The following is a 219,515-nucleotide window of genomic DNA, read 5'->3' on the forward strand; positions in this document are numbered from 1 at the left end:
TAGATCCACATTGGGGCTAGAAACCAGGAGACCTTTATGCAGCCTCACAAAGAGGTTTGCATGGACCCATGCATGGGAGGGGAATGAAATGGTAGTTATATGTGTGGCATTTCCAAGCCCCAGGAAACACTGGAGGTGGTTTAAAATGAATGTGTACTATATATCCTAAATTTTGTAAGCATTTTTATTGTATCTGTATCCACAGTCTATTGCACTGTGCTGAAATGTATTGGAGATGTTTGTAATGTTTTATAGAACATTAAGCTGTTTTCTAAAAACTGGCCATGTACTTTAAGCCCCAGTGAATGTTTTATAGTGATGAAATTTCATTTTATTACATATAATAAAGCTCGCCGATAAAGCCTTGTATGCAAATTCAGCACTTTATTTTAAACATATTTAAATATGAAATGACAACATAAAAAAGCAGGAAGGCAGCCATCCAAACATACAATACAGTAATCAAACTCCATACAAAACCAGTGAATGACACCCTGGGGTGAGTGAAATAAACAATTATTTTTGGGGGGTCCCCAGACTGTCTGTTAGCCTGGGTCTTTAAAGTGTATTTTGCATGTGTAGGCCATGACTAGACTGGAGTGAAGGGATGCAGAGGGTATATGCATTCCATGAGCTGTTGTTCAATGTACATCACATGAGTCAGCCAACCCTTGAGTTGTCCAAAGTTTGCAAGACACAATAACATGGAGGGAACTTAAGAGCGTGCAACGTGAGCTGGTAGTTACTGATACACTACCTTTCATGAGTTCTCTTTTTTGAAAGTTCAAATATGGTAGCCCTAGGGGTGGAAGTATTGATGTTAAAGTCTGATCCTGTTTCCTAGCAGAGAAAACAAGACAATGCACACAAAAGGGGGAAGAAAAGAACAGCAAAGATAGAATATACAGCTTCTGTCTCTGGTGCTGATTCTCACTAGCAAACAGCTGGAAGCTTATAGCATCTTATCAGCAATTCTGGCACCTAGTAAACTCAGATCAGCCTTGGACTGTTTAGAGCATTGCTTTTATCTGCCTCTTTCTGGCTTACAGGCTCACAGCAGTTTTGCACAATATATGGTCTGACCATCTAAACTGGAGCCTTACTAGACAGAAAGCAAAAGAAGAGGGATAGGAAAAGAATGCATTGTGGGTATGACGGCTGGGGGAGGGAGAGAGGGGGAGAGCGACTCACGTCCCAGATGGTATTTGAGTTTTAGCTGGAACTGGTGGATGAAGTGATGTCCTCACTCTTGCCTGGCCTGACCAAGATATTTTTCATGATTAGGATGAAGTGACTATCCTTGCAGTGAGATGGCAGGGGTGGCAGCCATGATGGTGAAACTCAGTTCTTCTTGTGTTGTCATTCAGTCAGCCAATTTTGAGAGCCAGTATTTCTCCTCTGCCAACTACATCCTCCCACAGTCTCTTTTCTTTTAAGCACCCCAAAAAGGGAGAGGGTGGAAAAAACCATCTCTTTATTATTTTGTCCACTAATTAGATCTAATTTCCAACATATCAATTTTGGTTAATTGATTTTTTGGTCCCACATTGTTCCTGTTTACCAGGCATGCTCTACCAGGAGGTCTTAGACTTCTTGCCTCTTCCCATGAATGTTTGTCATTGTAGATTGTTGTGGCATTTTACAAACTTTTACTCACTTTTTACAGCTGAACTCACACTTAGGGTAAATTTGTACCACAAGTATCGGAGGGGTAGCCGTGTTAGTCTGGATCTGTAACAGCAACGAAGGGTCCTGTGGCACCTTATAGACTAACAGAAAAGTTTTGAGCATGAGCTTTCATGAGCACAGACTCACTTCAGAAGTCTGTGCTCACGAAAGCTCATGCTCAAAACTTTTCTGTTAGTCTATAAGGTGCCACAGGACCCTTCGTTGCTTTGTACCACAAGTTACCACAGCAGTCGGCAGTGTAGTGGCCAGGAGTGCAAGGGACTGCCCAGATAGCTCCTTCTGCTGTGCTGTCTTCCTCCCTCAACCTGTGATCATGCTCTAAGAACTGAGCTGCTGACCCATCCTCACACTGGACAGCCTCTCTCTTTCCACTCTTCTTTCACCCTTATCTTCTGGTACTAAGGCTATGTCTAGACTGCCAGCTTCTGTCAGGAGACCAGAAGTACTTGCTGACATCCCTGTCTTCCTTCTTCCACGAGGAAGAAGGGATGTCTTGGCAGAGGGGATTTTCCTGACATTTGGCCGCATGTGGATGCGCTAAGTGCTGGGAAAGCCTCATCTGAGAGAGCTGTCCGCAAGAGATAAACAAATGCTATGCACAATTTGCATACCTTTTGTCAACTGTTCTCAGCAATATAGGCACTGTTATTTTGCTGTCATGAGACTCTATTCCAGTGTTTCGCAACCTTTGTTTTATAAAGTACCCCTTTTTTCAAAAAAAATAAAAAAGTACCCCAGACTTCTCTCATGTACCCCTATTGAGAAACAGTACCACCAGTTGAGAAACATGGTCCTAAGGTAATCTGAGGTGTTGAATCAAGTGCCATTCAACCTTTCCAGATTACTGAACCCTTTTCAAGAGTCAGATTTGTTTTACATACCACCAAGTTACACCTCACTTTAAAACTTACAAACCCATGCAAAAATATCACAGCTGACTACTAGTGAAAACTTGCTGACTGTCTACCATCTTATTATCAAATAAATGAATTGGAATAGAACTGTTGTACTTATGTTTCAGCCTAAGGCATATGAAACGGTAGAAACAAGTCATTGTCTGCATGAACTCTTAGATTGCACTGACTTTACTAGTGTTTTGGTTTTTGTTTATGTAGCCTGTTGTAAAACTAGGCAAATAGATAAATTGATGTACCCTCTGGAAGACCTCAGTGTACCCGCAAGGATACACATATCTCTGGTTGAGAAACAAGACTCTATTCCATCAAATTTCTCAAACTCTTTCTTCTTGCTAGTTCTAGGAGGGTTCACTTCCCTAGGAGCCTTCCTGGTTCCTTGTGCATGCTCTGCAGAGATGGAAGAGGCTTGAAAGGAACATGAAAGAGCTCAATTGTCTGATGATGAAAAAATACTACATTTCATATTTTCAAGGGGCCACTTCAATTCCAGGTAAAAAGATGATACTTTTCCTCAGCAGGCTTTATATTAGTCACACAATGTACACTGACCCATTCAGATGTCCTTCAGAGACACAGTCAGTGCCATTACAGAGACATGAGACACACACAGAAGTCAATTAAAATTATTTTTAAAACTTCATTACTGTTCCTGGAGAGAGGGGAAGAGGTGCTCATAGGAGGGATCCTATTGTTTTATCATCCTTTCAGGCAGGGCAACCTCAGGAAGATGTTGTTATACTGTGGGGGGGGAGGGGAGTTAGACAGGGGCTGGTCCCTGAGTAGAAGTATGAACTTGCAGGCCAGCAGAATACACCCATCCCTGTACACCAGTGATGGGCAACCAGGCTCGTGAGTGGGCTGCATGAATGGCCCTCCTTCAGAGAAGACTGCTGGAACCAAGACCGTCTCCTGGGATAGAGTAATTTTACTAACTACTCTTGCATTTATTACAGCTTGCACCTTTGGCTGAACACGCATCATCTCTTGAATTGATTTTTTTCCATCCCTTTCGCATTTAGAGTGAATGGTTTTGGTGTTTGACTGGAATTTGTGTCATTGTTGCTCGCTGGATTGTCATGCACCACTGTGGGCTTAGTGGAATTCTTAGCACCTGCTCAAAATCATCATAAAACAACAGCAGGACCAAAAGCCACCATTGACCCAGGGGTGAGATGGGAGTGGGGGCCTGGCTCCTCGCCCCCCCCAAAAGGGCAGGGACATGGGTGGAAGGGGCAGGGCTTAGGGCAGTCAGCCCTGGGCACCTGTTTCCATGCTCCCTCAAAACTGAGTGTGGAGCTGTGGCCCAGTACTGTCATGGCATTTTAAAGGGGCCCAGAACTCTCACTGCTGCTACTGCTACTATGGAAGCAGCAGCTGCTGGAGCTCTGGGCACCTTTGAAAGGCCAGGCCTTGTCGCAGCAGATCCCTTGCCCCATCCTGTCAGTGGACCTGTAAAAGGCAGGAAGAAAGCGAGTTCCCAGAGGTGCCAATAGCATCCTTGACTTAGGAGTAATCAGTTTTGAGCCAATCAAGACAATCTCTGAGGACACCATCCACTCAGATACGGCATTTTTTGGATATGATCATTTCTTGCATTCTTGTGAGCAAGACATTCACCTTCATACCAGAGATTAACTGGAATCTGGATGTGTTCCTCTGAGCAACTAGCAGTGCACTTGATACAGGCCTTCTTGTTAGAGCTGCACATAGCTAACCCATGGAAGGTTGCAACTGTATTTCCAGTTGAGCAGTCTGCATGGCAACAGAGGGTTAAATGCCAAGCATCTGTTTTTGAACTAGGAGGTTCCTGGGGATGGAAAGGCTGCGAAACACAGTCCTAGGGGATTGTGGGATGGTGTTGGTGGATTCTCCAGACATGAATCTGGTGAGCTGGATTTGAGCTGCATGCACACTGCAAAATACTTGGATTCAGGAGCCCCCTTGTAGAACACTGCAAGCTGCTGAGTGACCAGTACTGCTGAAAATCTGGCCATTTCAGTGAGGTGCCAAGCTAGAAGCTAAGATATTTTGAGACTCTTGTGTTCAATATTGCCACATGGATTTAAAAATGCACAAAGAATTAGCAGACTCCATTGCTTTTTATCCAAAAGCTAAGTGCAAAATAACTACACTAAGAGAAATCAATGCTGGGTATTTCCCATTATGTAAAAAACCAAAAACAGACAAACAAACAAAAAAACTTGAACAATATTTTTTTTGCTGGACCACTGAGGCACAGAACAAATGATACTGGTTTCAGAGGAGGAGGACCACAAAATTCTAGTGTTTCTACTTTACAGTCCTACAAGCTAACTTACAGGAAAGACATTCAGGGTTGAGCTAGCTCTCATTGAATTTGAAGGTGATCTTCTCATTTACTATAATAAGAGAAAATCCAGGACTTTAATGCAGTTCAGCACATATTCACTGAGAAAAATATCACCTAGCAAAACTTACAATGACTTGTATGAAGTTATCGCAGAGCCTTGCTAACTCACTGACTGAAACCAGTGTGATTTACTGAATGTTGTGATTTTGTGAAAAAACACATTACTATTTTTATCATGGTATCTCAAATTGTAATTTAAACTGTGACAGTTTCTAGTATACAAATAAATGTGCTATATAATATTTTATAAAAGTGTAGTTTAAAAGTGAAATGAAACCTGTAGCGTTCTACTGTTGAATCTTTGCAGCTATATAGGACAAAATTGCAGGGCTACTGTATGAATTATAGTTTATGGATTAGTTAAGCGTGAATAGCAAAAATCTATTGTATGTTTTTAATATAAGGTAGTTTTTAATAATATTGAGCCCTTCTAATGCTTTCCTGTGTAGATCTGAGATCCATATTTATGTAAAGGTTGAACCGCTCTAACCCGGCACTCTCAGGACCTGACTGGTGCCAAATGAGAGAATTTGTCGGCCCACAGCTGGTCGATATTGTCTATCATCATTACCAACATTTTAAATGCTTACTGAACTCTTTGAAGAGATTTAGAGGTAAATTAGAGCTAAATAACAGCACAGAACACTGACAGCTAGGACTGGTGGCTGTAAACAAGCTTTGCCAGACCATGGGAAACTTGACCATATCTATGATAAGTAGTTGTCTAACTAAAATCATGATGGACCATGGATGTTGCCACAGATGAGAGGGTGCTGGACTAGAAAGTTTCAACCTATATATGCATATGATGCACAAATGTATGAATCCAAGTGTGAGTAAACTTCCAAAAGTTTTTATAGAGTAATATTCAGGCTGCTAAGTCAAGCACTCTAGTTGAGAAATGGCAATATTAAGGTTTGGTGTGCTATCTTAATTCCCACATATCCTACTTGTGCATATGTATTGAGAAAATCTCTTATTACTTGACCCCATACTAGTTTTTCCACAGGGCTCCTGCCTCACTGAGTGCATAGGATGGACTGTGCTAACTGAATGGGTAATTTGTTAGTATTTTTATTTTTTTTAACCTCCTGTGAGAACCAAAGATTAGTTGAAGGGGGAACTCTTCAGAGGACTGCTTGACAGATTCTAAATGTTTCTCTACCATGTTGCTTATTGAAGGAAACATGACTCAGTATCCTTTTCATAAATTTTATGAAAGTTAAATACATCAAAATAAAATGTAACAATAAATTAAATGTTTGGTGGTCCTGTGAGAAAAACAGTATATGGTCATGTAACTAAATTCGTACACACAAGGAGGCAGAATTACAGTTACATGGGTGACATTAATTCTGGTATTTCCTGACTTCTGAGTGCTTGATTGAGCAGTCTTAATATTCCTATAATGTAGCATTTTAAATGTAATATATATCAAGATATATGAAAGTGTTAATGTATCAAAAATCAAAGATTAAATTCAGTCACTGGCTTTTTTCAGACATGTAAATACGGAGTGGTGGGTGAATTGGCAACAGGCTGAACAGTGGACATCTTCCCCCAATTATAAGATTAATTAGCATGTTAAATTCCTTGCACCAGATGCTTACACTACATTTTTGGGACCTACTGTATGTGAACTGTAGTTTCTAGGTTTGCTATTTTATATTGAGTGAAACTACTTGTTGCTTATAGAAGTACAGGATCAATGTCATTGAACTGCAAAAAAATGTACCTACTGCAAGTTGCTTTTATTTAATGCTGCCCACAAGATGAATCTCTGCACATCTGTATTTGCATGACAGCCTTTGCTGAAGAATGTTTCTAACCCTCAGAAGGTAAAGGTGCCAAATGATTTATGACTTTATTTTTGAATTAGCCTTTTCATGGCATTAGTTATATATTAGAACCGCTAACATAAAATATTCTGTACTTTTTCAGTCAGTGGCATTTCAATACTTTGCATTAAATATGTATGTGGAAGAAAATCTATGGGTATTCAGATGCTTTCAATATAGGCCTGAAGGACACCTTTTATTTTCATGACAATCTAGATAAGGAAAATCAAAATGTTTTCCTTCATTCTCCTCCTCCGATTTTTAAATGCATACTTCAAAATTATTCATGTAGGTACACATCACAGCATCCGTATAGCAACACATCACAAACATCAAAATGTATATCTAGCTAAAATCATGTTTGGTAAATACAACAAGCATTTAACAGCAGACTATGACCCTGGATTATCACCAACAATTTTTTAAAAGAAAAAAGCTGTTTTGCTCATACCTTGTTTTTATTGTCTGTATCGCGTGCAGCACACGAATAAACCTTTTAAATATTTGTAAACATGTTTGTTCTTGTTGCATCTCATTTAACTGCTTAGAGAAAGGAAAATGTAGCAGTTTTGTTGAGAATCTGTTTTAAAAAACTGTGTATCAATTTACATATATAAATGGTGTGTGCACCCAGTGGTTCGAGCATTGGCCTGCTAAACCCACGCTTGTGAGTTGAATCCTTGAGGGTGCCATTTAGGGATCTGCTGCAAATAGATTTAAAAAAAAACAAAGGTATGGTGCTTGTTCCTGCCAAGAGGGCAGGGAACTGGACTTGACCTCCCGAGGTCCCTTCCAGTTGTATGAAATGTGTATCTCCATAGTTATCTCCTGTTGTGCTTTTTCAAGGAGTTTCTGTTTCTCCTGATTGACCCCCTTTTAGTTTGTTCTCAGTCAGGGCTGCTCTGATACCAGAGATGGGCAAATACCAGCCCATGAGCTAGACCTAGTTTGCTAGAGTTAGTTCCTGGAAATGTCCCACCTCTGTGTTTACCTGTGCATCTGCAGGTATGGGACAATAGCAGCTTGTTGGCCATGAATGGCCAATAGGAGTGGTGGGAAGTGGTGTCCCAGTCTACACTGCTTCCTGCCACTCTGATTGGCTGTGAACAGCGATCTACAGCCAACGAGAGCTGCACTTGCCCAATACCTGCCTGGGGTCAGGTAAATATAGAGGCAGCAGCCTGCCAGGCACTAAACCTGGTGGGCTGCTGCTTTTTTTATTGCCCAGCCCTGATCTACACCCTTACTTTCAATTATCTCTCTCAATTTTGGGGTTCGCAGTCTTCTGGGAGGAGCGTGGTGCAAGACTGTCTCTTCTTTGTCACTTTGTGTCGTCCCCCTGCCACCCACCAGCTGCTTCCTGTTCTATATTCTCCCCTATATAGCAGGCATTGTTTTCCATATGAGTTGCAGTTGGGGGGGGCCTGCCACCATGATTGGCAGCTCTGGTCCCTGTGTGTGGGTCTGACCCAGCTGCTTGTTTGTAAACAGGAGACGCTTCCCTCCCCAGTCCATGCTCAGTAAGGGGTTTGTAGAGCCAATTACCAGGTCCCATTCAAATCAATGGGAATATTGCTCTACCAGCTCTACCACATGAGCTAAAAGCCAGCTAGCTCTCAGCCAAGGCTGTAGGGCAGGGACTTCACTCTCCCTCGACAGTGGTCTCAATGCCTCTTGGACCTGACAGAGGCCTTAGGAATATGTGCAGTGAAAGTGGTGTGAGGTAAGGGTGCTGCCAGGGGTGGGCAGCCAGCTTGCTGGGCCAGTGGGGAAGGGCTGGGGTTAGTCTTCTTTGTCCTCAGCCTTGGAGCAGCCTGCCTGCATCCTAAACTCCTCATCACTGGCTTTGCCTCACCCCCACAGCCCATCCCAGAGCCTCCTCCTGTACACCAAACTCCTCATCTTTGGCCCCATCCCACAGCCCACGCCCCTCCCAAACCCTCATCCCCAGCCCCACCTCAGAGCCCGTCCCATCCCTAGACACACACAAAATATGTGGCTGCATAGAGCACCTGAAAATCTGGGGGAACCAAATTTCCTGGTGCCCCTACTCAGACGCACGTTCTTGTGCGAATAAGTATGGCCATAGTCACCTCTGCTGCTGTGCTGCAACCTGCCTCGTTCCTCTCCCTGCTACCCCTGCCACTCTCTTCTGCCTGCAGCAGTAGGGCTGGCTGCTCCCTGCCTTCCTCCACATGCTCCACTCAGCCAGCCACTATTATGGGCTCACTCTGCCAGGGTGGGGGCAAAGAGGAACTTTCAACCTCTATGGCTTTGCTCCAGCCCCAAGAAGCTCCCAGCCCAAGTGGAAGTGCTGCAGGGGCTGGTGAGGAATCCCCAGGTAGAAGCTGCATGAGGGTGTTTGGGGGGAAGCCCTGAGCCCCAGGCTGAAACTGTGGGGAGGGGGCAACTCGAGGCTCAGGCCACCAGTGGAAGCTACATGAGGTGGGATTGGGGGAGCAGGAAATTCTGAGCCCCAGGCAGAAGCTATGCAGGGAGTTTGGGGGAAGGGAAGTCACAGGCCCACAGCAAAAGTTACATGGGGGGGTGGCATCATTTGCACAGAGCCCCATAAAGTATAAGGATGGCCCTGCCCCACCACTCACACTTTTATATATGTTGGCTTACAAGGAGGCGGGGCATGACTTGAACCTGTTTCGGTCATCATCATAAATTACACAAACCTGCTGCTGCCCCTGCCCCATAGCTAGTAAGCATAAGAAGTTGTTCTCAACTTAGACCCATTTCTGCATTAATTTGACCCAGTAAAACTGACTTTCTGTTCCAATGCTGCTCCAGCTGGTCGGGCTCTAGCTACCATTATGTACAAAGTCATGTACATGGCAAATTTAACAAAGGGGTAAGTACTTGAATGTGATCCTGAATAGAGATATTTTGAGCTCACTGCTTTGTCTGGCATACAGAATAGTCCTCCTGGATGTTGTTACTGAGGAAAAACTGATCTCTTTCCCTCTACCAGAGCTACAAATCAGGTCTTACCCAATTCAGGGCGGGATATGAATCCATGATACAAGGGAGGTTTAAGCAATAAAAGTGATACTGTATTTTTTTTAGACAATACTTCTGTTAATTTAGCAATTCTCTTAAAGGAATGCTGTCAATCTAAAATAGTCAACAGAAAAAAAAATTGAAATTACTGCTCCCTTCATTGATTTCCCCCTACCAATTTTTGTGGTTTTAAATTAGTTTTTATTTTTACAAAGGGTTTTCATTGATAGTTGCTGTCTGAAAGTGTCCCATAAACAAAGGGTAAAGTGATTTATTCACTAGTCAAGAGAAAAAAATTGTTAAATACAAAAAGGCTGCTAAATGCTCACAAAATGAGGTTTTAATTTTAAGGTGACTGTGACCCTTTAATATACCTCACCAGAACTTTGAAAGCTGCCTTCTTTGGCATGCATTGAAATTTAAAGCTGAATTTTCGGAGTCCTTATATACACCATGCAACTATCAAGGTGGCAGATTCCTGATTATTTAGTTTCTTAAGACATTTATTATTTTGGGGGATTTATTCTTTGAAATTAGATGTACTTATGAGGGTGTACTTTACATTCCGCTGCAATTTTCATTTAATGCATTCCAGAGTGTTTCTTCACTGCCAAAAAAGTCAATATTCCTATAGATTATGCTAAAATTCTTCAAAATAAGGAGTTATTTTTTAAAAAAGTCTAGCCCACAAAGCACCATAAGTACTTACAAGGAAAATTATGAAAGTTTTACACCTTCAAGTTGCTAACATTTTAAAGGGACACGCTCTCTTGTGCAGGCTTCGGGCAGACAGACAGCAACAACATCACAACAGATACGAGTTTTTTCATACTTTTTAACAGAATCCTGCCCAGTAGATGCTGAGACCTGCGGATCTGCTTGGTGACCTGGATCAGAATTGAGGTATTGTGAAAGTCTTGCAGGGGCAGCACATTCAACTCCTTGGGAACAGTGACAGAGAGCTGTTTTTTATGGCTCTCTGGCCAGTGCATGCAGCAACATAGAAAGGCTTGAGGTGGATTTGGGTTCAGGCTGTTTGGTTGAAGAAAAGGCCATCCTAACATGGGATCTTCTGAGGGTGAAGGAAGAAGTCAAGAAGAGCAACAGAAGTATGTTGAAGGAAAAAAGAAAAATCAAACATTTTGTGGTCTTCTAATGCCATCTTGACTGACAACACCAGTTCAGGGCTAGATATCATGCCAGACATATCCATCTTCTATGCTTTGCTAGAGGATTTATCGGGATGTAGCAGGACATCCAAACATATCCTTATCACTGGAAATGAGGTTACTGAGTAGTAAGATGTCCGAACACAGGTACCTTCTGAACGGTGGCTAAAACACAAGACTAGACCAGTTAGGCATAGTTTTGATTTGAGGCAAATTGGGGATGGGGGAACTCATTAATGAAATTGCTTTCAGCTTATTGGTTTAGTAAAAGAGCTTGGAAAATGCTTCCAGCTTTTACTAGCACACTACTGAGTACTTTTGCAACAGTCTTTCCTATACAATTCTAGCAGCAGATATTTCATACACGACTTGAGTTGGAGATTAATGCTTTGTGACATTTGAAAGCTGGAATTCCATATCATTCAAATAGTATAAAACATTCATGTATGTCCCTGGTGGTTCATGAGCTATTCTGACCTTAAAACTGTGTCTGGCCTACACTGGTCCCTTCAGTCTATTGGGACTTGCCATTGTTTGTTTGTTTGTTGATAGTATTGGTCCAAACCTAAAAATAGCAGTGCAGCTTTCAATTCCCCAAACTTCAAACAGGTTTCTTATTTGCCAGCGTAGCGGACTTAAAGCAGCCAAAAAAAAAAAAAAAAGCCTGAACTGCCATTTCTAAGGTTTTATCTAGGTTAATGGGTGTATTAAAAATGTGGCACACAGTCAAACTGAATCCAATTAACACGTCTTAGGGGTTATAAATCTTTCCACAAAGAAAAAAGAAAGGCTTTCAATTTACTTATTTCCTTTAATTATACATGGGCTACATTCTCCCCAGTAGTGAGGTCACTTTGTGTGGACACTTTTCATACAAAATGTCTCTAAAGCGGGCGTAATGGGCTCTTAAAGGATCACCACAACGTAAGGGGATCTTCTAGTATTGTAGGGCAGGATAGCAGCTTTTTCTACAGCTCTTCTTCCTTGAGGTTGGCGCACAGGTGCTGCGTGAGTTGCTGTTTGCTCTGTGCACCAGAGCAGTAGTATTAGGCATGGCTGGAGAAAAGAGATGTGGCCAGACTTCTTTACACCCTGACAATTCACAGCTGCCCTACCAATGCCTTGGAGCCACTAGCAGCCAGAATAATATACGACAGCCTTTGGACTGCTAATAGCAACATCAAATGAGAAGTATGGTACAAAGATGGCCTAGGATTTGTAGAATGCAAAGGCTCCTTTTCCACTGCTTAGCGGTGCACATCTCGGCAAAGCTGGGGATTTGAGCTTTAAGGTTCTTAACTGACAGTACAATGCACACACAGTTTTTAAATTAGCGTGCACAGGGCTGCAGCATTAACCAGTAAAATAACATATGCGTTTAAATGAAGGGCAGACTATCTTAGCATTATTTACAGATTAGGAGTATTTGAATATTTCAGAAGTATCCTTATTTGCATTTCTCACCAATTTATCTGTTGTAAGAAGCAGGAGCACTCAAAGATGTTAATCTAATGTTCAGCGAAGTTTGCAGTGAATTTCTTTTAGCTTAGATTACATTTACAACTTTTATATACCATTCTGTTCTGTTTAAAGGGACTATCAACTTAAATTTGTACAGAAAATTAAATTTTGTATAAGCAAAGCTCTATAAAAGTTAGAAAATGATTTACATTTAAAAAAACTAGTGAAAACTTTTGTACATAAATAACAAATTTAAACATTACTTCATGAAGAATCTGAACACCTTAAATGAACCTGATTATAAGCAAAATTGTAACTGACAATGGATTTTCACTGTCTTAATTTAGAAAATTCAAAAAGTAGAGGGCATAAACAGTGAAAATCAAATTGGAGATTTAAAATTATTTCACATTTAGTAACCTGAGTTGATATTAATAATACAGGAAAGAAATTTGCTTATTTAAAACATTGTCCCAGGTTCTGCCAGTGAGATAGCAGTTGCATTGTTTCAACTGAGTAGGTACAGTATGGTGCCACTGCCACTTTCTCCTTGCTTTGATTATACTGAGGCCTCAAGGGCCTACTGGACAATACCAGTGAAGCTTACTTGCCATGGTAATACTGTCACCTGTGTACCAGCATCTCCTCAGGCTTACAGACAACATGAGCTCTACAGGCCCATTAATATCCTAACTTTGCGAGCAGAGGGAGGCATTTAGAATCTGGAGTTTTTTATTTTTGTTTGTGCTATTCATTCCACACTGTGATACTGCTTTTCATGCTGGGATGGAAGAAAACATGTTTTTCATTAATTTTTTGTAAGCATTGTAGTTTTTATTTGATCTAATGGTTTGGGGACTGAGAGCTTAAGAGTCTCATGTGCACTCCACGATTGCTGAATGGTGTTAAGATGTACGAGCAGAAGAAGATGAAGCATACCACAGATGATGTATTTTTCTTTTTCCTCTTCTGACCGGTATCCCAGTGCTATAAGGAGTTGCTCTCTTTCCAGGAGTACATAAAGTGGGAATACATCGAGGAGGAAGGAAGACAAAGAAAGAACAAGCACATTAAGTTCATGAGTAAAGACGATGAGCAAGACAGAAGAGTGAATGGAAGGGCTCTCCCTAGCCAGGGAAGGATGGGAAGGGAACCAAGGCAGTGATAGTCTAAGCAGAAAGCATTACAACATTGTCTTCAGGAGATTTTAGACATGTTCTCTGGAAAACTTGACTTTTGCCTTGTTGTACAACATGCCCTTTTGAACTATGCACATATTTCATTGTACATTTTGTATTTGTGGGATACTTAGTGAACTGACGAGGAGGTACAAGTATAATAGGAATTTACTGGATGGAATCAAAATGGCTCAACTGTGTGTCATAGGCACTACACTACTACCAAATAACAGAGAATCTCCACCAATAAAAGATGCTTTGGGGCCAGATAAATGAAGTTCTAGTCCTGCTACTACCGAAATTCTGAATTAACATTAGCATAGTAACAATGATTGTATTCTCAGATAAGTACTGATTAGTTATTTTATTTTTCTTCCAAGAATCTCCAAGCACTTTACAAAACACTACTTAATCATTTTAGCTTATGTGGCCTATAAAATATTATTTTGCACTGTTTCAAACATCTTTAAAAATCTCCCTCTTTTAAAAATTGAATACTTTGATCTTAATAATTAAAGTCTTGGAGACTACCTCAGCATGGAAAAAAGGAATGCCCATCCCACACTTCCCACATCTTCCCCAATATCACACCACATTTATAAACAAAATTAATGTGTGCCTACATGCAAAAGGTGAATGCATATAACTAGTGGCCCTTTTTAAGAGTACTATAATTGGAGGCAAACTTCTGTGATTTACGCACAAAACTTAGGCAAGTGTAGCCTCAAATCCAGCTGCCTAATTGTTCATGAAGTTTTGGCACACCCATTTTAAACCTGTCCCATAGTTCTAAATTTTCACCCATTCAACATTAATCAAGGGTTACTATAGTTGACCTTTCAAAAAAGAGGACAACCTCGAAAAGGACTGTACTGTATCTGTATATCTCCCCACTCATGCTGTATTAATATACTACATAGGCAACACCACATTAATACAACGTGAGTGAGGAGACACTGATACAGATTCACTCGGCAGGGGAGTCCTCTTTTTATATGGAACCCTAACATGCAAGAGGTGGAAATGTGGTGTGAGGAGGGGCTCGCTGTTGGTTATCTTGCTCCGATCTCCATCTGCGGCTCCTGCTGGTGAGCAGGGCTGGTGCACGCTCGTGTTGTGGCTGGGAGAGGGCCTGCTTGCATCATGGATATAGCTGCACGCCCGCCCCTGCCGCAGCAGCAGGAGGGGACTGCACGCAGCTCCTTGCACCCCTCCCGGCCCCCTTCCCTGCGGCTCCCTGCCTGGCGGGAAGAGACAGAGCCTCAGTCTGTCCCCTGGGCCGTCACGCGGCGAGAGGCGGGGTAGGGGCGGAGCCGCAGCGGGGGGCTGGACCCGGCGCTGCGTGCCGGTGGCTGCGGAGCTGCAGCCGCGGCAGGAGGAGGAGGAGGAAGATGGTGGAGCTGGAGGCGGGAGCCGCTGCAGGGAAGGTTCCTTGCCCGCCTGGCTGCCCTGTTCCCCGGGCTCAGCCGCGCGGCCCTGCTTGCTGAAGGAGCCTGCGCGGACTCCAGCCAAGGTAACGAGGCGGTTCCCCGCCAGCTCTGCAGCCCAGCGTGGGAAGGGGATGCTGGGGTTGGGCTCAAGTGGGGGGACATAAAGGAGGCGCGGATGAGGGGGATCCGGCTGGCCGCCAGTGCATTTGCATGTGGTGCTGAGGGCAGGGGCTGAGAGCGGGGGAGGCTCACCGAGAGGCCTGGCTGGCTGCACAGGGCTCCGTGGGGGTGCGGAGCGGGGAGGCGGGCTAACCTGGCTGAGCTAGACAGGGGCTATGGCATGTTTTCCCCTCCCCCGCGCCCCTCCCCGGATGCTGCGACTGAAAGGAATGAGGTGGTGGCAGCGCCAGCCTCCCAAGGGCAGCGTGTTGTGGCAGGCACTCGCCGTGTGGAGCATGCCCCGGTGGGATGGGAGACAGCAGGGCTTAGGGGAGCGTGTGCGAGATTTCCATGTCTCCCTGAGCTGCAGGGAAAGAGAGACATATGTTAAGGCCTTAGGGGCCGGGTCTTGCTGCAAACGGTGTCAACAGCAGTAGTGATGATGCGTGAGGCATTTTTAATTTTTTTGGTGACAGGTGTGGGGGAATTCATTGCTTTGAAGCCATTTATGTGGGTGTATGTTCTTCCTGGAGCTCATCCGTTACTTTCCTTTGATTGAAAGCGTGGGAAAAGCTTTGGTGGGTGGGGGTGGGGAGGAGACCAGCCACTGAGCGGAGGCAGCGCGTGGTCCTGGTAGAACAGGGAATGAAGATGACATTTCCTGTGGAAAGTGCTGCTGGGCTCCTGCTGACAGCTCCAGCTTTGCAATTTGATGCCAGGCATAGGAGATTGTTCCCATCCCTGGTGCATCGCAGGGTCTGTGACACTTGCCTGTCTGTCTCTGTGTCTGAGCAATCATGGGGATGAGAAGCTGGTGTTGTCAGATACCACTTTTAGGGAGCAAAGCTCTCATGATCTGTTCTTGCCCTAAAGAGCATCTTCTGAGATGCTGGTGCAGTCAAGGCTATTGCTTGGGTAAATCGCACACCTGATGAAGCAGGTCTTTGCCCACGAAAGCTTATGCTCCAAAATATCTGTTCATCTGTAAGGTGCCTCAAGACGACTTGTTGTTCTCGAAGCTACAGACTAACACGGCTACCTCTGTGATACTCAGTCATTGCAGATATATGTCTTTCACCTTTCTTTCTGGGAAGCTTGGCCTTGCTGGTAACGAATCAGTGCAGTTTGTATTGCTGTCATTACATAGAAATCTGCATTTCGGGAAGATACCGGGGACTTATGTCTGAGTGTTCAGAAAAATGAGCTAGGGTTCCACTTTTTGTGGGTTTTATTAGGATGGGGAATTTCAACTTATTGTATTATGCACTACAGATCTCTGAGGTTGTCATAATTGCCCATGAACTAAAACAATGGGAGAGAAAATGTGCTAGAAGGTATTGATATTTCTGGCTCTGCATGTATTAAGAAAGAAGCAGGTGTGGGACAAACAAGGCATGTGTCATTAAATTTTACCCTCATTGCACATTATAGCAAGTGATGGAAAACACATTCTACCATAAGTATTTTAATACTTCTTTGTTGAGGTGATTCACAGGGTCTCAATTAACATGCTTTGGAAAATATTCCAGTTACAATACTTTAAATTCCACTGCATTGCTGGCAAAATCTGAATGACATGCCCCTGTCTGTGGCTGTCATATCTCCAGAAACAAATACATACCATATTGTCATCAACAGTGTTTGAGAAATAAAGGGTAAACCTTTTAATTGGTTGCCTACAATGAGGGTCACTTATAGCTGTAATTTAAATTTGTGAATAATTTCAGAAACTCAGGCTATCAGAAATCTGCTTATTATTGTTCCATAAATTTGCAATGCTTCAGATGAGACTTTCTTTGCCTGATCAATCTGTCAATCCATAGCACAGATTTTATTTTCCTCTTCTAAACTTCTTTCATTCCAATATGGAATTTGTTTAAAATGTCACTAAATATAATTATCAAAGATTTAGGGATAAATTTTATATAGAAACAATTTTTCAAATGTTGGGTCAATGTTTGTATGCTAGTTCTATGGAACAATTGTCTAAAAACAGTCACCTAAAAAAAAATTAGTAATCTTTTTCCTATTCTGAAACTCTTGCCATGTAAGAGTATGCAATCAATTATTATTTTTGTTAAAAAGCATTGTTATCAACTGGTGGTACTGTATGTGTATGCTGAGAAGTAACATTTTTAGTAAACTGAAATGAAGGAATACGTGAGCATTTTCATCCATTTTGAGTTTTTTAAATGCGTTTTTAGTTTAGCAAGTATGAAGTATATTGAGAACTTGGTTGAAAGAAAAGAGCGGCACTGTGTTTTCTGGGGAAAAAAGTATGAAGTAATGAAGTTGAGAATCTGAATTTATTTGGTAAGTAACGGGTAAACAAGGCTAGGGGTACGGTATGAATCCCGCAATTCACTGGACTGAACTATTGTTCCTTTTTTAATTGTAGCTTGCAGCAATACATTTGTTTGGCAATAATGTGCTGTGTTCACTTAAAATAGCAGTAATGTCTTTGACTATTATTCCATCTTCTAGCAGATGCAAAGGCCAGCCTTTTAGAAGGCTGTTAAAGAAAAAGCTATCCATAGATTGACCCTTCGGTTATGCAGGCAAAGAAAGCCAGGAGAAATGGATTTTATTGGAAGGTATCCATTAGCTAAGAAAGAGAGCTGTTTTGAGAAGGGAAGCAGAAATCTTTTTTTAGGCTTCCTTTCAGTTTCATGATTACTTTTAACCCAATTCCACTGAATGCTGTACATAGTCACCCCCCTCAACTATCTGTCTATAATAAGTTTTGTAATTCACATTTCAAGCGAATGAGGGGTAAGTCTAATGTATTTGTTTTTAAAATTGTCTCAGGATATGTTTTCACCATAGATTAATCGCTCTGAAGGAGACATTATGTCCTATGACACTGGGTGCAGTAGTGTAATGTGGTCAGGTTGTCGTGTTTGAAATAGCTAGAATCCCAGGAACCAAAGAAGAAAATCCTCTCATGTTCAGTACTTTATTCTCCTGAGACAGATAAAATTGATTTAGATGTAATTCAAAGTGAATGATCTTTTGGATGAAACCTTAAAACATGTTGCTTTTGTGTGTTCCATGTGGATATTAAAGATGCCATATCACTCTCACAAGAGAATTGTATTCGTTGGTCTCCTTGCTAAAATAATGAAGGACCTTATTGAAAACCATGAGAAGCATAAAATCTGATTTATCTCTGTGCGATGTTAGTTAATTCAGGGCTCTTAGCCTGTACCTTGTCCCATTAAACTAATACTTTAATGTCAGCTCTTGTACACATCTGTAACATAAAATAATATTTACTATGAACCCCACAACAAACTTCAAAATGTTTAGATACACTTGAAAAATTACACTTTTTTGAATTTTTTAATTTATGTGAAAAGTAACACCTACTGTCATTAGAACTGAAAGGCATGAGATTAGGGAACTGTATATCTCAGATTATTTATATTGTGTATTTAACAGGGGTAAGTGTATAGTCAGTTTCACGGTTTTAGTTTTGCCTTGTGTCTGAGTGGGCCTTTAACCCAACAACATGGCAGATGTAATCAGGAAGATGGGGTGACTGTAAAATTACAAAAATTGTCAGGAGGCAATACTTTCACTGTGCAAGTTTCAGGGCAGCTTTAGCACCTCAAGCTTACTCTGAAATTATAAAAATGATTGTAGATTTCAAGTTCACAGTCTCTCTTCAAAATGAGGGACAGAGCTTCCAATTCATATCTTTATGCCTAGGTATCACAGACCAGTCTTGTCTTCTCTTACGCATGTTATATAGTGGACTAACCCCATTGATGTAATGGTGTTAATTCAGTGTAAATCAAGAATAAGTGAAATGGGAGCCAGGACCTATTATGTATAGCCAAACAATGGATGATGTGCTATGTACTATAGTATGTAAGGTCAATATTATAATAGTTAAGAGAAAAGTAGCTCTGAATCTTATCTACTTGGGATTTAAGTTACATTATTAATGCTATAGGAACATGGTATTGTGGTAGTGATGCAAATTTTTTAGTTAATATGAGGTTTAGTAGGCTACTCTCAGTTCATTCACTTCCAAAGTGGAACAAAATAGATTGTGTGTGATGTAGATGGTATTGGGTTAGGAGTGTTTGAAAACAAAGGATTGATTAATCTTGCTTTATAGTATAGATTGATTTGATAAACCAGCTGCTAAGAGCAGTGTTATAGTATTTTTCTCTTTTCACTGTGAGAACTCTTTCTCATACAAGGCTGCATGTTTTTTATTTTTACTGGAAGGACCCAGAGAAGTATCCTTGTGTGCTGCTTCTAAAATGGAAATTAAGAATTTTCTTTTGCATTGTTTCCATTACTAATGCACATGGAGACCTTTGTGATGATGTCAGTTCTCCTAATTCTAAAACAACCTTCCTATATTTTACTGAAGATGAAACAAGAACAAATTATAATTATAGAGTCTCAGAAGTGAGAGAAGGAAAAAGACATTATTGGTCACCTAGTGTGTGCCAACATAAGATTGTCCCCTACTATTTTTCTAGTGCGTTGTCTAGTCTGGTTTAGAATGTCTTGAGTCAAAGGGCTTTCCCCACTTCTCTTAGACTGTGGTAAACTCTTCCAGGAGATATAACTGTAAGCAAGCTTTTCCTGATAGCCTGTAGGATTGCTTAACTTGGGGTTTATCTACACTTTTTTTTTTTTAAAGGACCCTTACTTTCCAACCACACCACCCCTGCATGCCATGTAGACACTGCCTTAGAAAGGAGACGCATCAGAAAGAGTATGATAAAAATAATAAATGGCAAATTTCTGTCTCATTACAAAAGCATATGCAGACATTCGTGGAGATTAAAAGGGGGTAAATTTAAAACTGATAAATATGTAAAAAAGAAAATACAATGTGCCTTTGGATTGTGGGACTCCTTATTATCAGACAGACCCATCAGAGTCCTCCGATGGGGTGGCTGTGGACCCCAAAACAGCTCTCTGCTCTAAGGTTATGGTAGACTCCCTTCCAGTTCTGGCCTCCTTGGTGGTATCTAAGTCTCTTTCACTAACACCCAACTGGCAGCAGTGGTGGTCAGGCCTGCTCTCCCCAGTGGCTGAAGAGGAGGGTGAGCAGTAGCAGCAGAGGTTCCTCTTTCACAGCTGCCCAGATAGCAGAGGCTGCCTGAAGGTTGAGCCACCAGAAGATTAGTGGCAGTGGTCAGCTCTTGACCCACTACCCTCTGAAGAGACAGAGCGGCCCCATCTCTGACTACTTTTAGCTGAGGTGAACAGAGCTGCTCTGGGGAGGGTGGCCCGATCTGGCTATATGCTAGTCCAGGAATAGATGTGTCATACTTTCCACAGTCTGCTCTTCATGGACTCCATGCTGGTGTGATGGCACCAACTCTGCTTTCAGGTACTTGTAGTTGTCTGTCCTACCCTGGCATGTTGTCATTGGTTCCTCCTTATCTGATTTGGAATGTTTGCTCATAGGTACAGCTAGTCGGAAAAGATGGAAGAAATATATAATTGACACTTCAGAATATTTTTTTCACTTTTGCATGGATTTTAAAACTAATTAACAGCTATATCTGAAAGAGCTCAATCAACAATAGATGCCTGCCTGCAAGACACAGAAAACAAACTCAGCTATGTAGGGCTTGTCTAGACTAGAATTAAGGGAACATTTAAAAATGTTGGCTTATTTTTAACATGTAGTAGAACCTTTAGAGTAGGAAAGCCAAGTTGTATTTTAACATGCTTATCTGGTCAAGGTGAATCTTAGCAAAGAGAAACACAACTTGCACTGTCTACTCTAGGTTGAAACAAAAAGCAGTCAAGTAGCACTTTAAAGACTAGCAAAATGGTTTATTAGGTGAGCTTTCGTGGGACAGACCCACTTCTTCAGACCATAGCCAGACCAGAACAGACTCAATATTTAAGACACACAGAACCAAAAACAGTAAGCAAGGAGGACAAATCAGAAAAAGATAATCAAGGTGAGCAAATCAGAGGGTGGAGGGGAAGATCAAGAATTGGACTGAGCCAAGTATGCAGACGAGCCCCTATAGTGACTCAGAAAGTTCCCATCACGATTTAAACCGTGTGTTAATGTGCCGAATTTTAATATAAAAGCCAGCTCGGCTGCTTCCCTTTCCAGAATGCTGCGATAATTCTTCTTCAGTAACACATACCTTAGGTCATTGACAGAATGCCCCATTCAATTAAAATGTTGACTAATTGGTTTGTGGATCTGGAGTGTTTTGATGTCTGTTTTGTGCCCATTGACACAATGTTCTCTGTGCCTTAAATATTGAGTCTGTTCTGGTCTGGCTATGGTCTGAAGAAGTGGGTCTGTCCCACAAAAGCTCACCTAATAAACTATTTTGGTAGTCTTTATAGTGCTACTTGACTGCTTTTTGTTTTGACAGTGTATAGACTAGCACGACTTTCTCTCTGTTACTACTCTAGGTTGTTAACACTTTTTTTTTTAAATATGCATTTTGTCCTAGTCTGGGCAAACCCTTTGAAGAGAAAAGTGAAGATAGTGAAAGTAGAAGACATACCCTAAGTATATAGAAATACTGAGCATCATTGAGGGAATGGAAACTTCCAAACCAGTAATCTGCTTTGCCAGAATGGATTCCTGAATGACTGGATCAGCAAGTACATGTTTTAAAAATGTAACTTTTACAATACTAAATGTGGTTGTGAGAGCTGGCCACCAGCTCTGACTCTAATGATCAGACTGCAGAGCTTTAAAGACAAGCAATCTATTTTACGGACTGCAGGGGGAAAGAAACAAAGTGCTTTGTTACTCAAAAGGGAAGAAATGGCATTTCCCCAGGATTTTTATCACACAAGAACAGCCATACTGGGTCAGGGCAAAGGTCCATATAACCTTATATTCTTTTTCCCAGTAGTGGCCAAGGCTAGGTGCTCCGGAGGGAATGAACAGAACATTGCACGACCAATCCACTGTCACCCCTTTCCAGTTTCTGTCAAACCTCTTCATACAGCAATGGGGTGACTGCATTCAGAACACCAAATAAGGCACTCAGGATATTAGCTTTGTTGCTATATTAGCTATTATTACCTCAGTCTCACAACCTTGATGATGATGATTACAAGAAGCATCAAGCTTTATGTTTAAAAAACATCAAGAAGTTCTGAATTTGCAAGAACTTAAGAGCAGAAAACTCAGTTAAAAAGAGAGGCTTTTAACAGAAGAAATTGCCCAATTAATGCTGATATGGAATTAAATTGCAAAGCTATTTGTTAAGTAAAAGGTTTAAGGAGTTAGTTTTTCTTATTAGTAGTATGATATGTGTTTGGTTTTGGTGATTACTTTTATAGAGAACTTCTCTGGTCATGCTTGTATGAATGACTAACTTTTTATGGTCCATACCAAGAAGAGACTATGCTATCCATATAGGCTATGTACTGATTAAGGGGATCTATACAGCATACCAATTTTCTCCTTTTCATGTAGCTAGAACTCAGTGAACATTTTCAATACCCTGTACCAAGGGGTCAGCAACCTTTCCAAGGTAGAATGCTGAAATTTGACCTTTCAACCTCTATGTACAGGCCAATTGACAGTGATGCTTTTTTAAAGTCGCTAATAATCCTACTAACAGCTTCATTAATAAATAAATAAAGATATAGAGCTTTACCATTTAGGTGGTGGTTGGTAGGATTAGCTGGTCTTCACAGGTGGCATGGCTTTGAGTGAGCTCCCAGCTGCATGGGAGAGAAGGGGTGGGACTGAACTTGTGCCTCGTGTGCCAGTGAAAATCAGCTCCTACTGTGGGGTTGCTGACACCTGTCCTATACTTTCATTATAGCCCTGATCTTCCCTACTATTGATCTTTCTATCTAACTAAAACTGCTAAGTAAGGCTAAACTCCAGTTTCGACTCTCAATCAAGGACATGGCTTGCCTAATGTTTGTGGGGAAAAAAGTGAAAAAGAACTGTTTTAGCTTGCTTTGTTATATTACTATCAACAATCATCTGGCAATCACCAAGAGTATTACTATATACTTAATATTGGTTCAGTTATAGCTTTAATGCCTCAGCTTCTGTTCTGTTCTTATCAATGACCTTATAATCATAATAATTACTCCCAGAAGGGTTGTGTATATAGTTTTAATTTGTGAAAAATATGAATTTAGATTTTTCATTAAGGGTCCATCTGTGCTTGCATTCCGCTTTTGAAAGAGGTATGAAAATGAGGGAAATCAAAAATGCAAAGGAGGTGCAATTTGGCACCTCATTTGCATATTCTTATTTTGAAAGAGCATCTTTCGAAAGAGGAAAGCCGGTATAGATGCTGCTCTTTCAAAAGTAAACGCATTAAATAAAGGGAAGAAGGATTCTTTTGAAGATGGGGTTTACTTTCGAAAGAGCAGCATCTACACTGGTTTTTTTTCTTTTGAAAGAAGCTCTTTTGAAATAAGAATATGCAAATGAGGTGCCAAATATGCAAATATGCACATCATTTGGATTTTTTATATCCCTTATTTGCATACGTCTTTCAAACGAGGAGTGCAAATGTAGACGTACCCAAAATGTTTCAGGTGACAACTCACTAGTTACACTGTAGTTTAACTGTGTGAGGGGACTCTTAGGAATTTCTTGTCTTTACATTACCTCCTAAAGACTGAGTGGGATGTGTATTTGCTGAACACTATGCTACTTTGTAATACATAAAGTCATTGTCATTGGCTACTTCAGTTTATTGTAGGTGAGAAGGGACATAACCTCTTGCATCCTGGAACATTGGGTCTATGTAAGCCCCTCCAGTGTATCTTGATTTTTCTCTCAGAATTATTCACTAATTATTCTTATCCAATAAACCATGAATTCTTTCTTAAAGGCAATTTTAGTGCTTTGGTGAAGCCCAAATTAGATTACATATCCACATAGTTTGGATAATGGTAAGCAATATTATTAACTAAGTGACAATGGGGAAGTTGCCACACAATTGTAGTAGAAAGTGTGTATTAGAGAAATGAATGGTAACCAAAATAGCCCTTGCAGCAGATCAGGCAGGGAAAGACAGTTGAAATCTCAGCAGCAAAATTATGATCAGTGGTTCTCCCCAGTAAAATAAAGTTCAAGCTGAAGAAAGTCAGTTGCATGATGACAGTTTTGTTGCCTTGAAGGTACAATCAGCTGTCATGCACCCGTTTTTTTTTTTCTTTTAATTTTCCCTTCAAGCTGTGCACTTGTGCAGATGCACAGGAGAAATTGTAATGCTGCCTAGTTGATTAACAGAGTGCCCACAGCTATGTTTGTGGTTTCTACTGGTGGTGCATAGTCACACTTACCTTAGTGCACATAAAAATGTATTGCACTCATGGAAGGAAAAAACACTTACATGGGTGGAAAAGATTAATGGGAACATTGGTAGGGGAAGGGGCGAACTATGCTTTCAGAAATATCCTGGCCAGTGTATCAGTACAGGTTGAACCTCTCTAATCAAGAACACTTTCATCTGGCAACATCTGTAATTCAGCATGATTTTAGTTAGCCGGATGACCACTTATCATGGGTGTAGCCAAGTTTCCCATGGTCCCATAAAAATTGCTTACATCCACCAGACCTGGTTGTCAGTGTTCTGTGCTGTTATTTAGCTGTAATTTACCCCAAATGTCTTTTAAGAGCCCAGTAAGCAATGAAAGTGTTGGTAATGCTGCTAAACAATATTGCTCTTTGTGATCTGGCATATTCTCTTGTCCGGCACCGGTCAGGTCCCAAGGGTGCTGGATTAGAGTAGTAGTCGCCAAGGAATACGAGGTAAGCATAACTGACTTTTTATAGATGCTACAGTAGCTAGACCTGTGTTTCCTTTCTATAGTCTAGCAAGGGCACCCATTCTAGGCTTCAGCCATTGCCTCTCTTGTCTGGAGAGAAGAGTCTTTCTCCTTCTGATTGAGGTATTTCCAGGCTAAACAGTTCGCTGCCTTCATTCTGTTATTCCCCAGCAAAAGACAGACTCCCCTAAACAGGGCTTCTTAGTGTCTCCCCTCAAAAGACAGTGCCCAAAGTAAGTTACCACATAGCCTTTTCTAAGCAAACACATTTAGACTTTAGGTGAAAGTGTTATGTTGAAAACTTACTAAAACAATCAAAGAACCTATATGCACCTTATAGACTAATGGATATTTTGGGGCATAACCTTTCATGAGCAAAGACCTGCTTTGTCAGATGCATGTCATGTCATGCATCTGATGAAGCAGGTCTTTGCCCACGAAAGCTTATGCTCCAAAATAGCTGTTGGTCTATAAGGTGCTGCGGGACTTTTTTTTTGGTGATACAGACTAACATGGCTACCCCTCTGATATTAAGAACTTATATGCTTGCTAATTGGCTTACCAGAAATCACCTCAACTCTAGTAAGGGCCCTGCTTGGTGATTAGCCTTTCAAAAACCATCCAGGGTTTTATCGCGTGATCACAAATTCATCATGTGTTCAGCTTAGAACCAGCATGCTAGTCCTATGATGCCTCAATGAGCCAAAAGCTTCCAACTCATCCCTAGAGATTGGAACTCCTGTTTTTGCCCAGAGGTTCTGTCCGTTTTGTGGATCAGAATGAAGACATTGGCTCAGTTTTAATTCAGGCCAAAAAATCCATTCTTTATCTATTGTTCTTTGGAGAATCTGATTTAAAACAGTCTATGCAAGCCTTGCCAGAAATGGGGTTAGCTTTCCGGAGATATTACAACTGAGTGACTGTATCCAACCACTCGCCACTGTTCTTAGTTCTGGAGGGCTAGGGTCTGCCTTCCTAATGGAAGTACCTAAATATTGGCATTTTTGTACAATGAGCTCCTAAAATATTTAATAAGGGTTGTCTGGGATGTTTTTATATGTCAAATGCATTTTTAAAGTTGTTTTAAGAAAACGCATGAATGCCTACTGCTGTACAAATATGCAGTTTTATGGATAATCTAAAAATCTTGCAGACTAAAGTATGGTCTGAAGTAGAAAGATCAACAGATGAAATTTGATATGTGGTAAGAGACTCCCAGATGGCAAACCTCCAGGACCAAAATGGTTTTCTCAGCGAGTTCTGTAAATCTTTACACTGTAAACTAGTGATCACATATTTTAAATGCTCCATCATTCTCTTGAATGGAGAAGATTGTCCAATTTTTGTTTTGGAAATTATTGGAAAAACATAAAAATCCAGAAGACTGCAGCTATAACCCATCCAGAAGAGGTGCTCGTAGGCACCCATCATACAAGAGACTTTTTAAAATTTTCTGTACTGATAGTTCTCAGCAGTATTCAGATATCTGGAGTAGAAATGTGGCCTAGTTTACCTGAAGGAATAATGCTGAATTTGCATCCCCTTAGTACATCAGCACAAAATTTTTACAATTAAAGTGACATGCTGTAAAGTCATTCACGCTTAGTTTGAACAGCTTGAAAGAAACAAGTGAATTTTAATGTGTTTGTGGAAAGAGGGAATATGCTACTTATGGAGAAAAGATGAACAGCACAAAGAAGGTACTTCTGTAGACAGCTGCTTGTTGCCTAGAGGCTTTCCATTAGTGTCACACAGTGAAGAAGCAGCAAAGTGCCAATACAGTTGGGAGGAAAGATTAGGTTTGGGGCTTTATCAGTCCAGCTACAGTATTTTGCAGATTCTATGGAGTGGAGTCCTGTAGTAAAAGCAAGTTTTGTGGAGGTATCACTTTGTTTACTTTCTTTTCAAGAAAGTAGTCAGTCAGTCAGATGAATGTGGCTTTACTAAAGGATCACATCAGTGACCTTTCAAGGTTATACAGGTTGAACCTCTCTCCTCTGGCATCCTTAGAATCATAGAATGCTAGGACTGGAAGGCACCTTGAGAGGTCATTGAGTCCAGCCCCCTGCTGTCATGGCAGGACCAAGTACTATCTAGAACATCCCTGATAGATATATATCTAATCTGTTCTTAAATATCTCTGGAGATGGAGATTCCACAACCTCCCTAGGCAATTTATTCCAGTGTTGACCAACCTGACAGTTAGGAACTTTTTTCCTAATGTCCAACCTAAACCTCCCTTGCTGCAGTTTAAGCCCATTGCTTTTTGTTCTATCCTTAGAGGCCAAGAAGAACAAGTTTTCTCCCTCCTCCTTATGTGACACCCTTTTAGATACCTGAAAACAGCTATCATGTCCCCCCCTCAGTCTTTATTTTTCCAAACTGAACAAGCCCAATTCTTTCAGCCTTTCTTCATAGGTCATGTTATCTAGTCAGGCCCTGGTGACTTGCAGACATCTAACTTTTCTAAGTGATTTTTAACTTGTTCTTTTTTATTTTATCTTCTAAACCTATCCCTTTCCCACTGGCATTCACTATGTTAGGCATTCCTTCTTGGGACCCTGGGGACCTGACCAATGCAGACAAGAGAATTTGCCAGAGGTCAATGTTTTCTAGCACATTACCAACATTTCTACTGCTTACTGGGCTCTTAGGAGACATTTTTAGGGGCAAATTACAGCTAAATAACTCCACAGAACACTGACAACCAGAACTGATGGCTGTAAATAATATGGAACCACGGGAAACTTGGCCACACCCATGATAAGCGGTCATTCAGATGACTAAAATCATGCCAGATTATGGAGTTTGCTGGATGAGAGTGTTCTGGATTAGAGAGGTTCAACCTGTATATGTATTATTACAGTACTTACTGATAGCTTTGCAATTATTAGAACATTTATATTCATATGGAATAAAACTCTGACACAGATCCCTCACTTTATGGTCGGTGTTGCTGAAGATCATTTATGTACAGGGTATTATTGAAGAAAATAGCTGAGTGAGACTGAAAAAAAGGAGTAAACTATTTAAAATTAAACCTTACTTTAAGACCCATTGTACACAATTTCTGTGTTCATCATGGTGGTAAAAGATCAAGTGTTATCACAGTCCACTAGTTCTCAAATATTAGGTCAAAGGTCATTAACATCTTTCTGACACTAACATCTTTTCCCCGTTTTTTAGTGCCAATAACCAGATTAGTGTCTGTGCACTGATATTTGTGAATAGTTTTGAGCATTGGGATTGCCATGATGGGACCTGCCTCTGTTAATCCAAACCTGCTCTCAAAGGTAAAATACAAAAATTATGTGGAACTGGAGCTCGGAGAAATGTCATGTTGCCTTGTGTAATTATGCCGCTCAGTCTGTTCCTTTTGGTTGCCGTACTTTTGCTCTGGTAAACTGCTGCCTCCCACATTTGCTGCTACTTGTCTTTAGTCTTGGAAGAATTAGATGTGTTTTAAATAATGATAACAGAAATGTACAGATAGGCTAAGTAAGAGAAATGCTGCCTGAGAACCTAGCAGTTAGATTTAAAGTTATTTGCTTTGTATACTTTGACATGAAGTTTACTATTTGTTTCTTATAAACCTTTAACATTTTAAATTTCTTTGTCTGCTCTCTTTAAATAATTGTCTGACCACTATAATTTCCTGCAAATGTGAAAATTTAATTGATAATTTATTTTAAGCATTTTTATCTTTCAAATATAAAAAAATAAATAAATAAAATCCCCCCAGCTTTTTTTATTGTACACCACCAGACACACCGCCAACTCTGGAACATGCAGGAAGATACAGTCCCTGCTGCATGGAATGTACAGCCTGGGTTTGAAATTTACAACTCTGAAGTTTTGTTCATCTGTTTCCTGTTGCACTCACCCACTGAATCTCCTGGGAATATCCCAAGCATCATGGTTACAACTTCTTAAAAAAGAAATGTAGTGATATCTATGATCACCTGGTGCAGATATAGCATCATCAAATGGGTGGGTGATCTGTGCGATGCAGGGGCAGCATACCAAGCTGAAACCCAGTCTCCATTGCTGGGTTTTGGGTTGTTTTCTGATGAGAATCTTGATCTTTCATGGTGAATCCTGGCAAACAGGTGTCAGATGAATTTGCGTTCTTCCTGTTACCTCCATCTGCTGAATAGGATCTGTCTCTTACCATAACACATTGCCTCCAGACTGTTTCTGCAATAGGATAATGGGAGGCAGATTATGCTGAAGACTTCTAGTTTTTTGGGTTCTCCTACACATCGATGGCTCCAGTGCCTGCTCTTGCTGACGTTCACATCTTTACCAACTGTACAGACAGTGAATTCTCGTGATTCTTTGCTGTTTCCCTAGTGCCCACTTGGTTTTGAATAGTGGCATGAATGTGACCAGAAACTTCCGATTCCAAGCCTCTGATTCAGGAGAAAATAGAAGCAATGGTAAAAGGTGTTTAGGGTCCTATTTTCCAGCTCCAGAAAACCACCCTGAATTAGTTCATATTCGCAAGATTAAAATAATATAATAACGTCTCTTCTTCTTCTTCCCTCCTGCTGCACTGTGATGCCTGAAAGAGAAATTTCCTGCTTGTCATTGTTTAGCTGATTTTTTTTTCACGTTCTCCAACATAATTTTATCCCTACTTAAAAGCCACATCATTATAATGTAAAAACGTACCTTATATACCAGATATTTAAGACTATACCCTCATTGTGATGCACAGCCTCAGTAAGCTTGGAGTTTACTGAAAAAGGTCCACAAAGGAACATTCTCTACGGTGACAAAGAGATACCCTATTGCTGCTATTATAGCCTTGGGACAGCATTATCCTCAGCTTTCACTGGCCTCCTGCCAGAGGGAGGACAAGGTAGTGCATTAAAGTTTTCATGAATCCATCAGCACTGATGTCAAGCCACCCTCTCAGTTTCACTCTCCTTAGGGGCACTTCTTGAGGGCTCAGTAAGGTCAGCAGTCTTGGTCCCTTAATTTTTAGATTCTCTATAGAAAGCAAAAGTAGAGCTATAATTTCCATTTCTCTGGTTTTATTCCACCTTGCCCAGTGATATGACATTAAGTATCTGACTTTCATTCCTCATGGTATTCTCCTTTAGACTGGCTGTCAAGTTTGCTTTTCAGAAATGGATTGAAAATATTTCAAATGGTACATCTAGCCACTGCTGTACATGATCACAACATCTAAATGCATGGAATGCCTGTGACATACCAGGGCTAGAAAGTCAGTACAAATTCAGGTTTTATTGTATATCATTTATATTTGGAACCATAATGTCATGTGATAATAGGATAGCAAAGGGAATAGGAAGTATAGAATTAAATGGAGTGAGGGAAGTTAGAAATAGTACTGTATTTGAAATTAATTTGTCAAGTATAGTGCTAGGCATAATGCTTGTGTATGAATGAGGGCAGGAGCAAAACAAATTGTGAAAAAGCAGCTGTTCCATACGCTAGGATTTGGGATGTTTGTTAAATATTTCATTTTTAATTAATATTTTTGTATGATAATAAGGACTATATCTGTCTGGAGAGCACACGTACACATGTGAGTGTTACATGAATCAGACGGTGTGAGCTTTTTTTCTGTATGAGCCAGGAAGTTTTTTTCAGTGACTTCTTTTTAGAAATAGAGAATCCCACCATGACACACATGAACTTCATTTCTGTAGTTGTCATCTTTGTGCTGACTATGTGATGTGTTGCACTATCTAGTCAGTGAAGGAAGTTCTTTCATTGTTACTATGGTTGCGTATGTGCTTGATGCAGCAGTGGGTAAGGTTTTATTGATTGCTACCAGTGTTCTGGTAATTTATCAATGTCTACTAAACCTCCTTTTTCCTCTTGAACATTTTGTACTGGTTTAAGAGGAGGATAATAGTTGTCATGAGCAGAATTCAGAATATTATTCCTACTTGCATAAGAGAAATTAAAAAAATGAATGTTGCTAAATGATATAGTTTAAAACAAAAACTAAATATTGGAAAATCAAGACATTTGTCATTAAGATTCTAATACAAATCACTTCCTAGATCTCTGGCAACATTCTGCCTCTAGCCATCTGATCCATTTCCACTTCTGTCTTTGTACATTTCCATTTCAGTCCAAAGACTCCTGCTGTCGTGATTATGGCCCTACCAAATCCACAGCCATGAAAAACACATCACGGACCATGAAATCTTTCTTTGGTGTGCTTTTACCCTACAGATCTCATGGGGTGGGAGACCAACATTTCTCAAAGTGGAGTCCTGACCCAAAAAGGAGCTACTGAGGGGGTCACAGTACTGCCACCTTATTTTTGTGCTGCCTTCAGAGCTGGGTAGCTGGAGGGCAGTGGTTGTTGGCCAGGCACCCAGCTCCAAAGGCAGCACGCTGCCAGCAGCAGCAAAGAAGCAGTCTCTCTTGGTGGTCACTCGGTAACAAGCATGACATCTTTATGTGACCCTCCTCCTTGTGAGTCTGTTAATAGCTGAAGTAATACCATGCTATGACACCCTTACTTCTGCACTGCTGTCGTCAGAGAATGGTGGCTGCTTATTAAGGGCCCAGCTGTGAAGGCAGCAGTGCAGAAGTCAGAGCGGCAGCACCATACTATGCCATCCTTTCTTTGCTGCTTTTGTATCAGCACTGCCTTTGGAGCTGTGCTCTTGGTCAGCAGCCGCCATTCTTTAGCTGCCCAGCTCTGAAGGCAATGCCACTGCCAGCAGCAGCTCAGAAGTGAGGATGGCAGTCCTGCGGACCCCCTGCAATAACCTTGTGATCCCCCCTCCCCCACAACTCCGTTTTTGGCCAGGGTCCCTACAGTTATAATACTCTGAAATTTCAGATTTAAATAGCTGAAAGCATGAAGTTTGTGTGAGGCTGACGGACCCAGGTTGTCTGCAGGAGGGGATGAACCTGTGATTGTAGGGGCTAAAGCCATGTGCTCTAGTGCATGAACTAAAAGACACCCCGGTCCTCAGCTGCGGCTGTAGAGCAGAAACTTCACTCTTCATTGTCAGTGGCCGCAGTGCTTCTGGGGTTACATATGATTTTAAAAATACTATGACCGTGAAATTGATAAAAATGGACTGACTGTATGTTTGTGGGACCTTAATCATGATTTAAATCACACATACTGGCAGCTGAACTGCCATTCACTGATTCTTTGCATGACTGGATGCCAGACCTTCCTCGGGTTCTGCTGAGGGGATTAGCATGAAGAGCCCCACCCTCTTGAGCCATGGTTTGGCTGTAGAGAGTCTTGTCTTTACATATTGTAAAACTTGTTGCTTAAGCTTGGTGTGTCCCAAATAATCCGTGTAAATAACTGCAAAGGAAAAGGTGGAAGAGAGAGGACGTGGAGGAGGGGGATTAGCCTACCAACTGTTCCTGGGTTAGGAATGACTTTATAAAGATTTAACATTAGCAAAGTAAAGTGGTACTTTGGCAGTAAATGTCACATACATGCTTAACAGAAAAACACTGTACTCTGCATGGTCCCAGTATGGGCTGGAAACGCCAGCTCTGTCCTCTTGTTCCTTCGAGAGAGGGTCAGTACCCATGTTTCCAGATAGCTTCAGCTCCACTTTCTCTCAAAACCTCTACGTAAATAAGATACCTCTCTCACGAGGTCCCACCCCTCCCCCAGTAAAGTTGGAGCACCTCTTGCCCTTGGAAAGATGGTGATAGGTTACAGAATTAACAAAGGAGCAATTTTCTTCAACTCTTCTAATTCAGTTTTGCAGTGGATCAGATGTGCGGTAAGTTTGAGTGCTTTTTAGATATCAGCTGTTGGGACCGTTTGGCTTGTAGGAGAAAAGTGACAAATGGTGCAGGGGACTAAGTTAAAATTAGTGCCGAACAGCAAGTTTCCTAGTTTTCTAGCATAAACTGTTAGCATTTTGTTAACACCTAATTTTTTTAAAAAGAGCTTTATCCATTATTATTGTATCCCTAACCTTTTGTATCGTTATAACTTTTTTTAGTCTGAAAATATTCTTCTAAAGTATGTATAGGGTGGTTCTAAATCACATAGGAGAAAACTGAATGTTTAGATTGATTAGACCAGGGCTGAGCAAAACACAGCCTGGAGGATCTAGCCCACCAAACTGCTGGATCAAGCCCATGGAAAGCTCTGCCATCTCCTTGCCTGTCCGACCCCTACGTGGCCCTCAGAAAAGCCAACTGCATGGCTATGTGTTGCAAGCCTGGGGCAGGGGGATGTTTCTCACACTTGTCCCAACCCCCAGCAAAATTGTGCAGCTCCTATTAGCTGGTTTCTGGCCAATAGGAGCTGCCTGTCTGCAGAACAGGCAACACAGGAAGTGCCTCTCCTCTGGCTTGCAGCATTCGGTTCAGTACGTGTGGTCACTGAAGCAGGTCGGAGCATGTGTGTGGGTATGGAAGGCAGGAACCCTGGCTATGGAACCTCCTGGACTTCTGACCAACCACTTCTCAGATAAGTGCCTCTCAGCCAGAGCCTACCTTTGTTGTCCTCCTCCCCTCCAGCCCACATAACCCAAACCTTCTGCAACCTTTGAAGACTTAACTCTGAACACATGTAGGAGAGAAGTAAATAGGAATAGTGGGATGACATTCAGAAAAGAAAAATATTTTAAGTAGGGAAGAAACTTCCTGACTGAGATGTAATAGACTGTGGAACTCTTTCTCTAGAGAAGTGGTAGATGCAGTATTGATAGAGAGTTTAATGGTAGACTATACCGAACACTGCAGAAGGTACTATAAAGAACAGTGTTCAACTGATTGACTTAATAGGTCCTTTCCATCTTTGCTGTCTGTCTTCATGGATGATTCATTCTGTTTTATAAGACATTTGTCACTAGATACCAATACAGAGTTACAGTTGAGTTTCCATGAAAACACGTGCTTTTCATTATCTCATAAATTATCTTCCACTGTAGCTTTGCTCTTGAATCAAAGTTTATCATCATCATCATCATCATCAATAACAACAAAGTTGATTGTTTTTATAATCCAAGTGCTGATGGGATTGTTTTGTGTGTGTTGTCCTGATTTATGTATATATTTTAAAATGATAACATGTTGTTTAAAATACTGTAACTTTCCATTCTATCTAAGGGAAATTGCAGTAGTACAGATAAATCAGAAAAACGTCTAATTGGGGGTTTTTGGATAACAAATTCTCTATGCTTTTGTAGTACAGTGATGATGTGAAAAATCTGTGGCGTGCTTGGTTTTGTGTGTGTCTCTAACATTTTTGTAAACACCTGTTGCCATCCTTTATATGAGCCTGTGAGCACGTCTTGTGTGTCTCTCCTCATTTTTTAAGTATGGAAAATTAGAATTTATGGAAAGGCAATTTAAATTATAAGGAGAGAACGTACAATGAATGACTAAGGGAGCTTAATTTACATAGACTGGATGAGAGGAGATTAAAGGGAGACATGATAATACTGTACAAATGCCTTCAAGGAAATAATATCCAGGGTGGAAGGGGATTAGTCACATTTTCTGAATGTGGTAAGACAAGGAATGATGGCCTAAAGCTGAAAATGGGGAGAGTTTCAGACTAGACCCCTGGAGAAATTGTTATAATGAGACTAGATTAGGTGAAACAGTACTAAGGATTCTGTTGAGAAATGATTTGCAGGATTCTAGGGGTCAGATTAGATGAGCTGGGAGCTTTGTTTAGCCTCTCTGATCCTGTGGTGGTTTTCCAGGTGGTGGGGAGAAAATGTTTTACTCAGTGTCACTGTTGTCCTTGCATGTAACTTGTGTATTAACTTTTTAACATATTGAGTATTTCTAATAATTTCACAGTACTGAGAACTAATCCAAATTATCTTATTTCCCTGAAGACAGTTTTTAGGGCACATCTGCACTAAGCAGGTAAGTTGTTTGTAGATACAAAATCTAGCTACAGCAATTGCATAGCTAGAATTGGCTTATCTGCAGTCGACTTATTTGTCTGTCTTCACAGTGGGAAGTCAATGGGAGAAACTTTCTGGCTGACCTCCTTTACTTATCCCGATATTGAGGCGTACAGGGGTCAACTGCTGGGCCCAGATACTTTGATTTCAAGCATCTCTACCAGGTGGATGAAGTCAAATCCTGGAACTTTGACCCTGAGGCTGTGGCCACACTTGCAGCTCATTTTGAAATAATTTTCAAAATGAGGGGCAATTTCGAAATGAGCAGGAGAGCGGCTACACAGCAATTGCTCATTTCGAAATTAATTTTGAAATTAAATGGCGTTCATTTTGAAATTGTTATTCCACTCTTGTGTTGGGAATAACACCTCATTTCGATGTTAATTTCAAAATCAAATGTGTGTAGCCGCTCCCTGGCTGCCATTTCGAAATGAAAAGTCCTCCACAGAGCCAGCCCCTCCCACCAGCAGCCAGAGCTCTGTGGCTGTCAGCTATGGGTGCCTTAAGGCTTCAGGGACACAGAAACCCTGTGCAGGAAGCTGAGAGTGTGCTGGCAGCAATAGGAGCATGAGGTGCCGGACAACACTCCCTAGTACCCCCAGAAAGCGACACCCCTCCGTGGCCGGACCAATGGCCAGCAGCCAAAACCACCAGGATCCTTGTGGAGCCAAGGGCTCTGGGCAGCCCCCCAAAGAGGAGGGGGGCCCTCTGGCTGGAAGCTGAAGTCCGGGACCTGCTGGCTGTCGGGGGGGAGGAGGACATCCTGCTCAAGATGGAGGGGCGGAAGAGAAATGTGGACGCCTTCGCCCGCCTCGCCAGCAACCTCGCCGCAGGGGTCCACCCCGTCCGGACTCCTGACCAGATCTGCTCCAAAGTGAAGGAGCTGTAGCAGGGCTATGTCCGAGCAAGAGACTCAGCCAGACAGTCGGGGCAGCGCCAGACACCTGCCCCTACTTCAGGAAGCTCCACCAGCTGCTGGGACCCAGGGAGGCTGCAGCACTCGAAGAGACACTGGACATGGCGGAGCCGGAGGGGCAGGGAAAGGAGCCCCAGCCAGGACCCTCAATGTGCCCCCCCCCACTGCAGACCCCGAAGTACCTGCTGGCACTGGGGACAGCGACAGCGGGAGCGAGGGACTACTGTGCATGGGCGAGCCCTCCGAGGGTCCTAGCCGGTCTACCTCCACCTGGGCCTCCCCTGAACCACCCGAGGAACCCTCAGGTAGAACCGGGCATGGCATGCACTGGTAAGGGGGGGAGGGAGCGGTCCCTGACGCAGCCAGTATAGGCCTGGGCACAGGGCCATGGGCCGGGGACCCAGGGATGGCCGTCATCACTGTCGGGTGGGGCCCCCACAGGGCCATGGGCTCCCATGAGGGTCAGAAGCCTGGGAGGGCTGGGGTAACCACTCTTAACATCCCCACGTTGATGGACCCCACAGAAGACAGGCCACCCCAGAGCCGCTCACCACAAGCAGGGTGGGATGGTGGTGGGGGCAAGGTCCGCTGGCTCACGGTACCCGGGCTCATGACTGATGGGGCACCACCCTCTCACCTTAAGTCTTCACAGCCTCGGCGTCTGCCAGTCACCCCAGCCCCCTGGATGTGCCTGGGAGCCCCACAGCAGCAGAGGAGGGTGAAGGGGCAACACCTCCCCGGACCGGGCACCGTGGTGGGAGGAGCTACCACCACAGCTGGGCAGATGATCTGGCAGCAGCCCACACGGCTGCATGGCGGGAGCAGAACCACTTGCTGCGGGAATGGCTCTCCATGGAGCGGGCGGCAGGTGTCTCGACACCCTGACCCAGGCCATCGCCAACTGCCTGGCCCAGCCGCCCGCTCCATGGATGGCCTTTTCCCTCAGCACCCCCCTCTGACCCAGCCCCCACTTCCTCCCCGGTACCACCCTCCTCCCAGCCACCTCCCTCTGCCCCAGCCTCCCCCTTTTCCCCACTACCCCTGTCTTCCTCAGCTCCTCCCTGTTCCCCAGCCCCGCCTCCGTGCGCCTTCCACCCCCTCGGCCCTTGCAGGCCTGCTCCCAGCCAACATGACCCTGGCTGAGCGGCGGGAGCTGGCACACTGGCTGTGGCCAGGTGAGCCCTGCCCATCTGTGGCTCCCCGCCCCCCCATGAGTCTGAGCCCCTAGATACCCGAGTCCAGCCCTACCTCCCTGTTCCACCTGCCCCATCCCGGCCCCGCCGTGGTCCCCGGACTCGGCGCGGTCGCGGCTCCAGGGGCCGTTGTGGCTCCCGACCAGCCACTCCAATGGAGGATTGAGGCCCCCCACCTCTCCATGTATACAGTTCACCCCTGTCCCCCATGTAAATAGTTCCCCCACCCCATAAATAGTCACATGTTCTTTCTGTTCCAAACATAGCACTTGAATTTATTTAATGGTGTATGTGTCCTGCGTTGGGTGGGGATGGCAAGAGCAGTGCTGGTGAGGCAGGTGTGAGAACTGGGGTGGGGGGGTGATTGCATATAGTGAGTGGGGCCAGGTCATGGGGGTCCCCGGGCAAAGGTCTCCCGGAAGGCTCCTGCACACGCACCCCGTCCTGGTTCACCTGGTGACACAGGACCGCACCTGGCTGCTCATAGTGCGGCACGGCCTTGGCTGCCCAGTGTGCCACAAAGAGCTCCTGCTTGCTCTCCACGAGGTTGTGCAGTGCACAGCAGGCACCCATGACTGCGGGCATGCTGGGCAGGCCTACCTCCAGGCGCATCAGGAGGCACCTGAAACGTGCCTTCAGATGGCTAAATGCCTGCTCCACGGTGTTCCTGGCGTGGTTGAGGCCGGCATCGAAGAGGTCCTGGCTTTCACTGGTGTGTCCCATGTAGGGGCGCATTAGCCAGGGCTGGAGTGGGTAGGCAGCATCCACAGCGATGCACAGGGGCTTGGTCATGTCCCCCACCAGCAGCTCCCATGAGGGGATGTAGGAGCCCTCTGCCATCCTGCGGCCAAGCCACGAGTTCCGCAGGACACGGGCATCATGGGCCCTGCCCAGCCAGCCCACACAGATGTTGGTGAAACGTCCTCAGGCATCCACGAGGGCCTGGAGGATGACGGAATGATAGCCCTTGCGGTTGATGGTACCAGCTCCAGCTGTATCGTGGGGCCTGGATGGCGACGTGGGTGCTGCCCAATGCACCCATGCAGTTGGAGAATCCCAACTGTTGGAAGCCAGCCATGGCAGCGCTCACGTCCCCAAGGTGGATGAGGCAGCGCAGGAGGATCCTGTTGATGGCGGCGACAACCTGTAGGGTAGAGGGCACAGGCGCCCGTGAGTGTGTGGTAGCATATGGGGGGCCCTGCTTCCCGGGAACCCCCTCCGTGGGACCACCCTCCGAGAGGCCCCACTCCCCAGGGCCCCACACCTTGGGGCCCCACTGTGGGTGTGTGTCCCCGGGTGCCTTACCTCAAGGAGGACAACCCTGACAGTGGCCTTCCCCACCCCGAATTGGTGGCCAACTGAGCAGTTGCTGTCCAGGGTGGCCAGCTTCCATGGAGCGATGGTCACTCGTTTCTCCAGGGGGAGCGCGGGCCGCATGCGGGTGTCCTGGTGGCGAAGTGCTGGTGCCAGCCAATAGCACAGCTCCATGAAGGTGGCCTGAGTCATCCGGAATTTGCAGACCCACTGGTCGTTGTCCCACTCTCCTAGGACGATGTCATCCCACCATTCCCCACTAGTGGGGTACTGCGAGAGGCAATGGCAGGCCTAGAACCGGGGGTGCTCCGGATGCAGCGGGGGGTGAGTCTGCAGGAAGTTGGCCATGTGTCGGGCAGCACGTAGCCTCATATGGCAGGCTGTCAGGATGGCCATCAGGCTGGCCACTGACGGGGACGCCTTGGACGTCGTGAAGTGCTGCAGGTCCATGGCAGGCAGGTGTGGTGGCTAACCAAAGCTCTGCTGAGTGCTGTGCTGGAGGTCGTGTGCTGCAAGCAGCCAGGGTCTTCAGCATGTGCACAGGGCATGTGTTTCGGAGGAGCCCTTTAAGGGGTTGGCTCGCCCGTGCTCCAGGAAGGGCTTGGTGGCCATTTGACCCTGCCCTCGCCATTTCCTGCCCTGTTATTTCGAAATGAAGCTGTGGCAGTGTAGCCGCTCCATTTCGTTTCTCCAGGGGGAGCACGGGCCGCATGTGGGTGTCCTGGTGGCGAAGTGCTGTTGCCAGCCAATGGCACAGCTCCATGAAAGTGGCCTGAGTCATCTGGAAGTTGCGGACCCACTAGTTGTCATCCCACTCTCCTAGGATGATGATGTCCCACCATCTGCATTTCGTGTGTAGTCGCTTCCATGCCACTTATTTCGAAATAACGGAGAGGGATAAGCCATTTCGAAATCACTCTAGTGTGGCCACAGCCTGACTGTGCAGATCTTCTGCATCGTCTAGATGTACTCAGTCATTCTGCTGACACTTTTTTAAAATGTACCTCTTTAAAAAAAAAAAAGAGTACCTACAATTTTCAGACACCATTTTTTTTCTACCATTGCAACATATTTGTTTAAACAACTTAATTGTAACTGGTTGGTTGGAAGAAATTGCCTATTGGCTGTAAACTTGCGATCGTACTTAAGATTGTGCAAAAAGGATAAATACAAAAAAATTAGACGAACATAAAATAAGTCAGATTTTTTTTTATTAATCAGAAAGGTAGAGAAACGCTGAGTTGATGTACCCTCTGGAAGAGCACTAAGTACCTCCAATGGGTATATGTACCCTTGGTTAAGAGCCACTGTGTTGGAGTGCTGAGTTTCGCCATTACTGCTTTCTGCCCCACCTCACTACTTATTTCCACCCCTTTAAACTGTGGTAATATGACAGCAAAGTCTTCTAAGTAACCCAGAATTGATGAGCTTTCTTTGGGGTTTATTACAGCCTCTTGCTAATCATCTTGATGGATTTTCTGTTAAGCACAATGTGGGAGTATCCCACAGCTCATCTGTCCATGTTGGTATCTAGGTTCTTTTGCAGCTACCTATCACTGCAGCGTCTAAGCTCCTGGAACACAGTATGTTATATTTGGAGCAATTACAGCCCTGGTTAGTTCAGATTTCAAAGACGGTTACTAAACATCAACCTTGGGTCTGTTGCATGGAAAAATAATGAAGTACAGCTAGGCTGCTGACTTGGCACCATCTCTAGTAAAAAATGAGGAAATAGTTCTAAAGCATTTTACTAAATTGGCTAATTCCATGAACATTTTAAAACATTGAAGAACTTGATTTTTCTTCCCTCTTCTTCAAGCAGTTAGCAATCTAACAAATTTTGATAAGATTTTTGCTTCTTATGTACTGCATAACGGTGCTGCATGTTCCAAGCCAGCAGAATGAAATGTTGTGCGCCTCAGAACAGAGCAGAATTATTCTGAAATAAGCAAATACTCCAGAAACAGTTCCTTACAATCTCCCCTTTGCCTTTTAAAATGCAGTGTGAAATTATTTAGGATGTTAAATCAAGTAATTGGAGACAAGCAGTAGGGTAAAATTTTCTCCATTATTTTTAATGTCAGGGGGATAATGGCTAGTTTGGAGAGGACAGCGGAGTCTTTCTGGCCCATGGTGTCATTGGCCTCTCCACTGATATTGTCAGTAAGGTTGCTGGATGTGGTTGGTGGTGGCAGTGGTGGCTTTTGGGATGTGGTTTCCTTTCACTGAGAGTGTGGTAACTCGTTTCATGCGATGTTTATTGAGAATACAAAGTCTTTCAATCATATTTCGTGTATGTCAGACCTTTCTTAAATTGCAGCCATAATTAAGGGATTTATGTCTGTAAAGTCAAGGTGCAGCCTATGGTTTTGTCCAGTGTATTACTTTTGGAAATCTTAAAGGGGCTATGAATATTAACTCTTCATGTATCATGCGGTGAAGGGATTAGCCTTCTTTTTCTGAGTGTTTTGTTTTGCAATTGAGAAATACCTTTGTGTTCCTTGTCATTCCCAAAAATGTATGTCTGAAAATTCATGAATAATTTTTTGTTTGTTTTGCCTAACAATCAAGATTAGTATCATTCAAAGGTATAAGAAAGGGAAAGTGTCTTTTTTTCAGTTTTATTTAGTCTGTTTGACAGCACTTTGTATATAGTCAGTTTCATCTGTTTGTGTGGTCTGTCATATAGTAAGGGTGGAGAGAAAAACGTGTTTAAAAAAAGGAAAATATTATTGTAAAGCCACAAAAACTGGCAGAAACACCCAGTATTTGAAATTTACTTGTAAGAAGTTATTACATTTCAGATTCATGGTGTCTTAATCTAAAATGAGCTTTAATTTATTCAACCTTACAAAGGGAAAGGTTGAGAAATAAATAGTATCACCTTGAGAACACTGTGTAGCCATGGCATTAAGGTTATGAAAATAATTTTCAAAGAATTTCTGACTAATGTTTCTTTCTTTGTGCATCAAAATTCCCAACCAACCAGTTCAGGACATGTTGTGATTTGGCATCTGGAGAAAGCAGTTAGTTGATTTGCTTTAAAATATGATTAAAGGTAATGCCCATCATGCAAACATTTAATTTATTTGGATTGTAATTATTATGCAGCATGTTTCTGTTTACATTTTTGCTAATTGCTTACTTTAGAAGCTCTGATAAAAATGCCCTTCAGAGTTCAGTGTATTAGCATTTTCAAAGTAATGAATAGGCCAGCAATGCACAACATCACAGAGGGTTCTGAATAGCAACAGAAGATATGCTTTTAAGAAATGACATGCACAAGTATTGAGGTAGAAACCAGTGAAAGTGAAGGGGATTAGCTACAATTAGTTGTTCTGAATTTAGCTTACTCTTCCCTAAGTAACATTTCTTTCCTGATGAAACCAAGATTATAATCTTTGGCAACTATACATTAGTGGGTGATGGGAGAGTTGATTTAAGAGATTGTTAAATGACCTATGAAGTTGTCCAATTGTAATCGAAGTATTTCTCTTTTCCAACCAATTTCTAAACTTATCTTCTCATCCCTGCATCCTGCCTTCAGGAATAGTAGCTAAGTCCCAAGGAATGATTCAGTAGGACTAAACCTAATGGCAAGGTCTTTCCATAATTAATTATTTTTATTTGCGGACAGAATGCTATGATGTCCACATTGCTAGTGGAATCCAACAGTTACAGTTTTGATAAACTGCCTGTGGTCAAGGTGTATTGTCCTGTACCTTTTATTTCCAATTGAAATATTCTATTTGTTTGTGAATATTTCACCTCATAAGTAGGATTTTCAAATCAAGAACCTTATCTTAAAGTGTTGAAATGGCTTCATCCTGTGATTACAAACAAGCATACTTTTGTTTACTTATTGCCATAAAATTCCTAGAAAAATATCTAACATTTTTTGTTTTTAGCATGCATATCTGGCATGGATCTGTGGAGCTCCACCGAAATCATGTCACTGAAAGCTGTGTTGAATTCATTGCAGCTATGACATTTGAGAATCAAAGGCATTAGAATTATCTATCCCGTAATCTTTCATCCGTGTGCTCTGTTTTGTGCTTATGTGACACATTGGCTGTGTCTACGTTTGCCCCCAACTTCGAAGGGGGCATGGTAATCAGGGCAATGGGAGATTACTAATGAAGTGCTGTGGTGAATACGCAGCACTTCATTAGGTTAATTTTCCCCTGTGGCAGCTTTGAAGCATCAAACTTTGAAATGCCGACATGTGTGTTGCCGCGGGCACTTTGAAGTGCCCGCACTACTTCAAAGTCTCTTTGCTCCTGAAAATTTTGATACTTTAAAGTTGCCGTGGGGGAATATTGGCCTAAGGAAGTGCTGCATATTCACTGCAGCTCTTCATTAGTAATCTCGCATGGCTCTGATTACCATGCCCCCTTTGAAGTTAGGAGTAAGTGTAGACACAACCTTTGTGTGGGTTAAAATAAAATTTCACTGGTACATTGTAGATAGCTCTGAAAAATACTCTAGAAACAATAGTCTAACTGGAAACAATTCTCACTTTCTAGTCTTCTCTTCCTGTATTTCATTAACTATGTTGATTTTAAACAGAATCAGCATCTTAGTTTGTTTCTACTTGAAGCCATAGGATCCTATTTGGCTCTTAATGTAAATCTAGAAGGACTTCAGTGAGCCTCTTCTGTGGAGCTATAGTGAAGTAATTGGAAACAGAATGTGACCCACACTTATGGCATCACAGTTAGTTGTGGTTTGCAGTTTCAAAAGTAGAGGATTCTGACTGGAGGTACAGAGATGAGAGGTGGAAGGAGAAAAATTTCATCAGTGAATATGCTATTTAGTACCAATGCCTTTAGTAAATGGTAATGAGGGAGGACAAATTTATGCTGGATGCATAGAGTTGTTTATAAACTTTCTCTCTTCTTTTTCAGAGTCTGTCCTCAGATGAGAAAATGACCCTCTCTTAGGCTGTGTTTACACTACTCCAAAGTACAACTTCGAAGTTATTTTTGTAAACAACTTCAAAGTACAGTGTCTACACACACCCTACTTCAAAGTTAAACTTCAACGTAGGGCATTGCTCCATTCCTGGGAATGGAGTAAGGACGTCGAAGTTAACATCAAAGTAAGGGAGGATATGTGTAGACTCTCTGCTGGCTACTTCAGTGTAGTGCCTAACTTGGAAGTTAGTTCCTAGTGTAGACACACCCTTACTGATCTATCTCTCTCATTTACTGTTATGTCTGTAATTGTGCATCATATAGTTAGGATCTGATTCTGTCTCACTGAAGTCAGTAGGAGTTTTTGCTCTTGATTTTGTGACAAGAGTGGGACTGGGTTATATAATGAGAAAACAGAAAAAGTGGTTATTGTGGGAGATGACCATAAATGTTAAAAAAACCCACAATGAAACATTTCCATTAGAAAAAAAAAATTAAAGCTGTTCTAGCTTCATGTTACAATCTGCATAGGTCAAATCATCTTCTGGGGAATGCAGAAAACCTTTTTTAGATTTATAGTCACATATTATACCTAATGATACAGTAAGAAAAATATTTTATTGGTGATCCTATGCATCCTGCGAAAGAACCTTTGTACATCCTGTCAGAACTTGGAGATAATGATACAACCTTGTAAGATTCTCAGTTTTGGTGTTTTATAATCTGTTCTGCTAGCAATTTTGTGTCTGAGATGGCAACTGCATTTTAAAACACTTTTAAATATATAAATAAAAAAACCAAACACACACATGCACCAAAGTGAGAATTTGGAAGAGTCTGGCAGAATTCCATTCCACAAGACTAATTATTAAAGATGAAAGAAACATAATTTTCCCCCCCTAGTTAAAGGTTAACTACAAAGCTGACATGAAAATTGTGCTGAAGATTTATGTGCTGAATATTCTCACTCAACCAGCTCTTGAATGTATAGGGTGGGCAATAATTCAGCATAGCAATAAGTCTTTATCTTTAAAAATCCTTTCCTGTGAAATTCATTGACACTTTGGCTGAGGAGAGCCCAAAGTTCGTCCTTCTTTGACATCATAGATTCTAGGAGTTTCACAAGGAAATACCCCCAAAACGCAGTTTTCTAGGGTGAAACTTTAAAGAGCAAGTGACAGAGCCTTATCAAGAGGGTGTCTTTGGCTTTTAAACTTCCCAGTGCCACTACAACAGGCTGAGCTGGACTGTTGAGAGCATAGCACAAGACTCTTTCACACGCTCTTCTTTCTGTGAAAGTGGTTGCTAGAAAGTCTAGTGAACTCTTCTATACTATAGTGCTCAGCTATCAAAATGGAAATAAATTCATTCCTGGGAGTTACAGGCCAGTCAGTTTAACTTCTGTACCAGGGAAAATAATGGAGCAAATAATTAAGGAACCAGTTTTCAAGATAGAAGATAATAAGGTGGATAAGAATAGTAGTAGTAGGCATCCTTCAGTCTGCATAGACTATGGATCGTGCCCTTTAAAGTTTCGATTGAGGACTTCATTTACAGCGTCTATTGTGACTATGCTAAGAATAAGAATAATTCATAAGAATTATAAGAATAATAAGATAAGATAAGAATAATTCATGTCAAATCAACCTGACATCTTTCTTTGATAGGATATCAAGACTTGTAGTTGGGGGGAAGCGGTAGATGTGGCATACCTTGAGTTTAGTAAGGCTTTTCATACCATCTGGCTTGACCTGTCATTAATAAACTAGGGACATGCAAAAGAATGGAGCTACTATAAGGTGGGTGCATGGCTGGCCAGATAACCTTTCCCAAAGAGTAGTTATCAAGGGTTCACAGTCATAGTGGAAGGGCATAAAAAGTGGGATTCCACAAGGATCAGTTCTGTGCCCAGGCAATATCTATCATCATCATCCACACCTCCACTAATGATTTAGATCAGTGGTTCTCAGACTCTTTTGCTCATGGCACACCCCACCAACTCAAACCTTTCTGAAGGCCACCAGACAACCACTATGAGGACAAAATGCATTCGCTTATCTCTAAATATCTTAAATACTAAATTATTCATACTAGGGTACTGGAACATAAAAGTGTAAGTATGCAGCTACAACATAAGGGGGTATATGTTTAGATCTTATTGAATATAACGTGTTAGTTTACCAAATTTTGTTTTGAATAAAGTAACATATTAATTTATGTCCAAAACAAGAGGTTATAACATTGTCTTAGTTTGTGCCAGGGGTGGGGAAACTTTTTTGGTTAGGGAGCCACACGAAAATGAGAAGCAAAAAAAACCCAAACCACTCTGAGACACCTCACTCATCTTACAGTGGGAGGGAGGATTGATATTCAGGGCAAGTTTAATTCTTCTGGGATTCTGTGGCTAGTTTATTTTGTGGGGTCCCCTAGGCTCTCGTGTTGGGCCAAAAGTTATGGGTTCAGTGTGTGGGCTGCCAAGGAGTGGGATGGGTTTGGGGAGGAGAAGGGGCAGGGCTGAGCTTGCAGCTCATGTGAATTAAAATTGGCTTGCGTGCCACTCTTGGCATGTGTGTTGGGGGGATGCTGACCCTTGGTTTATACTCTGATACAGCATAAGGCTTTGTTTAACTAGGGAAAAGAGCTAAAGTAGAAGTGTAACTATTACACTCTCATTAAACTTAAACATTGATCATGTGTTAAAATTTCATATTGGAAAAATATTGAGGTTCCTTTTTTTTAAGTTCAGTATTTTCTTTGCTTAGCACCCAGTGAAACTATGTAGCATTTTCTGAATGTGAAAACACAAATGCCATATTGTTGACCTTCCAGCAACCTAAGCTAACACATTAGACTTTAACTCTAGTAGTTGCTTACATTGGTTGCTACATTTATGATGAAAGTGAGAAATAAAGATATTACTCAAAATCAGGGTGCATAAAAACAGATTATTAAAAAAATTAAAAAGCCAAAGTTTTTGATTTTTCGTTTAAATGAATGGTGGTTCTTTTTAAAAAATAAACCAATTTAAAATGAAATCTGAATTCAATATGAAATGCGTTAATGCCTACATTTATAATTTAGCTGTAAATGTGGAACATGTTTTGATGAGAATAGTTTACATATCCATAATATTTAAGGTTGATTTGTTTACTTTGATACTGCAAGGTAAATTTTCACTCACTAGTTTCCAAATTCTGTGTTCAAATTTAAATTCACATGCAGAAGGCAAGTAGAGATGCTTTTGAAGCTGTCTAGGAAAGATGTAGGGTACAAGATGTTACCCTGTCAAATATAATGCTATAAAAACCTGTGATTCTATAAGGCTGTTAGGTAGTGAAGTCCTGTATGTGTATTGCAGGAAGTGCATCTTTAGCCATGTTCTTCAGTTTCTATTCTAACTGATTGTTATTGCAAGTAAGTGGGGAAGGAACTGCTACTGAATAACTGTCCCCTTTTAAATGTAATCATATTGCATTCATTTACAAACTGCTCTCATGAAATTGCCCCAGATTTAGTCTGCAGTTTAACACAGCTTTCCCTTGTTGGGTGCCATTGCTGTTTCTATATAAGCTTCATCTGACGAATAATGGATTTACTAGAAGCCATCCTCAATTTAAAGCCACACAGTGAAGCAGTTTATCTAAAATATGGCTTCTGAATTTAAGGTGTATGGTGTAATCTGCTAAGAATCTGAAATCTTAAACAGTCCAAGATTTGTATCAGAGAGGTAGCTGTGTTAGTCTGTATCTTCAAAAACAAGAAGTCCTGTGGACTAACTTTCTGTTAGTCTATGAGGTGCCACAGGACCCTTCATTGCTGTTGTAGACTAACAGATATTTTGGAGCATAAGCTTTCGTGGGCAAAGACCCGCTTCGTCAGGTGCAACCAAATGCAAGATTTGGATATTTTACAAAATCTTTTTATAAACCTTTAATCAGTAAGGTTTAAAGTATACAAATTAATCTGCTTATGTTGAGTTTCTTCTGTTCTCGGCACCTGTATTGTCTACTCTCTGCTGTCCCAGGTCCATCATCATCGGAACAAAGCAGTGAGCAAATTTCGTTTACATGGGTTTAAAATTGGATTAGCTCCACTGGCTTCAAGCATCTTAAAATATTCAAATTATTTTTGTTTTTCTTGTATTTCTCTAATGAAATGAGAAAATGTAGAAAATGAGCATGCAGGGGTATAAAGCAGCAATTTTTTTGATAACTTCCTTTAAATACTATACCAGGCGAGAATCATAAATGATCGGAATCTTGATGATGGAATTCAGATTCAAAAAATATGGTTCAGAGAGTGGTTAATTGCACCTTTTCTTCAAGGATGTGAGCCATGACTGTCCTCTCCTCTGATTCTTACTGGAGGGAGACCATTTTGTCTGCTTCCATTACCCAGTATGAACAACGCAGTAAAATTACTAAGTTTATACACTCTCTCACCATGTCTTCATGGCATGTGCCACTGTCTTTCAGAGATGCATCAGTTTACAGCAGTCATCTCAACATAATTGAGACTTGGTTACTGTTCCTTTTTGACCTGCACCATGGAAGATGCCAGCTTTAATGACTTTGGCACTTAGTTCATGAGCTTTTTTGGCAGTGACCATATCCTCTCATTGTCCACACTGAGCACACAGATGGAACATGATAACTAAATGGGCTGTGTGCTGTGGGGTTAGATTGCTCTCGCCTGATCCATGTGTGCAGGAGTTCTTAACAGGCAAATTTTGTCTCTTTTGCATCACAAGGAAGGTTGATTACCTCCATGGCACATTCTGTCAATAGAACCTAGCAGAGCCCTCTACACGCGGCTGGTATTCCAGTTGAGGGAAGCTGTGTGGAATTGAAGGGAGGTGCATTTGGGCTGAGCACAGTTCCAGATGGGATGCCTGGAGTCCATCGTCCAGCTCCATAAAACTTACCCTTATCTTCTCTTTTGCCCGTAGAGGTACCCAGGTGGCAGTGCAGGAGTCACTGCAAGCTTTGTTCCAGAGCACCTGTTTGCTTGAGTAAACCACTGCGGTCCAGAGCTTCCATATGCGTGTCCATGATATGAAGGAGTGGCTTCTAGTCTCTCAAGGGAGAGGGTACAAAACTTGTTCCTCATCAACCTTCTCTAGGGACAAGCTTGGGGCATTTTTCTAATGTCCTCCCCTTGGGAAATTTTCTCCCCAAAGTGGGATGTGGGGTTATACAGACCACCATTTATTGTCCCTGTATGTTCTCAAACTCTCTTATGTCAACAGAATATTCTGTGTAAGTGTTATACTTGGGGCTGGTAGTCTTGTATACTCCGTGGTAAGGTTGTTAAACATTTCACATTATAAGACGATGTTTTCAGTTGTGTTACAACTTTGCCAAATTCTAAATATTTGGCTGGATTTTTCCCACAGGGGGAGACTGTCTCAGGATTTTTTTTTGGGAGGGTGCTCAGTATTTTCAGCCAAAGTGATTCAATAATTTATTAGAATGGATAGTCACAGAGAGGTATCCGTGTTAGTCTGTATCTTCACAAAACAAAAATGCTGTCCTATAGCAATTTAAAGACTAACAAAATAATGTATTAGGTGATGAGCTTTTGTGAGACAGACCCACTTCTTCAAACCTGTGAAGTTACAGCTGTGCTTGACCCATAGGAATTGGGATACCGGTGGGCCCATTTCTTCGGACTTGTGCAGAAAAGGATACAATTGGGACGTGCTGCAGGGTATATTGAAGATAAGGGAGCTGAGGCAGGCATGACATAAAGTGAGGGAGGCAAACCATCACTCCTGTGAGGCACCTAAGACCTGCCATTTCTGTAAGGAGCTGGACACTATCTTCGATGGACTCTACCTCGAACACCAAGAGCCTGTGGTGGCAGAAAGAGGACTTAGCTGCAAGGATGAAATTATTGGTAAAGAAGTGGAGTTAGATGAGAATGTTGAGCTTCTGGTGGGGTCATGAGGTAGAACAGGGAGCCAGAAACGTCTTCCACTCTTGAGGCGCCTGGTAGTCTCAGCATGTGCTTTCTGGAGAGCAGGAAGCAGGAGATGAGACATAGCAGGATAAGTGGCTGTGGCTTGTATAGCGTGGAGCTGGATTTAAGATATAGAAATGTGGGAGGCAGGATGTGTTCTCGGAGCTGGACATTTCCCTGTATAACTGTTCAGTACAGTAGAGCAGGGTATTGATACACATTGAAAGCTCATGGGAATCCTCCATCTGCATACTTTCCTGGAGGTACTTGTTCATCCTCAGTTGCAGGGTCCATGGCAGTGCAGCTTTATTTCTTCCCTCATTGTTGGATACATTCCTGTGCTGTGCTGCGCTGCAATTACTTGTGCAGAGACCATATGTGAGCAGCATAGAGGGTAAGGCAGAAGCTACTGGCATGCAAAAGTAGAGCTACTCCTCCTTGCTTATCCTCAGCAGTGAGATGTCTGCTGGAATGATCCCTGCCAGTGGAAAAGAGTGGCATAATTTTAGAATGTTTGACCTAGATTGCTGCAGCTTAACCTTTGCTGTTGATGATGCGTTCTTTTCTCTTTGTGGTGGCCCCTCCCCCAACACTTACTGTGCTTTGGGTGTGCCTGGTTGGTGAGAGAGTGATTGGAAAAGGTGTATTTAACTGAAACGGTTCAGTGCTGTGCTTGAAGTTAGCAAGTGTGTTTATGTGCGTTGTCCCCTGTGCTTCACTTTGTGTGGCCTTTTGGGAACATACCACTCACCTCCATGAGATGAAGTGCCCAAGACAAACCAAAGAAGATGTGTTCCGGGAGATACTGCAGTGTCACTCTGCAGATAAAAGGGCATGTAAAGAGCACTGGGAAACCAAAACACAGGACAGAAAAGAAAATGGTGTTTTCTTAGGGACACAAGTCAGCAGATGATTAAAGTAATGGTAGGACAAACAGATGCCCAAGTCCTTAAGAATGGTGCAGACCAAGCAGATCAGGGCTTGACCCTCATTTCAGCACATTCACCCGTCTTTACCATACTCCAGAAACCAGACTGTGGACACTACCAATACATACACAGGCATTTTAAATGTTTTCTTACTGAGCTATATGGCTCTACATCTCACCATTTCCTCCTAGGAAAACTGCTTGTAATGTAACATTGAAGCACCTCTGACACACACACACTCTCTCTCTCTCTCTCTCTCATTACTGGTTCTCTTTGTCAAGGTGCTGCCTCAAAGCCTCCCTGATCTTAATTGCTTCCCTTTTGGGCTACCCTGACAGCCGTTGTATCTGGCTGCTCAACTCAGCAGCCAATTGCTGTGCCTCAGCCTTCCAACTTGAGCAAACATTTCACCCTCAGCTTCCCAGAGATTATACAAAGTACAGCACATAGCCATTACCAAGGGAACCTTATCCTCATTAAGTTCTAACGAGCCATAAAGGCATTGCCATCATGGTTTTAATCTGCATGCAGCACATTCAGCTGTCATTCAGCACCTGCTCATCCTGTTGTTGAACTACTCCTTATTGGTGGCCTTATTGGGTATCAGCATCACTTTAGTTGACAAAAACTTGGTAGTGCAGACAAAGACTTGATTTCCATTTTCTTTATCACTGTCTTCATTGAAAATGATGGTTGTGTCCCATTGTTCTTACCCAAGTGTCAAATAGATAATCTCATGAACCCATAGGGTAGGGATAGCTCAGTGATTTTAGCATTGGTCTGCTAAACACAGGGTTGTACGTTCAGCCCTTGAAGGGGCCATATTTGTCAAATACCATAGTTACATCAAAACTCCCTTTGCTGTGATGGGATTTTTTTTTCCCAATTTCCTATATCCCTAGAATCTTTTTTGAGTTCTTAATAGGATAAGAAGAATACATTAATATAAAGGATCTTCTGGCAGCAGACAAAGGCTAGACCTCTGTGCTGCTTTGTATTAGACCTGCCAGCATTGTATTAGATACCCTTAATACCATTTACTTAAGATGTCCAACTAAATTGCCAGTTCTGATTTGGAAAGGATGAACTGGTGTCTGCTTTTTTGGAAAGATGGAGGTTAGTACAGCTCTTTCATCCTGAGGCTCACTCTTCATTGAGCATTCAGTCCCAAATTCTTTCTGTACAATGAGCTAAGTTGCCATAGAGGACTGTGATATATTTAGGGGTATTTGATCTTTAGCTTGGTGATGTTGCTCAGCTCTCTTCCCTTTTTCAACCACCCAGGCAGTAAGCTGGCTTAGGTTTGAACCAGATAAGATAAAAATGATGTTGGCAGGGAGAAGAAAACATTGACAGTGTTGATATCCCACGACTTGTCAAATAAATTTGCATTTTCAGGCTGCTTTTGGGCTTGCAGCTGTCGTTGGTATACTTGGCAGCAGCAGTACCTAGAGCTGTTCAAAAATGTTTAAAAATTATTTTGTCATTAAAAAAATTCAAAATCTGAAATGTTTTGACATGCTCTCTCTTGATGTTGTTTTCATCTGTAGTTAACAAAGAGATTGAGACTTTTCTTTGCTAAAGCATTTTTTACTGCACTTATCCAGAACGTTATCAGTTTTATATTGGACTATGTTAATTCATTAATTCTGGGGATACTTTTAACTGTTTAGGTGTTTAATCAAGCATACAAGGTTGCTGCACAGATAGCTTGCAAATAATACCACACCAATTGAGCAGGCTGGTATCAATGTTACGTGTGTGTTCTGTGTACTGTACCATCTTCCCATCTACTTCTAGGTGCAGTTCAGGGTGGTGTTGTTGGGGTGGGGTTGTCTTCTTTTTTTAAAAAAAATATGTTTAGACTTGTATGGTTTGGGACCTGGTTACTCTAGAGACATGTCTCTCTAAGCTATGGTCAGTAAATGGATGTTTGGTGACCATTCATAGGTGATCACTCTTGAGAACTAGAGCCAAAGAATGAAATCCTGACCCCAGTGATGCTAATAGGAATCTTGCCTCTAACTTAAATAGGTCCAGGCTTTCACCCACAGTGTACATAGTGGACAATCCCTATTTGTGTAATACATTTCCTCAAATAATCTTTCAGAGACTGAGTTAACCATTGGGACTCTGCAAGATGGATGTTTTTGCCTCACGTTGACAGATGTGGCTGCATCAAGGTGGTGTTTCACTTTCTCTTATTTCCTGATGCATGGCTGGTTAATGATGATATCGCTAGCAGTTATAAATTGGTGTTTGTTTTGTGTGTAGTGCTACTCTGTATTAAATTAAGAAGTCATCTCTATTAGGGTAATAAACAAAAATAGTATTTACATTTGTGGGGGTTTAAAGCATAGGATTTATTGTATTTGCTAGATCTAATTTGTGTGAAATTATTTATGCCCCACGTTGATAGGACACAATGTTTATAGAGGTGATAAAGCTAAAGAGATGTTAACTAGTAACAGAGAGGAAGCCGTGCTAGTCTATACACTATCAAAACAAAAAGCAGTCAAGTAGCACTTTAAAGACTAGCAAAATAGTTTATTAGGTGAGCTTTCGTGGGACAGACCCACTTCTTCAGACCATAGCCAGACCAGAAGATAATATTGATGGTACATCAAAGGGTTGACTGTGAAAATACAGGACAAAGGGGATGAGAAAATCATGTAATTCAAGAGAGTTTTTAAAGTTATGTGAAAACTTTGCCAAAATAATTTAGTGGGTAGTCTGTCTTTTTGTAGTTAAGCAATAAATTTGAGAAAAATACTACTACAAAGCATACCAAACAGAAATATAGTCAGGATTTTTTACCCTTTGAATAACAACTGCTACATAATCAGTATTGCAAACCTAATTATGGATTTATCGAGTCATGTCTTTATAGTCACCAGATTAAATTAATCCCTGTTGTAACTCCATTGATTTGAATGAAGTTAAAGTACAATTGAATTCAGCTCATTTTAAAAAACGTCTGGAATAATAATCCCAAATATTTTTTCCTGAATTAGAACTTGATTGTGAAAACAAAAGAGCAGTCAAGTAGCCACTTTAAAGGCAAACAAAATAATTTATTAGGTGAGCTCTCGTGGGACAGACCCACTTCTTCAGACCATAGCCAGACCAGAGCAGACTCAATATTTAAGGCCCAGAGAACCAAAAACAGTAATCAAGGGTGGCAAATCAGAAAAAAATGATCAAGGTGAGCAAATCAGAGAGTAAAGGGGTAGAAGGGGGGGTTATCTGATTTGCTTACCTTCATCATTTTTTTTCTGATTTGTCCACCTTGATTACTATTTTTGGTTCTCTGAGCCTTAAATATTGAGTCTGCTCTGGTCTGGCTATGGTCTGAAGAAGTGGGTCTGTCCCACGAGAGCTCACCTAATAAATTATTTTGTTTGCCTTTAAAGTGGCTACTTGACTGCTTTTTTCTTTTGATAGTATATAAACTAGCACAGCTCCCTCTCTGTTACTATTCAACAGATTGTGATATGTTGATATGTGATATGTATGTGGCTAGCACAAAAGACTGAAATAAAACGGATTTGAGAGAATATCAGTTTCTTCAGCCCAAGGCTTGTGCCTGGCTCCTGATGATATGCAGTAGACAACTGAGGGTGAGCCCAGCACTTCTCAACTTTTTTTTTTTGTATTATAAAATACCCTATATATATATATAAAAAAAGTACCCCCCAAATACCTACAATTTTCAGACACACAATTTTTTCTACCATTGCAACACGTTTGTTTAAACAACTTAATCATACCTGGTTGGTTGGAAGAAATTGCCTATAGGCAATAAACTTACTATCATACTTATGATTGTGCAAAAAGAATAAATAAAAATGATGAGCAAAGAATAAGTCCCATTTTTTTATTCATAAAAAAGGTTGACAAACACTGAGTTAATGCACCCTTTGGAAGAGCTCTGCATACCCCAGAGGTACATGTACCCCTGGTTCAGAGTCATTGGGCTAGCCTATGCTAGAAGCTCTACAGCAGTGCAACTGTAACACATCTGGTGAAGACTTGTTGACTAATGGGAGAGAACTCTGCTAGCTAAATTGGTGGAAAAAGCTTATTCACACTGCTGAGTAACAGAAAAGTACTTACAAAGCCCTGGATGCTACAGAAAGCCCCCAACTTAAAACAGGTTGTGTTCCAAAACTTCATTTGTAAGTCGATTGGAACTCGGAATGCATTTTCCCATAGAAACAATGTTATAAATGGCAGTTGGGTTCAGTTTCCCTCTAATTTATTCCACACATGGATGGAAAAAATTTTGGTAGTTGCGGGACTCCTGTGTGGATGTGCACCACCAGTGGAAACATGCTACCAGTTGAGGATGCTCTGCGAATCAGCTGGGTGGCATTTGAATCTCTCCTGGGTACCCCCACTCCAAAGTACTCAGCTTACAGGAACACTGGTTAGGTTCTGAAGTTAGTCCACAAAAGACAGTTTAACCCATAATGTAGCTAAAAATATTGTATAGCTGCAAGGAAGATTAGTAGAAATAGGTTTTTATTTGACCTTGATTGCTGGTATTTGAGGGGAGGCAGGATTAGTTAGAGGAGGCTGATGAGATAACTGGAGATTCTGAAGGAGGCTTCTGGGTATTTCCCTGGCTGCCCCTTCCCCTCCTCCAGGTTCTGTGAACAGCCCCAGCCCTTAGCCGCCTTCTGCAGGGCTGCCTCCAGCCCCTGCTCACCAGAAGGCAGCAAGAGCAGAGGCAAGAGGACTCCAGAGGAGCAGGGAGCGTCCATGCAGCTGGCGGATGGAGAGAAGGATTGGTTTTTCCTCCAAAAATCTTCTCTCCAGCCACTGGCTGTGTGACTGCTCCTTGCTCTTCTAGAGTTCTCCAGCCAGCACAGGTCCTGCTCACCATCGTGCCTCTTGCCGCTCCCCCACCCTCCCGCCCCAACCTGACACTGCAGGCAAGCTTTTGTTTGTACAGGTGTTCATATTTCAGATGGTTGTATCTCTGAAAGTGCCTGTATGTTCATATGTGCTTTAGAAATACCCCAAATGCATGTTAGGATATATGCATACATGTAAAATATACAGTAGGATTCTGGGGAAAAAAAACCTTATGTTTAATAGTGGAAATTTTAACTCTTGCATGGATAAATTTTAGGCACTGATATACAAATAACTGCTGTCTGTGGCTTAATTCATGAATGTTAAATATCTTATATCTTGGCTGGAAAACAGTTCATAAAAACACCCTCCTCCTATTCCTGGTCTCTAGGGAGATGTGATTGTTATACGTTTTTCATCTAAATATGAAATTCCAGGATATTATGAAACCATGTGAACTTCCTGGTGTGAGCATAAGTCATTTTCACATCTCCACATATGTAGTTTTTTCACCTGACACAGAAACAATATGGCTATTAAATTAGTAGTCTGGTGCGTAGGTGTGAAATGGTGGCGCATGACTGGGAGCGGAGGACACGCTTGCTTCTAGTGGGTTGTGATTTTTGGCTTATTTTACATCCATTTGTGAATCCTTCAGGTTGTGTGAGTTAGTTTAAGACTAGAGCAGAGATTCTTAAAATTAAAATGTCAAACCCCCAAGATGAAGCCGTAAAATAAAATGCTTTGCGTAAAATAAAATATTTTAACTGTCACTCACAGACTCCAGTGCCATCGCTAAGCTCTGCTCTGCTCTCACCTTCTGCTCCCTGATGATTGTATTTTACGGAAAACGTCCAAGGTGATTCATGTTGGAAATGAAGAATTTTATGAAAGGTTGGGTTCAGTGCAAAATACTGTCAGATTTCTGAGTAGTAACATATCACGGTATATTTCAATGCATGTCACAAATAAATCTTTAATTTTTTTCTTCGTTTTGTTTAGCTGTTTCATAATAGCTTCCTGGAGAGAACCCAAATGGAAACTGTGAGTGCAGGAAGTCAGGGTGAATTGCGTTGTTTTGAGCACTGGTTTCTAAACACAGATCAGATGTTCTATTCTACTCAGGTTCTTAAACAGAGCCTGTCTCTGTAGTGTCAGAGTGTCTTAGTGAGAATTTATAACCAGCGTGCTTAGTATCCCTCAGCAATTCTACATGCTGAACTTCAGTGTTTCCCAAGTTGACTATGGGGACGTGTTGCCTCCAAATGGGTGTCATGGTTGTTCTAACCTAAGTGGAGATCATCTAGGTAAAAATTATTGAAGGGTTTCAAATTTGGAACATTTCAATTTTCATAAAGAACAGAAATCTAACACATAGTTATGCAGCTAAAGTGACTGACCATTGGACATTTAGCATCTGTTGGGCTGAAGAGGTCACCTAGTCCTGCCCTGGGGGACTGAGGCAGAACCAAACAAACTTAGACCATCGCTGGCAGGTGTTTGTCCAGTCTGTTCTTAAACACCTCCAAAGCCAGCAGTTCCACCACCTCCCTGGGAAGCTTTTTCTCATGCTTAACTACCTTTTACAGTGAGGGCCCTACCAAAGTCATGGCCCATTTTGATCAGTTTCACAGTCATAGGATTTAAAAAATTGTAAAAGTGGTGATTATCAGCTATTTAAATATGACATTTCAGTGTTGTATGTGTAGGGGTCTGGACCGAAAAGGAAAGTGTGTGTGTGTGTGTGTGTGCGTGTGTGTGTGTGTGTGTGAGAGAGAGAGAGAGAGAGAGAGAGAGAGAGAGAGAGCAGAGGGTGGGTAGTGGAGGCAGTTTAGGGGCTCAAAGTATTTCCATGCTCATTTCTGCACTGTTGCTTGCGGTGACACTGCCTTCAGAGCTGGACATCTGGAAGTGGTGGCTGCTGGCTGGAAGTCCTGCTCAGAAGGCAGCAGTGCCTCCAGCTGCAGCGAGGAAGGTAAGGATGGCATGACATGGTATTGCCACCCTTATTACTGCCTTCAGAGCCAGTTGCCTAGCCAGAAGCTGCTGCTTTCCAATCATCCAGCTCTGTAGGCAGTGTAGCAGTAACTATGGCAGTACCATACCCCCATGTGGCCTCCATTTGGGTTGGGATCCCCAGTTTGAAAAATGCTAGGCTCCCCTGTGAAATTGCATAGTCAGGTAAAAGTGCACAAAAGATCAGATTTTGGGTAGCAGGGAGACCAGATTTCACAGTCTGTGACACATTTTTCACAGCTTTAAATGTGGTAGCTCCTTATTTATAGTTAGAAACTGTTTTTTTCCTGGTTACTTCTTGGCTTACCTCCAGTAGACATGGAGAACAGTTGATTACCATCCTCTTTGGCTGTGTCTACACTAGCAAGTTCTTTCAGAAAATCAGGCCCTTTTCAAAAGACTGTGCGGAGTGTCCATACACAAAATGCCCTCTTTCGATCCGAAATCGAAAGAATGCAGCCGTTCTTCTACACGCACTCTGTCGCTCCTGGATCAGGAAGAGCAGCTCCCTTTCAAAAGCATCTTTAGGAAAAAAAAGCATGTGTAGATGCTCTGCGGGCCCTTTTTTCAAAAGAGCAGTCCTCATGGCACCAGATTTTTTTGATCCCTAGCCTGTTTTGAAAGAATGGGAGCGGTGTGGGCTCTCTCTATCCAAAGAGCAGATTGATTTTTCGTGCACTCCTTCGAGCTGCACTCCTTCGAAAGATCTTACAGAAGATCACCTTTCAAAAGACCACTGTAGTATAGACGTGGCCTTTGTAACAGCCTTATGGTACAGTAAACCCTCGAAATGCATGAGTTCGAGTTGCGCAAGTTAAGCAGAACTCAAAATACTGTTTCCCCCCAGCCATGGTATAACTCGAGGGACTACTGTATTTGAAAACTTACCAGGTGTCCCTCAGTCTTCTTTTCTTAAGACTAAAGGAGTCCAGTTTTTAAAATCTTTTTTCATAGGTCGGGTTGTCTAAACCTGTTCTCACTTTAGTTGCTCTCATCTGGGTACTCTTCAGTTTGTCCATATCTTTCTTAAAGCATGGCACCCAGAACTGGGGAGCTTTTAGGAACATAAGATAATGCAGAAACCAGAAGTGAGCCCCAAGACTGCTGAGACCTGCCTCCTATCACACTAGCAACTCTTTTGCACCAGTGCACTCGTGGTTTTCCAGCTCTGTCTTAAAACTCAGTTCTCTCTCCATACAATGCTTATAGGGAGGATGTTCTAGGATCTCACTCTTCTGGTTACATGCCTTCTAACTGAATTTGTTCCTGCTCAGTTTAAAGCCATTTGTTCTTGTGCTTACATTGTCACTTATCTTAAATAGCTCTTTGCTTCCCTTTCCCCACCCACCACCCTCTGCACATGCTGGAAACTTGTGGTCATCCACAAACTTTATAAGCACACTGTCCACTCCGTTATCCAGGTTATTAAGGAAAATATTGAATAGTGTGGGACCCTAGTTTGACAGTAGACCACTGACAATCACTCCTTGAGTGTGTATCTGATGAAGCGGGTTTTTGTCCACGAAAGCTTATGCTCCAAAATATCTGTTAGACTGTAAGGTTCCACAAGACTTCTTGTTGTTCTCAAAGCCAGAGACTAACATGGCTACCTCTCTGATACTTGATCGTTGAGTGTGATCTTTCAATTAGCCTTTACCTAGCTTTACAGTAATTCACTTTAGACCCTATTTCCTTACAACCCAGGATTGTATGTGAAATTCTCTCACAAACACCCGGGGGTGGTTGGCTACTGGAAAGTGATGACTTGTGTTTATGGCTATCTTGGTTATGTTCCAGGAGATTAGCTTGTGCTTTAACCATACATAAATGTATGGGGGGAATACTCTTGTCATACTGACAGTTGGAAATATGGCCAAGAGCTCTCAGCATGAGCACTTCAGTTTCTGATGATCACCCTGAAACTTAGGAGACTTCTTTAACTGTAGCCGTGATTCCTGTTGTTTCGCTCTGACTCACACCATTGTTTTTCATCGCTCTTCATGTTTTTCACAGATGGATTCGTTTTGCAAAGACCACATATACCCACAGTACTTGATGTGTTTTGACAAATCAGAAATAACGTAAGACAGACATGCCAAATAGCCACATGTGATAAAGAGGAATTATAAACTTCCATCCTCAAAAATGTTGGCTTTCCTGTCCAGAAATGATTCTCCACTCTAGCACACGAAGCTCAGCCGGGCTAAGACGTCTTTCTTGAATTTGACCTGTTGTTTGTGAGGCCTGGTCTACACTAGGAGATAAAGTCAAATTTAAGACTCTATGGTCAATTTTTAAAATTCTCACGCTATACCCCAGCACTCAGTAAAGTTGATTCTAATCGGCTGTAAAGCTGACTTCTGTACTGCTGATTTTCCAATGAAGTTACATGAAAAATCAAATTTGCAATGTTGAGCTAAAACAGTGTAGATTAACCATGGTTAAAATTGATTTTATTAGCCCTGGGAACTGTCCCACAATGCCCCTTGAAGTGTCCTTTCAGGTCATTGCTCCAGGGGAGCAGGATGTGGGGAGCAGGAAGCCCGGCATTTTGAGTTCGTTTCTTTATGATCAGTGTGGCGATCGCATCTAGCCACTTCACAGAGCACCAGCCTGGAGCCATCAGGAGACCCAGGGTCTCCATTCGTCTTGCGGGCCAGTCCCCACTCTAACACAGCACATGGCGACTTGGCTGAGAGGACCAGACAGCAGCGCATGAAACAGCGAGGCATCATGTTCCTGAGTGGGGTGAAGGCTTCCTCCCTGCACAGGATATAGCAGGAGAGTCTGAGAGATTTTTTTCAGTGCTTCACATTTGTAGGTGGAGGCCTCCCTCCCCCACAGGCACCTTGCAGTCATAGATCTAATCCCAGCCTCATCATGTGGCTGTCCCTCCTCCCAGCACCATGTGGTGAGCCAGCCCCCACCCCACCCCACCACATGGGGGCTAGGCTGTGCGAGTCATGCTTGTATGAGAGGCCAGGAAACTTGTGCGGGTCACATTTACATGGGGGCAGCCCTCCTCTCCCACAGGCGCCATGCAGTCAGGGGATTTACAACAAGAGTATTCCCCCTGCCCAACCACACCACGTGGCTAGCCCACGGTCCAGTAAAACATGTGCCTGTGGTACAGTGTAGACTGTGCTGCCAGACAGCAGCATGTCCTGGCTTGTGTGTGGTGAAGGCTCCAAAGGAGCAAAGATTTGCTTCCCCTGCGGCAAAGATTTTCTGCGTCTAGCTGTTGCCGGGGTGTGGGGGGAAATCCTGGTGCCTGTACCATGCTAACAGGAGCCTCTCTGGGCTGGCCCTGGAAATAGCTGTATTGTGGGCTGCCCCACTGACATCCCCCAACCACCCACCACTTCCCAAAGTACACAGTCTCTGCAGTGTCCTGTTTGCTGCATTTCACAGGGGAGCAACAGGCGCCGTAATACATGAGATTGACAGCTCTGTGACTTGTCTGCATGCACCGTGAAAGGTGTTCATTCCCCGGGGACCACTGAGCTTCCTGTTAGCACAGCACAGCACAGCACAGCACAGTCAGAACAAGGAAAGGCATCCTTGCTATTTGGAGGCAGAATAATTCTTGAGTGGGGACCACAGGTGTCCAGCCCCACTGAAAGCAAGAAAATGTACACGTTTCCTGAAATGCTCATAGGTTATTGTAGCCTGAGCACCTTTACAAATCTGTTTTGGCTCCTGTGCAGATTTCTCATGAGACTTAAAATCACACTTTTTGAGGGATTATTCTGAAGTGCACTTTTAGTGACCTGGATGTATGTCATGTGCTGCCCATAGTAATATGTAATGTCATAACATAACCTACATAAAGAGGAATTATTCGACCTCCCCTGCCCCACTCAACCCCAGTTCAAACACCACCACCCCCTGCAGCCCCGGTTCAGACTCCATCCCCCCAAGCACAGGTTCCTGTTAGCATGGCACAGACACGGTAATATGTGGCATTGACAGCTCCCTGACTTGCTGCCCAGGCCTGTGAAAGGTGTTCTTTCACCAGAAGGGAGCACTGACTTTCAATGTGGGAGGAGAGACGAAGCACTTGAAAGCAAGGCACTGTCTTTCCTCTCTTCTTCTTCTTCTTCTTCTTCTGAGTGATGCTAACCACTGGACACCAATGCCCTTTGGGATTCCCCACTTTTCCCACTTTCCTTCTGAAAATTGGCTGTTTGCTTTCAAAGGGAGGGGAGTGAGGGCAGTGCAGTCTGGGAAGATGACAGTGGGCGCTATCAGGAAACATTTAGTTAAAAGTTCCATGATGCAGACGACTCAAACAGTATCTCATTGGGGAAAGAAACTTCTAAAAAATGGCCATTTGTTTTGAGGGCAGTTCAGTGTGGGATGATGAGATCGCTCTCCCACAAGCACTTGCAGAGAATATTTTCCCATAATGCAACAGTAAAAACACCCAGAATGCATCTGGGCTCAGGGAACTGTGGGATAGGGTCCCACAATGCACTGCTGCAACAGTCAAACTTTGGTGATTAGTGGGTATGCACTAAGTCAACTTTGTGATCAGGTGCGGACACTCAACTTTGACTTTATAAAATTGAGTATTATAAATTCAACTTTGATAAATTCAGCTTTATTTCCTAGCGTAGACATAACCTGCTAGCCACTGCTCCAAGTTTCAGGCTCTGTGAGAATCATGAGTATTTGTACTGTCAAAACGTGGGTGTTCGTAGTTACAAGTTTGAAAAGCCCTGCTGTACTTGAGTGGTGTGTAGAGCAGGGTTGATGTGCGTCTCAGTGAATTAAATAACCTGCCATTTGAAAAGCACTGTGTTTTCATTTTTGGCATACCTGTTAATTTGTGACACGTGACAGTTGAAAAGCCAGCGTGACATGAGAGTTTTACTAGCTGAGGCATACCAGGTGTTGCAAAATGTTGCAGTATATGCCGTTGAATCTATACAATAAGCAATAAACTAGTACAGTAGAAGATGTATTATCTGGCACTTTATCAGCTGGAAAGCATTTCTGATGATCTCCCAATACACAACTTCAGTCTGGTAACTGGGACTAGTATAGTGCCCAGGAGGTTATGCAATTATACATTTTGCGCTCTACTTTTATGCCAAAAGAACATAAGACAAGTAAGTGAGCTGGTATCAGAGTTTTATTCAAAAAGCAGCTTTCAGGGTGTGTCATAGGGTCATTACAGGTTCAGCCCAATCTCTTACATTTTCCACAGCTACAGGGAAGTCCCTAGGGAGGAGCAAGGCTTGGGACACCCAATCTCTGCTCCTTGCCTCTTCCTACTCATGCTCCATTTCCACCAATTTCCCCAAATCTCTGCCTGTGTCTCTCCCCCCGCACCCCGTCATCTCTTCACGCCTCCACTTCATGCCTTCTCTGAGTGACACTGGGAGCTGGTGGAGCATTCTGGGGCCAGGTTGCTCTGCTTCATGCTCATATCAGTGAGTGCAGGGGTGGGCCCAATTTTTGCTGCCAGAGCCAAAGCCAGGCCCTTGCCTCACACCCCTCATTTCCTTATCAAAACAAAAAGCAGTCAAGTAGCACTTTAAAGACTAGCAAAACAGTTTATTAGGTGAGCTTTCGTGGGACAGACCCACTTTTTCAGACCATAGCCAGACCACAACAGACTCAATATTTAAGACACAGAGAACCAAAAACAGTAAGCAAGGAGGACAAATCAGAAAAAGATAATCAAGGTGAGCAAATCAGAGAGTGGAGGGGAAGATCAAGAATTGGATTGAGCCAAGTATGCAGACGAGCCCCTATAGTGACTCAGAAAGTTCCCATCACAATTTAACCCATGTGTTAATGTGCCGAATTTGAATATAAAAGTCAGCTTGTCCCCTTCTCTTTCTAAAACGGAGCGATAATTTGTCTTCAGTAACACACATACCTTCAGGTCATTGACAGAATGCCCCATTCCATTAAAATGTTGACTAATTGGTTTGTGGATCTGGAGTGTTTTGATGTCTGTTTTGTGCCCGTTGACCCTTTGTCTAAGGGAGTTAGAAGTCTGTCCAATATACAAAGCATCTGGGCATTGTTGGCACATGATGGCCGTGTCTACAGGTGCCCCAAACTTCGAAATGGCCATGCAAATGGCCATTTCGAAGTTTACTAATGAAGCGCTGAAATGCATATTCAGCGCTTCATTAGCATGCGGGCGGCAGCAGCGCTTCGAAATTGACGCGCCTTGCCGCCGCACGTCGCGTCCAGATGGGGCTCCTTTTCGAAAGGACGCCACCTTCTTCGAAGTCCCCTTATTCCCATGAGCTCATGGGAATAAGGGGACTTCGAAGTAGGTGGGGCCCTTTCGAAAAGGAGCCCCGTATGGACGCGCCGCACGGCGGCAAGGCGCGTCAATTTCAAAGCGCCGCTGCCGCCCGCATGCTAATGAAGCGCTGAATATGCATTTGAGCGCTTCATTAGTAAACTTCGAAATGGCCATTTGTATGGCCATTTCGAAGTTTGGGGCACGTGTAGACACAGCCGATGGCATATATGATGTTAGTAGAGGAGCAAGAGAAAGTGCCTGTGATTCTGTGAGTAACCTGGTTAGGTCCAGTGATGGTATTTACAGAGAACCTCCCAACCTCATGAGGATCCTTACTAACAGCCACAGTCTATACCCCAAAAATACCGGTCCTGGAGCCTTTCCCCGTAACAAAGCCTGCTGCCAGCTTTGTCCACATATCTTCTCTGGAAATACCATCACTGGACCTAACCAGGTTACTCACAGAATCACGGGCACTTTCTCTTGCTCCTCTACTAACATCATATATGCCATCATGTGCCAACAATGCCCAGATGCTTTGTATATTGGACAGACTTCTAACTCCCTTAGACAAAGGGTCAACGGGCACAAAACAGACATCAAAACACTCCAGATCCACAAACCAGTTAGTCAACATTTTAATGGAATGGGGCATTCTGTCAATGACCTGAAGGTATGTGTGTTACTGAAGACAAATTATCGCACCGTTTTAGAAAGAGAAGGGGACAAGCTGACTTTTATATTCAGATTCGGCACATTAACAGATGGTTTAAATTGTGATGGGAACTTTCTGAGTCACTATAGGGGCTCGTCTGCATACTTGGCTCAGTCCAATTCTTGATCTTCCCCTCCACCCCTCCACTCTCTGATTTGCTCATCACCTTGATTATCTTTTTCTGATTTGTCCTCCTTGCTTACTGTTTTTGGTTCTCTGTGTCTTAAATATTGAGTCTGTTCTGGTCTGGCTATGGTCTGAAGAAGTGGGTCTGTCCCACGAAAGCTCACCTAATAAACTGTTTTGCTAGTCTTTAAAGTGCTACTTGACTGCTTTTTGTTTTGATAGTGTATAGACTAGTATGGCTTCCTCTCTGTTTCATTTCCTTAGGCTGCCCTTGGCCCTGTGCTTCTGTGTCCTCCTGAATCGTGGGACCTGGGGCAGTTGCCCAAACTATCCTATGAATGGAATGGTACCATACATCTACAGTGATGACTGATGTTGATAATGATGACCCTAAGACACTGCTCTTGAACTGCCTTGTGAGTCGTCAAAGAAAAACTAAATTATGTTCAGTACAGTAGTCCCTAGAGTTATGTGAGGGTTGTGTTCCCACACACCCTCACATAACTCGAATTTTGCGTAAGTGGGGGGGGCGTGGCTTTTTTCCCCGGCAGAATGCATGTTCTGCAGGCAGGAAGCCGCAGGAGCACCTGAAGCTCCTTTTGAAAGGTAAGTCCCGAGGTTGGGGGGGACAATTGGGAAGGGTTAAGTCTGGCGGTGGGTTGGGAGTGTGGGAGGAGGGCAGGGGGTTAAACCTGGGGTGGGTTAGGGCTGCAGGGGGGTGGAGGAGTGGAGTTGAGTCAGGACAGTACTGGGGTGGTGTCTGAACCTGTGCTGTGGGCGTGCAGTGGTGTTTGAACTGGGGCTTCGCGGGGTAGGGGAGGTTGAACCAGGGCTGTGCAGGGCTGGGAGTGTTGAGCTAGGGATGGGGGAAGCAGGATTTTGAGTTGTGCTTAACTCACGTTAACACGAGTTAAGTGCAACTTGAAATCCTGCATTTGGAGGGATTACTGTATAGTTTTAGTCTGAAGTGTACTTTTAGTGACCTGAATGTATGTCATGCGCTGCCCATAGTGATATGTAATGTCATAACACAACCTACATGATAGAAAACATTCCCAGTATGTAAATGGTGCTTCAAGAAACTAACTGCTCGACAGCACAGAACTACTAGTGGACTGATGAAGATCTGTATACCAATTTATACTTATTCATTTTATTGCATTTTAATTCTTTGAAAATTGGTATTGGTGGGTATAACTCTTAATTAATTGGTATATTTATTTAACTGGCACTCCCTATTTCCTGAGCTTGCCAGATAGCCAAGTTTTCACTGTGTGTGTGTTTTGTACATAAAATCTGTGCTAGATGGTATTTAAGACAATGAAGAATATGACAAAGTGTGAAAAATGAGGCAAATCATATGTAATTGTATCGCTTGCTCATATGTTGGATTTTCTTTGGCTGTGATGTTGGTTACTGTGAGAGTTTGACTGACTGGGAAGCACATTTTGGGCTGCAGAAACAAATTAAGACATATGTTGTCACAGATTAAAGAAGGGAGTAAGCATGCCTGTATGTAGTCATAGTTGCTAGTTATACAGTGACCCATGTTTTGTAAGAATTAGAGATATAAAGCCCTTCCTGCAGCCTGATACATGCAGCTTTGCTGCCAAACCAAACAGAGGAGAGTAAGCTGTCCTGCCCTTTTAGCACACAGAGATGTTTCTGTGGAATTCAGAAATGAGCTGTCATTCTCAAGCCATCAAATATCAGATGCTGCGCTTGCTTGCAAGTCTAATAGAAGTGTTTCTGAAATACATACAAAAAATAAAAAACAAATGATGGAGAATCAATCTTTTATTTCTGTTTTTAATAATTTAAGGAGGATTTTTATCTTGACAGTATCCCTTTTCTGTAGTTAGGGTAATTAATTTCCTTTCTAATCCTTGTCCATGCGATCCCTACTGCTTCTGCTATTCAGTTGAGCTCTGGATCTTCACTTACCTTTTGTTGCAGCAGCTATAAACACCAGACCACTGCTTAAAAATAAAACAACCTAATTGGAAAAAACAGTCTGTGTTGTGATAACAGAAAAACGTTGTATTCAAATGTGATTTGAAGGAGAAAAGAATAAAACATTTTGAAATAAACAGGTATTTTGGTATTTTTCATTTAAAAATGTCTTTATATTTTTTTCCAGGCTGAAAAGTTGTATTCCTAAATCTTATCGGTCTTTGAATGATACACTGCTGAAATGGATATGCCTAAAATCAGACCCGTTAGTTTAGAACCTGATGCTGCCAGCCTTACTTATGTGGTTTAGTGTCTTGCTCTGTATGTCCAGTGATACCATTAAGGCTATTTGCAAAGTAAGATACACTCCATATGAGGCTGGCAGACTTGGACTCTTAGGCTACGTCTACACATGAAGCCTACATCGAAGTAGCCTATTTCGATGAATAACATCTACACGTCCTCCAGGGCTGGCAACGTCGATGTTCAACATCGACGTTGCGCAGCACCACATCGAAATAGGCGCAGCGAGGGAACGTCTACACGCCACAGTAGCACACATCGAAATAAGGGTGCCAGGCACAGCTGCAGACAGGGTCACACGGCGGACTCAGCAGCCAGCTGCTCCCTTAAAGGGCCCCTCCCAGACACACTTGCACTAAACACCACAAGATCCACAGAGCCGACAACGAGTTGCAGACCCTGTGCATGCAGCATGAATCCCCCGCTGCAGCAGCAGCAGCCAGAAGCCCTGGGCTAAGGGCTGCTGCACACGGTGACCATAGAGCCCCGCACGGGCTGGAGAGACAGCGTCTCTCAACCCCCCAGCTGATGGCTGCCATGGAGGACCCCACAATTTCGACGTTGCGGGATGCGGATCGTCTACACGTTCCCTACTTTGACGTTGAACGTCGAAGTAGGGCGCTATTCCGATCCCCTCTTGAGATTAGCGACTTCGACGTCTCACCGCCTAACGTCGAAGTTAACTTCGAAATAGTGCCCGACGCGTGTAGCCACGACGGGCGCTATTTCGAAGTTAGTGCCGCTACTTCGAAGTAGCATGCACGTGTAGACACAGCTTTAAAGATTTAGGCCCTGATGTTCATTCCACTTCATGTGGATGGATGCTTATGCCTATACAGAGTCCCACTGAAATCCGTAGAGCTCTAAGCAGGCACACTGGTTCACCTGGAGTATTACGGGATTGGGGGCCACAGCTTGTCGGATTATGGGTCAGACCATGACTCTGGTGTTTGTTTTATTGTGAATATAACATTTATGAAAAATGCAAGATGGATAAACCTGGACTCTAAGTGCCCCCCTCCTTTAATACAAACAAAACAACAACAAAACAAACACAAAAAATCCCAGGAGAATAGGTATAGCACAGACAGCCATGCTGTAAGATTCCGAGATTTCCTGTAGTATCCTGTCAGTATGCCTCTCGCTAGTAATCATCTCTAGAGATGCAAATGTCACCTTTATTCCCATATCCATTCCACTTTTGGCTGAGAATGCCAACAAGAATTCTAGTTGTCCTGTATACACTGATGTGTGGTCACCTGTCTAATGGGAAATGGACTGAGATCACCACTTACTGGAGACTATCAAATGCTCAGTGTTTTGGGTCATGACTCATTCTGGTCAGATACAAGACAAAGCTAATTGTTTTGTTTAAAAATGGTTGTGAAATTCATGGAATAAATTATTCAGTTTAATATATGTTAGAAGTATTCAGCTGTCTGTAAACTGGGTGAATAAGGTGGAGAGCGGGAGAGATTTAAACATGGTATTCAGAAAAAAAATCACATAATTTGTTAAATAACTTATTTCCATATTATTTGGTCAACTGTAATCACTACCCACCAGGACTGGATTTTAACTGGCAGCGTAGAAGTGAAACCACTGAATCCTGTTGCCCTAAATTCCTAAACCATCTATTTCTTCTGCTGCTCACTTCCTGAAATGTAGAACTCGATCCTTCTAACCTTTACTGCTTTTGACTGTTGCTTGCTCCTTGAGTTGTCACATTGCCCTCAGCAGGTACCTACACATGGTATTAATCACTTTTCTCAGTATGAAATATAACCTCAGCAAGAGAAATTCAGTATGTTTGTACATTGCCTGAATGGGGAAAAACGTATATTACTATGCAAAAACTTGTGTCCTGGGATTATGTCCAGTAGAGGGAAACAAATTTATCAGAGCCCTTATTTGGAAAGAGAGTGATAGATTATTCAGGATCCAAAGAAAAAAGTAGATTCTTTTTAAAGTAGCTGATACTGCTACTGGTAACCTGCAAATTATATAATGAGCCTCTAGTGTTTGGTAACAAACATGTTTTAGTGAAATTTTTGGGTTTGGAAAGTTCCATGTCTTGGAAACAGTTCCTTTTTTCCCTAGTCAAGTTGCTAAACCAAATCTTGTGATTGGAATTTCGATCTCATTGGCTATGTCTGCACTAGAAGCATCGATCTACAGAAGTTACTGTCGGAAGAGATGTTCCGACAACACTTCTCTTGACAGATCGCGTCTACACATGAAAGCGGATCATCTTTTGACCTGCTCTGTTGACAAAAGGGCACCCCGGAGCATCTACATGGCTTTTTTGTCAACAGTTTCTGCTGAGGAAACACATTTTGTGTGTAGATGCGCCATGAGTTTTGTCAACAAAACCTACACTCTCTAGTGTAGATGCAACCATCACTTTTATTTGTCACCCTATTCAAATTAGACTGTTAGACTTAATAGAGCACCCTTAATTTACCGAGCTTAATAAAAAGGAGTCTCGTGGATTGTGTTTGCATTTTCCAAAGTAATTTACCAAAGGAAAAGATGCTTTGTGTGTGGCATTGTAACATGTCAAGTTACTCAAGTTACTCTGCATAGCATCACATTTGAGACCCAAACCTGTGTCTACTACACATGCCGGCAGCTTTTTCCCATGCCTAGTAGGTGCAGGACAAAATTCCAAGCTGTGGTGGGTTTGGGATCAGGCCGTATGTTGGCCTGTGTGCTTTCAGAGCAGAGCAGCCTTCTACTGCTATTTTCATGGCAATGTTATCTTGTATTCACTGGTGGTTCAGAAGTAATAGCTGCTCAGCAGTAGTCCCCAAACTTATGTCAGGCCTCCCACTAACCTGTAGTGGCATATGTCCATGTCCCCACAGGAGCTGATGGTGTGGCAGGGACCAGGAGCAAAGTTGCAACTGGGCAAAGAGCAGAGCCATTTGGCCCTCCACCCTTCTCTCTGTGGCTATGTCTAGACAACAGTTGCTATTTCAGGATACAGTGGTGTCCCAAAATAGCTGCTCATGTCTATGCAACGTGTCCATTGTCCTGAGACAGTTTTCGAGATAATGGGCACGCTATTCTGACATCTCTGTACATTGCATTGCATGGGGAGTGCAGGGATGCCTTGAAATAGGGCTGTTTCGGCATGTGGCATGTTTAGATAACACCACATACCAAAATAGGCAATTTTGAAATAAACTCCTCAATTTGCACAGCTTATTTGCCGCTTATGGTGCTGTGTAGACATAGGCTGTGAGGGCTGGCCCATATTCTCAGCACACATCCCTGAATGTTCCTCCATGCCTCCTATAGTGGTGTGCCCCACAATTTAGGGACGTTAAAATTACATTGCTTATGAAAAAGAAGCCCTGAACTTTTACTGGAGATGTCAGCGTTGAGTACATTGGTTCTATGTAGTATATATTTTGAGAAGGAAGTCCGTCTACATTATTTTTAGTACAACGAAGGAGAGCTGCTTTTTTCTCCCAACTAGTAGTTTGTCTTTTGATCCAAGAATAACCTTATTTTTATATCAGTAACATTTCGCAAGCAAAATCTATTTGTATAACCAAGTGATCACTTCTCTTAGCTTCTAAAAAAGTATAGTTTATAAATAGATAAAATGTAGGTTGGACTTTGCCAATAAATAAACAATTGATATTCATAATGAAACTCAGGTGCCCTGATCCTGTACAAACAGGTTTTTATACTCACGCAGAGCTTGTGTGTACTTCAGTAGGGTTTTGAATAAGTGAGGGGACTGCCAGAGAAGATCTCAGTGTGTCATTGGAGCCCAACAGATTCCTGGATCAGCCATTCTAAGATGTCATTGGAAATGTCAAGTGACACTGCTAAGGCATGTCCCAAAACAAAAATTTGTATGTAATGCTCTCATAGACACAAATATGATTTCGTTGCCACTTCCCAGTGATTTTCCATGGGAGTTAAGTGCCTATTTGCCTTTACGAAGTGTTGGCAACTATCTACTCACACAAAACTGAACATCCTTGCCTGACCCCTTCTCTGAGATCTGCTCCCCCTGTTCACTCCATCCCCCCACCTCCGTCACTTGCTGTTACCTCCCTCCTTCACCCACTTTCACCGGGCTGAGGGTTCTGGCTGGGGTGCGGGCTCTGGGATGGGGCTGAGGACAAGGGGTTTGGTTTGCAGGAAGGTGCTTGTGGCTGGGATTGAGGGGTTTGCAGGGTGAGAGGGGGGACCAGGGTGGGGGTAGGAGTGGGCAATAATTTTTGATGGGGGTGATTCCAAGAATTTGGAAAATGGTCAAGGGCTGTACTCTTCCATGATTGTAATGTAGGAGGTGTGGGGTCTGGAATGGAGGGTGGGTGCAGAAAAGAACTTGGGGTAGGGGATTAGGGTGCAGGAGGGGATGTAGGATCTGGTTAGGTGTTGGGGTTGAAGGAAGGGGTTGTGACTTGGGGCATGGGACTGGAGTACAGGGTCTGGCAGGGGGTATGGGTGCAGGAAAGGATTCTGACCTGGAGGAGAGTAGGAGGGTGCAGGGTCTAGAAGTGGGTTGTGACCTGGGGTCATAGTGTAGAGGGAGGCAGGGATTTGGAGTGTGATGGGGGTGGAGGGTTGGTGTGCGGGGTCTGGGAGAGTGTATGGGTACAGAAGGGGAGGGGTGCAGAGGGTTGGAGTGGGGGTGGCTGGAGTGCTGGATGCAGGCTCGGGCTGGGAGGTGCTTACCTGGGTGGCTCCCAGCCAGCAGCCCAGCAGGTTCCTCAGCCAGGCTCCCTGCCCCTGGCCCTGCCTCTGCATCTGCATCTGCATCTGCATGCCACTCGGAGTAGCCAACTGCTTTTGGGCATGTGCTGTTCTATAGGCTGTGAGCCCAGAAGCAATGGCTGGAGGGGTACTTCACATGCTGCCTGTCCTTCAGACTGGCAGCTCCCTTTGGCCAGAAACCAATTGGCTGGCTGCTGTCAGTGTTGGGTGGGGAGGACAGACGGGAAGTCTGCCCAAGGCTGCTCCTGTGCATGTGGGTCAGATCTGGTGGCTTGGCTGTCCGGATCTGGCCTGGGCGCCATATTTTACCTGTCCCTGTGTTAGGCCACAGGAGAGGTGCGGGGATGGAGACTCCAGGAGGTGCTTAGCTCAAGCAACTCTGGAAGTAACAGCATCTTCCCCCTCCAACTCGTATGCGGGGACATGGCCAGGCAGCTCTATGTGCTGTCCTATCCTCAGGCACTGCCCCTTCAGCTCCCGTTGGCTGTGATTCCCAGCCAGTGGGAGCTGCAGGGCTGGCACTTGAGGGAACAATGTGTGGAGCCCACTGACTATCTTTGTGTCTGGGACCCAGAGAGTGGGGGTACATATCACTGCTCCTGGGAGCAACTGGAGCCATGGCAGAAAGGGAGCCTGCCTTACCCCTGCTGTGCTGATTGTAGCTGCTAGGGTCCCTTTTTGACTGGGCATTCCAATCAAAGAACAGACACCTGGCAACCCTACTTTACACCTGTTGAAAATCATTCTCATAATATATAAAAAAATTAGTTGATGATGATTTGTCCATCCTGAGACTTGTATTTTCCTTTCTGCAGAGGTACATCAGGGTTGCATTTGGACCAGTGAAACAGCCATGAGCCCTATAAACATAGAAGCCGTGCAGTTTACCTGCTGAATGTGATCACGTACGTTCTAAGAAAGGAACAATAAGCCCCAAGATCTCAATATAACATTTCGGAAATACTGAACTGTGCGTCAAAACATATAACTTTATCCTGATTATTCTTTTCCCTGTAACACCTCTCATGATTTTATAAATACATGCAATTTCAAGGAGATATCCAAGTTTTTTTTAAAACAAAAATAAAGAAGTATGGTGCCACAGGACCCTTCGTTGCTGCTAAAAAATAACTAGACACCAGAATTTGACAGAATGTTTCACAGTTAAATTCATGGTCTCTATATATAGACATCAGAGTCTCTCCATCAGCTGTGATGTGTCTAAGCAGCAATGAAGAAATTTACATCACACATAATTAAGGCACTTGAATGGTGTTTAATTATTGCTGTTGCTGTAGTCAAGCTTTCCTTATATGCCAAGAATAAATTTCCAATGAATTTCTGACTACCTTCAGAGGAGGATGAGGTCAGGGAGAAAGCATCTCTTTATTATTCTGAAGCTGAAAATTCAAGCAGACTGGATTCTTTTAAGTCATTTTGTCCAGTCTACAAAAATGATATAGTCTTCAGAAATATGATGTGACTTTTCTTTCTGGTTATATTGGCTTTATTTCAGATTAACTGCATTTCTTACTTTTCCCACTTGTATTTCATGGTGTAAATACTATGTCATTAAGACTGTCTGGTTCAAAATTTGTGTTTAATCATCTAAATTAATTACAAAAATCCTTAATACTTGCAGACCTGGTAGCCAAATAAATCCTATGTCTGCTTAGTGCTTTGAACGTCGGGCTTAGGGTGTGTCCACACGGTCCCATTGTTTGAACTAAGGAGGTGTAAATTGTATTGTGGGTCAAAGTGCTGTACTCTAACTCTTCTGGATGGGCATTGCTAAAAGGCGCCTTGTTGTATTAACATAGTCCTGTTTGAAGAGGATAGTAGTGACACAAAATTAGGTACCTTTCAGTGCATGCCAGCAGTGTTCACATGGAGCTGCAGGTACAGGGCTGCACTTGGTGCACAGTTGTAATTTCCATAGGGCAGCACAGAAATAGCTTTAAAATCCTAAATAACTTAAGTGCTTTTGAAAATGTTTACATAGTTACTATATTTGAGCTTTCAAAAGAAGGACACCGCGAGAGTGTGTGTGCGTATCAATAAATGCCAACTCATGTTGTGTTAATGTACTTTATATACTGTAAGACATTAACACACCGTGAGCTGGTAGATACTGATACAGATGCACTCCCTCTCATGGGTTCACCTCTTTTTTGAAAGTTCACACATGGTAACCCTCATGTTACACATCTCATGTTATGTTGTCTTTGTGTTACCATTCTGTACTCTTCAGTCAATTTAGGTGCTGGCCTGAGTTTCTTTATTCCTCTGAGAATTTATGCTGTGGTTACCTGAGCTCTGGCCGTGAAATGAGCTCTGCCCAGACAGGCTGCTGAACCCATATGGAACCCCACTAAAGTTATTGGGGTCTGCCCTGGTGCAGGTAACCTCCATGCGGAGTACATTGCTGGAATGGAACGTGGGATGCAGCTGTTGTACGGCATGATTCTGAATAAGTTCTGTCCCAGAACTTCTGTTTTGGCAGCTGTATCTTTCAGAAGCAATGGTTAGAGCCCTGCAAATCTGTGGCTATCCACTATCTGTGTCTGTGGATATCTGCAGACCACAGTTCCTGACTGCAGTTTTTTAATTTGCACAGGAGCCTAACAGTGATGTCACTGAAAGAATGCATTGCCCCCGAATAATGGTCTCATCATTTAAAGGAAGGCCAAAACATAAGAGGTATGAAAACAGATGTGCAGGAGAAGCTGAGTTGTTAACTTTCAGTGTGGGCATTATCTACTTTTCAAGATTTTTATTAGTGATCTTAGTTCCATGCTCCAGATGACTCCTGTCTAGATAAAGCTTTAACATGTTTCCTGGTGCAGCAGAGTGACAGCTGTTCACTGTAGCATTAATGAAAAGTGATTTTTCTAACTGACTTAGTGAATTGATAATGTAGCAAATAATTCACAAAAATGTTGGTCTTATTAAATATGTTGGGCTGGACTCTGGTATATAAACTGCTTAATGATTGACTAAAATTGTGTTATTCTTATCTGGTTTTATCACTAAAATGAAAGACCAAAGGTTGTATGGATAAATTTTATTAAAGATACGTTAAGTAGCTTGATCGTATTATGTGTCTAACAAAACTTTTACATCCAAATGGTACTTATAGAAAATTCTTGTTGTTTCTGTTGCATTCTATTACCTTTAAAATAGGTTATTTAACATTCTATACAATTTAGTAGATACTTGCTATTGAATTTGGCAAGACAGTTCCAAGAAGTGTTGATAGTGTAATAGTCTCTGTCCAGAAGTTTTTTAGAGCAATTTCAGCAGATCCCTGCTGGTTTCTCTAAGTGCTATAAGGCTTTTCCATGAGGCTGATTAAAAAGTGCTAATGACTCTAACTTAGTGGTTCTCAAACTTTGTTTTTTGTGGACTACTTGAAAATTGAATGTTAATATTTGATAAAGACCAAGATTGACCATTTACTCTCTGACCTTAATTTTATACTAGTGGAAGCACTTTAATTGCCAAATAGCATTCCCGGAGGTAGAGTGCTGGTCATATTTGGAGCAAATTTTGTCTGCACTGATAGGCTGTGCAATGTATAAAGATCACAAAGGGATGGATCCTTCAGCTGTATCAGTGTGCGCAGAGCCATGATGTGGAACCCTACAGAAGTCAAACTCCCCTTGATTTCAGGGCAGCTCCTCTTCAGTGCAGGGTTCTGTTAGCAGGATCTAGCCTGACATTGCAAAGGATGTAAAAGCAAAGGCAAAATGACCTTCCTTGGGTATTATTGACAAGGCGACTCTGAGCTGACAAAAGCATGAGGCAGAAGATCTTGTCTAGACAGAGTTCGTATTTCACCTCACAGACATCAGACAAAATGTATTTCATTGTACTATGTCTCAGTCTAATGGTAGTCCATGTGGAGGTGTTAAGGATTTTATGGGAATCCAAGCATGTCCTACCTAATAAGCTGGGTGGAGCAGGCGTAAGACTGACATTTTTAGTGGTGTTCCTTGCCCCGTGATGGAAGAATTGGGGGTATATAATGACACGCATGAATTTAAATCACACTTCATCTGAAACCGTTTTAGTTACTACTGCTGTTACAGGCGGCACTTACAGTTATAGCAACTGAAAGATATGAGGGGAAAAAAAGTCTTATTTTTTTTGTTTGTTTATACGGAAGTCAGCAGTTTATGCAGTCAATTCTTGTTTCTCTTATTAGTTTAGTTGTCTACAGGATACTTACAGGGAGTCTTCAGAGAGCAGGCTGCTAACAGGAGGTTGGCTATCCACCATTGTTGTGTTGTATTAAAGGCAGCTAAAAAATTTTTTTTTTCCGTGAAAGATATTGCTGTAGCTGCTTCAGGAATGTAACTTGATTGCGGATGTATTGTAGATGGGCCTTGTGGTTGTGAATGGGAGTATGGGGTTGGGCCATGAGTCAAAGTCTGTCTTTCTGTTACGATATAGGCTGCCCCCTAAAGCATTTGGGTGCAGGGTAATGTAGAAAATGTGGCTTATAAACCCTGCCAAAATTGCAGGATGACTCTGGGGCAGATGTAGTAACAGGTTGAACCTTTCTAATCCTGAACTCTTTGTCCGACAACATGCATAATCTGGCATGATTTTAGTTAGCTGGATGACCACTTATCATGGGTGTGGCCAAGTTTCCCAAGGTCCCGTAAAGTTTGTTTACAATCACCAGTCCTGGCTCTCAGTGTTCTGTGCTGTTGTTTAGCTGTAATTTACCCCTAAGTGTCTTCTAAGATCCCAGTAAGCAACTAGTGGTGGTAATACTGCTAAACAGTAGTGACCTCCTGTGGTCCAGCAAATTCTCTTGTTTGACACCAGCCAGATCCCAAGGGAGCCAGTCTAGAAAGGTTTTGTTGTCATGTAGGCAGGTTATATTTCAAGTTGATGATATCTCTCTAAATCTGAACACAAACTTGTCATTTATTGTCCTGACGCATACACAAAACACTGCCCATTAAGTGTAAAATTTACACCCCTTATACCTGGCCAAAAGTCAGGGTTATAATTGGCTGTCAAGAGAAGTGAGATAAAAATGTTTTTAATTTTAAATGAGAATGGGTGTCCCGGCCAGGTCAGCTGCTGGGGGGCCATCATTCCACAGATGCAGAGCCAGCTGCCCACTTTCCACCTGGTAGAGCTGAGCCAGCTGCTGACCCCAGCTTTACTAACTGGCACATTTTATTACTCAGCATCCCCAAATCTCCAGGGATGCTAGATAATAAAGATTTCTTGTAGTAAAATTTCAAAACTCTATTAAGTCGGTGTTTCTTTGTAGACATTTGGAAGAGCAATCATAGCATTTTCTTTAATTACTAACATTTCAGAATTACGAACAACCTGCATTCCCAAATAGCTCATAGAGTTGAGGTTCCGTTGTATATGGATTTTATGAGGTAGGGATTAAACCATGGGCTGGCAATAATGGCCCAGAGGTCAGACGCGAGTGGCCAGGGTTACCCTCTGTTGAGCCGCTAGCGCCAGTGGGAGCTACTGGAAGCAGTGTCCCAGTCTCCGTTTCCCACAGTTCCTACTGTCTGGGAATGGTGATCTGCGGCCAACGGGAGCTGCTAGCAGCTGCACCTGCAGGCACACAGGTAAATAAAGTGTCCGCGGCTGTTCCTGGTGAACCGCCTTCAAGTTATTGCCCTCCCCTGAGTTAAATCATGCCGGCGATTGCTTCAGCTGAAAGGCACCATCAGATCTTGCAGTTTATTTTGGGGGCTGAACTAAAATTCTTTTTTCCCACTTTCATATTTTCTTTGGTTGAAATATTTGCAGTATATCTGGGTTATTACTTTTGATTTTAGTTTTGATAGATACATTGGTGCATGTCTAATAGAGATTATGGGTTGGGTGTTTTTGTTTACTGTGGACCATAATATCTTACTTTGCATAGCTTTCTGTATGAACCTCTTTAAAATGTGTTTGTACAATATGACAGACCCTCCTCCTTGCTTCTTGTATCCATCACTTCAGTTTTACAAACTTCTTATTTATGTCATACTCGTTTATATAAGACTCAGCTTCTCACTGTATGTAATCACCTGCATTGTAGGCCTCGTATTCCTCCTATGTGCCAATAATTTTGCCCTGACATCTAATTCCCAGCAAACAACAAAGAGTTAAATGTTCTAGAACAAAGAAGCAGCCTGTGTCTTGTAAGCCTGCTTCCTCATAGCTGTACATTCGTTAAACAAAGGAATTTCTCTAATAACTTACAAATGCATGAAGCAGCTTTTCATGCAATGCAGATATGCCTTCCTTTGGTTTTGCTCTGAGTTAACCCTGTGTTTATCTGCATTAAGTTGCCTTTCATTTGTTAAGTTGGGTATAGTGAAATTCTATCTTTCTGCAGTCTTTTTTTTTTTTTTTTTAATCTTTTTGCTTTGCTGCTTCTGCTGTGCCTCCCATACAGAGGTGGAAGTAAGGCTGCACTTTCTGGTGGGCTGCTCCAGTAAGAAAGGGCCAGTCAGCGTCCTGGGGGTGCTGTGGTGCAGCAAGGGACACGCTCCCAGCTGGGCTCCTGCCAGCTCACAGAACTATGCTGATTGTTGGTTCAGAGAGGCAGGTTAAAGGAGCTACCTGGGGGGTGTACTGTAGGCGGCATGAGCCCTCAAAGCCAGACCCCAGGTGTAGTGTCTGTGTCCCAGCCTGTCCTGCCTCTCTCTCGGTGTGCTGGCTAGATGCCAGGCTGTGCAGGAGGAGAAGCACTACGGGGCTGGGACTCATCCACCAGCCAGGTAACCCAGACCAACACATTGACTCAGAGGGGGCAAGCTAGTCAGGAAACACACCTTCATCAGAAATAAATGGATCGTCTAGAGGTATTCTTTCTTCATACAGACTCAGAGGAGTCAAGCTAGTCTGTAGCTTCACAAAAAGCAAGCAGTCCTGTAATACCTTAAATGAGCTTTTGTGGGTCAGACCCACTTCTAACCTGTGAAATCTCATCACCTAATAAATAGATTTCTTTGTCTTTAAGGTGCTACAGGACTGGTTTTTTTTTGTTTGTTTGTTTGTTTTTTTCGCACTGATTTGTTATTCATCAGCCTGAGAACCATCAGTAGTTTGTTTCTGATTACAGCAACCAAGACATGATATCGTCTGCAGTTAATACTAAATTGAATTTAAAGCAGAACATCGGAGTTCTGAAGTCCTTATCATGTTCCATCCTTGAAAAGTGTTAAGATCCTGTCTACACTGGGCTTTGAGGTACCTCTAACTGTTATGCTTAACACATAGGTTGCTATGCACTTTCTCATATAATTTGACTAGGTAGTGTGAATGGGGTCATACTTTGTTATGATAGCTTTTGAAAAAAAATTAATCACAGATAGGACTCAGATTCTAAGATCTTGCTTGCTTTTTTTTTTTCCAGTTACTACTCAGGCACCAGACTGAGTAAAAAACTACTTAAGAACTTCAAGATTTGTCTCTTAAGACAGGAAAGGTCTTGTTCATCCTGGCTGGCCAAACAATTTTCTAACTCTTCTTCGCAACGACTGAGCTTTTACTTTGCTTAAGAAAGATGTTTGCACTGGCTGGTAAATATGAATCAGTCGTCTTCTGTGCTTCCACCCCCAAAATCACACAGTTCCATAAAATAAGTGGTTCTGCATTGAGAACAGCAAATAGTCTTGTGGCACCTTATAGACTAACATATATCTGTTAGTCTATAAGGTTATCTGTTAGTCTGTAAGGTGCAACAAGACTTCTTATTGTTCTTGAAGCTACAGACTAACATGGCTACCTCTCTAGTTCTGTGTTCAACACCTTACTGCTGTATTCTAGCAAATTGTGTGTTTTACTGACCCATGAACTTGGCCTGTTTGATTTAGAGATGATTCATTTCTGCCTACGTTCTTTGTTATTTTTGATACAGTATGCACATTATTTTACAAAGTTGTTTGAGATAGATATTGAGATATTTGCTTTAAGCACTCATCTTCTCTTGTATGATGATCTGCATCTGCATGTAATTCCTCTTGGTGACATCTCACTTAGATTCTTGAGTTGTGACCTCAGGTGAATTCCTATGAGACTCAGATTCTGTTTTCATGCAGATGTTGCCTTAGTAACAAAGGGAAAAGACAGACAATATGGCTGATGAACAGCAATATTTCCATATGGAGTATTTTTCAAAATCTCCCAGGTGCTATCAGTAACTATTAATCTAAAATTTGGTAAATGAACACGAGGAAAAATATTTAAAGAAAGAGCTGAAATTGTATGAGTGAAATAGTTTTGTCTGCTGATGACATAATGGAAATAATCTGATTATGGCATATTGCTGCAGAAAGTGGCAAGAACCTTACTCCCCACTGAATGCTGTGTGTGGGTCTGAAGTGCTGAAGAAGCTTTTCCAGTTAGTGCAAAGGTGAGAGTGATTGTGTTAGATATTACAGCATTTCTTCAAATGCCTGCCTTTCTCTTTCTATCCTCTGGCATTTTGTGCCATGAAAAGGAAAGAAAATGACATAATTGGAATAAATGGGATTTCTTCCAATTTTCTGTTGATTCCTGCCTCAAGCTCTGAAAACTGTAGAGAAGTAGGAGGTTGAGTTTTCCTGAGCAAAGAATGAACATACTCCCCCTCCTCTATGATTGCCAAGGGAAGGTTTCTCAATTAACTTCTTTCACATCTTGGTTGTCTAGGATTTTATGTGAGGTGAGAAATAGGTTACTGCGCACCTCTAAGGAAATTTCCCTTCCTTGCTTTCCCTAAATTGCACTGGAAATACCAACTAAGGATTGAAAGAATTAAAAACGTAAGTCAAAGAAAAGATTCTATAGCATTTGGGTTTAAAAGAAAAAAGCCTTATACATGTTGAACTTCTCTAGTCCAGCACCCTTGGGACCTGATCGGTGCCAAGCGAGAGAATTTGCCGGACCATGGGAAGTCCATATTGCGTAGCAGCATTGCCAACACTTCCATTGCTTGTTGGGCTCTTAGAAGACATTTAGGGGTAAATTAGAGCTAAATAATCACACAGAACACTGAGAGCCAGGGCGATGGGAAACGTGGCTACTCGCATGTTAAGTGGTCTTCTGGCTAACTAAGATCATGCTGGATTATGGATGTTGCTGTACAAGAAAGTGCCAGACTAGAGAGGTTCAACCTGTACCATGTAATACTGTTCTGATGGGACTGTAGGAGTTAATGTTGGACGTGATGTGTGACACACAGTATCTGTATTGGTCTATATCAAAAAAACTCATTCTTCACAGGTATGGGGCAAGGGGTTACAAGAGTGTTGGGGGGGGGGGGTCAGGGAAGGGGCACAACTTCCCCAACTACAGCAAGTCTGGGGCCACTCCACACTGGGGCTGGTTGCCAGCCACCTCTCCCCCAGCCACAGCGGCTTCACCCTGGGGCTGGTGGGCAGAGGCCCCTCTTGCCACCACAGCCCTGAGCCCCTGAATGGAGCTTAGAAGGTAGCTGCCAAGCCACACAGCTCTGTAGCTTAGAGGGAACTCAGGCCCTAAGCAATTGCTTAGTATGCTGATGCCTTATGTCAGCTCTGACAACCAGAACCTTTCATTGTTTCCTGCAACAAATAAAAAACCAGTGGAGCCTATGGGATCCTGGCTTGATGAGTTGCTGTAGGTAGTTTCCTTGCTTAAGAAATAGCATAGCACCTGCACAATGCCTACATAAAGGTTGAGGTGTTACTGTGATTTGCAGTACTGAGATTTGGGATATTGTGAACATCTGTCTTCACTAATGTTGTCTGAAATATAAAAGCAGCTTGCTTACCAAGCCCTAGGTTCAGCACAGGCTGAAGAGCCACTGTCATATTGGATGCATTTTTCATGCAGCGTCTAGTAAAGAAATGTATAGATTTGCAGCACTGTTGTGCTCCTTACAGTGTGAAAATAGTGACGTTGGTTTGGCTGTCTGGGTGTTGTCATGGTAAGGAAGGAGGAGACATCAGAGAGGAATCTAGGAAAAATAACTTAAGACTCCACATTAAAATTAAAGGGAGACTCTTAGATGTTTTATGGCTAGATATATTTGATTTGTCTTTCTAGTGCTTGTCCATTGAAAACATCTGATTTTTTTTTTAAAAGTCTGCTGTTTCTGACAATGAAGAATTTAAAATGAAGCCATTGTGTACATAAGGAAGGCTTACCGTGTTTTTGTGGTCTACTGCAGAGAGCAGCCAGCAGAGGGAGTGCCAGTTAACTAACAAACTGCATTTACAGAGCTGTGCTGGTATTTTTTAGCATCTTTTTGGATACTTGTATGTAAAAAGAGAGAGAGAAAACAAATCATCCTCTCTTTTAGCCCCTTTGCAAATGCAGAATTGATATTGTTTGCCAAATAGAAAAGGACAGTCTACATCCATTCTCATACTCCTGCATATGTTTACCTGCCGTGTTATTCACAGGAACTGAAATGGAGAGAACGGAGAGTCTGAGGGCAAAGACAGGTTGTATGGAACCTTTGAAAATTTGAAAAAAAGTGAAAACTATATTTATTAGCTATAACTCAGTGTTTAAAATCACTGAAGAAATTAAAGTCAACTACTTAAGCCCACTGTGAGGCACTACATCTGTATCCTTCTTGGTACCTTCGAATAATTTTGTATGACTCTATTATAGATTGCAGGGCATTCTTTAGTGGTTTCTTGTGTGTCCATTTCTTCCAGTCCTCCATTATATGCTCATGATCAGGCAGAAGGCAACTTCTTTCAGAACATAACATTCTATTCAACGAGGAAAAAGAATGCACAACTGTAGCTGTTGTGACTGGGAGTAGCAAGAGATTAGTTCCTACTTCTTCCATCCAAAGAAATGTAGAGCAAAAATTTGCTTGACCCAACAGTGATGACGAAGCCATTGCTGAAATTAAATCTTCCATTTTTTCACGGTATGATATTCCATTTTGTGTGCATAATTCTCTTCTCTGATCACATAGCAGCCCTGTTGCTGGCAGTGTCTCACTCTATTCAACTATAAAAACAGAGAGGAAGCTGTGCTAGTCTATACACTATCAAAACAAAAAGCAGTCAAGTAGCACTTTAAAGACTAGCAAAATAGTTTTAGGTGAGCTTTCATGGGACAGACCCACTTCTTCAGACCATAGCCAGACCAGAACAGACTCAATATTTAAGGCACAGAGAACCAAAAACAGTAAGCAAGGAGTTGCTCTGATTTATCCAAGCAGCTTCTGTTGCTGGACGCAGTTCTGATACTGCTGAAGCAGATTCCTGGATGATGGTGTTTGATGATCCAAGTGGTTTCAACAGTAGATTGAAAAGAGTTAGAATGACAAAAGTCTTCTCTGAATTTTGTAGAAAGAGTAGTCTGCTAGGTGCACTAGTTAGATCTGTCCTATCTTGGTAGATGTTAAAAGTGGAGAAGGTACAGGGAGGGGGCAACATAAGTGATTACTGATATAGAACAGAATCCGTATGAGGAGAGATTAAGAAGACGGACTAGAGTCTGTATGATAGAGGCCTATAAAAACTTGACGGGGTCGAGAAAACGAATAAGGAGATATTGTTTCACTTAACACAAGAGCCAGGCGTCATCCAATGAAATTAATAGGCATCAGGTTTAAAACAAACAAAAGGAAGTGTTTCTCCATACAATGCACAGTCAACCTGGAGAACTTGTTGCCGGGGGTATTGTGAAGGCCAAAAATTATAACAGGATTCAAAAAAGAACTAGGTAAGTTAATAGGGGTGAGGGCCATCAGTGACTTTAGCCAAGAGGGGCAGAGAAGCAACACATCCTCTGTGTGTCCCTAGCCTATCTTCACCAGGAGCTGGGAGTAGATAACAAGAGTGACAAGTATCAGAGGGGTAGCTGTGTTAGTCTGTTCGCAAAAAACAGCGAGAAATCCTGTGGCACCTTATAGACTAACAGATTTTTGGAGCATTGTCTTTCGTGGGCAAAGACTCACTTTGTCAGATGCATGTCGCATGAATTATTATGTCACATGCATCTGACAAAGCGGGGTCTTTGCCCATGGGTGCTTATGCTCCAAAAATTAGTTAGTCTTCAAGGTGCCACAGGACTTCTTGTTGTTAATACTAAGAGTATGGATCATCCAGTGATTTGCCTGCTCGGTTCATTTCCTCTGAAACGGATACGATTTGTCATTGTCAGAAGACAGGATGCTGGGTTAGATGGGTCATTGGCCTGAGAGAATATGGCCGTTCTTGGATAAAAAATTAATAATGCACTCAGCCCCTGTTAAACGAGTACTTCACTTACGAGGGATACATTTACTTAGCTTAGTTCACTCTACAAGTGAACTCCCCCCGCTAACACAAGGCTAATCCCCTCCCTGCAGCTCCATCCTGCCCTAGTATGACCCCCTGTCAGCCCTGCAGCCCCTACCCATGGCAGCCTGACCCCCCCTCCCCAGTGGCCCCGCAGCAGCCTGACTCTTCCCTACCCCCTGCTGGCCCTGTGGCAGCCTGACCCACCGCCAGCCCCGCAGTGCCTACCTGTGGCAGCCTGACCCCCTCCCTCTGCTAGCTCTGTGGCAGCCTGACCCCCCACTGGCCCCGCAGCACCTACCCGCAGTAGCCTGACCCCTTCCCCAGCCGCCGGCCCCACGGCAGTCTGATCCCCGCCTTTTGCCAGCCCTGGGGCAGCCTGACCTGTGCACCTCCGCTGGCCCCATGGCAGCCTGACTCCCTTCCCAGCCACCGGCCCCACAGACTCTCCCCACGGCAGCCTGACCCCTGTGCCAGCCCCACGGCCCCAACCTGTGGCAGCCTTAACCCTACCTGCGCGGGTTCTGCAGACTGACCCTGCAGTAGCCTGACCCCCACCTCCCCTCCCCACCAGCCCGGTAGATCTAACTGACACCCCCCCCACCCCTCGCTGGACCACACACTCAACTCAGCAGCCTGAACCCCCCACCCACCCCACAAACCCAACCAGCCACCAGGTTTTAATCCTCTCTCCCACTCATGGCCCTAAACTGTCCCCAGCCTTTAAACTCCCTCTCCCCACCAAACCCAAGGTTCACTTACCTTCCAAAAGCAGCGCCACCTGCTGCCACTCCTTCCTCGAGCTCTAGGAACCAATCAGAGACTTTTACACGTATTCTAATGAGAATTTAGTGTCCCTCTTATGAGTTTTCGCCTACGAGCACAAAGTTGGGAACCAGGTGTGCCCATAGAGCGAGGAATGAGTGTATAGAATTGAAACAGTTTAGTACGCAAACTCCCTCTTGAGAATGCAATGATGTTAGGCAACGATCTTGGCAAATAATGTTTCAGAAACATTGGCGTACTAGCAAACATATCTATATACGTTTTGCATTCACAATTCTTGCATTCTGGAGTGCGGTCACTAAAATGCAATCCAACAAACAAATGAGCCTTTAAACTGTCACTTTCTTCTCCCTCCATTGCATCCCACTCGTAGTTTTCCTTGATCAGTGCAGACCTAGAGTACAGAGTCGCTTTCACATGACTGCATGTCCCACAGCTGGTCTCTTTAGCTGCTGCTGTTCGTTGTGCCACTGTTCACTCTCCTGCTTTGTCCCCAACAATCCTACAATGTCGGCTTCTGCTGTCAACTGCCCCTGTGACCTCTGTGAGTTGGTCTCTCGTGGTTCTACCAAGCTTTCAGTGATTTCAGCTGTCAGTGGGGCAAACTCACTGATGGTGCAGGCTGGGCAGTCTCTCCCATAGAAATGGTGACTGCCAGCAGGTCTAAGCACTTACACATCATTTTCAGTGATTTCATTGTAGTGGTCACGTAACAAACCAAAACACTTTCCATGGAGCCTAATCAGTCTTGTCTTTTGACAGGGCAGAAGCCCAGGTCAAACTGTATCTGGAACTCCTAGGCAGAGCCTACATCACCAAGTAAAACTTCTGTGATCCACTAGCATCTGCCATCTAAATCTCCAGCTTACGGGGAGCAGTTCGGTTGAGGGTGACCAGTGCATAATTTATCGTGTACGAGGTGCTGTGCCTTAAGCAAGTTTGTTACTTTCATCACTGATGTAGCAAGTCCAGAGGTCCCGGGGCTATGGGTTATCAAGCTTAGAGAGGCTGGGGCTCAGCTGTGGCAAGCCCTAGCACAAATTGAGCACTGAGGGAGACCTGTCAGTCAGGAGGGCTAATCATAGTTCAGCTGTCTTTTATTCATACAATAAAGATAACATTTCATGACCTCTGCATGTTCAATACTAAAGTGGTTTGTAACTCAGCACCAGCCAAAATATATCACGTGGACAACATAACTCCGTTTTCTGGATACCCGGGCAGAGCAGTTGTATTCATGTAAATACAGTCTGGCCCTGAAGCCTTTTCAGCCCCCTTGTTCGTCACTAGTTGTCATGGGAGAGCTCACTCAGACCTTGCTTACAAATCAGAATTTGAAATAGTTAATATGGCCAAAACAGATGCGCCAGCAGCTAAACGAGGAGGCTAATATAGTAAAACCTCAAGTTATGCATGCGTTGTGTTTCTGCAACCCCTGCATAACTCAAATTTTCATGCAAGTTGAGGGGAGATGGGAACCAGGCGGCCGCCTGGTTCCCAGCTCCCCTCTCTTGCAGGAACTGGGAAACTGACCAGCTGAGCAGGACTGGTCAGTTTCCTGGCTCCCAGAGTGGCAGAGAGCTGGGAACTAGGGGGCAGCCTGGTTCTCCTCTCCTGGCCTCTTGTGGGACTTGGGAAGCTTACCAGCTGGTCAGATTCCTGGGTCCTGCAAGTGGCAGGGAGCTGGGAATCAGGCAGCAGCCTGGCTCCCGGCTCCCCTCCACTTGCAGAGAGGGGAAACTGAACAGTGGAGGGGAGCCAGAAACTGGGGGCAGCCTGGCTCCCGGCTCTCCTCTACTCCTTGAAGCCAGGAATCTAACCAGGCCTGGTGCCTGCTGCTGCCTGATTCCCGGCTCCCTGCCACTCCAGAGACCAGGAAACTGCTTCTTTCAGGAGTGGCAGTCTGACTCATGGCTGCTGCCCCGACAGGAGCACTTTCCCCGCTGACGGCAGCCTGACTTGCAGCTGCCGCCCATCACAGGAGCAGTTTCCCCACTCCTGATGGGGCAGCAGTTGCATTAACCTGAGACACACGCAACTTGTTTGCGCGTATCTTAAGGGCTTTCTGTATTTGTTCATCCTTTTCAAACCCATTATGTTTTCTCAGGCGCAAGTATTTTATCATACACTGTATATGCTTTTAAGTAATATTGTATTAATGTTCTGGTTTCAATTCAGATATCCAACCAACAACCAAACTGGCAACCCTGCATGTAATGGTTGACCACTGGAGGGACTTTGGGGAAATTCAGGGGAGGTGTAGAGAAATCTCTGCCTGCGAGTGGTTATTGTCCATTAATGGCCACTGTGAGGAAGCACTATGTGGCGGTAGTGGTGTGTTAATTATTTGTATTGCCACAGCAACTGGGAGCCCTAATTGTAGACCACAGATCCTTTGTTGGGGCTGTACAAATGAAGCACAGAGACAGTAACTGTCTTGAGGGACTTACAATCGATACCTACTGCTAAGGCCTGTGCTGTATGGGCTTAGCCCTTCGCTTTACCACAAAGGTAAGGTATCATATCTGATCAAGCAGTTGATAAATTCTCCATCACGCTGGACTCTTTTACTTAACACTGGATGTTTCCTTTAAAAAAAAAATGCTCTCATTCAACAGGGGTTCAATGCAGGAATGTTACTGGGTAAAAGTCTTTGTCCTGCGTTAAGTAGCAGGTCAGAAAAGATGACCATAATGGTCCCTTCTGGCCTTAAATCTCTGTGTGCATAACGTGCACGCCAGTGTTTACCTCTCAGCTAAGAAGCATCGGTAGATCTTTCAGCATTAAAGGTAATTTTTTTTTTTTCCAGAGAGTGACTAATGAAAGTGCCCCTTCAACCATAGCTGAAGTATTGTGCCAGGCACCACTCTAATAAAAAAGAACCTGCTAGTGCTGCGGTCCCTTTTGAATATGGTTGACGGGATGTTACAGTCTTTTGGTTGGAAGATACTGACAACAATGAAAGGCGTCAGTTAACATTTCAACAGGCACAAAAACACACTTCTCCCTCAAATAGTGTTAAATTTTCCACCTATGTTACTATTTCTGTAAATGTCTGTTATGTACATCTTCTTTCATTGGTTCTGGATTGCAGAAGGCTATAGTTGCTAATATTGGGTGTACAGGTTGAACTTCTCTAATTCAGCACCCTTGGGACCTGACCGGTGCCGGATGAGAGAGTTTTTGCCAGATCATAGGAGGTCAACATTGTCTAGCAGCATTACCAACACTTCCACTGCTTACTGGGCTCCTAGAAGATATTTAGGGTTAAATTACAGCTAACTAACAGCACAGAACATTGAGAGCCAGGACTGGTGGCTGTAAGCAAACTTTATGAGACTGCAGGAAACTTGGTCACACCCATGATAAGTGGCTGTCTGGCTAACTAAAATCATGCCGGATTACAGAAGTTGCCGGACGAGAGAGTTCTGGATTAGAGAGGTTCAACCTGTACATGATCCAATCGTTCTTGTAAGTCTAACGTTTTCATACTGCTGGATTGTTCACAAATTAGCAAGACTGAGAAGTCTCTGCTCAGTGTATGTTGCTGAAGTGGCAGGAGTGTCTTCAGCTCATGACTGTTGTGCATATCCAGAGCCATGTAGGGTAATGGGGAAGTTTTGAAAACATCTGTCTGCCACATTATGCTATATTTATCAAAATGTAACCTTTATTTGTATGCCAGCAATCTTGCATATAATTGCACATGTAGCTCTTGTATGTGTATAAATAGGTTGTGTTTACATAGCAGAGCTCTTTGGAGATATCTTGATATCCCGAAATAGCTACTTTTTCGAAATAACAGGTGTTTTATTTCGGCATTCCAATGTCCCTGTTGCAGTCGGAGTAAGGGATGCTTTGAAATAGCACATTATTTCAATATTTGCCAAATGCCGAAATAGCCTATTTTAAGATAAACTTGAAATAAAATACACAATTTGTATATCTTATTTCGAGTTTAGGATGCTGTATAGATATATCCATGGTGTCCTGGTTGCCCTTTAAAAACGTGATTCACTGTCTTTTTCTAACAGTTGCCCTTTTGCTCTCATTAGCATGACACATAAAAGGCTTGCAGAATTTAATAGGGAATGGTAACCTTTCTACAGAAATTTTAAATCTAACCTTCTATACCAGAGATAGAATCTCTAATCAGTTCTCTAGGTTGGTTAAAGAGCCTGTAGCAAATACATAATTCCTCACTGCATTCATAGCATTTTGGAGCAGCTTCTTTAGAAAATTATTTAATGTTTGTAGAAACCTCTTAATGGCAACCTTCTATAAATTTAAGAGCCTTTTTTCTGTAAAGGATATGTCATATTCCAATTAATTTTGCCTTCAAATTTAAAAAAAAAAAAAAGAAGGTGATTTAATACACTAGATGAAGGGTGAGAGCTAGACTCAGATAAGACTTTTTATATAGTGACACCTGGACAAAGGTTAAATGTTTAAAAGAGAGGCTAAACGGGAGATTTGCATGATATAATTCAGAGGCTGGGCATGGCTTTTCATCTGAGTATAAATGTCTCTAGAGAACAAAAATTGAAAGTTTCAACATTGTGTTTAGGCTTAGAGACTGAATGAAAGGCGGCATGGCAGAAAGGATGATCCTTTCTTGGCAAAAGAACAAAAAGATAAGTGAAATGTCTTAAATTTACCATTCTCTAGTTCGGTAATATCCATTTCACCCAGATTTAATGGAAGCTTGTTAAGAGGCTTCCTTTTTTCTCTTTATGAAACGTAAGCAAAGTAATTAAGATTTTCAATTCCTGGAGGGGGAAATAAGGATATGGCTTTCTTTTAAGATATGTTTGCTCATTAATAATTGCAGAGTATTTGTGAAAAGAGCTATGGATTCTGTAACATTTTTCAACCAAAAAGCAGGAAGAAAGTAAACAGATTATCTTCTTTAAATTATTTAATATGTAGATATTAATGTTGAGAAGAAAAGCATTTCAGCATTGTATTATTCTACATTTAAGTACATATTTGAAATTTATATATTTTCCTTATAACAGTCAACATTAGATGTTACATTTATAACACAGCTATAACGGCACTCACATGTCTTTCATTAAAACCTCAAGGTTTAGTAAAGATTAAAAAAATCACTATGAAGATATTTTTAAAATGGACATTGTCCTACTAACAAAAATTAAAAGTTGCTACATAGAAGAGAAGCATTATTTATGCAAATTTGTGTATGATTTGCTGTCCACTGCCAGTTCTCTGTTTCTTTCAGAATTTCATGTTCTGGAGCCCTAACCGCTGCCGTGTGTACCTTGATCATGTTTAGATTTAGCAGAATGTTATTTAGTGGTGTTTCTTAATAATTTTGATGGGTGATATTGTTTGTTCTTAAACTTTTTTAAAAAAGTTTGTACCAATTTAAATTTTCAGAGCTATGCAGTTAGGGCAGGAGTCAGGTGAGAATTATTTAATGACAACAAACATTGAGATTCAAAAAGTGCAAGCTTTATAAAGATTAAAATACAAGTTGTCAGCACCATATGTGACAATATTCTTAAACTCTTACAACTTCTCAAGCGTATTTGTGAATTTCAGTTATCATCAATGAGAATATTTATCAGTTTGCATGTCCCCATTTACCAACATTGACCAACTGAAAAGTCTAATCATATTCACTAATCTCCTGTTTGCTTGAGCTAACGTTTCATGGTACTTCTGTGTATGCATCTTGACATGCTGGACCAGATCCTCAGATGATGTATCCATTAGGAAGGCAGGGGAGGGTGAGAATAGAGAACACAAGTCAGAAGAGCCAGTGGCTTCTCTAACATGCACTGCCTGGCTGTTCCGCCTTCCCAGGATCTCTGGAACACGGTGTGCTCCAGTCCATCTTCCTGTCAGAGCCCAGGCACACACCAAAGCATCCACTGTCCCAGTGTGGGCTAGGAGTGGGGCTTGTTCTGCCAATTTTTCTGGCTTTCCACCATCCCAGGATTCCTTGATGTAAGGGGAATCCCCAGTGGACTGTCAGGGCTGACTTTATTTCCTCTGTGCTGCTGCATCCTTTAATAATGGCATTAGACAGACGTTGTCAACTTTGCACATCGCTCTGCTTATGAGAAGGGGGAAAATATCTGCTGAGCTCTAAGGCTAAAATTCACCATGTACAGAGAGCCAGGACAGGGTCTAGGCACCCTGGAAATCTCATGCTAATTCTCTCCACAAGGGTGAATTTCACAGTAAGGGATATGGTGGGAAACTTGAACCTGTGAAGACTAGCCTGGGCATAACGTAGGAATGTGTCTTGCAGGAAAGAATCTTGAATTTTCAGGAAGATGGTTTAATACATCTTTTGACGTGGGATTAAAAAAAACAAACAACCCCTACAGTAACAAGTCTCAGCCTGGGTCAGCTGACTCAGGCTCCCACTGTGGGGCTAAAATAGCTGTGTAGACATTCCTGCTTGATCAGTGAGACCCAAATTCCTCACTCAGTTTCAGAGCCGGGGCTCCAGCCCAAGTAGGCATCTTCATTGCTGTTTTGAATGCTGTAGTGCAAACTCCACATGCCCAAGACACAGGCTGTGAGACTTGTTGGCTTGGGCCTATTTCAAGTGTAGATTTACCCTCTAATTTCTGTTAAATGTTTTTCTTTAAGGACACTTCTTGTATCTTGGAAGAAAGGAAGCGGGAAGGAAACAACTTCATCTGGCAAGTCATAAAACTTATGTATATGGGTACTTGGCTCCTTCTCTTCTGTTTCCTTTATGGCCACAGCTTTAATTTGACTATGCTTTTGTTGTAATTCATTTTAAAGTAATGTCTGTGAAGCTCTGCTTTGTGTACATGCCTTGTTCCTTATGCATTAAGGTTTTGTCTCTGCATGATGGGTAAGAAGGCAAAGTACGTGCTGGAGAGAATCTCTTCCCCTTGCCTTGTCTGTCCTGTGTAATTGTGTTCCTGTAAATACCTCTTCTTGGGGGTAAGGGGTAACAAGAGTATGGCATATTCTGGCAGACTGCATCTGTTGTGAATGTTACTGGTCTGGCTCAACGGTCTGCAACCTGTGGCTCCAGAACCACATGCAGCTCTTTAAGGATTTCTTTGTGGCTCCCAAAGCTATAATTGCAAAGTAAAAAAAAGAACAAAAACAAAACAAAAAAAACCCAAACCACTCCTGATTATTTTGACAAATGATGAATTCTAAAAGCCCAACAATGAACGACTCATATCTAAATAGCAAACATGCTACCTTGAAACGTTGGATAACTCCCCCTTTAATACATGCAGTGCATTGTGGGATATGGCACTGCATCTGTCAACTGAGGCATGGGCCTATAGAATCTGCGTAATGTAAGGTCTTTCATCTTTACGCAGAACAATAACAATAGTTTCTTTCACAGGTTATGGTAGTCAGTGGGGCCAACAGGCAGGGCAGGAGGGCCCTGAACCATGCCTCTGGAATGGACGGGGCCTCAGGTTGAAGCGTGGTTGCTCCCACCCTCAGCACTTCCCAGACTCACTGCATGGCACTACAGCAGAAATTTTAAGGCCCCAGGCTTCCTCCTCCCCACCCCCTATTAGCAGGCCGGATGTAGTTCCTCCCCTACCAGACAGCATTGAAGGAACCGCTGAAGGCATGCACGAGTACTTCCTTAAATACTTTGTAAAAGTCATGCTTTTCATACTTAGTGTTGCCTCTGGGAGTTCTTCTGTCAGGTTCTTTATCAGCTCTGCTTATCTTTGGTCAGTCTGCTCCTTCCAGATATTTTTGAATAACTTCAGAGCTGCAAGCATCTGAGGTAGAGACTTCTTTGTAACAAGCCGCTGAAATATCACATATTTTATTAGGGCATGTATTTGTTGATTGTTTTTAATGGGTGGAATAGCACATAGCTCTTAATCTCTTTAAGCTTTCAAGCCAATACCTTATTGCTTTCAATTCCTTTTCCCTAAAACTGCTTTGTTACTCCTGAGGGCTTTTTCAATGCCATCTGTTATCAACATAATCATCTTCCCTCTAATATTAGTAAATTCTTGAGATTTTTATGAATCCGTATTATCTCCCCTTCGCTCAAGTTCTGTATATTGTTGAGCTCTTTCTTTGTTCAGTTGAGAGGCTCTGTTCCTCAACTGACTCCACCCCCGCAAATACTGCATTTCCCGCCTTCTAAAGAAGGCCTCTTTTTGTATTGTCCATATCGCTGAGTTTTAAGTATTGAGCAATGTCCTGCAACCCGTACGGTTTTTGTCTTGGAGAAGCAAGCAGTTCATTTGCAAGTAAAGTCATTTTTCTGACCCACCCCAGTTATCGAATACAGTAGACCCTTGCTTGGCGCAGACTTGACTTGTGCGTTTTCATATTAACACGAGTCGAGTCTGGAGGAGAACCTTACTTTTCTCTATCCCACCTCTCCACTTACCCCTGCACTGCTAGCCAGCTCAGGGGCTGCTTAGGAGGCAGCTCCTGCCTTGCAGCTGCCTGGCACTGCAACGCCGGGGTGGAGATGGGCAGTCATGGCTACAGCTGCTCAAGGCCAACTTGTGGCATGGCTGGAGCAGCCCAGGGCTCCAGAGCCGCTGCTGGAGCTGCTGTCACCCAAGCAACCCCAGGGCCCAGTTGCGGCTGGGGCATGGTGGATCGCTCTGGCTTCTCTGCATGGCTGGCAGCTGGAGCAGGGGATGCCCCACCCCACCCCACCCCACCCTGGCCCCTGCCTACCTGTAGGGGGAGCTGGAGCCGCTGGCCGGAGCCACCTGCTTCTGCCAGCCAGGGGAATTGTGGGGATCTCCCAACGCCCCCCAGTTTGCGCTAAATTTGATTTACGCAGAGGTTGCCCAGGATGCAGCCTCCACGTAAATCAAGGGTTGACTTTATTCCTTCTACCAGTGCATATTTTGACCATTTAATAGTGCCAATTTCTGTAGATCCTGGCTGTTTTATTAAGGATTTAAAGTTCGTCTTTAAATCTATTCTAGCATATATCTGATGAAGGTCTGAATAACATGTATACTCTGTTTCCTCAGGTGCAGTTCTCTCCAGTAGTCTGACAGGTTGGCACAGAGAAGTCAGTGGTGCACATGCTTCCCTATGCTCCATGTCTTTTTTTTTTTTTTAATCTGTCCCAGTAGGGATTTGGTGTGCAACTGAACTCGCTTCTAAGTATAACTTCCCCTTCCCCAAAGTGTTGCAATACTGTAAAGATGTCCTTAAAAAGGTGTGTTGTCTTTGGTTAGGAGCATGCACTGAGCCTATGGTTACTCATAGCCCAACAAATGTGTCCTTCCGCAATATAAACTGCCCCTTCTTAGCCTTAAATGCATGTTTATTCTCAAAATGTACATGTTTAGCAAGTATGATTCCCACTCCTTTTTCTTCTATGTAGCTGAAGCAAAATATGTCCATTGAACCCTGTTACCTTTTGTGCCCCTAATTTTCGCCTCCTGAAAATGAGTTTCTTGAAGTAGAGTTTTCTGAGAGTGGTTGTTTTAAGTTCTGCCAGGTTTTTTTTTTCTTTCTTTCTTTCTTTTAATGGCAGTTAGACCTTTGACATTGAAAAATGTTACTTTAAAAGGAAAAGATGTTAAGGGAAGCTTTAGCTTATTGAAAAAGTCTGAAATGATTGGGATTCTTTAGCTGTTCACTGGTATGAACCCATGAGTTGCCGGTGCCTGGCTCTCTTGTTTCTAATTTATTTGCTATTGTGTGCCTGAAAATGGCTTGGTTTCTGTTTGTAAACTTTTATATGTAATTCTTGTATTAATATTCCCCTGCCTCCGCATTCAGAATCATGGAACTAGAAGGGACCTTGAGAAGTCAGATGGTCCAATCCTCTGCACTCATGTCAGAACTCAGTATTATCTAGACCAGGGGTGAGCAAACTTTCTTACCTTGGGCCCCACTTTTTGTTCCTGTAAATAGCAGGGCCCTCTCAACCTGTCTAATGTAATACAAACTGATGGAAATTTCAGTTATATTCATATGAAAAAAAAAAAAACAAAAACCGTTTTTGGCACATGTAAGAAGATAAACCTGTAGAATATAAAAACTGGATGAGCCTGAGATCTAGCAGCTGATCATGCTGTGTCCCCCACCTTATGAAATATCACATGCCCCACCCAAGGGGCCCATCCCCTACTTTGCTCACCCTTGATTTATATGACTCCAGAAGGATGTTTGTCTACTTGCTCTGAACAATCTCCAATGATGGATATTCCACAACTTCCTTAAGCAAATTATTCCAGTGCTTTACTACCCTGAGAGTTAGGAAGCTTTCCCAAATGTCCAGTCTAAACCTACCTTCTTGCAATTTAAGCCACTTGCATCTTGTCATGTCTTCAGAGGTTAAGGAGAATATTTTTTTTCTCCTTCTTCCTTGTAACAACTTTTTAGGTACTTGAAAGCTGTTATTATGCCCCTTCTCAGTCTTTTGTATTCTAAACCCCAGTTTTTTTTCATTCTTCCCTCACAGATCCTGTTTTCTAACCTTTAATCATTTTTGTTGCTCTTTTCTGGACTTTTTTTTTTAATACAATTTGTCCACCTCTTTCCTGAACTATGGAACACTGAACTGGACGCAGTATTCCAGGTGAGGCCTAATTGGCACAGAAAATTTACCACTTGTGAAGCAGAAGAATTACTTTGTGTGTTACTTGCAACACTCCTGCTTATACATCCCAGAATGATAATTTTTTTTGCAGTGTTATGCTGTTAACTCATATTTAGCATGTGGTCCACTCTGATCCTTAGATCACTTTCCACAGTACTCTTTGCAAAGCAGTCATTACCTGTTTATATGTGTGCAACTGACTTGCATTTTGCATTTGTCTTTATTGAATTTCATCCTATTTATTCCCGTTTGTCCAGATCATTTTAAATATTAATTCTATGGCTTAACGCACCCACAGTCACCACCACCCCACCTCAAAGCTTGGTATCATCTACAGACTTTGTAAGTGTACTCTTTATGCCATTCTCTAAATCATTGATGAAGATGCTGAACAGAACTGACCTAGAATGGATCCCTGCGGGACCCCAGTCCATGCCTGCCTGCCTCCCTTCCTTCCTTCCCCTTATTCTAAATTCACGAGTGAACTAACACTAGAACACAAAACAATCCCCAAAGGACTGTGCTCTGCTGAATCAGAACTCCTGTACTCTCTCCATGACCTCTTGGAGTGCTTCTCTTGTAACCCAAATGAGGTACATTTTATGATAATGAGCTCTTGACCAGGGATGAAAGTAATTGCCAGGATTTACTAATATGCTGGAGTCTTTGGCAAGGTGTGGGGCACAGTGCCTCTAGGCCCCCAGAAGGCGAGAGATTGGGACCAGACTCCCCCAGCCAGCCCTTTATGGCCACTGCTGCAGCCATGAGGCCCAGGGCTGTTGGGGTGCAGCTGGAAGCCCTGGGGATCCAGCAGAGATTTGAATGGTCCAGGGTGTCGCTGCTGGAGTCAGACCGTACAGGCAGGAGCAAAAGAGACAGTGAGATTAATGGCAACGCCTTAATGTTGGCTGTGTACAGCCTGGTACCTGTGGACAGTTCCTGCTAGTACATGGTACTGGACAACTTTCACCTCTGATTTTGACCCTCTCCTAGGCAGGATTGCCATCTGCTCATTTGAGTTCTGGGGAGGTGAAGGTTTACACAAAACTCTTAGCCTATTCCTCTTCCCCTCCCTACTTTCCTTAATCTCCTCCAATCTTGAAATCCCCTCTTACTGTCCTTTATTTCCTTTCAGCCTATAGATGTCAACTTCATACCACTTTCTTTATAAGATTAACATAGCTACTGGTCAGGTAAGGCTTTCATGTTAACACCGTCCCTTGTTCCCTTTCCGTTTGGCAGGAGAGAGTTTTTAGAAGAACAAAAAAATCTCTTCAAGGTGTATCAGATGGCATTAAAGTTGGTAACTACTGTCCATTTGGGGGTGGGGCGAAGGTTACTGGAATGTTCTGGAGCTGTTGTTGAAGTTCAGTTCCATTTCCCAAGAAGACAAGACAAAACAGACGGACACAAGAAGGGAGGAAAAAATAAAAGAACAGTGAAGATAGAAAATAGTAGCTCCTGTCTCTGATGTTAGCTCTCACCTACAAAGGACTTTACTAATGAAAAAGCAAAGTCCTGACGTAGTTTTATCAGCTGTTCAGACCTGGTAAACTTGTACCAGCATTGTCTCCTTGGGGCATTGCATTTAACTGCCTGTTTCTGCTCACAGGCATGCAGCAGTTTTGCAAAATAATTTCAGAATTGCCAGTCAGTTTCCTTTCATCTGCTCTAAATTCATATTAAAATGGGCTTAACGGGTTGTGTGCCACCCATGTGGCCACAACCTGTCCCCTGGCTGAAACCCCACACTCCCCCAAACTGTTCCCCCTCACCCTACCTCACACCCTACCTCTGGTGCATTCGTGCCACTGCCATGACCACCTCCTCCGCCTCCCCCCCCGCCCACACCTGCAGCGTGGGCAGTCTGTGTCTTGCTGCACTAAATTATTGGAACTCAATTTAATTGATTTAACAGCAGGGTGGGGAGGGAGCAGAGGAGTCAGCCGGAGGCAACAGTGTCCAGATGTACAAATGGTTCATAAAGAGCCCCATGTGGCTTGGGCAGAGCTGCCCAGCTGCCTTTTAAAAATGGCCTTGCTGCCATCTTAACTGTGCTCTGAAAAAAGGAGACAGGATGACATTTCGGGGCATTCTGGTAGAAAAAAAACTCTGCTTCCAGTTGATGCAAACATGATGAAACTCAGGAACTGCATTACCAACCACAGATGTAATCTGGTATTTCTGAACTACAGAGCAGGAATGTATGACTCATGCTGTTTTCATGCATTCGCATTATAACAAACAAAACAACGCTTTAGGAGAGGGTCTAACCAGTCATTTTAAAATTTGAAGCCTGGAATTCAATGTAAATTCCCTTTCATTAAGGGTTAGGGAGTGACATCTTCTCTAGGAACTCTTGCTAAGTCTGTCAGGGGGTAGCTGAGTTAGTTTGTATCTTCAGAAACAATTCTTGTTGTTGCTAAGTCTAATCACTCTCTCCCATGACAGAGTTTTATACCCTGGCTACAGCTGAAATTGAGTGAGTGGGGAAAATGGAATTTTAAGTGCAGTTTGTGTTAGAACATTTACATGTATGTTACAGATATTCCACTTTGCTCCCAATTCAGTGCAGACAATATAATTCACTTCCTTGTTATTGTGTGTTAATCTAAATAGCTATTAATACAGTGTTTACCAAATTATCTATGTGGGAATGACCAATCATTAAGTAGGCTCAGGTGGCAGTTAGTCTTCCTGTGGGAACTGATGGATTTTGCTGTCTTCTTCTGTCTTGCATATAGTAATTTCTCTCAGCGTGGATCTGTTCAGGTGTTTCACTAGTTGAAGAATTATTTATATATATCTCTTTTGCTATAGTATATCTCTATTTACCTCTGTTTCTCTCCGTCCCTTCATTCACACTTGTCTGTGGATTTAAGGCATGATACAAAAACTTGGTCCCATTGAAGTCAATGAGAGCTTTGCCATTAACTTCAGGAAGGCCACAATTTCACCTACAAAATGTTGTTCATGTAATAGTCATCGCAATCCTATTTTAGCAATAATACTGCCAGAACTGTGGAACGTTATACAGCTGTCTGTAAGTGATAGAACTCTCATCTGTTTCAGTGGAAAGTGTGTAGTGATTGAGTCCAGTCAAGGTTAACATTATGACTGCAGAGACCAGTAGGAGGAGGGAAAAGCCTTTGCTGAGACATACCTACCCTCTTATAATTCATACATGTGTCAGACATACCTACCATCTTATAATTCATACACGTTTATGGCTTTAAAGGGCCTTTAAAAATTTAAAAATATTTTGCTCTAGGATTCATGAAGGAATAAGGTAGCGATAGCAAGTGCAGTATTCATGCACAGGTAATCATGCGAATAGCCTTTTTATTTATGGTTGCGTAATGGTTCCTGCTTATTTTCACTGGCTTATAACTTACTGAAAATTTCACGGCTAAGACTGAAATTTTCAGTGGTTGGAATTTGTCCAAAGGTGATTTTTCTGAGAAAGTTTTCAGCAAAATGTTTCATCTGTTTTTGAGTTGGCTGAGTGTGCGGGGGGGGAGGGGGGGGGGGGGGGAAGGAACTTTTGCCAGGATCTTATACATCTCTTTGCAGCCCCCCCCCCCCAAATCACTGAGGATAAAAACCTCACATTTGGTAGTAAAACAGCATTCAGTGAGAAGTACCACTTTTAAGTGCTGTGACGAAAATTGGCTTTGATTTCTCGGTTTATGACAAGTGAAAATTGCTTTCCATATCTGCATAATACACTTTGAATGGGGTCTTCCGATGTTTTTAAAATTCACAGCTAGGGAAGTCTGTGGTGCACATGATTGGAGGCAAGGAGTCACTAAGCATTTGTTTGTAATCCTGAGCCTATAGATGTCAGTGGAAAAAACTTCAGATGGGACAGAATTTCATCCTCTCAGCCCTTAGAAGAGAAGAGAGGGTTCCTGGATAGAACTTGAATAATTTGAATAACATTACCCTATGGTCTAAATCTCATAGGATTCAAAGTACATACGCCAGCAAGCCCTAAGGAATTTTAAGGCACAAAGCAGTTCTGTATTACCTTTGTTTTAGTGCAGTGAAGTGTGACAGTGAGGCTACGTCTACGCTACCATTCATCTTTCAAAAGAGGCATGCAAATGAGGCACATATTTACATATCCAGCACCTTGTTTGAATATTCTCCTTTTTGAGCTTCTTTAGGAAGTAGAGAAACAATGTAGATGTGGCTCTTTCGAAAATAAACCCTGTTTTCGAAAGAACCCATATTACTAAAAAATTAGAAATAAGGGTTCCTTCGAAAATGTGGTTTATTTTCAGAAGAGCTGCATCTACACTGCTTTTCTACTTTTGAAAGAAGCTCTTTTGAAAGGAGAACATGCAAATGAGGTGCCTGATATGTAAATATACACTTCATTTGCATTTTCTATTTCCCTCATTTGCATGCCTTTTTCGTAAGAGGAATGCTAGTGTAGACACAGCCTGTATGCTTTATTTAATATATATTTAAATTCTAGCTTACTGCATATCTCTTGCTTTTCCTCACACTTTTTCTTGCCTTTCCTGACTTCACTCCACTTTTGCCTTCTTTCATTTCCTATAATTGATATTGATATATCTCACCCTGCCTCATTTCAGTTGTGTGTTTTCTCGTTCTCTGCCCATGTTTTTCCCGTTGTTTCCCATTTATTTTTCATTATGCCAAAGACTACATAAACTTTTTTTTTCTTTCAGTTAAAACTTACATTCTGCAGCAGTTGGTGGCAGTGGCCCACTGAAGTTTTTCTGCTTATCAGTGGGGTGGGAATGGCTTAAGCTCTGCTTCTACCCTAGTGCAGAAGAGAAGCTGATGAAAAAACTAGAAGAGGAGATTAAGCCCCAGGAATTGAAGGAAGCTAGGGGAATTAGGATAGGTGCCATTGAGGCTGAAGTCCAGTTAGCACAGGAATCTTTGTGTCTTGCCTTAGGTTTCTACAATGTAGACAAATGTATCTTCTGGCTTTAATATTTTTTGAGGGCCCCGGGCTCCCACCAGCTCTTGTGGAAAACATGGCATGCACAGCACTTTGTTTGCATATGCAGCCTTTATTTTACTTTATCGTTTCCTGACCTTCGGATGCATAACTGTGCAACCTCTGTGTTCTCAAGCTAAATTTTAAAAATGGAATGATTGAGGTGTTTCCACAAGCTTGCTTCAGATATCTTCAGGAAGTAATGTCTTTTATCATCTCATTTACTTTTCACACAGCAAGAGAAAGCAATCAGGTTTTCCAAAACAGGTAGGTTGTTGAAAAGAGAGAGGTTTCCCAACAGTAGAGGGAAAACTTCATTAAAAATACCGTAGAAGGAGTTACTGAAGATACTATAAAATTCTTAGCTAGTGAGTTACCTTTATTTTTGTGATGGAGACAAGAGAGCTCCCTTTTGAAAAGAATGGAAAGATACGTATTTTTTTTCTCAGTAGGGGGAGGGATAACTCGGTGGTTTGAGCATTGGCCTGCTAAACCCAGGGTTGTGAGTTCAGTCCTTGAATAGGCCATTTAGGGGTCTGGGACAAACAGATTAACAAAAAAAAAAATCTGTCAGGGATAGTGCTTGGTCCTGCCAAGAGGGAAAGGAACTGTCCTCAATGATCTTCCAAGGTCCCTTCCACATCTCTCTGATGTGTATCTCCATAAGAAAAAAACCCATTGAAGGAATAGGCCTGCTAGAGAAATATTTTGTATTCTTCAGAGGTGGTAAATACACTGATATATTTTTAAGTAGCTACATTCCTGGTTATAAAAGTTCTTTAAAAGGAAATTGCATAAGTAAATCATCATTGTTCCAAAAAGGTTCAAACGTAAAACTGACTTGTTGAAGGCACTGATCCTTTTTTTAAAATAATACATGCATGTGAATATGTGTGATGGAAACAAACTTATTAATATGCAAAACCTCAGTGCAATGAACACACTGTTTTTCATAATTCACATTCGGGGAGTTTATAGGGATTTTTCATTTTATTCATTTTTCATTCCATTTTATCAATAACTATCTTGGAAGGGAGGGTGTATGGACTGAGTCAGTGTAGCTTGAAATGAGTGGGAAAAAGCTGTTTTGACTGTGAACTGAGAGCTCTCACAAAAGTAATGCTCAGTTTAAAAAAATCCACATTTGGCGTAAAGTAAAATACTTCTGTGCCACTTGTTTGTGTGTGTGACGGCAGAAATTATTAAAAATTCAGGCACTGAAAAGTTTATTTTTACCGAGACACATGGGGATTTGGTCTTCCTTCAGTGCTTGTGTTATTTTCATTAGCATGTCAATTGACATTATCTTGCATTGAGATGACAGCACACATGTATCAATGGCCTTTAAAAAAAAACAAAAAACAAAAAAGTCTTAGCTATAAAAGAGTAGAGTTCCAAACTGTCATGATTTCTCTCTATGAAGCATCCAGATGCTTTGAAAATGTGTAGAGATTTTTTTTACAGTTGAGAATGTAGCTTAATTATCAGTGAGAAACCACTTGCGCCACCAGTCAAACTCTGCTTTTTCTGTTATGGAGGCAAATTTATCCATCAGGACTTGTGTGCAGAGCCATGAGCGCTTAGAAAGCATTTTCCCATATGTGCCTGATCATTAGAGCACAGCTGCTCCTCAGGGTAACTAATGTGAGAGTGCTGCTTTTTTCAGAAGCATAGTGTAGAACTGTGGAATTCTGGTGCATCTCTTCTCTCCCATCCTGTAGTACTGTGGCATTTCAGTGAAGGTATGTCGATGCCAGTGGTGTCCAATAGCAACTGAAGGATTGCCACACTTGTGTTTTGTCATCCTACTGTATTTGCCACAGCTCCTGATTCCCTTTTGCTTGAACAATGCCCTCCCGCTCCCCCAGAGCCAGGCACCACCCCCACTCTAAATAAATGCCCTCCCTCAGAGCCACGCATCCCCCAGCCTTTCTCCTTTGCAAACTGAATGCGGCGACTCACCAGAGCCGCCGCCTGAGGACCCACAGGAACCATGCTGGGACCCAAGCTGCAGCTGCGCCGTCAGGAGCCGTGTGAGGGCCCAAGCTACATCGTTAGCAGCTGCGCCTTCAGGAGCCGTGCTGGGGCCTGAGTGAGCCATGCAGTCAGGAGCCGTGCCAGGTCCAAGCCATGGTCGGAGCCGCCACTGCCATGTGCTTGTCCCACCAAGTGGTGGGAGGCATGTGCATGGAGTGGGCAGACAGCACCCATGTGTGCAGCTTGGAGGACCCATGTTTTAATGCTCCAAGAGCTGCTTGCGGCTCCAGGGCCAGTCACCACATTGCGGTGTTCAGCTCGCCACATGTGGCAAGTGAGGAAGATGTTTGACACAGTGGGTCTATACTTGCTGGGAGATCAACCTGGTCAGGTTCAATCTTCTTGGGTTTGACTTTGCATGCCTCACCTGAAGCAGGAAGCGGGATCTGAAAGTTTAGTACGGGGGTAGGGAACCTACAATCAATTGACTGGCTTGCCTTGATCATTCTGCGAGGCATGGGGTCCCCTACCTGCAGCGGAGTGAGTTATTGCTGGTGCTCCAGCCATGCAGAGCAAGCATTGCTAAACCAGGTCCCCACTGCTTAGGGAGGGAGCCCTGAGCATGGCGCACCAGATCCAGGGAAGCCGTGGGTTGCACCTGGTCTACGGGCTTTGTCTGCCAGGGGGTAGAAAGCACAGGACTGTATGGAGCCACCTGTGCCCTCCTTAGGAGCCGTGCCAGGTAGGTGGTCCATTCTCCTGCCTGCTCCTACCCAAACACCGCCCCCCGAGCCTGCTCCAGCATTCTACCACCTGCCCTAGTGCCTGCACCTCACCCCACTCCTACCCCCTATCTCCTCCAGAAGAGTGAATCCGGATCATGGGGCTGGAGCATGAGGGGAACCCTGGCATCCAGAGTTGCATGAGAGAGGTGAACATCTCTCTGCTTATAGGTGGGGGGGCCACATCCGTGAGGGTGTGTTGTTTTTTTTTTTCTTGTGAGTTCCCAACCCCCAATCTGGGCGATTGAATAAGTTATTTATTATTGATTTGCAGTGTTTGTCTAGTAATTATGTGATTGTTTTTTGGCACAAAAACAATCAGTGAAATGAAAATGTGATGTGTGGTTTCCTATGGCAAGTGTCATGGTTACAGACTTAATTAAGATCCTACTTCTTATTTTACACTGAGATGAGAATACTGCAGTAAATCCTTGCGTTGTTTACCCTTTCACATTCCCCAGGTGCTTTGACTCTCAGAGCTCTGCTTGTTACAGGACTCAAGGAAGAGAGAGAGAATCATGGTCGAAGGTGATATGCTCCCATTTACGCTTTTGCCATTTCTGGAACTTGCATGGAGGCCCTTTTGCACCTTCGTGCCAGTTAACTGCTCAGTTTTCCCTATAGCCGCAAGAGCTTCCCAAAGTGTGGGAGAGAAGGTGGCTGGGCTGACATATGGCCAGGAATCCCTCAGTGATAACCCAGCTTTGTGGCTGGTTTGTGCTGCTGGACTGGTCATGGCAGGGGCTAGCATCTGGTGCAATATGGCCAGCTACAAAATGTTTAAAAATTGTGATTCCAACTGAAAAACATTGCTTTGTATTTTGGCCTGCGTTTGGATTTTGAGCCCTGTAACTCTCAGCAAGGACAGGGACTCCACTTAACCCTTTCATAATGTCATAGCATTTAAGGCTAGAGGAGATCAACAGATCTCAATATCTCAGGCCACGATCACCCAACCCAATAATCAAAACTAGACCAAAGTATTACAGCCTACAGGAGACAAGACTGGACTAGAGGAAGAGGATAGGAGGGAATGAGGTGCACTAGAGCCCAAGGTCCCTGTAATGATTAGGAATTGATTTAAGTTAAATTAACATTGACAAGTGACCCACTATGCTGCAGAGTTTAGTAGCTTTCCCTTCCCTGAGGTCACTATCTAGCTGACCTGGGAAGAATTGCTTCCCAGCCTCACATACGGTGAGCAGGTAAACCATGAGCCAGATAACAAGAACCAGCCAGTCAAGCGCCTGAGAGAAAAAATGCTCAGTGCTGCCTCAGAGCTCTGGCCCAACCTCCAGCCAAGGCCATCTTGGGTGCTTCAGAAGGAGGAGTTTTTGAAAAACAAACCAACAAAACAGAATACAGCGTCTTTGGGAGAGGGCAGGAAATCTACTCTTGATCCCAGCAGGCAGTTGGCCAAAGCTCTGGAACATGAGCTTTTAGGAACATAAAATGTGAACGGACCCCCAGGGCTGCTGAGCCTTGGCTCACGCTATCGCAAGCAACTCCTATGAATTCTGGGTGGGGGGAATGGCCATTATTTTTCTTCTCTCGCCTTATTATCCTCACGCCTCCCTCTCCTGATGCGCACTCTCACCCTACTGCCCCTTCCATGTCTCTGCTCTACTTCAGACTCCTCCTCTTTACATCCACCTATCCCTCAGACTTCCTCCCTTTCATTTTATTCTTCTGCCTGCTCTTTGCTCCCCTAATATTGTGTTTCTAGTTAGGCGCCCTCCCTCTGTGCCTCCTCATGTTCTTTTGCCTTCTCCCGCCTTCTCCCCACATTTCCCAGTTCATCCTCTCTCTTGCCAGCCTTTTACATTGTTTTGTCCTTACTGCTAGCCCATCACTGTCCAGAAAACCTCATCCTTCACGCTGACTCCCCTTTCCCCTTGCGTTCATTGAGAGCAGAAACCAGCTATCTTCACTGAAGACAGTCTTGTTTCTCTCCTGTTGAATGCAGTGGGAGAGGGCAGACATTTTGAGTATGAGCAATAGTTGACAGGAAAGCTGCAAAACACCCGCAGACTGTGGTTAGCCTAAAAAAAAACATAGAACTGAGATACAATGTTGGTAAAACTGGCAACTTTGCTGACTGTGTGTGCGCTAAGGTGTGAGCATGCACACTCTTTTTGAAAATTGATAGCATGTGTTTGTGTAAAAGAACACAAAACACAGATCTGTGCTTAGGTGCCATATGTGATAAAACCAGAAAATGGCCCTCTTTGCATTTGAAGGGCAAGATTTTGCTTTTACATACTGCAGATGTACACAAAGGTAACTGCATTGCAATACAAAATATTACTAATTCCTGTTACTTGTGTAACGTGAGATTAAATTCTTTCTCGTAAAATATATCTATAAAAATGTAAACTCTACAGTTCCCCTGGGGTCATGAACCACACTTCAGCTGTCTGATGGTGATACAGACCATCTGCACGGTTATGATTCACTGACTTTGGAGCTAAGAAGACTGTGTATGTGTGTACTAGGGACAGTAGTGCAAGTGAAATTCATTTCTTTCCAATACGCTGCATCAGCTAAAGAGGGGGGTCACATGATACCACGTGGTGACTCTTCCCCCACTCACAGTCCAGGGCTCCATGCTCTTCCCCAGCCTTACCGTATGACCCATTCTTTGTTACTTGGGGGGGATGCTCTGTCTTCCTCCCACTACACCTGAGACTTCTGAACTGCAGGGCTCTCCGGAACTGTAGCAGCAAAAGGAGCAGAATGTTCTGCTCTTCCTTTGTCTTTCTGGCACAGAGTATTGTTTATAAACATCTTAATGGCACAGCAGACCTGACCAGACTTCCCTGCTTGCACCACTGACTGGGGAAGAAGAGGCCTTTTGTTACCACATCATTATTTATCAAATCTCATGACTTCGTAATCACCAAGTTATTTAATAATCAGCTTTCTTTTTTTCATTCTTTTTCAGCCTCAGGAGACAAAATGTCAATAGAATAAGTAGCCTACATTCCAGACCTGGCCATGAACCATTTGGAGGGACCACCTGAGGCGGAGGTTAACGATGAGCCAGCAAACAGAGAAGTGAATGAGTCAGTGGAGGCTGACCTGGAGCACTCTGAGGTGGAGGAGGAACAGCAGCAGTATGCCACTCATTACCCGAGACATGCCAGTGGCAGCCAAGGCCAGCCTGGGCAGGAAGAGGAGGGAATGCTAGCTCGGTCAGCCAGTACTGAGAGTGGCTTCCACAATCACACTGATACAGCTGAAGGGGACGTCATAGCCACAGCAGAGGATGGCTACGACACAGACCGAGTTCAGGAAAATGAGGATGAGAGTGCTTATGCAGTGCAGTATAGACCTGAGTCTGAAGAGTATACGGAAAATGCTGAGGCGGAGCACGCTGAGGCTATACACGCCCGAACTCTACCTAACCACTTACACTTTCACTCCATTGAACATGAGGAAGCCATGAACGCCGCCTACTCGGGGTATGTCTACACTCACGGGCTCTTCCACCGAGGGGAGGATGAACAGTACGCTGAGCCCTATGCCGATTATGGACTGCAGGAGCATGTGTATGAGGAGATAGGAGACGCCCCTGATCTGGATGTCAGGGAGGGACTGCGACTCTATGAGCAGGAGAGGGAGGAAGCTGACAACTATCGCAAGGAAGCTCTGGGTGCCCGCCTTCACCACTATGACGAACGGTCAGATGGAGAGTCTGACAGCCCTGAGAAGGAGGCGGAATTTGCTCCCTATCCGAGGATGGACAGTTATGAACAAGAGGAAGATATCGATCAGATTGTGGCTGAGGTCAAACAGAGCATGAGTTCTCAGAGCCTGGACAAGGCCGCTGAAGAAATGCCAGAAGCAGAGCAGGACTTGGAATGTGCCCATACTCCTAGTAGTGGAACTCTTGAGAGCAATGGTCAGCTCCCAGCTGGCTCCAGGACCACAGTCAACTCAGGAGAGTCAGTGCAGAGGTACAGCAAGGAAAAAAGGGATGCGATATCTCTGGCCATTAAAGATATTAAAGAGGCTATTGAGGAGGTGAAGACAAGGACCATTCGCTCTCCTTACACCCCAGACGAACCAAAAGAGCCCATCTGGGTGATGAGACAGGACATCAGCCCAACCAGGGATTGTGATGACCAGAGGCCACTAGATGGAGATGTAAGTATGTGAAGCTTTTGGTTTACTTGCAAATACGTAGCAGCATACTTATGTCTGTCTCTCTTCTGTGTACGTGTGTGTACACACACACACACACACACACACACACACACACACACACACACACACACACACACACACACACACACACACACACACACACGCTCTCATGCTCCTAGTAAAGTACATTGTGCTTGTATGTCTCCTTCTGTTCCTGTTAAATAGTTAAAGCTTTACCTTTTTCAATTTTTGTCTTCTAAAGGATTCATAAGTAGCGGACCTATGTATTATCAATGGACCATGTTAACCCTTTGTGACATGCCACTGACCTCAGTAAAATTACACCAGAGATGAATTTGCCACAAAAGATTTGATTGGTTTCTTGCAGAAGCAAGGGAATAGAATGTTTTCCCAACATTTACTGACTATTTGAATGATTAGAATGGCTACCAGTGGGTTTAACTTTGGGTGATCAGGTTTTTAAGGTGCCCATCAGTTATGGACTTGCAGCTACAAGAAAGTGCAAAGTTGTAACACTGTTAGTTTAATGAAAAATTGAATCACCCTCATATGTGAACTAGAGATGTTAAAAGTTATTTCTTCAAGAGTACAGTCTGTTGCAGCTTTTGAACTATTTACATTTGGGCAGCATGCTCAACTTGAATCAGAATCAGTTCAGAACTGACTCTTGGGCCATGTCTACACGTGCCCCAAACTTCGAAATGGCCACGCAAATGGCCATTTCAAAGTTTACTAATGAAACGCTGAAATGCATATTCAGCGCTTCATTAGCATGCGGGCTGCCGCGGTGCTTCAAAATTGACGCGCCTTGCCGCTGCGCAGCGCGTCCAGACAGGGCTCCTTTTCGAAAGGACCCTGCCTACTTCGAAGTCCCCTTATTCCCATAAATAAGGGGAGTTCGAAGTAGGCGGGGTCCTTTTGAAAAGGAACCCCATCTGGACGCGGCAGCAAGGCGCGTCAATTTCGAAGCACCGCGGCAGTCCGCATGCTAATGAAGCGCTGAATATGCATTTCAGCACTTCATTAGTAAACTTTGAAATGGCCATTTGCGTGGCCATTTCGAAGTTTGGGGCACGTGTAGACGTAGCCTTTGCTGTGTTCTGATAGTTGTAAATGTTAAATTTATGGCTTTTCTGTGTTTCTTTAATAGTTTTTGAAGCAACTTTTAATCATTAAAATATATTTCTAAAGTACAGGGGGCAGTAGATAAAATCAGTGGACCAAAATAGTCATCCTTCAAGTAATTGGACTAATGTCAATTAAGTTATCCCAGGAATGAGTGTTATCCAAAACTGTGTTTAACAATTCTAATTCTTATAGAATTCCTTCTGGTGTCTGCTACTTTCAGTAAAAAAATCATTTGTGGTTCAATCTTCTAACAGCACAAGTTCAAATAAAAGTTAAATATTAATGGTCTTAACATGCTGCCATCCTTTCAACCTGGAACACTTCATTCTTGCTGTAGTATCAGCATGGAATTTAAAACACGAAACAAGGATGTGATCTGGCCAAGATAAGGAACTTCCACATTGTTTTTCTTTTTTTTTCTTTTTTTGGAAAACCATCAGAAATCTGGAAACTTGTAACTTGTAAATGAATTGTGAGTTAGATAATTTCTCAACACACGATGACAAACTGGTGTAACAAAGATGATTAACTGCAGTAATTAATTTGCATTATCCCAAAAGAGAGCCAAATACTGGTAATCTTAACTCTGGCTTGTGGTCTCATTGTCTTGTGTTGAACTGTTTGTGTAAGGAAAGATAGAAGCAGGATTTGGCTCCCTTTGACTGCTTTTCTGATGAGGATCCTCAGCACCTTGCAGAAAAGGACAATTGTGTGTTGCACTTGTGGATCCTAATGTGTTGCACTTGCATAGTGATGAAAGCACCTCTTCCCTGGGTCCTTATTTGTAACAAATATTATAGTATGTTGGACTGTGAGCTTTTTTGGGCAGGGACCATCTTTTGCTTTCTGTTGTACAGCACCTAACACAGTAGGACTCTGATCCTAATTGGTGTCTTTTGGAGCTGATGTAATACAAATCCTAAATTATGCTGACAGTAGCCAATGGTCATATGAGAAGTAGGTGTTGGTAGGTATGCAGGCAACCTAAATTCTGAAAAGCAGAAAGCGTGACTCAAACTAGCAATGTAAAAGGTCTTTGACAAACAAAGTCACACCTCCACTTGAAGAGAAGAGAATGTAGGTTGGATGTGTTTTTCAGCAAAAGTAATTGCTGCTTTTTGCATTATTTGTAATGTTTCAGGTCATTTGGAACATGCGCACGCGCGTGCACGCAGAGATGTCTGAGTAAATCCATTGTCTTGAACAGAGGGGGCATTGAGCTGCTGAGCAGGTTGCTGAATAAAATGGAATTACCTTCACTAAGAGATCACAAGGGATCATTTTTTATAATAAAGATATCATAGAACCCCATTTATCAGGATATAGAATTTTTTTTTTGGAAAAATTTTATGGGCTGTTCAGTATAACTGATGTATTTCATAAAAGTAACTCAATTTCATCTGTAACAGTGGATTGCAGCTAAGAGGGGATGTGATTAATGAAGGGGCTGTTTCACCTGTGAGATTTTTTCAGAAGTCCTGAAAAATCTCACAACTCTTACCAAAGTCAGCACTTCAGCAAATCAGGCCCTCATTAAATTATATGTTCTTCAGGTATGTCTTGGGAATGATCTGTTTTCCTTCAGAGCTCCTTTAGAAATTGGATTTCATTCCCTAAATTACACTTTCTCGGAAAATGTTTGCAGTCACTTTGTGCTACTTACCAAATAGTGACCAAACTTTAGGATTAGAATAACAGCCTTGTGTCACTTAACAAGCAGTTCTCTGACATATGAGAGCACCATGGAGACAGCAAAAGGATCTCTAGGGCTATGTCTACACTAGCCCCAAACTTCGAAATGGCCATTTGCATGGCCATTTCGAACTTTACTAATGAAGCACTGAAATACATATACAGTGCCTCATTAGCATGCGGGCGGCCGCAGCACTTCGAAATTGACGCGGCTCACTGCCACGCGGCTCATCCAGACGGGGCTCCTTTTCGAAAGGACCCCGCCTACTTCGAAGTCCCCTTATTCCCATCTGCTCATAGCTCATATGCAGCGCCTCCTTAGCATAATGGCAGCTGCGCACTTCGAAAGTGCCAGTGTCGAAACGCACACCACCCCTGTAGCCCAGGGCCTTTTGAAATGACCCCCTGATTTCAAAAGTCCCTTGTTCCTATTTGGTTTTGGGGCTAGTGTGGCCACAGCCTGGGAGTATTAAATGTAGCAGGTTTTGGTTTTGCCTTTTTTGGGGAAGTGGCAAGAGAAAGTAAATCTTACCCTACATCAGCAGTTCCTAAACTTGTCAGAGTCATGCCCTCCGTTTTGATTTTTGGGAAACCCTCACGCCCCCCCACTTCTTCTTTACCATCATCCAACCCCCCTTTTTAACAAAAAAATTCTATTTGTAATTTAAAACAAAGGCAAAAACTGGATATAAAATTTTATTTAAAATTAAAAATAAGCACAAATAATTTTTCTTGGCCCCTTGCAGGTGCCTGGTGCAGCCCCAGCTGGCCAGCTACCCGAGCCCTGTGCCAGCCATCAGAGCTGACCGCAACAGCTGCCCACCTGCCTGAGCCCTGTGCTGATGGGGTCAGTCAACCACCCTCCCGCCAGCCGCCTGCCAGCTGCCTGAGCCCAGTGCTGCCAGGACCAGCTGCCCGGCCACCACAGCCACAGGCCAGCTGCCCGAGCTGCCTACCCAAGGACCACACTGACAGGGCCAACCGCCCGCCTGTCATCCTGAGCCGCCCGAGCCCCACGCTGCTGGGGCCAGCCACCTGCCTGCTGGCCTAAACTGCCTGAGCCCCACGCTGCTGGGGCCAGCCACCTGCCTGCTGGCCTAAACTGCCTGAGCCCCATGCTGCTGGGACCAGCCACCCACCTACCAGCCTGAGCAGCTCAAGTCCTGTGCTGCCGGGGCAAGCCACCAGCCCAAGCCAGCTGAACCCAGCTATGCTGGGGCCAACTGGCCAAGCACTGTGAGTCCCACAATCTGGCTGGCCACCTGAGCCCCGCGAGCCACCCGCCCCTCCTATCCCACAAAGCTAGGCATCACCAGCCCGCCCCGCTCTTACCCCATGCCCCTCACCTGAGCCAAGCACCCCCAGCCTCCCATCTAATCCCATTTTCCTCTTCCCTGCCCCGCAACCCACACTCACTCATCTTTGCAGGAGGCAGCTAGCTCCATGTGGGTCTTCGTCAGCTGCCCGCTTTTTGTAGTGGCTGCCCCAGGTCATCCACGTAAAATGGCTGGGGCCGAGAGCCAGAAGCAAAGGCAGGCTATTTCTTTAGGTGGGGGGAACAATGGGGGATCTGGGTCACCTCACGCCTTTACTGGAATTTCTTCATACCCCCCCCAAGGGGGCACGTCCCCCAGTTTGGGAAACCATGGCCCTACAGCATCGAGTGTTTGCATGCTTCTGTGTAGGCGATAAAGTGGAAGGGTTCAGCAGCAGGGATAAGAGACTAGCTCACATTGGAGTGCTTAGAGTGGGGATCAGCTATAGCCAGCTGTTGTACAGTGGGAGGGAGATTATGTAGGGTAATAGAAAGGCTGTGTGTCTGGGAGTGGATACGTGAGATACTTAGAGGAAGGACCACTTTATGGATGTCTGTGCTTGTCTTCAGGTTACCTGGGATTAAACCTGGTAGCAAATTTCTTTCGTTCATTCATATGTGTTTTTCCTAAAACAAATGCTTAACTGACATACCATGAACAGAGTAAGAATGCCAGCAGTCCAGCATTTATGAGCTACAATTACTAACTGTTATGATCATGTTGGAGGAAAAAGGAGGAGGAAGAAGACTTTGACAAATGTAAAATGCACCTATAAGCTAGTGAATAAGCAAAAATAAAATAACCAAGACTCCCCTTAAAAGCTAGTGAGCCAAACTCTGTGCTGCAGCCTGTGCAATCTCATTCGTGTCAGTGTGCATTCACAGAATTTGGCTCCATTAAATGTAAGTCCCTGAGCTAAGTTTTCCACAAACGCGCACACACAACGAATTGATATTTACTTAGGGAGGTCCGGCTTGCAATGCCGCCCGAGGAGTTGACTTTTCAAGTGCAAATCAGGTCAGTAGAACAACACATATTTTAGTTCCTACCCACCTTTGTTTTTGGACCTCAAAACACATTAGGATTTCCCTAGTGTCAGAGTGGTTGGCAACGACAGGATCTTCCTTGCTTCTGTTAGCAGAAATCCTTAAATTTTCTTCACAGTGTACAGCTGTATCTGATTGCTAAACAGAGCTCTGTAAGTGCTGCCTGTTTGGCTCTTTTTTCTTCTAGAACATGCATAGTCAATGCAGCTGTTGTACCAAGTAACTGAGCCACTTCAAGGCGGAAACTGGGAAGCAGCGGAGTTAGGCGTCTTTGCTCGGAATGCTTAGTCTTGTGAGAGCAGTTCATTCTCTGCTGCAGTAAAACCCGTAGCAGGGGGCTCTAAAGGAGGAAGTCTCCGCACATATTCCTGCATGAGGGCTTTCACATGTTTATTGCACAGGCATGAGGATGAGCTGCGAGCTCAGTCCTTGTCGATCCCAAGAGATGCACGTTGCTTGCAGGGATGCCAGGGTGATCTGCGTGGAGGCCTATGTGCTGGCAGTGAACATCTGCATACCTGTTCTATCCCAAAGGTCCCTGGCAATGTATCTTCAATGGAGCCAAGCTGTGGGGGACTCCAATAGCTGGCTGTGGTAAGAGGGCTTTGTCGGACAACTGACCCTTCTTCTCTGCACAAAAGGGAACAACTGAGGGTTCCCTCAGTGCACAGATCTTCTTAGAGGGCAAATCTGGACCATTTGAAGTGCAGTAAGCTGTGGTCTTGTGTGTGCGGCATTATAAAATTCAGCGCAACACTCCAGTGCACAATTTGTTGGAAGACCCCCATAGCACGTCTTAAAATCCAAAGTGGTAGAAGGGTCTTTGACTGGAGGGGGGCAGGTTTACTGGATTCTGCTGCAGAAGGCCAAAGGATGCACCTGTCTCTCTGCTGCGTACAGGTTGGCAGGTTGTTTCCTTCAGAAGAACACCTCCATGTCCCTCTGGCCAGAGAAGAGGAGCATGCTGTCCTTTCTGTTTCTTGTCATGGCAGGTAAGAAACAATGATTGGGACTGAGGCCCTCACATTTAGCTTGAGGAAGAGGGGATTGTTCTCTCCCAGCTGAATAACACATCCGTGGTGCGCCAGAGATCAGTAACACACGGGTTGTTGACTCTTAATCGTTTTCGGCTGTTTTGATTCCATACCTTTGGTTTCTCAGACCTCTCAGTCACTGGTGTCCAAAATCTTCATGCATGAGATCTTTTCCTTTGGTTGCCACATTCAGACAGTGAGGGCTTCTCTGAAATGAATATTGGCTTTGGTATAAAGGTCAATGGCACAGGTGGGTCAATTCTGCTTCACAAAACCAATCCAGCCTTTGAAGACAAATTTTTCAAGTATGGGGAGATGAGCTGCAGTGTTTCTTGTTCCTCCACTTCTAGGTCACCTACATTTTGTTTGAAACTTACATTTTTGTGTTCCTGGTTTTTGTTAGTTGTGGTAGTGCCGACATTGGAGCCACTGCATCGAGGTGAACACGTTTCAGTTTTTCCACAACAGGGCTAATCTACTATTAATGAGGAAATTGAGAAGTCTGTTTTAAATAATTCAATCAGGTTTCAGGTACTCGTTGAACTTTAAAAGAAAGAAAGAAGGGAAAGTGATTAGCTAGAGTGATGTGATAGTTAATAACAACAAGAAGTTCTGTGGCACCTTATAGACTAACAGATATTTTGGAGCATAAGCTTTCATGGGCAAAGACCTGCTTCATCAGATGCATGAGTCTGACGAAGTGAGTCTGACGAAGTAAGTCTTTGGCCACGAAAGCTAATGCTCCAAAATATCTGTTAGTCTATAAGGTGCCACAGGACTTCTTGTTGTTTTTGAACATACAGACTAACCCAGCTGCCTCTCTGATATGTGATAGTTAATGTTTTCTTTTCTAAACAAAGGCTTTAAAATTGCTTTTTGGAGCAGATTTGAGAAGTCAAGTCTTCAGTGGGTGGCATGTGGATAATATGAAATGTTCAAATTATACAGCAAGCCCAATAACAATGAACATTTTAATTGCAAGGGAAGAAGGCTTTATGCTGATTCATCAGCCATGTAGGAGAAAGGGCGATGTTTATCAATTACAGTGTTGGAAGACAGACACTCCCTTTAACAACTCAAGATATTTAAGTTATGGTGAATATTTGATTCAGGAGCCTGTGAATCATTTTTGTTTTTATTCTCTTTTAAAATATGGAAGGATAAAGGTGACAGGGATGATTTTTCTACATTGTGAACTAGAGCACTGTCTGTGATGCTTACAGTTATGAAGAAAGTCTTCTGAAAACATGAAGAACTAGAGTAATTGCTTTAGATTGACACACGATGTACTGCAGTTGAAATTCAAGTTGAGGGGCCCTGGTGCCAGATTTGTAGCCCTGCCCCACCCTTTCCACCTATGGTCCCATAGCTATTCACCCCTTCTGCCACAACCCCGTCTCTTCCCCAGCAGTCCTACCTCTGTTTTGCCCATGGTCTCGTCTCATTCCACTCACATCCCCACTGTGACCTTGCCCTTTTTCCTCCTATGCCCCCAAACAGAACCCCAGTACTGCAGAAGTCTTATCCCACTGCCATGGCTCAAAGGCCACAGAGGGGCATGAGAGCTCCTTCAGCCCTGAGGCCATGGCAGGGAGCAAGATCTCTAGTTCCAAGGCTGCAGTGAGGGTCCAGGCACTAGGGCTTCCCTCAACATCTAGTTCATCTGCCAAGGACTAGGGTAAATGTCTCTGGGGCTTCTCATGGCTGCCCAAGAGCTTCTGCTAGGGCGCCTGCTGCCCCACAGTGGATTTCTGCAATGTTTTCTAGACCCTTCCCCTTTGCCAAGGCTGCTGGGTCCATTGAATAATTGTTAACTTCAAAGTAAGGGAAAATGTGTGTAAACTCTGCTGGCTACTTTGAAATAGTGCCTAACTCCGAAGTTATCTTCAAAGTTAGTTCCTGGTGTAGATACACCCTTAGTGTAGTATTTAATGGGAGGGTTCTAGATCACAGTGGAAATTAACTGACCCCTCATTGGCTGTCTCTGAGAGGGGAAAAAAAAAAAACAACTCACATTTGACCAGGTTGCAGCACTAGACTGAACTGTTCTGACTATACTGAGGCAAGAAGGGCAACTGTTCCAGTGAGTGTCTGGTGTCCAACTACCACAGTTCCTACAGTAATCCCCCTATTCCACAGGACTGGAACTTTCCAAAGTGTTCTCATTTTTGGACGATTTTTTCAAAATGTGCATTCCCTCTGCCTGCCCAAGGGGGATTTTTGTTGTTTTGGGAAAGCTCAAGTAAATTCTGTTCAGCTGTTTGATTAGTGAGAAGAGGAGTGAAAAACTGTATTTCTATCCCTGTAAAATCAACATTATTGTATTTAAAATATGACACTACCCAGTGATTTGACAGAAAATATGTACTGTAAAAAGTCAAAGGTTGCGCAGCAAAGCTAAGTTAACATTGCTGCTTGGTACCGCCCTCTGTGTGTGTGTGTGTGTGTGTGTGTGTAGCACTTAATAGTATAAGGTGCTCATCTACAGAACAAATCCTGCCCCAAAGCTCTCGACAGTCTGATTCCCATATGTTATAACAGACAGATGAGGGAGAAGTTGAGGAAGAACAAGGGTTACAACAAAAGATCGTGTGGTTCCCCCTCTGAGGGAGGTACAGATCTTTAGGGTTCTGTGAGGCTGAGAGAGAGAGTTAATTTACTGATCAGAGGCAATGTGGCAGACATGAGTGAGGTTTTTAGAGAGTCAAAGGCCCAATCCAAAAGGCATAAGTGTGAAGAAATCCAAGTTGAGACCTAGCAGGTTTGATCTAATCCCTTTAAGACAGGGATGGCCAGCTGTGGCTGTGAAGCCACATGCGGCTCTTTGAGCCATTAAATGTGGCTCTTCCTCAGAGCTACGCACCAGGAGTGCTGCCTGCTGCTCTGTGCGTGCGCCCTACCACTTGCTGGGAGAAGTGCATGGTCGTGGTGGCAGCTTTGGTGAGTCATTGGCATGAAGTTAGAACGGGGCAGGACTGGTGTGCCTGGCTTTGGGAGAGGACATTGAGTTAGAGCTGGGGGTGCCTGGCTCTGGCAGATGGGAAGGGCATTGAGCAATATATTCTCTCTCTCTCTTTCTTTCTGTAGATAGATAAAAGTAAGTATATAATACATGGCTCTTTGCAATCGATCTGTGGTTCTTCGTCCCTAACTGCTTGGTCTCTCCTGCTGTAAGACTTCGATATAGAAAAGGTGCCTCTTGATTCATATAGCATAACTGAATTTTGCTTTCATCCAGTATTCGTGGATTTCCCCCTATGCCCCAAATCTAGGTGTATGACAGTGGTAATAAGCTGTTTCTGCAATCTCTAGGTACACTGCTGCTAAGAATGAATAAACAACACCACTTTTGTAAAACAAGAACAGCTTGCTGTGACAAAAGAAGCTCCACTCTTTCTGATGTACGTCATCATAGCATATTCAGTTACATAGCAGGTTAATCTGGATAGGTGTGACACAATGCCATGTGTTTGTATCTCCTGTTACCAGCTTCATTATTAAATCCAAGCACAAAATAGCAGTGAGCACTAGCTTATTCTAGTTCAAGGCTGTAAGTGTGGAGGATGCTTTAGTTATACCTGTAAAACACCAAAAGCAAGATGGAGAATTTCTGGATGTACCAAGCAGAATATCATAAAAGACAGGTAAGTGGAAAAGGAAGGGCGAGAAGTCAGGATGCTCTTCCTTTTTTTAACTATTACTCCTTTTTATACAGCCATTCACAAATCTAATCAACCTTAATATTGGTTCAGTGGACAGGGGCACTGGAACAGTTTTTAGAGTGGGGGTGTTGAGAGTTGTTGAGTCCAACTGGAAACCTACTATGTAATGGAAACCACTTCAAGACCGGGGATGCTGAATCATGTGACCACGCGTTCACACACACGTGTGTACACACATCCCTTGTTCCAGCACGTAGGTCAGTGAACAAACCTTTAGTTTCTCTTGCCGGAGTTTGGATTGGTCTTAACTAGCTTAAAGGTTATAAGACCAGTGCTAGCGGGCATTTTTTTAAAAGTGAAATTGTGTAAAAGATGCCAGTTTGAAGAAGCTAAGTAAACTACCCTTTCTTCTACTTCTTATTGACACTTTTTTTTGCCCTAGCATATGAGTTACCTGTATATTGTAAACTGTACTCCATATTGTGCACTGTACCTCTTGCTTTGTGATGCTGAATAAGCCAAATATGTATAAATGCTTCATAGACTGAATTTTCCTTCATGTCTGTACAGGAGCTGTTTTGAATTTGCTATATATTGCATGCACCTTTTGTTAATAAATTTATTCTATCTTGTCGGTCAGACTGCAGTCGTCATCACAGGAAAAAAAAATTTACCACAAGAGTGCAAACGTGAATAGAAAGCATTTATATGATCTGCAGTAGATTAATAATTCCAATACTTTTCATATGTGTGTAGCTTATGTGTTCACTTGTGCAGATTTCTAATGCTCATAACTGCTGGAGAAGCAGTACAAAATCTTTTAAAATATCTGAGCTCCTAAATGTATATGATACATGTAACAATAAGACTTATTAATTTTAATTGAGCGTGTGAACTTGACGGCATTTTAAATAATTATTTGGGGGGCAATGTTCAGTGCTACATATGCTCTGCTTTTTGTTTTTTGTTTTAAAATTCAATCCTACGTTATTTGCTCCAACAAAACTCCCACTGGTATCATTGTTAGCTTGACAGTATTGCATACCTGTTATGTTAGTTTAACACTTACAAAAAACAGAAGCAGTAATGTTTAACTAGAAAAACAGGAATGGAAAAACAAGATAGCTGAGTTAAAGCTGCTAGTGTGACTGTAACTTCTGCATTTCCTGACTTGGTTTGTGATTTTTAACTATATAACTCTCTCATCTTCTAACTTATCTGAGTGCTGGAGAGCTTTCTTGGAGAATGGGAGCTTCCATCCCTTCAAGATGTGGTAGCGAAGCTGCATAAAATTAGGGCACTTCAACCTGAAGGCTCATGTAGCTTCCACAGCTCTGGGTGTCCATTGTTAAAAGAGCATCTGAAAAAGAGAGAGAGAAAAAAATGAAGAATAAAATAGAGGTTTCTGGTCTACAGTCATCTGGCTGGAGTAAGATCACCTGGATGTGGAGCCAACGGCTGATAGCTTACCTAGCAAGTTTCCTGGAAGAAACTAATTTAGGACAGCGTTTTGGTAAATATGGCTTAAACCCAGTTAAAATCAGGAAACTGGGAAAAGAATAATTGCATCAGTGCCGAGCAGGTAACATTGAAAGACTCTTTTCAAACTTAGATTACCTCCATTCTGAATTGAGGAATAGGCTTGGTCTGTGCTCTTCATCAGGGTTGGTCTTCTGCTACAGAATGCTACACCACCAAATAGACATGGACTGGTAGTCTGCAGTTCTCCCTGCTTCTGGTTGCCTACTGCTTCAAGGCTACAACAATGAATTATTGTCATTTTTCTTACAATCAAATATTTCACTATATATATAATATTAAAAACCACAATTAATCATGATATGTAACTTCTTTGAGAAAATATACACAGACATGCCTAGGTTCAGTATTATATAAATATTATGCCTACTGCAGTTTTACTTCAATTTGGGCTTGTCAAAATGAAATCTATGAATCTACTCCCTTAGGCCTGCCTTACTGTGAGCCGATGCCCAGGTGCCAGCTAAAGGTCTGGTGAGGCAAAAAGGGTGGGGTGATGCTACACTGGCAGCTATGCTAAGCAGCCAGGGCAGGCTGGGTTCTTTGGTTTGTGTTTAGTTCGGGTACAGCAGCAAGAGGTAAATTACACTTAGAGAGGCTTTAACAGTTACTTTTTATTTATACAAAGATAGAAACAATTTAACTAAGACAAATGATTAAAGTACAAGTTAGTACTCATGGTTCTTAAAGGGGAAACAACACAATTTAACTTAAGAAAAGTTTTAGACAAACTAGCTAGCTTAAACTAATACAATTAATGTGTACACAAGAAAGGCAAGTTGCAGGTGTGATTTTCACCCCGCCTCTTAGACCTGGTGGAACCAGAGTCTTTCCCTCAATTCCTATAGGAAAGAAGTTTAATACAGGTGTAACTTTTACCCCTGCCTCCTAGATCCAGTGTGACCCAGATTCTCTCAATCCCTTGGGAAGAAGTAGATATGAACCAGGTGTCCCCAGTCTCGGGAGTTAATTCCAGACCTGACCAGCAGGTGTAGGTGATTGAAAACTCAAAGAGGGGGGTGGTCTGCCAAGCCCCTTTATACTGCTTTTGTCACGTACGCTTCTTCCTGGTCTTAAGTGGCCAATTGGGAGGAATGTTTTGAACCCCAGGTTTCCCAGGGAAGGTGCAAGGCTCAATTCGCACCTGCGAATTGTGGACAATTGGGCACCTTTGGAGGTGATGGGTGGGGGTTCCCAAATCTTCCTGGGGAAGTGATCAAGGCTGGGGAAGTGATCAAGGCGTGTCAATTACTGAGATCAGCCAGAAGGGCGGCCATTAGCTAGCCCATCCACTGTCTGGTTTTTGTGTATAGTAGAGAGGCTGGGCGAGACAGCACACCTGCGTTCCCAGGACATCAAAGGCTACCTGTCTCCCCTGCTTATTTCTCTCTCTGTCTCTCCCAGTGCGGGGGAGAGGAAGAAAAGGCCAAATGGGGGTTCATGTCTGGCTACACTTACCTCGAAATAACTTCTGCAATTTGCATTGCACAAATCACATAAGTTATTTCAGGGCAACTTATTTCAAAGCCAGTGCCATCTGCACTGCACCGAAATTCAAAATAAGTGCTTATTTCAAATTTCCTTCTATCCCTTACATGACAAGGGGTAGCAGAAATGAAATGCTATGCTAGAAATAGGCCTGCTCTTTCAACCGCAGTGTTTGGCCATGAGGTTTCTATTCCGGGATACAAATGTATCCCAGAATAGAAACCTGAGTGTAGCTTTAACCTTATGTAACCATAATTTGAGTATGTAACTAAAATTAAGTGTAATATGAGGTGCATCAAAGAAAGGTTTTTAAAGTAGAAAATATGTTTAAACTGGGACCAGCTAGTATTTCACAGTCTGGTGAAATCCATTATTTCACCTGGCAAATACTACCTTTGGTAAATACTATGTTACCTCTGCCTAGTGAAGATCTTAACAAAGACCACATTTAGTTAGTGATTGGAGTGTTTCATTACTCAGCTATGAGGGGAAAATCCCACAAGCTGTTTATTATACAACAGTGTTTGGTAGGACCTCTAATTCTGTTGTCTTATGTTTGGTGGGCCATCAAATTCTGTCTTCTAATCGTGTGTGTGTGTGTGTGTGTGAGAGAGAGAGAGAGAGAGAGAGAGAGAGATTGTCCTAATGCTATGAGGAATCAGTAGAAGTTGTGTGTGCATATCCATGATAAGAGATTACACTTTGGCTACGTCTACACGTGCCCCAAACTTCGAAATGGCCATGCAAATGGCCATTTCGAAGTTTACTAATGAAGCGCTGAAATGCATATTCAGCGCTTCATTAGCATGCGGGCGGCAGCGGCGCTTCGAAATTGACGAGCCTTGCCGCCGCGCGGCGCGTCCAGACGGGGCTCCTTTTCGAAAGGACGCCACCTTCTTCGAAGTCCCCTTATTCCCATGAGCTCACGGGAATAAGGGGACTTCGAAGTAGGTGGCGTGCTTTCGAAAAGGAGCCCCGTCTGGACGCGCCGCGCGGTGGCAAGGCTCGTCAATTTCGAAGCGCCGCTGCCGCCCGCATGCTAATGAAGCGCTGAATATGCATTTCAACGCTTCATTAGTAAACTTCGAAATGGCCATTTGCATGGCCATTTCGAAGTTTGGGGCACGTGTAGACACAGCCTTTGTAGCCCAGAATCTGCCGGAGTGTCCTGAGTTGTTCTTAAGGCAAATTTGGAAATAAGAAATGTACTAATAAACTACTGCTGGTATAGCAGTTTTTATGACATATTTCTGGAAACCAAGTTTCATTTCATTTGCAGGGTGAGGGAGTCAATCCAAGGTCCTCTGCAAAGTCCAACAGTGCTTCTGAAATAAGGACCTGCATGAAAAGAGACATGTTGGTCAGAGATGCACCTGTCCTAAAGCTGCCACAATGTAATGATGTTGGTTGGCCCAAAGGGAAAAAAGAGTAGCAGTGTGGTGGTGGTGGTAGGGTATGTTTTGTTTTTTAATTTAGGAAACTAGTGATCAAATGTGTTAAATATCTGGTGTTGCCACTCAGGATGGCAAACTTGAATGTGCTGATAAAGTTACATAAGGATCCAACCTTGTGTATTAGTAGGATTCCAATGTTTGCTGAGAACCTGACTTGCATCACTGTGAGGGGGAAACTTACCTATGCTATTGTACCACTGAAAACTTATTTTGTAAGTACATCTAAAGGTAGTTTTGAAGTTGGGACTCTGTGGATCAAATTCTGTGCTCATTTGCAGTTTATACAATTCCTTTGTAATCAACCTCATTGATTTCACCATTTGTAAAGCTGATCACCTCATGTTGGTTCTCTTTGCTAGTCCCTTGATCTGCATCACACTGAAAAGAGTTAAAACACAAGAACTGTTTACCTAATGTTACTTTGGTGGTTGGCACATGGTCATTACATAAGAGCAAGAGGTCTTTGTGATTAATGTTTGGGAGGAGAGATGGTCCAGGAGACAGTTTGTCCACTAAGGTAGGATACTGAATTTGAAAAAAAAAAAAACAGAAAATTTGTGGTGTAGAGAGTACTACAAATACTGACGTAATGTTTTGGGGCAGGATCTCTGTTCTAGTGTTTGTATAGTGCTAACCCTGTGGGATCTTAGTCTGTCTGTCTGACTCCCAGGTGCTACCGCAATGTAAATAATAAATAGATTGATTTATTTATTCAGTTGCTTGAGGTAATAATCAAGTGGCTAGAAACAATCATGGCAGCATGCCTGTGTTCAGTTTAGGCCAACCCTCCTGGCAACTTGCTCTGGAGAGATTGTGTGTACTGTATATTTTCTTAAAGGGGCAGATTACGGCACAATATGTGACTCTGCCACTTGTTCAGTTCATCAGGCCCTCAGTGTTTCTTCACTCATCTTTCTCATAACAATTCCCATCTTAACTTTATGCATTTTCTCTTGGTTTTTTTGCAGAATGTTAGTTTGACTTGTTTGCAACCTTAAGTACAAGAATAGGATAGTTTTTTTTCATACAGTTACTTGAACTGTAGTTGCAACTTAGTTGAACGGCTGGTAAGAAAAATCAAATAAAAGTCACAAATGTTCATGGCAAACATCCTAATTTCCTCTCCCATTCACCTCCTAATACCATGTTTTCACGTTGTGCTTTTTTGGTGAATGTTATTTACCTCTGGACTTAATTTTCCTTTAATTATCAACTTCTTTATCTTGTGAACAAGCAAAACATTGTAACATGTTTTGTAAACATGTAATTGTTGAGCTAAAAACTGGTGAATTACTGGAAGTTCTGCATGTTCATTACCTCAGAAACGTGGGTTGTAACAATGTAAACAATATTTGGCTTCTCTGTAATGTTTTTCACATGCAAACCCTTATTCCCAGTTCCAAATAAAATAATGAGATTTCTGTGGTGGTCTCTCAGATTTTTTTATTTAATTTTATTTTCTTACCATGTCTAGTCTCCATCTCCTGATTCCTCGTCACCCCGTGGTGCTGAATCGTCAAGTAGGCAACATCACCAAGATGTCTGTGGTACAGCAGAACCCTCCACTAATAAAGAGGTAGAGTGCAATCTTTTTGAGAGACAGTCCTGTTCCAGTTACTACTTACGTTTTTTATATCTTCCTCCTCCTGCTCATTTTACATAATTAAAAGAAAATGGCATAAGTTCCTTTTATGTGCTTGCTCATCTTTCCCTCTGAATGAAACTTTATTTTAACTACAGTATTTCTGATGGCTTTTTTTCCTGCAGTAATGTTTGTGTAGCAATCTTAGGAGATTTGGTTTATTTAAGAGCATCCAATATCACCTGTATATTGGTTGAAAAGGAGAGAGCATTTTCTTTTCCCTCTCTTTGCAGAGTGCCTTGCCACAAAGGAAGTTATCCTTCTTAAGCCATGCCTGTGCTAGCACTTACGGCAGCAAAACTTTCGTTGCTCAGCAGTGTGAAAAAACGCATCCACTTGTAGCATGTGCTTAGCCGGGATAAGTGCTGATGTGCACAGCACTGTTGACAGGAGATGCTCTCCTGACCACCTAGCTTCTGTCACTCATTGCACTCTTGTTATTATGCTCACAGAAGAGCTTTCCCATCAGCATGCCATGGCTACATGAATAGTCGTACAGCACCACAGCTATGTTGGTACAGCTGTGCCTCGTAAGCTTGTATGTGTAGACATGGTCTTAGAATGACAGACTTATCAAAATAAAGAAATTATTAATACAACACTCTTGCATATTAGTGTTGCTCCCCGTTTTATCAGCAGGGATGTAGAAACACTTAACTCTTAAGTCATTTGGAGAAATCCTGTGATTCAGTAGCAGGATTGGGAGTAGACTGCAGGAGGTCCTGACATTGGACCCTTAAAAGGAGAAAAAACAAAGAGGCCAGAGCCTGTATCTCTTGTTTAGATTTATGTGTATGGCTAACTTTACAAACTGTGAATAGTTCCCTTTGTGACAATGTGACAGCTCTGAGACTGTGGAAAATGTATCTATACGTACCTCATAGAGCTGGAAGGGACCTTAACAGGTCATTGAGTCCAGTCCCCTGCCTATTGGCAGGACCAAACACCATCTTTTTTTAAAAAAAAAAAATCTATTTGCTCCAGCTCTCCAAATGGCCTTCTTGAGGCTTGAGCTCAGACATGGGTTTACAAAGCTAGTGTTCAAATCTCCCTACCTCTTTTTTTGAAATCTAATCTGCTCTAGAACCTTGCACATCCCCCCTGCGAGGATTGAACTCACAATCATGTGTTTGTAAGGCTATAGCTTTAATCACTGAGCTATTTCTGCCTGTGTTTATTTTTTGCTTATGATGCAGGGGAACTATCGGAACAGAACAGTTATCTCTGTTGTTTAGTTCCTAACTTAAACACATATAGTGCAAACAATGAAAAATGTCAATAATAGAAAATAGACACCATCTATCAATTTATATTGTGATACATGTGCACTGGTCAGCTTTCTGTTGATATAAATAGTAGCTGTGTCTCACTAGAAAGGTTTGTTAGAATTTCAGTTCTGAGTAACAAATAGTTATATATATGTTTTCTTTGTTTCAGATTAGACAAATAAAATATAGGCTTATGAGTTATTATTTTTAAATCCTTATTTATGTTTTAGTAAGTGGTAGCTTTCAGAACATTTAAAGGGTATACCAAAATCTTTGAGAGTGTTAGTTTTGTGCTTTGATCTGTGATACTGTTTGCTCATTATAGCCTTTGGCTTTCATTAAATACAGATTCAGTAATTTCATGCAATCCACTTTTGACTGGAAACTCTTATTAGATATCATTAGTCATAGTCCAAGTGTTAGTGAAATAAAGTACTACCCATTTTAATCTTGGGCATTTGATTTCATGCTGTATCAGTTGTAATAAACCATATTTCATAGTAGGAGAGGTTGTAGGAGTCATATTTCTCTGAGCTTTTTTTAAAAATATCAGCATTTTGTTCTTCCGTGCATTCCTTAAAATAACAAGAGAAATAGTAAACCTCTTTGCTTATGGGAAATAGTTGTATTTCTGAAAAAAATCTTCATTTTAAGAAATCTTAGGTTTTATTGAACAGACAAAAATATTAATCCAACACTCATTACCTAATTATTTCATTAAATTATATTTTACACACCAGAATTTAAAGGTACATATTTGTGTTTGTGACATCTATTGCCTTGTGTTATTTCTAGTGCCAAAAGATTCCCAAATAAAAGTACTAGAATTAAACATCTTTCTTAGTTAAACATTGTTGCAGCTATAAGATGTTTTCGACGTTTAATTTGATATTCTTTTATTCAGTTTTATCCCAGAAGGAAACTCTGGAGGGCAGTCAGATTCCCTGATGACTGACCACCATGAACTGATTAAATTTAACAGTAAATAAGTAAAATCTATTTAAAAAAAAAAAGGGGGGGGGGGAGAGAGTTGCTCCTTGAGGCTGTTAATGAGAAAAGTGCATACTTTAAAGCTGCACTTGTATGAATCAGCTTGTTGATATCTAAAAAACATAATGCTTCTATACTCTGTACCTGTCAGGATGCAACAAGTCAAGCTGGTGTGCACTGACAGCAATGATACAATTATCAAAATCGACATCAGTCATGGGTTTAATAGAAAGAGTCATTCTAATAGACAGGCTTCTCTCAGGGCAGCCTCTCCTGCTTTGACAATAACTTCTTCCTAACATTTAATTTTCCTTAAATGAGTTTGGCATAGGAGGCCATTATTCAGTGACAGCTTTGTCCTCGGTTGGCCTTATCTTTCAGGGAAAAAAACAGGTATTTCAAGGATGCCCTGCTGTCCTTATATCATTCCCTGCTGAATCATTTTTCCTTTCAACAGCACTTGTTTTATAGCTAGCCCAGTGTAGTAAGTTGTATGATATGCCTACTCACAGAATGTATTTAGTCCATCTTCTTTCCACTTAGGTTCAACTGCCTTCCTCCTGCGTGTTTGTTTACATTTTTACAAACATATAATACCTGGGAAGTGGCTCAGTGGTTTACAAACTTGTAATACCTGCATGTTGGGTGTACATTTTCAGAAACATGTAATACCTGGGAAGTAGCTGAGCATAAAAAAGGATAATAGGTTATCATTTGCTATCTACTGTAATTGAACATTCAGAAGCACTTATCCTTTGTGTGAGCTATTGGTCTTGATTCTGAGCTCTGACTGATCTTCTGCTAGCATAACTGTATTGAGTAATCAGGGGAGTGAATGCTGATATACTTCATAGTGCAATTAGGGTTAGGCACATCAATCCTTGTCTTCTCCAGAATTGTTATCATAAACATATCCAATAGCAGCACATGTTGTAGTGCACTAGGCTATTTATCCTCTATCCTTTGACATGCTAATTGCCTTTAGCAAATTTCTTCATATAGGTTTTTGTGTAAAAAGTAGCTAAATGAAGAGTTTTAATTGAATTAAAGCTAGTCGATGTATGAAGTCTTTCACTGGGCTTTTTTGTTAACATTATAAATGGTAAGTATCTATTAGAGTAAAAATAACAAGAAATCCTGTGGCACCTTGTAGACTAACAGATATATTGGAGCATAAGCTTTTGTGGGCAGATATCCACTTCATCAGTGTATAAGGTGCCATAGGACTTTTTGTTGTTCTTGTGGATACAGTCTAACATGGCTACCCCCTGACAATTATTACAGTAAACTCTTTCATATCTGGCAGCCTTGGAACCAGGAAGTTGCCAGATAGTTAGATATTCTGGATAATAGAAACATATACCTAGCAATGTGTAACACTAATGAAAATCAAGATTAGAAATTAAGAAACAAATAAAAATATATGCAGAGAAATTTACTAACAGTAGTATTGCACACTGTCAACATATACTGTAGTTGCTGTATTTATTTATATTTACTTTCACTATACTGTACTTAAGAAAAACGTAACTAAAATTTCTTGTGGTTAAAATGCCAGTTATTTGAGAGTTCTGGGCGACAGAATGCCAGATATGAAAGAGTTTGCTGTATTTCGTCTCATCAGCCTACCTGCAAATGCAAGCTAGATGGTTTTCCATTGGTCAGTCCCATCTTTTATATTTCTTTAAGCTGAGACCCATCAGTGTCCCTGCCAGATGTCAACAATCAAAGAATAAATCCAGAGCTCACAGTTTTCAGTGTCTAAATTACATGGTTTTTATTTGTGATTTGAGTGTTTAATATAGTATAAGTGTCAATAGCTACCTTTTATTTTAACAGGTTGAGAAAGTATATAATTTTTTTGGTCTAGAGCTACGATAGTATTGCAAATCTTTTAAAATATTCCAGGATTTTTTTAGTTTGGCATTTTAGTTTAGTTTGGCATTTTAAGTACTTAGAAATACAATGTATTAGGCACTATTCCTGTTATCCCTATGTAGATCAGAGCACCTCCTGGCACTCAAACATGCTAACCAATACCACGCTCTGTAGAACTGCCTAATTGATGAAAAGGATAATTATATAGATTATACTTCAGGATAATAACTCCTTAATAATAGCTGATATTTTGAGACCATTTAAAAGTTTTCCTAATAAGCTGTCAGATGTCTGTGGCTAATTAACTGTACTATGTTTTGGGGTTTTATTGTTTTTTTGCTCTCTTTGCATGGAGGGATTTTGAATGCATATTGCAGCATGCTTTGTTCTGTTTGAAATCCTGTTTGTCTTAATTACAGTCCAGAAAAAGTTTGGCTTCATTCCCAACCTATGTCGAAGGTAAGCTGTGAAAAATATAACATTCAATGTGTAACACTGTTCTCGTTATAATAGAATTCTTTTATACAAGTAAAAATAGAAAAAAAATATGTACTGTGAAGGTAAATGTTAATTGGGGTTGGGTAAACTTGATTAGAGCAAATATGAATCAGCCAGAACCAAAACAGAGAACTATTTTTTTCAGAAGTTAAATAAGCTTAATTACATTTTATTTTGTAATGTTTTGTTAGTGATCCCAGCCCAGTTCCTAAGGGATGGGTAACAACATTGCATAACACACCCCTGGAATTTTCAGTAACCCATAGCCACTTGTTTGAAATTCACATCACACTGTATGTGCATTAAGGCTGAACTGCCCTCTGATGACAAAGGATGGTGGTCAGACTAGATGATCATAATGGTCCTTTGGCTTTAAAATAAAATAAAAACATTTATAGTCCAGAGCTGAGCTTTATTGGCAGGGCTATAGTGATAGGGAGACTGTCCATTGTCCACGCTGTACCTGTCTTATGGATAATTTTTTTTTAAATTATATATATGAGGTTCACCCATCGCTAGAATTAACATATCCGCACGCTTATGTGTGTGTTTTGCTGCATGCCACTAAACATAAACAATGATAGCATGGAACAAGCAGGGAAATTCTATATTGCTACTTTGTCCTCAACTCTTGCAGTTGGCCTTCTGATTTATATAGTACAATTTCTTTAATCTGGCACCAACCCACACTCCTCCCATTTCACCACCCCTTCATGTCTCCAGCTTCATCACACCCTCACACCCCAGCTTCAACCCCTGCACATCCCAGCTCAACTCCACCCCCGGCCCCCCTGCAGCCCTAACCCACCCCAGGCTTAATCCCCTCTGCCCCCCTCCCATGGCCCCAGCCCATCACCCAAGCCCCCAGCGTATCTAGGGGGACTACCGTATGCCGGACTATCACATTTTGCTGGATTATCTCTGTAAATGGGACTGTTTTTGCCAGATGCCGGAACATTAGGATTTCCTAATCATCAGAGGCTGGATTAAAGGAATTTTACTGTATAAAGATGAGAACTGAAGCCAACATGAGATTTATATGTTGGGGTTCCTCAGATTGTGTTCCAACGTGCTGTATTTGAAAGACTTTACAACAAAAATAGATTTTTATGACTTTTCAGAGAGCTTATTCTTTCTTTGAGGTAGATACTGTGAGTCCTGAGAGTGAGTGTTTTCGTATTCATAAGAAAAAAATAAATGTAACTACTGTAAATGCTTCAAAAATAAAATTATCATTTTATTAAAAAATGAATTCGTGCAAAAGTAAAGCTGTATATGTTTTAGTTAATCCAGATATTTCTTTCTAGCACCCTGATAAAGCAGTGTGTTACATGAAGCTGCCTTTGACATCACCATTAAAAGTTAAACCTTGTAGATGAAATATCCAAGGAGAATATGTGAATACTGCTTCAGTTTTACAGTGATCAGCCTGATAAAATATGGAACCTATAGGTATTATATAGGGACTCATCCTGCAAGTGACCAAGTGCCTCCTGGGCAGCATCATAAGCTTGCAGTGACACCAATGAGAGTTGAGGTTTCTTGGCAACTTGCAGGCCCACATCAATGGTATATATTAGCCCAAGCATAAATCCATTACTTTACGCATCTAGCATGAGAGCCTATAGCAAGGTGTTTATCTAAATTGAAATTATTCCTTTTAAAGAGGGCAGTTCCCTGTATGACGTTTGTGAGCAAGTCTGGCATATGCCTGTACACTTTTCAATATGACATGGCAGTTTTTAACTCCACTTGGGGAAAAAGTCATACCTATAAAATGCTCTGTGGAGATTCCACTGCTTGTCGTTTTAGCTATGGGCAGTGGTTGAATAAGAGAGGTGCTGGTCATTTTTCTAAAAGTTATGTCCCAGGTTTCCTTTTTATTTTAGACTCTAGCTCAGGGGTTGGCACTAAAAAAATGGTGGCCTGGCAGGCCACCACTATATTTACCTACCTGTCTGCTCTTGTTGGCTGCGGATCACCGTTCCTGGCCAATGGGAGCGGGTGGAAGCAGCATGGGCTGGGATCTCCCTTCCCACTGTGAATGGCTATCCACAGTTGATGAGAGCTCTGATCACCCAATACCTTCAGAGGTGCAGGTACATGTAATGGTGGAGGTCTGCCAAGGACTAACCTTGGTGAACCAGAGCTGGCCCTGTGGATAGTATTTGCTCACCACTGCTTTAGCTAAAATATATTATCTTAGAGACATAAGGATATTGGAAGTGGAGAGAGAAAAGGCTTTGTCTTTTTTTTTTTTTTTTTGTATGAATTAAAATTCATTGGGTTTTTTTGCTTTAGAGTTAACCTTGCCTCCTGGAACAAAGTCTTGTGGCAGGCTGGCCTGGCTAGCTCAGTTAGTAGAGTGTGGGACTCTTAATCTCAAGGTTGTGAGTGCAAGCCCCATGCTGGATAGTTTCCTTTGTGTGCTGGTGGTTTATCATATCCACCAAAGTCAACGCTGCTAGTAACATTTGAGGGAAAGGGATAGCTCAGTGGTTTGAGCATTGGCCTGCTAAACCCAAGGCTGTGAGCTCAATCTTTTGAGGCGGCCATTTAGGGATTAGGGCAAATAGATGTCAGGGATGGTGCTTGTATCCTGGCAGGAGACTGGACTAGATGTCCTCCTGAGGTCCCTTCCAGCTCTAGGAGATGTGCATTTCCAATTATGTTTTTGAGGGGCAGGACATGATAGAGGTATAAAAAATTGACAGGCATGGAGAGAGTGAATAAGGAGAAGTTATTTACTTGTGCCCATAATACAAGAACTAGAGGACACCAAATGAAATTAATGGGTAGCAGATTTAAAACTAATGAAGTTCTTCTTCACTCAGTGAATAGTTAACCTGTGGAACTCCTTGCCAGAGGAGACTGTGAAGGCTAGGACTATAACAGAATTTAAGAAAGAGCTCAATAAATTCATGAAGGTTAGGTCCATAAAAGGCTATTAGCCAAGGATAGGAATGGTGTCCCTGGCCTCTGATTGTCAGAGGCTGGAGATGGATGGCAGGAGACAAATCATTTGATCATTGTCTTCAGTCCGCCTCCTCTGGGGCACCTGGCACTGGCCACTGTCAGCAGACAGGCTACTAGGCTGGATGGACCTTTGGTCTGACCCAGTATGGCTGTTCTTATGTTCAGTTGTGAATTCTGAAGTAGAGACGTTTGAAAGCACTTTGTGCAGGGTTTGTTTTTGTTTTGGTTTGGCTTTTGTGGGGAAGAAGGGCTTGATTGAAAGTGTTGGTTGTCCTGCCATTGTGCTAAATCTAAGTAGCTCAGAACAGCATTTATAGACATCAGATGTGGACTAAGTAGTGCATGTGCTGTTTCTCTCCATGCTACAACAAAATTTTGCTCAGCCATTTGTGCTCTATGTTATAGTTCCTGGACCCTGTGATCCTGAAGACTTAATTGATGGAATTATTTTCGCTGCCAATTACCTTGGCTCCACTCAACTCCTTTCTGACAAAACTCCCTCCAAGAATGTGCGAATGATGCAGGCTCAGGAAGCAGTCAGCAGAATCAAGGTGAGAAATGTATCTTGCTGTTCATGTGATTTGTTTTTTTTTAACTGTGATATGGGTGTTGCATGCTTACGCCAGGTATTTCTCCCTTTTTGCTATGTACTGTTTAAAAGGTTAGCTGTCAGGGAAATTTATATCGTATATGACGATGTGCCGACCTACTCCGGGTCCCGTGGGTGCGCGTGGGGTGTGATACAGCGGGGGGAGTCAGGTGGCCCGGGACCGACCACCCCACCTTTATAGCAGCCTTATATAGTGTAGCAGCAATATGTGATTCAGCATATCTACTTTAAAACCTAGGTTTCCACAATATTATGAGTACCAGGAACAATAACACTCCGATTGTGAACACCACAATGCCCTGTGGCTGTTCTAAGTCCCAATAATTCTCTATACAGCCCCAGCTAGTGGTATTTACCGATAGTGATTGATTAATTTATTCGTAACTACAATTACTTAACACTTGTTTTATATATATAGATAGATAGATAGATAGATATTTATTTGGCATAGGCTAAACACTAGGTTACATAAAGCTGTATATAATTACATGTGACTTACCAATAACATCCCATGCTCCCACATCTCACCAACAACTACGTTACAGCGGCCCTTCAAGTCAGAGATACGGCTTGGCTGGGACCTTTCGTGGTGGTGACGTCCGGGTGATCAGGCCGGGGTCTGCTGTCTGGACTGGAAGTTGCTAGCCTCCGTCTTGTGTCCAGGAGCCCACACCCTTATTCCTGCTAAATCACCTTTTATACTGTTTCTTACTTGGGGGTTCGATACCTGGCCAATTAAAGCGTTTGTTACCTAATTTGGGCTTTCTATCCTCCCGGCCTGTCAGAACATGTTACAAGATTTCCTCTGTCCTTGGTCTTTTTCTGAACCTCCCTTGGGACCCTCTGATGTTGTACAACCAAGATGTTCTCTTTGGGGGGCTTCCAGCTACTAGCCCCAGCTGTTCTCTTTGGGGGCTTGCTATCTGCTTGTCAGGATGTTCTCTTTGGGGACTCTCCAACTACTTGTCAACTTTCTGATTTCTTTCTCCTGGCCTGACTTCAGACCTTCCCGCTGTTGTATGATAGCGTTCCAAGATGGAGTGTATGGTCATTCTGCCTTGCGAGTGAGGCCCGGCCACCAGGTGCTCGTGCTCCCACAGTATATACTTCTTTTCCCCATGCTATGATATGGCATTCCATGAAAGTAATAATACTTCAATAGTCACACCAATTTTCTGAACTCTGCTTGATTTCTAATGTTAAACTGAAGATGCCACAAATTATTTGATTTCCACTTGGCCACCAGAGATGGACAATTGGCTATCTTATTCTGAAAGTACAGGACCCTCCTGGTGCTAATCTAAATTGTTAGCAACTGAGTATCATCTTCAGAGAGACAGTGTGTGTGTTTGTGTTGGTCTGTGCTTTGTTTTTTAAGCACTTTTCTAAAAGTACTAAAATACTTTTCTAAAAGGTTGCCGTAGTTTTGAGACACTTTTTCCCCCAGTGCATAATGGTATTTCATATCGTTTACAATAATTCAGCTGCCAAATATCTGATCTGAAAATCAGTTCAATATAAAAATGTTCACAGGTTGCTGATGTCGAAAATAATGAACAGCCAATAGAGGCTGTGTTTGATAACGTAGACAGTGAGGCAGATAGTGTCATCTCTTATTAACGTTGTCCAACATTCCCCCCAGTAAGACTGTTTTCAGTTGTTCCTGATTTGGCCAGTTGGGCTGAAATTATCCATACTCGGTGTGCCCCAAGATTGACTTTTTTCCTGGAAAACTCATTTGGTAGTTTCCTCTGTGACAGATTATTCACCTGAATCTGCATTGTTCATTTCTTTTCTAGTCATGGAAGGATTCGTCCCAAAATTTTGAAAAGTCATTTAGAAACTATTCTTAGTGTAGGTCTCCTGCTCCTCATTTCTTTTATCACACAGATGAGTTTAGTGCAGTAAGGTGTTATGTGCACACACAGATACCGTACAGACAAAACAGCTTTTTTAAAGCTCTTGTTAAAATAGAAGAGGAAATGTAACCTACATACTGATGTCTTTTCCTGTTAAAAAGTGTGACAAAAGTTGTGACTTGATAGGTTACTTTTTTTAAACTGAAGTGCCTGCCATTAGAAACATAAATAGCTTAAATTTTTAAAGGTGCTGAGTGCGTGGAGTTCCCGTTGAAGTCAGTGCCTAGCTTCAAGATCCCAGGTCTAAAAGTATTCCTTTTTTCCTGATCCTTGATGAAGTTTTACTGTAGTAGAGAGAGATGACTTCTGACTACAAATTGTCTCCACTGTCCTTAGAATTTTCAGATCGCCCCCCAACTCCACCTTTCTCCACGGACACACTTTTGTTGTGCTCATGTACCTTTCTTGTTATATAGCGAAATAACTTCTTTTCAGGCCTTTCCCCTAATAAATTTCATTGCTTTAAAGATATTTATCTAAACATTAGTGATTGGTGGGGGGTTGCTACTTCCACTTAAAGGCACTTTTCCATATACTGTTGTCCAAGAATAGGCCATAATTGTATTGAGTACATAGAATGAAATATGGATATATATAATAGCTTTAATAATAAAGAAGAGCTCCATCTATGTATAAAGAAGAGGAATTACATTGAAATCATACATTTAAACATCTCATTGATTAGGGGACATTTTTAAAACACAAAAATATTTTAAAAGTATATTTCATATACATGAACAGTACTGGGATGACAATGCCGGAGAATGCTCTATTTATTCATAGTGCAAAAGCAACATGAGGGACTGTGATACAAATGGTGGCCATAGCATAAATGCTTTAATAGGTAGATGGTATGTGGGCAGGTACAGTGAAAGTCTCCCATTTTTATGTTTTGTGTGACTCACCCATGACCTGGGAGGATTTCGTCTAAAGATCATAGGGCAGTTGAGTCCCAGTGAGAAAAATTCATCTTCATGTACTAGATCTATGTACAGCTTCAGCCCTCAAACAGAGCTTGGACAGGACTGAAGTGATGCCCAGACCTTATGTGGCCCTTCTGCACAAGCATGAGTTTCACTTTGTTGCTTAGTTTACATTGCACTTTCAGACTACAAAGCATTATGCAAATGCTAAGAATTATTACTAATTCTTTTGGGTAGTTTTAGTGATATGGATGGCTGTTTCGGTTCAGTGAACAATCAGCTAACAGTACTGTTGACCTCTGAACTTGATAGCTGAATTATGCAAAAAGCTTACTAGTTGTTCAATGAGAGCTGTTCAGAGAATTAAAGCTTCCAGGCAGTGTATTCAGGATTTGGCTTTTGTTAGCCAGGACTAACATTCATTACCAGAATGTGATAAAATTGATTGAGTGATCTAAGAGTTGAAAAGCTCTGTTAGACTCTTTACTAATCCTCTGAGCTATTCATCCTCCCAACCTAAGCAGATTTTAATTTTTGTTAACATCTGGAATAAAATGATGGTGTTCACAGCTTGGAGGAAAAACAGTGATTGTGTTAAATTTCACTAGCAGATTTCAGCTATGTGGGAGGCCTGCAGTTTTTTGTTCAATTCCATTTGACCCAATTACTGAAAGGAAGACACATTCCATATCTAAGGGTAATTTGAAAGCCTACCCATTAATATTTATTGAGTGCCATCAATGTTGGCAGATGCAGATGTAGGAAGATGCAGTCTCTGGTACAAATAATTTGCAATCTGTTTTAGAGATATAGTGTGTATTCAATCTGAGCAGATATTTTTAGACAAATCAAAATAAATCTCATACCAAATGTATAAAATACATGCCAACTAATCAGAACTTGCCTTTCTTCAGTATATTTATACAGATTAAATCTCTCTAGTCTGGCACCCTTGGGACCTGACGGGTGCCGAACGAGAGAATTTGCAATACCACAGGAGGTCAGTGTTGTCTAGCACCATTACCAACACTTACACTGCTTATTGGACTCTTAGAAAACATTTAGGGGTAAATGAGTGCTAAATAACAGCATGGAACACTGAGGCTGCATCTACACTAGCAAGTTCTTTCGAAGTATTAGTGTCTACACAAAAACCATTCTTTTGAAAGTAAATCGAAAGAATGCAGTGTTCCTTTTGAAAGTGCTCTTCCTGTCCCATTTCAGAAAGAATACCTTCTTTTGAAAGCTTCTTTAGAAAGAAAACGTGTATAGATGCTCCTCAAGGCCCTTCTTTCAGAAGAGTAGCCCTCGTGGCACCTGATTTTTCGATCCCTGGCCCATTCTTTCGAATGAGTGGGGGCCGTGTGGATGCTCTATTTTGAAAGAGCAGATCACTCTTTTGATCCACTTTTTTGTGTGTGGATGCACTTTTTTGAACGTAGTTCTTTTGGAAAAGATGTTAACTAAAATCATGATGGATTACAGATGTTGCCAGATGAGTCTGCTGGATTAGAAGAGGTTCAACCCATATTGAGTTTACACTGTAGTTGTCTTATATTATTGTTGTATTAATATGGTTGTGAGAAGAGCAGCTTGACTAGTGTATCTAGAATTATTTGTATGATAAGACTGGAACTGTGTGATACTGTTTATTGCATAAAAGTCATCTTGGTACTGTTTTCATGGACTTTTTTTTTCCTTTGTTTAACAGCTAGCGATTTCAGCTCCTTTCACATGCACCTTCTCTGGGGTGTTAATCATTTCTTTAACATGAATGTGTATTCCGTGCCACTATATTAGGGTTTTGTTAAATGTTTTAAAATAGTATTCCAAGAATGTAAATTAGCACAGAGGTCCTAATGCTTCTCTAATTGATGTCAAGAGCAGAATCAGAAAATGCATGAGGTTATTCTGGCTCACCTTTCATGTATCATGTCTGCATTACCCTAGATCTGATGTATGCAGATTTTTCATTTCTTTTCATGACTGGTATACACCTTCTTTTAGAGTTCTATTGCCCTGCAATATTGAAAAGTTTAACTGCAGACAAGCTATGTTTTTGAACACAATATTAAAAAAATACATCAAGTTGAGGCATTTTTTTCTTTTTGCTGCCATTGGTATTCAAAGTAGTTTTATTTTCTCTGAATGTCAGACAGCAATTTAATATAAAGATTTCAGCATGAGCCTGTTCACATTGTCACTAGCAGTAGTTTACAGTTACAAGACTTGAATATGTGTTTCAATCTGTAGAGGGTGACTGCAAGTAAAATTAAATGTTTGATTTTGTTTTTAAACAAAGAGGAACATTTCAGTATTGACTGCTGCTTTCAGATTGGTTTAAAGCACAACCTGCAGAGTTAATTAGTGAGCACCAATGACAAATGTTCAGAGCATCTGTGATTCAGGGTTCCTGTTCTATGGGCCTAATAGTTATTAGTAATTTATTTATAGATAAAGCCTGGCATAATAGACTGCCCAGCAAACTCATTAAATTAATTAGACATTACTATTGGACCTAAAATAGAAGTCTGCCAGCAAGGTGAGTATCGTACTTGTCCAATAAGCAAGTCCACAAGATAAGTCACCAGAGTCCTTGTTTTTGTTTTGTTTGTTTTTTTAACTACACCTGAAGTTATTTGCAGAAAATATATAAATACTTGCTTGACAATGGAGTGACAAGAAATTATCACTGTATCTCCTTAGTAACGTATGGAATCTCTCTTGATATTGACTACTTACATATTAATATAATAAAAGACCATTTTCACATAGATCTTCTGGAGAGTATGCCCCCATACTCAGGGAAGAAGTCTGGATGTGTGTAAGCGGCATGGAAAATGTCCTTGTGCAATTGATATGGGGAATTTGGGTCACCAAATGCCTCAGTCTAATATTAGTAAGGGCATAGGCATGCGTGCATTTGGGCGGATGGGTTGTTTAGTTAAATATTTTTGTCATTTTGTTTTTTATTTAGGACCATTCACAATTTTTGACATTGTTTCCTTTTATAAGTTTGCAGGTACAGATGAAATTGTTAAGTAACCTGAATCTAAGACCTTGAGATCTGAGAGAGTTTGAATATTAGGGCTCGAATTCTTCTCTCAGTTATACCAGCTCCAAAGAGGAAGCCGTGCTAGTCTATACACTATCAAAACAAAAAGCAGTCAAGTAGCACTTTAAAGACTAGCAAAATGGTTTATTAGGTGAGCTTTCGTGGGACAGACCCACTTCTTCAGACCATAGCCAGACCAGAACAGACTCAATATTTAAGGCACAGAAAAACAAAAACAGTAAGCAAGGAGGACAAATCAGAAAAAGATAATCAAGGTGAGCAAATCAGAGAGTGGAGGGGTGGGGGGAAGGTCAAGAATTAGATTGAGCCAAGTATGCAGACAAGCCCCTATAGTGACTCAAAAAGTTCCCATCACGATTTAAACCATGTGTTAATGTGCCGAATTTGAATATAAAAGCCAGCTCGGCTGTTTCTCTCTCCAAAACGGTGCGATAATTCCTTTTCAGTAACACACATACCTTTAGGTCATTGACAGAATGCCCCATTCCATTAAAATGTTGACTAACTGGTTTGTGGATCTGGAGTGTTTTGATGTCTGTTTTGTGCCCATTGACCCTTTGTCTAAGGGAGTTAGAAGTCTGTCCAATATACAAAGCATCTGGGCATTGTTGGCACATGATGGCATATATGATGTTAGTAGAGGAGCAAGAGAAAGTGCCCGTGATTCTGTGAGTAACCTGGTTAGGTCCAGTGATGGTATTTCCAGAGAAGATAGGTGGACAAAGCTGGCAGCGGGCTTTGTTGCAGGGAAAGGTTCCAGGACTGGTGTTCCTGGGGTATAGACTGTGGCTGTTAGTGAGGATCCTCATGAGATTGGTAGGTTGTCTGTAGGAGAGAACAGGCATGTCACCCAGGGCCTTCTGGAGTGTGGCATCCTGATTAAGGGTACGTTGTAGGTCTTTAATAATTCGTTGTAGTGGTCTGAGTTGGGTGCTCTAGATGATGACCAGTGGTGTTCTGTTCTTGGCTTTTTTGGGCCGATCTTGGAGTAGCTGGTCTCTGGGTATTCATCTGGCCCTGTCGATTTGTTTTTTTACTTCTCCTGGTGGGTAATTCAGGTTTATGAATATTTGGTAAAGTTCTTGCATTTTGCTAGTCTCTAAAGTGCTACTTGACTACTTTTTGTTTTTATACCAGCTCCGTTATTGTTTAACTCCAGTGACTTAAGGAGAATGCCTAGTAATTTGTACACATATAAATGAGAGCAGAATCTGGCCTCATGGGGTTAACTTATCTGTCCTCATTAAGTAAGAGTCATCCATATTCTTTCTCTCTCTTTTTTGGTGCAAGTTTACTTTTAAAAACCTATTGTGTTTAAGTGCGAAACTACTTCAACCAGAAATCCAGGCAGACACTAACCTAGACAAGTTACTAGACAAATCCTGGACATTAGTGTGTAGATCCCTGTTTGACTTGAGTCTCTGTAAATTCTTCTCTAACCATTCTCCTATCTCTGTTTATTCCATGCTAAGCAGATGGCCCAGAAATTAGCCAAAAGCAGGAAGAAGGTGCAGTACAACCTCCATCAGCTTGATGTTATGCCTGTTCTTTTTATTTTTTATTTTATTTTTTGCCTTTCTTACTTCTTATTTTGTGTTTTTATTTTCTGCATCCAGCAAGTTTTTTGTTGCCGTTTATTTCAGAGTCACCACACTAGTTGACATTTCCCCAAAATCAGTTGCTTGGTTGGCCATTTTTTGTTGCTTATCGTTAGCCATTTCATATTAGAAATAGGGTAAAGATTGGACTTATCAAATGGAAACAGACCGTATCCCCCAAAGTACCTACCAAATAAACAGGAATGACATGATAAATGTTTTAATTCTGTAAAATGGCATATTAATAAGAAATAACTCTTTTATATTTTTATCCCTTTCTAAAGACTCTTTTTGGTTAACATGTGTCAAATTGCTGGATGCAAAAAAAGTTTACCTATGTACACTCACTTTATACACTGAGACTACTAAAATATGAGCCAGTTTTGTTCATGGAGTTCTGAGGTGCTGTAGAACAAATATGCATTTTAAAGTACAAACATTTACTCTATACATTTACAAATTTATATCTTCTGGAGTGGGTTAGTGTTTTAATATGTTGTCAGACCATAAAGACCCTCTTACCAGAATTGCCTTAATAATTCCTTAATCTGCACCTGTTGTGTACATTTTTTCTCACTGGCCTGCACATTCACTGTAATTAGTATCATACAGAAATCCTGCAGGCAAGCGCTGCTCATGTGAAAAGCCTTCTTTAATGTGGCATTCATGTTAAAATGAGAATCATTTTGATTTCCATGGAATGATTATACAATTTGTGCCTCAGTGGGTTATAACTTCATTTGATCAGGAAAGAGGGTAGGGAGGCTGTATGGAATTAACAATTTTACAAATAATACTGAATCTAACACACTTTCATCCCTATATATAGTTTCCATATCTTTGTGTTTAGCTTCTGCAATTTAATACTGTTTTGCATTGCTGTTCTGGTGACTGTGTCTTGGTGCACCCCCGTTTGTGATCTAACATCATTATTAAAGCCATTTTTCTGATGCATTTGCTGACTCTAATGTGCTTTGTTTACAGGCCCCAGAAGGTGAATCTCAGCCCATGACTGAGGTGGACCTCTTTATCTCTACGCAGAGAATAAAAGTGTTGAATGCAGACACACAGGTATAGGCAAAGATGTGTTCTTGCCAGGGTTGGACCTTGTCAGTGTTATAGTGATGGTCAACTTTTTATTTGTTATTAAAAGGTATCATGGTATACAGCATTGCAGATAACCTAGTGCCATAATATGTTAGTTATTAGTGGATCCTAGATATTTTTCAGTATATGAATTAGAGACCTTGGCTGAGGTAGCTAATTCCAGGTCCTTCTCTGTGTAGTGCCTGTTCAAGCCTGCTTTACAGGGCCTGTATATTTGGAGTTTTACCCAGTGAATACAATATCCATTAATTTTTTAAAAATCGGAATTTCAATTCATTTGGTGGAACTGATGTTGTTGGTTCTCTTTTCTCACATAGCTTCATACATACACATCCATAAAGTGAGCTTGTGTGTATTTGCTTACAGTTGTTCTTATATTGTTTGTATCTACTTACACAATGTAAAAATCATGTTAAACATTAGTTCAAAATGAGCACTTAACTCAGGATTTTTCTTCCTCAGGAAACCATGATGGATCACCCTCTGCGAACTATTTCCTACATCGCAGATATAGGTAATATTGTTGTGCTGATGGCTCGGCGGCGAATGCCTCGATCTAATTCCCAAGACAATGTGGAAGCATCTCACCCCTCTCAGGATGGAAAGAGGCAATACAAAATGATTTGCCACGTCTTTGAATCTGAGGACGTAAGCAGCTATTTTATTTCATTACTTCGTTACACTTCAGAATCAGAGAACCATTTGTCAGGATAGGATTGAAGTCGAGGGCTGATGATCCTGTTTGATTTTTAGTTACACAAAAATAAGTAATCTAAAAAGAGTTCTTTTGCCTTTGATTGGTTGTCATCATTGATATAATTGGGTACTCATAGTTGGGTCCTTTGGTTGGTTGTCATCATTAACAAAGAAACTGCACTTAGAAATATAGATTTGTTGTTTTCATGTGTTTGTTCTTAATGTTATACTTTCAACAGACTTTGAGGAGCAGAGCTTCAAATATTGGCTGCTGTCATAGCTAGTTTGCCCCTGAGAGTCAGCATCCATCACAGTAACTTGTTTACAGGGAGAGTTGTAACTGCAAATATTGCTGTTAGAGTCCGTGTCATGAGGGTGATGCAGCTAGGCCTTTCTTGTCCCTGAAGATGCTACAGTATTTTAGGAAACCCAGTCAGTAATATCATATGTATGCTTCTGAAATGGTCTGCATGTAGACACCTGAAGTGGTAGGGTATGTTGTCCATACTTACTCGATTTGTGAATAACTCAGTTGAATTTTTATATTCAGGACCAGACACCATTGTGCTTTATGCTGTTCTGAAAGATGCAAAGCTGCTGCAAACCCATTTTAAGCAGTTAAAATGGGGTTTTGACACTGTGAGGACTGCATAAGGCAGATTCCCTAGTCCACCATTAGGTGGCGTATGGCGTTGTCTCTGTTACCTCCCGTTGGGTCCTGTCTTCTATGCTCTGACCTGACGAGGGGGATACACCAGTCCACACAATTCTCCAATTGTATGTAATTTTTAAAACTAAATTGTAAAATTAAATTAAACACATGGTAAATCAAATTTAAAATAGAATAATCAATCTTGTTAATTGCTACCAAATAAAACAATGATTCTGAGAATGTTATCTACTAATGTGGAAAGTCAGAATATCTTGTTTAGCTGTCAGCCTGCAGAGTAAAAGGGTATTTTCAATTTCAGAGGCAACTAATATACTTATTCCAGTCAAATGGCGGCTACAGAGAGTCAGATTGTTCCTAGGTTGAAATTGATGTTTGGACTACAGCTCTTCTGACACTTAATATCATCTACCCAAATTATAAGTGGTTAGGTGATAGTCTATTTCTTTTCCCTGCCCTGTGAACATAGTTTATAAGAAGCTTTCCAAAACAACTTATACTAACACAGCTGGTTACATTTAGGTGAAAATAACAAACCTACCAATCTCTACAAATGCATGTGTGAGATCCATTAGACAACAAGGTTGCTTAACCAAGGCCAAGTTTTTAGGTAGTTGAGAAACTATCGCATAGGTAACTATCTCTGATAAATTCTCTGAGTTTTGTCCAAAGCATAGAATTGCTACCAGTCACCTGTTTAGAGTTAAAAAGAAAGACAACTGCAAGAATGGTGAGGTGGATGCATCCCTCTGCTAATAAAAATCAGAAAAAGAAAAAGGTGATATTAATACTGGATGGCTGTTGTGACTCTTATGATTTCCTTCAGCTTTAGGAAACTGGAATATTGTTGAAGAAAGGTAAATCAGTGGCTTTCTCTGATCATGTAGTTAATGTCAATGGACTCCTGGCTGGTTATAGCCTGCTTACATGTAGATGTTAAATCATGGATGTGGAACATTGCTATACTGCTAGCCCACATTGGCCAACTGAGGACGGAGAAAGGACAGATCTCTTTATCAGGCATGGTGGCGTCACATGGCAAGAGAACAGAAGCAATTTTTCTGTTCCTCCAAGTTAGGAAGGTGATGACCAGGCTAGCTGCTACACCTTGGAACTACTTCTCAGTAATTTGTTGGCCAATCAGAATGGGGTACTCCCCTTTTGAAGTCACAAATATCACCTAATGAGGATTGATTAGGTCATATTTAGGCAGGTCATGTTCATTCCCCTCCTTCCCCCATGCATAAACATTGGCCTTGAAAGTCCTAAATATCAGGAGATCCAAAAACATGTCAGATATTAGGAGTTCTGACAGTATGTTGAAACATTTCACTGTCCTCAGTCTTGGATTCCAAGACATTTTAGCCATTCTGCAAAAGTTCTGACTTAAGAATCCAGAATAAATTGGAAAAAACACAGAGCTAGAAAAAAATTAGATCTTAATCTATCCAATGGGGTGCCAGGAGTCTTTACTTCTAATAGATAATGTTATCTCTGTTCTTGTGTATTATAATCTCATTTTCTCTTCTTCAGAAGGACAGTTAGGTAGTCCCAGAAGCATTGAAGTTTTAAAATGATCTTACTCTACCCAACAGCTAACTGGTAATCCTTACATCTTTGAATGCTTGCACGCTGGCCAAACTTCATCCTTGCTTTAAATTGCCCTGATATTTTTGGGGTATATGCTCTGCAAATCCTAGAGAGACTGCCATGTTTGAGCAAGCATTGCAAGAAGCTGTGTCACTCCGCTGCTTCTGCAGGAGCAATTAACTAACACACAATTTCTTCCAGATTATTGTGCTATGGTCTACAATGTGCCCAAACAATTTAAAGTGGTGCTTTGATTTTAGCTCAATTAAATACAGAGCAGTGGGGAATTAAATACTTACATGAAAAAGAGATAAGAGTTTTGTGTGTTTCTTTTTTAATCTATACCTAAATGAAAAATAACACAGAACACATTAGAACCTGGTCATTAGTACAGGCTGAACCTCTGTAATCCAGGATGCTCTCATCCAACAAACTCTGTAATCTGGCATGATTGTAGTTAGCCAGATGACCACTTATTATGGGTGTGGCCAAGTTTCCTGTCCCATAAAGTTTGTTTACAGACACCAGTCCTTTCTGTCAGTGTTCTGTGCTGTTATTTAGCTGTAATTTAACCCTAAATGTCTTCTAAGAGCCCAGTAAGCAGTGGAAATGTTGGTCATGTGGTAGAAATATTGACATTCTATCATCTGGCAAATTCTCTTCTGACACCGGTCAGGTCCTGAGGGTGCTGGACACGAGAGGTTCAACCTGTGTGATCATTTTTGTTTAACGACAAAAACTGGAATTGATTAAAGTGGCTGAATTAATAAAGTCTATTTACAGCATGATCATAACTCAGAAAGTGCCAGCAAACAAGACCATCAGCAATGTTACATATCTGATAGTTTCCTTTCCTTTTGTGGGGGACCTGCTGCAGGCACAGCTGATTGCACAGTCCATAGGACAAGCATTTAGCGTGGCCTACCAGGAATTCCTGAGGGCCAATGGAATAAATCCAGAAGACCTGAGCCAGAAGGAATACAGTGACCTGCTCAACACCCAAGACATGTACAACGATGACCTCATCCACTTCTCCAAGTCTGAAAACTGCAAAGATGTATGTCCCAGTCTCCTTATCATAGTAGCATTAGGCTGATCTGTCCTAAAGGCAGCTGATACTGGGAGCAATTAGAAAGCCATTAGTGTTTCCCACAAATGACTTTCATCAGGTCAGGCTAGAACACTTTCCTCCCCGGTGGGGTACCCGGTGGCCATTCTGCTTGAAGAGTGAACAGTTGAACTGTCAGTTCATCAATGTTACCATGATTTTGCCATCTGTAGTTTTGAAATATGTGGGACACTGCACATCAGTCAAAGGAATTAAAACAAGCTGTTGATTTAACAAATAACGTTTTCTGGAGACCTCTGTGTCTGTGTCTGTGTCTGTGTTTGCTTGCTTTATTACTATGGAGTTGCAATGCACAGGCTATGTAATCCAGTCTGTAGTCCAGGGGTGGCCAGCCACTTAGAGATGAAGAGCCAAAATAGCAGTAAATAGACTGCAAAGAGCCACATCTTATATATCTATTTGTATATAACGCGCTCTCTCTCTCTCTCTCTCTCTCTCTCTCTCTCTCTGAATGGTTATAGATAGATAAATATATACAGAGAGAGACAGAGAGAAATGAATATATAATACATATAATTCAATGCCTTCCCCCCTCCCCCAGAGTCAGGCCCCTCCAGCCCCGCTGCTTTAACCCAGTCCCCCACCCCTCCCCCGGAATGAGACACCCCCAGCCCCCTCCTCCTCCCTGCTCTAACCCAGTGCCAGCAACTCACCAGAGTCACTGCTGCCACCAGCACACACTTCTCCTTCCAAGTGCTAGGGCCCTGCCCGCGCGCAGCGTGGGGGTGAGCACTGCTGGCTCGCAGTTCCAAGCAGGAGCCGCATTTCATTGCTCAAGAGCCATGGATTGGCCACGCCTGCTGTCATCAGTAGCACGTCCTGTCGTAGTCCCGCCTGCACCACCTCCAATCGGGCTCTGCAGGCTGGGTGGTCAGACCTGGGGGCCAGAATAATGGCCAAAGCTGGTTGTTGGGTTGGGAAAGAGATGAGGACAGCAGTGAAACTGGAGACAGTCTCTAGACCAGAATCAGAGTCAGAGTCCATAGACAAGGCAAATCAGGACTGTAATCAGAGGCGAGAACCAGGGCAAAGCCCAAAGCGGGGCTGCAGTCCATCCATGAGTCTGGGTATCAGGAGTTGGGGGCAGAACTGGAGCAGGGTTGGAACAGGGCACGGACAGTGCAGGGGGCAGAGACCGGCAGAAGGATAGGATCAAGGGCAGGCTGGAACCCTAGGTAGTCTGTAACATTGTGAGGCAGGAGGAAGAGGGTTCCTAGCTGAGTAGTGCTATTCCACAGACTAACCTGCAGTGGAGATGACCTGTCCCTTGGGGGAGTCTCACCTGGGCCCTGCCCAGCAGCTGACTGCTGCTGTGTGTCAGAAGGTTGAGTCATTGAGGCTCTGCTGGAGGGATGAGTCACTGTTGCTGCATGAGCAGCCCTGGTCGAGCAGCAGGTTTGCCTCGCCTCTGCCCCCTACAATGTATAATGTTCTCTTGTGAGATAAAACATAATATATTGGCTGACTTCAAGTAAGAAATCAATTTGAAATCATTAACACATCTGTTAGACTGTTTTTGCCTTGGAGTGAGAAAGCAACAGAAGTTTTATATGTTGATGTCTAAGGATATGTACACAGCCTGTGTTCCATAGCTGAGCAGAATATCAGTTTCTGAGACTGTGTTTCTGTCTCCTAATTTAGGTTTACATTGAAAAGCAAAAGGGAGAAATTCTCGGTGTTGTGATTGTGGAATCTGGCTGGGGATCCATCCTGCCCACAGTTATTATAGCCAACATGATGCACGGAGGACCCGCAGAGAAGTCTGGAAAGCTGAACATAGGGGATCAGATCATGTCAATTAATGGTACAAGTTTGGTTGGCTTACCACTGTCAACATGCCAGAGTATTATAAAGGTACAGGGATTGTTCTTAATTGTTACACACTTAAAAACTATGTGGGAATAGTGGAAGACAATATAAGATATCAGTTAAAGACGTTATCTAGCAACACTCATAATTTGTGTTTTATAGGAATTTCTGTCTGATGATCTCAGAGATTTTATCTTGGCATTGGAATGAGTTCAGAAAAGGGTAACAAAAATGAGGAGGAGTTTAGAACAGCAGCCATATTAGGAAAGATTGAAAACAATGGGACTGTTCAGTTTAGAAGAGAGGAGACTAAGGGAAGATATGATAGAGGTCTGTAAGATCATGACCGGTGTGGAGAAAATAAATAAGGAAAAGTTATTTACTTCTTAACCATAACATAAGAACTAGGGGTAGCCGAGTTAGTCTGTGTCTTCAGAAGCAACAAAAAGACTGGTGGCACCTCATAGACTAACTGATATTTTGGAGCATCAGCTTTCGTGGGCAAAAATGCATCTTATGAAGCGGGTCTTTGCCTACGAAAGCTTATGTTCCAAAATATCAGTTAGTCTATAAGGTGCCACCGGTCTTCTTGTTGCATAAGAACTAGGGGGTCACCAAATTAAATGAATAGATGGCAGGCCTAAAACATACAAAAGGAACAGTCAATGTACAGTAAGTCTATGGAACTCCTTGCAAGAGGATGTTGTGAAGACCGGAACTTTAACAGAGTTAAAAAAAAAAAAAGAGCCAGATAAATTTATGGAAGATAGGTCCATCAATGGCTACTAGCCAGAATGGGTAGGAATGGTTTCCGAAGGCCGTGTTGGTCACAAGCTGGACAGGGGAGGGATCACTTGATTGACTGCTCTCCTATTCCACTGCAACATCTGTCATTGTCCGTTGTTGGAAGACATGATATTGGGCTAGATGGACCTTTGATCTGAGCTGGTATGGCTGTTCTTATGTTCTTAGAACTTTGAAAATGCTAATTCGTTTAAGCCTTATAGGCCCCTGTAAGATGGGAAGTATTAATATCCCCCATTTTACAGACAGTGGAATGAAAATGCAGAGCTTTGGCTTACCTAAATTCAAACAAGAAGTCAGGCAGAGCTATGAATCCAAGCTTGGCTCCATCCCTAGCCCCATGTGTTAACTACAAGACCATTGTTGTCACCCACACCTTACTTTTGTGTTTCAGCATTCACAAAGGTCAGAACTATTCAGAGAAAAAGGTCCAAGTCCTGAAGCCATATGTCAGTATTGAGCAAAACTTCCATAGAAGTCAATTGAAGTCTGGCTTGAGTAGGGACTGAAGAAAAGGATCTTGGAATTTGTCTCAGAGTGCTGAGACTGATAAAATAATATGTAGTAAACAGGAGAATTTATATTTTTAAACAATGAAACATTTGTCTTCTATATGAATATGGAGTTAACTCGTGGATATTTGGACATATGTATTTTTATTTTGAGTTAGCTATGCTATGGGACATTTAATTGGGACAGTTTTCCTCTAATTTGCATGAATATGTAAATGCAAAAAGTAGGCATGTCAGCTGGAAAAGAAGAACCTCTGAAATAGCTTCAATTTCTAAGAGAAAGTGTTTTAAATCATCACTGTTTCATGGAAGGAAAATGATGCATTGATTGAAAATGTCATAAGCACCACTAAACTGAAACAAATAGCTACCTTACCACTTACTGTATCATTGGCTTTATAGGTCACATACTGTAATGATACATCTTGTATAGAACTGTCCAGCAAAATGCCAGATAAAGTTGGATTTTTTGTATTCTCTGATGATCTATGGTCAGGTGATTTTCATTAAATTGTTTCAAAATAAAATTATTTTTGTCCACTAGTTCACAAAATAAATAAATGTCTGTACGCCCCTTGCAGGCTGTGTGTAGGCTGTGGTTGGTTTCTTACACTTGAACTAAAAATTGCTACAAAGACTTAGAATACGTGTTTCTGAAAGTGAAAAACTCTCCACATTACTCTGATAGCTGGACTTGTCTGAGTGCAATACAGTCAAACCTCTGTAAAAGCAGCCTGATTTCCAGGTGTGGCGGCAAATCCCATAATTTGTCTAATAAATCAACTTTCCCTTGCCTTTTATTTTGGACACCTAGAAATGTGGTGTTGTAGCTGGTTTATTTCCTTTACCCAGGTCCTCTTTAAATGTAGTTGACATATTCCAAACTCAGAACATTTCTTAATTATAGAATCATTGAACTGGAAGGAACCTTGATAGGTCATAAGTACAGTTTCCTGCACTCTTGGCAGGACCAACCAGCGTCTAGACCATCCTGACAGGTGTTTGTCTAACCTGCCCTTAAAAGTCTTCAATGATGGATATTCCATAGCTTCCCTAGGCAATTTATTCCAGTTTTTAACCACCTTGTCAGTTAGGAAGATTTTTCTAATGTCCAACCTAAATCTCCCTTGCTACAATTTAACCCCATTGCTTCTTGTCCTGTCATCAGAAATTAAGGAGAATAATTTTTCTCTCTTCTCCTTGTAGCAACCTTTTAGGTTCTTAAAAGCTGCTATCGTGTCCCATCTCAGTTTTCCAGAGTAAACAAACCCAGTTCCTTCAATCTTCCCTCATAGGTCATGTTTTCTAGACCTTGAATAATTTTGTTGCTCTTTTTTCTGGTCCTCCTCCAATTTCTCCACATCTTTCCTGAAATTTGGCACCCAGAAGTGGACACAGTACTTCAGTTGAGGCCTGATCAGCACAGAATAGAGTGAAAGAATTCTCATGTCTTGCTTACAATATTTGTGTTAATGCATCCCGGAATGATGTTTGCTTCTTTAATTTTGCAATAGTGTCATACTACTCGGTCATATTTAGCTTGTGGTCCACTGTGACTCCTAGATCTTCCTGTAGTACTCTTTACAAGGCAGTCTTTTCTCATGTTTGTGTGCAGTGATTGTTCCTTTCTAGGTGGCATACTTTGCATTTGTCCTTATTGAATTTCATCCAGTTTGTCCAGATAATTTTGAATTATGAGCCTATTCTCCAATGTACTTTCAACCCCTCCCATCTTGGTAGCACCCTCATTTATGATTAGGACAAATTCAGCCTTTGATTATGCTAGCATATTCATGACCCACTCAGGTTGACGGTCTACCCTCAAGATAGAGGAGGTTTGGAGCAGCAAAAACTGGCTGCATCCTTACCTCTAGATGTCCAAATTAGTGAGGTTTCCACCAAGATGGAAGCCTAAACAGGACCTGGTTTAGCCTTTGCTAACATAGAAGCTACTTAGAAGATCACAGCTGAAAACTTCTTTCACCTGAAAGGAAATACAGTGACAGCAAAAATAGCCTTATCGTTCATGGGGCTGAATCCCTACCCTGAAAGGCAAGGATCTGTAACTGGCATAGCGAAGTGCAATTGTTAAGGAATTCCTGTTTCACCTTCTTGAAAGCTTTTTACTGTTCTCACTTTTGTTCTGCCTATTCCCCCATCCCACAATAGTTATTTACAAAAGTGTAATTATTTGCCAGCCTGGCATATAGAATGTCTGCTTCAGTGCCCTCCTCCTCCACAAGAGTCCTTCCAAACGGATGGCTGCTGTGGTGTCTTCAGAATCTCCCCTGTGCTCCTCCAAGAGCACCGCCGCTGTCTCGTTGCTATGGAGATCTCATTCCAATGCATACTGCTGTCCCTTTTTTGTTGCCACGTTTGGCTGTTGTCATGGGGACAGTTGGGCCATTAATCTTGTCCTGCTAATGAGATGACCCATAGACTGGTGAAAAGAACTGCAGAGTTATTGGAAGCTGTTCAGACATCAGTTCTGAATTATTTGCAAAAAATGGATCTGTCTGTCTGTCTGTACATATTATGTGTGATTCAGAACAGATGTCTGAACAGCTCCAGCTAGATTGCTGTAAAGCATTGCAAACTCATGGTTCATGTCTCCTAGGAATGAAAAATTAATAACCAGCAATATGTATATTAGTGACCAAAATAGATGTTTAGAGGATGCACAAGGATCTTAGCATTGTAAAAAATTTTTAGCATTGTATGAACCAGGCTCCATTCCAGACTGGATGTTTGTGATTAATAAGAACAACCACAATTATAATAGAGAGGATTTATAACAACGTGAGCTACAAATCCTCGTACTAATCACCCATACACTAAGTGCTAACTGATGGGATTAGGAAGAAACTTCCAGTTTGGAATGACTATTCCATATCTTACATTGCTTTCATCTTTTTCTGAAGCATGTGGTGCGGGCCATGGTCAGACAGATTCTAGTGGCATGTGTTCCCAACATACAGAATATTATGAACAGACTGCAATGTTTTACAGCAAGAGATGCATTATTTCTGTGAAATTTAGAAATTGCTCACAAGGAGACCATGTTCCTTATTTTTAAAAAAGGCCATTCAAAATATATGTGTAATGCACACTTGACGTTGCAAACACACATATTTACCACAAGTAAATGCAAACTGGATACTTATGATTTTCTTGTTTCTGTGTACGTTGTCATATCGGCCAGTTGCCCTAAGGTATAGAGATGATCGCTGATTGAAGCTAGTTTTTGCATTGCAGGCAGTAAATAAAACTACCACCAAATGAATGGAACAAAGTAGAGCAAAAAATATGTGGGGGTTTTGTGTTTTGCTGAGAGCCAGCTGGCTATGGAACTGCCTCTTCTCACTTCCTAATCTCATTTGCTTTGGTTCCCAAAGCAGCATGGCCATTAACAGCCAGCCTGTGTTGGCTTCCATCCTGGGTGCAGTGTTATGCAGAGAAGGGAGAAATGAAATGCGTTGGCATTCTTTCTTTAGGGTTTGGCCTCCCACCCTGGTGGGAGTGCATACAACTGCCCTAAATATAAATAGGCAGTTCAGCACAGTTGTCAGGAAAATAGACATTCTTGGAGCAATGGGTGAGAGGAATGAATGGATCTGTACTTTAATGGAAGCTTCCATCCCCTTCCTGACAGAATAAAATTGAGAATAGCAAGTTTTTTTCTTCATTAAAGGAGGAAGGGAAATCTAAAAGGCTATTTTAAATTGCACTTGATTGTATTGGTATATTAGTAGAAAAATATATATGAACTTCATTAGCCTATGGGGGATACTAGGTTACTTAACGTTAAAAAGAACATTGGTTAGATTGTAGATCACCTTAGACTTAGCAGATTGGCTTCAGGCCTCTTCTCCATTTGTATTAGAACATAGGCATTGACTGACTTCCAGACTAAACTCATTGTTGAAGGAAAGGTGGCTGATTCTGTTCTACAGGAGATCTGTCCTCCCTCCCATCTCCCCTCAACCTTTTCGCCCTACAGAGAGGTGAACGAAGACTTCCTCTTCCTTGTTTGGCTTCTCTACTTGATTGGCAGTAGACTGCCATGCACTCTAGAGTTGCTCCAAAAGCTGTTTGCGCCACCAGAATGGCACAGGGGCTGACATACTGAGTCTTGCAAAGAGAGGCCCTACAAAATGAGCAAGAATAAAACATATGTGGAAGTGTGGGTACTTCAGTATAACTCCTTGTACAAATCAGGAAATCTTTTCAAACTATTAGTATTACCCTTAGCCCCATTGAATTCAGTGGCAAAAATTCCACTCACTTCCATGGGACCAAGATTTTAATCTGTGTAAGTAAATCAGACTCTGGGATGTTCACTAATAGGATAGCTATAGGCTTTGTAAGCATTAACATAATTTTCCTTCTTTGGTTAGGGACTGTGATTATTGGAGGTTGTCTTTGCTCATAGTATAGTGAATTGCAGATTAGGTTAATCCTGTGGTTGCTTGCATGTTCACACAATATTCTAGTGTAGAAAAATGTATGTTCCTTTCAGGGGGGCAAAAAGATAGATATTTTAACTCTGTGAGAAAGAAGATTAGGCGTGTTGATGTGTAGGAAAGAGCTGTGAGGAGTTCAAACAATATGCGAGACAGACGTGCAATCATATTCGATTTTGATAATGCTTGGTTATGGTAACCAGGACTGCAGGGTAAATGTGATACTCCTAGTTTAGAAGGGAGGAGTCTCTGGGAATTGCTTTTACAACCATTAAATAGCCACGAATTAAGTAAGCTCTGCCTTTTGCATTACAGAATCGAATGATAATAGAGGACAGCTACCTGTTTCCAACCATCTTAAGTGCACATTTTAAGATTTTATCTTCACAGCAAATGTGATGGTTTTCAATTTAATTGCACGCACCTACCTCTTGTTTTCCCCTCTGCTTTCTGTAGCACAATGTTCTTTGTTCCAAAAGAAAGGAATTGCCCACAAGAAATCTAATTTCTTGGCAGTTTAAACTGACCACATCAAAACATGGACAACTAGAGGCTGACATTGCATCATTCTCTCAGCAGACTGCCATATTGCTTGTATCTGATACTTTTTAAGAAGACTGTTTTGTAATAATGAATACCTAGCAAACTGCTTTTTCAGTATTATTTCCATGTTAGCTTTCAAACTATTGTTCTTTTTCTGTGCCAGTTTTCAGCTGCCTCAGCCCACCTGCACCCACATTTGTAATTGTGTATGTATAAATATATATATGTGTGTGTGTGTGTGTGTGTACTTTTTTTAAAGGGATTGAAAAACCAGGCTCGTGTTAAACTGAATATAGTGAGATGTCCTCCAGTAACCACTGTTTTGATCAGAAGACCTGACCTCAGATATCAGTTGGGCTTCAGTGTACAGAATGGAATCGTAAGCAGTTTTTACAGTTGTTGGGTGTTTTCTGTGATGCTTTTATAGCTGTGGAAGTTTTTGGCAAACCTTTAGAGTATAAAGTTAACAGTAGACGAAGGAGAGATATTTTAAGCTAAAAAAACCCAAAAGGTATATGGGATAGATTGTTCACAGCCTGTGTACAGTTGTGTATATGAGACACCGCAGGAATTATGAGTCTTTTTTACAATTAGAGAAAGTCAAACAACATACAATTCCAAATTCTTTAGAGACTGTGCACCTATGCAGTTTCTTGACTTTTCAAAGTGCCAGTGTCCAGAAAGTTAATACAGTCTTCCCCCCGCCTTATGAGGATAATTCGTTCCTGAAAAACCCCTCTTAGGGTGAATTCTCTTAAATCGAAAATATAATTACCATTAATTTCAATGGGAAAAAATTTTATGCGTTCCTGAGCCTTAAAATGTACACCTGTTTATGCTAAAACAACATGAAATACCGTTAAATCCGGCACAAGGGAGCAGACAAGGCAGGGCAGGGCAGAGCAAAGCAGCCTGGCCTGAGCACAGCTTAGGTTAAGTGGGGAGGGGGTGCTGCCAGGGGCTGGCTGTGTGGGGGAGCTAGGCAGGCGCAGGGGGCCCCCGGCTGGCAAAGGGCAATACCTCTCTTGTGCGGGGCTGCACAGTGGAGAGGCCCCGCCGGTGGCAGCCGAGGCGGCAGCGGTGGGTGAGTTAGGCGCTAAATGGGAGGGAGCGCCACAGATGGCGAGCAGTGCCCGAGGCACAGCTGTGCAGGGCGGGTGGTGGCGGCCCCCTAGTCACGCGGGGCGGCGGTGAGTGGCAGCAGCGGGGGGGTGGGATGGGCTGCACGCCCAGCATCCACATATCGCAGAGGGGTGTGATCTACTGTCGGGACTCAGATGAGTCTACCTCCCTGTACCAGACTGCCGCCCTCTCACAGGGCGCAACCACCCCCCTGCATGGCCTCTCTGTCAAGACCAACACAGCCAACTCCATTCCTTCAGTGCTTGCCTAGCAGAGCTGCCAGCCTTCAAATCGGTCCTCATAAATGTGAAGAAATGCCTCGTAAGCTGAAGTAGGGGTATTAAATTAAACTCCTCATAAAGTCGAATTCTCGTAACTCGAATGGGTGTATCTTGGGGTATGCCTGTACTAGGAATTTTCAATAGCCAGCTTATTTTGTTTTTGTTTTTTTATGTGCCAAAGAAAGAAGGTGTTCATTATGTTCTATATGCCTAGTGCTGACTTGATAGCAGTTTTCCAAGTAATTCCGTTTTGTCCTGATCTGTGTTTCACTGTATTTAAAAAATAAAGAACTCTATGAAGCTTTGAAGACTTACGTATTTGCATGTAGCGTTTATTATTTGTGAGCAAACCTCCATCTGCTTAGTGTTGATAACTTTGCCCTCTCCCTTCAAGATCTGTAGCCTTATGAGAGGAGGTATAGCAGAACGAGGAGGAGTACGAGTGGGACATCGGATCATTGAAATCAATGGACAGAGCGTTGTAGCAACACCCCATGAGAAGATTGTTCACATTCTCTCAAATGCTGTTGGTGAGGTAGGAGCTGCATAGATGATATCACACATTTCAGCATCATTGCCTCTTGCTGCCTACTACCATCCAAATATAAATACTGGAAATGGGACTAGAATTAAACAAGGATTATTGTTATATTTTCATAGTTTTTGATAGAACCCCTACTTGAGAGGTGCTGAGTGCTCACAGTTCCTGTTAATGTCAGCGAGGTTTGCAAAAACTCAACATCTCTCAGCATTGCACTGTGATAAATTTTAAGATGGGCATGAAAGTTCACTGGTTTTATCCTTCCCCTGTACTGGAGCTGCTTTTTTCTCCTTGTCTCAGGCCACTTTCTCCTTTACACATACATGTGCTCTAAGCATGAAAGCTTTTATTTTTATTTCTAAAGTGTTGCATATGAGAAGCATTGACTGACTTGTTTTGTTTCCACCCAGATTCATATGAAGACCATGCCAGCGGCCATGTACAGATTGTTGACTGCACAGGAGCAGCCAGTTTACATCTAAGGCCGATACCTCACCTTCACAACATGCATGGAGGATGTTTTGCCTCATTAGTGGTTGTGTTTCTAGTACTGCATTTCTTTGTCTGCAGAATCTCTCTCTCTCTAACATTTTGCTGTGTGCAGGAAAAATGTTTCCAGGAGACTTTTTTGTTGCATCTTTTTACAAGTTAAGCTTTATGTAATTCCTCACAGAATAGAAAAAGAACAGTTGTTCACAATTAGCTTAACGAGGACTCGTTGCACTTCTTCAGACGCCATAGCTCGACAGCACAAAAACATTTAAGTATTACTAAATTAGAAAGCTTGCGTTGCAAACAGATCAAACCATAGGGTAAAGTTCTCCTCTTGGAGTCCACAGAGAAGATTTTGATGCCATTGCACCATTCTCTCTGTGTGTGCTGACACAGCAGAGAGTTCAACATACACAGGGAAAGCAAAGAACCAAGGGGACAGTTTTTGCCTGAAAGGAATTGTTAAATGCCTCTGAAGAGTGATTTAATGAGCAAGTGATGTGGTAAAACCCATCATTCAAATGCACGTCTTTTAATTGTCTTTAAGGTTTATTCTTCAGAATTGTGTAACCTTAAAGGGGATTTGTGTGTTGCTGAAATGTGCAAGAGTTTCACTGTCTTCACTATAGAATACTAGGGGGGATACTTTCACCATTGGGTTGCCCTCCCCCCCCAAATATCTTCATTTATAGATGCAGGATGTTTTTATATCTCCCTTTCTACTTCAGAGGTGAGAAAACATTAAGTGGACTATAAATATCCAGCAAGAATTATGTTGTGGCGACTTGTGCTGAAAATCTAAATTTTCAACGCTTTTAAATACACAATTTCTCATTGGTGTGTTGGGTGTGCGTGTGTGCGCGTGCATGTATTTAAAACTATGTGCTTGAAATTTGAACAAAAATAGGTTCAAATAGGTTCTACAGTTTTGTTACTCTGAGCCAGTATTAACATACCTTTGGTCCAAAGACTATTTAGTTTTAATGACTTTTTTTTTTTAATTTTGTAGCTCATGAGGTGGATAACAGTGGGGGGAGGTGGGATGGGAGTGAGGAGAAATTAATTTATTTGTAATATATATACATAGATATAAAGTTAATCCATGCTTTGCCATTTGTAGAACATTAAAAGGGTATTTATGTACTTGTACAATGAAGAATGAGGGTTCAAAAATGTTTTGGGTAGTGTGATGCATGATGTCAAGGATTTACTTGGGCTATATATAAATTTTAGAAAGTGGATAGACGAGAAGAAGACAGTAATAGCGGTAAAGACTCTCCTTGCTCCAGAAGGAGAGAGCTCTCTCTTCCATATACAGCTGTTATGTTCCATTCGTGCTATGTACTCACATTTAAGGTCATATAGAACCATAAATTTAGACCAGTCAGATGCCTTTAAATTTATTAAAAGCAACATCTTTTGCTGCATCTCATTATGACACAAAGATTTAAAGTGATGAAAACATAGCTGTGCTAGGGGAATTGTGCAGTTTTTATCATGACTCCAAATGCAACAATTGCAGAATTTCCCCCCCTGGACTAATATGGGAGCAGGACAAAATAAAAAACTCTCACCTCTCTGTTTTTTGGGGGGTAGGGAAGTGATGGCCATTAACAGCAACTTCTCATTTAATGAGGGATGGACTGTGCAATATAAGCACTCTGGCTGTAGACTGGACATACATTTGGAGTTGTCTGCAGAGACTCCATAGGTTACATATGTGTGCATTTCTGTTAATAAGTGAGCTATGAAAACTCTCTGCCTTTATCTGATCACTTAGTCCCATCTATGTTCAGGCCTGATTTTTGCTTCCAAAATAGTGGGCTGAGTGCAGAGACAGAATATAAACTTTTTATTCCAACTAGTTGTAAATAATGGAAATATTAGAGGGAGATAGTGGAATGCTGAGTAAGCTGTTGTAGTAAATTAATAGTTTATGGTGTAAGAGAATGATATGAGTCCTTGGTATTCAACAGTTCTTATTACATAATCAAATCCCAATCTCTGGAATAGCAAATTTTCCACTGTCATGGTGGTGGTATAGATTAGTATTTATTTGGACATCAGACGGATGCCAATAGATTGTGAATGACTCATTAGTAGAGTTTTTAATGTCAGGCATCTAGGTCTACAAAGGTCATAGGAACAATTTTTTTCATACCTTCCCATATGTATAGTAATATTGTAAATATGATATATACCATGTATAATTTAGACAATTATATACAGTGCAGCCTTTCCATAAGTTGCCTGAGGGAAAAGCTAATCTTGATGACATGGTTACCACACTGTTGGTTCTCAGCTTTGTTAACTCCCATATTAATTTTCTTTTTGTGGCTTTAGCCAACTCCCATTGAGGAATCTTTCCATCAACTTCAGTGGAAGATAGATGAAGCCCTCAGTACACGAATATAGGACTATAACAGTGATAGTCTTAGAAACTAAGGGTCCTATCATACAGATGTGTGCTTATCTTCAGGCACCTGAATGACCCATTGACTTAATTGGGACAGCATATGAGAATAATAAAATACAGCAGGATTTGGGACAACTGAAAAATGTGAATTTTTCTATTACAACAGACATATTGTGTTTTCTGAACAGAGCGATAGAGTAAGCACTCTTAGTGTAAACAGTCTGACAAGTTTAGTCTGAAAAGGGAGAGTGGTTCAGAAATACAGTGAATTCAAAAGGGAGAGTTGACACCACTAGTCTGTTGTTTTTTTTTCATTGATGTTTAAAAGATGTTAGAGCAGCTGTTTATGTTTGTTTTTTAGATGAGTGAAATTCTCTAGAGAGCAAAAGGAATAACCTACCATTTTTACATTTCATCTCTTCTGTGAAGGTCCTGCAATGCTGTCCCTTCACTGTTTAGTACAATATTACTAACTTTTCAGTGTTTACATTAAGGATGAATTGTCCTTTTAGTTTTTATTCGTAGGTTCCACACTTGTCAGTCCCTTTATAATTTAAAGTTTGGTTGTATTTCTTGACTGCACATTTTTTTAAATTTTTCTAAATGAACCTGTTTATGAAGATGGTGGTGTGGGTGAGATTTCTTGTATATATATATAGCACGGTACTTAGAAAATGAAGTTTTACTATTGTTCTGTAAAGAGGGTGAATAGAAATTATTGTAAAGCGTTGGGAAAAGTATAGTATTGTATTTGTAACAATATTGTTCTTTGTAAACACTAAACTCAATCTCTATATATAAATATAAATATATATATAAATATATGTGAGCCTGGAATGTTGATACTTGCACATCTGTTGAATGTAATTCCTCTGACGTTTTTGGTCACAGGTCTCTGACCCTCTGTCTGTAACACAGCTCCAATGGTTTGACTGATTTTTTTTTTTTTTTGCCAGCTGTTTTGTTGTGATGTATTTACTGTGCTACATTACTTTATGTAATGGAGCACTAATGTTGGTAAGATTTGCAACAATAAAAAACCAAAACCAAAACAAATTGGGCATGGATGAGAGTTTGCTGATGTGATCACCAGTATTGAATGAACACTCCTGGAGGGTAGTACTTGATCCCCACCCCAAGCATGTATTTAAAACCTAAGTCCCTTGTATAGGCAGCACTGGAAGGTGGATTACTCATGCTCACAGGAGAATCCAGTTAATTCAGCTAGTTCCCCACATTGAAGGGCTACAGTGCCATGGTAGCCTTTTAAATGTAGACAAGTCCTGAGTCATCTTAGAACTTTTGATGTGCCACAAATTCTAATGAGGACTGGAATGTGCAACAGTATTACAGATTAGAGAGACTGTAGAAGAAAAATTGAACTTGCAACATCAGACATTGATGACTAATGTAAAGTCCAAACTTGCCTTCACCTGTATTGGAGATAGGCCTCAACACCTCTACTCATATGGGCCACAGAAGATTTCTTTTCCTATCCACTAATGGATGGACTGGAGTTCCCACCATTTATTTGATTCACCCCCCTCTTCCATAGACAGAGACCTCAAACAAGCTAGCAGTTAGTTTTTACTATGTACATCCAACACAGGTGACAGACATTTCAATACTTTGCAACAATCTCGGTAAACTGAACTACTAGTGTAGATACCTCATATAGGATGGAAGGGGGTAGACTAGCTAATAATAAAAACCTATAGTATTCTAATTCACTTATGTGGGGAGAAGGGATATATTTACTTTTTTAGTCTCACAGTTGCAGCAAGAGGGATCTCCCACTAGTAAATGGAGGATGGATGTGGCAAGAGAGCAGAGCTAGCATTAAGCCTCATGGTATATGTCAAACTAGAATTTTGTAATTGAAGACCCTTTTAAAAACCAGTTAATATATACAACCTTAAATCCATCATAATTAAGGTTGTTTGTGACTATACATAGGTTTGCCCCGGAAGCAAAGGAATGTTTCCTTTCAGTTGTAAAATTGACCATTCTTCGTGTTCTTTAACCTTCCTAAACCTCATGAACTTTGTGCTATGCTATCTTGGGAGTTTAGCACATGACTTGCAAAGGGCCAATTCACACAGGTTAGAGTGTATTTCACTTTTATACATTAAACAAGTGCTGAATGCCTCCTTTGTTTGTGGATAGGCATCCTTTGCTTGTACTACTTGTTCTTTTTGAGCTACAATAAGGGCTGAAGGATACAGACTTCAATTTCAGCAGTGACAACGGACTTTTTATTAGGTCGTCCATTTATATGCCATCCATATAATGGATGAAAAGGAATGTTTGTTGTCTGGAGAGTAGGGTGGCGATACGATAGTACTGCAGCAAATAGGATTATGTGTAAAGAGATCATCCATGAAACTGTCTGCTGCATTTTCTGGAGAAAGACTGTGCTTCCTAAGAAACCAAAGAATCTGACAGTCAGCATTTCGGGTAAGCGTATTTACAGCTCATGGACTGAAGGCCAGATTGGAATAATCTCATTTCACACAGTAACCTACTTCACCGAGATTTTTATTGTTCTGTAGCCTTCACTAGCCAAGAGCTGTCTGTTGGGGGTGGGGGTAGTAACTAGAGCTATTGCATTCATGCCTCTTAAAACATCCAGCTTATATGACCATCCGTGCTGCTCTGATACTCATCAGGGAGTTGTTGCTACATTTTGGAACCTCTGTAACGTTCTCTGACCTATTTTTTTCATTAATTTATTAATGGAAAAAACTTGACTCTTGCACCTTTTTACATCTTTTGCAGGCACCTTTGTGGTATTAATGTTACAGCTGCATGTCATTCAAAATCCATTTCCATGCTCAATAATCCCATATAAAAAATCCCTTTTACATATATATTCAGAGACAGAAATTATAAAACTGGATTGAGAGGCTGTCAGTAATATAGGGCAAAATATATTCCTGAGCTGCTGTAACGATCCCCCAGCACCAAAATTATTAACTCAGAAATTCAAAGTCAAAGAAACCTAAACCTAGCCGTGCACAGTTGGATACCAAAGTCCCTTAACTCCATTGTATTGACACTGTCAATAACTGTGTGCTTAATCTGTTTTACTGTTCATAGTTCCAGAGTAAGTTACATTTAAAGAAACTTTATTAATTTCTTCTTTTGCCACATAAAATCTCTTCTTTCACAGACAGACACAAAGAAGTGCCCTCTTTCAAAATGGCCACAATCTCTTATTTGTTCTCAGCTCAACTGAGGCCAGGGGCATCCCTCAGGGAAGAGAACAGTGCCTTAGGCTGCTGAGAGCTAACAGGACCCATTTTAACTCACTGACAGATATACTTGTAAATTCTTAGAAGATTGCTATGGATGAATGTTATCAGGCTTTTCAGTGCTGCCTTAAGCGTTAAGTTTAACTCCTGTGCCTCCGTAATATATGCTGTAAAAGGCGCATACTGTGTTCCTCTGTCTTTTCTGGATACCCCATCTCAAGTAGCTTGGTAGAACAACCTAATACTCCTCCTTTTCTGGCCACCACACATCTCTCCCATGGTCTTCATTTGGAATATTGAAACACGAAAAATGCTCCGTCTCAGACTCTGCCAAACTACATGTGAATGATTTGCTCATCTGTTTCTGCAATAAGGTTTTGAGCTGTACGCATCACTGTAACACTCAGAGCTGATCGCCTTGTTACAGGTGGGGAACCTGGTAGTGGAATGAAGAGCAATGTGCCCAGGGTCACACAGCAATAGTAGTAAATCTAGGGACTTAACTTGCCTGATCGCAGTGCTATGTGCTACCTGCTTCAGCAAGCTAGCACCTTTGCTGAGCTACAACACAGCAGGGGGCGGTCGTTTGTTTTCAGCACAACAGTCACTTACATTCTTCTCCCATCCTACTGGGGTGTTTAAAAGATATTAAAGTGTTACAGCAGCCTGGCCTCTCTCAATGTAAATTCAGGTATCCTGCTCTAGTCCTAAGCACATTATTCATGTCCAGACAGCTGAGTTGTGCTGGAATGCACACAGAGACTGAGCCAAATCTCGTTGGGCTACTGTGGCATTATGGAGTGCAAAATACTGTGGCAAGGGGCTGTAGAGGCTGTACCCAGAGGGCTAGCCTACTGCTTTTACCTTTGGCCACTAGCTGCTGTATTTCTGTACTGCCTGTGTAGGTAACAGCTAACCAACAGCACTTGACGATCCAAATGAAATGTGTGCTGGTATTTTGCATTCTCCTTTTTGGCTGGGGGTGCTAATCCCTATGTTTTGTACTGGCTTTGGCAGATTGTCAGTGTTCACTCACTAAAGTGAAGCAGTCTGTTATGCTGGGCCAGAGGCAACACTAACAGCCCCCCCCACCCCCCTCTCCCTCTTCACTGTTCCTCTTTGCTCCATGTTCCTGGTATTCCTTTCACTATAGTCCTTGAGAGATGGGCATTTTGGTGTTTACCCTGTCACATCTAAGGAACACAAGCAATTGTTGCTTGGTCTGAAAGCGTTTAAAGCATGACAGTGTTGGCAGACTCAGCTCAGACTAAATTTAATTTTTATTAGCATACGTAAGCGTAGTATAACCCGCTACTGGAAAAAAAAATCTCTTCTGGAGCTCTAGGCCAACAGATGCACTTGCTGTTGTCTTAGCTCAGCCACATGCAGTAATACACCCTCCATGCAAAAGCTGATAAACGCTAATCACTTTTCACTTAGTATTTAGGCTGGCAGCTAACAATGGGGCAGACTATGGCTGACTGAAGTTAGCTGTTTGGGGCACTTGAAATCTATCAGTATTTTAGAATTGCTGCAGAGGTACTCAACTGCATAACAGTCACAGCTGATACCTGAGAAAGTGAAACAAGCAAGTCCAGCCCTCTTAGGTCAAAAGTGTCCTGTTAACTTTTTATTCTACTGACAAAATCTACTTGGCTGGAAAGCATACCCAAGCACTCAGCTTCCAGAGCCCACGGCTCTCTGCCCACCCCTAGAACCTTGGTGGGTCATGTGTCCTGTGGGCTTCAGAAAGCCCACCATTATAGATAAACTCATGTGATTGGCATCTTCCATTGTTCTGCAGATGGAATTGTGCAACAGGAACATTGGGTATCTAATTCCAGCTCCTACACTGACTCCATCTCTAGGTTTGGATGAGACACTTTAGCCAAATGGAGAACCAAGCAGAGCCATTAATGTGCAGAATGCAGAGTCCCTGCCCCTGCGTCCAGGGTAGATAAGTAATTTTTAATCTAATCTTTGCAGAAGTTGTTGCAGGCAACTAGCACAGTATGTTGTAGCCATGCCCCTGCTGGAATACCTGCTGACTTAGGTCTGCAAGAGCTGCCAGGTCAGCAAATCTAAGAAAAAGGAAAGGCTTGCAGGTGCCAATTGCTCTGTTAGTTCTACTGCAGGAGTCAGCAACCTCTTTGTGGCAGTGTGCCACTATCTGACCTTTTGAGCTCTATGTGCGGTCTGAGTACTGGTGATACTTTTTAGTCACTGATAGTCCTACTTACAGCAGCTTCATTACTAAATTCAGATGCAGAGCGTTACCTTTTTTTTTTTTAGGTGGCATTTGGTGGCATTAGGTGGTCTTTTGTTAATCCAGCATGGTATGGCTTTGCGCAAGTGTCTGGCTGCATGGGAAAGGAGGGGCAGGGAGAGGGGCTGCACTCCCACGTTGCATGCTGATGAAAATTGGCTTGTTAACCACTCTTGGTACATGTTCTGGGGGTTGCTTACCTCTGTTCTAGTTCCTTAGGGGGCTGCAGGAGACACCCACTACAACTGATGCTGTTAGAACCATCATAAACCTGCCTGAAGGTTTCCTTGTCATGTCCTCAGCCTTTTTTTTTTTTTCTTGGTCTCCTTTTTTTTTTTTTTTTTTTTTTTAATTCTCTAGCCATACTAGTTAACTCTGTAGAGCAATCAGGCTTGAGGCCCTCTGAGCTGCCACGTTTTCTCCTTACTGCAAGGACCTGTGAATAAAGTTCTTCAGAATACCCATTCCCAAACTTTGGGTCCCAAATCCCAAACAAGGGGCATCTCTCAGTAGATGGGATCATTGCATTTTGCTCCTTCCCAGCATGCCCTCACATCTAAGAAGTGTGGGAGGTCTCAACGACTGGATGTTGCCACTTTGCTCTATGAAACTGCACCCTTGACCCAGTGTGACCTCACCCACACACATCCCAGGTGCATGATCATGCTGTGTGAAAGATGCTATTTTGCTCTTCAATTTGATGTACTCTGGGCCATCTGGTGACAAAGCAGGTGGGCCATTTTGTTGATCCAACGTCCACTGGTATGACAGCGAGACAATCTTCTGAGCTTACCCTGTGCTCTTTTTCCAAGTTGGGGAAGTAACTCAATAGTGGCACTGCTAAATACAAGATTTGAACAGATTGTTTACCAAGAAGGGCCAGTGCCCTAGTTCATTATTAGCTATGCTGTTTCCTTAGCAAGTCACACATGGATTTTATGGATGAGGGTCATACATAAGAATGTTCTAGCTGCCCTGCAGTAATTCTGCTGGCCATAGAAACAGACTGATGGTACTAAGTAAATATTTTAGTGTGCCACCAAGAGAGAGATTCACTAAATTCCAGTCATGTGCACCTCTGCAATTCATAGGGTTGTACAGGTCTCACTGATGGCTTTGTCTTTCATCACTATCAGTGCTAATCTACAAAGGGCAGCAACTGCAACTTAGCCCTGAGCACCCAATGCGAGCCTTTAGAAAAACATCCTTGTCACCCCATGGGATTTTGCATACGTAATTTGTGGGTATTTGTTTCCTGACTCCAGGGTAAAAATAGTACGGTATTTCTGCTAGTACCATATAACTGCACTCCCCTGCTCCTTCCACAACCATGGTTGGGAAGATCTAGGATGAGGGTAAAGCCAAGTGCTAACCTTGAAGAATTATGACCATTTCCCTACACTAGCAAAAGCCCCTCTTCAAGTATAGCAGGAATGGAGTGGCAGAAGAGGACTGAACTGCCAGGTCTGAAGGGACAGATCATTGTTCAGCATCACCACCATTCAAATCCAGCGAGACCTTGACAAGGTAATACTGACACAGTTTGACTTGAGTTCCATGTTGGGGGCAGCAAGCAGTAGTGAAGTGTTGAGCATGTGATTTTTGTAGGAGTTATGTTGCCTGAAAGGAACAGAGGAGCCTGAAAGCATAGTGGACACCCATGGGTCTCTCTCAAGATAGCACTCATCACTATGGTTATGTCTACATGTAATTAACAACCGGCAACTGGCCTATTCCAGCTGGCACAGGCCAAGGTGCACTTTAATTTGCAGTGCAAAATATTAGGGGTCCTGCTGGAGCCCTGGGATCTTGTAGGGGAAGGGAGTCCCATAACTCAGGCTACAACGTGAGCCTGAACATTTTGTTAGACAGCCGGTTAGTTTAAGCCCCACAAGCCTGAGTGAGCTGGCACAGGCCAGCCATGCTTGTCTAATAGCAGCATAGGTCAGCTGGTCAGGCTACAGCATTGAAAACAACACTGTAGATATAATCTTAAGCTGGAGCCCAAGCTGTCAGACCCTCCCCGCCTTCAGGAGCCTGAATCAATTGACTCAAGCCCACGCCAGGCTGTGCTGCAGTCTTTGATTAGCTTCAGGCTACATCTACAGAACAAACAAATGGAGTCTTGAGATCTGGGTCCACAGCCTGATGTTCATGCTACAGTGCTAAACACAGCTGTGTGGATGTTAGGTCTCAGGCACTGAAGCCCAGGGACTACATGTGAAAAGCCCATTGTATTGACTGCTGTGGCAGAGCCGGCTCCTGCTCCTGCCTATGCCATCTTAACCCTGCACTAACTGTCAGCTGTCTGGTTCCAGAGATCAGGATTAGACTCTTATGGTCCTGTTCAATGGCTGACATGTGTTGGTGCAGTTTGTAATATGCTATATGCCTTACACTTCAGAGAGAACCACTTCCCTACACCCTACCTTGCTTGTAGCTATTAAAGATGACCACATATTGAGCCTCCCTTTTACCTATGGGCTGATCAACAGGCAAGGGATATGTCAAGACTGTAATCTGACAAGCTTTGATTCAAGACAAATCACATCTGCCCAACAGCTCCCATTCTGCCTTCAAAATAAAATCTCTAGAAATAAGTGAAAATCATGGTAGGAGTGGAGCTCTGACTCCCACCTGCCACAGAGGTCCTACATCTGTGACTGGAAAAGGGAAGTCGTTAGTAAAGCTTGAGTTAGGCACTTCTTTTTTTCCCCTCCTCCCCAGTGGGCAAGAATGTACTTCTCCAAGCAAGTTTCCAAAAAGCATTTGAGCAGTCAGAATGCTGGAGTACCCAGGACAGCAGCAATCTGGTAGGAACTGTGAGAGCATGTGCATTTTAGCACACGTGTATGGAACATTACCCTGGAGAATCCCAGCATCTGCAGCTGGAGAACTAAACTCAGCCCTAGAGTACACAGGAGCAATAAGATTAATCTGGCCCTAAGTAAGGAAGTGTCATTAAACCTGAGACACGCTCTCTGTGATAAAGTGTTAGACTAATCATTTGTGTGCAACATCATAAGATGATGAAAGTTCCAGGAAACACAGCTCTTCCAGAATGGGTTGGAAGACATTTGACTTATTTGACAGCAACCATTTATGCCCTAAACATCAGCTGCTGCTCTGGACACATACAAAACTGTCAATTCCCTGACTTACTCTAGGAAGTCCCATATCCCACTGCTATTGTGCTCTGAATTTCTCTTTGGCAGATGGGGTAAAAACTTTTGCTTATTCTCCATGACAAACATTCTAGTGAAGGAAGTGGGAAAGATACTGAATGATTCCTACACTTCTTCTCCTATAGCACATATGCCCGACCATAGATGGATTTGCCGTCACTGGGAGGACAATTGGTCCTGTAAGTCATTACCCTGAGGAACTTACTGGTGGCCAAATTCTGCTCCCTGTGAGGTTCTGCAGTATTCAGAGAGAACAGGTTCTTCCTCCCAGGCTGCAGTGCACAATGGTCAAAACCACCTTGGAGCATTTCCTCCCATCACTCTGATGCAGAGGGGATTTGGGTGATAGATTTGTGGCTACTCCATCTCCATTTTTCTGCCCTTTAGACAGTACCTCTCAACCCAGCCAGTTCTGCAAAGTGCAGGTGTTAAGGTTGCCCTTCATGGATACTTCCCCACTCCCTGGAAGGACAGGAGGGCAGAACTGACCCTGGGTTATTACATGTCTAAGAAATCACAAAAAAAAGCCATAAACTGTGAGAGGTTAACACCTACTTTTTATTTTCTTTTGGCTGAATAAAGCACCCCACACTTGTGTCAAGCTGCATTTTGGTGTTACCTCACTGCCATTCTTGCTACCCATCCTGTCACATTAAAGTAATGAACCTAATAGAGCCTATTAAAATACTCCATTCAAAATGGTTCATGTTTCACTCCTAGAAGGCACTCTCATGGTAATCAAAAATTGCTGTTGAAGTCCAGGTGCTCCAGTACATGCCTAACTGTATGAAACACAGTGAGTGAGGCTAATCATTTACATGTGAACAGCTTGGGGCAAATTTAAAAGGATAAATTACTTAACATATATGAATTTCACACTAGACAACTGTTTCCAAGTGCTCGTAATTGATTGGTGCTATTGCTGTGGTGAGGATAATTTGTTCTGTTGATGACCATATCTTTCCACATCAAAATCAAGGACGCAATTTTACTGCTTGATAATAATGATTTAAAAGGTAAGTGCCAGTCCTGCTCTGAGCTTCAGCTAGGCACATGCGCCTGCCTGAATGCATCTGCACTTTTGCTAAGCAGCAGATCAACATTAGCATGAACCAGCAAGCAAAACACAGATTGCAGGTATGCAAATTACAACAATTTATTTCTTAACTATTTCTCTTCCTTCAAGCAGGAATAAACTGAATCAATTCCTGCTCCTTCTCATCAAGCTTAATTAGAATGTACAGGTTAAAGCTTTTAATTTTTCTCAGGGAAAGTTATTTAATAGTTATCCTCTGTAAAGCTTTATAATTTCAATAACAGCAGGAACATTTAATCATGTGACTTGAACAATATTTTGTGTCTTACTGCGATACAGGAAAAGCTGTAGGCTGCTATAAAATAGCCTGGATACTGCAAAAAATGATCCCGGTCTAACATCCATTAAAACCAATGGAAGACTCCCAGTCGGCTTTGAATCATGACCTATATCCTTCCAAAATGGAGAAACAGAGCTCAATTCTGTTCTCAGTTACCAACATAAACGCACTAGAATTTGTAAAACTATTACTGAACAGCAATTTGACAAATTTAGTGCTTTTTTACACTCATGAATTATCTGCAAACAGATGGACTCATGAATTTATCCATTTATTCAGAATCACAAACATTTAATGTCTGTGTATTTCAGCTCATGGATTCCTCGTGAACTGTTCACTGTGCTTGGAGTACTTGCTGTGCCAAATTCATTATTTGTGTTGTGTGACTGAAATCACCAAAAGAGTAGTGTTTCAGTTCCCTGACTAGGGTGTGTCTACATTGTGGATCTGATTAACTCATAGCAATTGAGCTTGCAGAGGTTGATTAACTGCTGCTCAGTCTAAGTCAACTCTAGTACTTCACTTCAACAAGTAGTGCAAAGGGAGCTGCAGGAGAGCATTTCCTGTAAAAAGCCCACAGTGAAGACACCACAGTAAGTATATCAACTTCAGCTACATTATTCATACAGATCAATCTCCTCCAGTATTGCAGACCATCCCTAAATGACTGAACTCCCAGCCCACAAGGAGTTTTCAAAATGGCAAACACAAAACTTTCACCGAGGCTACCTGTGACAGTGCGTATTGTGCTGCAGTATTTGCCCAGTTGTAGTATGTAGTAAATTGATAAGGCCACATCATTGTGGCTGTAAATTGTCAGAGGAGCTGTCCCACTGATTTCAATGGTTTCATTTCAGGTTTATACAGACGAGATCACAATTTGGACCATGTTCCACAATAAGATAAAGATGAATGAATTTATGCATAATCATTCCTACCTCAGAAACCAAGGTATAGTCATTCACCTTTATCCACTGTATAACACGTGGTTTAGTAACATGAATGAATCAATTCCCAGAACTGAAAAACTACAGCAGTGCACCAAAACAATGATCAGGGAATATACTAAATTGCACCTGGATATCCTTGTTTTATAAGCCAGCTTGGAACCAGAACAACAAAGAGAAAAGTTTTAGAGAATTAACTTTCTCAAAAAGTCTCCAGGGGTGGGAGGGGGCAGGGGGGGTGTTCCAAAAGCATGAAAAAATCAGTGATATTCCCATCCACTTCTTCATCAAAGATGACTTTCCAGCCCCATTCGTCTCATCCAGGAACTCAGATAAGCAACAAAACCAGGCCAAATCAGAGCACAGTTTCCCGTACCACTCCAATAAGACTATGGGGACGTTCATGCTCTAGTCTCTGGGTTCTCCTCTCTACTACCTGGTCTTCTGATGTAGTGAAAGTACTCAGATCTCCACAGCTCTCCAAGTGCAGCAGCCCTGGATGTCTTCTAAATGGTAGGGTATGTGCCTTTGATGTAGATGGCTGAGCTGGAGTCATAACCTTCAAAGAAATATAAAAGAATTAAACTTCATTTCTTTCGGCTTTTCAGTTTGTTTGTTTTTTAAATATAGTCTACTGAAGTCAGCCCAGACCAGATTCATGGGGAGCAGGATGCTACAGGATGTAGATTCCTCTTATGTTTCTCCAATAACTATATGCCCGACTTGCTGACAGTTCATCAATGTATATCATAATGCGGCAGGTACTACCTTGAAAAGCGTACAACAGCCAAGTCTGTAATATGGGTTGTGCCATGAGTGTGGGAACACCTTCCTCTCCAGCTTTCTATGGCATAGGTGCAGTATCTGTGCGTTTTCAATCTTAGTCTCCCCAGTTTTTAATATAAATATAGGGGCACATCAGATATGTACTTACCCCACCCCCGCAGTGCAGGACAACGTTTAATAATAGTCCAAGAGTTATTATTTCCCACTTTAACTTATTTCTAGCCTTCTCTTCATACAAAAGTTATTATTTCTACCACCAGCTATGCTTCTGCCCAGCTCTGAGAAGACTGATCTGGTCTGAAAGACCAACTCTTATGTAAAGACTAAAGCTGCAAGAAACTTTTATAAAGAAACTGCCTACTTTCACAATTTTGGCCACTTTTGCTGCATTTCTCAAACCTTTCCTTGAACTTTGACCATGATATGGCTCTGGATGAAACCAGGCAGAGGGAGGGAACTTGTTCTTCCTTGCCTCTGAGGACAGAACAAGAGGCAATGGACTGAAATTGCAGCAGGGGAGGTTCAGGTTGGACATTAGGAAAAAGTTCCTAACTGTCAGGGTGATCAAACACTGGAACGAATTGCCAAGGGAAGTGGTAGAATCTCCATCACTGGAGATATTTAAGAAGAAGTTAGATAGATGGCTTTCAGGGATGGTCTAGAAAGTGCTTGGTCCTGCCATGAGGGCAGGGGGCTGGACTCGATGGCCTCTCGAGGTCCCTTCCAGTCCTACTCTTCTATGATTCTATGATTAGCCATGTATCAGCTTCAACCTGAAAGTAGGGAAATCTCAGTTCTTTTGGTTCTTAAGCACAAAGCAAAATGCTTGGGGTAAGAACCCAGCCAAACCAGAGTTACATATAAACCCTGTGTGAACTCTCACCATTGACTTTCTCATCACTACAATAGAGAGTCACTTGTCCTGTAGATCCATCCACCTTAATGTTCTGATTCTCCAAAGTACCCAGGACATTTTATGAGCAGTTGATCACCCACAGGTGGCTTGCATCAAATTAAAAAAAAAAAAAAAAAAAAGGCTGGGTGCTCATCCATTACTATAAAAATGTATTTTGCATTGTCTGTTCTTTTCCTCTGTTACTTTGTATTTGATTCAAGAGTCCCTGAATAAATAACAGTGATATGTAGAGTTGTGTCATGTATTTCTTTAGTACTCCTTGACCTGATTGTTAGGTTATCCCACACCACTTATGTGAATAAAGGATAGAGGGAAAGAAACAGTCTTGAGGCAAGAGGTTTTATACCTTTTTTGGCCCTAGACATTTTCTTATGAGTGGTTCCACGTGTCTCATCAGCATGTCTTTTGAAACTACTCCGTGCTGATTGTTGATATTAGACTCAGAGGTTTGCATGTACAATTTTAGGAAGGAAGAGGAAGGTGATTTGATAGCTACCCCATTACTTTTCTCTCTTTCCCAGACCTAGAGCATCCCTCTGCTCTCAGTGACTCAGGAGGGGCAGGGGGAGAAGTTAGCCTTCTAGGATGTGGACCAGTGAGGCTAATCTATACGCTCAGCAGAGTTCTCTACTGTTTCCTGGTAGCCCTGGAACTCAGAAAAAGAGTGACAGGTATACCTCCCCCTGTAAGGGCTCTAACTGGCAGGAGGGACCAGACCAAACTGCCCTGGGGTGTTCATCAGAAGGGTGAGGGCAGCTGCTATCCAGTATTATCTAAAACTGGGACAGCAGAGCAGTGACTGCTTTGGAAAGTAAGGGAATTTGCTTACAAATCTCCTTCTTTAGGAGTTTGTTTTGGCCTTGTCATAGAAGCTGAGAAGTGGGGTCTATATCCTCCGCAAAACCACTGTTTACTATAGGGACCAATAGTAGTACATTGCTTCCTTGTACTCCTCTATTTGTCAGTATCCACCCGTTCTCTCTTGCCTTTCACTTAGATTGTAAGCTCTCGTGGGCAGGGATTGTCTTTTTGTTCTGTGTTTGTACATTGCCTAATACTGTGGAGTTCTGGACCATGACTTAAGGTCCTAGAGGCTATGGTATACAGATAAATACAAATAATTTTGGAAAACTGTTGACAATTCCAGCCCTGATTAAGGACTTGGGAAAATAAGAATGAGTCTGTGCATCTTTTTTATAAAAAAGCCAAGACACATTTTTGCATAATGTGATTTACGGTCAAATACAAATACAGTTAACGTGATCAAGGTAAAATCCAAATACAGTCAATGTGATTAAGACTGAATTAGAGATTGGCATTAAGAATGGCACTGGAGTTCTAAGGAGGTGTATCAAAAAGCTTGCACTAGAAACAACTGCTTAGAGAGAAATCAAGATTACTCCACTGTTTTACAGTAACTTGTAAAAGGTGAATCTAACAGATATTTTAGTTATGTTCTTAGATGGTGGCAGTTTTTTACATTTTTATGTCTTCACTAAATTTGATAAGCTCTAGACATATTACATTTGGGGGGAGGCGTGTTGTGAAGGGGGAATTAATTATAATTTCAATTTACTCTGTTTTATAACCTAATCTTTTTCTGTATGAAATATTATATTCTCATGCCTCTTTGTAGTCGATGTTTCTGCCACAAGAGATTTTGCTGTGTTTTGGGGGGTGGCAGAGAGGCCAGTATTTCATATGCCTCTTAATTCTTTATATGTACAGTGTGCACACTATTTTGAGAAATGTTTTTCCGTTCCACTTCCTCTCCCCTGAATGTTGGTTAGCTCTGTGTTTTGCCAAATATACTTTAAATGCTTCACTGCCTGGCTTCTCAGTCTTTCCCAGAACCAAGCTGACATACCAGCAAACCCTGCTGGAGGCCAACTCTGAGCTTTGCTGCTCTCCAGGGAGTGCAGCTGGGAACTGAACCCATGTTTTCTATGCTAGAGAAACCAATTAAAGTGAGGAAACATCTCTGGTTTAACCCAACGACAATAATAAGCTACCTGCTCCAGGAAGCTGGCACTGGTAATGGCTTCCTCCATGTGTTCTTCATCTGATTTTAGCACAGATTTGATGTTTTCCACCAGTTCATGTATGTCAGGGGTCATACTACAGGAGGACTGCTCTAGGAACTTTGCCACAAGCAGCTTAGTGTCTATGTATGACTTGTAGTCTACCAAAGACCGAGGTCTTGCTCTCAAAGCTCTTGCTCTCAAACCCTTTCGCAAAATGACAGTGGCCAGTTTTGGTTTTAATTCCGTCTGAGTTGCAACTTCACAGCTTAGTACAGGACCTGAAGACAAAACAAAATAATCGAAGTCCATTTACTTTATGTTGGCAGTTGAAAAAAACAATGTCATAATGAGATGTTAGCACTGACAGTAATTCATCACTGATACTCTGCGCAAATAAATGTGATGTCATGGTAACCAGTGAAATTCAATTATTGCCATGCTAGCACCAGTAGTAACAAACAGCAATTCCGCCCTCCACTGCTGATAAATATTTCTGCTTTGTGTCAAATTCACTCCAGGTAGAGAATCTACATTAGAGAGAGAGAGAGAGAGAGAGGAAAAAGTAATCCTATCTGCGTAAGGAAGGAAAAGAAATGTATCTCTGAGCCTGCAACCTGGTAAAAGGGATCAGAGCTGCACTGTAGCTGCTCCATCCCATACTCCAGCCTGTGGGCACTGCCCTTCTGTCACCTTCTTAGAGATAGCAGCCCTTTTTTCCTCTCCCCTAGATACCCCTCTTGCACATTATTGGCTGTGACTGTCAATATGAAACAAGCTCTGCTTTTTAAAGAAACGTGGTTTCTGTAATCCTTTAACATTAATTCTACTTTGTATTATGTAAGAATCATGGCACAGGCCTTGTCTGAACAGTGAGTAGACTACAGTGATTTTCACAGTTTGTGAATAGTAGATTCTGTTTCTAACATAAGCACCACTGATTTCTTCCCTGCTTACACTGTATTCTCATACAACTAAGACACTACAGCTGTTAACTTTGACAAATTTATGCAAAAAAGAGTAACCTGAGGCCATACATAAACCAGAGATAACTAATGCCCATACATAGCTCCTTTGTTTATTTTGCATACTCTTACAAGCTATACCAAATCTTTCAGGTTCTAGTGCATTCTTTGGTTTCTTTTTTTTTTGGGGAAACAGCAATCACTGATCAAGTGGATTGGTTATGAACTATCCAGATTTTTTTTCCCCCCCAAGAAAAAAAAATTAGTGACCATAAAAATTAGTGATCTGGTCTTTTGTTACTACTGTGTTTTGATTATCAGAAAAAAGCATCCACAGGTTAATAAACCAGCTCTGTAACATGAGCCAGATGCCAGGAATAACAATAGGTCAGGAAGGAACTCTAGCACCTCTTATCAAAGTAGCCCAAAGTAAATGGACTTCCCTAGGTTATGTGCAGCTGACTTCCATATCTGCAACAGCTGGGTTTTGTGAGGTAGATCAAGGCTATATTGTATAAAACCAATTTCAACCTGGGTTCCTGAGGGTCTGGTTTTCAGTGCCAAAAAGCTGCTGACTGATTGAGTCCATGTGCAGCACAGAGCATCCCCTGCTTCCACCATGTCTAAACTGCTACTAATAGATGACTGTTTCATGCCATTTAACCATTGCTTCAGGGGCACTGAGTAAGAAGTAGAAGAGGAAACAACAAATGGAACAGAAAAAAAAATGCATGAAGGAGAAAACCTCAAAACTGCAGGGAGAAATGATCAGATGAGACTATACTGAATGCTATAGACTGGTAATTACAGTGACAGGTTCCTTAAAAGCTAAAGACAGATGGAAATTACAGTTATTTTGTTGTCCTAAGCAAGCATCACTTACTAAAACCCACGTGTGATTTATCTTGTGAGAATTTAATATGAATCAACTGAATTCTAGAATTCTAGTAGAATTTCAGCAGCCCAGCCCAGACTGAAATTTGGGAGACTTTAGTTAGTGGGGATTTTAGAACTGCAGAGGAGAATGAGCTGTAGCCACCACATCACAGAGCAGCCAATCTTCTAACCAATGACCACAGAAAAAGACAGCTACCTGTTCCGTAACTGGTGTCCTTTGAGATGTGTTGCTCATTTCCATTCCAATTTGGGTGTGTGCCAAGCGCACGCCCAGTTGCTGGAAGCTTTTTGCCCTAGCCAGTAGCCTTAGGGTTGGTGCGGTGCCCCCTGGAGTGGTGCCCGTATGGCCACCCATATATGCACCGCCCAACCCGCCCCTGCTCAGTTCTGTGGTTCCTCTCTCTTCAAAGCCTCTGTATGAAACATTCAACATCTGCCACATTGCTACACTGAATTCCAGGCATTGGAATATTTGGACAAAAACAGCCTTAAAAAAATGAGTGCAATGCATTATAGTGGTGATATAGAAAATCAATCACCTCTAGATGGCAAGCTATGTAGTACAGGGTCGCTTTTTGATCTCTTTCTCAGAGGGGTGAAGACTCTCTTGCATGCAGGCTTTCGTTCCACAGGCACTGAGGTTGGATTTGAAGTTGAAAGGCTCTCTCTACTGGAAGAGTCGGGAATATCCCCACTCACTACATAATAGGTAAACATGAAGGAAAAACAAACCAGAATAAACCAGTTATGCAAAATCCTCCAGGAAATAACAGATAAAGTTTGCACTTAAACGGCCACATTAATGATTGCCATTGTTCTCAATGAGCTTGGGTGAGGTAGAAATCCAAAGCCTGTACTACTCTAAAAATCATCCACATAGACCCTATTAAAAAATGGCCCACTTCCTACAACTGCCATTACCAACTGGCACAGCTATCAAACTGATTTACTGAAAATTTAAACCAGAACATGCTATTCAGCATCCCCAGAAGGTACCAAGATTTAAACCTTCTTAGAGAAAGAGAGTCACCTGAAGGCCTGTATTTCAGTGGCTGCACATGAGTATGATGGCATTTGACAAAGTATTATGGGAAACCAGAGAACCTAGTTCTTTTGTTTACAGATTAGTTGTCAGCCATATGTACACCATTTTTTATGTTTCAAAATCCATTTTCATATTCTCCTTAGTTAAGATACAGAGAGACCAGGAAAATACTTCTGTTCATTAATTTTCTTTTCTTCTAAAGAAACTTTGCGCTCATTGGAATCATACACCACTATAACACAAACCGTATGATTATGGCAGTGGATGGTGCACTATATTATGTTGCGGAGAATTTGAAAGTGGGTGTAGCTGGACATTTTTCCTGTAAGCTTATTTTATAACCATCTCTGACAGCAATTGCTACCTTGCAGGAAAACAAAATATTCTTGTTTGAGTGGGGGCAGAGAGTAAGTCTCTTTTTCAGAACCTGAGCAAGGGTTGTTCATTACTTTGCCTGGCTAACAGAAAACCAACGTTTGAAAGCACTGAGAAAGCATATCCAAGGGGGTTGTTTTCATATGTTGTCTGTAGCTTCCAGTCTGGTACTTGATTACAGCCTATAAAATCCAAACAACAGGAAGCAATGAGGTAAAGCATAAAGGCAGTTATCAACTTGGAAAATCTGGAGTGGGGGACTGCTCAAAATTGCAAAACAATCACCTCTAGCAGTCCAGAAATTTGGAAATGGTGTATGATCAGAGAGCCATGCTTATCCTTGGTGTAACTGAACTGAAGCCAACAGAATTACAATAACCTCTGTTACAGTACAAGAATGATCCTACAATTTACAAGCATGTTTGAAATGTGTTTTAAATAAAGGCAGGAATTAATATGGTCTAGTGCCTCTCTGGTGTATAGTTATCCGTAACCCTAGTTTCAACATTCTAAATTCCTAAGAATAAAAGATTACAGTAGCTGGAAATGGGGATAACGGAAAAAGTATACTTGCTTCTAGGATTCCATGGTGATGAAGGGTATCTGCTACATGCCAGTAAAGGGTTGGAGCCTGCTCTCAGTGGGAAAACCCTCATTTAATTCAAGAGGAGGAATCTTAGGCTCTATGGGCCACATTCACATTAGCTGGCCAATGGACCTCCGCTGTACCATCTGATGATGCTTCATAACTGTCCTCCCTCAGAGGCGTGGCTAGGGGTGTATAACTATTTCCACCAGGGACTGCAAAGATTAAGGGAGAAATCAATCTTACTGGTGACTGCTGCCAAAGGAATGCACTGACTCAGCACATCCAACAGCTGCCTTAACCACGCCCTCTTCCCTGCCAGGACACTCACTTTTCTGAGATTGTGCTGTGTTTATAGTGGAAGCAACTACAGTAAGTCAGGTGTAAATGCAGCATTATGACTATTTGTTCACTGAGAACTGTGAGATCACGTGAAATTGCTTCACCTTCTCAATAGATTAAATCTCTCTCCTTCTGTACAAGACGACACATTTACAATTTTAAAAAAAATTGATACCCTAAAAACACAACCCCCAGCCCCATGGCAGTGACACCCTTCTTTATCAAGGTGGGCAGGCACTGCTCCTCAGTAGTATTTAGGAAGAGTTATGGGAGCTATGTGGATAAACACCTTTGATCTTGGCCTCGTTCCCTATAGCATCAGAACTCAGAGACATTCTAAGGCTAAGGCTCTTTCTTAATCATAGAACCATGCATTTTAGAACACTTGCATGTGACTACAGATGTACTGGGTCATACAAAATGGATTTGGAAAGAAGTTGGTTACAACTACTCTTCTAGAGACAGTAGATACAGCACACATGTAATGTATACCAACTGCCTATGACAGTCTTGTGCTCTGTTCTCAGCACTTGGCAATGGAGTACCAAGATCCTTACTCAATTTGTACTCAGGCAACAGGTCAGTGGAAAGCAAAAGGTGTTTCCTACGTAAGGCATGATTCAGTCTCACTCATTCTGCCAGGCTTTTACTTATCTCTCTGTTCATCAGACCACTATACAGCATGGCCTTAGACAGCTGAAGTGCTTGGTTTCAGACATTCCGGTACATTTATGTCTAGGTGATACTTAGTCCTGCCTTAAGTGCAGAGCACTGGACTAGAAGAACTCCTAAGGTCCCTTCAAATCCTATGATTCTATGAGGAGGAGGAAATCTGAGAAAAATAATCACACAGAAGTACAGGTTTAAGAAAATTAACCTTTTTTTGGTCACCACTTGCTCACAATGAACTTTTAGAACACTACCCATTATTTCAGCGAAGAAGCTATCAATGCTTTGTTTATTTCCCTGCAAGTTAGACCAAGACAAACCATGTCCAGAGCGGACAAACTGGACAATCACTTTGCTAAAAAATGAATGGATGCAAATCAGACATTAGAAATCTGAATACACATGAAACAGTAAGTGAGCATTTCAATTTGGCAGGATGCAGTATTCAACACTTAATGGTGTGTGTTTTAAAACAAAGAGATTTTAATACCAGGTTACAAAGGGAAACATCTGAATTGGAATTTATTTTCAAGTTTGATACCTATCACCATGGACTCAAAAAAGGTATCAACTACCTTATGCATTACAGGGATAATTTCCCCACCTTTGATATTCTCAGTGACCACAAGCATCCCACTTAACAGACGCTTGCAGAGGCTTTTTTCCTCCTCCTTTTCCCTCTCCCTCCCGTCTCCCCCCCACATCTAGTTGATTTGCCAGTTTTTTCTATCTTTTTAAAATCCTCTTTTCTCAGTTATCAGTATTCTCCAGATCTGAAGAAGTGGGTCTGGCACACCAAAGCTCATCACCTAATAATTATTATTGTTAGACTTTAAGGTGCTACGGGACTGCTTTTTTAAGAATTCCATAGAGTCTGTTCTGGCTTACATTGGTGGTCCAGCCACATTCAGCAGCAGTTTAGGTGCACCCCTTGCTTATGATCATTGTCAGCTAGGGGTAATTTTTCCAGTGCAGACCATGCCATAGAGGAACTGCTGGTTTAGAGATCAATGACATTGCACTGTACTGAGCAACTATAGGCTATAAATACCACAGCAGTATCCGGACACCACCCATTCAGTGGCACTGACAGGGGAACACAAAGGCTAGATATATCTAAAAACAGAAAATGTTTTTCCACCACGTTGCTCTCTAATTTACTTGCTAATCCTGGCTTACCCACTCATGCATTGATGAAAGCTAACTTGCCTGCATTTTAAAGAATATTTTTATATGTTGTTCTATATATCTATAGGCTTGCAAATCTTTGCCAATCCTCAAAGCAATAAGCACATAGCAAGCTATTGCTGTGGCTGCCTTCAATTAGTTTTGGTGTGAAACTCTATTCTGGATAGTTCTGATCACTTAAAAAGGTTCTAATAATGTAAGTCGGTCCTCAGTTACCTTGTGATACTTGTATATCATTTGGTACTGGTGGCCCGATGACAGCTTCAGCCTCGTCTGGAATTTGGAACGCACCTCTCTGACATACAAAATTAGCAAAAGTAAAAAGTTGTTAATCTCTTTCCTCTGACAACCATTTTACAAACATTTACCATGCAGGAAAAATGTGAAACCATAACAGCTTGACAGTGCACAGCAATTCTTTATAACAATAAGTACATACTGTTTGTAGGTATTCCACTGCAGCAACCAGACTTACGCCTTTCTACAAATGACATCCATTGTCCAGTTCCATTGTTAGACTTGAAGTGGGGGCATCTCAAAACAACCACCTCTAGCAGTCCAGGAATCTGGAAATGGTGTAGGATCACCTATAACTGGGACCAGGTTATACCTTCAGAGCTTCCTTGAAACATTTTCTTGTGGGAAGAATTTAGGGTAGCAGCAAGAGGGTGTGAGGTGAGGACTTCCAGCCCCACAGACCTGCAGGGAAAAGACTCACCAGTGCTGCTCTTCAGGCCCCTTCCCTCTGACTATAACAAGTTGAACCTCTCTCTCCAGCACCCTCGGGACCTAACCAGTGCCAGAACAGAGAATTTGCCGGACTATGGAAGGTAATGGTGTCTAGCACGTTACCAGCACTTTCATTGGTTACTGGGTTCTGAGAAGACATTTGGGGTAAATTATTGCTAAATAACAGCACAGAACACAAAGCCGGGGCTGGTGATTGTAACCAATCTTTATGAGACCACAGGAAACTTAGCCACCCATGATAAGTGGTCATCCAGCTAACTAAAATCATGCCGGATTACAAATGTTGCCAGATAAGAGAGTTCCAGATGTACTGCCATGGTTGTGCATAAAATTCCTCAGCGAGAAGGTCACTGGTGTGGAATCTCAGTTACTGCTGTTTCAAGCAGAGGCAATCCTCCTATCCTCTAATTAGTGAGAGGGAATGTCATGGAGAATAGCTCTTCTCCATGCCTACATCCCCTGAAACCCTATGGTGCTCAAAGTCTCTAGTGAAAAAGATCACACAGCAGAGTTGGAACCCCTGCCTCCACTTTTGCCACTCTCCAGTCATGGCTTTCTCTGTTTCTGAATGCATGAGCAGAGGATCACTAGTTCTGTTTGCTGATGGCTATTTGCATGAGTAGTGATACAAGCGTCCGAATGATCATATTCAATTACTAGCGCTCAACACTCCAAGATCAAATTCATTCCTCCACAAGGCAAATCCCTTCCTTAGCCTGGTGTTCCTATTACAAGAGGTGTCCACCAATGACTGCAGTTACATTCACCTAAAAAAGGAGCTACAGGAAGATGTTGACTATGTTTTATTATATGAGGAGGAGGAGGCTGTAAGCGCATACCTTGCTTTACAGGAATATCACTGCAGTCACTAGCAAATACGCTAATGGCAATGAAGAGCAATGTGTGAACAGCTAATGGCTTTATATTTAGGAAAACAAAAAGCAGTCAAGTAGCACTTAGGAGTAATTCATTTGAAAGTTGTATCCAGTGTTTCTTGATGTTTAAAATACCATGCACCCCCCACACTAGTGCTTAAGAATCCAAATGAGAAAAATCTCTCTACTAGATTTCTTGTCTGCAAAGGTGAGACTTTACCTACTAATGTTTGCACTGATACAAGATTATGTAACCCAAAGGTAATAGCCTGCTGTTCTCAAATAGAGAACTATTAGAGGTACAGTTCAGTACTTCCAGTTCTCATTTCAATTTTATCTCTGTAGTAAAAAAAAGTTACGTTGCTGGAATCCCATGGACTGTACCTGCTCACGACTGATCTGGCTGACCACAGCTTCATATGGAGGAGGGGGATCCAAAGGACAGAACACTTCAACTCCTTTAATTCTAGCTCCATAAATATGAGGTAATGGAATAACATCAGATCCAAGCATCCTAAGAAAGATAATTTTGTATTATTCTCCTCTTTCATGCAGCATTCAACCTGAAAAAAAATACAATTAGCTAGAGAATTTCACTGGCTCTGCTGTGCAGGCTCTCAGTAAAATTCAACAAATTCAGGCTACGTCTACACAGCAGCACTATTTTAAAACAAGCTATTCTGGAAGAGATTTTCCAGAATAGCTTACTTCAAAATAATGCTGCTACACACAAAATACATTCTGAAATACCCCTGAGCTATTTCGAAATGGAGCATCTATACACAGCAGAGCCTTTTTCGAAATACAGGATTGGACATACTATGGCTTACTTTGAAATAGGCTCTATTCCCTGTCTACTTAGCCCCTATTTCAAAATAGCTATTTCAAAACAGGTGCTACTCCTTATAGAAGGAGATTTACCTATTTCAAAATAAGTCAGCTCAAAATCATTTTGACATAGTGGTTGCGTTGTGTAGATGTTAGCGAAGTTATTTTGAAATAACTTTGCTGTGTCGACATACCCTCAGAGACCATCAAGAGATTTTCCCTGAATGCCATGGGAAATTGAAGTCTAGACTCATCCCCTCCAGAACCTTTATCAAGACTTTAGAGCAGACAAAGAAAAATCTGCCTGAAGACAATCCCTATGATATCGAGTTCCTGCAGAAATGGGAGTTCTGAGTGCACATATTCTAAAATAATCCTTTCAGGTTGGGCATCCAAAAATGGGAGCTTCCAAAATTAGACATGTGGTCCAAAATGTGAGAGTTGCTGATCTCTAATTGACTCCAGTTAAAATTAAATTTGCTCATTCTCACATACTGTTGATAGCAAAATAGACACGCACAAAGATGGGCACCTATCTTATCTACTTTTGAAAATATAGATCCTAGCACTTCAGTGAATGGACACAAATATGACTGATGAATACTATTAGCTCACTGTTGGAGTTTTGATGCAACGAGATCCCTATAACCCAAAACACAACAGAAATCTCAATCAGCGCTTCCATCCTACATTTCCCCCAGAGATAGCTAAGACAGGATAAGGGTGTGGAGCTGTGTTTTCTATGTCTGCAGTGCCTGTTGTAAATGTTACCGTTGATTGCCTGTTATTATCCTGCCATATTTAACAGCTGAATAAACAAACACTAATGCCTGACAGCTTAAGAGTTGGCTTCTTCACAAAGTACTAAGGACCGACTTTGAAAGTCACTAGGTTTTGAAATCTCCACTGAAACCCTCATTTTCATTGACCTCCAACTGCTAGTCACATCTTCTATTTCCAGATTGTGGGAATATAATTTTATAAACACACACAATCACTTTAAAAAAAAAAAAAAAAAAAAAAAGAATTCAACATCCCTTCTACAGGTTGTGGACAATAGCGTTTTGAGTCTAAAAAAACCCTGAGCCCCAAACATTCCCATAATTGCGAAAGTCTAAACTTTGTGGCTTCTGCTTTTCTGAGTATGGGAGAGAAATATGCAGTATAACTGACGTATTTTGCCCTGAATTTTAGAAGCCTGTTGGTGGGGTTGTGGGAGATGAGAAATGCCTGTGAAAACATTATTAAGGAAACCCAGTGGAGGTTGAAGCAAGAATGGACATTCCTAAAAAGCGTTGCAGAGGGGTAAAAAGGAATGAAGTCAGCTTCTTGCAACTTGGAAGAAGGAAACATGAACTTGGGAATCAACTGGTGAAGGGTCATGGTCAAAGAGATGGAGAGGGACGCAGGGGAAGAAAAGCAAAAAAGCCAAACTTTTATAAAACTTGAAAAGTGTGGGACTGGTTCACTTTGGGGGAAAAGCATGAAGCTCAAGCTAGTTGTAATTTTAACCTAACTACCGCATCCATCCTTAATAACAATGTCCTGTCATTATGTTGAATAATGGAAGGGAACATTAAGCGGTTAATTTTACATGATTTCTCTAAAATTTCCATTATTTAAGTTTCCTTTTGATTTCACCCACAATAATGGAACATGTGTGCCATGTATATATACTTTGTGTTACGAAAGGCCTTACTGATCAGTTTTATTCTATTCCAGAATTAATCTAATCTTTTCTAGTGACGGCACTCCTGTAATGTTTGACAATATAGATTCTTGGATTCAACATTATGTTAAATTTTAGTTGACAACGTAAGTTTAAAAAGCGATTAAAAAAAGACTTCCTCTGTTTAATACTTAAGTAGTTCCCATGAATGTTGGTGCGCAGGTTCTGTATATTTGTTTTTAGTTCGTGATTTTTACTACTGCACCCTATTTTTATGGTGGTGAGAAGAATTCATACAGTCCTGACTCACTGAATTTGTGTCAGTCTAAGTGAGGAATTGGGATCACTATTCATCTAATTGTCTATTGTAGGCAACCATTCCATTTCCATCAAGAGAGATTCCTTCCATTCTCCATTACGAGTATCTGCATCACAGAGCAAATGCCTATGGTCCAAGGGCTTGTCCCATGAGTATAGTGAGGTGGAGAGGCCAATCAGTGAGAGCCTCAAAGGTAGAAGACATTTATAAATTAAGATGTTCCTTTGCAGTAAAATCCTAATGTAAAAATCACAAGAAGCAGGGGGGTGGTGGGGCAGTATTCTGAGAAAGGACTACCTGAAGGTAGATAAATAAGAATACATGGACCCCACCACTTTTTTTGTGTGGAACCTATGGTCATGAGGGCTGGTAGACTAGTCCCAGACTATGACAGTTTTGTGTTAGTTGTGGCTTTAGAGCAAAACAGTTTGCTACATTTGTCATCTCTTTCTTCTAAACCAGCGGTTCTCAACCGGGATATATGTACCCCTATGGGTACTAAGAGGTCTTCCATAGGTACTAAACTCATTTAGGTCAGTGTTTCTTAAACTAGAGACTGCAGCCCATACAGGAAACAAAGGCCAGATTTAGGGGGGTTACAAGTGAAATGCCGGCAACAGAGGGTGGCAAATAGAGCCATTGCTCAATGCATCTTGTCACAGACTACCATCTGAAGCTAAATTACATGCTTGCAAAGGCATTTCAATTGAACAGTAAACATCCTCCAATTTTCCTGTTGGAGCAGCTGCACTTTATTTAACTATGAATTGGGGCAGCTGTGACTGGGTCTACTTGCTCCGTATTACAGGCAAATAGCACCGCAAATGTAAGGGGTCTAAGAAAGCGCACAACTCAGGCAAATGAGACATTGAGACCAAAGAGGACTTGTTCAGGCCACACCACAGACCCACTCCTAAGTACTTGAGAACTGGGAGCGGGCACGCTTTGTGAATGCCACAAGCACTGAGATCAGGGCAAGGAATGCGGAATAGGTACCAGGAGTGCCTCCCAGAGCCTAACATACAGTCTCAATGGATGCCCTAGACACAAAGCCCTGAGATTGAAAGTTGGGGGTATCAAAATGGGTGACAGAGGCATTCTGAAGCTCCCCTTTCTCCTGTCTTATGTGGGAACAGACAGCATGAGACGAACTCTAACCAAGCTCTAGCAAATAATGGTGAAGTGATTGGGTGCTGCCAGACCATTCTGTGCTTCCATCCTCTTTTCTCTGTGTGCCTTCTCCACCTCTTCAAATACTTCACTGAACGTTTGAGCTTTCTCCAAGAAGAGTCTCATCTCAAATTCTGAGAGAACATAATTCATGCAGTCGCCAAGTACCATCCATTTCAAGCAATTCTTCGCCTCATTTGTAAAATTTGTGGATTCTACTGCCATGATTATATGCTTTCCTCTTAGGACATGGCTGATGACTAAAGCACCATAGGTCAGTGGTTCTCAACCAGGGGTAATCAGAGGTTTTCCCAGAGGGTACTCAATGTATCTATATCAGTGTTGCTCATTTTGGGGATTGTAGCCCCCAGGAGCGATCATGGGACGGGGTCAAAAGCACAGGGTCAACACTAGGGAGTGGTAAGCAAGACAAGTGCCCAGGCAGTGTTCCCTGTAAGCTGTGTTCTTTTGCAGCCACTCAGGAGAGATTCAAATACCACCCAGCTAATTAGCAGAGAGCCCACAGCTTGTTTATTTTTCTCCTACTGATGGTGTCCATTTGCATATCTTGGTGCACATAAAATATTTATTCTGCACATTGATGGAAAAGATTAGTGCAAACATTGCTCTCTAACCTCGGCTCACAGACAACCACATGAAGATAAGTGACATCCTTTGACCCCAGGTGGTGGTGCTTTGCTTTCAGACAAGGCTTACAGGTAAAAAAACAGCTAAAGTACAATATTTATATTCCAATCATTTTATTTTATAATTTCATGGTAAAAATGAGCAAGTAAGTTTTCAATAATAGCGTGGTATGACACTTTTGCATTTTTATGTCTTGTTTTGTAAGCAAGTGAGGTAAAAGTTGGGGTATGCAAAGCAAATCAGACTCCTGAAAGGGGTACAGTACTCTAGAAAGTTTGAGAAACACTGCTCTAAACAGCCAGGGACTACCATCCCTGATCTTTAACTCATGCTAGCTAGAGGTTCAAGAGCCACAGAGCCAAACTTGAGGTAGCATTCTCATACTCTCAGCGGAAACATGTCACTGGTACATTGACATTTCCCAGAGTATCTTTAGATTTGGTGATGGGAACAAGTCCAGTGACTGTGGAAACAATATCAGTCACCACAATGGGGCAGAGGTTTGAAAATGCATGATAGGTTTTTAATATCATGAGGGATTTTTTTAAATAACTAGATCTTCATTGGGGGAATCCCTCCAACTTTCAAATAAAATTGTAAGCCAAACAGCAATGGAGCTAATGGCTCCTTGAGTAAGAATACTCTCTCCGCACGCAGAAAAGTATCATCTGTATTTTCCTTTCTACCATATTCTACCTTTGCAAGGCCCCATCCAAGTTATAACAGTTACTACTATCTTGCTAATTTTGGAACACTACTTAATTACTATACCTGCTAACTTGTAAGACAAGATTACAGGAAGGAGTAAAACATACCACATCTGCAGTGGTAGTTTACGTTTACTGTCTGTGTCTAACATTAAATAAGACAAAAAGGTTTCAGAGAGAGCACATCCAATGAATGAACAAACAAACAAAAATCCACTGGCTTCAAAAGCAATGGATTAGGCTTTCAATCTGAAGGGTGGATGAGAATATGTGTCTATTCCAAATGCATCCTTGGCATGGATTTTGCTCTCTGCAATGTTTCCTTTATACTAGAGGCATATCTGTTTTGGAAGCCCCCCAAAAGTGCTTCACACATTGCATTTCTCTCGCCTGGAGGTAGTTTCTGATCTATTCACTTCTGAACAAGGCTGATCTGGCTTTAGAAACTGAAACCACTGTAGTTCCAGGATAGAAAAGCAGGTCACTGAGCCTGCTTGGCATTCAATACACAAGCAGGGGAGAGCGATGGGGCAATGGAGGAGAAAAGGTCAGGTGGAATTTAAATCACGTATTGCTGGACACTGTGGATCTGATTGTGGGTGAGTCATGTTTCCCTGACTCCCCAGAGAGGAAATTAAATCTGTCTGCTGCTTTCTCTTTCTGAACTCTCTATACCAACAAAAATACACTATGACTGAACACAGCCCTCATAACATCACAGAATCACCCTTTTCATCAGCAGTTCATGAAATTACATTTCCATTTCCTGCTAGCCTGAAGCACAGCTCTAGAATACATTAACAGCAATAAGAGTATTTTATTTAACTATTGAAATTCCTTACTGTAAAATCACAAAAGATAAAACCTCACTATTCCAGTACTAAGGGATCTGAAGCTCTCCCTGGAAATGTTCAGCTGACTACAAGTACCAGAAAGGGCTGTTTTAGGGCCTGCCCCAATTTCTTCTCATAATACAATTAACCTAGTTTGTGTTCATCTAGGACACAAGAGTTAATATATACATGCTTGTGAAAAGTACCTGGGATCATCCCATAGGATCTTTCATAGCTACAAGGTCATGACCTTGGTTTTACCTATCATGTGACAGACAGCATATCCAGCAGTGCTCTACCCTTTAATGCCATATATGACCTACCTTAAACTGGTACAATTTGGGAGGAATTTCTTCCATGATCTAAATTTGTGACCATTACAAAAATTCAAGGCTGTTTTCTTTGGAACACCTAAGATATCTATTATTTATATTACAATAATGGTTACAGACCTAAAATAACATTGTGCCTCACTGTGGGTAGGCGTTGTACATACAGAGAGAGACAGCTCTTGCTCTGAAGCGCTTACTATCAGGTGACAAACAGAGGGGGAATGGAAAAATTGTCGCTCTTTTATAGGAGAGAGACTGAGGCACAGTGAGATTGTGGCCCCACTCCTACAACAAAAAGCCTAAGGGCATAACCTGGTCTCTGGGGTGGAAACCTAAAACAAAACTGAAACAATGGATTTTTCAAACAAGTTATTTTTAAACACACTTCTTGCAAAAGACAACTTATCTTGTTATGGGTCTGAGACCAACATACTAAAGACCACCTTCCTGGTTTTGTTTGTCAGCATTTACCCACAGGAATACTCCCTGTTAAAGGTTGTGCAGCTACCAATCTATCTTCCTTAAAACTCATCTCTGCTGCAATGCCTTGTAAACCCATAGGCAGGTGATGAGCTATGACTGTATCTCTTTCTCTTCCTTCTCCTACCCCCTGGCACCAAATGCTTCATGCCTGCCATTTCCCCTCACCCTTCCTCTATCCCACAACAAATAATTAAACCAACAAGAAAGCCCAACCACCACCTCAGGCCAGGATGTCCTCCCAGAGCCCCAGGATTGCCCATTTCATTCCTATCACATCTTTACAACTCTCTGATCCTCATGCTGCCAGGCAATTTCAGAACAGGATGAATCCTGAGAGCATAGTAAAACTAGGCTCCTACTCAGGGTTAGCCCCTAACCCCTTTCTGTCCATCCAAAAATCTGACCTCTCCCCCAAGTTTAGTGTTGCTTTTATTCCGAGCTAGCCAGCACCCTTGGAGCAATAGAATAAAGTCCAAATGGTGCTTTCACTGGGGTTGGTAACCTGTCCACTGAGCAGTGAGGACGCAGTCTGAACCACTCATGCAGAGGCTTAGGAGGGCTATCAATACCCAACTCTATGCGGGCTCAGAAGGAGAGAGAAGTTCTCCCACAATTTATTGGCGAGAACAGAGATTCATCTTACTGCAGCACTGAAAGAAAGAGCTAGGACTCCAGAAGTCCTAGAGACGCAGAAGTGAACGCAGAACTGCAGAACCAGCATGGACCCACTAACACAGGCAGGCAGGCCTTTGCAGCGTAGCTGCTCATACACAGGCTAAGATGGGCTAATGCCAGTACTCAGGCTTAGGTGTTGATTAGTCTCATTAATTCTGTGTGAAATGGTCTTTAGGGCTACTTTCGAATATAGCAGCTGCAGTGCCCTCTACTCCCCAAACGGAAACTGTGAGGTTGGATAACAATGTCAGCTGGCTGAGCGTACCTGAGGAGTGGTCCATAGCAAATGGATTTAGCACTCAGCCTAGCCTGGCTCAATTAGGAGTCCTCATATCAAAGATGTTCTCAGTGATGTCAAGTTACAGCATTTCTTTTACTTTGAGACAAGGTCCTGCTGGTGCTTAGGTGAAAACTGCAAATTTATACCCTAAGGCCAACCTGGAATTACTGTAGCTATATTGCCCCCTCTCTCATCCATCTTTTCAAAAGAATGGCAGTACCATACAGTGAGTTCCAGCATGAAATGCCTGTGATAAGATGAGATTAAGCAGTGTTTCATAACACAGCAGTTTTCAACCACAGGTCTGAAATGCCCCAGCCAGTTTCAGGGGGTTGCAGGGCCCCATGGCTGAAGCCCAGCACCCCAAGCTCTGGTATCCCCACAGTGCTGAAACCACAAGTTGAGCCAAAGGCAGCCCCAGCACTACCCCTAGGGCTCAAGTCCCGAGCACGATTCCCTTCCCACCTCTGGGACTGAAGCCCCAAGCCCTGGCACTCCCTGCAGCGCTTAAATTGAGAGTGGAGCCATGGAGCTGAACGCTGGAGTCCCAGTTTGGTGTCTGCAGCCCCCACTGTGGCCGACGTCCCAAGCATCCTACCCCACTGGACCCTGAAGGTTTTATTGTACGTTTGGGAAGAGGGCCCAAGGAAGAAAAAGGTTGAGAACACCTACGGTAAGACACATGTAGGAAAGATGATGGTTTAGAGCTTTTTACCTGCGATTAATTCTGGGTGTGCATGAGTAGAATGTAGCAAAATATGAAGGTGGCGGCACAGGCGGTACAAAGTCGTCAGGATCTGAAACTCGGCCTTGTTCTTCAACATCCTCTGCAGACACTTGAGATTCATCCTAACCAAATACAATCTCTGTTAACAAGCAGCTTCTCTACGCTAGCATAACGTACAAATAAGCACTGACTAGATTACACAGATCTGGCTACTGGTTCTCCAGCTCTAAGCGCATGCCCTGCTGTAGTTTATCATAGTGCCTTGCACAAACTTACTATGCAGGATCTTCTTGTTGCAAATATCTGCAAGTAACGCAAGGCAGCTGCTACCAAGCATACGGTGGTCGTCAGAGCATTGAGAGCACACAGAGCAAAGAGAACTTTCTGAAGAGGAAAAAGATTGTTAACAACAAACATGTGCAAAAGTCCAGGGAGAAGGAGGACGATGGCAATAATAATTTTTCCAATCTATATTTTACTCAATTTCCCAGGTTGATGGCTTGGGAGAGGTGGCTAATTTCTAAGGGTTTATTAGGAGCCACAAGGGGGCACAGAATGAAAGGGAAAATCAGGGGAGTTTCAAGTTGCGGAAAAGAGGGACAAATCTCCAAATAGGAGTCCTGACCCTTCTCTGCAATTTTATGTAGGAACCTCTCCCTTGTTTCTTGGGCAGGAACTTTCTTAATAGGCCAAGAAGAAGGTGAGGACAGGAGGTGCTTGTCAGCAGCATAGGCTGCAGATCAAGAGCAAACTATACCGGAGCTGGGAGCAACTCCTGGGCATGAGAATGAGCTAGAAGTCAATGGGAGTTGCTACATGGCAAAGGGCAACACCTTTAACATATTTTCTCACTGTAATATAAAGATTCCCAAAGCATTAGTTCTTTGGTGCTGTTTTCAGAGTACCTTGAGTAGAAGGTGAACAGCGCTACATGACTGGACTGGGTACAGCTTCAGTGCATTCTCTTTCTCTGTGCATTTGGCTGGGTGAAATTCTTCACAGCAAAAACAAATCTTGCTTTCACCCACGTCCACCTTTAACAACAAGAAAAACAATGTGCATTAGGATTTTATTTACAGATCATTCTAATATCTATGACTGGGTGTCTAATTATAGCTGAATGTGCTCTACAATACATCTGACTAACTCATATGGATACAAAACCAAATCTGCATAGTTCAGTATGCCAGCGATTCATCTATTCCACTAATGTTATGTTATATATATTTCTCTCTCTTCCCTCAAGGAATCTTATTTCATCAATTAAGTCTTCTGAACTTATATTTAATAACTGTCTTCTCAATCACATCAATGTCTGAATGATCTCCTCCGATTCCACAGAAGCAGGTTTATTTTTGGAGCAGCTAGTCTTTTTTTTAAAAAAGCTAGCATAGAATTGGCATTTTTTAATTTATAGTATATGCTCCCATTGGGCAGTCATGAGCATAATACAACACCTATAATAAACATTTCTGACACCTGGCACAATATTTCTTTCTTTGACAACCTGCTAAGACTATACTTGTACTCTATAATTGTGTTCAGAACCTTCAGGTTCATTTTTGTCACCTCGGTTTCCAAGTAGAAATTTATAAAGGCAGCTCTCTTCAATGGTTTTATTTAATTGCCTAACTCTCCTCAGTCACAACTTTGGAGGTATCATACAGTTAACTTATTTCTGGGCTGTGAAGAGATGAACAGTGAAATTCTCAATAAAGCATTAAAAATTTCTCACTGAAATATTATTATTAATATTTCTTTCCAAATGTTGGGACTCATGTAATTCTGACTGCCAAACTGCTCATTAGCACCAGAACCTGATCGCTTGACTCCAACTCGTATGTTCCGGAAGCTGCACTGATTCCCACATTATACTTCATGTTAATAGTAAAATCTAAGGAAAAAAATCAGTCTTTATAAAGCCCCAATACGTCAACAGTTATCAGGGTCTCCACTGGCTCACTTCAATTTAGATCATGTTGCATTTTCTTTACATTACTGAGAGATCTTCTGCCTTTTCGTGCCCTCTTTCGAAAGAATGCTCTTCTCTTTGAGAGTCATTCTTCTAAGTATCTGGTAAAACAGGTCAGTTATTAATATGTATTTTATTTGGTCCCACCTTTTAATATTTTATTTTCATGAGTTCTCCCAAGCATAATGAACTGAAATTAGAACTCTGTCTTGTGCGTCGCCTTAATTAAATATGATTTTCCTATTTTGTGAGAATTAGGCCCGATTGCTTATCCTCTCCAGGTAATTAACACCTTTATTGTACTTATTCTAAACTAGTTTTAAAGAGCTCTACCCTAGTGATATTGTGACACTGGTAAACCATGTGCCAGCTCTGGCCAAGGCTATAGGTGCTAAAAACCGATGAACTCATAATTGGGAACCAAACCAGCTCATCTGTATTTTGTCTTTGTTCAAAATAGTTATAGTCTTATAAGCATGTATTCATTAATCTCACTTGAGAGGGTTGAATTCCATTTTAAAGAAATGTGTCACATGCTTAAAATTAAGTGTTTGCTTAAGCATTCTGCTGAATCAAAGCCCAAGTCAATATGTTGGGGGTTTTTTTGGTTTTTTTTTTTTTGCTTTGCTGTGGTTGCACTTCCGAACTTAGGAATTCAGCAGTGCCATCTGCAGTAATTGATATGTAGTCGATAGAAATACACTGAGTTACCAGGTCTGCTCACCAGATCACATCTGGGAACACTGGACACAAACTGAGCGCCTTGACATCCTAGGATAAATCCAGCCAGGTTCAAAAGAACACAGACAACAGAAAGCAAAACAAACAGGTTAACCTGAAACAGAAAAACACAATTAAGAGCAATGAAAACAAGATATGAACCATGGGGGCGCTAATGTATTAAAAAAGTCACATAGATGAAATTCTGGCTATTTTGAAGTCAATGCCAAAACTCTCATTGAGTTCACTGGGGCTCATCCTTAGAGTCTCACCAAAAAGGACTGAATGTACCAATTATTTTAGACATGAACTTAGGACAAAACATGTTGTCTACCTCCTTTTTCTCAGAGTTTGTGCAGCAGCAGACTAGATGCCTGGAGGTCAAGTACAAAGACCTATGAGTACAGTAGTATTTTCTTTATTAGGACTGAAATAAACATTTAGTTCCTTTGCTGTTTAGTGCAGTTTAGAAGAGCTGAAGAAGGTTTTCTATTGGTGGGAGAAAGATTTTTCAGCTGATTCCTTCAAATTGTCTAAAAACCCTAGAAAGCCAGCTTCCTGGCTCGCTGAAAGATGTTCCTGCAGGTGCAAAGAGTGATTTCTAGATGTCCCAACTTTCATTTTATATCAGCCTCTCCACACAATTGGGTCATTAGGTGGACACATCTTGCAGCACCATTTATTCAACATTGCTAATTTTCAAAACTGGGCAAATATATCAAAGTATCTGATGTAATACAACTAAGAAAAAGACACATTCAACAATTTCAATTCTAATATTTCCCCTCTGCTACCAATAATAGAATCCCTCCAGTCATGTAAAACCATCGTAAGAACATAAGGATAAATAATCTATTTGTTCTCCACCCCAATATTGAATTGGTCTAAAAACATTTATTTAACCAACTCATTGCTAAGAGCTGTGACCCACTTCCTATACATTCATAAAGATTACCTAAATTACCTCAACACTCAAAACTGAACCAGAACACAAGAAAGAATACATAGCCATCTTATATAAAACACACTTTTCAACTCCAATTACTACAGGAACTTAGCCAATTTAATAAAGTAGTTAAAAGTTGCTCCATAATATACCTGCCCTTGAGATCCCCTGCCAATTTTGTAATATTACATTTGAATTTTTCTTTTTTGCTCTACAGTACTGTCCACACACAGACACCTAGAGAAACTGGCTCACTACCCTGAGAAAACAAAGTGACTGTACAAAAAGGGCTAGTCCCCCTCCCATGACATTTTATGTGCCTAACTCCTACATTTGGACTCTCAAAAACCCCACTCTACTGCCACCTAAACCTGTAGGCTCCTAGAGTTTATAGAATTCTTAAATTTCCAACAATAAATACTTTAAGCCCCACAAAATTTACCCCTGGACATAATTACATCCACCTCAACCCACGTACCTAGCTCACTTGTAAGCCCCTATGGGATGTTCAAACTAGGCATTGCCTCGCCTACCTCACCTGCAAGGCCTGACACAGTAGACATGCTCAGGCCCCAAAAAGACAGCCAGAGAAGGTGATGGCGGTGCTGCCTCATCTACACTTACAACCTTTAACCCATCAAAACAAAAATATTTATTAGGTGGTGAGCTTTCAAGGGAAAGACCCACTTCTTCAGACCATAGCCATATCAGAACAGACTCAATATTTAAGGCACAGAGAACCAAAAATAGTAATCAAGGTTGACAAATCAGAAAAAAAAATCATCAAGGTGAGCAAATCAGAGAGTAGAGGAGCTGAGGGGGTGGGGGTGGAAATCAAGAATTAGATTAAGCCAGGTATGCAAAAGAGCCCCTATAATGACCTAAAAAATTCCCATGCTGGTTTAAACCATGTGTTAATGTGTCGAATTTGAATATAAGAGAGAGTTCAGCAGCCTCTCTTTCCAAAGTGTTGTAAACTCTGTTACTATTCAACCTTTAACCTAGTCATTCAAACATAAACCCAGGATGTGGGATGGGAGACATATTTGGTTCCCCCTCTGCCTCATGTGAAGTTGGATTTAAATTTAGGCCTCCCACTTCTCAGGTAAGTGCCGTAACTACAGGACATTCTGGGGCACATCTGCCTCTTTGGACCTGGGTCTTGTACATCCTGGGTCAGTATCCTGACCAAGACAAAAGTTACAAGTGGGAAGGCACCATTTCCTATTGTTTTTAAGAAACAATGAAGAAGCAAGAAGGGGCTTAGGCACCCTAACAAGAGGAGGAGTATCATGGCTGGGAATCTCAAGCAGAGATTGGTGTCTCACTCCAATCTGGATTTAGGTAACTTAGGCCCTTTCAGGAGTAGGGCTTAAGTACACTCATCCTTTCAGCATTTTGCATTGGCTAGCTTATCATACCCAGCTCACCAGCTGCTATGAATCCCATTTTTGAGCACCTAATTCTCCCTATGCATTATCTAACCTGCATGGTCACCTAACACAGGACTGCCAATTCCACTAAGCAGTGTGGTACCTAGAAGTTAAGCATCACAATGAGCCTAGGTGCTTTTTGTATATCTAACCCAGAGAACCATGCCAATCACCCCCACTTTAAAGGATATGTTTATATATAACAAATTTTAAAAAGTGGAACTGTTTTTTTAAGCTGTGTCACTGAAGACTTGTTTAGTGAAATGTGTCCATCTAAAATGAAGTCATTCAGATTCAATTGCCTTTACTTAAAAAAAAACCAAACAAACAAACAACACAAATGACATGTATTTTAAGGAAAAAAGTCTCCAAAAATCAAGATCTCAGGTTTCTTAAAAATAACAATAATAAGCTATTAAGTAGCAATTTTCAGCAATAGATCTCAAAAAACTTTACCGAGAAAGACAAGTATCATTCCCTTTTTCAGATGGGGAAACTGAGTCCCTGCAATTCACTGTGCACATATTGTTGGAACAGGACCCAAACAAACAATTTGATAATCCAGTAAACAAAACAAAAATGCTTCTTTCAGAATAATTACATATTATAAACAACAATAAACATAATTCTAGGGCAAACAAATCAATGTATTAGTTTTCCTTCAGATACATAGGTGCAAGAACAAGTACTAGTTTTATAATCTTGGTAATTTTTCCATCAGATGTGGCCACTATTGAGAAATTATACAGAGCTTTGTAATAAAGATCAAGAAAAGAAAAACAGTAATTCAGAAGCATGAAATATGTAATTTCTTTTAAAAAGTCTGTTATGCTATATTTTAGATGCAGTAACAAAACTCCTAAAATCAAAATTATGAAAGTTGGAAAGAACAGGTTGATTCTCAGAACCCAAACTGAGTTTGGAGGGCTAACAGTTAAAAAAAAAAACACTTTTTCTAACTTTTTTGCTGACTAGAACTGGCCAAAATTTGAGGCTAGTGACTTTGGCTATAGAAAAATGAGGTAAGAGAACTTGGGCAGAGGACTTTACTTTTACTGAATTTCAAGAAATTTTATAGCTTTTCAAATTGGACTGAAACCAAATGCTTTAAATACTGACAATTCCACCTCAAAAGTGCTTCAGAAACATTCAAAATGAAATACACTGACTGGGACTGGCAGCTGTTGAGTGAAACTGACATTGACAAAAAGAAAGTCAAATTCAGAGAGCAACTGCCATGGTCTGTACCTCTAGGGCAGTAAGCATGGCAGAGCTATCAGAAGGCTTGCAGACTCTCAGGCCAGCTGGCTCCCAAGGATACTAGACTCTCAGCTCTCTGGGGCTACGTCTACACTACAGCGATCCATTGACAGAAGAGCTCTTCCAGCAAAATTCTGTCAGATCACATTCACATATCAATGTAGATCAAAAGAGCAATCCACTCTGTCGGCAGAGAGTGGACAGACTGCCCAGCCGCTCTCTTGACAGAATGGCCAACTGGAAGCTCAGCACACAGGGCTGCCAGGTGAATGCTGTCAGCAGATGTGCCAACTTTTATTGACAGACTGTTGAACAAATGCATTTTGTGTGTAGATGCTCTGAGAGTTTTGGTGACAAAACCGGGGTTTTTTTTCCAACAAACTCTCTAGTGTAGATGTAGCTTGGAAGACCAGGGTCCCCAGCCCCAGGACAGTCCATGTGGCGGCACTGTCCCAGAGTTATGAACCTAGATAGGCTACAGCGAGAGGCTGCCGTATAGCCCAGACTCAGGAAAGTCTGGGTGTCCAGCAGCCCCTGCCCCAGCAGGTGAGCTAGAAGGGAATCGGGGACCTCTAAAGCAGCACCTATCTAAAACAGAAATAATTGACAGGTCATGCATACAAAAGCACACAAAGCCATTTTTACAGTCACATTTTAGACAAACTGTAACGTGTATGGTGGAGTTGGTAGCTGTATTTGGCTCCACACCAGTTTGCATCTGTGCTGTTAATTTCTGAGGACTTTATTTCGATTGAAGCTTCCTCCACTGCCTGCAGCTCTAATCTTTCCAGGTCACTTGGCAGTTTGTTTCTACAGTCTCATGGGTCTGCATTTCTCCAACTGTGGCATCAGCCACATATTTGAACACAGACATTTTTCTTAAGAGAAAATTCAAGCAATAATTGCAAAGCAGCCACACAATATGCAGAGATGTCAGTGATTTTAGCAGTTTATTGTAGCTGCTCAAAAAGCCAAGGAAAATTCTTAGGAAGCATCCCAAACAGGAATGCAACTAGCACTGTACATCACTGCTTGAAAATGGATAGCAGTTTTCACCCAAAGGACTTGAAAGTGCTCCATGATGCCACGGTGGTCTATGGGTCATAGATGAAAAACCATTCAGAGCCTGAGGGCATTTTACTGTGATCAATGTGGTGAATTAAAGATAGGTGTCAACTGTGGGTACGTCCACACTTACTGGAAAATCGACATACTGCTGGTTGATCTTCCAGGGTTTGACTTAACATACCTTGTGGGGCCACACTAAAGCAGACTGTCATAGGGTTGATACCAGTACTCCTCAAAATTGCAACGCGTAAGGGAAGTTGATGGGATGCCTGTAACAATACAGACAAAACAACTTCCCCTAGGAGTTAAAGAAATTCCTATAACAACCCAGCTCCTGCTTTTCTGCCCTGTTTCTCCCCTCCCCCAAAAGCCCAGTCAGGGGCCAGACACAGATATCTCCTTCCCCCGCCCCAAGAGCTCAGCCATGCTACAACACACCAGTAAACCCACACCTCCAATCCCCCAGAGCCCAGCAACAGTGTCCAGCTAGCCCAGATACCTGAGCCCTCTCCACAGAGGCCAGCTGTACTCCCACAACCCAAACACCTGCTCCCTTCTCCTTAGATCCAGGAGGAAGAAACAGCCTGATGTGCAGTCCCTGACTTGCATGGAGTTTTCTGTCAACTGCCCTCTCCTTCCTTTAAGGCATACTAGGAACTGCAGCTGCTGGGATCTCTCTTAAATATTGCTAAGTGATAACTAGGTGCACAGGCTGAATAATACAAGCAGTCAGAAGGGAAATAAAGATGTACCTATTATTACAAAATGAATAAGCCCGAATAGCTCTTTGGACAATTTTTAATTACTAGATTTGAGACCTCAATCTAAATCAAATTAAACTATTTTATGATCTTTAATATTTGATTTGGAAGTTTCAAGACAACTTCAGCACTTATTTCAAAACTGCCAAAGCTATAGAAATAAAAAGAGTGATCATTAATCCAACAGGAATTAATGTTATAATTTTTCCACACTGTCCCAAATCTCTTCACAGATATGGTACAAATGCTAACAAGCCGGTTATGCAATACAAGCCCAGGCAATTCAAAACATACACCTGAGACTGATCTGATTGCTCAGATTTCTGGATTGACACTGGTATCCAATTCAAAATATATCTAAACTCTACAGAAGTCTTAAAAGCTGACCACGTATGACAGCAATCCATCTGTGAGGTCCTCTATATTAAAGAGCCCACATGGTATGACTGTTGGTGATGTATCTGGTAACATTAACGTTTAGTCCTGAATCTTGGGAAAAATATCACACTTTAATCAAACACACACATTTTCAAAAATGAAAAATAATGAAGATCCATACTTCTTATAACAAAAATAAAAAAGAGTAAATATGCTGATTCAGTTCACAGGTAAAAAAAGAAATAATCCATGTAATTGATAGAAAGGAGGATAGGGAAGAAGGATTAGAATATAGAAGAGAAGAAGATAGTAAACAGCGATTGCTTACCCCCCACCCCCAGATACAGAAACACCAAGCTCCTCACAAGGCTGAAATTCTTAAAGACAGGTGGGATTCACATTTATTTTTAAACAAATTTAGTTCATGTGTAAACAGCCAGACTGAGAGCCCTGGATAACTTTTCTATTTATTCACAGAACTGGTACAACATAGGCAGCAGAAAAGCAATACTGTTCTCTTCCACTAATGTACCTCATCTGGACAGATCACGTTCTCTAAAGAGAAGAAAGGAACCCATTCTACGTACCTATTCACTCCTTGGTTTCTCTGCCTAAACAAAAAATGGCGCTGTATGGAAGCCACCCCACTTCATGCATCCCACCTAAAAAGCATCTGGTGACAACATCTTTTGGTTACTCACATCCTGGAACAGAGCTGAAACTGTGATCTACTGGCTCACAGAAACAAAAAGTACTTTAGTTAGTTTATATCTAGATACAGCTTACATACCTTGTACATTTATATACTTCTGTCAAAAGAATGTGGTATCTTAATTTCTTTAAAATCTCTGGCAGAACAAAGTTGAATGGTACAAGACAACATTATTTTGGGTGAACTCTGAGCTGTAGTAGTAGGCAGCAGTATATGACAGCTGAGGTATCAGTCCTGAAACCACTCCCTTTCTGGAAACTTGAATAGCATTGCCCCCAAATGACAAATTATAGTCTGCAGGAGTGCTGATGAAGCAGAATTGAAAAAATTTATGGCCAGGAAACACCACAGGATAAAGAGATTTGAATGGTTATACTAAATCTATAATTTTTTATTAGGAAATACCTGCATGAATGTGAAAAGCTCCATAAAAATAACTTTATTCTTCCCTGTTCAGACCCTTAACTCCTATTATTGCTAAGAAGAGCTATGTGCACTGAGAGAAGAATATACCCCTTTCTGTGCTTTAATTGTGCACTCAGTAATTCCCGCATTTTAAAGGGTCAGGAAATTAACCTCTGTACCAGTATCTGTTATCTCAAGAGCATCTTATGACACTTCCCCTGCAATGCATGTTAGCAGATACATACCAAAAGAACCACTGGTCTCTTCCACGTTGTTAAGCCTATGATTCCCGACAAGATCACCTGCATGAGCATTAAAAAAAACAAACAAAAAACCATAATTATGCAGGACTGAACAGCCATATAGATGGAATTCCTTTACAACCCTCATCACCCATCACTAATACACTGAAAAGTATCAGGGAGGTAGCTGTGTCAGTCTGTATCTTCAAGAACAACAAGAAGTCCTGTGACATTTTATAGACTAACAGATATTTTGGAGCATAAGCTTTCGTGGGCAAACACCCGCTTCATCACATGCTTCGATTAATGCATCTGATGGGGCAGGTCTTTGCCCACAAAAGTCTATGGTCCAAAATATCTTTGAGTCTAATACACTGAAAGAAACTGTTAACAGAGTTTTAGAAGGAACATTGATAAGATGCTCCTTGATTTTTCCTCATTGGTCTTTTTTAGTTTTTAAATCCACTTACACAACTTTCTAGAAACACATTTTTTCAGTAAACTCAAACTCCTCAGCTGACTACAAAGTAACATTTCTACTAACTTAAACCTCTTGCACACATGTATAAATTTCAGGTATGCCAGTAATCCTATTAACTTCAAAGTTATGCTCATGGTTCAACTGTTATGCTGGAGGGGATCCAAAAGACAAAGAAATGATTGTATCATGTTGCCTTATTTTCTAAATTCAGTATTTCAATCAAGAGAACAACTTTGAAGAGGCTACAGCCGAAGATTTATAGACACATACATGTAGCTTGATCCATACTGACAGATCAGGAATAAATCCTGCTGTAAAACTGAAAGGAAACACATTTCAATATCATTTAACACTTAATATTATTGGGGGCCAGTGTTCCTTGTAAGATGAGCACTTGGGCAGCATTTTAGCAGAGTGCCCACAGCTGGCAGCATGTCCATCTACTGGTGGTACATATCCACACATGCCTTGGTGCACATAACAAAATTTATTTCAACATGGATGGAAAAAAATTAGAGGGAACATTGTGGGGGACATGGGTAGATAAGGGGGAAAGCTAGGCATGGCAGAACACATCATCTGCTGTGCTCTGTAGCCAAATGGAAACTTGGTGTGATTTACCTTCATCTTCAGGGGAATTTAGGCTCCTAACTCCTAATAAAAAAAATCAATAGACACAAGGAGCCCAAATTCTTTGGAGGATCTGAACCCATGTGACCAGTTTAAATGAACACTGAACTTCAAGCTTATAGCAAGCCCCAGAAAAAAGATAAGCTAAATCAAATGGATCTGCACCTATTAGGAATTTTTTTTAAAAGTACATGCTTTGTATATCCCCAATAACTTCTAATTAGGTAATGAATCCGGGCTAGGACATGCGCATACATGATTTGACCTAAACACCCATTGACATTACCATTCCTCTTTCAAAACTATATATGTAACTTTGCAGTTTCATTACAAAATAATCTGTGACCTATCTAAGTGAAAAATAATCATGTGATGCTGTATCACCAATGTCTGTCAGAGATCACCAAAACCTGAACTGCTCCAGCAAAACTATCTAGTTTTAGGGTCCTAGTTCCCCAGCCATTAACTCTCTCACTTCCTTTTGACTGGAGTACTTTGAGGTTCCATGGGTCCCTGCCTATGTGTGCCTGCCTTGGTTTCCTCTGCAGATGCTATGAACAGCATCATTACTCACAGTTATAAGGCAGTGGTTCTCAACCAGAGGTACATGTACCCATGGAGTACACAGAGCTCTTCCAGAGGGTACATTAACTCAGTGTTTCTCAACCGTTTTATGAATAAAAATGAACTTATTTTATGTTCATCTTTTTTATTTATCCTTTTTGCACAATCACAAGTACTATGGTTATAGGCACCTATAGGCAATTTCTTCCAACCAACCAGTTACAATTAAGTTCTTTAAACAAATGTGTTGCAATGGTAGAAAAAAAACGTGTGTCTGAAAATCGCAGATATTGAGGGTACTTCTAATTTTTTTTTTTAAAAAGCAGGGGGTACTTTATAAAAAAAAGTTGAGAAACACTGGTACAAGGTATCAGGCAGCTTTTCCTAAGCAAATTGTTAAGCTCAAAGAGTAGAAAAAACATACATTCGAACAATAAAATAACCTATACAGGCTCAGTGATTGCCATAAACCCAGCAAGGGCTCTAGTAGCAACAGTCCTTCAAACCCCACCAAGGCTTTTTTCTGTAGTCACTTATTACCCTCTTAAAGAATTATCTTTGGGATAAAATGCCTCATGAGTGCTGTCAACTCTGAAATAATGATTTCAATACATTTCTTAGTCAAATATAATATTGTTCTGGAGCTGCAGGAATAGGAAGGAAACATCATATTGTTTCACAGAGCAACAGATTGCATGTTCATTCTGCACTCAAGTAATTAAAAAACGAATTTCTTACATAAGTGCAAATTTAATATGGATGTGGTCCTGTTTTAGCCATATAAAAGAAGGCATACAAGGTTTGAGAGATTAAGATTTTATAAGGAAAAACACTTAAAATAATGAGTTATAAATGTCAATTTGGCCTCTTTGTTTATTTTTCTGTAATAATATCTTTGTGGGGGTTCATGCTGCTACAGAAGTAAAACCTGTAGACAACAGTATAACATATTATTTATATTATTATTTCTAAAAGACAAAATAGCACTCTCACTTGTTTACTGAACAAATAAAATATATGGCCTCTGAACAGTGACAATTTAAAATTCAGCTAAAAGTGCAGCTTGTTATAAAAGTATTTTCATAAGTACTACATAAATATATAGAAACTTTTACCTGAAGTTTTCAAACTGCTTTACAAACACTGATAAACACTCTTGATGACACTTTGCTGAGGTAAGGAATTATTAATCTTCCTATTTTACAGGCAGGGAAACTGACACACAGCAAGATTAAGTAGCATGCTAAACATCACACTGCAAATCTAAAGCAGAACTAGAATATCACACAAGCATTCTACCATGCACCTGTTCTAATCACCTAGGTCTCAATCTTGATGCAAGGATCTCCTCACACCCATTTGGAATACCATAAGAATCAATAAGGCATTGCAGCCTAGGTCTGGCTGCATAAAGCTCCTTGTGTGATTAGAGCCTGAAATCACATTCTGTGAGTCTTGTTAAATTCAATAAATCTTCTATTATAAAAGAGCAGAGCTAATCCCTTAAATCAAAAATTTATGATTGAAAGTATAATAGCCTATTAATGGTAGCAGCAATAGACAATTAATAATTATGCCTGTAGTGCCTCAAATGTCTGAGGGACTTTGCAAACAAGCAGAAGATGCAGCCTCTTTCATAGTCACAAGATACATATTGATGGATATATAGATTCACAGATTCCTAGGCCAGAAGGGGCCATTATGAATATGTAGTCTGACCTCCCCTATAATACAGGCCATAGACTACCCCTCCAAAACATGTTAGTTAATAGATGAAAGAGATAGAGAACAGATTGCTTAGACCGTTCTGACACATAATAGCTAATAGATTAGCTAGATTGTTCAAATGTGGTAGCTAATACACAAGTAAATGGACCTGATAGATAACAGATTAGATCTAGGACAGCTAACAGATTAGCTAGATAAACCACAGGTTAGAACAAAAGTGAAGGAAGTGTGAGGCAGCTGGGGGGGGGGGGTGAAATTTCTTAAGGGGCCACAGCACGATTAGCTGCTGGGTCTCAGGCTCATCCATCTCATTAAAAATGTTGAATATGTTACTGTTTTGATATATGTGTATTCATCTACATACCAATTAATAACCTTTCTACATTCCACATACTTCCCCTCTTACACATGCTGAAAGGCTTTTCTTTTTATTTCTTCATAGGAGCATAACCGAAATTTGCAATGGTTTGGACTACTTGGGGGGGGGGGGCAGGGCCCTACTAATTGCGGGAAGGACAAGGGGGGGCCCAACCTAAAAAGTGGGCTCAGGCCTGGATTACAGTGATCAGCTACGTTATAACTGATGAAGTGTGTCTGTCCCACGACAGCTCATCACCGAATAAATCATTTGGTTAGTCTTTAAAGGGCGACATTTCTGCTGCTGTGTTTGGCTAGACGGACCACAGATGGGCCATGTGACAGCTAACCCACTGGCTAGCCAGCTAACCGATCCGCCATGTGATCGCTAACAGAGTGGAGAGAGATACCAGATTCCACATGCGATCCTCGAACACACTGGCTAGAAACGAGATCAACCCCGTAACTGATAGGTCGGACCTGCGACAACTGACCGCCCGGCTCGAGCGCTGCCGGATCAGCCACGTGACAGCGAGCCGCCCGGCCAGGTTGCACAGGTAACTGCGGCCGGAGCTGACTGCCAAGCCGGCCTAAGGAGCAGGCGGGCTCCACCGTCCCGCCCCCGGGCTGTGGCGGTAGCCGCTCTCGCCGCCCCGGCGAGCACTTACCGAGGAGCCGGCCCAGAAGGGGCAGGAGTTCTTCACCTGCGGCGAGGCGCTGAGGGACAGCGCCCCGAAGCTCAGCGCCACCATGCAGCAGCCCAGGATGAGCTGCAACAGCCCCAGGGACAGCAGCGGTCTCGCCGGCAGCAGCCCGGCGGCGGCGGCGGCCCGGCGGGCGGACAGCGGGGAGAGCGCCGCCGGCGGAGGCCGATGGTGCTGGAAGCCCGAGCCGGACCGGCGGGGCCGCAGAGGCGGCGGGGCCAGAGAGGAGGCGGCGGGGCCGGGAGCGGCCGCCGGAGGCGCCGCGGAGAGCCCGGCCACGGGGCAGCAGGAGCCCGGCAGCACCACAGGCAGCGACATGAGGCAGGCCGGCTGGAGGGCGGGCGGCAGGGCCGCTCGGAGGGCGAGGGCGGGGGCGGGGGCGGGGGCGGCGTGTGGCGCACCGCCGGCAGCGGCCCGGGCGGGGGCGGGCACCGTGAGTAGCTTGGCCGCCGCCGCCGCCACGGCCCAGGCTCCCGCGCCGGCCGCCGCCGCTCCCTTCACTGCCCCGGGCTGGCCCTGGCCGCCCCTTCACCCCTCCCCCCGCCTGCCTCTTATCTGCTCGGGTTGGCCCTCAAATACCCCTTTACGCCCTTCGTGCCCTGTTAACTGCCCTCCAAATGCCTTTTAATTCCCCACAGCACCTGTGACTACCCCTGAGCGTTCCCAGATGCTCCTTAACACCCCCGCCGCCCACTACACTGACCCGGGCTAGCCCACAAACAGCCCCTCAGCCCTCCCACCCACTTAACTCCCCTCAGCACTCCCTGGGTTAGCCCCCACGCCACCCCCTTCTGCCTTCAAGTACCTCTTTAAACCTTATTCAGTAGCCACTTTGTGCCACCCCCTTAAACTTTCCATGCTAGCTCCCCAAACATCCTAGGCTGGTCACCTGTGCCAGGACACCCTCTTAATCTCTCTTCAACAGCCTGTGCTGCCACCCCACTCCTTCCACACTTAACTACTCTCCAGTTAGTGTCAAATAGCTTCCTAGCTCCCACCCCCAAACTCTTCCTTGCTGCCAGTGGTTAACCTGTCCCTTTCCACCCTGCCATGCCAAACATCCTCTACCACAGAAGGCACTCTGCTGCCACCGCCAAAACCCTCCTCTCACCAAGCTCTTCTTTAATGGTGTATTATACCACATTTAGCTGCTGGTGCCAAGCCCTTACTTTTTTTTTCTGTTATGCTGCTGCACTTGCAGGCAACCCCACCTCTGCTCTGCCCTGTACTTTCTACTGCTGTCAACTTCTTCTCAAACTAACTTGCCCTTTGCTGTTTGCAACCCCTTCTCTAACCAGTCCTCCCACCAAAGCACTTCACTGCTGTGAAGTGACACTGATCCCTGGCGAACAGTAGCCTTTGCCCTTTGTTGCCCAACATTTTTCCTCTGTTTCTGTTTTATTAAACCTCCCAGATCCTTGCTCTCTTTTTTTTTTTTTTGGTTGGTGTTGTTGGTCAGTGTTACCACGGAGTGAGCTTGAAGTTTTAAAATAACTCCCCTTGGGAGGAAGGATGGGGGAAGCAACTAGATTGCATTTCACATTGTTGGCTTTCTTCCCAAGAGGAGTAGGTTTGGCAGAGGTTTTGTGGGGGCTGGAGTACACATGCACACTCACACACACGATGTAATGCTGCCTGAATGAGGATCAGGACAGAGAAATTCATCATTCAAGTGAAATACCTTCCGTATCTCATTTGTGTGTAGGAGCTTCAGTGAGCTATTGCTCAAGTGTTTGTTCTTCAAACAATGTATTTTGCGGTTCCAGTTCGGTCACTACAATATGAAACATGCTGGGCATGTCTGGACATAAGTTCAAAAATAGATAATTTCAGATAAAATATAGATAAAAATAGATAGTTTCAGTCATGAAAAATATAGCTGTTAGCTAGACAGGAAAACACACCACTATAAAGGTATCATTGGCTCGTTTGGCAGCATTTACCCCTTGTGCAGAAAAATGTTGTAAGTTCAATACTCAGCTAGGACTTCAGTGCACCCTTGATGTTATCGCTGCAGTGGAGTGGTAAAGAGAGGAAGAACTGCCACATAAGAGGTGGTGCCCTTCAGATGAGAGCCTTTCTGCTAGTTGTCAGCTGAAAATTTAAAATCCCTTAGCCTGTCTTGAAAAGGGTGCATTGTAACCTGAGTGCAGTGGGGTCTGGATAGGTTAATCTTTATTCTATAGATTGTATTGCAGAGTCAGGCTGGAGCAATAGTTTTCTTCTCAAAAGTAAGTTCTAATGACCAATGCTACAAATGCAAAGTCCCATTGCTATTGCATTTGACTGCACAGTCACTGCACATCCAATATGAAACTGTCATTACTTTAAGTGACTGAAATGTAAGGCCACTATATAAACATTCACACAGTATACTATAAAAAAAATCACACCTACTCTCTCTCTCCCCTCCATAATACGCATAACAGGACTATAATGGCATCATTACAACAGTCTATAAATATAGATTAAAACAGAAAATTACTTTTTTTGTCTAGCTCACAATTTTCTATATGTTTGGTAAATAAACATCAACCACTGCAGCTCATCCAAACAAACCAATTCCACCTCAGCTGGTAGGCCCAAAGCTATTACACACCCATACCACTAAAATCCTCTGAACAGCTTTTTGTCTCACCACCAACTTTGAGGTGGTTAGCAAACTGCCTAATTTATCTTTACAGCTACATTCTCCATTTTAGTTCAAAAATAAGGCATCTCATGGAAGAGCAGATAAAACCACAATCAAATCAATTTTGGGGGTTACATCGGCCATCCGAACATTTTAGAATTATGTTGTTTAACCTCTTTGGATATACCGTGGTCATTGCTATGCCTTTACAAAAGTTCAAAGTAAACAAGCCCTCTGAATCATTTTCTTGACTTGAGCATGCTTTTTTAAAACTGAGTGCCTAATAGTACTGTTCTTAGTCCATAGTTACAAAATGTTCAGTAAAATTAACAATTGGAAACAGATGGGTATGCAGCACCTTTTTGAAATCAGGCAGCTTATTTAGATGCCTAAATAGAGACGTATGATAGGATTGCCACCTTACTAATTCCACAAAAAAAACCAAACACTCCTGCCCTGCCCTTTTCTTGAGGCCCTGCACACCCTGATCTGCCCCTTTTCTAAGGCCCTGCCCAGCACTTACTCCAGCCTCCCTCTCCCCACCCTCATTCACTTTCACTGGGCTGGGCGGGGCGGGGGGCGGTTAGGCTGCAGGAGGGAGTAGTGGGCTTTGTCATGGGCCCAGGAATGCAGGGTTTGAGACAGGAGAGATCTCCAGGATGGAGAAAGAGGTTGGCATGTGGAAAGAGTAAGAAAGTGCCCTCGGGGTGTGGCCTCTGAGGTGAAGCCCAGTAAGAGGGGGTTTGGGGTACAGGAGGGAACTTAGGGCTGAGGCAAGGGTTGGGGTGCTGGAGAGGGTGCAGGGTCCTGGCACTATGGGTCCCAGAAGGTGGCCACCAGGTCCCTGCAGCCTCTAGGCATATGGACAGCTGGGGATGTGCCATGAGCTACTCTCAAGCCTGCAAGGCTCTGTCCTCCTCCACACCTCCAACCTCCTATTGGTCGCAGTTCCTGACCAATGAACACTGTGGAGCCAGCACTCAGGTAGCGACAGAACATGGAATTTCCTGACTGCCCATTTGCCTATGGGCCTCAGGAACCTGATAGAGACTATTGGGAGCTACAGGGAGCCAGAACAGATAGGAAGTCTGCCTTAGGCTCAGGTGTCCACTATGCTGCCAACCAGACTTTTAATGGCTTGGTCACTAGTGGCAACTAGAGCTGCTGGGATCCCTTTTTGACCAGGCATTCCAGTCAAAAACAGACACCTGGCAGCCATAAAGTCAGAGCCAGTGCTTAGCTGCCCAGTTATAAATCCTTGGCCCTTAAATCAGCCAGTTCAACTCTACTATTGCTTCTGTTCCAGCCTGGTGCTAGTCTCATCAACCAACAAGTAAGACCTTGTTGGCAAGCTTCGGGGTCTAAGCCAATCTCTAGCTATTAAGGCAGTTTGTCCCATGTCTGCCTACTGTAAGATTTCTTCCATGGCACCTTCTTCTGATATTTCTAGTGCAGGCCACTGGAAGACATATAACTGAACTAACAGGACTGTGAGTCAGATCGAGCATAGAAGCTTCGTCGCTCTTGCTATCAGTGATAAATGTCAAATGCTGCTAACGCCTTATGGAAGAGCTAGTGTTAGAAGTGCTGCACTAATCTTGCTACTTTTGTTCTAATGGGCAACCTGTCATGTTGTTCAGTGGTTATTTTTCAGGATACTTAAGAGATTTAAAATTCCTGCCTACCCATCTGGGGTTTTGTGTTTTGTTTTTGGTACATGAAATAGTTCATATTTTACTGCTGTAATGCAGTGACTAAAATTCAGGTTATTTTACTGTTTAAGCAGTGTGATTTTGAGGTACAAGCAGAAGAGTGGGAATCAGCAGATTTAAGGTTCCAATTGCTAATGACTTCTTGTATAGACAACTTCGAGTCTCTTTGTTGTCCCATCTGTAGAATGATGATAAGCACTTGGCTCCTACAGGGTGTCAGCGTCTGTTGAATTGCTTTGTTAAGATGCTAGATCCTCAGTAAAACCTCATGGACTTGTGTTGCTACAAAACCATTAGGGATCTAGCCCAGTGTTTGTACCATACTTTGAAGGTGTTACCTACGCTGTAAGTGATAATGCTCAATAAAAATTCATCTAATAATAAATCCCTAATTACCTAGGAGAGCTGGGCAATCATTTAAAAACCCAGCACAGAGAGAGAGAGAGAGAGTGTGTGTGTGTGTGTGAGGGAAAAAGAGCAGTTATAGGAGTGGAGGGGAAAAGGAAGGGGGAATACTAATTCGGAAACAAAACATTTTCATTGGCTGACAATCTAAAGAAAATGGCAGGTCAAATAACTAAAAGATGTACCCAGGGTGAAAAAAATATTGTTGCACATAAAAAATTGCTGCCAGTGAATAGATGGAATATTTTAAGTTGTCAAAAGTAGAGCACCATTTCTTTCATCTTTGTTTTTACTCCATGTCACTTAGGCTCCAATTGACCTTTTCTTCTGTAACATTCATTGATCAACTGCTGTTGCAGGCTGTTCTCACAGTAGACTTCTGCTGACTCATGAAAGTAGCTTGTTTATTTAATATCTTATTCATTCTGCTTCTTTTCTCTTCTTCAGGTGTCAGTTTTAGAAGGAATGAAGTCTGACTGTAATGGAATAAGCTATAAAAACTCAGTTACTAATTCACTGCAGTCTCAGTTATCACCTTAAGAGATACTGGCAGGCTGTAAGGTGCACCAGACCTCCCATGCAGTAGGACTCTGAATTGGCTTCTCTGCTCTCGATGGTGCATCACTGGCTGAAACACTGGTTGATCTTTTCCCACTATTCTATACTGATATATTGAATTTTTTAGTTATAAATATTCAGTATTCTCCACAAACTATGAATGAAATTAAATACAAAATCTATGGTGGAGAAAACCTTAAGAACTGTGGAAGACCCTGAAAGGTTTTCTTTAGGATGGAGTCACCTATTTCTTTCCTATGTCACCTCAGGTAGAAATTACTTCCCAATTGTCAGTACCAGGCAAATTAGATAAAACAATAGTAAAGAATAAAATAGTCAGACACATAGAAGAACATAATTTGTTGGCAAAAGTCAACATGATTTCTGTAAAGGGAAATCATGTCTTACTAATCTGTTGGAATTCTTTGAAGGAGTTAACAAACATGCAGATAAGGAGGATCCAGTAGATACAGTATACTTAGACTTCCAGAAAGCCTTTGACAAAGTCCCTCACCAAAGGCTCTTGTGTAAATTAGGTTGTCATGGGATAAGAGGGACGATCCTTTCATGGATTGAGAACTGGTTAAAATACAGGAAACAAAGGGTAGGAATAAATGGTAAATTTTCTGAATGGAGAAGAGTACAGAGTGGTGTTGCCCAAAGGTCAGTCCTACAACCAATCCTATTCAACTTATTCATAAATGATCTAGTGAAAGGGGTAAGTAGTGAGGTGGTAAAGTTTGCAGATGATACTAAAGTGTTCAAAATAGTCCAGACAAAAGCAGACTGAAAAACTTCAAAAAAATCTCACCAAACTGAGTGAATGGGCAACAAAATGGAAAATGAAATTTAATTTGGACAAGTGTAAAGTAATGCACATTGGAAAAAAATAACCCCTAAGTATACATACAATATCATAGGGGCTAATTTAGCTACAACAAATCATGAAAGAGATTTTGGGACTATCTTTGAAAACATCCATGCAGTGTGCAGCGCCATTCAAAAAAGCAAATATGAAGTTAGGAATTATTAAAAAAGGGATAGAAAATAAGACAAAAATATCTTGCTGACTCTATATAAAACTGGTACACCCACATCTTGAGTACTGTGAAAGGATGTGGTTGCCTCCCCTCAAAAAAGATATTTTGGCGTTAGAAAAGGGCGACTAAAATGAGTAGGGGTTTGGAGTGGGTCCCATATGAGAGGCTAAAGAGAGTGGGACTTTTCAGTTTAGAGAAGGGGAGACTGAGGAGGGATAGGAGAGAGGTATATAAAGTCGTGAGCAGTGTGGCAAGGGTGAACAAAGACAAGTTATATACTTGCTCACATAATATAAGAACTAGAGGACACTAAATGAAATGAATGTGTAGCACATTTAAAACTAAGAAAAGAAAGTTCTTTTTCACACAGTGCACAGTCAATCTGTGGAACTGCTTGCCAGAGGAATCTGTGAAGGCTAGGACTATAACAGAGTTCAAAAAAGACTTAGCTAAATTCATGGAGGTTAGGTCCATAAAAGGCTATTAGGCAAGGGGTAGGAATGGTGTCCCTGGCTTCTGTTTTGTCAAAGGCTGGAGATGGATGGCAGGAGACAAGTTGTTTGATCATTGTCTTTGGTCCATCAGTGATGTCCAAAGTTCAGTGATGAACTTTCATGGGACAAACCCACTTCAGCAGATCAATCCCATTTCCAATACAGACTGACATTTATAAGTACAGAGGACCAAATAAATAAATAAATAAATATATGTATAAAAATGGATAAATCAAGTACATGAGACTGATGTAAGTGGCAGAAGGATGGGGGGAGACATTAAGTGTCCTGCCTGAGAAAATTACATGCATCAAAGGAAGGGACGCAGTCCTTGTGATGCATGAGGTAATTGGTGTCTGTACTCATACCATATGTTAATGTGTCAAATATGAATATGAATTCCAATTCACAAATTTCTTCATGTAAGCTGTTTTTAAATTCATTGTTCTAGGACACAGATTAACCGAAATACCCACTTCACTGAAGTGTTCACTGACCAGCCTATGTGTATTGAGATTCCTGATGCCTGATCTGTGTCCATTTAGTCTTCTGTGCCGGTTTTGCGCAGTCTGTCCAATGTACATGGGGTAGGGCATTGTTGGCACATAATGGCATATATACTGTTGCTTGAAGTGCACAAGAACATGCCCTTGATCTTGTAACTAACATGGTTAGGGCCAGTGATGTTATCCCCAGAATAAATATGTAGACAAAGTTGGCAGCGGGGTTTGTTGTAAGGAAAAGTTCCAGGATAAATATTACTGTGGTGTAACCTGTGATTGCTAGTGAGAATCTTTCTTAGGTTAGGAGGTTGTCTATAGGAGAGGACAGGCCTGTCACCTAGGGCCTTCTGGAGTGTAGCATCATGCTGTAGAATGGGTTGTAGGTTTTTAATGATGCAGTGCAGGGGATTTGAGTTGGGGGCTATAGATGATGACACGTGGTGTTCTGTTATTGGTTTTTCTGGGGCTTATCTTGAAGTAGTTGGTTTCTGGGTATTCATCTGACCCTGTCAATCTGGTGTTTTTTTTGTTTTTTTTTTAAACTTCTCCCAGTGGGTAACCAAGTTTTATAAATTCTTGGTGGAGGTCTTGAATTTTTTGGTCTCTGTCAGTAGGATCCAAGCAAATGCGACTGTATCTAAGGGATTGATTGTAAATGGTGGATCATATGGTGTGTGCTGGATGGAAGCTGGAGGCATGTAGATAAGTGCAGTAGACGGTCAGTTTCCAATAGAGAATGGTGTTGATGTGGCCATCAGTGATTTGTACTGTGGTAGCCAGGAAATGTATTTCTCATGTGGAATAGTCAAGGCTGAGGTTGATGGTAGGGTGCAGGTTGTTAAAATCTCTGTGGAATTCTTCCAGAGTTTCTTTACCATGGGTCCAAATGATAAAGATGTCATCGATATCATGTAAGTAGAGAAGTGGTAATGGGATGAGAGCTAAAGAACTGTTGTTCTAAGTTGGCCAGAAAAATGTTAGCATACTGTGGGGACATGTGCGTGCCCATAGCAGTGCTGCTAATCTGGAGATATAAATTCTCCCCAATTTGGAAATAATTTTGCATGAGAACAAAGTTACATAGGTCAGCCAGCAGATTTACTGTGATGACATCAGGGATGGTTGACCAAAGTGATGTAACATTTTGAGAACAAACAATTTTATTAAATTGTTTTTCTGTCTATGTAGGATGTATAAAATTGCAACAGTTTATAACCATATTAAACACTGGTGTCAATGAGTAAGCTGTGCTACTATTGTCACCCAGTTCCATAGCCATATTATTTTGCAAGGTAGGCAAAGTCTTAAAAGCAACCTTCTTAAACTGTTTTCAGAGAGCTCTTGGAAGGGTAAAACACATTCCCTGCTGCTGCCCCATCTATGTCCTCCACATGCAATTGTAGTCCTCTGTGCTGCCCAAGTAATTATGTATGGAATGATGTTACCAACCCAACCACCAAGGTTCTTCCTCTCTCGAAATGTTATCATCAACTATCAGCTTTTGCTTTAGACCCACAATGTAAATCCAGAGAAACTCCCCTGAAGTCAATGGAATTACTCCAGATTTTCGTCAGTACAACTGAGAGGACAAAATGACGTCTCATGGAGTCTCAGTAAAGTTTGAATACCTGAATTTCTTCCCTGTCCTCACCTCTGATGCCCATAGCAGTGCTGCTGATCTGGAGATATAAGTTTTCCCCAACTTGGAAATAATTTTGCATGAGAACAAAGTTACCTAGGTCAGCTACCAGATTTACTGTGATGACATCAGAGATGTTTGACCAAAGTTATGTAACATTTTAAGAACAAGCCTCACCTCTGATGTTTTATTTTTAAAGGAAATAGACTGAATGGCAGCATATGAATATAGCAGGGAACAGATGTTGTTGGCAGCAATTGCAAAATACTTGGCAATTTATCAAGGGACTGAGCAGGAAAACCAGGTAAAGACCAAAGAGTAACAAAACAAATACATTAGTTATAAGCTAATGCAAATCTTGTAAGTGATATGGACTCTTTTCCTAAGGTCAAAAGAGTGGTTCTTCTTGGTCATTTTGGTTTTATCTCCATTTCTAAATGTATCCAGCATGTAGGCTCTCTGGAGAGGTCATGTGACTATTTAACTGGGGTTCATTTAGATATGTGTAACAGAACAAGATTTTAGTTACATATTAAACTACTTCCTTCCATCCATCCATCCATCTTTCATCACTGTGCCTATGTTGTGGGGTAGGTTAGGAAAGAAATAACAGTAAACAGCCAGCTACTATCTCTTGACCCAGTCACCCTGGACTGAGGTTCTTTTTGTCTTTTTATGCTTTTGTAGTCTCTCTCTCTCCTCTGTCGTTCAGGATAGTGGTAATGATGTGCTAACATGCCTGTTGGTATTCCTGGGGAGATGCTGCAGGGCAGTCATACTCCCAGTACTGCTTGAGTCCTGGAGACTGAACAGAATAGCAGGTTGCCAGCTACCACCTCTCCCCTGATCCCACTGCCTATGTTGGAGCTTTCAGTGCCTGGGAGAGCAGTATTCTGCAGGGTTCCCAGTAAGCAAACTCCAGTCCAGACCAGTGTTCCCTTTCATTTTTTTTAATCGATGAGCAGAATACATTTTGTTATGTGCACCAAGACATTTATAGGTGTGTACCAGCTAGAGAAACATATGTTGCCCAAGGTGGGTGGCTGTGGGCACTCTGCTAATCAGCTGAGCGACACCTGAATCTCTTCTGGGTAGCCACCCAAGTGCTGAGGTTACCGGGAACACTGGTCCAGATCCTCTCTAAACACCCCACAGTTTTCAGTCTCTTATGGTAAGGAAGTCATTGTATCCCTTTAAAGATTTTTTGTCACGAATTTCCCGTTCAGTTTTATTTTGGTTATGTATTTTCTGAAACAGGACCAGAGCAGAAGGCAATATTCCAGATATAGCCATACCTATAATGGCACAATATTTTCAGGATTACTTTCTATTCCTTTTTTATACATTGTAATACTAGTGTGTGGGGAGAGGAGTTTGTGCAAAGCTTTGATCAGGCTGCACCAAATTGCATAACATTAATCCTTTACATTTAAAAACTCCTACACAAAACAAGGAAATAATTGCTAGAATTTCTTGTAACGGAAGAAGATTCTCTGCAACCTGAAACACTGAACTCTAGAGAAAAGTCTCCCCTACTTGGAAGATAATCAAGAGATTCAGTAGCTGGTAGGATTGATACTGCACCATAAATTCTCTATTGTACCATTTATCAAGTAATTACATCCAGAGAACAAATAAATCACCGTGCTTTTCAGATAACCACAGTACATTATTATCAAAATAAAAATGACATTGTTTATGATCAAGAGTAACTCTAGATAATGATGAATATTACTGTATGCATTTTTTGCAATGGAAAATATTTAAGAGACGTTAGTAGTTTCTTTACAGTGGAAACCTTGCTATACCCACATGCCAGTGTATATGTTGAGGTCAGGGAATGAAGGCATTCAAATGCTGATTTGCTTTGTTGTGAAACTATTGTAAGAGTGTTAACTAAGCAAGAACTATGTACAATTGGAATGACTACATTAGTCAGGAGGTTAAGATGTTTTGCTGACACAGGTTTATTTATCAAACTTTATGACACCATTAGCTATTTATCTATACACCATGACAAGTGAGTTTCTCAGATTAAGGAACTATAGAGCTAGGTCCATGGCTTGACATACTTACAATGTAGTTTAAAGAACAGCCCCACCACCCACTAAAGTATTTGATTTTTTTATCAGATGATGGGATGGTTACAACTGCTATGTATGTATATACATCAGCAATGTAAGTATATTATTCCAAATGAGCTCCTGCACAGCTGTAGACTCAATTCCCACAGGTCCGCACAAGTTTCTGCTGATGGAAGTGCCCTTGTGGGCAGAAAGCCTTTCTCAGAAAGAAGATACAGGGTATAGGTATCTGTAACTTCCTCCTTTATTACACAGACCACACAAGTATTGCTTACAAAGTAAACAGTACTGATGGGGAGGCAACAGTGGCTAGGATTGATTTAGTGCATCCTTCAACAGCATCTGAGGAAGGGCCCATGCAAACATTTTCTTATTCTCAAATCTTATGGCCCGGTTTCAATAATTTCTATAAATAGTGACGCTTCCCCGAGCAAAACACTTGCTAAAATGTTGTCCTGCATTGGAGCAGTAGTGCTTATGCAAAAGGATGAAATGCATGAAATGTATGACCTGCTGTCCTAATCAGAGATTATTCTTGTAACCTCTGAGGTTTTATTTTTAAAATTCTTATTTAGTCTAGTTTTTTAAATACAATTTCAATTCTACACTCGTTTGAGCAAGCAATGAAAAATGATGATTAAATATAACAGGAACACAAGGATGGCTCAATGGTTAGAGTTCTAGACTGAGATTTGGGGGACTTGAATTAAATCTTCAGCTCCACCACAAATTTCTTGTGACTATGAGCAGATTCTTCATGGTATATATCTGCAAAGCAAACAGCAACTAAGAGTCCTGTGGCACCTTATAGATGCCCTCAGCTCTGGCTTAAGCAAAGCCTGCGAATGGCTGGCTAAATACAGAAGCAGCTTTCCCTCCCTCGGTATTCACACCTCCAGATCAACTGCTGGTAGTAAGCCTCACCCTTGCTGACTGAGCTAACCTTGTTATCCCCACCCTTGCTCTGGCTTATTTATACCTGGCCCTGCAGATTTCCAAGACCAGCATCTGATGAAGTGAGTCTGTGCTCACGAAAGCTCATGCTCAAAACTTTTCTGTTAGTCTATAAGGTGCCACAGGACCCTTCGTTGCTGTTACAGATCCAGACTAACACTGCTACCCCTCTGATACTGCAAAGCAAAGAAAACCCCATGGTAATGAGTCTCAGAGCCCATGGCTACAGTTACAATACAGTGAGCTGTTGCCAGAAGTCACTGTCAGAAGAGATTTCCCAACAAAATTCTATCGGCAAAGTGTGGCCACATAATTGGAAGAGAGCTCAGTCCAAACAGGCACCTGGAAGCACAGCAGTCAGGGCTGCCCATTGTTCTGGTTGTGCTGAGTTTGTCAACAAACTGTTGACAAAATGCAGTTTGTGTGTGGACGTTCCACCAGTTTTGTTGACAAAACTTGCTGGTGTAACCATAGCCCATGTAAACTGACTGAGTTGCAGTGTGGACATTCCACCCCACGTTCCAAGACCTTTCCACTTTTCAGAGGCCAGGTTCTAAACCAAGCAGGAATAGCACTATTTGTAGTATGAGCCTCAGGAGCATGGATGGCAGGTGGAACCCCCGCTTAGGGGAGGCTAGTCACGGCTCTTCCCTTCCATGCATGCCCTCCCCAGTGTGGCTGGAGCCCTCAACACTTCCTGCCTACCCTCTGCCCAACGAGCCCCAGGCCAGCTGGAGATCCATGCATTGCCCCTGCACAAAGGAGCCCTGAGCCAGTCACAGGAACATCACTCTTCCCAGGACCCCAAGCTGCCCATGTGAAGCATCTCTGGTCCTGAAGACACTTTTGCTATGTCTGTGCCCCAGATCATGGCACTGAGTCAGAGAGTTCAGAATTTTTCTCCTTGCAATGTACACATTTCCTGAGTGTCTCAGTGTATCAGTTCCCCATCTGTAAAATGAGGCTGGCAGTATTTCCATACCACAGAGAATGTTGTGAAGTTAAATCTGTTAAAGATTGGGCAGTGTTCAGATATGACAGAAATAGGTCTATGTTAATGTCATAGATAGGGCATAAGCATATTGTCATTTGGATCTTTAGATACAGTATAGTATATTGAAAGCTTATTATTACTCTCATGGTCTTTGGAAAAGGTCAAGCTTTTCTTTTAAGCTATTCTTCATGCTATATGTTGCATCTTTCTTAGTCTTGTGGAGTAAGATGTATAAGTATGTCTTCACCATTCCTTACTTAAAGTTATACACAACATATTCAAACAGTTCCTCAAGTAGCAAAAGAAGAAAATATTAATAGTTATAATATCTTTGGTTCTAGGCTTTTCTCCAAAGTAGTTCCTTAAATAGCACCAAGTAATTGAAGACTGTTTACACTCAGATGTGAAATATTTGCAGCTAAGAAAATAAACAATGTACAAATCATAAAGGAAAAAACTACACAAGCTTGTGCTAAATTAAAGAAATTTTCACCAGTAAATAAAGGCATTTGTTGACAGTAAAACCAATATATTATTTACAATATTTCCTCACTTTCAATAATCAGCTTTAAATATTTCTTCTCAACTCTTGGAGTGTTTAAGGAAGTAATCATTGTTGAATCTCAACTTTTTCTTTGATGTTTCACAAATTTCAGTGAGAGTTTGAAACATTTGTTTTCCAGAGAAATCAGGGGAAGATTTGGTGAGACCCAATATTATGGCCAAAAGTAAGTCTTAGAACAGAGTTTGTTCAAATAAACCATGATATCTTACTCCCTTTAAAGAGACCTGAGTTAGGCCATGATATTCATTATGTTTATTGAGACAAAAGCTGTGCCATCACTAAGTGTTACATGCTGATATAATCTCTCTCTCTCAAGAGCAGATTTATTTCACTATGACTAGCCTCTGGCACCCATATTATGCAATTAAAGAATGCATAACACTTTACATAAAGCATAAGGCTCATAATAAACAAACTATTAAATATATTCCTTCATAATGCCACATTAGAACATGGATACATCAAATATACACAGCAAATTACACATTTGAAAGAATAAATTTGGGCAAGTATAAAAAGATTAATATATTAAACTTCATTAACAGATCACAATATTGCTTTATTACAATTCCTGACATGAATCAAATAGTATAAGCATGGAGCAGCTTCAGAATGACCCAGCCCTGACATGAAGCTCTTCGAAAAGCAGATGACTTTTACCCTTTCAAAAATTCAATAACAAAATGATAATTGACAATGTACAGGAAATAAGCATTGCCTAGGAACTTGAAAAAAAGGATTCAAAATCAGGACATTTGCTATATAAGATTGTACTTTTGTACCTCAATTTCTTTATCTAAGACATGGGATAATAATTCACTGGACTATTGTGTTACACCCCAACCATTTCCTGAGTCCTGTGCCTACACATAACCCCTCTGAAATCTGCACCTCTGGAGCATCTTCACTCTCTTTTAGTCCAGAAAATGAGTCCACAAATGGAAATTTGGTCAGATACCATGGCTGTGAAGACTGATCACAAGAGGCCTTAAGGATGGCTGTCTCAAATACTGCATCTCAAAACTAAGTAAGATACAATATGGCTTCATTTTGCAGGGCCCAGTGTGAGATACCATTAGGGGCCTGATTTTTAAAGTGTGAGTGCTCAGCAATTACTGAAATTTAAAGGTGTCAGGAAGCGAGGAGCTTGAAATCACTAGTCACTTTTGAAAATCTTAGATTGTACTTTGATTTTTAGAAGGTCTTTGAGAAGGTCCCTCATCAAAGGGCTCTTAATCAAAGTAAGCTGTAATGGCATAAAGAGAAGATCTTCTCATGGACTGGTAGTTGGTTAAAAGATCAAAAACAAAGCATAGGACTTAAATGGTCAGTTTTCATAATGGTGATAGGCAACTAGTGGTGTCCCTGGCTTGGTACTGGAACCAGTCCTATTCCACATATTCATAAATGATCTGGAGAAAGAGGTGAATAGTGAGATGGCAAAATTTGCAGATAATACAAAACTAATTCCCAAGCAAACTGAGAAGAACTACATAAGGGTGTCAAAAAACCAAGTGACTGGGCAACAAAATGGCAGATGAAATTCACAGTTTATAAATGCAAAGTCATATACACTGGAAAGTACAATTCCAACCATACATATAAAATTGGGGCGGGGGGGGGGGGGAGCTAAATTACCTGTTACCACTCAAGGAAGATGATGGAATCATTGCAGCTAGTTCTCTGAAAACAACCACTCAGTGTACAGTCGCAGACAAACTAAAGCTCAGAATGATTAAAAAAGGGATAAAACAACAGAACACAGAAAAATATATTGTCCCTGTACAAATCCATGGTGCAGCCACATCTTGAATTTTGTGTGCAGATGTGGTCAGCCATCTCAAAAAATATATTGGCCTTGGAAGGGATACAGAGAAGGACAACAAAAATTATTAGGGTTTTCGAACAGCTTCCACGTGAGGGGAAATTAATAAGGCTGGTACTTTACAGTTTGGCAAAGTGACAACCAAATGGTGATATGATAGTGGTGTATGAAATCATGGCTGGTGTGGAGAAAGTAAATAAGGAAGCGTTATTTACTCAATCATTGTCATAACACAAGAACTAAGCATTACCAAATGAAATTAATAGGCAGCAAGTTTCAGGCCTGCTGACGGAGGTAAAGAGAGTATTTGCCCCAGGACCCTGCAATCCAAAGGAGCCTGGGCCTCCCTAGCTGCCACTACCATGGCTTTACATTGCCTCTGGAGCATTGTGCCATGCAGTTATAAAGCTGGCGTGGGGGTGGCGCAGCACATCATGTGCGGCTCCATCCTTTCCGTTCAAGGCCCTGCCCCCATGGGTAGAGAGTATTTTAGGTGGGGGAAGATAATACCTTCCCAAACTGCTTCAGCTGGCGTCTCCCATGCTGTACTGGAGGCATCCAGACTCCCTCCCTGAGGCTGTTTGTGTGGGTGGCAGAGGCTAGGGTAGGTAGGCTGAGAACTGGGCAGCTCTCCGGAGCTTCAGACCAGGGCTGGTGGCAGCCTCCCTCCCCTGCCAGCAGGCAGCTGCATCATCCTCCAGCTCTCTGGAGCTAGTAGCCCCATTGTGTATGTGGAAGTGCCCTGTGGCCATAGTCGGGGATGTGGCCTCGGTATGAGCGTGGCTGGGGAGTAGCTTGCCTCTCCAAGCTGGGGGGGGGGCGCCCATGTTCATGCCTGCCCCTTCAAGAAGCTGTCAGACCCCCTCCCCCAACAGATTGAAAAACAAATAAGAGGAAATGTAAAAGCAGTCCAATAGCACTTTAAAGCGTAACAAAATATTAAGTGATGAGCTTTTGTGGGACAGACCCACTTAATCTGAAGAAGTGGGTCTGTCCCATGAAAGCTCATCACCTAATAAGTTATTTTGTTAGTCTTTAAAGTGCCACTCTACTGCTTTTTTGTTTTAGAATCATACAAGAGTAGGACTGGAAGGGACCTCGAGAGGCCATTGAGTCCAGCCCCCTGCCCTCATGGCAGGACCAAGCACTTTCTAGACCATCCCTGAAAGCCATCTATCTAACTTCTTCTTAAATATCTCCAGTGATGGAGATTCTACCACCTCCCTTGGCAATTTGTTCCAGTGTTTGATCACCCTGACAGTTAGGAACTTTTTCCTAATGTCCAACCTGAACCTCCCCTGCTGCAATTTAAGCCCATTGCCTCTTGTTCTATCCTCAGAGGCAAGGAAGAACAAGTTCCCTCCCTCTGCCTTATGACACCCTTTTAGATACCTGAAAATTGCTATCATGTCCCCCCTCAATCTTCTCTGTTCAAAACTAAACAAGCCCAATTCTTTCAGCCTTTCTTCATAGGTCATGTTCTCTAGACCTTTGATCATTCTCGTTGCTCTCCTCTGGACCCTCTCCAATTTCTCCACATCGTTCCTGAACTGCAGTGCCCACAACTGGACACAATACTCCAGCTGAGGCCTAACCAGCACAGAGTAGAGCGGGAGAATGACTTCTCATGTCTTGTTCACAACACACCTGTTAATGCATCCTAGAATCATGTTTGCTTTTTTTGCAACAGCATCACACTGTTGACTCATATTTAGCTTGTGGTCCACTATAGCCCTTGGATCCCTTTCTGCTGTACTCATTCCTAGGCAGTCCTTTCCCATTCTGTATGTGTGACACTGATTGTTCCTTCCTAAGTGGAGCACTTTGCATTTGTCCTTATTAAACTTCATCCTGTTTACCTCAGCCCATTTCTCCAGTTCCTTTTGAATTAGGACCCTATCCTCCAAAGCAGTTGCAACCCCTCCCAGCCTGGTATCATCTGCAAACTTAATGAGTGTACTTTCTATGTCAATATCTAAATCGTTAATGAAGATACTGAACAGAACCAGTCCTAAAACAGACCCCCCCGCGGAACCCTACTAGTTATACTTTTCCAGAAGGATTGAAAACCATTAACTACT

At 42.0% G+C, this 219,515-nt stretch overlaps 2 protein-coding genes across 8 annotated transcripts; one reads left to right on the plus strand and one right to left on the minus strand.

The window, feature by feature from the left end:
- Positions 1 to 15,008: 15,008 nt before the first annotated feature.
- APBA1 (amyloid beta precursor protein binding family A member 1) lies at positions 15,009 to 157,383 on the plus strand. Of its 5 annotated transcripts, none has more exons than XM_074994794.1 (13): positions 15,009 to 15,163; positions 90,784 to 90,836; positions 105,417 to 106,621; positions 122,476 to 122,577; positions 127,199 to 127,238; positions 130,659 to 130,804; positions 139,364 to 139,450; positions 139,949 to 140,134; positions 143,320 to 143,499; positions 145,213 to 145,425; positions 151,962 to 152,081; positions 153,500 to 153,640; positions 154,057 to 157,383. In XM_074994794.1, the coding sequence occupies exons 3-13, from the start codon at positions 105,470 to 105,472 to the stop codon at positions 154,126 to 154,128; spliced, it is 2,439 nt and encodes an 812-aa protein (XP_074850895.1). In that variant the 5' UTR covers positions 15,009 to 15,163; positions 90,784 to 90,836; positions 105,417 to 105,469; the 3' UTR covers positions 154,129 to 157,383. The 5 variants fall into 5 exon arrangements, with proteins under 5 accessions (XP_074850895.1, XP_074850896.1, XP_074850898.1 ...); XM_074994797.1 differs by lacking the exon at positions 15,009 to 15,163 and adding an exon at positions 138,257 to 138,289 and having other exon boundaries at positions 89,143 to 90,836; XM_074994795.1 differs by lacking the exon at positions 90,784 to 90,836.
- An 8,408-nt stretch (positions 157,384 to 165,791) lies between these two features.
- ENTREP1 (endosomal transmembrane epsin interactor 1) lies at positions 165,792 to 202,456 on the minus strand. 3 transcript variants are annotated; one of them, XM_074994799.1, is made up of 11 exons: positions 201,994 to 202,453; positions 197,569 to 197,625; positions 190,365 to 190,475; positions 188,574 to 188,702; positions 187,945 to 188,052; positions 187,657 to 187,790; positions 179,382 to 179,511; positions 177,589 to 177,667; positions 173,707 to 173,865; positions 171,297 to 171,586; positions 165,792 to 168,141 (listed from the first exon to the last, which is right to left on the minus strand). In XM_074994799.1, the coding sequence occupies exons 1-11, from the start codon at positions 202,345 to 202,347 to the stop codon at positions 167,938 to 167,940; spliced, it is 1,755 nt and encodes a 584-aa protein (XP_074850900.1). In that variant the 5' UTR covers positions 202,348 to 202,453; the 3' UTR covers positions 165,792 to 167,937. The 3 variants fall into 3 exon arrangements, with proteins under 3 accessions (XP_074850900.1, XP_074850901.1, XP_074850902.1); XM_074994800.1 differs by lacking the exon at positions 190,365 to 190,475 and having other exon boundaries at positions 201,994 to 202,456; XM_074994801.1 differs by lacking the exon at positions 173,707 to 173,865 and having other exon boundaries at positions 201,994 to 202,454.
- Between the last annotated feature and the right edge of the window lie 17,059 nt (positions 202,457 to 219,515).

Source organism: Carettochelys insculpta, chromosome 5, assembly GCF_033958435.1.
Source record: "Carettochelys insculpta isolate YL-2023 chromosome 5, ASM3395843v1, whole genome shotgun sequence".
NCBI lineage: Eukaryota > Metazoa > Chordata > Testudines > Carettochelyidae > Carettochelys > Carettochelys insculpta.

What these genes read in the sequence shown, in the direction of transcription:
- ENTREP1 (XM_074994799.1), bottom strand. Translation starts at nt 202,347, where the DNA reads ATGTCGCTGCCTGTGGTGCTGCCGGGCTCCTGCTGCCCCGTGGCCGGG. An exon ending in CCTTCTGGGCCGGCTCCTCG is followed by an intron (nt 197,626 to 201,993) that starts GTAAGTGCTCGC and finishes ATGCTCATGCAG; the next exon opens with GTGATCTTGTCGGGAATCAT. An exon ending in CAACAAGAAGATCCTGCATA is followed by an intron (nt 187,791 to 187,944) that starts GTAAGTTTGTGC and finishes GTATTTGGTTAG; the next exon opens with GATGAATCTCAAGTGTCTGC.
- APBA1 (XM_074994797.1), top strand. Translation starts at nt 105,470, where the DNA reads ATGAACCATTTGGAGGGACCACCTGAGGCGGAGGTTAACGATGAGCCA. An exon ending in AACCCTCCACTAATAAAGAG is followed by an intron (nt 122,578 to 127,198) that starts GTAGAGTGCAAT and finishes TCTTAATTACAG; the next exon opens with TCCAGAAAAAGTTTGGCTTC. An exon ending in TCTCAAATGCTGTTGGTGAG is followed by an intron (nt 153,641 to 154,056) that starts GTAGGAGCTGCA and finishes GTTTCCACCCAG; the next exon opens with ATTCATATGAAGACCATGCC.